General features: G+C 45.3%; 2 protein-coding genes and 1 pseudogene across 8 annotated transcripts; 1 reads left to right on the top strand and 2 right to left on the bottom strand.

Annotated features, from left to right (window-relative positions):
- The first annotated feature begins 1,339 nt into the window (after positions 1 to 1,339).
- ANAPC1 (anaphase promoting complex subunit 1) lies at positions 1,340 to 182,075 on the top strand. 7 transcript variants are annotated; one of them, XR_012065178.1, is made up of 52 exons: positions 1,354 to 1,608; positions 3,610 to 3,846; positions 4,851 to 5,012; positions 8,483 to 8,534; positions 8,736 to 8,836; positions 9,427 to 9,509; positions 10,575 to 10,648; positions 12,390 to 12,535; positions 12,757 to 12,977; positions 13,878 to 14,087; positions 16,553 to 16,648; positions 18,042 to 18,132; positions 18,222 to 18,287; positions 21,477 to 21,611; positions 24,066 to 24,206; positions 24,730 to 24,790; positions 25,547 to 25,734; positions 27,042 to 27,116; positions 28,520 to 28,788; positions 30,075 to 30,166; positions 30,960 to 31,108; positions 31,325 to 31,403; positions 31,802 to 31,838; positions 31,935 to 32,005; positions 34,141 to 34,319; positions 36,456 to 36,682; positions 38,395 to 38,513; positions 41,500 to 41,771; positions 43,876 to 44,110; positions 46,228 to 46,319; positions 47,591 to 47,725; positions 47,899 to 47,981; positions 49,028 to 49,106; positions 49,835 to 49,909; positions 55,230 to 55,306; positions 55,836 to 55,926; positions 56,018 to 56,071; positions 56,466 to 56,659; positions 59,254 to 59,340; positions 61,137 to 61,254; positions 62,218 to 62,295; positions 62,654 to 62,721; positions 63,624 to 63,762; positions 65,338 to 65,424; positions 66,989 to 67,084; positions 68,753 to 68,951; positions 72,530 to 72,664; positions 73,394 to 73,521; positions 84,134 to 86,269; positions 142,607 to 142,691; positions 159,403 to 159,620; positions 181,866 to 182,075. XR_012065178.1 is itself a non-coding variant. In XM_072951457.1 (50 exons), exons 3-49 carry the CDS (start codon positions 3,634 to 3,636, stop codon positions 73,507 to 73,509), a joined length of 5,847 nt encoding a protein of 1,948 aa, XP_072807558.1. In that variant the 5' UTR covers positions 1,354 to 1,608; positions 2,223 to 2,344; positions 3,610 to 3,633; the 3' UTR covers positions 73,510 to 73,521; positions 84,134 to 85,951. The 7 variants fall into 7 exon arrangements, 5 of the variants coding, with proteins under 5 accessions (XP_031547929.2, XP_072807558.1, XP_072807560.1 ...); XR_012065179.1 differs by lacking the exon at positions 159,403 to 159,620; XM_072951457.1 differs by lacking the exons at positions 142,607 to 142,691; positions 159,403 to 159,620; positions 181,866 to 182,075 and adding an exon at positions 2,223 to 2,344 and having other exon boundaries at positions 84,134 to 85,951.
- On the bottom strand, positions 37,735 to 38,294 carry LOC140690055 (histone H2B type 2-K1-like; annotated as a pseudogene).
- Positions 80,787 to 86,017, bottom strand: LOC116285885 (putative speedy protein E7). The gene is made up of 10 exons (XM_072951460.1): positions 85,932 to 86,017; positions 84,963 to 85,062; positions 84,685 to 84,798; positions 84,384 to 84,500; positions 84,003 to 84,200; positions 82,435 to 82,493; positions 82,042 to 82,127; positions 81,364 to 81,538; positions 81,162 to 81,259; positions 80,787 to 80,958 (listed from the first exon to the last, which is right to left on the bottom strand). The coding sequence occupies exons 2-9, from the start codon at positions 84,976 to 84,978 to the stop codon at positions 81,200 to 81,202; spliced, it is 825 nt and encodes a 274-aa protein (XP_072807561.1). The 5' UTR covers positions 84,979 to 85,062; positions 85,932 to 86,017; the 3' UTR covers positions 80,787 to 80,958; positions 81,162 to 81,199.
- Positions 182,076 to 243,793: the final 61,718 nt, after the last annotated feature.

Raw genomic sequence — 243,793 nt, 5'->3', positions numbered from 1 at the left:
GCAGAGAGTAACAGCAGTGTGTGGCACAGCCAGCCAGTGCAAAATGAGTTGAAGACAGAGATTAACATGGGTTACAGGAAAGCTACTGCAAGGAGAAAGCAGAACTTAAAAGCAGAGAAGTCATTTCTAAGTGGGAGAGGGAGGGAAACATAATGTGTTAGAGGACCCAAAAGAGAGTGTCCTACCTAGGGCAGACAGGAGAAATGAGACAGAAACTTTGACAGAAATAGAATATCCAGACACAGAATCTGATGTTCAAAGTGGATTAGGGGAGTGGGAGAAGAAAGATCAAATTCATATTCCAGAAGAACAGAACTGTCCACTCTTCACAGGACATAAAGGAAGTGGGAAAGATTGGGTAGGAAGATGTCTTAGTAAGGAAGGAAATACAAAATAGGAGTGCCTGTAGAAATTGTCTAAAACACGGCTAATGTTCTGTAAAAGGAAGGCTTCCCAGGCTTCTTCCTAACCTTCAGAAGGTCTGAACCCAGAGGCCAAGAAGGAAATGAGTAAGTAGAACAAAGCAGAGTAGTACTTAAGGTGCTAATATAAATAATTTTAAAAAGTTTTTATTTATTTACTCTTGGTGGGGGGAGGTAATCAAGTTTATTAATTTTCACGGAGGTACTGCGGATTGAACCCTGGACCTTGTGCATACTAGCCATGCAGTCTACCACTGAGCTATACCCTCCCCTCAAGTGCTAATATAAATATTAAAAAACCCAAGGGTGATGGCAGTGGAAATTATTTATAAGGGAGAAATCCAAAAGAAATTTCAATAAGAGGGCTAAATTACCAAGAAGGATGAAAATTTGATAGGTTCCCAAACCCCCCTCACCTTAAAAAAAACAAAACAAAACAAAAAACCCAAACAAGATGACTGAATGCCATGTTGTATTCTAAATGGGATCCTGGAACAGAAAAAAGACATATAGGTAAAAACTAATGAAATGTGAGTAAAGTATGGATTTCAGTTACTATTAACGTACTGATACTGGTTCATTAATTTTAACAAATGTGCCCACTGGCACATACCTTCTCCCATCTGGGGGTCAGAAGGCAAGAATGCAATTACCGAGGAAATCTAATTCACAGGAGGCAGTTCAGGCTCGTATTGACATGACCTAGAGAAGATCTGGACACCAGGAAGGTCCTAGCCCAGAGCGAACTCTAGCAGACGCAGTCCTACTTCGGCACTCCGAGCGGCGATAAAAAAGCTGGAAGCACCCAACAAGTTCCACCGCGTGCATTCTTTCCGCAACTGCGCACATCCTTCCCGCAACTGCGCAGGCGCCAGGGCCGCGAGAACGCCGCGCGCCGCCGGATGCCCCGCCCCGGCGCGAAGCAGGACGGGAAAGCCAAGATGGACGCGTGCATTTGAACGTCTCTCCTGAGTGGCTCTCCTGCACGCCTGCCTGTCGTTAGCAGTCGTGTTCGCAGCTGCTACCCATTCTTCCTCCGGATTAGGGGAGGGAGAGGGGATGAGAAGCTGCGGCGGCTAAGGAGTCATCGTGACTGACCCCGCCGCTACCCTTGGGCCCCCTCGGCCCCCGCGCCTCCGGGGAGTAGCCGGGGCTCGCCGCGCCTGACGCGTCCCGAGTTACACAGGTGCGGGCTCAGGCCCGGTGGTTCATCGCGTGTCCCGTGGCCCTCTCACCCGCCCCAAGGCCTACCCGTGCCCGCTGACCCGGAGGACTGGGAGCCCAGGGGCGGGCTCTGAGCGCGCGCCACAGCCAAGGGGGCCCCGGCTTGAGGGCTAGGCTTTCCGCGGTGCACCTCCCGGCTGACTTCCCGAGCCAAACGCGCTGCCCCATGTGGGCCTCCGCTTCTGAATGGGCCCTTTGCCCCTGTGACAGGATTTTTCTGAGGCCCAGGCTCTTGATCTGTTGGTTTCACCTAACCCTAAAGAGACCGAGGACATTCTGCCTTTTTGCGGAGCCTCTACTCAAGGTGTCTTCAGTGTTCATTTGGATTTACTCTTGAAGCAGCTTTGTGGGTACCTCTGGCGGGGTAGTTTGTTTTTTTTAGTAAACAATGCTGGTATCTTGGTTTATAGCCTATCAGTCTAATATAGTACTTTTATCTATAGCTCTTTATGTTGTTCCTAATAAGTAAAAAAATTTAAGGTATTGTAAAAGTGTTAAATATGTTGCCTTAATTAGTACAAAAGATACTGCACTGTGAAAATAACTCTATAATACTTTTGTAATTTTCTCTCAAAGTTTCGATAGAATAACATTTCAAAATTGCACAACTGAAGGTCGGATGGACTCGAAAGTTCTTTAATGTTGGTTATCCTGTTGACTAAACTGTAGGAAGACCAGCTGAATTTTGTTGTTTTCTTGTAAGTTTTGTAAGGTATTATTTTAGTTATATCCCAAGTTCAAGTTTTTTCTGGTCTGAATTTTAGCTCGAGGAAAATAAAAGTGTTTTGATTGTGACATACAGTTGTGTCCGGAATAACATTTAATTCACAGCAAAATAACTTTGGCTTTAGAGGAGCTGCATAGGAACTAGAGAGGCTTTGAGATATTGCAGTAAAAAAAAAAAAAAAAAACCCTACTGATTCCAAAAAGCCCTCAGATGAGAGAATCTAAGTCAACTTGAATTAAACTCTTTTAATTGTGAGTGCTGTTTCAAACACTCTAAAGGCTGTCTGGTGCTGACATCAAATGTTGGTTTTGAGTTCTGTGTTTGATGGTTTAAATGTGATGCCACAAGACCCATGTTTATTGTAGCTGTTGTCCGGAGACAGAACTGACATCCACCTTATCTACCATATTATACAGTGTAAATTTTACTAGCTGTCCTTTATGAAGAAATGTTTTGGAAGTGAAGGGACACGTTTCCACCTATAGCTCAGCCACATCTCTGTAGAGATAAACTTTACTGCAGTAGCTTATGTTAATTAACAGCTGGGACTCCTAAATTTGCTACAAGCATGACTGTTCTGGCCAGAGTTTTTCATGCCTTGGTTTCCTATGTTTGGACCAAATATTGGAATTGATGGTAGTTACATGGTTAGGTGGGTTGGGGTTTCAAAACTACTGGTGACATTTGACAATTTACTGTGTCTTTTGTGGATCGGTCAACTGAAAGGATTAGTTCAACTTGGGGTGAATTAGAAGTAATGTGTTTTTTTGTTCTTTGTTTGTTCCTTCCAATATGCCAGTGATCCTTTAGGTGTGCTTTTCAGATGAGGTTCCAGCATCTGAACAGAAATGACCTTAAATGTTGAGAAGCCGGGCAGTCATGGGACTATAAAGTACAACTTGTCTAAATGCTTCGTGTATATAATGTGGGGAAACTAATGTATAGTAGGAAACATAGGATTGGTGTTGTGGGACATAAGGGCTTGTCTCAACCCAGTGGTTCCCGTCAGTGGTAACTGTCTGTTGGTCAGTCTGCAACTAAGATGTGGTGATAACTGTAGTCACCTCAGAGTCAGATACGGACTGACCTTTGATGTTACAACTACTTGTACACCTACAGTGTAGTAGAATTGTTTGACACTTATCTAGGGATTAATGACTCTTTGTGAACTTTTGTGATGTTTTTATCCTGGTTTTGGTACTAGGAGCTGACCAAAATGTGCTTGAATTCATACAGAAATAATGTTGATATTTGGAACCCATGTCGAACTTCTATGAAGAAAGGGCAACAATGATTGCAGCCAGGGATTTGCAGGAATTTGTTCCTTTTGGTCGAGACCACTGCAAGCACCATCCTAATGCTTTGAACCTTCAGCTTCGCCAGCTGCAGCCAGCCTCTGAGTTATGGTCTTCTGATGGCGCTGCTGGCTTGGTGGGATCCCTTCAAGAGGTTACAATCCACGAGAAACAGAAGGTTCCATTAAGTTTCCCTTTATATTTTTGAAATATAGAGTGATGTGATTTCCTTGTAATTTAAGACTACCTGTAACTGAGAAATGAGTATGGTGTTACTTCTAGGGTAGCAGTTAAGATTTGGTAATTGCAGATAAGACTAGAATAATGGCTTTATTATATTATGGTGTTAAAACTTTATTTAGACATATAACTCATGGTTTTATAATGAGAGTCAAGTTCAGTACTATGATTATGGTCCATTCTAAACCTCTTTCACTTTGCTTAGAATGTGGGGACCAGATTTCATTTTGTTTGATGAGTATATGGTAGTTAGATATGGGCCCTGCTGCAAAACACTAACATGTTTCTAGAGGAGAAAAGAAATGCCACATAAGTAGATAGAGTAGTAGTTCTTTAGGAGAATGAGATGCTAGTGTATACTGGAAGATCAATCCTTCCCACCTTATTCCACTTTCATATCCATTTAGGATGTCAAAACCTCAGGGAGAGGAAGTCTGTGTAGTTAGAAATCTAAACCTTTCTGTCTCTCATTTATTTTGATGAATGGGACAAGGGAAGGAAGGGAAATGTGTGTGTAGTTGTGAAGCAGGGAAATCTGCACTGTGAATAAGCTCCCCCAGTGAATCCCACATGCACCTCACTACCTGTCTCCATCACTTCTCCATACACTTACTGTACCTCTTTAGTCTCCTGAGTATATGTTAGTTTCATTTTTGGATCTGCAGATGTACAATTTTTGTTCCTATTTTGGGCAAAATAATATAGTAGTATAACATGAAACACCCTGTGAGATACATAATACACATGCCCGCAGACCCTCCTCTGTTCATCAGTGGCATAAATAAACCTCCTAAGAGTTGGTCTTACATTGAGTCTTACTCCACAGGCGAAGACAGAGTAGGAGACTTGTATCTGGATGATTATTTGATTTAATTAACAAATCTTGCTCTATACTATTGGAAGAAAGTGCTTGAACATGTCTTATGTGTGTTAATTTTTAAGGAAAGCTGGCAGTTAAGGAAAGGCGTAAGTGAAATTGGAGAAGAAGTGGATTACGACGAGGAGCTCTATGTGGCTGGAAATATGGTTATCTGGAGCAAAGGAAGTAAAAGCCAGGCATTGGCTGTTTATAAAGCGTTTACAGTTGACAGTCCTGTTCAGCAGGTGAGTTGATTGGAATTTTAGCATTTGATCGACTGTTTAACATTTAAAAAAGCTTTTGTCTTAAAATTTAACAGAAATGAAGAAAACTTAACCTAATGATCCTAGCAGCTGGGCGTACGTTTAAAAAATTTCATTTGTTTTTTATTTCATCATTTTTTTTTACACTATCCTTTGTCAGTTTAATGACAGTCTTTAAACACTGTCCTTGAGTAATTTGATTTGTTATTCACAATAAAAATTTATGACATTGAGGGCACAAAAAATGCTTTAACACATGTTGATTATAATTGATAGCAGTAAGTGAAAATCTGGTTCATAGTGATAATCAGAAAGAGAAAGAAGAAACTAACTTGCTATCACTGCAGTTGGCTATTATAACCAACTCTATTTTGAAAATTGGTAATTAAAGGGAAAGAATTAAGCATTTGCCCTGCCTTTTTAGGAAGACATGCAGTTCGTATCCAGTTACTGAGGGAAAATGCTTATTTAATGGAAGAACGCCAACTAATAAATATAGAAAGAAGGGTAAAATTAAAAAATCACTGTTTTGTAACCTCCAATGTAATAACTGATTCAGACAAAGATTATTAATGGATTTTAACATTATTGGGTGAAAGGATATTACCATGGCACCAAGGTAATCCACCCTGTGGATTACTTGCTAAGTATGAAGGAACAAATATATCTGTACTTTGGAGATATCCATGGTCTCCATCTCAAGCGAGTGATTTGAGTTTTCCATCACTGATAGTGGGACAAAGGGATGTTATACTCCAGCTGTAACGCAGCATGAAGTACTTGGTGTCATCTGCTCAGTCTTCTTCCTGAAGTTACATAATGTGAGCATCTAGTCCTAACTTCTGGTTATAGGAAATTGGAGGGAGAGTCACTTTTAAAAATACCATGAGATGAGGAATGCGCTGGAGGTACAGATGAAACAAGAATGGCTGGCTGATGAGGATTCATTATGTTATTCTGTTTACTTTGTATGTATTTGAAATTTTCCATAATAAAAAGTTTAAGGAAAAAAACATAAGGAGATAATTAGATAAATTCAGAATATGGGACAGTCTACATTCTGGTCTCTTTAAAAAGTCGATTTTGGAGAAAGGAAAAAAAAAGATGGGAACTGTTCTAGATTAAAAGAGACAAAAGGGACATCACCAAATGCATTATTTTTTGAATGTTGTTAAATGAATTTTGAATCTTGGCTCCAGCTAAAAAAGACACATTTGGGAAAATCTGAAATTGTTGAAAATGGACTGCATATTAGGTGCTAGTAGAAAATTAGATTTATTTTTCCCTCAGGTAGGGTGATGGTTTTGTTATTACATAAGAGAACATCTTTAGTTTTAGGAAATGCACGATGAAGTGTTCAGGGGTGAAGTGTCATGATGTGTACAGTTTTCCGATAGCACCACCCTCCCCGCCAATTCCACATGCACACATAAACAGATATGGCAACACATTAATAACTGTCAGATTTAGGTGAAGCAGATGCTCACTGTACTGTTCCATCATTTCTTACTGAAAATTTTAATTTTTGTGTTTTTTTTGTTTTTGTTTTTTGTGGGGGTGTGGGGAGTAATTAGATTTATTTATTTATTTATTCTTGGAGGAGGTACTGGGGGTTGAACCCAGGAACTCGTGCATGCTAAGCATGTGCTCTACCACACCTGATATTTTTAGAATATCAAGTTGGGGGAAAAAATGAAAACATTTTTGGTAGCTGAATTAATTATTAGGCTATAGACAAGAGATTTTAGAGGCTTTTTACTAATGTTAAGTTCCTCACTTGTAAACCTTGTACCTCGACACTGTGTACTTATTTTTTTCCATTAATTATTTCCTAATGAGTGTTGTACTCTTCTAAAAATTTATTAGGAAGGATAAACTGAATTATTCCCTAATTTGAGAGTAGGTGTGAAAGCATGTCTGTCCAGGAGTGTTGAAGCCAGTGATCTTTTTTATGATAATTTTTCCATATGGTTTAGGGTAGACATGAAAAGTGGATTTAATTATGTCTACATAGTTCTTTGCTTCTATGTTTCAATCTTAATTTCTCCAGGGAACGATTGCCTGCGTTCTCGACCTCAGGGATATACAGCCTCCTTTCTCTTGTCTCCTTATCTTAAGATCCCTTGTAAGTGGAATCATAAGATTGGTAATTTCAGTCCTTTTGGTTTGGAAAACATACTGTTGTTGTTACTATTATTATTATTAGTCTTGTTAATATGGAGAAATAATTTTATACTTTGGTTAAGAAATAGTAGCTGGTGTATGTGACTCCGACTTAGAGTATTCCTTCCTTCATTCTGCAAGTGTTTAGTATCTCTGTTTCAGACGGTGTTGCTGGGTGTTGGGTGACAGAGATGAATGTACAGCTTCTGCCATTGAAGGGCTCATAGTCTAGAAAGATGAACAAATTAACAGATAAACTAAAATGCTGTATTCAGACAAGCTGACGTCTGTGTAGTAGCTGTGTGGCCCCAGTGTGGTGAGAGCCCAGGGCACTGAGCTCTGAGGAAGGATTTTGAAAAGATGTTATTTGAATTGTAAGTTGCTAAAAGAAGGGCCTTCTAGGCAGAGAGAATTGCAGTAAAAAATTGTGGGAAAATGTGACTTTTTCTAAGTTCACAATGACTGTACATCGTCTGTGGATGTGGAGAGATGCTAGCAGATGCTGGATGGATCCAGACTTAAGAGCCTTGTATGTAAAGCAAGGAATGCAGGAGGGAGCCTAGCAAGGATTTTAAAACGGAAAGTACATCATCAGTTTTCTATTTTGAGAAGAGATTATTTTGGTGGCAATATATAGGATTGACTGGAGGGCAGGAGGACTGTTGTCAGGAATACTGTTTTGTGGTTCAGATTAAAGAGATGGGTGCCTCGAAGAAAGAGAAAACAGGTGAGAGACAAATCTAGGGGAAATAGAAAAGAGGCTAGTGATCTCTTAGCTATCAGGGATAAAGAAGAATGCTAAAATACCTACTTTTGGAGAATGGGAGAATGGGATTTCATAAAAGGAAATTGAGGCTATCATAAGTATATTGTAGATTTTGGACATTTCAGATTGGAGTGCAGCTCTCGTGTCCGTTTTCTTCATGAATTTTCATTTGCTAAAATGCAGTTAAAACCGCTTATAACTCTAACAACAAAACAAAGAATCCAGTTCAAAGATGGGCAAAGGACTTGAATAGACATTTGTCTAAAGATAACGCCAATGACCAGTAAGTGCGTGAAAAGATACTCGGCGTCATTAATCACTAAGCAAAATGCAAATCAGAACAGCAGTGAGAGACCACATCACGTTTTATTTTATCTGAGTCTTTTTTGTTCCCATGGGATGTGTGTTGAGCTGATGAGGGGGGCCAGTTATTATACAGATGTCAACATTCTTAGATACCATTAATTAATAGGATATTATTTAGATGCAATTTTCTTAGGTAAGCGTTTTGTTTTGATTTTAGGCATTGTGGTGTGACTTCATTATATCACAGGATAAGTCTGAAAAGGCCTACAGTAAGTTGTTTTTTAAAAATTTTATTTTATCTTTTATCTCATTTTTTGTTTAATTGAAAATAAGTAGCCACTCATAATAGTGGTTTAGCTTAAGCATTTTTATTTTGTGCATTGAAGAATTTGTGCTATTGGGAATTGTAATTTGTGATTGTTGGGATTTTGGAGGAAAAAATGCATGTATCTTGTACTCTCTCTTTTCAGGTAGTGATGAAGTAGAAAAATGCATATGTATATTGCAAAGCTCATGTATTAACATGCATAGCCTAGAAGGAAAGGATTACATAGCTTCTTTGCCTTTTCAGGTAAACTTGAGTGTTTCAATGTTTTTGTGTTTTATTGGAGAATATTCTTGAATTATTTGGTTTTACAAGTATTGCTACTCTCTTGTAGTCAAAAATGTTATTTTTACTAAAATAACTAAATTTTAGCAGCTATAGTGGCTTAACCATTTCCATCCTTTGCATAAAAAATGCACTATTTAGTGAAGTGAATTATGAAATCTTTTCTGAGAGGTGTTTTTTTTCCAGTTTCAGTGATATATAAGAAATCACTTTAGGTTATATTCAAGCACATGAGCAATATTAGTCTTTTCCTTGTTTCTCATCTTTTTCATGCACTAATGCTGTTGTTACAGTTTAATCACATTGTCATTTTGGTACTGATACTAGCCACTGGCAGGAATTTCAGATCAGAGTTCTCTTCCTTAGATCTGATTTTGTCTTAGACTTGCTTGTTAGAATTGCTTTAAAAACATTCTAGTTAATGAGTATGTTACTTTGCAAAACTGTTATTAAATTGGAAGAAAATCTAATGTTCTCTGATGTTTTGTAAAAGCATGTTATAAAGAATCATTTCTTTTCCTTGTGTTTTTTCTCACCCTTTTACCCAATAGGTAGCAAATGTTTGGCCCACCAAATATGGATTGCTGTTTGAACGAAGTACTTCTTCACATGAAGTTCCTCCAGGCCCTCCCAGGTAAGCAGGTCAGAATATGATTACTTGGGCTTTTTTTGCATTGCTTCTAAGGTAAAATTGTTTACCTAAAAGTTTGGGATGATGATAATTTCCACGATAAAAGCGCAGACACACACCTTTTCCTCTCATCTCAGCGTCGTACACTTACAGGTTCTGCTTCTCACTTGATGCTTAATTATCTGCAGCTTTTCTCCCAAGAGAGTAAAATCGAGAAAACAGTTGGCTTAAAGATAACAACACTCAATTCTTAGCTCTGCCATTTTGTCCATTGTGTTATTTTAGGCAAATTATTAAATTTGGCTTTAGTTTCCTTATCTGTTACAGGGAGAAAACTATCATTTACTTCTTAGAATTTATGCAGAGATTTAACGAGCTAATGAATACAATCTTTGATGTAGGGCTTCATACGTATTAGGTGTGTAACACATGGTGGTGTTACCTTGTCTCCCGAATCGGTTGTGAGCTCACTGAAGGGTAGGAACATACAGTGCTTGTCATAATTTGGTGCAAGGAGACACTATGTTTTAAATTTCCTTATGGATTTTAATCTACTTATGTGTTTAGACAGAAGGCCTATTTTTTTCCTCTTTTTTTTAGTCACTCCTTGAGAAAATGCAGCCATTTTATCTACTTGGTGTTTTTCTTCTTTTTTAAGTGCACTCCTTTGCAGATAGGTGTAGGAGACTACATTTCTTCCTTAGTTGTCAGAGCCATACCGCCCCTAAGAGAGGTTTAAAAAAAAAATGGCTGTCTTATGCCCATTACTCTGTTGGTACTGCAATGTGATGACTGCTGCTTGCAGATATTTCCTGGGCTATGCTAAGTTCCTGCTGGGAGCGTGCACATAGAGTTACCCTGCGTAAGGGGAGAGATTTCTAGGAATGAAATCGAAGATACTCTGAAAAACAGTACATAAAAAGTTTAAAGGGTTACTTTTGGAGTTGGTAGGTTTCTAATTGCTGGCATAATCTGCAGAAGATATTTCTTTGCAAGGGGAGTGCAAAATTTGTGCACAAATGGAGTCATCTTGTGTTGGTGACTGACTGTTTATTTGTTCATTACTAGAGAACCTTTACCCACTATGTTCAGCATGCTGCATCCGCTAGATGAAATAACACCGCTTGTGTGTAAATCTGGAAGTAAGTGTATTTGTATAAATTCTTCTACGGTAAGCTCTTTTTTGAGTTTGGGAGTGGGGAGGAAATGAAGGAGCTTACGAAAATTTAAATTGTTTTATAAAAATAGTATACTATAAGCATTTAAAATAACTTTTTATTATGAAAATAATTCATATTAATGCAAGAACTTGAATATCCTGGTATTAACTGTTTTAACAACTATTCTTTTAGGAAAAAATAGAGCCTATACATCAAGCAGGAACATTGATATATTTCTCACTTACCTATAGGTGACTCTGGACTCTGTTCCTCAGTAATTAATAAGTAAATGAACAGCACTTAAATTAAAATTGTGTCTTTTTTGGGAAAAAAAGAAATATAGGGCCTTAGACCTTCACTGTGTAAATTTCTTTTTTTTTTTTTGGAGACTGTGTAAATTTTAATATTTCATTTCCCTTGCTCATAATAACATAATTTGCTGGGACTCAGACTTTTAATATTTCCTAGAGGTATTTCTAGATGCTTATTTAAAAATTTTAAATGTGATAAAACGTAATAGGTAATTGTGAATAATGAGGGCTTGGAGGCTTAAAAAAAAGTGTTTTTATTCTTTGACCAATTTTGTTTTAAGGACCTTATCCCAAGTACATATTCTGAAATACCACTGAGGTTTTTATCTTCTATATCAGAGCTTGGGAAACTACAGCCCATGGGCTAAATCCAGCTTGTTTTTGTAAGGCTTATGAGCTAAGAATGGTTTTTACCTTTTTAAAAGATTATAAGAAAAAAAAACAAAAAAAATTATGCAGTAGAGTCAGTATGTGGTCCTCAAAGCCTAAACTATTTACTCCTTGGCCTTCCGCAGAAAAAGTTTATTCATAATTCTATATTATAATACTAACTACTAGAGACAACCAAAATATATATGTGACAACCTGTGATTGCAGCCCTTATTGATCATGTTTTTAAATAATATTTAACAATCTGAGGAATTGCTTATTCATAATGTTAGGTACAAAACTAAATATTATACAACTCTAGTTTTGTAAAAATGTAGAAAATATGTATTATCTGTATAGAAAAAAACCTAGGAGGAATGCTTCCAAATGTTATTTTGAGTGGAATTATGAGTGATTTTTATTTCTTTCTTTATAAAGTACATCTTATTTTTATGAAATAATTCTGCTTTTAAAATTTTCTAATATCTTAACTGGAGGGAATCATTTGGGAAGCTGTCAAATAAGGATATAGAAACCAATTTATGGTCCTGTAGACATAAAAGCTGAACTCACTAGGAAAAAACTTACTTTGCTTGTGTACCCAGTAAAGCAGAAACAGTAGTGTACTGTTCAGCACTGTTTGAATAGTTACCATATAGGATAGATTTCATACAGAAAAGAGCCAGTAAGGAAGTCAAACTTGGCAGAATAGTTGATTGCAATTTTATGAATAAGTCAGTTATTAAAGGAGTCATGGGTCTTTTTACCTGTGAATTATGAATTTAATGGTTTAGTCAACACAGATCTTCAACATTTAATGCACATGTGTGAAATCAAAACTCATAACACTCTCATCTTTAGTTTATTTTAAGAAATTGATGTCCAAAGTAAATTTATTAAAGATTGAGGGTTGATAGATTGTTTTTTGTGACTTAGTGGCCTTGATTTCTTTTTATCTTTAGGAATTGTAAGAGTCAAGTCATAAGCGGTAGTCTTGAAAAGTCTGTTGTTCTATACCTGATCATTTCTGTTTTATCTTTAAGGTCTTTTCGGTTCATCCCGGGTGCAATATGTTGTAGATCATGCAATGAAAATTGTTTTTCTCAACACTGATCCCTCCATTGTAATGACCTATGACACTGTTCAAGGTTTGCATTCTTTGTGGGCTCTTCGGAGAGTCAAAACAGAGGTAAGGATAAAGTCATGCCACTTGTTAATATGGAATGATAGTTAATACTAAAAACTTTGCATGTTTTTGAAAGAATCATCTGTGAAAAAGATTGAGTGTCTTAGGGAAAAAGAAATATTATGTCTTCAATAACTGGCAACTACCTTGTACTCACCCAAGGAAATTGCCCTTTTAATCTAACTGTCTTTTCTTTTTCCCCCTTCTTTTCATTTTAACCTAAGGAAGAGAATGTTGTTTTAAAGTTCTCTGAACAGGGGGGAACGCCACAGAACGTAGCCACCAGCAGCTCCCTGACAGCACACCTCAGAAGCCTGTCCAAGGGAGAGTCCCCCATGGCTTCACCTTTCCAGAACTACTCCTCTATCCACAGCCAGAGCCGCTCAGCCTCCTCACCCAGCCTACACTCCCGTTCACCTTCTATTTCCAATATGGCAGCTCTCAGGTGGGAATTAATGTGTGGAAGCGTTTCCTTGTTTCAGAAAACACATCCCAAGAAAAAGATACCTTCTTTTTAAACTTCCTCTTGAGATTTGAAGGATTTAAACTTTCTGTTGACAGCCCCTGGGTATTTTTAGGGAAAATAGCATTATTCCAGTTGTGCTCTTTTTGCCAAGACTTCCAGGCCTACTGTGTTACTTTTTCAGTGAGTCACATTTAGAAGCTGCCGGGGCTTGTCATAAAATTGCTTCATTTTTACCACTAGTTTGGTGAATTACAAAAACATTTTGGTACCATTTTCTTTTGTCTTATTTTGCATTAGTTTTTCTTCTGCTTTTATTAATATCTACCTGGTGCTATAGGGACTTAATGTTGTTGGTATGTATGTGTCTAAATATACAGGGACATCGTTCAGACTTTTCTGAATAGTATAACCAATTCATTTTCTAAGGCAGAAAATGAACTAATTTTCAGTTTTAAAGAAATGAATTCTGACAGGAATTCTAAATCTTTAGAATATAATATAAATGCAAAACATTTAAGTAGCTGCTCCTTTTTTAAAAAAAATTGCATTTCTAACTGGGTTTATGCCATGAATGCTTGCTGTGCATAGAATTTGGAGAGATTATTGGAAAGTATGTTACATCAGCCTGCATTTTCTTTCCTGTATATATATATATATATATTTTTTTTTTTTTTTTTTTTTATTGACGTATAGTCAGTTTACAGTGTTGTCTCAGCTTCTGGTGTACAGCACAATGCTTCAGTCATACGTGAGCACACATAGATTTGTTTTCATATTCTTTTTCTCCATAGTATAGTTCCCTGTGCTGTCCAGCGTGAACTGGTCGTTGCAGCCTGCATTACTAACTGCAATGTGCTCTCTTCTCTGTTTATTTTGCAGTCGTGCTCATTCTCCTGCCTTAGGAGTGCACTCTTTTTCAGGGGTGCAGAGGTTCAACCTTTCAAGCCATAATCAATCTCCAAAGAGACACAGTATTTCTCATTCTCCAACTAGTAATACTAATGGCTCCTTTCTCGCACCAGAAACGGAGCCGATTGTTCCTGAGCTTTGTATTGACCATTTGTGGACAGAAACGATTACTAATATAAGGTTTGGAGTATATATGTTTATTTTCAAAGAAAAATGATTAAAAAGTTTTAGAGGCTTCCTTTGAATATAAGGAGTTATTAATACTTACAAAAATACACCGAGACATACAGTAAGGCTAGTTCACTTTCAGTAGACGATACTAATGATGTTAAGGGATATTCTTTTGTCATTTGTCATTTGTCATTTCTTCCCTGACTTAGTGGTAGTAACTGCTCAGATTTGAGGTGTTTGATGTTTTAGGGAGAAGCAACTAATTTCCAGAGACTAGGAAGCTGGGGATTTTGTAACATTTTTCTTAAGTTTTGTCTTTATGTGAGTAGAGTATCAGCGGTTCTTTTTGGGAAACACAGCTCAGACCTCTGTTCTGCATGACCTTTCTTTTTTTATGTTTTCTTTAATCATTCATTCATTCAGCCAGTGCCAGTGTGTGTGCTAGTGGCTGTGGGTTATCTGGCAAGTGAGTCACTGTCCCTGTCCTCAAAAAGAGATAGTTGGAGAAGGATGACACAGGGGACACTGCTGGTTCTGCTGGGAGCGCTTTGGAAGGATGACTAGATGTGCGCTGGGTGGGTAAGCGGGGCAGGACACAGTAGTTAGAGGGGATCAGAACAGAAGTTCAGACGTGTGAGTATGTGGTATGTTCAGGGAATTACACATACTCTCACCTTGTTCGTGCAGGAGGAGGGGAAGGGGCTGAGAAAGGGGAGCTTGAGAGAGATTGCCCGTTAGGTCTGTTCACTTTGGTGAGAGCTGTGTCCTTACAGCTTTATGTGTGGTCATAACCTCTGTATTATGCCCATGTGCTCTATAGGTGGGTCATAAGCTCTGGGGAGAGAGCTGTCGCTTATCAGTGGTGACAAAGGCAAGATGGGTGGGTTGGAATTTATGGAGTGCGTGGAGGTCAGGTTCCCGGGGCTCCTGGGGGCCCGTGGATGAGCCTGTAGTTGCAGGGGCTGGTTCACGTAACCTGCGGGAATGGAAGCAGTAGTCGTGGGTGTGTGTTGTATAGAGGCCTTTTCCTGAGGAGAGGATTTTCGCATTCGTTAGATTCTCAGAGAGTCTCTGACCTCCAAATAGTTAAAACCAGATTGTGTATAAACAGAAGAGGGCTAGGGACTGAAGTCCTGGAAGCTTAGGATTTTGAGGGTGAAAAGAGGAAAGAGAGAAAGCTGCTGCAGAGAGACAAAGCAAGCGAGGGCATGCGGGAGAAGGAGCAGGACTTGTCACGGAACACAGGGAAAGAGGCTTTTAGGAAGAAAGTGCCAGTACTGCCAGGTGCCAGGTGCCGCTGAGATGTGGCACTGAGAGAGGAGCTCAGAGAGGCGGCACCCGGGCGGCAGTGAGTTCACTGGAGACCTCGGCCAGAGCGCTTGGCGGGGTAGGCGGGGTAGGCGGAGTGGAGTGGGGTGGGAGAAGTGTATGGGCCAGAGGAGGTGGACGTAGGTATGCAGACTGTCTAAGGATTTTACCTTTGAATGGGAATGAGAATACAAACTAGCTAGAGGGAGCCTCAGCGTCAAGGGAGAGTTCTGTTTTTACAGCCAGCCAAATTTATAATAAATCCTTTATATAACTTAATACTTAGTTTGTTTTCGTATTTCAAGACTTTTTAAATTTTAATATGAAAGGGTAGGCTACAAGGACTATGCCCAGAGCAGGGAGAGCATTGAAAGTATGAAGGAGAGGAAATGATTGCTGGAACAAGGAGCCAGGAAGGAGCACAAGTGGAGAGATTAGCCTTGGGGAGAAGAAGGTCATGGGTATCAGATAGATGGGGCAGGAGTGGGGCTCTGTGAAATAGAGGGCGAATGTGTGTCCTTAGACTGGCGGGCAGGGGATAGGCAGTGGTAAGGTAAAGATGTGAGTACCGTGTTGAAGTAGGTTCTGGTTTTAATCCTTGTATATAAAATAAAAGTTTCCTATATTTAAAAATCACTTGTCTTTAAATAGCTTATTGGTAAGTTGAATATATTACAGATCCTTATTTTACAGAGTTATGGTCTTCTGTACCACTCTACAAAGAAATTTTTTGAGAACTGAGAATTTTCGAATACGGTTTAAAAAAGGGATCAAGTGGAGCCTAATCTGAGAGAGAGAGAGAGGACAGATTGGAGAGGTCACGTTGTAAAGAATCTGACCCGTTAGGCCCTTTAAGAGATAGGAAGTCAAATGTGCGTTCCTTTAACAGTAGGCAACTTGCATATTATGGAACTAAAAAGTCTGTTGGTAGTGATTACATTTATTGTCATTTCCCCTCAAAAAGCCATGCAGTGGACTCAGAATCAAAGAACTGAAAGGCATTTTAGAGAGCATGAAGTTCAGTTCTTAGAAGTGCTTCTGTCTCTTCAAGGTTATTGCTTGGCTCAAGTAGTATTTCTTGCAGAACATTTTCAAAGACTTATTTGTTACTGTGGTAGACTTTTGAGCCAGTGCTAACAATTCCTTTATTAATGTATCTGTTACAGGGAGAAAAATTCACAGGCCTCCAAAGTCTTTATTACATCTGACTTATGTGGGCAAAAGTTCTTGTGCTTCTTAGTAGAGTCCCAGCTGCAGTTACGGTAAGTGCGCATGCGTGTCTCGCTGATTGCGTGTAAACAGGCTTAGGGCTGCTTTGCTGTGCTTTGCTCTTTCTTCCTCTTCTTTCACCTTGAAATGATTTACATACCATAAAACTGACGTGTTTTAAGTGTACAATTTAAAGATTTTTAGTAAATTTACAGAGTTATATAACCATCACCACAACCCAGTTTTAAAATACTTCTGTCACTTTAAAAAGATCCCTTATACTTGCATCAGTCTCTGTTTTCATTCCCAGCTTCAGGCAACTACTCCATACACTTTCTGCCTGTGTAGATTTGCCTATTCTGGATATTTTATGTAAACAGAACCATACAGTATTTTTGTGTGCACCTTTTTTTCACTTAGCATGTTTTTTAGCTAGCATCTTGTAACATATGTAAGTATTTTATTCCTCTTGCTGTGTAGTATTGTATAGATTTACCACATTTTGTTTATCCATTCATTAGTGGATGGACATTTGGTTTGTTTCTACTTTTCTGACCATTGTGAATTATGGTGCTACGAACATGGGTACAGAAGTCTTTGTGTTGGTATATATGATTTCATTTTTCTTAGGTAGGTATCTCAGAGGGGATCAAACAATAAATTCTTTGTAGACTTTTAAAGAAATTACTGAACATGTTTTCTAAGTAAGCTGCACCATCTTCCACTCCCACCAGCACTGTTGGAGGGTTCCGATTTCTTCATCCTTAGCAACATTGCATATTGTCATTTTCTTTGATTGTAGCCACTCTGGTGGGTGTGAAGTGGTTTTAATTCTCATTTCCCTAATGACTTTAATGTTGAGCATCTTGTGCGCTTATTAGCCATTCATTTATCTCCTTAGGTGAAATGTTTATTCATATATTTGCCCACTTACTACCTTTTACTTTTGAAATTATCACAGATCACAGGAGGTTGTAAAATAGTAGCAGTCCTGTGTATCCTTCACTTTCCCCTGAGATAACCTCACATAACTAGTGCGTGATCAAAGCAAGGAGATTGACGTCAGCGCAGTCCACACATCTTATTCAGACTTCATCAGTTTTATGTGTACTCGTTTGTGTGTGTGTCTGATTCCATGAAGTTTTCTCCCATGTGTAGATTTGTGCAAATACCACAATCAAGAGCCAGAACTTCTGTGTTACCTCATAGCTCCCTCTTATGCTGTAGCCCACACCCACCTACCTCCATCCCTGACCTCTGGCAACCACTAATCTCTTCTCCACCTCTATAATTTTGTCATTTGAATATGTTATTATAAAGGAATCATACAGTAAGTAACCTTTTGAAAGTGACTTTTTACAGTCAGCATAATACATCCTTGAGATCAGTACCGGTTGTTGCGTGTATCAGTAGTGTATTTGTGGTTTTTTTTATTTGAATACTTAGATGTGTAAAGTTTCAAGAGAGTAATGATAAAACCCAGCTCATCTTTGGCTCCATCACCAACATACAGGCAAAGGATGCAGCGCCAGTGGAGGTAAGTGCAGGCACATTTCTTATTGGAAATCACTGTGCTTCATAATTTGCACAGATTGGAAAATAAATTTTTTGCCTTTATTTGTTTAGAAGATAGACACTATGCTGGTCCTGGAAGGCAGTGGAAACCTGGTGCTGTACACAGGAGTGGTTCGGGTAAGTCATAAATAGCACTTCATGCTTTTAGTAGGACTACTTCCTTACAGTTCGTTGCCTCCTGTCTGCAGGATTTGGTGGAAGGTTTTTCTAAGAGTTGAAAATGAAGGCTTCAATTTAGCTTGGGCCTAATTGGAGGTCTGGGGCTCACTGCCGTTAGATAGATTGGCATGAGGAACCCGATGTAGTGGGGAACCTTTCATGAGCATGCATAGATTATATATATTAAAAAAAAGTTAACTGAAGGTTAAAGAATGTAGTTTTGAAACTGATGTATGAGTAGCTTTGTTAAGTCTCCAAAGTTTTAGTAAAGTTTCATTATATTAAATGTATAATATGTCAGCTGTATCTGTTTAAACATTTGTGAAATTTTCATACAGAATAATGTAAATTTTCAAATTTGAATTGTGAAACCTTAATGTGCACAATTTGAAGAAGAATGAAGTGAACGTTCACTACCCAGGTTAAGAGACAGTGTTGTCAGTATCTTTATAGTCTCCTGGGTGTTCTTTCCTTATTGCATCTTCATCTCAGAGACAGCAGTTAATCAGTCCCTTGTTTTTATGACTGGTTTTCACAGTTATGTATGTATCACTAAGGAGTGAACTGTTTACTTTTCCTTGTTTTTGAATGTTCATATAAAGGAAACATACTGTAGTCTCTGACTTGATTATTTTGCTCAACATTATGTTATTTCTAGATTTATTTGTTGATGTGTAGCTGTTACTCAGTCACTGTTACACCCAAACTTTACTATTTTATCAGCTTTTGTTGTTTCTGCTGTTTGTACTGTTTCTGCTGTTTCCTCTAGTAATCAATGCTTAGAACAGTTTTTTAAAAATTCATGTCTCTAGCCTTTGGAATACATGCATACTCAACTATGTGGTGTCATACTGTTTTCCAAAGTGTAAGTTGTGCCAGTTTGCATCTCTCCTGACTCCTTGCTTCCAGCAGTGGGTGAGAGTTCTCAGAGCTGGTTTCTATTCTTGCTGATCTGTAGGTTTTTGTTTTTATTTTTCCTTTACATTTTTTGCATTCTTGGTGACAACCCAGTTTTTTTGTTTTTATTCTGTTTTTTATTGTTTTCTTTACATTCTTGCTGATCCATAGCTTTTTGTTTTTTCCCAAATTGGTGCCTCATTACAGCCAGGTGAGAATGGACGTCTGGCCTTGGCTGTCAGGGCTGGGGGTGGGGTTCAGTATTTTCCCATCGTGTTTGTCTAGAGTAGGTTGGCTATCGTCTAAAACTTTTCTGTCTTGTTAAGCTATTCCTCTTCTGATTCTTTGGCCAAGGAGAGCAGGATTTCATGGGCCTTTTTCCCTGCGTGCTCCCATAATGAGACTGTGGTCTGCCTCAATGTCTGTGCTACCTGTAGGCCAGTTTGAGAACTGAATGGTGTTATGGGCTGGTGTTTAGTTCTCAGATCTTTTACTGTGTCATTGTTGGTCCGTTTCATACATGGGCCACTCAGAGGCCTGCCCAGGATTTCATACACAGATTTAGAAAGTTCTTTTCTCTGTTTCCTTCCTCTCTGTTCCTCACCTTACTCCCTAACTGGGACAGAGGGTTATTGCAGGGTGCGGATGGAATACAGTGCTCCCCCTTGGTCCCTGGGGGAGGGGAAAGGGGAGAGGTAGGCTGCCTTATTTATCATCTAGCAAGGATGGAAGTCAGGCTCCTCCCTCTTGACAGTTGCTGGGCACGGTGGGGAGGTGGAGAGGGGCTGCCTCCTGGAGATGAAAGCAGGGCTCTGTCCGCAGTCTCTGCAGCTGCAGTGCCTGATGAGGAATGAGGAAGAGGCCCTGCCACCTGGTTTCTGCGGCGCTGGGATGTAAGCTTGGCCTGGCCTCCCGTCTCTGTGCTGGGGGCGGCGCGCCACCTAGTCCTCGCAGGTGGGATGACAGGACTGCCCCTAGTCTCCATCCTCAGCTCCTGGTGGGGAGGGCACTGAGGGCTGTGGCTTTTTCCGTGTGTTTGTCTAGAGTAGGGCAGATAAGGCAGAAATGTTTCTGCCCCACTTGGTCACTCTCTTCCTGAGGAAGTTTTGCCAAAAAGAGTAAGGTTTTCGTGAGATCTCTTTTGGTCTGTGCCTGTGGGCATTTTGGGGTTGCAGGCCCCTTGAGAGCCCAAGGCCTGGTTATGTAGGGAGATAAGAAAACAAAAGCAAAGATGTAGGGAGTTCACAGGTCATTCCTGGCTCTCAGGTCCCTGGCCAGTCTTCTTGCCCACCCTTTTAGAGTTTTCTGTTAGTTGCACTGTAAATTTCATGCAGACTTGGTGATGGTGGTAATTAGTGGGAAGGATAGTGTGGAATGTGCTTACTCCGTATTATTATGCCCTGGAGGTCTCTGATGGCTTTTAAAACCTTTCTATATACTGATTCTCCCTGTCATTTTTGTTTTTTAATCCTAAGGACTTCATTTGGGCAATTTTTGTAATTTTATTAGCTCTTGGGTAGTATATTGACCTAAATGTGTATATTGTTAAAATTTGACTTTAGTTCTGAGTATCTCCTGTTAATCTTATCAAGAGCTTTCAGCTTGTCTGGATGTGAATTTCTGTTATGTTTTTCCTGAGAACCCCATGGATAGCTAGCGTGGATTGTCAATTCATTCTTTTAAGGTCAATGAAGAACTTACTTTATGTACGGTTTTTTTGAGGAAGAAATACTTGAGTTTACGATGAAAGACAGATTGTGAGCTAGAGAGCACAGTTAGAATTAGGTTGGATTTAATTTATTGATTATTTCAGCCTAACTTTTTTGGCCCCCCCAGAAGTGCTTGGTGCTCTTTCTTTCTGCCAGGAGACTTAGTTAACAAGATTGATGTTTATAGTCTCTGAAAGCTTAGTGTCCCTGCTGTCTTTACCACAAGGTAGAAAAATGCATAGTATACTTGAATTTTGTATAATGTCTTGACTTTATTAATATTCCCCCCCATTTCCTGCAAAAAAAAAATGGTCCTCAGTAATGAAAAGAAGGAATCAGACTAAAGGAATTTATGCCAAGATATTGTAGTTGGATGGTGGAATTTGATACATTATTAAAATTTTAACTCTCTTTGCTTTTTAGTTGTATTTGGTGAGCTCTGAACTGTCAAAGGAAATACATGCTTACATGCCTTAATGTTTTATTTAAGAATATGATGCATTAAAGCTAATATATTTTCCCCACACTTTTTTGCTTTAAGGTGGGAAAGGTGTTTATTCCTGGGCTGCCAGCTCCTTCCCTGACGATGTCCAGCACGATGCCTCGGCCCAGCACTCCGCTGGACAGCATCAGCACCCCTAACCCTCTGAGGAAGCTGCTTGGATCCCTGGATGAGGTAAGAAGGGGATTAGGTGTTGTCAGAAATTAATAGTGTTTTAAAGAAGTTTGGCCAAATAATAATTCTTTCCATGATTAACTTCTTTTCTGTTGAAAAATGACAGAATTTGGAAATTTTGTTAATGCTTGTAGAATATAAATATTTTCAAACACAGGCTATTCAGTAAACCTACATTGACTTCCCTTGTGATATATAAGGTACTTTTTGAAGGTGTTACAGTGAGGAAAGTGATGCATTCTTTTCCATTGAGGGATCTCACAATTTACTTGTGTGGAATAGATGTACTGTCTGTTTTAAGAAATTATGGTTTAAAGGAGACCATTAAAGTCTTATGAATGAGGAACAGAAAGCACCATAGGAGATTCATCGATGAAAGATACATCCTGATGGGATGGTGTGGCAGAACCAAAGGCTCATCTCTGAGAGACATGTCCAGTGTGGTACGGACCTGGAGGATGAGTGGGATGTTGGAGTGGAAAGGGGCACTGGTATAAAGAGGAATCCTGTGGGCATGGGCATGAAGGCCGGAGAGTGTGAAACATTTTTAATGCCTATTTGTATCTCCGTCTCCTGGCACACAAGTTAAGACTCAACAAGCCTATGGAATGAATGCTTACAGAAGTACAGGTAGCCTGCTGGGTGAGGCAGAGCAGGGATAATGATAACAACCTGTTTCCCAGTGTTATCTGTGTGCGAGGCACTGACCCCAGTGTTTTATATGTACTGACTCATTTAATGCCATGGAAGAGCCTTATTAGGAAAAGATTAATCCTTCCTTTACAAATGGGTACGTAGAGGTACAAAGAAATTACTTGTCTAAAGACATACAGCTAATAAGTGATAGAGCTGGGATTTACACTCTTCCTAACATGCTTTTAAAGAGGAAAGGATGAAAAGATGGTTTTTATTCTGAATGCCGTCACCTGGGCATTCCAGGTTTTGAGGATGGAGTTAAGAATGTTAGGATTAGATAGGCTTATCTTGGGATTGAAAATAGGGAGACCAGTTAGATCCCAGATGTAGCTGACTGTGTCATTGTAAGAAGTGCAAACATTTGGGTCTGAGCTCCGGCAGTGTCCTGGGAAGGAGGAGAGTGACTTGAGGGGCCTGGAGGAGGGAGAGATGACAGCCTGTCAGCTGATTGGTGCTGTGCACTGCTGTGGAGAGATGTGGGGGACCTGGGTGGATACCCACACTGACCAAGTTAGGAAGCCTGGAGAAAAGTGGTCTGGATTTGAGAGACATCTGAGTGTAGGTGTTGAGGGGCAGTTCAGAGTGAAGGTTGGTGCTGGCAGTTGTATTGGAAATGTCTAGGCCCTGATTTTATTTTTTAAACAGGTGCAGTGTTGCATACAGGTGTAAAGTTCGCTTTAAGCCAAGGCATTTGCAGAACTTCTAGAGAAGAGCTGGAGAATTATCGGAGGGTTTTGTGTGATTTAGAGGAATTCTTTTATAACGTAAAGTGGTTCCCATCTTTCTTAGAATTCCATATGCCCAGGAATGGTTAGTGTCTCTATTGCCAGCTGTGAGATCTCAGGGAGACCCTAGTGTAACACACTGGCTGATGGCTTTTCCACCTCTCTCTCAGACTGTGCAGTTAGACTTAGATCCAGGACAAGTGCAGCCAGTTTTTTGGGGGCAGCTTTTGGAGTAGTTAATAAACATAATAAATAAATAATAAATTCATCTGATGCTTGATTGGCTTTTAGTGTTGACAAAATATTCACTTGAAGAAGTCCTATAAAATGATTTACAGAAATACCAAAAGGGCTGGTGGTCATGACTGGATTTAAAATAGGAAGCATCTGCATATTAACTAAGATGATTTAAAAATTTTGTTTGCATACCCCCCAACTGCAGGAAAAAATATTGTTCTTACGTTTTCAGAACAAACACTTGCCTGTAGGGGAAACATCACCAAGTCCCTTTTTCATGTCTGCTTTCTCACTGCTCTCTCTTCTTAGTGTCTCAAGTCACCTGTCTCAGCTGAGTTACAGTCTACGTCTCTAGCCTTGTAGCATCACCAGAAGTGTTGCCTTCTCTTCTTCTTAGCCACGGCCGTCCAGGCCACCCTCATCTGCCCATACTCCCTCCTCCCCAGAACCCACCAAATACTGCAGATGCCCAGAATGGGGAAAAGCGGTGTAAGAATTTTGGGCCACCCCGTTTCTGATTCCCCCTTTCTGTCCTCGTCGTGGCCCCTCGAGTCCACAGGTGTCCACAGCTCTCCAGTGCCATCAGTCAGATGTTCTGCTCTTTTTATCTACTTTTTCTGGTTGCTTTTGGTGAGGACCTTGGTCTGCTACAAAGTACTTCATCATACCTAGAGCAGAATGGTTTTAAATCATTATGTACTAGTGTTAGTTAGACCATATGCAAAAAAGACAACATTTCTTTATCCTCAGTTTCCCCCCAAATGCTTCATAGGTGTTGTATTTGTGGCTTTTACAGGCTGTTCTGTTGTCCCCAGTTCCAGAACTGAGGGATTCTTCCAAGCTTCATGAGTCTCTCTGTAATGAGGATTGTACTTTCCAGCAGCTTGGAACGTACATTCATTCCATCAGAGACCCTGTCCACAACAGAGTAACTCTAGTAAGTATACGTGCTTATTTTTAAAGGGTTAGGTAGCTTTGCAAGAATTAGGGTGGTTTAAAATTTGTTAGGATGAAGGATTTTGTCTGAAAAATGGAAACATACATTTGTTGTGATTTTTAAAATCTCCTGTAATGTGTCATTTTTTTGCACCATTTTTTAAAAGCAACTTTTCTAAAGTTTATTAAAAATTTATTGAAAACAAAGCTTATTTAATCGGTTGAATTTTATATGGACGTGATTTTTATCTTTAAAAGTGAGACTTTTGGGTGATGGTGACTACATGAAAATTAGACACTTTATTAAAGAGAAGACTTTTTGCAAATGTTTTACAAATAAGCACATTTATTGTTTCTGAAATTTCAAAGTATTCAATTTTGTTTGAAAGATATTACTGCTTATTCATGTACTTTTTTGAATTTGCTTTGACAGGCAAACAGTCACCAGCTATTTTTAAGACATTCAAAGCCTGAATGTGCAGATTCTGTTTACTTGCTCTTGTTTGTTTCCATTCTTTTCTCAGGAACTGAGTAATGGCTCCATGGTTAGGATCACTATTCCTGAAATTGCCACCTCTGAATTGGGTACGACTGAGGCTCGAACCTCACTTTTGTGTGTTCTTAGTTTGATTTAGAAGATTTGGAGTAATTGCTGGTTTGCATTAATAATTGGGGTTTTAAAGTTTTGGCTGTTTTTGAAGCCATGGGATGGAGGTTTTACTGTGCAGAGAAACTGTAAAGAGCAGGGGAGCACTTTTGTGCTGTTCACTCCACGTGGGCTCTAAGCTGGGGGTGCACCGGAAGGATGTGCTGGCTCTGCTTCTGTGAGGGAGTTTATGATGAGCAGTGCCATGCAGCGCGATTCCAAGTGTGTGGTCATGCCACTTGCAGGAAAATCTGAGCAACAAGGAAGCTCAAGTAACTAAATAGTTTTTGGCATATTTGATGAGTTTTAATCCAAAAATAGATCTCTCATTGTTAGAGAAACTGAGAAATTAAAATAATTGCCTTAACTCACTTAAACTTAATATTATAGTAAAAATACAATCAAAAATGTTTTAATAAAACTGGAGTCTGCTTGAATTATTAAAATGGGCTGTTTGGTTATTTTATTTCTGATACAAATTAATGATTGAAAAGCTATTCTGAGACCTCTTGTAAGTGCTGTTGAACTCAGTGTCAAATGATTGGCTAGGTCAGCATCCCACTGGCTCTTTAATGACAGTTCTCTGTTCATAGTAATTGACCTTTACATGGTAGTTGTTTAAAAATGTTCTTATTCAAAAGGGAAAAGAATACATGCGTAGGAAGCATACTAAAATTAATCTTTGCTTTTAACAGTGCAAACGTGTTTGCAAGCAATTAAGTTTATCCTGCCAAAAGAAATAGCTGTTCAGATGCTTGTCAAGTGGTACAGTGTCCACAGCGCTCCGGGAGGACCCAGTTACCACTCAGAATGGAATTTATTTGTGATTTGTCTCATGAACTTGATGGGTTATAACACAGACCGCTTAGCCTGGACAAGAAATGTAAGTACATAAAATTGATTTTCTTCTTGAGTTACTCCTTTGTTATCAAAGCAAATGTTTGCCTAACTGGCAATACAGCATTCAGAGTGTATAACAGGTCAGTTTACTAATAGGCATCCCTCCTTCAACAAAATGGAATAATACTAAGGCTTATTGTGTCTGTACATTATAAACCAAGTATTTAGTATTAATACTATTTTACTAGTAATTAGAATGATCACGTTTTATAACGTGGTAGAGCACTTTGACTGCTGTTTCTCATTTCATCTTTGTAAATGGCTGCTGGTTATGCTAGGATTAGTAATAGTAGTCGTCTTGGTTTTATTGATGAAGAAACTGAATCACAAAGAGATCACAGACTAGAGATTTGCTCAGTACTGGGCCTGCAGTATGTCTCATGACTCACGGCTTAATGCTCTTTTTGGAAGCCTCGACTTTTCACACACAAATTACTTGGTCTGTGAGGAGGAAGGTTTGATTTAAAGTGGATTTTAAAGTGCTTTAGCCTAAGTGTCTAGTTTGTTAATGATGAAAAGCTGTATTCCTCATCTCCCTCCTCAGAAACTTCCCCACAGGCCCTTAATAGGTCACTTACAAAATTAAAGACCCGGGCTGTTGGAGCACCTGTCCTCTTCAACATGAGGCTTCAAAGATGGCCCTAGAGTTGACTCCATCCAGTGAGGTGCAGGGGACAGAGCCCGGGGGACACCCATGGAGGTCTTCATGACCTGGGCCTGGCAGTGGTGACCTCCTTTTTCATTCATAGCCACACTGTCACAGGGCCACACCTCACTCTGTGAGGGGGCAGGGACACATAACCTGGCCCTAGGTCCTAGAGAAGAAAGAGGAGAACACGGATTTTGGAGAGTAGTTACCCATCTCTGCCATAGAACTGTTAGATTGTCCACGGTAGACAGACTCTAAGTAAATGTCTCTTAGTTCTGACATTTGGCTAACATTGGGTTGATTCTTTGAGACTTGGCATATTCTGGATGCGGTCTGTGGCCCTTGTTCTTCTGAAGGAGTGAAGATCTGTGTCACCAGAGGAGTTGGGGAGGGAAGGAAACGACCACTGGGCTCCTGTGAGCCCGGGCACACGCTCAGGGTTTACGTGTAGGGTTTCATTCCATTTCACAAGGGGCCCTAGAAGGAAGGGATTCGTACCATGTTTTTCCAGATTTAAAAAAAGAGTTTTGATGACTGTTCTCAGTTTCTACAACTGGTAGAACTGATTTCTGAATCTTTTAAGATTCACTTGGCAGTGATAAATCTGTGATTTTGTCTTCTCTTTTGGGGTTATCTTCCAGTTTGACTTTGAAGGATCACTTTCCCCAGTCATTGCACCCAAAAAAGCAAGGCCTTCAGAGACGGGATCTGATGATGTAAGCATTGTTTTTTTCTTGCTAATATAAATTAATTTGTGGGTTCTTGCGCTGTTCCCCCACATTTGTGGTGTTCCTGTTGATTTCTGTGCACTTTAGCACCTTTTGCTTATTTTAATACTAACTAACAGCTATTTTGAAGGTAGGATCTGTTATGTTTTCAGTGGTTATATATTCACTTTTGTCTTTAATGATCATCTAAAAATGACCAAACCTACTTAATGTATGATTTAAGTTTGGGTTTATAGATGTTTTATTGCCAATTGATCACCTAAAGTGATAGCATTTACCTTTCTGTGCAGTGTTTTTCTAATTTAGGTTCTCAAACGTATCAGAATGAAAGTACAAATGGCACAAGGGAACTTTATGGAATGATGGAAATGGTTTGCTCTTGAGAGGAATGTGGGTTATTTTTGAGATGAGTTCTTTGTCATTTGTGTATTTTGGGAGTATTTTCTCCCAGTATGTGGCCTGACAGTGTCTTTCGGTAAGCAGAATTTTAAACAAAATTTTAAATTTATTTTTAGAAGGGGAGGAGGTAATTAGGTTTTGATTTATTTATTTTTAATTGAGGCACCGGGGATTGAACCCAGGACCTTGTGCATGCTAGGCATGCACTCTACCACTGAGCTATACCCTCCCCCTTGAATTTTTTATTTTGGTTGTCCGACTTAAGATCTTTTTACTGTTATGGTTGATTCTGTATCTATTCCGGGAGCTTTTAAGTTAGAATGACACACTGTTTAAGCCTGACAAAAACACCAGTAAATTCCAGGTTCTGAAGAAACCATAGAGTATACTCTCTCAGCACAATACAATAAATCACAAGTAGAAACTAAAACAGGCTCTGTACTTACAAAGTAAGTGTGGTACAGTCTGAGTGTAAAATTCAGTTGGTTATTAGGTTGTATCACTGGCCCCAGCATCTTACACACGTGGAAAGATAAATATACCAATAGGATACAAGCAGATGCCTCCTCCTGCCAAAACCCAAATCAGTGTAGTGGTGCCTCCATCTGCCTGTCCACACTTCGCACCTTTTCCTTCTTTACTTTTGGCTCATAAGACGTTGCTTAAGATAACCTTAAGTTTTTCTCTCTCAGTCTCTACCTAAATAGTAGGATTCTTCTTCCCAAGTCTCTTCCCTAAAAGCGCATGACTGCATTTTTTCAGGTGGTTTTTACAGGTGGTTTGTCCTAACATTTATTGCTGGCATCTGGAAACTGCTTAGCTGTTTAGGTGTTGGTTCTGGTGTTTCAGCATTGTGATTCTTTCTCATATTCTTAACAACTTAATATGAAAATGGAGCTTGAATTGTTTTAAGTGAACTTGGTTTTGTTTTTTAACGACGACGTGGCAAGAAGGGAATATTTGGAAGTTGATACCCTTTTTATTCTTCTCAGGACTGGGAGTATTTGTTAAATTCAGACTACCACCAGGACGTCGAGTCGCATCTTTTGAATCGATCTTTGTGTTTGAGTCCTTTGGGAGTCCCCCAGGTGAAGGATGAGGACTTCTCGCAGAATCTCACTGTGGATTCTTCTACACTTCTCTTCGCTCACATACCTGCAATTTTTTTTGTTCTTCACCTTGTCTATGAGGAGCTTAAACTGAATACTCTGATGGGAGAAGGAATTCGTTCACTTGTTGAACTTCTCGTTCAGTTGGCAAGGTAAATATTGTAAGGAGATGAGAAGTGTCCAGGAGGTTGTTAGATGGCTTGATCTTAGCCATGAATATCACGTAGGAACTTTGTAAATAAACGCCTGAAACCTACCTTCTCAGAAAACCAGAGCATTTTCTACAAACCACAGAATTGTTTGCAGACATCCACTATGTAAGGGCCTTGTGGGTCATGCTGGGGTTGCTGGTCTTTGTCCCAAGATTAGTGGGAAGTCACAAAAATGTGTGACACGGAAGGTGACCTGCTTGGCTCTGTTTTGACAGGATGACTGGTTGCTCTGTGTCGGAAAGTCTGTGATGCTGTTTCTGTAATAATGCCTATGTTCAGATAGTGTTGACAACTATCAGTGTCCGAGTTTACATGTAGAAAGTGTCGGAGCAGGCCTTATGATCCCTATTTCAGCGATGAGGAAACTTGCTCAAGTTTGTCTCTGAGAACAGGTGTCGTTGCTAGTTGTGGGCAGTCTTTGTTGCCCCGTTATTGTCTCAGTCTGTGGTCATACCTGCCTTTCAGGCTCTTGCAGTGGATCCACAATAAGGTTAATATAATTTTAAACAGTCTTTCTAGCACCTTGTGTTTGATACTGAATTCAAAAGGTCATACTTAGGTGTCATTTGAGCCTTTGTGACCCTTGATGATAAAGTAAGTTAACTTTGAATCAAAATGCCAACCTCTGAGCTAAGGGTATAGTGCATTTCTACTTTCTGTTAGTTTCCTTGAAATACTGAAATTCTTTTCTGAGTTGTGGCAGTTTTAGTTGACGGTCAGTCTCTCTTAATGACAAATGATTACTGTGATGAAAATAGTTTTGTAATGAAATGATTTACAAACCCTAATTATGGCTCTCTGAAATATGTAACATGTATAATGTTTTACATTTTATAAGGTATTTCTCACACATATTTTCTTATTTAATCTTAAAAACTTGTGAGTTAACTGGTGCCTCCTCATTCTCTAGAGGAAAGTACTGAGTTTCATAGAGCCAACTTGCTGAAGATCACACAGCTAATAAATAACGGGAGAAACTGAACCACGGTGTTTCGCAGTAGTTTTACGTCCACACAATTTACCTAGCGAGTGGAGTTTTGGTTGCATGTGTCGTACTGGGCATTTTAAAGTCCAAGAAATAAAATACAGAGACTAAAATTGATTATCTTCTTTCTCATAAAGAAGTATTTTAAATTGAAAAATTCATCTGACGAATCTGCACTCTGTGGGAGGAAAATGCTGTAATGCCTTCCTTGTTATTTCTTTTTTATATGCTCTTATTTTAGGGACTTAAAATTGGAGCCTTATGTAGATCATTACTATAGAGATTATCCAACACTTGTCAAAACTACTGGGCAAGTGTGCACAGTTGATCAAGGTATGTGTTCATGCTGTTAAAGTTTTTCTGAACAACGTAATGGCATTTACTTGTATTTTTCTTGGTAAAGAGCAGAGGATTTATTTCTTACCATTTGCCTGTAAGTCAGGGCCAGTGTGTTTTCCCCAGGCAGATTTTAGTTTGTAGTGCTTGATCTCTGATTTGCCGTAAGTCATAACTTCCTCAGTGAGGGGGGAAACTTTTACCCATCCCTATGATGCTGACTCGCAAGAGCTTAGAGCTCCCAGTGCCAAGGATGCTTTGCCCTAGGCCTGCGCTGTCCAGTTAGTAACTACCAGCCATATGCTATGTAGGTTAATTATATTAAAAATTAAGTACCTCAGGTGCACTAGCCTCATGTCAGTCTCTCAGTAGCCGTATGGGACTAGTGGTTGCCATCCTGGACAGTACAACTATAGAACCATTGTGCTGTCTTAGATCCAGAGTTAAAAGGACATAGGATTGGGGCCCAGTTGTTAAAACATAGCATAATCCTGGGTATCTCTCCTGTCTTCTCATCTTCAGGGTTAGGGCAGAAATTTTTGGTTAGATTCTTTATATGCCTTGAACACAAGAATTTGCTAAATTTCCTTCCAGGGTTGGATAAGATATTAGTCATTTAAATTCCAGTTATTTACTGTGGTAGAAATCATAAAGATTTTGGAGGATGTGGAAAAATGTTATTCTGATTGTTCGCAGATGACAGGTATTGTTGGTTATTTTTCCTTTAGAATAAAATAGTACTGTGTTAATGTGTTCTTGTATCTTTATAAACATTTATCTAATTCTAAAGGTCAAACAGGATTTATGCATCATCCATCATTTCTTACTTCTGAGCCACCAAGTATTTATCAGTGGGTGAGCTCTTGTTTGAAGGGCGAAGGAATGCCACCCTATCCTTACCTCCCTGGAATTTGTGAAAGAAGCAGACTTGTAGTCTTGGTATGTATTTACAGTCTTGCCAAACTTGTTTATTTATTTATTTTTTCTTTTTCAGTATAATTAAAAAATTTATCGTACAGTAAAATCAACTTCTTTTTCCTTTTGTGCGTTGCTCTGTGAATTTCAGCAAGAGCTGTGCATCTAAAACGGATGAATTTTCCTGTATGTAATTATGCCTCAATATTTTAAAAAATGTTAATTTTTTTCCTTATGCAGAGTATCGCCCTCTACATACTTGGTGATGAAAGCTCTGTTTCTGATGAATCCTCACAGTATCTATCCAGAATAACTATAAGTAAGTCAGTCAAGGTTAGACTTCCCAAAACAAATTTTTATAGATGTCGATATCAGTTGAAATAAAATTAAAAATTTCCTAAGTGTGCTTTAGAGGTCGTGTCTTGCTTCATTTTGGAGGTGACATAAAAACACCATTCTAGTGTAGAGTCTGGGGTTGATTTTTAGAGATCAAGATTACTTAAAATCTAACCTTCATATTTTCAGTATCCCTAAAAAGGACCGTTTTAGCCTCAGGGAAATGTTTATACTTCCTAGCATGCCAGAGTACTGCTTGTTCTGTTATTTTTTCAGGAATTGTTTGTTAATGAATTTTTATTTCCAAATGTTTTGTGCAGATTATGTATTTTCTTTATTAGAATAACTATCAAAGTAATGTTTCGTTTTGTTACCTTTTAGCCCCCCAGAAGTCACAAGCAGAACAAGAGGAGAACAGGTGACTTCCATTCAGATTGTGCTTTTATGCTGAGAATATAAAACACTCGTGTGTTTTACTGTTCTGTTAACTAACTCCATGTTTGTTCTCTCACAGGTTTAGTTTCAGGCATTCCACACCAGTTTCGAGTCTAGCTGAGAGATTAGTTGTCTGGATGACTAACGTAGGTAAGTAAGTCTCTGTTACTGTTCACGTGTCTGAGCGCCAGGGAGAAACCCCTGCTGTCCCTGGGCCCCTCCTTCCTAACCAGGCTTCCTGCAAGCTCGCTAGAATTGGGCGGCAGGAGAAGAGGGGGGCTCCCGCTGTAGGAAGGGATCCCACAGAGCCGAGACCATGGCCCCCCGAGCCACATTTCCTTCCTCTGACAGTCTCCCAGCTTCCACGTTCTAGGATCTGGGGTACTAGATTGTGGTTTCTCGATAGGTAAGAAAAATCTTTGTCATTCCTCTGAGACCAGTAGAGGCAGTGGCTTTGTCAAGTGGCCTCAGAATGGAGAACACTAATGACTACACATTCAGACTTGAAGCCATTGTAATGCTCAGATGTCAGAAATGAGTATTTCTGGCAAAATTTAAAAGTGATTTGTGTAAACTCACTTCAGGGTCTGCATTTGAATGATGGCTAGACATTTTGCGCACCAAGATGCAGATTCACTGGCGATGGGGGAGAGGAAGGGAAAGAGTTTATTCTCTCTTCCTAAAGCCTGTGCCCCTAGGTTTTAAACAGTGAAATACTAAAGAAATTTTTAATACAAATTGTGGCTTTTTATAAAAAACTAAAAATTAAAAAAATTACTGATATGAAAATGTAAAAAATGAGAAAGTGAAAGTATAATTTGTTAGAAAGTAATGCTTTAATGAATATTACAAGATGTTTCTGAATTCTTATCTAGAGAATGTTCTGAATGACTTCGTTTTTCACTTTTCTTTTTTATATGCTTCCTTGAAAATTCCAATGATTGAAATACATAGTATTATAATGAAGTACCTATGCTGAAAAATATTGGATGAGTTCTATACATTTGTATGTTACATAATATTTAACAAAAGTGTTAATTCTCATATAAGGAAACATTTTACCTCAACACTTAATCAACTTTCTATATTAATAAATAATGTATAGTATTATAAAATTTAGAAAATCATTACAGGGAAAATAAACTTTAATTATCCTGAGGATTTGAAAATTTTCTTAAATGAAATGTGGAATATGTACAAAAGAGCATGTAAAATATGTATGCTTAGAGAATAGTAATTTAGAGAGTGAAGTGAACATTGATGTACTGGTTGCCCAGTGTTAGGAGGGAAACACTGTAGTGCAGTAGAAGGGCCTGTGTGTCCATTCAGCTGTGTCTGTCTCTTACACAGCCCAGTGCTACAGGTGACCACCTGTACAGGTACCCCGTCTAAATTTTATATTACCTTCAATCATTCTTTTTGCCAGTTTTATCATCTTTATCTATTGCTTAGTATTGTATGTTTTTTAATGTCACGTGAATGGATATTGATATAAATATGTTTTTTACTATCGTATTTCCTTTACTCCATAATATTATTTAAAGATTCGTCCATATTGACTCACGTAGCAGTAGCTCATTCGTTGTCATTGCTGTATAATCCACTTCTTGACTATATATCATAGCTTATTTATCCATTCTATTGATGGTAGCCGTGATTCTTTCCTCCCTTCCCTTTTTTATTTTGCCATAATGAAACATTGCTAATGAATATTTTAATACTTATGTCCTGGTGCACATGTGCCCAACTTTCTGCATGGCTGTTGATGGACCATAGGGGTGGACCTAACTATACATACTGAATATTTTCCAAAGTGGTTGGACCAGTATATACCACACCCCCGCCACCAGCTGTGGAAGAAAATTAATGTTTCTCTACATAGTTGCCTTCACTTGGTATTGATTGACTTAAATATGTGCTTGTCAAGTGAGTGTGCAATTCTATTTCCTAGTGGTTTTAATTTGCATTTCCCTGATCACTCACTGGATAGAGCATTTTTTCATACGTTTATTGACCGCTTGTGTTTCCTTTTAGGAAAACGTCTTTTTGTCCTTTGTGTTTTTCCTATTGGATTGTTTGTCTTTTTCTCAAGGTTTTTAGGAACTTTTTTTTTTTAAAGAAAACTTTGATACTAATCCCTGATGTTGAGACACCGGTCTGGTAGTAAGATGAATAAAGTCAGTTTCTTTCTTACTTGTTAGGATAGAGTTTACTAACTTCACCAGGGATATTTGGGACAGTGGTAAGTCTAAGTGGAAAAATGTCTCCCTTCCTTTCGCCCTAAGGTTTCACTTTAAGAGACTTGGAAACTCTTCCCTTTGGAATTGCTCTCCCCATCAGAGATGCGATTTATCACTGCCGGGAGCAGCCTGCTTCAGACTGGCCAGAAGCTGTCTGTCTCTTGATTGGACGTCAGGATCTCTCCAAGCAGGCCTGCGAAGGAAACTTGCCCAAAGGGAAATCTGTGAGTATCAACGTACCCAGTCCAAGTTCATTTTTCTCCTCAATAAAATCAAAGTAGAAATGTTCTTCATTTTCCTTTAAGTCTTTCTGCAAGTGTATGTGTCAGATTATGTTATATACTAGACAGGGTTTAAAATTGGACAGATCTTATTAATTGTAAATTGAACATGGGAACAGGAGGTTTTGTGAATGCTCTGTCTCGCCTGGACACCTTTCTTTCCCTTGACCCTGCGTTAGCTGAACAACTGCTATCACTGGCTCCCTGCTTGTGTGATACTAGTAATTAACTACTTTGTAATTATTATGAGGAAATAGGGGGAGCACATAATCCTGATTTTGAATAGTTAATACATAGCTATTTACTCTTTCATACTTTTTTGATGCGTTGCATTTCTTGCATTTAACCTTTTAAATGGGTGTAAATATATCTTTAATCATATAAAACTGAAGCCCCTCTAAAAAGGTTTTTTTTTTTTTTGAGGGGACACTAACGTTGTTTAGAAGCTATCTTAATGTTATTTTCCTCAAATACTGTCCTTCATCAATCTTCAAATCTGTTTTTGTAATAATGGGTTCTAAGAACCTACAAATAGAAAGTGAAATACATCATCACCGTCCAATTATTTTTCTTTTAAAATCAGCCTCTTTTAAAGCTTAAAAAAAAATAACTTTTAAAATTTCTTCTAGAACTCTCACTAACTTTAAAGACAATGAGTAGTAGCACTGCATGACCCTGAGGATCAAGGAGGATTCAGGGATGGCCATTCCATCCTGGTGACTTTGGTACTTTTATGTCTCTGAGAAAACAGAGTAAATTTGGCTCATCTCTTATTAGCCTTTGAACACAAACATGATAATCCATACATTGTAACTGTTCATAATCCACGTGAGATCTTAGGCTATTAATGCTTCTTCAGAGACTGTATCAGAATTTATTCCTGACATCAGTGTTACATAGTGGGTTCCTGACAGAAGCGGGTTCTGTGGGGGATCCCATCTCCTGCAGGGTCGTACCAGCGCGTCTGTCTTTTAATCTGCACTTAAATAATAACGCTTAGTTGAGTTACCATTGTCTTGTTTTAGATAGAAAACCAATTTTTTTTGCTGACAATATGATTATCCTTTGCTTGACCAAGATGAGCCTTCAGCGTTTAGACCTCTTCTGCTGCTGTGAGTGAGCACATCAGTAGCACTAAGACCAGGCGGTGTTGAGAATCACTCATCTCTATTTAAATGTCGTTTTAAGTATTTGTCTAAATTCAGTTTGTTCAGTTACTGGAGGCTACAATTTCTAACTCATCATAAATCAGTTTATTGGCTCTTTGGGTCTATGTTTTATAGCTAACTCTCCTATTAGAATATAGTTTCTTTTAAAATTAGATATTTCGTGGGAATTATAATAAACTATAATAAAGTAATCGACTAAAGTAAGAGAGATTCTCTAGCTATACCTACCATTATTTTTTTTTCCCCAGGCTAATGTTGCTTCCACATTAAGTGTTGCAGAACATCAGCATTTCTCCTAGGAGTTAATCTTTTGAGAAAGGAGTATACAACTCTTTGAGCGAAAATAAGATTTCTGCTGTTCACATCTGTCTTGAAGTCTGAATTATTTGTACTGGAAAGACTCCTATTAAACTACATGCTGGGCTTATGAGGGCAGAATAATAACCAAGGAATTAACTCTCCTTGCTTGTTTTGCTGTATTTAGTCCCTTCCTTTTAAGAAATTTTATTTGGAACATAGAAAAAAAAAGTGAAAACCAACCATGAAAGTAAGAAAATACTGTCTTACCTCCCCCAGGCCTTGGTTTATATCCTTCCAGGTTGTGCTCTACTTCTGTTAATCAAAGGCAATATTTAAATTAGTGTGGGTTCTTTAGTAACAGTGAAAGGTATTAATATTCCATTTGCAGTAATTTGTTTCCTTTTTGGAATATTTAGGATATAGTTAGATTCTTACAATTTATTTAGAATTCTTCTTTCAGTGGAGTCAGCCTCTTGACTATTGTCCTAAATTGAAAGCTTTTTCCTAGGCTCAGTAAAGAATATTTCCAAGTAAGCAATATAATTATACTTAAAAAAAAGACTTTTAGGTCAGAGTGCCAGTATACATTACAGTATACATTACAACCAAGTCTGTTACTCAGGTGCTCTCATCAGATGTTCCTTCAGGAACAGACACTGAGGAGGAGGATGATGGCATGAATGACATGAATCAGGAGGTGATGTCATTAATATGGAGTGAAGATTTAAGGGTGCAGGACGTGCGACGGCTCCTTCAAAGTGCACATCCTGTGCGTGTCAATGTGGTGCAGTACCCGGAACTCAGTGACCACGAGTTCATCGAGGAAAAAGAAAACAGGTAAAGGAGAACACGTCATCATCTCTTGGCAGAGGTTTTTAGTGCTGAAAACTCTAAAAAGGTACTTTAAAGTACCGTGTATTTTAAGTTCTCTCCCAATCTAAATAAACCATACATGTTTTCAAAATATTTTGTCATTTGGTGACATATGTTGTATTTCAGAGCCGCCTCCTCTTAAAATATAGCTATGTGCTGTTTAGAAAAGGCGAATCTAAAACCATTTTGCTTGTAGTCACCTTAAGAATTTACAAACAGCAAAATGCTGAACTCATTCTTGTGTGGGTTGACCAGAAAAATAAAATGTTCTGAGTTTTTTTTTTTTAACATGTGGTTTAAACTTAACACTAGTATTTTTCTTTCTGATGTGATAGGTAATACTGTATGAGCCTTCTCTCCTGCCACTCTTGACACCTTGATAAATTGTAAGACTCAGTAGTAAGCAACGTCACATGCCTGTGACGTTCCTGAGCTGTTGCCTTGGGACAGTTCAACTTGTATTTTAAAATTCTCACCTGTCCTTTTATGTACCTTGTCTCTGTCACTTGTCATTCTTCTGCCACTGTTTTCTAGTTCTCCTGACTTTATTTACTATATTGTCCTGTTTAAAGGGGAAGGACCGTCCACAGGTAGGCACAGGCTGCTGAAGCTCTGGATTAGTCATAATCTCCCTTCCTCTCTGCACATACCCAGGTGTCAGTCACCTGAGTGGGGAGGTGGAATGACGGAGAAGTGAGGCATGGGACTTGGCACGGGCTCCGGAACCCGGCTTGGCCGCTGTCTGCTGGGCGACTGGATACGTTACTTACCCTCTTGCTGCCTCACTTAGTTCAACTGTAAGAATAGGCGTGACTGCGGCGTTCACACCTCACAGGCTGCTCTGGGGATCAAGTGGGCCATTTCTGCATAGTGCCTCAAATACTGCCCGGTACATAGCAAAGCTCAGTGCAGTCAGCCGTTGTTATTATTATCAGAGTTCACTGATTCTGTGATGCTGATTTTTTTTTTTTTTTTTGGCGGGAGCAGTTCACTCTTTATTAATGTTAGGCCCTGGGTCACTTGGAGCTGGTGTACTCGGTGACGGCCTTGGTGCCCTCGGGCACAGTGTGCTTGGCCAGCTCCCCAGGCAGCAGGAGACGCACGGCCGTCTGGACGTCCAAGGATGTCACTGTGGTTCAGTCTGAGTACTGAGCTAGCCGCTCAAACACATGGTTCACAAATGACTTTGTGATGCTTATGGCCTTGGAAGAGGTGCTGATGTTGGGGTACACCTGCTTCAGCACCTTGTAGATATGCACTGAATAGATTTCTTTGCACTGGTTACACTAGTGTCCCCATAACTACGACCCCTTTGGCCCTCAGACTGCTGCTACTGTCCATGCTCAATACCTCGTCCTCCTGCACCTCTGACAGCCAGGTTTTACTTTTCAAAGGCCTAGGGAGAATTGGCTTGGTTTATAGAGCAGCTGGTTTTAATTCAAACCAAATGTGAAACAAAAGAAGGAAGTGTCTCCTCCTCAGAGTTTCTAATGGTAGGAAGAGTATGAAAGTGAGAATACTGTGTTTGAATGATTCACCCACATCTTTGTGTGGATTTACTTTGATGTGACTTCATTTTACATAGCACGTTTGCTTTGAAATAGTTGTCTACAAATTAAAGTATGGTTTTTTTTGTTTAAAATTTTTTCACAAGCTGGTTTTCATTGTAATTATAGATTGCTCCAGTTGTGTCAGCGAACTATGGCTCTTCCTGTAGGACGAGGAATGTTTACCTTGTTTTCGTATCATCCTGTTCCAACGGAACCATTGCCTATTCCCAAGTTAAATTTGACTGGTATGTTAAATTCTGGACTCAGTGAGAAAAGAAAATGATTAAGTATATGTTTAGTGGAGTTCTTTTGAGTTATTTTAGTTACAGCCAAAGAAATGCTCTTTCTATCCCCAGTGATTTTAAATATTGTTAATAGCTCCTGTAGTGGTTATCAAAGCTCCAAAAGCAAATTAAACTAAACACTGAGGGAAGTAGAACAGAACCCATTACTAATTTTTGCTTTTAATGAGACCATTTCAAGTTATAAAAAGGCACTAGAGAAAGTTTAGGAAGATATTATTGATAATGGTGAGATTATTGAACTTTAAATAATCTTACAGTATAAGACATAAAGATATTTAGTCTTGAAATGTCTTGCTGTATCTTACTGTGAATAGATGATCCTTGTACAAAAACGAGAAAATATACTAAGCAAAAAGAAAAAATGATCACCCAAAATGGTCCTGCTTGTTAGAGTTCACTAACGTTAACATTTTGATTTATTCATTTCCCAATTCTATTTCTCCATTTTATAATTTTATGTTTAATTATCAGAAAGTTTAAACCTGTTTTAGAAATTATTTTAAAAATTTACTATATAGTGAGCATCCTGCTATTTCTAGCATATATATATATGCACACACACACAATTATATTATGTATATATAATATACATTTTTAATCAACAACTTCATTTTTATTTGCTCCAAAGTATTTACTTTAATGGAATATAGTTTATATAAACAACCTGGTATTGTTGGAAATTATTGTTTATTGCTATTACAAACATGTTGTTGTGGTATATTTATAATTTATTTAGGATAATTATTTAAAAGCAGAACTCCTAAGACAGCGTGATTTTAAGGCTTTAATGTAACATATTGTCAAATTTTTTTCTGGTTGGGTGCATGGGTTTTTACTTCTGCCAGATATGAGTGCTCGTTTCCCAATATTATTGATTATAATGAGTTTTATAGTTCGCATCCATTTGATCACTAAAGGTGACAGCTGTATATAATTGAAATTGTTATTGAAAATCCCTTCAAGTATATAGTATATATGGTTTTATGAGACCTGTACAAAATGTGTATATAATGCGTACAGTAACGTATAAGATATATGATATATGCAAATACAATTTCACGGTACTTTAAGTTGCATAATTAAGAAACCCAGGTCCCTCCCACTCAGATTTGTAGAAAGCTTGTGATTTAGCAGCGTACAGAAAATGAGATCAGCTGGGTGAAAAACACATTCCCATGTCCCATATCACACCTGTCTTGGAGCCATAATCCCACTGAGGCACATCCAGCAGAGTTACCGTCAGTATTTAGCTGTTTTCTCTTGAGATAAAGCAACCATGGCAACATCTGAACAGTTACTGAACCTTGATGGAGGGCACTGTGTGTAGGTGTTCCTTTTATTAGTTTTTCACCTCTTTGAATGTTTTCATATAGAAGTTTGGGTTTAAAGGAAAATCTCATGCAAAATTGACAAATGTTAAAATGTATTAAATCTGGGCAGTAATACTTGGGTGGATGTCAAAAAATAAATACGTGAGTCATTGTTGTCTCTTTCTTAGTACATTTAGGTCAATTTGCATAATTTAAATATATTTATGACATTCATCCAAAGTTTTATCCTTTTAGGCATTCTGGTACGGCCCCCTCCAAACACTCCCCTCCCAAAAGACAATCTTGTTTTAGTAATAAATTCATTTAGGAAAAAAAACAATTACTTGAAATTGTTCCTTAACCCAAGCTGATTTTGCCTGTTGAACTTCTAGTTATTCTTACTCAGGAAAATTTGCTTTACCCCATTGCCTTTCATGTTCTATTGTATGTAAATATTATGTCTTATGCATATGATGAATTGCTGTTCTAGAAATTTTACTTGCTTTTTCATTATTAGAGTCTTTGCCTTTTTTGAGAAAGTAAAAGTATAACTCACAAGCTTGTCACCTGTGTCGTGCTATCACAGACTAGCATTTGAGTTAGTTTTCAGGTACAGAAAGTAAATGGTAAATACAAGTTTATTTTGTGCTTGTGTCTGTGTGTGCATATACAGACTACAGATAAGACACTGAGTCTGTTTAAAATTTACATAACTTTCAAAACTCCTTAAAAAGCCCATTTTCAAACCTGTAGTGAACTGTATAACTTTATGCAATATTTAGAATATGTCTTTTAAATATCCATGACTTGAACTCATACAGAATATTAAAAATATAAAAAAATTCAGTGTATTCCAATACACAGTATAAATCAAATTCAAAATGCTCAAGAAAAGACATTCAAAGAAAACACAGCATCATGAACATTTAATTTACATTGCTCTTAAACTGACCATAAATTTAAATTTAGTGACTACTCTTATGGTTCACTGGGTGACTCAAGTGTATACAATGATGTAGTTTATATAGGTATCTTTGAATGCAATTTTGCATTTTTAACAATAGTATATAATTAGGTATCTGTATATAGAGATAGATACATAGATAGATAAGAGAGACAGAGCAAATTTATAAAGTTCCCTGTCTCTTTTTAAAACATCGTTTTTCCTTAACCAGAGAAAAGATGGGATGGCGTATTTGAAAGTAACATCATTGCCATCAGTCACATTTTGGAATTTATTATTCATGTAGTTTGTGGTGGTAATTTTCATTTTATTTTTTAATAAGCTTCCTACTGTTTGAAAGAAAGATTTCAAAGTAGTGGCTTTCCTAACCAGATCTGTATAAAGTTAAATTGGTATCAGTTATCTTACTATAGTCCCATGTATTTTAGCAGAAAGGGCAGTGAGTTATTTTATACAGTTAAGGTTTTTCCACTTGGCATCAGGTTTGACTCAAATGTATGAAAGTTCATGCATAATAAACTAATATAATTCCAGGTGTTACGGGGGTAAGGGTTTTGAATGTAGGAAAAATAATCTCTGTTCTCAAAAATCTAAGTTTAACAATTTTGTGAATTTTTATTCTCTCAATTTTAAATTTTGTTTGCCTGAATAGGGCGAGCCCCTCCTCGGAACACAACAGTAGACCTGAACAGTGGAAACATCGACGTGCCTCCCAACATGACAAGCTGGGCCAGCTTCCACAATGGCGTGGCTGCCGGCCTGAAGATAGCCCCTGCCTCCCAGATCGACTCAGCTTGGATTGTTTACAATAAGCCCAAGCACGCTGAGTTAGCCAATGAGTATGCTGGCTTTCTCATGGCCCTGGGTCTGAATGGGCACCTCACCAAGCTGGCTACTCTCAATATCCACGACTACTTGACCAAGGTGAGAACTCGTGCTCCCAGCTCCTGGCGTTGTGCCTCCCTTGGGCGATTACAGTAGCTCCTAATTGTTATCTTTGCTCTTCTTCATTCTTAGACCTCCAAGTCCATTCTTACAGCAGGCAGGGTGATCTTTCTTAAGTATACATTAGGGTGTATCGCTTCCCTGCTCAGAGTGTTCAGTGATCTTCCATTGCTCTGAGTGTACATTCCAGGAGCCTCTGTGATCCTCCTCACCGCTCCAGCCTTACTTAGTGCCTCTCTTTCCCTTGTTCCCCACGTTCCAACCATAGAGACTGACTGAGCAAACCGAACTCCTTCTCTTGGCATAAACTCTTCCACTTCTATGCCATAAAAGTTTGCCCACGTAAAGTGTACGACTCAGTGGTTTTTATTATGTTCACAGAGCTGTGCATCCATTACTACTGCTAATTTTACGGCATCTTCATCACCACACCAAGGATCCTCATACTTTGTAGCAGTCCCTCTCTTCCCCTTCCCTCCAGCCCCTGGCAAACTGCTAACCTACTTTCTGTCTCTATAGAGTTGCCTATTACGGACCTTTCCAAACAATATGTGGTCTTTTATGATTGGTTTCTTTTGCTTACTGTAACGTTTTCAAGGTTTGTCCATGTTATACCATGTCTCAGCACTTCATTCCTTTTTATTGCTGAATAAATATTTCGTTGTGTGGATACACTGTATTTTATTTATCCATTCATCGTTGATGGATATTTGGGTTATTTCTATTTTTAGGCTATTATGAATAATGTTACAATAAATGTTTATGTACACATGTTTGTGTGGATGAATGTTTTCATTTCTCTTGGGGATATTCCTAGGAGTGGAATTGCTGGGTCACATGGTAACTCCTATTTAAATTTTTGAGGAACTACTGAAATGTTTTCCAGAGTGAGTATACCATTTAATAATCCCACCAGCAATTCATGGGGATTCCAGTGTCTCTACATTCTTGCCAACACTGTCTTTTTCATTGCAGTCATCCTAGTAGATGCGAAGTAATACCTCATTGTGGTTCTGGTTTGCATTTATTTCCCTGATGGCTGATAACATTGACCATCTTTATACGTGCTCTTAGGTCATTGTATGTCGTCTCTAGAGAAACATCTATTCAAATCCTTTGCTTATTTTTTAATTGGGTTGCCTTCTTACTGAGTTGTAAGAGTCCTTTTGTGTATTCTGGATGCTAGTCCATTAACAGATACATGATTTGCAAAAATTTTCTCCCATGCTGTTGTCTTTTGGGTTGTCTTTTCATTTTCTGATGGTGTCTTTGAAGCACAAAAGGTTTTAGTTCTGATGAAGTTCAGTGCATCCATTTTTTCTTGGGTTGCTCTGCTTTTGGTGTCATATCTAAGAAGTCATTGCCTAACCCAAGGCCACAAAGATTTACACCTGTGCTTTCTTCTAAGAGTGTTTTAGCTTTAGTTACATCTTACATTTAGTTCTGTGACCCACTGGGAGTTAATTTTTGTGTATGATGCAAGGCAGGGATCCAGCTTCAGTTTTTGCATGTGGCTCTACAGTTATCACAGCACTTTTTTTGGAAAAGTCTGTTCTTTGCCATTGAGTTGTCTTGGCACCCTTGTGGTCAGCTGACCATCAACGTGAGGGTTTATTTTTGAATCACCTCAGAGTCATTTACATGTTCCCTCACCTGACATCATTCTCTCTCACTTTGTAAATTTTAGTGCCCCCCTGTTCTACCACTTTTCCTGGTAATTTGTACTCATCCTTTGGGTCCTATTATAAATTTCACTTCTTTAAAAATTCTCCATAATTCTCCAGTCCCTCCTAACTAAATTAAGCTCTGTTAAAATACTCTTTCATAATCTTTATATCTTTTCATTGATATGAGCTTTTAGTAATATATTTAATTTTTTTGTTTAATACTTTTCCTTCCAAAGGGCTCTGACTTCATGAGAGCAAGGGCCATGTCTGTTTAGTCTGCTCTTGTATTCTTGGAGCCTCTCGCTGTGCCTGTCACGTAAAAGTACTTACTGAGAGTACTGGCTGGCAGTATTTTATATAAAACAACATTTTGGTTTTGGTAGTGACTTAAGTCTCAGTCTTGTTTCCCCTCTTAGGGTCATGAAATGACGAGCATCGGACTGCTGCTTGGTGTTTCTGCGGCTAAACTAGGCACCATGGATATGTCAATTACACGGCTTCTCAGCATTCACATTCCTGCTCTCCTACCCCCGACGTCCACGGAGCTCGACGTGCCTCACAACGTCCAGGTGGCTGCAGTGGTTGGCATCGGCCTCGTGTATCAGGGGACAGCTCACAGGCACACTGCAGAAGTCTTGTTGGCCGAAATAGGTATGACAGTAATAGTGCTGTGGTTTCATAAGCATCCATTTCCCGTTCTACAGGAACCAAAGTAAAAATAATAGTAATAGAAAAATAAAAATTAAGGGAAAAATTGTAGCTTTTGTGAGCATAGAATGATCTGTACTAATTAAAAAAAAACTACAAGTAATGTTTTCTAAAGCTCATGTTATTATGCAGTTATTAGTCTGCATTCTTACTTGACCAGCCTATTCTGAGCTCCCCTGGTCCCATTTAATGAGGTAGCCTGTGGTCTTAATCACATGTGAGCATGCTGTTTATCCTGCTCTGTCTTTACCAGGCAATGTCTAGCAGTGGTCTGCATTTAAAATTCATAGTTGATAGTTTTGATCCCTAAAAGTGTAGTGTTTATTCCGTTGGGCAGCTGCACTTCTAACAGGATGGGAGTGATTGACTCTTGCTTTCCTCCTTTATATGCTGGAGGGTATGTTAGTGATGAAATGCTTTTCTGTGTTTTCAACGGAGTCTGCATTTTTCTTTTGAAATCTGCCTTCCATATTGTCATCTTTTTCTGACAAGTTTGGAAATGCTATTGGCATTATTAGTATGTTCAGTAATTTAGATACGTACTTACATGTCTTGTTCTATCCTACTTGGGACCTTTCTACATGTATTTCAGGATCACCACAAAGCTGGCCCTGGCATCTCTGCTTCAGGGTATATACCTGTGGGTCTGCTGCTCTGGCTCTGCTCCAGATGCCTTATCCTGGGACCCAGGCTGGAGGGTGTGCTTCTTTTATGGTGATGACAGAAGGGCAAAAGGGAGAACCAAATAATGGAAGCATGTTTCAGACCTTTGCTGACATCATGCTAGCCAGGATCATAGGTCACAGCCAGGTACACTAGGAGACTCTGTCAACAAGAGTGTGGATGTGAGTGTACAGCACTGCAGGGCAGGGAAGAGTTGGGATCAACAACTTAGTCTACTATAAGGACGAAATACACTGTTCACAAAGCTGAAATTTTCCTGTTAGCAAAATATGTAATAGTGTTAAGTTGTTGGCCTGAGAAATACTTATTCAGGAGATACTCAGGACTGGCTTTTAAAGCTTGTTCACCTGCAAGGTGATTTAGCATTCTTCGGCTGTATCACAATGATATCTGGTGATGCCAGCATTACACAGATCTCCCAGCCATGACACACCTCTTTCACATTGTATGTAGAGGGTTTCATCTGGATTCATATGCACGTGCTCTTTTGTATAATGACCGTCAGAATGTACAGACTGTTTTTGTACTGCCCTTTTCACATGTCACTGTCATAAGTGGCATTTAAAATTTTACATTGTGTAATCATTGAGTCGGTGTTTTGAAAATTGCCTAACCATTTTCTCACTTTTATAGGACTTTTAGGTTGTTTTCAATTCTTTGCTCTTAGGCAGTAAACCCTGCAGTGAATACTTGTGTTTAATTTTTTTCTTTCTTTAAAATTTTTTTTTTTCCTGGAGATGAAATCCCAGGAATGTGAACTTTTTTTTTGGAGGAAGGAGTCTTTGTATATAATACACTTTGCTATGCAAAAGGGATGGAGTTAGAGTTAGGGTATGCTTTTTAGAAGTATGAATTTGCATCCAGTCAAGCTTTTAGCATGAATATAAAGAAATTCTATCACAGTAGGACTGAGTATTATATAGATTCAGAGTAAGTGTCTGGATACATAATATTTAATGCTTAAAAATTTAAGTATCTCTCTTGCCTGTTATCAGTATTTGAACATGTTTTCACCACATCTAGTGAATGAATTTGAAAATAACAGAACATCAACAAAAGGAAAGAAGTTACAAATTGAAGCTTTTTATATGCACCTCTCTCCTTAAAAAAATTTTTCCTATTTTAAAAATAAAAACAAGATTTCACAATATTTTAAAGTCATTGCATTCAAATTGGCAAATTGAAAGAACCAGTTTGGGGCTTTATTTTGTAGTAAACTGATAGTTGTGGACACCATTTGTGATAATGTTAGATCTTTCTCATGGTTTATGTTGAATCCGTAGTTCTTAGGCAACTTGCTAGAGAGGGACTCTAAAAAGTTTACAAGTCTGGATTTTAAGAGGCCAGCTTGAACTGTGTTGCTTTCTGTTTTCCAGGCAGGCCCCCTGGTCCTGAGATGGAATACTGCACTGACAGAGAGTCTTACTCTTTAGCTGCTGGCTTGGCCTTGGGCATGGTTTGCTTGGGGGTAAGCAGAGTCTGTGCCTTCAGATGCTTCAGTTACAACCGACCTCTGCTTGTTGAGACAAATAACCTTGACACTTTGCTCTGAATACCACTCTGCTTTACTGTGACTTGACTTAACCCTGATTCTCAGCTCTTTCTTCGTTCTGGATATTTTTCAAAGTGCCAGATTGGGGAATGGAGAGAAAGTGTAGTGAAGAGTGGGACTTTTAAGGTTTCTTCCCCCTGACTTAGATGTAAGTGTTCATGAATGAACCAAGGGAATGAAGTTTCTTGAAAAGAGTTCAAGACATAAGATGAAGAAGCGACAGCCCACTCAGTTAGAAAACAGGAAACAGTGGAAATGTGTGTATGAAGGGGAGCCTTAAGAATCAGTAATAGTTACTAAATATAAACCATAACCCTCTTTTGGTGCCCTGGTGCTCACTAGGTGTCCCAGAATGTTGCCATGATAGCAGCTGGTTTGTGACCCTATCCAAGAGACATAGTATAGAGTGACCAGAAATTGCATTAAATTGCATTAAATGACACCATCACCCAGAACGTAGGTTCTTTGAAGAACCACCAGAAACTGAATTGTGTAAAGAAAGGTCTATTAGGTTTTTGACTCGTCACACTTGATGCGTGAACTAAAGAGGCAGATGATACAAGGGAAAACATCATGCTGGGAATTAGGACCTGAGTTCTGGTCCTGACCAGTGAGTCACGTCACTAAACGCGGCACTGTCTGGTGATTAAGCAATTTGGTAGATCGTAGAGCCAGACTGCCTTGTTTATATCCTCACTAGCTGTGTGACCTTGGATGTAATCTCTTTGTGCCTCACTTTCCTCATCTATAAAATAGTAGCTGTGTGATAGAATTGCCATATTAAGTAAGTTAACTCATGTTAAACACACCAAATTGTGCCTGGAAGAGAGTTAAGTGTTCAGGAAGTTATTTTTACTAATATAATTATAGCTCATAGGCACAGAAATGAAAGGGTTCAGATGTTCATGGTTCAGGCGCCATTGAGTACCACCTAGTATGTTCTTTAACTGTTAGTGCAGTTAGCAGTATTTATGAAATGAAAGTATTAACTTGTATGTAGATGAATTGTAATTGTAATGTGAATTATTAGTAGACTGAGTATTAGCTCACGAGAAATACTTATTTTAATTGATAGCCCGAAACACGCAGCTGTGAAGTTAGTTTATTCTTTTCTTGGCCATGAGTGTGTGTTACAGATCTTCTTCCGTTAAGATTTCCTTTCACGTGTCTGTTCCTCCGTTTTCCAGCACGGCAGTAATCTGATAGGGATGTCTGATCTCAACGTGCCTGAGCAGCTTTATCAGTACATGGTTGGAGGCCACAGGCGCTTTCAAGCAGGGATGCACCGGGAGAAACATAAATCTCCAAGTTATCAAATCAAAGTAAGTCCAAATGAAGCAACAGATCGAAATGCTGGAAGCTAAGAGGTCAACTTGAAAATAGTAGTTTTCATACCAACCTTTGTAAAATTTGTTAACTAAGTGTAGGCTAGTATTCAGAAGAATTTTATAATAATTCAAAACTCCTTTACACAAATAAACTTTTCTTTCGATAGGAAGGAGACACCATAAATGTGGATGTAACTTGTCCAGGTGCCACTCTGGCTTTGGCTATGATCTACTTGAAAACCAATAACAGGTACTGCATCTCCCCTGCCCGTCCCTTGTCATGACAGTGTGACTCTGTTTCTGACCTCAGTAGTAAAACTAAATTATCTTTCTTACTCCCCTGTGCTAGATCAGCCTGATCTTAGTGCTCTCAAATACTTCAAGTTATATAGATTTTTATCTAGAAATAGTAAATTTTGTTATTGTAATGGTATCTGTCAGTATAGTTGCCCATTTCTATTCATTTTTGTTTTTCAGTTGAGTCACTGACAATCCAGTGATATCCACATTCCTTTTCATTAATTTTACATGTTATTGTGAGGTCTGGTTGAATCAGAAATACTTAGCGTTACTATATTTCAGGTTACCATTCACAAAAGTGGTTTCTGCCTAGTTCAACAGCTTTCCTAATGACCCTGCCTTCTGCCTCTGCAACATGGAGTAATTAGTGCTGACCCTTGAAAGTAGACGTTTGGCATTTGTTTTTTACATTTTGCATAGAAGAGTAAGTTGGGTAGGAGACATTAAACCATGTTTTAAGTCTTTTAATTTAAAGAGCATTATAAGATTCAAGAAATTTTTCAGTGTTGTAAATAAATTCCTTTTTTAGAAAAACCGAGTATTTGCAAAATTAACAAAAGTTTGATTAAAAACAGATTTATTCATTTACTGTTGGGATCAATGTGTATGTCATTGCTTGCTTGGCATTGGAGATATTTCAGTGACCAAAACAAAACTAAAAATATCTGCCCTTACAAAGCTTATAGTAAGATATACATACATACATAATAAAAATTATGTTTGGAGGGTGAAAAGTACTATGGAAAAAAATAGCAGTGATTGCAATGGAGAGGAAATTCTTGAAATCTCTCTTGGAATTTTTGTTTGTTTGTTTGTTTATTTTTTGGAGCAGAGGTAATTGGGTTTATTTATTTTTAATGAAGGTCCTGGGTTCAGTCCCTAGGACCTGTGCATGCTAAGCACACACTCTACCACCGAGCTACACCCTCCCTGGAATTCTTGATTATTTAGTCCTCTTCTCGAGCAGTAATGCTTACTGATATCCTCCACCAACAGATCCATTGCAGATTGGCTCCGAGCTCCTGACACTATGTATTTGCTGGACTTTGTGAAGCCAGAATTTCTCTTGCTTAGGGTATGATACTTTGCAGTTTTTCATTTCTTTTAAGATACGTAGTCTATTTGTGGTTCTCAAGTTTAGCTTGCAAATATAAATGTCTCTACAAGGGAATCTGTAATGTTAAGCCATCATGCATATATGTAATTGATAGTATTCTTTTGAAATTTCCCAAATATGACTGTAGGAATTGCCAAGAAAGGCAGCTACATTGGTATATAAGACTTGGAGTGACATTTCAATTTCTCATATTATTATTCAGAACTTCCTAATAGCAACAAGGGACTTCATTACCACTTTGTTTTACATTCTTTCATTATTATTAAGGATGCAGTAATACTATTAAGGGTATAATTAGTGATAGAAATTGTTTGACATAATTGCCTCCAATTTTCCCTCTTCTTTAATGTTTAAATATATGTTTTTAGCATATGGGTGGCTCTGTGTAGACAGAACTATGAATAATTCTTATGTTCATGATTTTTCTTTATGGAGGAAGTTTTAAAAACTTCTCTACAACTCCTCCAAACTTTGATGATGATCAGTTCAGTTTTTTTTGTGATAAAATCTAAGTCTTCAGTTTATTTTAATGAGTAGCTTAAGTTGATACTGTATATATTTAATTTTTCAAAATTTCCATCAGTTGGGAACCGATTCTTAAGTTGTCCTATTTATAATGTTATCATTGTTGCAGAATCTATGAACTTTGCCTGCTGTAATTGATTTTTCTGTATTGCATTTTTAAGACACTTGCTCGATGCCTGATTTTGTGGGATGATATTTTACCAAATTCCAAGTGGGTCGATAGCAACGTTCCTCAAGTACGTGAGTATAATAAATATTGTATCTTAAATCACATAAAATTATGTGGGATTTCCAAAACCCTATAAAATACTTTTGAAGGCAATATTGATGATTATGACATTTCTTGAATACATAGTAACTTTCATTTTAAGATTGTGTGCTGAGCACAGACCATAGCCTTTCTTTTTTGGTTACAGAGACCTAGAAATTGTGATTTTTTAAAAAAATTAAATGTATCGCAGAACTCTAAAAAGCGTTTTTGATATTTTTATCCTGATTAAGTACACATTTATCTAAGATACTGTTTTACTTTGTGGCAGTTTTTTTATCTTGTGTATAGTAAGTTGTTTTAATTACTTTATGGCATATGTACCCAATAAGCCAAATAGTTAAAAGTAAGTAGACTGTTTAGTAAAATCTCCAAGTCAAATATTGTAACTAAATATTGCCCTTTAATTAACTAACTGTCCATGTCTTCAGTATCTTTTTTTGGGAAAACAGATCTATCTTTGAGAATGCTAGAGTGTTTCCTTTAATGTTTTAATAAGAAAATTTCAAAATAAAGAAAGGTTGAGAGAACTTTATACAAACATGCATACAACCAGATTCTACAACTAGTATTTTACTATATAAACTTGTTTTATCACATACCTGTCCATTTATCTGTTCCTCTATCCAATCTATCGTTTTTTGATGTGTTTCAAAGTCAGTTACAGACAGTAGTACACTTTTTCCCTTAGTATTTCAGCATGTGTATCATTAACATTAATTCAGTATTTACCCTGTTTTCTTTTCCTTTTACGATAAAATGTATATATAATGAAATGCACAAATCTTAAGTGTGTAATTTGATAAGATTTGACTAATGCATACGCTCATGGAAACAGACCTTTATCAGAATGGCCAGAAGTTCCTTCCTGCCCCCTCCTACTTAGTCTGCACTCCCTCCCCACCCCCAAGGCAACCAATTTTTTGATTTTTTCCTGAGTATATTAGTTTGTCTGATGTAGAACTTTAATGGAATCACATACAGTATATACCCTTTTGTTTGTGACTTTTTTTAACTCCGTGTGATTTTGAGATACTATTGAGTAGTGTCAATAGTTAGCCTTTTCATTGTTCAGTAGTATCCCATTGTGTGAACGTACCATGGTTTCCTCTCTCATTCTCTTTTGTTGAATGCCTAGGCTGGTTCCAGGTTTTGGTTATTGTCAAGCGATCTACCATAAATATTCTTATAGAAACGTTTTTGTGGGCTTATGTTTTAATTTCTTTTGAGTAAATACTTAGGATTGGACTTACCGTGACATAGAGTACATGGTGTGTTTAGTTTTATAAGGACTGGTAAACCTTTTTCCAAAGACGTTGCACTGTTTTGCACTTGGACCAGCAGTGTATGAGAACACTGGCAGCTGCATGTCTCGGCAGTGTTTGGTGATGTTAGTCTTTTTAATTTTAGCTCTGCTGGTCCATATGTAATGATATCTTATTGTAGTTTCAGTTTGCATGTTCATTTTCATTTACTTATTGTTTCTTCATGTATCTTTTTAAATGAAATAATCTATTTATATCTTTTGCCCATTTAAAAAGTTTTTGTGTTTGTCTTTTTATTATTGAGTTGCTAGAATTTTTTATATGTTCTGGAAACATATCCTTTGTCAGATAAATGTTTTGCAAATATCCCGCTAATCTGTGGCATGTCTGTTCATTTTCTTAGAATATTTTTGATGAGCAGAAAAATTTTTAAATTTGATAGTGTCTGATTTATCAGTTTTTAATTATATGGTTGTTTTTTGTGACCTATGAAAAAAAATTTTTTTCCTAACCTGAAGATTATTTTTTCTAAAATCCCTGATGTTTTAGCTTTTATGTATAATTATGTAAATCATCTCAAAGTAATTTTGTTTATGATATGAGGTAAGGGCTGAGGTTTTCATTTTTAAAAATATATATATTTAGTTATGCCAACACTGTTTGTTGAAAACACCCTCCTTTCCTTGTATTCCTGTGACTCCTTTGTCAAAAATCAGATGACTGTTGTCTTTTATTCTTCTTCTGTCTTTTCTACAGATTGCTGCATTTCTAATGATTTATCTTTATGTGTACTCACTTTCTTCAGGCATTTTGTTTTCCTTTTAGTCCATGAAGTGAATTTAAACATTCTATTTATTGTACTTTTTAGTTGTAAAATTTGCATATTACCTTTTGTTACAATTTTTGCTTTTTCTGAAAGGATTTTCTGTGTTTTCAGTCATTATGAGCATGTTGTCCTTCTAGTTAGAAGAGCTGCTTTAAAATCCTCTTAACGCCAACAGTGTGGTCATTTCAGCATGGTTTTACTTTGTCTTTTCTTCTGAGAATAGGTTGCATTTCTTGTTCTTATGTTAGGTCATTTTGATTTGTATCTGGGACATTGTGCAGGTTGTCTTTTGAAGACTCTGGTTTCTGTTGTATTCCTCTCCAGTGTTGTTACACACGTACATACATACACATGTATCTGTGTGTGTGTGTGTGTCCTCACAAATACACACACACACACACACACACACACACATAAATACATTTTGTGTCCAACCTTATCTCTTGCTTGCCAGTTCTAATCTTAGTTCAATTCTTTAATCCTGTGGCCTTTCCTCAGAGTCCGCCCTGGTCACACATGGTTCATGGGTCAGGCAGACATTCAATTCCTAGCACATTTAGATGTCAAAGATACCAGTTCCTTTTGGAAAGTGCCCTTTAGAATGTATATTGTAGGAAGAAATTATACTTTTTCTTCCATTCCTTCATTCAGCATATGTTTTTGATCATTTGCAAATGCAAGATGCCATTCTAAATTCTGTTACATTTAAGATGCACCTGACTTACAGATTGCCTTCAAGAAAACTTCAGTTTACTAAATTTACTGTTTAGTTTACAAAGTGAAATTAAACATGTACACAAGTAACTATATTCTTAAATTTATGTCAGTTCTTTTTTTAAACTTTTGTAGAAACGTGATCCTTGGACTTTTAATATAAAGTTATCTCTCGGACATTTCTTCTACTTCAGACTTAATTTTAAATTTGGTCTTACATCAGGGATGCCCAGTAGGACATACAGCAAGTTCACAGTTCTGTTTGTTGATATTGCCTGTTGCTCTCATTTTCTCCTAGTTCTCACCCACTTATTTCATTGATTCTGTAGCAGGGCCCCTTGTAGGGAGCAACTTGGCATCAAAAGTGGGATTAAAAGGGTCACTTTGTAAACTGCTTATTTGTTCAAACTTAAGGCATGTATCCAGTACAGTAACTAGCATCTTCATAGCACTTTTTCCTTCATAAAAAGCTTTACTGTACAACCTAGTCTCTCTTCTTTTTGGGGTGTTGCGCTGTAAATTGTTCAAGTACTGCCCCCCGTGTATGGGTGGGAACAGTGTGCTACTTTTGTTTTTTTGTACGTCTGTGTAGACCATGAACTCCTCAGGGGTGGCTGCGGTGTCTTTTCCACCTTTTTGTTCCTGGTAACCAGTGCACAGTAGCCAGAGCGCAGTACCTCGCTGTTACATGGAAGACTGGCCCAAAACCACCCAGCTAGGAGGAGGTGGGACAAAACTGAAACTAGCTGTTAGGACTTCGGAGCTTGAGCTTCTTGTGTTAGACTCTGTACAAGACAGAGCAGATTGGGGTCTTTTTATTCATTTCCTGTGTGCCTCAGTCTGCCCTTAAGTGATTACATGTTTCCCTTTGATTCCTCCTTATATTTCTCTCTCTCTTTTTTTTTTTTAACTTTAGGAGACTGTAGAAAATATAATAAGGACTAGATTGAAGAGTGTTTTCCCCCCCACAGTTATGTATAACCCACGTTTTTAGTGATGCTTTTAACACGTTGATTGCTGTGTCACTCAAATTTGGGTGACAGTTGTGTTTCCTCAGGGGCACCCGATCCACAGTGGGCGATCAGCGTGTTAAGTGATTGATGACCAAGTGTGGTCTTGTGATAGAGTGGTACAGATCAGTGATGGTGATGATGATGGTGATAGCAGCTAACACTTATAAAGAACCCACTATGTACCAAGAGTTAATGTTAAGAGCTTTGAGTAGGTTAAGTCCTCTAATTCTCACAGGAACCTAGAGGGTGGGAACTTTATTATGCTCATTTTACACATGAGGCACGACTTGCCTACAGTCACAGGGCTAGTGAGTGGCCCTGCTGGGATTAGAACCCAGGCCTTAAAGCTCCAAGGGTACGTGCCCTTTTGAAGACAAAAAGGAGCTTATAAATGCCAACTGTCAGAATAGAAGTATTCCATCCTGACTGATGTTACTGCTAATGTGTATGAATGTTATAATCAGGTTATCCATGTACATATTAATTACTCAGTTTGGAGTTATATCAGTTTTTTCAGAATGTCATTCAATTTCTGAATAAATAACATTCAAAATTAAAAATAAAGACAAGAGGAAGGAAGAGAGATGGAAGTAGTTATCAGTCTGTGTTACACAGCCAACATAATTGCTTACCTCATTGAGATTATCAGAGAGAAAAGGTATTTTCAAGTTTTTGATTTGGTATTTGAATTTGGTATTCTGAATACTTACTGGTTTATTATAGAAAGCATCCTGAAATGTGACTCCCCTGAACAGTCTTCTAAAAAGACTTATAGGAATAAGTCTTCAGAGTGTTACTTCTGCGTTCTTGCACATTTTTAGAAAATAAATAGCGTTATCTTTTTTATTTGTATTTTTAAGTAAAGAGAATCAAATCAGTTCTTGGTTGTTAAAGCTAGATATTCTGTGTATCTTTTTAAAATACATTCTCATTCACTATGTGTACTAAAGGGATGTGTTTTCTAAACAATTCTTACAGATTAACATATTGACAGTTTGGCTTGGCTAGGCAGTCCGGTAACATACCTCACCTCTGGTAGACAGGGAGGTTCATACTAGAAACGTTCGTGAGGAAGAAGTCAGTGTCTCTGATTAGAGTCTTCTCCAGTTGCTTTTTTCCCCACTTTTCTTACTGCTTCCCCTCTTCTCTGCCCCATCTCTACTCTGTGGCCATCATTTTTGCTTTTCAGTTCATGAGAGTGAAATATTATTACTCTGTTATTGATTCATAATATACTTAAGTCCTCCAGTTTATATTCATTCAGTCCTATTCAGTTATTTGGCCCATCTTAGACTTGAAATATGATTACATTCAATGTGATGAAAATACAGGCCTTTGAATGAAATGGTTTGGTAAAGCTTTTTTTAAATGTAAATATGGCCAAGCTAAGCAGTATGTTATTCTTCAAATTATTAAATACTTGTAGCTTGATTATTAATGTCCAGGTATTCTTGCTATCTGTTTTCACAGATTATAAGAGAAAATAGTATCTCTCTCAGTGAAATTGAATTGCCTTGCTCAGAGGATTTGAATTTGGAAACTTTGTCGTAAGTCATGAAATGTGTAATACAAATTAGCTAAGCATCTGTCGGGTAAATAAATCGAAATATACCGTGTAGGAGAGATGCTGTCCTTGATTTGAGTAATTCTGAATCCTCTGTGTTTCTAACCATTGTTTATCAAATATTCACAAGTTTGGTTTTTGTTTAGCTCCCTAAAATACAGAGTTCTTTTCCTCAAAAAACAATATCGGAGATTTAACTTGTCCATATTCCTCTTTTATCCTTTCCATTAAAAAAAATTGGCAGTGATTTTTAAAAATTATTTTCTTTTGCTGCATTTGAAACAGTACAGGCAAGAGACAGACTTGATCAGTAGGAGCCACATGGTGCTTCTGCTGAAGAAAACACTGCAGAAATCTGTTGATTGGGTAGAGGCACAACTGAGCATTCCCAGAAGAATATAAACTAATTTAGAGAATAGGAGTATTTATTATTTTTACCCCCAAATAATAGTAATAGTGAATTTTAAAGCAAAACAAGGACAATATTGAAATTTCTTGTGTTCTGTTTTCAGGCAAGCACATGTCTACATAATTGCAGGAGCTTGTTTGTCTCTGGGTTTTCGATTTGCTGGCTCAGAAAACTTATCAGCATTTAACTGCTTGGTAGGAAGGAGATTCGTTTATTCTGTTTCCTTTTTTTACAGAGCCTTAGTATTCTTCTTTTAACCTAAAATTTTTTCTTTTGTTTTTCCAGCATAAATTTGCAAAAGATTTTATGACTTATTTGTCTGCGCCTAATGCTTCTGTGGTAAGTCTTTTTATGATGATTCTCCTGGGGAATAAAATTAAGCTGGAAGAAAATTCACTGATAATTCAGTTACTTATGTGTTGCCAAATATCTGTGCAGTTTGTTTGAGTTTAGGATGGGAAATTTGAACCTTTGGCTCATCTTTATATTTTTGTCCTGGGGTGTTAATCAGGTGAGAATATGATTACCTGATTCACCAAATGAAGGATGCACAGTTATCTAATTCTTGTGACAAGAGAACAAATAAGAAAAGCTGTAATCTTCATGGACTGTTTGTTTTTTTCAGATTTTTTAAAGCTGTAAACATTTATAGTCTAATGATGGCTGGTTTAGTTTTCGATAATAAAGGAAATGTAGCACCAGGGTTATCGTGTGTCATCGCTTGCGTTTCCAGACAGGTCCTTACAACCTGGAGACTTGCCTGAGTGTGGTGCTGCTGTCTCTGGCCATGGTGATGGCCGGCTCAGGGAACCTAAAGGTTTTGCAGCTCTGTCGCTTCTTGCACATGAAGACCGGTGGTGAAATGAACTACGGTTTCCACCTAGCCCATCACATGGCCCTTGGACTTCTGTTTTTGGGAGGAGGAAGGTAAATGAATATGTTTTTCCTCAATGAAAAGATCTCGTGAGCACGATCTCTGTGAGTGACTTATTTTGATTTAGAAGCATGAAAATTTTCGATTCTGACTAGCTGTTAGCTTTTCTAGGGGCATTATTACACTTAAAAAGGCTTTTTAAAAATAGTTTACCCATCAGTTCCTGCCCCACTTAGCAGAGTTACCATCCTCTCTCTGATACACTTGGTTGGCATCACTGCGTTTCTCAGAAGAGTCTGTACTCAGTACTTCATAGCATCACCTCTTGTTCCTCACTGTTTAATGATTTTACTCTTCTACTAAATTGCTTTCTCATAACGGTCATGAACTCTGTCAGTCACCAAATTCTGTGAGTTTTCCTTAGATTCTGTGGCTTGCTGTTTAACTCTCTTAATGTTATCTTTTGATGACAGAATTATTAATATTTTTCTTTTATGGTTTGTGCTTTTTTGTCCTTATGAAATATTTCCTTAACCACAAAAAATGAAAATATTCTCTTATTTATTTTATAGAAGATTTTTTAGCTTTTCCATTCACATTTAGATTTAAAGTCTACCTGGGACTGAGTTTTCTGTATGTTTTTTTTCCCCAGTTGATGCCCTACTGTTACCAGTTTATCCTTTCTCCACTGTTCTGCAGTACTACCTTTGTTATAAATTAAATATCTTTATGTATGTTTTTATTTCTGGATTGTCATGTTCAGTTGTCTATTGTTCTATACTTTCACAGCACCCCACTTGTCTTTATTAGTGTGGTTTTATGGTAAGTCTTGATATCCGGTAGAGGAAATCCTCCAAACTGGGATTTCTTCTTCAAAAGTGTATTTTTCTGTTCTTGGCTCTTTGCCTTTTATATAAATAGTGAAATTCATTTGCAGTTTTTCCACACTAGACAACCGGATAAAATGTTGATCAGAATTGCATTGAGTCTATCCATCAGTCTGGAGGAATTGAAATCTGTTACAAAATCGAGTCTCTTCACCTGTCAGTATCATGTATTCCTTCATTTATTTAGCTGTAGTTTATGTGACCTTGGCCAACTGACACAATTTCTACAAGTCAGTACGTTTATTTTATACTCTTCTTTAAGAATGTATTAAACACTGGAACACACCCTTCTAGAAGTACAGAAGTAAAGATTATTAGAAAGGTGCGCCTTCTTTTTTGACAGATTTTGTAGAACTTTCTTCCTTTATTGTTTATTTGTGTTTTGGGGGGAGGTAATTAGGTTTATTTTATTTATTTGTTTGTTTGTTTATTTATTTTGATGGGGGTACTGGGGATTGAACCCAGGACCTTATGCATGCTAAGCACGCACTCTACCCCTGAGCTACACCCTCCTTCCTCCTTTATTGTTTAGAGTTAAAAATGGTTAAGGAAATATTACTGTGAAAATTCTTATTTTAAGATTTTTAAAAACTTATTGTCCTTTCAAAATAAGCCCTGCATTTATTGTGTTCTCCTGTTCCATCTCTTCTCTCGTCTCATCACGCACCGCATGACCCTGCTTGCTCTTCTTTCATGCTCAGCACATTTTCTCCCATTCTGCTGCTGCTTTCCTATCGGTTTCTTATCTTTGAATAGTTACATGTGCTCTGTGACATTTACATTTCTCATAGCGTAGTTACACCCTTATGCTTAATTTCAAAATTTCTAACATTGATATCTAATGTTTAGATTTTGGTTTTATCAAAGTGGTAAAGAGAAAAGGCTTAGTCTATGCATTTGTCAAAATAGATATATTTCCATATTTAAATTTTGAAATCTCTTCTTCATTAAATATATGTGTGATGATAGATGCTCGTTCTTTCTTAACACCCCGATTGTTTAAAAAGACAGGGGAAAAAGATTTGGGGATCTGTGTATGTGTATACGTGTAACAAGAGATATATGTATATTGACTAGCAACAACAGTGGTTTTATGTGATGTCCTGAGCCATCTTGCTTTCAGAATATCTAAAAGAAAAACTAAAAGTTCAGACTAATCTGCCTGTTTGCCATGCTGAATTTGAGCAACAGTGAAATAACTTAAGGAAAATTTCAAAAGAGTTTATTTTACTAAGAATTATGTGGCCATTTTAAACGAGTTTATCATATTGATAAGGAAAAAAACTTTCTTTTTCAAGGAATAGTTTTTTATACATTCATCGTAACTTTTTAATGATAGCTTTTGCCTGTTTTATTTAGTCTATCATTCCAAGGAAATGCTTATGCTTTATAGAAAAGGAAAAAAATATTTGAGATACCGAGTGAAAAACCCTGTACTTTTAGAAGTAAGTTGTCTGGGATTGCCTTCATGGTTCTCAATACTGTGCTCTGAAGTTTGAAACTTGGCTTACTAATTCAGGTTTTGAAATTTAACATTTGTGGGAAGTTGCTTCTCCATTAAATAGTAGATGATGTTGAAGTGGCTTAAGGACTAACTGTAAAGTAAAATGTTCAGAGCATTGACGTACTTGTGTTTATAAAGGCTGTAGTTCCGTCAGAATGCCTTGCCGCAGCACCCCAGTCTCCTGATTCTCGAGAATGCCGTGGAGGTTTGCCTGGTGGGACTAACAGCATGTGTCCCTCCCGGCTGTGTTCTGCAGGTACTCGTTGAGCACGTCAAACTCTTCCATTGCCGCCCTCCTCTGTGCCCTGTACCCGCACTTCCCAGCTCACAGCACTGACAACCGGTGAGTCTAGTGATTTCCCTCACGTGATCTTTCTCAGGTTCTCTAAGGGGATGATCTGATTGTGTTTTGGTTGCATGGACTCATTTCTAGATTGGCTTTATTCTGTTCTTAAACTTAGTTATCTTCCTGGGTAAATCTTTTAAAAAGTTTCTCTCACAGAATATTAAGCCTGAAGAGCCCTTTGGACATCTGATGACCGCTCTGTCTTCTGCCGTGCTCCAATCAGGGAACTGCCCTAACCCCGAACAGGGTTACATTTAGGGAAAAAGTCATCGTGCAAAATGTAGTAGCCAAGAGGAGCTGAATACGTTTTGGCAGAACTGTTCGATTCCAAGAGAGGATTTGTCTGATTTAGGGGCAATATCTGTATGAATTCAATTTTTTCCTTCTTTTTTCCCTCTTTAATTCTGAGAAATTTTGTATAAATGACAGAGGAGGGACAAGACAAGCAAAATGTGGCAAAGAGCCAGACAATGTAGAAGGGGCAGTGAGCAGGAGAGCCTCAGATGTGTGGAAGCAGCCTGATAATACAGAAGCTCTGCCTTTTAGAGCGCAGAGAACCACCCACACTTCAGTTTCCCTCGGAGTTTCAGGTGTAGCCATTCTCTGCTGTTTGTGGAAGAAGGGGAGAAGCTAGCTCCTGTATCCCAGTGGCATCTGAGATGACCTGTGAGCTCAACCAAAGGCTCCCCCAGCAGTCTGCCAGAGAAGGATCAGGAGAGGGAGTGTCCATTGTGGTGACTAAGCCGTCATTTAAAACTTACGTGTAATGCGTCACTGGGAGTAAGAGATAGATAGCTGTTGTACAGGAGTAGCCTGATCTAAAGTCCAAACTTTAATGATAGGTGGTGCCTAAGAATACGGCTGTTAATATAACTGACGAGTGGTCTCTCACTTGTCCGTTTAGGGAAGATGTCTCCAGTTGAGGTCAGCAATCGGCTAGGGCACAGCAGAGACCCACCCTCACGTGCTGCTGGACAGAATTTCAGATGGTTCATTTATTATAGACAAAGTGATTGGTGATAAACATTTAGAACCTTTATTTAACTGATACGTATCTGTTTTCTCTGGCCTTGATTGATTCGATTTCTAATAGATTTATAGGGGCGGGTAGATTTGGATGGGAAGAGGGGAGGGTACTGATACAGCTGAAATTAAAGAAAAATGTATTTGAAGTCTCATTTTATCCTTCCTTTATGGGGTCTTAAAATGTAAAAACTTTTTATATGTTTAAATTACAAAATATAAATTTTAAATCTTAGAAAATTTTTTGAAAACTCAGAAAAGGACACATGCAGCAAGAAAAATATTGTCATATCTTACCCATTAAGTTTTGGTACGTGTGTTCTGGGTGTGTGTATGTATCTGTGTACAGGGGTTTATATGTAGAAGAGCTTTGCTATCTGAGGAAAACTGTCACCCTTTCTTTCCCCCTCTTCTTCCCTGCCAACCCTTAAGAAAAGAAGAGAAAGAAGTGGAAGTAAGCCTCTTAGAAGGCAAAAAGGGACGCCTGTGTTGACTTTATAAGTGATCAGTTTATTAAGTATTTTCATGTTTGGATTATTTTTACTTCCCTGTAAAACCTCTTGACTGTGGAAACTCAAGTAACAAATTCTTGTGTCAAGGATCATGTGTCTATAAGTCTTTAAAGTGGATTTCTCCATTACTTTTTAATTAAATCTCATCTTCCTTTAGGATTGCTGTCGCTGGATGCTGTGTCTTGGCTCAGCTCATGCAGACTGTAGGGCTCATGCCGTTGCCCCCTGTGTTACCACCTCTGTGTTCTCTGTGAGCAGGTATCATCTCCAGGCTCTCCGGCACCTGTACGTGCTGGCTGCAGAACCAAGACTTCTGGTGCCCGTGGATGTGGACACCAACACGCCCTGCTATGCCCTCTTAGAAGTCACCTATAAGGTAACTCTCTCCCCTGTTGTTTATTTGTAATTTCATTGCCGCTCATCCATCTCTGCAAGTCAAAATGTTTTGAAAGTGTCCTTTAAAGGATGACAACAGTGAGTTGAACTCTCATAAAAATTGAAGCTTTCACAGTTCTTGTACATCCTGCCAGGCCGTTCAGGCTCATTCGTGGTCTGTGGGTGTAAGACCTCAGAGCTCATCAGCTGCTCTCTTGTCTTTAGAGCTTGTAGTTTGAAAATGACCCTGTTAACTTGGCATAGCTGATAGTAGTGTTCCAAAAAATGAACTGAGTTCGGATGACTCGGATTTGTTAGCAGAGTGCTTTAAAGTGCAAGGTTTTGTATTTGATGAGAGATCATTGATTTAGATGCACAGATAGATTATAAATCATGTCTCTTTCCTTCAGAAAATTGTTAAATGCCTTCTGTGTATTGAAACTGTGCAGGGCTCTGGGGTACGAAGTTGAGATGACGTTGCCTTTCCTTAAGGAACTTCTGTCCACTGGGGAGTCAGGCATGGATACAGACAGTGAGGATAGAGTGTGATGATGGGAGGTGTGTGTCGAATGCAGGAGGAGCAGAGGAGAAGTGTTCCCCTCCAGCACTTCTGGGATTTGGGAGGCCGTCATAGTAGACACGGTGTCTGGGCTGAGATTTGCTGGCTGAGCCAGGCACCTTCCCAGCAGAGATGACAACACGTGCGGAAAGGCAGCGGCCTCGCAGGTGCAGGTCCGCAGCCCTCCCCGCAGGTGAAGGGCAAGGCTGAGAGCGGTGGAAGGTTGCCGGCTCTGCAAAGGAGTGTAGACGTTAGCCCTTCCAGACCTGAGTACCGGAGAGGAGTTTATGCCATTTGACAAGCTGTCTGCAAACCGCAGGGGAGGGGAAGGGTAGAGCGATGTCTCTTTTCATAGTCTCCCCTGACTATGTAGTGAGCTGTGACGGTTCTTTTGCATTTGTAAAGGGCACTCAGTGGTATGAACAGACCAAAGAAGAGTTGATGGCTCCTACCCTTCTTCCAGAACTCCACCTTTTAAAACAGGTAAGTGGGATGTGATTTAGGAAAATGTATCCAAGAGTTAAATTCAAACGGAATCAGCGTAGCAGTAAAGATGGCTAAATAAAAGCCTGTGCTTTCCCTGTGTTTTATGAGAAGTAGGAAAGCAGCAGCAGAGGGAACAGTCACGAGGAATGGAGGTCTTTACTCAGAGCGCTCTACTGATGGTTAGGTGGCCTGAGAGCAGGAGTCCCATTCAGTTCCTTCTGGAAGTGGAGCTTGTTATGTCTCTGTCTTTTTTTTTTTTTTTTTAATTTTTATTTCCTCTGAGAAGCTTGAGTTTCATTTTATTGAACTAGCACTTTCCCAGCATTGGACTGACTGTTCACATTTATCTTGACAGATTAAAGTTAAAGGCCCACGATACTGGGAACTGCTCATAGATTTAAGCAAGGGGACACAGCACTTGAAGTAAGTGTGTGGAAGTTCTCACATGTGTCTGTGAAGGGAATAGAAATATCTGGGAAGGTATAAATTACAGATTATAATCTAAAATGCTCCTTGTCACCCTTTAATCTCACCCAGGACAGTACGTAGGGTGTGTACTGAATAAAGTGGTCTGTATCTTTGAAACAGTTTGTATTAGAAAATAAAATTTTAAATTTAGAAATCAAATCCTAAATATTTATATTAATTCACTGAGAAACTTGAAGTGACTTAAATTGAGACGGTAATGGAATTGTCTTTTGGAGCAATAATGAAAGATTTAGTTTAAGAAAACGAGGCTGATTTATGTGTCCACAAAGGGAACTTTGTAACAATTGGTGTTTGTCAGATCCCATCTTCTGTAGCATCTCTTTACCATTCTCTTGTTAGGTTGTTCTTATAAAATTAAGGTTCTTGTAGATTGTTTTTGGGTTGAAATAGTCATATCCAAGTAATTTCTTCGATGAAGTAAGAGAGAGAATGTTAATAATTTTACACTGCAGGTGTGTAAATTAAGTCTTTAAATTTCCAGAAAGTTCTGTCTTTAGATTTGTAACATCATTTTTTTTTCTGTAGACCAATCAATAGATACTTACAGGGGGTATAAAGAAGTGTTAGATAAAATACTGCCTTTAAAGTTCACATTGAGCAGGTAGAATGCCTTCTTGTTTAACAGGTTCCATGAATGTAGACACAGAGAAAAGCAGAACTTTATTATGACTTTCTTTCAGGGACTGATTTAGTTCTAGACACAGTGGGTAACAGTGCACCTTGGTGGAAAACGGTGAAGACTTCGTCTCCTGTGAACATGATACTGGGAACCACTGTATTTCTAGCCAAGAACTGCAGTAATAACTCACATTAAATTCATTTTTGTCTTCTTGCAGGTCAATTCTGTCCAAGGATGGGGTTTTATATGTCAAGCTCAGAGCGGGTCAGCTCTCCTACAAGGAAGATCCGATGGGATGGCAGAGCTTGTTGGCCCAGACCGTTGCCAACAGGAACTCCGAAGCTCGGGCTTTCAAGGTAGTGCTGATGGGCAAAGACTGAAGCGTATTCTCATCACGAGAAGGAAATATTTACAGCTCTGTGTGGTGATGGACGTTAGATAGAATTACTGTGGTGATCACTTTGCAGTGTATACAATTATTGAGTCATTATGTTGTACAACTCAGACCAATAAAACGTGTGTCAGTTATATCTCAACTTAAAGAAAACCCCAGGATTGAAGGGTGAGAGGGAGTAGGTTCGAATCCCACTAGCCTACCCAAAGTGTATACTTACGTGATGAGACTTTCAGTACCATTTAGGTAGATCTGCTCTCTCTGATCACCGCAGGTTGTAAAGACCGAGTGACCTTGGCCTGTTGGGGCTGTTTTATGTGGCAAACATTATAAAGTATGGGCCCTCTGCCCGGATTCTAAGGCTGATTTACATTTAGTGGCAGGGACAGTCAGAATGTACCTTAACACTAAAAAAAATTTAGCCTAATAACCTTACTTACTAAACCTCAAATCCATCAAGATTTACTTAGTTCATGGCAAAAATAAAAGAAAGATCTTTGCAAGGTAGCACTTACCAGTTCTTATGACTGGGCCTTTACGGTAGTTTCCAGGGAGTAAGCAGACATAGTTGACATCAGTGAATTCTGTTTGTCAGCATTCGATAGGTTCTCTATGAAATACTTTTGAAGGAGTTTTGGAGAGAGTTTAACTTGAATTAGCTCTATTGCTTTTATATACACTGGAGCCCATCTCAAAGACCCTAATCCAATTTGTAAAGAAAATAGATGTTTAGACTTGAGTTTGAATGGGGGAAGTATATAAAAATTAAAAGATATCTCAATTTCCTGCCTGCTGGGAGTTCAGAAGTGAAATATAAACCTCGATGGAAAATGGTAATACTTTCGTATTCTGTTTTCAGCCTTGAACCTCGAGTGATAGTCTCCCCTACCCTTTTTTTCCCATTTTTTTAATTGTAAAATACACCTAACAGTTTACTGCCTTCATCCTTTTAAGTGTACGGTTAAGTGGTACTGAGTATATTCATGTTGTTGTGCTACCATCACCACCATCCATCCGCAGAGCTCTTTTCTCGCACAGTTGAAACTGTCCCTGTTAACCCTGACTCCCCATCCGCACCGACCCCGCCCCTCTCCACCCCGCCAGCCCCTGGCACCCACCGTTCTCCTTTCTCTGACTGATGGTTCCAGTGACCTTCAGACGGCACTGGTCTTTTTGTGAGTGGCTTATTAGAGTGATAATCTGTATTCTTTTCAGTAACAATTCTGGTTTCTAGTGTATCTTTCAGTTAGTTAATGAAGGAGGGGAAAGCCTTTTGGGGTGAGTTGTGTAAGAAAGCCCTATTTCTGTTAGGCCTTTTGATAAATCAGTAGCTCGTGGCAGCTTGTGCAAAAGCTGCTTGTAACTTTAGAACAGGTTGTTGAAGCGCTAGCAAGTTTTACAGTCTTGGGTTTTGTGGGAACATCGTGTGAAAAAAATGAGGTCGATTTTTTACAACTGCATGCATTACAGTTTGAGTAGTAATGGCAAGAATCCTTATTGTCTCACTTACACTTGTTGTTTGTTTTCTTTTTTTCAGCCTGAAACGATTTCAGCGTTCACTTCTGATCCAGCACTTCTGTCGTTTGCTGAGTATTTCTGCAAACCAACTGTGAACATGGGTCAGGTATATATTACACGGTTTGCTCAGCTCTAAGATTCGAATTTGTTCCTGTTTCTGTCTGTGGACACCAGCAGAAACCTGTAACATCCGACTCTGTCTCGGATGTTGATGACATGCGTCAGGCACATTGGATGATTTTTATTTGACAAATGCAGATTTTCTAAGGTCTAAAGCTATTAAATTCAGTAACTTCCTACCATGATAGAAGAAACAACTTAAAATTGTAGGACATTAGTTTTGACAGGTGATACTTTCTCATGTCCGTTCTTGCACTGTTCCTTGTGTTCAGTGTTTACTGCCTGTCCCTTGTTTTTACTTAATTTAATTCTTGTTTTCTCTTTTTCTCTTTTAACATTTTTTATTGATTTATAATCATTTTACAATGTTGTGTCAAATTCCAGTGTAGAGCACAATTTTTCAGTCATACATGAACATATATATATTCATTGTCACATTTTTTTCTCTGTGAGCTGCCACAAGATCTTGTGTAAATTTCCCTGTGCTCTGCAGTGCAATCTTGTTTGTCTTTTCTACAATTTTGAAATCCCGTCTATCCCTCCCCCCAACCCCCGCCACCCCCTTGGCAGCCACAAGTTTGTATTCTATGTCTATGAGTCTATTTCTGTTTTGTATTTATGCTTTGCTTTTTTGTTTTTGTTTTTGTTGTTGTTGTTTTCTCTTTTCTAACCTTCCTTTTGTTGGTCATAAAACTGTTACCTTCAGGATTCAAAGGGTGCTGGCAGATCTTTGATTTAATCCGTCTGGTGGCAGGGATTAGATGTGGGAGCTAGGTGATCTGGAATCGATGGCCTGTTGCTTACAAGCGTGTGTGGCCTTGGGGAAATTTTTTCAACCTCTGTGAGGTGTAGTTTCTTTATTTCTAAAAGTGGGATTATAATAGAGCCTACCTTACATTGTTGTTTTGAGAGTTGAGTGAAATAACCTTCCTGCCTCTTATTTATTGAACCTGTGCTGTATGCTGGGCACTCTGCTCAGTACTCTTTGTAAATTTTTTGTTTGTTTCTGACCCTGAGGGTATGGGCTTTATTGTTCTGCATTTATGGATGAGGAAACTGCCACTTACAGGCATCATATGTCCAAGATCACACAGCTAGCTAGTGAGGGCCGGGCCTGCGCTCAAGGCCACAGGTCCCTTGGGAAAGCCCGTGCCTGCCCTTAACCCCGTCTCGACTTGGCCCTGCTGCCTCCCCCACACCTGCTCTGCTCAGCGTTTCTACTCCATCTTTGTGGATGCCGGGTGCCCTTTCTAGATCCTGTTCTTGCCAGCCCAACCCAAGTCGTATCTCTGTTCATTTTGCCCAGCTTGATCCCTTCCTCTCCTCTACTGCAGTTATGTCCTTAACTGTCCCTTGGAACTTAATTTTGGTTGTATTTTATTGATATTTAATGTTGCATACACTGTGATTTATAAAGACCTAGCTGTTTTACCTTTTTATATCATTCACTGCAGAACTTAATGGACCATAGGAGTTGCTGTATAGTTGTTTTTTGAATTGATTTTGGAATATACATTGATGTGCTACAAAAAGATTCTGGTTTTCCACAGAAACAGGAAATTCTGGATCTCTTTTCTTCAGTGCTGTATGAATGTGTGACTCAGGAGACCCCAGAGATGTTGCCGGCATACATAGCGATGGATCAGGTATGGTGCCAACACCTGTTCCAGTTCTGATGAGATTGATCTTGTATTTCAGGTAACATACCGAACAATGAGGTAAGGTTCCCTACCTGTCCATCTTTTTAGTTTCTCATTTTCTTTTAGAATTTCAAAAAAGGAATCCCTACCAAAGTTGAAAGCTCTGTACATACCAAAAACTCAGAGTTTATGATCCCTGGAGTGCCGCTTGGTGGGCTGTCTTACCCCAAGGTTTCCTGTTCTCTCCTCCTTGCCTTCTCTTCTCACTAAGAAAGAAAGAGCATGTTCCCTCCCTTTCTCCCCTAGCATCCATGTGTGGTCTCTTGCCTCCCTGCTGACAAAGCCTCTTCATGGAAAACATTGTGCAATTGAGCAGTAAGTGAACAGTGCCCCGGTGATGGCAGTCACCCCTGTGCGACTAGGCTGGCAGAGGTCGTGGCATCAGTATGTAGGGATTTAGGGAGCTGGAGTCACTTTTTTATTTCTTTCATATTGTTGCTCTTTTAAAAGAGCCTGAAAGAGAGGTAATGCAGAAGATAATGCCTGACAACATTCCTAAAGGATTGGACTAATTTACTCACTTTAGGTTATTAATAATACATATGGCTTTTAAATCGTTTCATATGTTTCTGGCTCAATTTTTTAATTAATTTATTTTTTTAAAAATCAATTTTGCAGTTAAACCAAGCTAATAGTTCTCTAACTTGGCTAAAATTTATGTGGAAAATCTTAACAATACAGATCCTCCAAGTCCCATTCCGTAGCTACTGCATCAGAATTTCTGAGCTCTGTCGTCCAGGATCTATAGTTTTGAACAGCTCTTTGAGTGAATATGATATAATGAGTTCACAGATGAGAATTTGGGACTCAGTGTCTAAAGCCAAAGGAAGTAATCTCTAATGTAAAAATAATCTCTACTGAAAAGCTCAGTGGGAAAATGCAGGAGGTAGTTTGCAAAAAACCAGGGTTAACTTAATGTAGCGTTCTCAGTTAGAAGGCAAGTTCCAGTATAACCAAGTAGGCCTAGAATGCTGTCATTGTCTGGCATTCACCTTTTTTGATTGGTAAGTGTGAATAAATGATGTCCGCGCTCTTACTGCTTCTCGTAGTGTCTCTATACAGCAGCCAAGTAATGAGTTGTGTTTTTCAGTTGCTGACTGAGTGTGTGTTCTCCTCTTTTTATGCTCTGAAACTTCACCCCCTCGCAGTCGCGGGCAGGTATCTATAGAACATACCTTCTGGTTGCAGCCGTGGGTACTTTGCAGATGGGTCCCAAGAACAGCATTATCAGTAATATTGTTTTTGCCCTCTGACCCCTGGGATCCCTGGCCTGATCCTGGCCACGTCATTGTAACCAGCCTGGGTCTCCCAGAGGTGACTGGCTGTAGACCTGTTGAGTTTTTGTTTTTCAGAGCCTTTGAGCCAAGAATGAGCTCATTTGCCGTTGCTGCTTTTTACATGAAAGTTGTTCAAAGACAGTGGGCCATGTATCTAAACCCAGTAAAGGGCTCCTCTGTGGGGCAGAGTGCATCAAAACACAGAGTGGGTTCCCCTCTGCTCTTCGTTGGTTTTATGAACCACATTTAAGTGACATTCTAGTGTACAACTCCAAGGAGGTGACAGAGCATCTGCACTCCGTCATTAAGTTGGTTGCTGTCCTCTTTTCTCCGCAAGGCTGTGAGAAGACTGGGAAGAAGAGAAATGTCCGAGACGTCTGAACTCTGGCAGATAAAGTTGGTGTTAGAGTTTTTCAGCTCCAGAAGCCACCAGGAGCGGCTGCAGAACCACCCGAAACGAGGGCTCTTTATGAGCTCGGAGTTCCTCCCTGTGGTGAAGTGCACTGTTGACAACGCTCTGGACCAGTGGCTGCAAGGTAGTAACAGGTGGTGCCCCTCGTGCTTCCAGGCTGCCCTGGAACTCAGGCGTTTCTGTTCTGACTTCCTCGTTGGTAAGCAAGGCAAGCCTGAGTACAGTCCAGAATGGCTGCGGGTGAAACGTTTCCGGCTAGGTGAATTAGACTCTGATTATCTGCTTTAACTTCCTTAACAGGTGTATTTAACTCTGCTTTATAAGCCAGGGGTCGAATATACATGTAGCATTTTAAACACCACTTGACACTTGTATCTTTTCTGGCTTCAGATCGTGTTTCCTTTCCAGTGCCTCCCTCTTCTTTTTCTTAGCGGTGTGGCCTGTCACCTACCTGAGGCCCTTTTTGGTGCCTCCACCCTGTGCACACTGAAAGCTTCATGTGTGCTTAGAGGGAACGCTTGCTTTGGTAGCTCTGAGTCAGTCAGTGAGAACCTGGAACTTCATTAACTCTGGCTCCCTGTCAGTGGAAGTACTGACTTGTGACTGCAGTGAGGTGGTGAGGTTACTCCTCACAGTGCAGAAGTAATGATGCCTCATGTGAGGCAAATGGCAGGGCCTTTTGATAAATGGAAAGCTGTCTGATATGTAATAGATGCCTGAGATGGATTTTTAGTAGTCAGTTCCTTGATCTGTTTATTCTTTTCGGTTCTAATGCTTCTAATACATGTCTGACAGCAACCTGCTTTGGGTAAATACTGGCCCTGGTAATATCAGTAGTAACAGTTCTTGATTCTTTAAAGTTGCTGGTAACTGACAGAACCTAGGGATGTGAATATAATTAAATTTGAAACTAGCTGTCCCACTGCACCTGGCTGAGGCTTCTCTGTCTGCCCGCCCCCGGCTCTGAGACTTGCTTCTCCCAGGTACCAGCTGCGATGGCTTTTCTGTATTTTACTTAGACAGGAGATAGGAATGAGGGGGTAGGTGGAAGGAGGGGGAAGAAAGGTTGATTGGAGCCCATCTTCACCCAGCTTTAGAGCCGGGGTGGGCTCTGCCTAATCACTAAAGGCTGAGGTCAGGTGGGTGTAGGGGAGGAGGGAGAGGGAGGGCCCCATCCCAGAGAAGGGTGATGGGGGCGGAGGGTGTGGGGCAGTGGTTTTTGGCAAACACGAGGGAGTACCTTGCCTTCGCATTTCCCGTCTGCATCCTTCTCTCCTCCCAAATCAGTGCACTAATTGTTTCTTTTAAAAAAAAAAAGAATTTCCAAAAAAATTGTCAACCAGATTGTGAGGGACATACATGGAAAACAGCCATTTCAAACTCCCAGTTTGTGTTTAACACCCATATCTGGTCTGTTATCTCCTCTTGGGATTTGAAAGGTCATGTAGTTCCACAATTTATAAAAGTATGATAATCATTTTTCTTCTCATGTTTGGGGAAAAATTCAAGTTATTTGTAAGTTTTGGTGTTTAGTTTAGCATTTGATCACCTATAGCAGACCCTTGCTATTGATGAGATTTAAGACTTTTCTTTCTCATTGAATTCCTTTGGGGTCCTTCTCTGAAAGTCAGTGGACTGTAAAAGTGAGTGTTTCAGGACTCAGTTTTGTACCATTTATCTGTTTATCATCTTTTTGCCAGTACTACACTTTCTTAACTACTGTACACACAGAGTAAATGTTGAAATTTTGTAGTCTTAAGTCTTCCTGCTAAAGCAGTGTTGAGAGGGAAATTTACAGCACTAAGTATTTGCAATAGGAAGGTCCCAAATCACTAATCTAAGTTCTCACTTCAAGAAACTAGAAAAAGAAAAGCAAAATAACCTTACGCAAGCATACAAAAGCAGAAATCAATGGAATTGAAAACAGAAAATAGAGAAAATCAGTGAAACAAAAAACAAGTAGGCGTGAGAACGTCATTGAAGAGAAGTCATAGCTCCCGTGTTCTCTCCTTCCTTTCATGATACACTGTCAGAGAAGAGTCGCTCCTTGCCTCCTTTATCACTCCTGCCGCCCACCCCAAAGGTTTCTGCCTCCCACCAGACTGACATCCTCATGGTCAAGTTCCGTGGACTCCTGGCGTTGTTCCTATCACTGTCTCATTTTTATGGAAACAGGCCTCCCTTGACTTCTGTGACAGTGCACTTCCCTAGTTCTTTTTTTTTTTTTTAACCTCTGACCATCCTTTCTCAGTTCCATCTCGATTTCACTGTCATTCCTTCCTTGACCTTTCTGAAACTCATCCTTGCTCCTTCCTCCCTCCCCTTCCCTCTCCTCTCTCCTGCAGTAGCCAGTCCATTACTCTTTCAGTCCTCACTCTTAAATATCTCTTGACTCTGTCCACATTTTACTGCTTCTGTCCTAGAACAGAACCCCACTTGGACAACCTGGTCCCCTCCAGTTCCCTCAGAGCACAGAGCTCCTGCTCACTACTTGACCGGACTGCTTCCCCTCCCAAGAACCTCTTCCTCTCATGCTCTGCCTGCCCAACTCATACTCATACTTGCAGCCTCAATTTAAACTCCCCTTCCTCCTAGGCCTCTAAGGCCACAGGCAGCTGTCCTGCCATCTTTATTTCTCTCTCTCAACCTTTTTCTCTGTATCAGAATGCCTTTGTCCTGACTCAACCTGGCGTAAACAGTAAGGACACAGATGAACATACATAATTGGAAGTCCACAGTACGGCAGGCTGAAGGGTGGTCCTATTCCAGTGGCTTCAGCTCCATTTCTCTGAGGCTCCCTCAGCTATACTCTCTGCCATGGCTTTGTCCTTAGGGTACTTTTTTTTTTTTTGATGGCAATAAAATAACCATAACAGTTCCTTGCCTTGAGCTCAGCATCTTGCTCAGAGAAGAACAGTGTTGCTTCCAGGAGCTTTGCCATAAGAATGAGGAAACTTCTTTCCCAAAAGCCTCTAGCAGACATTTTGTCAAGCATTTCCTCCTGTCTCTAGCTTGAACTGGAGCTCATGCACATTCCTCAGTCAGTCCCTGTGGCAGAGAGCGTCTCTCTCTGAATGGCTTAGCTCTGCCTGTCCCCGAACCAGTCACTGTACCAGGGGAATGGGGCTGCCTTGATTGGCCCAGACCAGTGGTTCTCAAAGTGTGGTCTCTGGAGGATTAGCAGCAGGATCACCTGGGGACTTGTTAGCAATGCAGTTTTTCTGGCCTCATCCAAGTAATTGTGGGGGTGGGGCCCAGCCGTCTGTTTTTAATCAGTCCTCTAGGTGATTCTGATTCATGTTCAAGTTTGAGAAGCTCTGACCAAGACTAATCAGGATCCGGTCCTGGAGTGGCAGTCAGTCCCCTCTAATGCTGCACGGTGGGGGGAAGGGTGGTAATAAAGTGGGTGTTTGGGGAGACAGGTGACCACTGCACCTTCATGGCGCGCATCATAATTTGTGACTAGCTTCAGTTTGCATCATTGGGTACGTAATATCTCTGTCCCCCACAATACTCCAAACTCGGCAGTGACAGGCAGTCATCTGCTTTACCCCAGTAGCCTTAATGCCCAGCACAGGGCCTGTCTGGCATACGGTAAGTGCTCGATGAGTTCTTGATGAAAAAGTAACAAAAAGAAGGCATTCCTTGGGCCGCTCAGTTCTGTAGTGAGTCGGTTCTGTTCCATTTGTGTTTCTCTCACAGCTGGGGGTGACGTGTGTGTGCACGCCTACCTCAACGGGCAGCCCTGTGGGGAAGCGCAGCTGAGCATGCTGGCCTGTTTCCTCGTCTACCACTCGGTGCCGGCTCCACGGCACCTGCCATCTATCGGCCTGGAAGGTAACTGCATGTCTGAACCCTCTCCAGCACCTGCGTTACCCACGAGCGGTTTTAGTTCCCACTAACGGTGGGAGGCATTTCTCCTGAGTTATTTTCTCTAGTTAGGTTTTTCCGCTTTATTCGGGTTTGGGTTTTATTGTTGAGAATTTTTTCTGAGTTCTTAACAGGGCCCAACTACCAGTGTATACTGATAAACCAAATGTTCATGTTGTTCTTCTCTGTTAATTGATTTTTGTTGTAGTTATTTTTCTTTATTTTCTGGGTTTTCAGTTTGGATTTTTAAAAATCATATAATACTGATTTCTGATATTGTAAAGCTTTACAGTGAACAGGTACCTTGTTTTTTGTGTGTCTGAATGTTTTCCTAATGGAGAGTTTAAGATATTAGCACCTGACTGTATTTTTCTGAATGTAGAATCAGATACAGATAGGCGGGCACACTTATTAATTATATTTAAATAATGTATGTATTTAAACGGTATTAATAGTTTCACATACAGCATAGGTCCCTTCCTGAAGTGCAGAATGGATAAATTAAAAAGTTATATAAATCATTACAGTGCACTAGGGAAATTCATAATTTAAATACAGTCTTTTGGTGATTGTTTTCAAAGGGAAGAATGCCAGCTTTAAACATGATCGTGTGTCTGAAGCTTTCTTCAGAAAGGATGTATGGCTGAATTTATTTGGAGATATGACCCTTCCTCCCACCCCTTTCCATTTCCGTAGGGAGCACGAGCTTTGCGGAGCTCCTCTTCAAATTTAAACAGCTGAAGATGCCCGTGCGCGCTTTGCTGAGATTGGCGCCTTTGCTTCTTGGAAATCCACAGCCAATGGTCATGTGATCATGTCTGGTGGTAAGCCTACCCTGAAACATGACTTCTGCACAAAAGCGTGACCAAACAACAAAGCTAAAGGGACATTTATAAGTTTTATAATATAGCTGGGAGGAAGTGACCTGCACAAACCTTAATCTAAATGTTTTAAATATCCCAGAGACTCTGTTGCTGTCGGCATTAACATTATATGGTATATAACAGTGAGTTAAAATTTACTTTTGTAAATAAAATTCTTTGGTTTGATTTCAAAACTCTGGATGATTAGTTTGGGGTTTCAGAGAATAGACCAGTCTGCTGGGATGGATATTGGTTTTTTAAGTCTTCCAGCTATGGTGATTCAGGTGAAGTGACTTTATGCACAAAAATGCGAAGTTTTTAAAGAAGCCCTGTCATAAAGTTTTACTTTCTGCAGCAGCAAAAACCCTTGTTGCATTTTCTAAGGTGTCACCATTACCTGGTCAGAAGTAAGTTTGTACTTCCTGTAATGGTGCCAGACATCCCCATAGTGTGATCAATTGTCTTGAAAAGGAGATTTATACTATAATGAAGAGTTGCCCAACACGAAGCCTGCTCTAAATAGAGAAAATATGAAATTTCCACTCCAGAGAGGTCTTCAGAAATTGTATTTTTAAATAAAAGACAGTTCATTTTCACTCACGATTTTGAGAACGTACGTGTGTGTCGGGCTCCTGGACTAGACGATGACGAAGGTATTCATGTACAGGTGTGTCCAACCTCAGATTTCCAGTCCAGGAAGAGGGCGGCTCCGTGCTGCCCTGATTCTGACGTGCACCTGTGTGTCCTGAATGGCCGGTGGGGCCGTAAACTGGTAGAAGCTGCAAGGCCCATCCAGTGATTTCATGTTTCCGCATCCTGAACTGTGGGGTTTAGCTTTAAAAGTAAAAATTAAGGCAAACAGAGATGTTTCCATTGAGATCCTGACAAAAACCAATGTGACATTTGCTTCTGCAAAGGGGGCTCGTGTCTGGAAGGCAGACGTCTTGAGTCAGTGGTTCTCGTCAGACCCACCTGTGCCCCGCCGGGGACTTGCCCTTGCTTGTGACACGTCAGCAGAGTGGCTGATTGGGAGAAAGAAATGTGCTTCCCTTCACACTTACATAATTTTTCTTCTGCTTAATAGAGAAAAGTTAAAATGGTAGATTATGGGAGGTCCATGTGAATCAGGATATGAAGAGCTCAGTATGTGGGCAACTTGCTATCTTCACTCTTCCTGGTTTATAATTTGTAAGCCCTTCTCTGATGGAAGAATGACTTGAGTTATTTGCACACATCTGAATGAGCATGTGTGAGGGAGAACAGTCATTAGAATGTTGTCAACAAGAGCAGAACTGAGGCCGCAGGAGGGGGAGAGCAGGAGAGGCATGCAGGTGGCCTGCGAACAGCCTTGTCTTTATACTTGGGGCCTGCTGAGGGGCAAGGAGGGTCTCCTGGACAGTCTGCTCTTGAGCAGACGTGCTAGGTTCATGGAAGAAGTCAGTGCAGCCCTGTGTGGGCACTCGAGAAATCTTGAGAGTGTAGTTCTCACCATCCAGAACATTTTAGCCTCCCCACAGCCGTGGCAGGGGAAGAGCTGGAGAAGTGCCTCCGGCTCTTAGTGTTTTGGCCCAGGAGTGGCACAGGCCCCGTCCGCTTTCGGCCTGTGGGCGCAGAGTAGTCAAACTGGTCCACCCCCTAAGTGCTCTTCCACAAAGGGGAGAGCCAGACACTGGTCAGTGCTAGTAACGTCTGTCACGGTATGACTCTTGACTGACTGGGAATTCCTTCCAGCCAGCTTTTCTACTTACACAGCTGGAAATGGACAGAATTAAAGAACTAGTGCCATCACACACACTCAGCACTCGGAGAGGGTGGCCCTGCTTCCCTGATGGATGCTGGCACCTGTGCTCCTCCGCTGGGGGTCTTGCCAAGGAGTGTGGGCGTGAACGTGTGGGCAGTTCTGAGGCAGAGACCCTGGCCTTAGCAGGAGGACACTACTGGGTTAAGCCCTACAAAACTTCTCCTTGGTGCTGTCTAATCTTCCCTGAGTGAGGCCTCTTTCTCACTCTTTGTCTAGAAACCAGCTGACTGCACAGCTTATGGAGAGGGGCATGTCCCAGCTGAGGGGACCTCCTGACATCCTAGAGGAGGCAAGCAGGAGGGGAGCTCTCGTCTCTCAGCCCGATGATCAGTGTGCAGACCCACTTGGCGGGAGGCCGATGAGCCTGCTGGGCAGACCAGGCCAGAGTGTGGGGGCCGGGATTTGGAGTGGAAGCCAGAGAATGGGAGCTGAGGCCGGAGCTGTCAGAGGAGTGGATTTGTGCTGATTCCAAGGGAAGCACATGCCAAAGCCCAGGCTGAGGGGCGGGAGTGGGCCAGGCTGGTAGGGGATATCGGGAGCTGAGTGAAACTGAAGGCCCTGGACCAGTCTGAGACCAAAGCAGGAAGTCTTTGTTGCCTCCTTCATACAGGGTTGAGGGCCCCTCTTCTGGGTTCCCCAGCCTCATACTGACCAAATGTGGAAAATGCCTCACTGCATGAAGATCTCTCCAGTTAAGTAAGCTCTGAGGGAGGGGATAGGATTTGGTCACCTCTGTACCCCTAATGTCTGCAGTTTCCAGCCAGCAGTCGAGGGAAGCAGAGGTGAGGTCAGAGAAGCAGCTACTGCAGAGGGTGTCCCCAGGCTGGAGGCCTCCCTCGGCCCCCAGCCTGTACTGGGCAGGTTCTGCCTGCTCTACAGAGTTCCCAGGTGATGTCTTTTCCTGCTGCCAAGGCCAGGTCCCCTGTACTCAGAAATACATTGGTTGCTTCTCATTACAGTCACAAGCTTCAGAAGTCTTTTTTGGTTAAATTTTTTAAAAAATCCCTGGAACATCCTTGATTTTTGCCCGTGGATGACTTGCCTGTTGGTCACCCTCTTGCTCTGCTCCATCTCATGTCCTTGAGTGAAGGTGAGGCTGGGATGGGGAGTGGGGGCTGCTGCAAGGGCAGGACTTTCAGGCTTCTGACGAGCATGACCCAGATCAGGTAGCTGCACCGGAAGCTCCCTCAGGCAGCATCTGGTCCTGCCCCTTGTTCTACAGCCCAAACCCTGCGGCTCAGGGAGGGAGGTAGCTGGCCCCGGGCCACCCCGCTCCCCATCGCAACCCTAACAAGCTTGGGGTCCCAGACCACACTGTTTCTACCCAAGAACCTGGTCCCTTCCTGCCTTTCTTCTTGGTCCAGTAGATGCTCAGGAAGAGGCAGATTTAACGTAAGTTACGAGGACGTTGCACCAGGCAGAGTTTATGAACTCCTTTAAAAAGCAAATTGATTCTTCCTTTCTCTGTGCATCTTTAGAAAAACGAAGACTTCTGTGTAATTTCTTGGAATTAGGTTAATTGAATAGTCTGTGTGTTGCTTTCTTGGTTTTATAACAACAATCTCAATTAAAATTTTAGCTAAAAGTATTTCTTTCATGGTACATTAGAATATGAAACAGGAAATTTAGGAAAAGAATTAACTTTATACTAAGTTTAGTGAAAATCTGACATCCTTAATTTCCACTGCTTTTACTCCAGTACTCAGGTGTGAAGTCTGTTGCCTCATGTCTGTGGTTAATGGTGCCATCCTGAGTCTTGTGCAGGCGCAGTGCCTTGTGAAGCTGTAGACCATGTGCTCTGAGCGCCTAGACGTGCTGGATCCTGATCTGGGGAGTCACGTGGGGAGGGGGGACTCATCACAGGGACAGTGGCTGGAAGCTGGTTAGTGCCACTTGTGTTTCGTTCACTTGTGTTTATTTCTGTGCGTATCTTCCACTTACTAAGAATATTTTCAGTTTGCTTACTGTACCATTTCAGAGATTAAGAAAATATTTTGGGTGAATGTGTGTAACTCTGGAGTTGAAGAAAGCATCATCCACAAATCCACTGTAACCAGCATCCCTGGCTGCGGTTTCCTGCCCCATAAGATCTAAATGGGCTGCGCTCCAGCCCTCACGTGTTAAAATCTCTGCAAATCCCAGAGGAGGGCGTCTGTCATCTCCCTGCAGACTCCCTGTGCCGCACAGGTACACCTGTGGTCATCCCCTGTGTCCTTTGTGGGGGCTGGGTGTCACCTTAGCATTTTCACCTCCTCTTCTGTCTCCTCGGCTTCCACCTGTGCTTCCCACGTGGGGCCAGGTGATAGTGCCAGGGCGGTGCCAGCGAGAGGCGCCCCTGCACAGCCCGGAGGTGGCAGGGGCGGCGGAACCGTTACAGGCAGACGCAGGGCACGGAGTGCACCCTGGCTGCAGGGCCTTCATACCAGCTCTGGCTGGTGCACCCCATTCTGCAGGTTTGCTGGGGCTTCTCCATCCTCTGCTCCAAAACCCCTTCCACCTGCTTCCTTTTATCAGCATCCTTTCTGCTTGGGTTCCCGAGCAAACCCTCTGATGCCTTGGTGGGGTGTAATGACCCAGATGTGAACAGAGTCCATCCCCGAGTCCCCACTCCTCAGCCTCCCCTGGACCTTGCCTGTGGAGTTTCCAGCGCTCGGTTATCCTCTCTGAGCTCTCACTGCTATTTGCCTGCCTTTTCCATGATCAAACCCTCAGTTGTTCTCTGAAACCCTCAGATTTCTTTGTAATCTTGTAACCCCTGCACTAACTTCCCCGATGGCACCAACCTCAGAGCTGCGGTGGCAGTGACTCCCTGAGTGGCCTTAGGTTCCCCCAATGTGCTGAGGGGACTCACGGACTCAAGGAAGAATGGGCAGTCTTCTAGCTGAGAAACTGGAACGCTGTCGGGTTGGCCCTGTTTGTGTCAGAATTCCCTGGACTGAGTCACTGGTGTGTGGATGGGGACAGTGTGTCCCCTGGGCCCTGTTGGCTTTGGGTCTGCCCCTCAGCGGCTGCCCTGGGGAGAGGACCAGCCCTTAGCACAACTGCTTCCACCTCGACCTTCTGCCACACTGGGTGTCACGGACTGCAAGTCCTGTGATTGCAGCTGGGAGGGTCAGGGACTCAAAGGAAATGCTAAACCCTCATGGGATAAAGCTGAAAAGAGTTTTTTTTTTTACAAAATCAACTGTTCTGTGAGGTTCCTGGCAACCTGGTCAGAAATTTCGTGGAGAAATTAGACATTTCCATGGGAAAAAGGAGGTGAAGAGCTAGACTGTGTCTGGCAGTTGCTGTTTTTACCCAATAATACTGTAGAGCAGCTGCCCAGTAATAAACCTTCCTGTCTAAAATAGCTGTGCAAAAAGATCGCTGTAAACCCTGAGCATTACTGAGCAAATCAAGCTGCAGTGGACCAGCCCAGGCCCCGGGATGGCCTTCAACTCTGGGCACCTGCCCTCAGGCCCCCCCACCCTCACCCCAAGTGACCTTCCCAGTCTGTCTGCAGGATTTTGAGCCTTAATTTTCCTAATTTTCCTTCCTTGGTGTAAAAATCACAATCCGTACGCTGAGTTGAGAGTGTGTCTATTGTTAGCACCTCTGAGTGAGTTAAGGATAATCCTACACACCGCACAGCTGGGTTTTGCTTTGTGATTCAGTCTGAAGATCTTTTTCTTTCAGCAATGAGTTCAGATTTATTAATACAAATAATATGACCTAAGTTGTCTCTTAATTTTTATATTCTTACATTATGTTTATACTGTACTTCTTGTATTTACTGGGTATCTTTATTTGGTCTATTTGCTCTGCTCTCAAAAATGTGTGGTCGTCGTGACCTCTGGCATTTAGGATGGCTTGTGTTCTTGTGACTGCATTCGACGTATGACTTCTTCACATGTTACTGTCTTCATGGGACTCCTCGAGTCCTCCTTTTCCTTACCTCGGCTTCCACTGTTCTGTTTCCAGCTTTGATGGCACATGGTGCCCCCCTGGCACCATTCATGAGCTCCCCCTTCTCTCTCCCTCCTCTCAGTTTGGAAGTTGGGTTATGTCTGTAATGCCAGAGTGAACAATGGCGTATGATCTCCCACCTTCTATTCGACTGTGTCAGCCTTGGTTGGCCCACCAGGGTGCTCCATGCCTTCCGTTAGTCCTTTGGCTGAAATTGCCCATCTCTTCTCTGGGTGAGGCTGCTGTCTAGCAGACTGCCAGGAAGGCCTCCGAGTACAGCTGTCCCTGAAATGCTCCTTGTCCTCCTGTCTTTTTACCACCTTCTGGTCACCTTTGGATTCTTCTCAGGTTCCTCTCCTTGGTGGTCCAGGCCTCTTCCTGGACTCTCTCCGTGCCTTCTCCCTCTCCCCATCCTCAGTCTCTGTAGAGGCTCCTGCTCTGGTCTCGTGGCTCCCTGGGCTGCCTCCTCCATGTTACTGCTAGACCCTTCCAGGGAATTCAGGAGTCAGGGCCTTTGTGGGCTGACACCCCTGGAAGGCTGGGGGCCGGTTTCAGCACTCCAGGTTCAGGCTGCTGTGGTCCAGGCTCTCCAGGCACCTCTGTCCTGCAGGTCTGAGGAGAGCTGGAGGCTCAGTGCTGTCTGTCTTCAGCTGCCTGGAGCCTGGGAAGGAGGCAGCCTCTCAGCGGGGGAGGGGGAGGCAGAAGGGGAGGAGGAGGAGTGGGCGGGAGCTACGAGAAAAGAGAGGAAGTGCCATCAGAGTGACAGGCAGCACCACAAGGTGCACAGAGGACAGGGGCTCCGACCTCAGGGAAATCAGCTGTCACCCCCATTGCTCTCTCGAGTGACCAGACCCAAGAGGGGCCCCAGCAACTGACATTTTTCTTTTCTTTTATTGTGATAAAAATACTATTTTCTTTGGAATTTTAAGGCTCTTGATATACAAAGTGGGAGTATGTAGTCCTGACATATTCTTGGTCCTCAAATAAAAAACTGGGTGAATGAAACTTATATCAAAGTTGGTTTATCTCAAAACACACTTGACCTGCTTTCCTCTCTTCTTTCTCCTGGGGTCAGAACGAGCCCCGTCACCCCCTGCAGCGAGGGGCTCAGCTCACAGGATTGCTCTAGTGCAACCGTCTGCCCAAGCAGGGTGTTCCTGATCCATTTCAGTGAAGGACTCCCTCCGCTTCAAGTAAATCCGCACAGAAACACTAAATTTGAGCCAAAGAAAACAAATGCTGGAGCGTGATGCTAGTCAGGTGCTAGGTTTCTATAAATGTCTTGTCTGCCGTGTGCTTCCACACAGTTCTGCATGTGTGCTTGTTTCCTTTACTTTCCAGCAATTTTATTTGTTCAGAGACTCGAGAGCTCTAGGAGCTCCGTCCGTCCATGGTGACCCTAGACCCTGACACATCCTTCAGGGACGCAGCTCAGGGGAGCTTGCATCAAGCGGGAGCAAAACACACAAGACTTCTGATGACGTGTTGGAATTACTCTTTCTCTTTTTTCCCCAAGAGCCACCATGGTAACAGCTCCTTTTCCAGAAAGGATGACCTCAGTGTTTTTCATGTATTTATATTTAAAAATTTCAACTCAGATCAAAACCCTGCAGAGATTTTCATTACTTAGATCAGCATGTCCAAGAGTTTTCCTAAAAAAAAAAAAGAAAAAAGAAGTTGATATGCAAATTGGGACCTCAGACATGGTTCCATAATCAAATCCATTTGAAGAATTTTGAAATCAACACAGTAATTACTTTCTGTGCCAGGGGAGGTCTCAGAGCCCTTACTCTGCTAGCAATACATTAAGGGATGCAGTGGCGCTTCCTCCAGTCCTGGAGGTGACTGCACTCACCTGGACCCCCTGCAGCCCCCACTCCATTCCTTGGGGACCTAGGGGGTGCATTGGCGCACCCGACTCCAGACCCAGTGATTTGGGTTCTGGGCCTGGATCTGAAAGGGAAGCACCGCAGGGTGAGCACTTGGAGGAAGGGCCCAGCCCCACGACTGCTGGGGTGCCCCTGCCTCATCCCCGACAGGCCTCACCCCCGACAGACCTCCTCACACAGCTCCAGGGTGACCCAGGCTCGGTGCCCCATCGCGTGGAAGAATTCCACCTTCAGCTTGAGGAACTCCTTGTAGAGGTCTGGCCAGTGCTCCCTGCCGAGCAGGAACTGGAAGATGCTCCGCTTGGACGTGGGGTTGTCCTCCTCCATGTCGGAGGCGATGTAGCTGCCACCGAGACAAGAGGGCAGGCTGGTCCCAGCCCCAGTGAGGGCTCCCAGCCTCAGGGTACCGAGGTCACCCCGGAGGAACCAGGGCTTGAGGCGGTATATCCAGGAGAGGGGGCCCAGGGAATCCCCATCACCTGGGGGACCCGGGTCCAGAGGAGGCAAGACCATCCTCAGCACCAAGCCCGCCAGGCCCCAAGCATGCTGTGCCGGGCCCAGGCCAGTGTTCTGGCTGTCATCGTTTCCTTGGGGTTTTCCCGCTTAGGTCACTTGGTCTCTGGGCAGCAAGTGGTTTTCCCTGGCCCTGTTCATTATCCCGTGAACCAACTCATTGCCTGCCCTGCCCTGACCACGTGACCCCTGAAGGCCTTGTCTGCTCTGGGCCAAGGGGAACCACCACTGGGGACCCTTCCAGGCACATTGGCCAAGCTGTCTGTCGGGACAGGGAAGCTGGACTGGGGGACTGGGGCAGAAGTGAAAGCAGGTCCCCGAGGAGGTGCTCACAGGGCCAGGAAGAAGTGGATCCTGTTGTAGAGGTGACCCGGCAGCCCGACGCGGCCAAAGTACTCCACCACCATGGAGAGCAGGTACTGTGTGGAGACAGGGTCCAATGGCGGGGCGGCCAGGGCTCGACGGAAGGGAGGGTGTGAGGGGGCCAGCTGTCCCGCCCCCACCCAGGACGGCCTTGCTGAGGGTCTCATGGCCCTTTGATGTGATGGAGGAGATGCCCAGGGCCAGGGCAGGGCACCAGCGGTGCATCCTTCCTTCCTCTCTGGCACCAAGGGCAGGTCTCTCCAGGGCTTCTCTAGCCCAGGAAGACACCTTGTTCTCTGGACCTACCCCCATGGGATGGTGACACTACAGACTTCTCAGTCTCCATTTTAGTGCTGCAGGTACCTTGTCAGACACTTTCAGGAAAATGTCAGCTTCCAAGAAGCTCTGGATAACAGGATCCTCTGCAAAGGAACGGAGAATTGATGAGGGCCTTGGAGCAGAGAGCCTGGGGTGCGGGGCATTTCACAGGGAAGAGGAAAGCTGGAGCCTTCTCCCAGTTCCTCTGTCTCATGAAGCAGAGGCAGCTCCCTTTGCTCCAGGTGGGCCGGGAGCCCTAACATCGGTGACAGCTGTGACAGCTGCTGCTCTTTGCGTTGGCACAGATACAGTGAGTCTTAGCTTCAGGGCTCAGACTTTGATAGTTATTAAATCTTCAACGCATGGGAAGTGATAAGTGTGTTTCATGCAGAGATGTGGCCTGGCTCTCAAAGTTGAACAAACTGGCCTAAATCAAAGCTTGGATGTGGCGCTGGGCCTCTGTGACACCACATCCATGTCAGTAATGCTCAGACTGTGCAGAACTTTTCTGCTCCATCTGATAACTGAGCACCTTGGATGGATAGTGGAGAGTTCATGACCCCTGGGGACACTGGCCCTCCTGCCCTCCTTTTTCTCTGGATCCCCTCACTGGTAGGAGGATCACCTACCTGGCAAGCTCATCTGGGATTAAAGTTGTCCCCTGGAGATGCCATTTTCCAGTGATGACCTGAGGATGCCAGGTCCCCCTTGTCCTTCACTCCTTGCCCTGGACAATGCCATTCGCCCAGATGGGAGGATGGAGGGGCCACGGATCACTTCACCCTCCCTGACCCTTCTCCAGGCAGCCTGGCTCTCAGAGGAGCGCCATCCAGTAGAACTTGCTGTGATGATGAAAATGTTCTATATCTCTGCTGTCCAGGATGGCAGCCATTAGCCATGTGGGGCTACTGATCGTTTGAAATGTGGCTGGTGAGCAGGGGAACTGTATTTTAGACACTTACTTAACTCATTTAGAATTAAATTTGAATAGCTGCATGTGGCTAGTGGATGCTGCGCTGGACAGTCAGCTCCATGTCGTCCCCAAACCTGCCACACCCAGTCCTGCCCTTGGCCCTGACATTGCCTTCTCCGCAGACCTTCCCTGGGTATCCCACACTGTAAAGCTTTCCTACTCTTGTACACGCCCCATCTCTAGGTTTCATTGCCTTTTTAAGAATTTCCTTCTTTGCATTTGTCACTGGCTGAGAGCAACTTATTTCTGTGCATGTTTGTGTGTGTGTGTGTGTGTTTTGTCTCCTACTTTGAGCATTAAGACATCAAGACCTAGTTTGTTCTTTCATCATTAATCACTAATATCTTAACTGGAAGAAATAAACGTGGGCAGAGGATTCCCCCCTTGATTTGTCCTGGAATGTCTTGATAATTGAACACTCAACTATGAGCTGCTTTTTCACTTCTCCCTCTAAGAGCTTGTCTCAGGAAACCCTGTCAGCACTACAGCAGGACCAGAACGTGGACACGGAGCCATCTGCTCCCGTGCCACCTGGATGCCTGACAGCTTCAAGCCCTGGGGGAGGTTTGGGGATGATCCCAGAGCCACTGGGGTCCTCAGTTTGGAAGGGCCCGGGACTCCACCAGCTCAGAGCACGCACCCAGCAGCCGGTAGAATGCTTCTTGGTCTTCTGGACGGTAACTGGGTCTTCTCCTCTTGTTTATCCTGAGTTTCATCCCCTCAACATGATTGACAGTCCATATGTTCCTCTTCTGCCCTCTCTTCCTCCAGGACTTCAGTTCAGAGACAGCTTCCAAGGAGGTGGAATTGGAGGTCAGGGGAGTGCTCTTCCGGGCAGCTGCAGGAACAAGACTCCACGTGAGCACGGACCTGGCCCCCAGGGAAGTCCCGAGTGCTTCCCTTTCAGCTCACCCTGAAGCCTGGACCCTGCCCCCTGAGGACAGGATGACAAGTATTCCTCAGCAGGAACTGACGCTCCGTGCAGGGCCATGGAAGCTGAGGGGTGCCTGAGGACACATACCTGCCTTGACATCCACCAGTTTCTTCCTCTTGTGGCCTCTTGTCCTCCTGGTTCTCTGCTTGGGGACAGCCTCTGGAGGCTCAGAACTGGAGGCCGGAGGGCTCCTATTCCGAGGAGCTGCAGGGAGAGAGGACGGACCCTGTGTGATCATGGGAGGAACCCACCTGGGAAGTACTGGGTTCTTCCCTTCTCGGTCACCTTGAGGACTTTGCACGTGACATCTGAAGGGATAAGAGAAGAATGACCATCACCCCCTTTGCACTTGTCTATAAAGGAGGGTAGGAATTGAATTAATATTTACCTCTCTTTGCCAGGCGCAAGCTGCTCTCCTGTGCCTCTTTCCATGGATTAATCTGCCTGGGGGACGCCTCTGGAGACAGATGTGAAATTCTCTGGTCATAGATGTCTTTAATAACTACAGGTGAACAAGATAGTGACCTCCGGTCTCACCCTGGACACCTTTTCCCCTGCCCTGCAGGCACACACTCAGGGGAGTCAAGGGAGGAAGTGATGCTGGAGCCATGATAACCTGTCACCTTCATTCATTCAGAAACATGAAGGGTGAATGGCCACACACACCTGCTTTCCCTGCCATGCACTCCCTCTTCTGGCTCTGTTCCTGTTGGCTTGGAGCCGTCTCTGAGCAGCTGGTGTGGAGCTCGGAGGAATCCTGTCTTCTCTGGGTACAAAAAAAGGGGAAGGAAACCAACTTGATTCTCACCAGGCCATTTCTTTTTGCTTCATCTGCTTCTTGTGAAACCCAGTAAGAATTAAAATGGCAATAATAGTAGCTAACAGTTACTGACTGTTTATTGAGCTTCTGATATTGATATTGATCGATCAGTGCATGGAGAGTTACCTCGTTCAGTCTTTATAATGATCTGTGAGGTGAGGCGTATAACTTCCCTCGTTTGCAGTTAAGGAAGCAATGCTGTGATCTGTCTAAGGTTTGACCCCTGACTGTGGCTAGAGTTCTTTGGACTCAGGATTAGAGCTCGTGTCTGAGCAGTGCCCAAGGGAAGAATGGCTGGTGGCAGCGACACCACTAGTGTCCAGCGGGGTGACCTTCATGCTTATGGCATCAGCTCTGCCTGAGGATCCCTGTGAACCACCAGAAAGTCCTGGGCAACCAAGCCTGGCAGAAAGACGACCAGAGTGGCCCATGTCTGTCTGAAACAGTCCTTGAAGCTGATGGAGGCAGCGCCCCCCTCGAGAAGCCCAGTGTCGCTCGCCCCGTCTAAGGGCAGTGTTCCTCCCTCTTCTTGCTCTGCCCACAGTCCTCGTGGCTCCTGAGGCTCACGGGCGAGTTCTCCGGGAGTGACTTTGCTCTCTCCTCCTTCCGCAGTATTCGTTTTGTTCTCCTTCCACCCACATCCCCTCCTGTTCTCTCTTCCCTTCAAACTTGAGACTGGTTTGTCTTCCTTCTGTGTCCCCAGTCATTCATCTGGAGATTCACAGGTAACCCCTTCCACATCCCTTGCGACTCCTTTGGGAAAACATAGCTCAGGATCCAAGACTCAGTCTGGTACAGAAAAGAGTGGCACCCACCCTGAGTGAACACCTTGAGGCAGTGTCAAGACCTCGGCCCTCACACTTACTCAAGACGCAGCCTTGCAACAGCAGGAAATCGCCGACCGTGGCCAAGTGTTTGGGACCCAGTGGCGCCTGAGATTCCGGAGCCTTTGCCATGAGGCACTGATGACGTCACACCATTCCACCAGGAACTGCTCTTTGGTTTATAAAGGCACTCAAGGAAAAGGCCATGGGCCTCAAGGGGGAGAAATGAGTGTCCAGCCCGAACACGCAGGCCACCTCCTCTTATCCCAACATTACCTCCACCTTGAACCTCATCTTGTGTTTAATCAAGTTGATTAACGATTCCAAATGTAAGTGATATGTCCACCTATCCAAAAATGGAGAAAATACAAAATTAAAACTTGATTAATTTGTCATTCATAATGAAGAGTTATTAATATAATTTATTTTTACTGTCTTTTTTTTCTTATTTGTGTTTAGCTGCAATCATATTAAGATTAAAAACTTTTAAAGTTTTATCATACAGAGAGATCCTGTATACCCTTCACCAGATTTCCCCCCAGTGGTACAAACTTGCGTAACTATATAGCGCAGTGTCACAATAGGAAATTGACACTGGTGTAATCTGTTGACCTTATTCAGATTTTACCAGTTTGATATGCAATCGCTTATGTATAGATTTAGTTCTATGCAATTTTATCACGTATGTGATTAAACTCATGTACACCACCACCAAGATACAGAACAGTTCTGTTAGAACAGGTCCTCATACTACTGTTCTGTACTATCCCACCCCAACCCCTGGCAGCCACTAATCTCTTCTCCATCTGTGTCATTTTGTTATTTAAAAATATATAAGTGGAAACGGTGTGTAATCTGATTTGGCTTTTTTTTTCTTTTTACTTTGTATGATTCCACTGAGAACTACTTAGATCATTGCATATGTCAATAGTTTATTCTTTTTTATTGCTTGGTGGTAATCCATGGTTGTATGGTAAAGCGCATATTTAGTTTTGTAAGAATCTGCCACACTCTTCTAGAGCAGCCGTATCATTTTACATCCCCGCCAGGCGTGTCATGAGTGATCCTTTCACCACATCATTGCCAGCATGTGGTGTTGTCACTATTTTTTTATTTTAACAATATCTCATTGTGGTTCTAATTGGTATTTCCCTAATAGATAATGCTGTTGAACACCTTTCATCTGTTTTTTTATTTTTGCCATCTGTATATCCTCATTGTTGAAATGTCTGTTCATGTTTTTTTCTAGTGGAATTACTTCTTTGCTGTTGAGTTTTGAGAGCTTTTTATGTATATCCCAGATACACATTCTTTGTAAGATACGTGGTTTGCAAATATTTTCTCCCAGTCGATAGCTTGTCCTTTCATTCTCTTAATAGCCTTTCACAGAGCAGAAGCTGTAAGTCTTTGAGATCTGATTTATTACTTTTTTCCTTTTTTGAAATGTACTTTTGGTGTCAGTCTGAAAGCTCTTCACCTAGCCCTGGGTTCCAAATATTTCTCCTACGTTTATTTTCTAAAAGTTTTACATTTTACATTCATGTCCATTATCTACTTTGAGTTAATTATGTGAAGTGTGTGTGAGGTTTAGGGTAAAGTTCAGTTTTTTTTTCCTTAAATTTTAATTATTATTTTTTAACTTTTTTAAATTGAGTTATAGTCATTTTACAATGTTGTGTCAAATTCCAGTGTAGAGCACAATTTTTCAGTTATACATGAACATACATATATTCATTGTCACATTTTTTTTCACTGTGAGCTACCACAAGATCTTGTATATATTTCCCTGTGCTGTACAGTATAATCTTGTTTATCTATTCTACATTTTCAAATCCCAGTCTATCCCTTCCCACCCTCCGCCCCCTTGGCAACCACAAGTTTGTATTCTATGTCTATGAGTCTGTTTCTGTTTTGTATTTATGTTTTTTGTTTTTTGTTTTTTTTTAGATTCAGCATACGAGCGAACTCATATGGTATTTTTCTTCTCTTTCTGGCTTACTTAGAATGACATTCTCCAGGAGCATCCATGTTGCTGCAAATGGTGTTAAGTTGTCGGTTTTTATGGCTGAATGGTATTCCTAAAGTTCAGTTTTTTCATTGCCAGTGTTCTATTGTGCCAGTACCATTTGTTGAAAAGGCTGTCTTTCCTTCACTGAATTGTTTTTGCATCTTTGTCAAAAGTCAGATTTTGTTTCTACGTTCTGCATTATGTTCCAACAATCTACGTGTCTATCCCTCTACCGGGACCACGTTGCTTGATTACCGTAGCTGCGTGGTAAGCCTTAACGTCAGGTAGAGCCATTCCTCTTACTTTGTCCTTCTTTTTCAAAATTGCTTATGCTGTTCTAGATCCTAAGCCTTTTCTTATAAGTTTAAGGAGAAGCTTAGCTCTGTCTATAGAAATCCTTGCTTGGATTTTGAAAGGAATTTCATTATGCCTTTAAATTAACTTGGGGAGCATTGACATTGTTACTGTGTTGAGTATTCCAATCCATGATCACAGTGTGTCCTTTTAAGTGTTTGACTTCTATTCACAGTTCATCTAATTCTAGGTCTACTTATAGGTTGTCTATGTAGGTCATTAATTTATTTCATCAGCATTCTGTAGTTTTCAGCATTAAAGTCCTATACATGTTTTGTTTGATTTATACCTAAGTATGTACTTTTCTTTGGAGCAATTGTAAATACTGTGTTTTTAATTTTGGTTTTCACATGTATATTGTTAGTATATGGAAATATGATTGATCTGTGTGCTGCAAACTCACTGGATTCACTTATTCTAGGAGTTTTTGTGTATATTTCTTGGGATTGTCTATGTAGACAATCATGTTATCTACATATAGGGACAGTTATTTCTTCCTTTCCAATCTGTATGCGTTTTATTTACTTACCCTGCCATCTTGTGCTCACCGGAGTTCTAATGCTATGTTGAGTAACAGTGGCAGCAGTGGCACTTGCCTGTTCCCCATCTTATCAGGAAAGTATTCAGTCTTTCACCATTAAGTATAATGTTAGCTGTAGGACTTTTAAAATGTTCTTTTTCAAGTTGAGGAAGTTCCCCATCCATTCCTAGTTTTCTGAGAGGATTTTTTTTTTATTGTGAATAGGTATTGGATTTTGTCATATGATTTTTATGCATTAATTTATATGATCCTATGATTTTTTTAGCTTACTGGTATGGTGGATTATATATATTGATTTTTAAATGTTGAAACAGATTTACATCCCTGGAATAAATTCTACCTAAGTCATGGTATATAATTCTTTTTATACATTACTCGATTTTATTTGCTAGTATATTGTTGAGGATTTTTATATCTAAGTTTATAAGAAAAATTGACCTGTAGTTTTCTTTTTTTTATACTGTTTTTGTCTGGTTTTGGAATCAGGGCATACTAGCCTTATAAAATAAATTGAGAAATATTTCTCCCTCTTCTATTTTCTAGAAAATATTTTCTAAAATATGTGTTAATTCTTCTTTAAATATTTGGTAGGATTCCCTCCAGTGAAACCATTTGGACCTAGAGATTTCTTTTTTTGGGGAGATTTAAATTATGAATTCAATTTCTGTGATGATTAGAGGATTTTACAAGTAGTCTGTTTCGTCTTGGTTCAATTCTGCCTGTTTGTGGTTCTGAGGAATTGCTCCGTTTCTTCCCTTATTATCCTTGTACTGGCTGTAGGATTTGTAGTGATAGCCCCTTTTTCATTCTTTATATTAGTGATTTGTGTCTTCTCCCTTTTTCTTTGTCAGTCTTACTAGAGATTTACCAATTTTATTGATTTTTTTTCAAAGAATCAGCTTTTTGTCCCATTGATTTTTTTCAGTTGTTTTCTTATTTTCAATTTTACTGATTTGTGGTTGTATCTTTACTGTTTCCCCCCTTACTTGCATTGAGTGACTTTGCTCTTCTTCTAGTTTCTTATTGAGTAGGATGACTGCACAGGGAAGGGCCCTCTGAGACTGTCCTGCACAATCCCCGGGATACTTCTTAGTCTCTGTCATTCATGACCGTTTGTGTCCTTGGCCTTGGTGACCCCAATCCCTGCTGGTTTCCCTACCTCCCTGGTCACCCCCTCCAGCCCCGCCCCATCCCTGACCCAGACACTGAATGTCCTTGGGGCTAGACTGCTTTTCTTTCCTCCTATGTTCTTTTTCTGTTCAATTTCATGCTTCCCTACATGTCTTGGTTATTTATCACCCACATGCTGAGGACAGCTGGTATTGTATCCCTGCTGCCTCCTTAGTGGCCTCACACGTCTCAGATTCACTATACCCAGGACAATGCTCATACCTTTCAGATCAAGTGTACTGTTTTCTGGTGTTCCCTGTTTCACAACACGTTACCCCCATCCTCCCAGGGGGTCATCGTGACACCTCCCATCCTGTCCCCTTATGTCCAACCCATTAGTACATTCCTTTGACCCCAACTCCTAATATTTCCTTGAACCTGGTCACTTCTCCCCACCTCCTATGGTCTCCACCAGGTCAAGTCCCCGGCCCCTGTCACTGGCATCACCCAAGTGAGTTAACACTGGTCTTCATTCTTTTGTGCACAAACTAAACCACTTTCTACCCCAAAACTGGAGTGGTTTTTGAAAAGCTCAAATCCAATTGCGTCTTTAATGAGTTTACATTGCTCTGAGGTCACTGTGACATCTCTAATGGGGGAGGTCATCACCAGCCCCCTTCCCCTTCTCTCCCTCTGTTCCAGCCTGACCTACTGTGTCATGGCCAATGAGCTGCATCCCTCAGACTCTCCCAGGGACACTCTTCTTGCCTGGCCTCACCTGACAAGAAGCCCTCGGACCCCCACCCCCCACAGTGGGGTGCATGCACCCTGGCTCGATCAGAGCTCCCTGTCTTATTCTTCACTTCCATGTTCTCTGTTCTTGTTTAATGTCTACATTCTCCACGTGATTGCAAGCTCCCCAGGGCAGGGTCCAGGCTGGCTTGGACATTACATTGTTGAATCCATAGGGCTGCCATGAAGTAGATGTTCAGTAACTATCTGGTGAATGAATAGATTTCTCACTGAGGGAGGAACTGCAGGGGCTTCTGTTCGAGCCTCAGTGCAGACCCCAGATGTCTGTGCTGTTGTGTTGCTTCCTCTGACGCCCTGCAGCGCCCCCCGCACCCCGAGGCTGCTCCAGGCGCTGCCGTCTCCCTTGGATGGTTTACTTGACTCCATTCCTGCCAGCATCTCAAGCCTTGTCCCTCTCCCAGGACTTAGCTCTTCCTTCCCCTCAACAGGCACATTTTTGAAGTGATCACTCTTGGGGATTTTACATACTCATTCCCATTATTGCTCCGAATTCTTTGAGAATGGGCTTCAGAGCATGAATATCCTCAGTGGTGGCAATTTTCATAATTTAAGATTAGTTTTTATTTAGGAAATAGCCAAACATTTGTGGGCATCAGGGGTGCTCCTGCCATACGGTAGGTGATGGAGGGGTTCCCTCCTGCTGGTCTGCCTGGAGCCTGGCCAATCCATATTTGTTCAAATGAACCAAGAAATGAGGCAGTGGCTCCAACGTTGGGGATGCTCATTTGGCTGTGGATCTTTCAAGTAGGAGCTTCCAAACTGTTAAGAGGACACTCAGATACCTTCATGTTGGTGTGTTTGCTTTGGAAAATAGACAATAAAAGAATCATTATGTTATAGTTCCCCTTCCCAACAGCTGACCCAGCAGCCCTTCACTTCCCTCTGTGAAAGGTATTTAGCCCAATGATTGAAGCTCTCTGTGCCTTGGTTTCCTCACTTCTAAAATAAGAACCTACCTCATACAGATGTTACAAGGATCAAAGGAGATACATTTGTTAAATGCTACCTGGCAAGTGCTGTAAAGTTGCACACCCCAGTGGGGCGTCTGCCCCTCCTCCAAGTCTAAATGTGCACGTGGTGAATAATGCTGCGATGTCGGTTCCCCTTGTCCTGGCAGCAAGAGACCCAGCGGGCTGCCTCTTCAGACAGTAGCTCAGGTGTTAGGAGCCCTTCGCTAGGGAGTACAGGACTGGAGATCTGCTCCAGTGTGGGGCAGTTGGTTGGTGGCATTTCTCAGTCCCCTCCTACACTACAGGGTGGGCAGGGCAGTGGTCCTGGCCAGCTCAATGGCAGGTGGCAAAGCCCTGCCCACCTCTCAGGTGTTTGCTTGTGATCCCATCAGTGGCCAGTAGGTGGCACAAGACACACGCCACCACCACTAGCTTTGCCCCATTCAGCCTTTCTCAGGAGGGAAAGATCTATTTCTCATCCAGCCTGGGCTTTATGGCAATGCTTAACCACATGGAAGGGAGCATGCAATAACTACTGGTATTTCTGTAAACACGCACGCTAAGAGCAGCTGCCAGTGGGGATGAGGACAGAGGGAACACTCAGTGAGAGGGCTCTTGAGGACAGTCTATAAAAGGAAAACCCTGTGGGTTTTTAATTTAAGAGCCTTGCAGCTAACCTTTGTGACTCATCGAAAGAAACACTGAGAACCCGGAAGGACAACGATAATACATTTTTTGGATTGTAACCTGGTCCTTGTTCCACCCAGCCTCCTCCCCTCTCCCCCAAATGGCAGGTTTCAGAAGGGCCAGGCTGCACCTTCTGAATTGACCCGTTGGCTTGTTTTCCTATTCTTTGATCCTGGCAAGTTGCATGCTTCTTGGGCTCATCCTTTCTCTGGAGGAAAGTTTACTTGAATCTTATTCTTCTATTAATAAAATTGGCACCAGATGGATACAAAGCTCAAGAGGAGATGCATCACAACAAAACAAAAAGTGCGATCTGGTCACCAGTGGGGCAGTAAGGATTGGGAGCTTTTAATTTTAATATGTGTGGACACTGAAAAAAATTGTGATAAAATACACAACATAAAGTTTACCATCTCAACCCTTTTAGGTGTGTAGTTAGTTCAGTAGTATTTACTACATGCACAGTGTGTAACCATCACCACCATCCATCTCTGTAAGTTTCCCTCTTGTAAAACTGAGGCTCTGTATCCATTAAACACTAGCTTCTCATTGCCCCCTCCCTGTGAACCTTAGCAACCACCATTCCACGTTCTGTCTCAATGAATTTGACCGAGTACCTCATCTAAATGGAATCACGCAGTACTTGTCCATTTTGTGTCTGGTTTGTTTCACTTAGCATCATGTCCTCAAGATTCATCCACGTTGTAGCAGGTGTAAGAGTTTCCTTCCTTTTGAAGGGTGAATGATATTCCATTGTATGTATAGACCACATGTTGTTTATCCATGCCTTTGTTGATGGATACTTGGATTGCTTCCATCTTTTGCCTATTGTGAATAATTCTGCTGTGAACAGAAGTGTACAAATATCTCTTTGAGACTTGCTTGCAATTCTTTTGGGTTTATACGCAGAAGTGGAGCGGCTGGATCATGTGGTAGTTCTATTTTTAATTTTTTGAGGAGCTGCTACATTGTTTTCTGCAGCAGCTGCACCATTCCCACAACAGTGCACGAGAGTTCCAATTTCTCCACGTCCTTGCCAACACATGTTATTTCTGATTTTTTAAAATTTATTTTTATTTAAAAAATTTTTAATAGCAGCTATCCTAATGGGTGTGAAGTGGTGTGTGGACATGAGACATTGTATTTGTTTTTTTGTTTTTTTCTCGGACTTTGTCTTGAGTGGGCCGGGCAACGTGGTACCTTCTTAAGACAGTGGCAGTAAAGCTCGCTCCCCCCTGTGCCTTCTCCTCAGTTTCCACCGCCAGAGCCTTTCGTGTGTGGGTACATCTAAGTCGGGCCTCTCCACCCCGCGGCCCCACTGGAGAATAGATTCATTTAGACCAATCTTAGGTCGCTGGAATTTCCTGAGATGTCACCAGGCCACTGCTGAAGAGGACGCAGCTATAGGTCCTTTGAGGACAGGAGCCAGGCAGGCTGACTTATCCGCACTGTGCTGCCCCCCTGCCCGACCCCAGGCGGAAGGTCCCCGGAGTCGTTCCTCACCAAGCCGCTGCCTAGAAGGGGGCCGGGGAGGCTGGGAAGCTTCGGGTCCTCTGCCTGGTCACCAAACCTCCAGGCCTTTGAACCAGCCAATACCGCGGCCGGGGCTCGGCGCATGCGCATGTCTCCAACGGGGGCAGGCGCGCGGGAAGAGTGCCCGCGGGCATCGGCCAGACGGCCCCCTTGTCTCCTCTGGGGTCCGCTGCCGTGGGCTGTGCTGGGTCAGCCTCTTATTTCTAGAGTCATTTATTTAAAACAAAAACCCAAAAACCTTCTTGCACGTCTCCTAAGAGCTACACGCCGTGGCGGACACAAGTCGGAGACGGGCAGGCCGCGCTCGGCGAGCTGCGCAGCCTGGAGGCGGCGCCCGCGCGGTGCGGGGTGTGAGCGCTTCTCGGTGAGCGGCCCGCGTGCCGCGGGGCGGGGGCGGCGGGGTGCTGCCCTCGGGCAGGCCCGCACCGACTCCCAGACTGGCCACCGGTTTGCTGTGTCCTTGGCACAGATGAGAGCAGCGAGAGCTACTTTGGAGTTGCCAGGAGGCTTGAACAAGATAACGACGCAAATAGAAGCCTCTGGAACAGAAGCGAAGGTGCGTGTCAGTGCTCTCACTCTTTTTGCTCCAGCCGTCTGCTTAGCGCTAGATGCAAGTGTTGCTGAGCCCACGTTTAGGCAGAGAGAGGAGAAAGGTCCGGGTGTGAGAGCTGGAGCCTCGCTCTTACACCTGCTTTCAGTGGATAGTCAACAGGGACGGCTCCCTGGCAGACAGACAGGGCGGGTGTGCTCCCTGCAGGGGAGCGCCAGCCACCCCCTGGTCAGGGATGCGTCCCTGCCCTGCGTAGTAATGACCTCTTCCTAGTTAAACTGGGGTTAGGACTTCGGAAGGGCCTCGCTTTCCAAGTGAAGGCTCTGCCCGGATTTCTGCTGTGTTCCTGTAGTGAGCCAGTGGCCAAGCTGCCCAGAGGCAGGTACAATTCATTCAAGTGCAGGAGAATTCAAGTTTATTATTTAAAAAAAACATAATTCATTGAGCATTGTAAGCTTTAAGACATTTGTCGGCCGATAATGGGCTGTTCATGGGTAATGGCTTTTTATTAAATGGAGCTAATAACTTCTGGAAGGTTTTTCCAGTAATCATCTTGGTTAACGGTTTATAGTTTGCCCTCCACTGATCTGAAAATCTTTCTTCCTTTATGACACACCCATGTGATTACAAGGTGCCCCATTTTACAGATGGGGAAATGGAGGCTGCGACTAAGCATGCAGGAAGTCTGTGAGGGGGTGACTGGAGCAGACCTTGGGGGTCTGGGGGACATGCTGATTTCGGTCATGGCTTTCTACCATGCGCCCCTAATCCTGGTCGGTTCGCCTCTGTCTTTGGCTGTAGTTCTGTTGGTCTGAAATAAATAGAGTGCCAGATATTTCTCTAGCAAAAATGGGTTTATTAGGAATCAGCAGAGAATTGCAGTTTGGGGTCTGCAACTATGGTGAGCCACGTGCAAGGTCCCGCACAGCTAGGGAAAAAGGACTCTTCTGTAGAGGAGAAAAGGCAGTTGGAAGGGCTCTAGGAAACAAAGAATGGCTTTTCACCCGCCGAGTCCTTGCCAGGAAAGGAATGTTTCTTCCTCCTGTTGGGCTCTGCTATGTTTGCCGGGAGTGAGAGCTCCCTCTTTTGGTCTCCAAACTCTTATTTAATTCAGATTTCTGTTTATTAATTTTTTACAGTTCTGAGATACACCTGCTGGTGTTCAAGAAGCTCCTTTTCCAGGAGAGAAACTTAGTTTGCATCTCAGCTTTGGGGCAGGCGATTTAAAATACAACCTCGTTGTACCTGTGGGTGTGGAACTGAGGAAGCAAGTGATGAATGCAGATCCCACTTGGCCACTCATGAGCTAACGACCCCGCACATTTTCCCTGTAGACTAAATCTTTCCCCGTGTCACAGCTCTTCTTCTATTCACTAACCAAGAGCAGGATGTGACTGGCCATTTCTTTCCCTGGAGGGGCTACAGAGCACAGAGAACCCTCCTTCCTCCCGAGGGCGAGGAGCACAGCCCTTGGGAAGAAGAGGACAGAAAGTGGGGCCCACTCACTTGACCAAGATGGCTGGGAAATTTCGAAGGTTATATTCTTTGCTGAGTCAGGGCATTAGCTAGCCTCCTCCCTTTTTGCAAATTCACTGGAGTTCGGTTGCAAATGGCTCAGCACCTTCTTGTGGCTTTTGAAATCGAGAATGTAAGCTGCGTTCAGCAGGGACCGAGGGCCTCGGCCGGGGGTGCCCCACAGTCCTTTCATGCCTGCAACCTTTAATTTGGGGGCTATTGTGGTCTTGCTGATGTTTTTCAGGGTTTTGGCTTCAAGAAAATCTGTGATGATGTCTTTGTTATTTCGCAGAAATTGGTAGCAACAGCTGGCATGTGATGTGGTAGCGCTGGTTCTCCTGTTTGCCCAACACCTTTCCAGGACAGTGAGGGGTGGACAGGGAGTGTGGTCAGCTCGCTGACCTGCAGACACCAACTGTGGGCGCCTCACATGCCTGCTCAAGAATTTTCCCAGGCTCAGTGCGTATGTCAATTTGAAGAACATAATATACACAACTTCCATTGTCTGTCCTCCAGAGAAGGAGCTTCCTGGTTTGTCTCCTAGGGAGGAGGAAAGAGAGAATTTTGGTTCTCTAGAATCTGGCCAGACCCTACAGGGTGACAAGTCTCAGTACTTAACATCTGCAGTGTTCCTGTCCCTCTGACTTGCACAGACTCATCTTATTCCTTTGAACCACAGACACTCATGGCTCATATGACGTGGGATCTTTCGTGTTGCTTCTGATGAATTTCTACAGATCAGGTCCTTCTTTGGTGGCCCAGGAACTCACAGGGTTGATCCTCGGGGCGGTGTTCCCCTCTGGGCCCCTGGGGCACCTGCTCCATCTCTGCCTGTGCACCTTCGTGGTGCTGCATGAGTGATCACCTGGGACACACCCCTCCTCTGTGGGGGCCCCTCATTCTTGGGGGGATGGAATGCATCACCTCTGCGATGGAATGCTTTATGTCCATCTGCTTTCCCTGGAATACATCAGTGGTCAGGCTGTGGATCCCACGCTGGCTTTCTGAAGGTGTGTCCTGACATAGACCACCTTGTTGTATAAAGGACGGGATGAGGGGTTCCCTCCCGGCCTCTCATTCCACGGAACCATGGCTTTCTGTTGGAACAGAAGTGCAGACAGTGAGCATAGTCAAGAAGGACAGGGACAGTAGGGAGGGTGTAGCTCAGTGGTAAAGTGGGTGCTTAGCATGCGTGAGGTCCTGGGTTCAATCCCCAGCACCTCCATTAAAAAAATAAGTAAATATATTTATAATATATATATATATATAAATAAGCCTAATTACCGCCACCCCACAAAAAAAGAGAATTAAAAAACAAACATAAAAGAAAGGACAGGGACAGATTCTGCAGGCTGACTTTTGGAGAAGAGAAGTGAGGACCTTTAAAAAATATTGAGATATAATTTATGTAAAATAAAATTGACTCACCTTAATGAATTTTAGTAATTGTATGTGGTTGTGTAAATACTCCCACAGTGGAGATACAGAACACTCAGTTACCCCCAAGAGAGTCCCTTTAACCATCTCTGGAGTCACCCCCTCCCCTTGGCCCTGGCAACCAGTGACCTGTTTTCTGTCACTGCAGTTTTGCCTTTTCTAGAATTTCAGATAAATGGAATCAGACAGTGCGTAGTCCTTGCATCTGGCTTCTTTCACTCAGCATAATCTGTTTGAGGCTTGTCCATGTTGCTGTGTGTATCAGCTTGTTCCTTTTTATCGCCAAGTGGTTCTGCATTGTATGAACGCACCACAATTTGACTACACTCACCAGATGATGGACATTCAAGGTGTTTCTAGTTTGGGGTGATTATGAATAAAGCTGTTATGAGCAATCATATACAGGTCTTTGTGTGGACTCCTGTTTTTATTTCTCTTGGGTAAACACCCCCAAGAGTGGGTTTGCTGGGTCTCGGGGCAGATGTATGCTTAACTTTGTAAAATACTGCCTACCTGTTTCTCAAGGCGGCTGTAGCAATTTGTTCCCAAAATGGGTACTTTTAATCCAGGACGTAGAACTGGGCCTTCCTGACATCCACGGGTATCTATCCGTGCAATGATTTTCGAGAAGTTTATCGGATCCCACATGTAATTAAGGTATGTGGCTTTCAGGCAAAAGATGATTACATATCTCTGTATGAGACGGCCCCAGTTTTGAACTCTGAGGGCTGTACAAAGGTTTGTTTTGTCCTCCCGAGGAAACCAAATACATCCCGCCGCAGTCCGTGTGTGAGTCAGGGCTCCTGAGTGTCCTTTCAGCCCTCACGTGTCAGCTTTGCATGTGTGCCTCAAAGGGGAGTTTCAAGTTCATCCCGTGTTGAGATAATGCCCGAGGGTGAGAGGAAGAAATATCTCTGGCTGTCAAGTCGGGTGGAAAGCGATTAATCATGGAGATTCGGCGGCAGGCTGAACTGTTCTGTTCCCTGACCTTTATCTCACATGCGGCAGGGGCAGGCGGGGTCAGGTTTAAATCCAAGATGACAAGTGTCTGAGGCTAAGCAAGGTTCCTGCTGAATGCTTGCTTGGGGTCAGTGGCTCTGTGTCTCGCACCTGGTGAAAACTGACTCCCGATTGAAAGAGGAGTTATGGGCCTGACACACTTGTTGACTCGGCTTTGTGCTAGAACTTCCTGCATGGTTTTCAGAACCCTTTGGGTGTGCTGGGGGCATCCCGGGTTTTGGCAGCACCCGAGTCGCTCATTTGCCTTGGAAGCTCTCGGTGCCTCTGCACCTTCCAAAATGCAAAATGGTCGCTCCCCTCGGCTCCTTCAACCTCCTCGGGGAGTCGGCTTTGCCAGTCTCAACTTGCCTGTTTCACAGCAGGCATGTCCTGTGTGTGCGTGGTCCTGTTGTGTCTCCAGATCCTGTGATTTGTGGCTTTTAGACAATGTCGCTTATTCATCACCAGGTAAAATCTGGCCTCTGGAAAAAAATGGCTCTTTCACATTGTCCTAAGTTCTCAGGACGCTGCCTCACTTTTCCACCAGTTTCTGAGGATGTGGTTACTGTAGAACCCCAGTTTGTTTATGACTCAGCAGTAGGGATGGAGGTATGGTTTGGGGACACATGTGGAGGTTAAGACCAGGGTCAAGGTCAGCTGAGGTTCACTCCCTCTAAAGCCTTGTTGGAGTAGGGGGGTGTCTCTGTTTATTCTCACTGAGAACAGAGACCAGACACTAGAAAATACCATACCATGAACCTCTGGACTACAGCTTGATTTTGAAAAGGTATCAAGGTCCTGTCCCAGTGTTGGAAGATCCTGGGAGGCCCACCTGTCAGCCCAGTGGGCAGCGGGCAGCCGTCTCCAGCACCGCCTCCAACCTCCAGGCACCATGTCGCCCCTGGGGGGCAGCGTCTCCTGTCGCCTCTGCTGGTCTCAGTGACAAGGTTCCTGCCCACCTTGCGTGTGATCTGGTGTGCCCCCACCTCCCTGGAAACCCGGCTTTTGAAATCTCTCTGAAAGAGAACAGCGTCCAATATTACCTAATTTGTCTTTAATCCAGCAGTCCTAGGGTAATCCTGCAGAGGATAGTGGCTGGCCGTATACACCCCGGCTTACTCAATAAAAGAGCATGTCGGGAAATGGCAGTGTTTTTCTGTTTTAAAATAAGTAGGTTTGGAAGGAGCTGGGAAACTCTGGGGTTTAGTTACAAAATGACTGCAATTGTGGGAGAAGTATTTTCTTTCAATTTTGAGACATATTAAACAAGATACACAATTTAGAAATAATCTGCAGTTAGAGGAAGGCTCTTTCATCCAAAGGGGGAACACTTCTCCTGGTTGGGAGGGTGCTCCCGGGGGCTGGGGGATGTGGCCCCAGGTGAACCCCGTTGTATTCTCCTCCAACCTCAGTGCAGCAAGAAGAGTGGAAAGTCAGAGTGTGGGAGGAAAAAGCTCCTGTGTTTTCTCTCATGAGAAGCAGGAGGATGCTGGGCTGAGCACAGATTATCAGAAAGAGAATGCTCACCCTGCTGGCAGACTCACTTGAAGCTGGCTGCTGACCGAAGTCTGCCCGTGGGCACTGGTAGGGACCAGGTAGGAACATGGGTTCCTGAGGGCGCCATGGTGGGTTATTTCTCTTAGCCCATTAAGCTCTCATTGGCATTACCAACAAATGTCTACTGAATGCCACGCAGGGCCACACCCTAGGGAGGCCAGGATACAGAGATGCAGGCTCACCCTTTCTAGGAGAGAGAGCGAGCCTCTGTTACAGGATGATATGTGATTGGTGCTCAGTTAGTCAAGGTCAGAGGCTGAGGCCTGGCCAGGGGAGGGGATACCATGGGGGGCTCCTTGGGCAGGGGTTACAGCAGCTCATATGGGAAGGATGGGGCTTGGATAGTCTGGGATAGTTTAGTTGGAATAAGTCCACAAAATGGAGGGGTTTGGGGAGACCCACCCACAGAGGCACTCAGCGAGTGGGCATGGTGTTGGGACTGGCCCTGATGGCGTCTCCATGAAGGGGAGTGGAAGTGGGCTTGGAGGACGGCCAGGCTCTGTGCTCCAGGTATGTGGACAACGTGGCATCTTGGATGGTTCTGGAGGGTGAATATCTGAAGCCTTGTGTTGGACAAACATCCTTGAGGTCTCTAGGCTATTTTGCAGAGTTTTCTCTTCTTTCTCTCTCATCCTTTAAGTGAGTAGGTGTGTCTGGCTTTAGAGTCCTTCTAACTACTGACAGCTTCCATCGTCCACCAGCAAACATCCACGTCCTATCAACTGTCTGAATGTCAAGCTCTTGAACAACAAGGAGGTTGTGGTTGAACAACAAGTAGGTTGTGGTGTCACTCGTAACCTTACAGTGGCCCTCAGTATCCTTGGATTCAACCAACCAGATTGTGCAAAACTGTAGTATGTGTTTATTGAAAAAAAATCTGCGTCTAAGTGGACCCATGCCATTCAAATACCTGTGTTGTTCAAGGGCCAGCTGTACCACGACATGCAGTATGTGTGCGTGTGTGTGTGCGCCCACGTGCAAGTGCATCAGATACCAACTACATGCTCTCCACTGTCCTGTGTAAGCCTCCACTCTGGGGCCTCCCCTGAGCTCCGGACATATTTAGCCAACTGCCTACTTCACATCTCCACCTGGACCTCTCAGGCATCGTGAACTCAACGTACCCCAAACCATACTCTGTCCCTGCTCCCTTCCCAGCCTGCTCTTCCTCCAGGCCCCCTCCCACCACTCCATCCTCCCCGCTCCTTTGGGTGAAAACGCTGAGTCATCTCTGACTTCTTTTTCCCTTTTACACCTGACACTTCATCTGTCAGTGGTCCTGTCGGCTCCCCCTTTGAAACAGATCCAGAATCTATCCACTTCTCCCCACCCAGCACTCACAGCCACCGTCACGCCCGTCTGGACCACTACAAGCACCGCCCAGCTGGACTCCCTGCTTCTCCCCTCCCCCTACTGCTGCCTGTTCTCAGCATCCTCTAAAAACCAGTCAGATCATTTCACTCCCCTGCTCAAACCATCAAATGGTTCCCTGTTGCCCTAAGCATAACATTCTATCCAGGTCCTTTCCGAGGCCTGCAAGGTTTTCCGTGGTCTGTGATCTCTCTCTGCCTTCACCTCTGACCCAGTTCATTCTGCTCACTTTCTCCTGCTTTACCAGACTCCTCGACACCTCTTAATCCGCAAGCATGCACCAGCCCCAGGGCCCTTTCGCCAGCTGTTTTTTTTTTCTACCCGTATCACTTGCCTTCTAATACCTGCATGGCCAGATCTTTCGTCCCCTTCAGGCTATTTACCATGGACGCTCTCCTGGGCCACTCTGTATGAAACAGAAGCTCCATCATTCCTTAAAAAACAAAAAAAAAAAAACCAAAAAAAAAACCCCCCAAAACCAAGAAATAAGCCTCGTATCATGGGGTCTTTATTAAAATACCAAAACACAGAACGACTTTTACCAAAACATTTCTATTCCAGGGACTTGCCCAAGAATATTAAAGACATTTACTTGAGTTTACAGAAGGATTTCATGTGATTTTGCTGAGGATAAGAGGCCGGTTGTTATCTAAGAAATTTTGTGAGCTTTTGCAGTAGAAGAACCCTCGATCATTCTCTTATTCCTCACCCTGCTTGTTTCTGTTTTACCTGTCACCACTTGGCATGACTCTTGTTAATTATCTGCCTTCTCGCTCTTAAGGAAATATGTGAGAGCAAAGAACTGTGCCTGTCTTATTTTCTGATTATCACCAGGACTTTGATCAGTTCTGGCATTTGGAAACTATTCAGTAACTATCTGCTGAGTGAATTCACCTGCCAGAGGTACTGGGGGTACTGACCTGGGAAGACATTGGGTGCTATTGTGGTAATCTCTGCATGGCGTGATAAAGGCATAGACTAGAGGGGTGGCCTCCGAGATGTAGAAGAAGGAATGAAGGGAAAGAGGGTCATTAGATGGGATATTGCAGGAGAGGGATGCTTGCCTGGTTATGTTTTGGATGGCGCTTTTTAGGGCTCAGTTTCAGATTCAAGCTATGATTTAACTGTAGGTTTTTCAGATGTCTCCTGGTACCCAGTGTCCTCTCATGTCAGCCCGCTTGTCCTGTGATCCCAGGCTCTGCCCCGGGTCCTTAGCCCTCACTCCGCATCCTTAACCCAAGTTCCAAAGCCTGAGGTTGTAGACTGACCTTTAGAGGAAAAGGTCAAGTGTCTCTTTAAAGCCAAATGAGGAAGACAGAAATGAAGCTGAGCTGTGCTGTGATAAAATGTAAAGATGTGTTTGAATTTCTTTAAATTTTTCTCTCAGTTGTATGCGGCCATTTGAAATTAGTAATTTAATATTATGTTTAGTTCTTACTGTGTAGTTCACTTTCACAGAGGTGTGGTGTGGTCTGCTATTCTGTGCTTTGGTTGAGGTGGGAGGCCCCATAAAATAGACCGACAGGACCCCCAGGCAGGGTCACTACTCTCCTGCCAGCACCATCTGGTACCCTGGCCCAGCGGCTCTATCTCACTTTTTGCCTCTGAAAGGGCTTACTTCTAGGAAAGTGGAACTTACCCCTAAAATGCTATTGGTCCCCTGAGCTCACTCCTGATTGGTTATTTCCTTCACTCCTGATTGGTCCATTTGTAGTAATTCATTTGCATGGAGCTCACTCCTGATTGGTTATTTCTCTCACTCCTAATTGGTCCATTTCTCTCACTCCCGACTGGTTATTTCTCTCCCTCCTGATTGGTCCATTCTACAAAGCTTGTTCCTAATTAGTCAAACTTTTGTTATACCTTATTTGCATATGATGTTGCAAAGTAAACTGACAGCCTATAAAAGCCTGTGTAAACCTACAGACAGGGTCCAGAGCTTGGAGTGTTAATTCCTATGGGCCTGCTGCTGTAATATACCTGAGTTCTCCAGCTCTCTGAGTGCTGCTTGGTATCTTGCTGGGATCCAGGTTCCTGTCACAACTGATCTGTAACACCTTTTTCTGCAAAATGGTTATCCACAATTCTGGTCATGAAGCTATAACTCAGGGATCTCTGACTTACTAGAAGTTGCCCAAATTGCCGGCAGGGTGCCTGGGAAGTGTTAAGAAATATTATCCAAATCTTAGAAATGAGGAAAAAGGATGACTCCATGTCTTTTCAATGTCACACCAGAACGTTGCCTGATAGTTCCACTTAAGGATTATTTAAATCTCCAAGGGAACGTACCTTAGTTTCATGTCCCGTTTCTAGTAGTTAGACTCAGACTCTGCGGCAGAAGCTGGTGCTCCAGGTGGAGTCTGTTTGTGGAGGGGACTGACTTTCCCGGAGGGGAAGGGCTGCAGCCTGGCGCCGACAGGGCTGGACCATGTGCAGTGGGCTCCTCGAGTTCACGACAGACTCTGATCTGAGAAGAGTCTGTTCTGAAATTTGAGGGAGTCGTGGAACATGCTGCCTTGTGCAGATGCCTTCTCTTTCTCAGCATTGCAACTTTTAAAGCTATTTGCCTCTTGGATCGCATTTAAAATGCTCTTTTTACAAGGTCCCTTTATTAGGAGCAAAATCCACTGAAACTGTGTTTCTAACCCACCGTGTTGTTTACCTCATGGAAAATGGGCTTCCTTTACATGACTGACTCAGTGTGGTGAGAACCATTGCCCTGGCAGGGATGGAGATGGGGCTACTACAATTTTTAAAATAACTACACTGGTAGTGACTTCTCGGGTAGAATGCAGCTTCTCGCGCTAACGACAGATGGACTTTGAAATTTTACACACAACGTGTAAATGCAACAGGACTGATTTCTCTCCCCTTCCCTCCTGTGGCCTACGTGTATGTGTCTACAACACGCAGAAGAGAGTATTTTTGAAATACAACAAAGAGGTCCTTTTAGCACAGGAGCCCCGCTACGGGGAGTTTGGCTTTGGCAGTCTGATTGTCTTGTGGTTACTCTACCCTGAAGCCAGACCACAGTGAGGGCCTCCCCACCTCCCCACCCAACCACACCAAAGTGGGGGAAGGGGCCACGGGGAACAAGAGAAGAGCTTTCCCCCGTCACCCACGAGAGGGTGACCACAGGAGCCTGGCGCGGGGTGAGGCGATGACTGCTTCCACCCGCTGGTCCCCGGGGGTTCGGTAAGGGTTGGAACATTGGGCCCGATATGAAGTGAAGGATAGTTCCCTGCATCCATCTGGACTTGACTAGCTACCAGTAAACTGCTGGAGATGGACGATCGCCCCCTCCCCCACCAGCTGGAGGCAGAGTGTTCAGTGACATGACTGACCAGCCAGACACGTTTCTATCGAGTAGCACTAGGAACAGGGGACGTCGCTTGGGCCTCACGCTAGCACAGTTCTGCTCCCCTCCCTGTCCTTCACCACCTGTCCGTCCATCCTGTAATCTGTTAAGTTACATTTTATAAGTGAGTCCCATGAGGCCCTGTTTTGGAAACTGTGGATTCCATGAAAAAGGCAGATCCTGGGGTTTTGATTGTCTTTCTCACTTGTTTTTCAGAAGGAATGAAATAACTCATTGTATGCTGGGAGCTGGCCGACTTCTGTCGGTTCTGTGGTTGGAGGGCCGGGCGAGGGCATCAGACAGGTGTGGGCTGGAGCGCTGGCCCTGCTGGTGGCCCTCAGTTGCTCCATACGGATGCCGGAAATAATCATGTCTGCTCCACCTGGCCGTGCCGTAAGGATGCTATGGGAAGCTCCAAGCCCTGAGCTGCCTCCTGGGAAGAGAATTCTAGTAACTGGAGGTCATGATGATCGCTTTGCTGGGGAGTGTGGTCCAGGAGTCCTGCTGAGAGGGTGCAGCAGGCCCTCGGAGGACGGCCAGGACAGGGCCTTGACGGAGAGAAGAATGTTCCTAGCCTCGGCTTCCGCAGAGGAGCAGGGAGCTGCCAGCCGGCTCACCCAGGGAGGCTGTGGGGAGCTCCGCCTCTTTGTTCCCGATTGGCTAGCGACCTGGACTAAGCCGAGTGGCACAGGGTGACTTGGGGGGATGGGTTGAGGTAGATGTGCCCGGGGGCAGCCACAGCCAGGAATGAGAAAGGGGGCAGGAGGGAAACACAGGCCCTCGTGCCTCGGAGTGGGTTCTGAAGTCGGTGGGCGAACTACCTGTGTTGTTTGCCGTGTGTCACCTGCCTCCGCAGGTCACACGTGGTGGTCAGCCCTGCCACCTTCGCTTCTACGGACTCTTGGTGTCCGTGAGTGACCAGATCACAGTCTTCAGGCCGACTCAGTACATAGCCTTGTGCAGCGTTCAGAGCAGGCGAGATGCAGGGTCGAGGGCTGTCCACGGGAAAGAGCTCCAGCCCGCAGCAGGGCGCGCAGTCCACCCGTCCCGGGGTCTCCGTGGGATTCACGCAGCTGAGACCCCCAGGGAGTGTGCGGACCCCAGCTGGAAGCGTTTGCCTTTAATTCAGCCCTGAACAGAGTTAGAGAGGATCTAATTTTTTACTCTATAGACTTTTTCCCCCCGGAAACTTTATTCTTGAAAATATGATTTATCATAATACATATAATACTTTCCTCGCCGTATAAAATAACCTCAGGAAACACAAAACCAAACTTATGCTAAACACTTCTGTTGATTCCAGCACGAAGAGAGCACACATTCTGGAAGCTTCACGTTCTTTCCATAACCTTCCGGTCCTAATAACTCCAGGTCTAATAACTGTAACTCCTTTTTCTTGTCTTCACTGTTTTCCAATTTCGTTCATCACCGCGGGCTTTATCATTGGCAGTTTTCTTAATCAAACTTCAAGTTCACAGCACTTTCCTTTACATTTTAGTGGAGCGATTTGGAAGACGTTTTCCACAGTTGATCTCAGAAAGAATCTAGATCAATACAAACTCAGAGAATGTTAGAGGAATCTTATGATACTTTTGATTTTTTTCCCTTTTTTTCCGATGCTTTTTCATGATCAGCTTCCTTTGTTTTCATCTGTGCATTGCCTTATTCTCATATACTTTGATTAAAAAAAAAATCAAGTTACTGGGGTGATACAAGACTGTCCTGAATGCAGAAGTTCTGTTGAAGTAGTTCCATCACTGAACCGTTCTCTATTGATAAACTTATCACAACCACGTTCTTCTATCAGAGGACTGGTAACTTCAAATGCAGTCAGAGCTACAGTAAATGTTAAAATATCAGACTCTAGCCTCTGAGGGCTCTGCTGGTGTTTGGCATCAAACGCTGCTTCCCTTGCTCTGCAGGCCTCTGCAAATTGCCTGCGGCCTCCTTCAAGCTTCTGGATTCCGCCTGGAGCAACTGGATAATTAATTCCTAAGACGCTAAGTGGGTGATGGAGGCTGAGATTCAGCAGTGCAGCCAGGTCTGCGCAGTTCGGGGGCTTGGGCCTGGCGGTGTTCTCAGCACCCTCTGCCTCCGCCGTCAGGCCCTCCCTGGTTGCCCCGGGCTGCCCTGTGCAGGCCCTCGCCTCCCTCTGCCTCCTGCCTGTTAGGCGTCGCCGTCTGCAGGCAGCTCAGCGGGCCCCTCCCAGCACACCCGGAGCAGGAGGACAGCATGATTGACTGCCGGGATGCACGTGCCCTAGCACGTCTGGAGGCTTCTGTAAGGTTTGCACAAGTAAGGATTTATCTATTGAATATTTAATAAATCTGTAAAAAGAAAACAAAAGTACAAGAATAAAGAGAGTTTGTAGCAGTCTCAGCAGAGGGGCAGGTTCCTTGGGTGAGTCCCTCTCGGAGCTGGCCCTGCGCAGCTGGGAAGGCCGCCGCTCTACCTTAACCCCTTGCTTGAGAGGCTGGACTCCTGGCTGCTGAGAATTGGATGCTCATTTTTCACCTTGACTGGTGCTGCCCTGGCTCCCTCAGAGCCTGACTGAGGAGCCCGAGGAGGGTTATTCCTTAAGGCATCCTTCCCCCTCCTCCCAGACTCGCCCACCTAACCAGGGTGGCCTCTCTGAGGAACCAAGGAAAGCGCTGGACCCACGCCCACGGAAGAGGCATTGGGACTGACATCTTAGACCCGTGGGGCTGCGTTAAGAGCTTGTGTCTTAGGGAAGTGCCTGCTCCTTGAGCAATGAGATCCGGGCTCTGCCCTCCTTCCCCTGCCGGGTGCGTGGAGCTGTGAACCCCCAGCAAGAGAAAGCGTGACTGATGCTCAGCGTGAAGACAGGATGGTCCTGGGCCCTGCACGTGGCACGGGCTGCAGCTTCAGGCGACCGCAGGGTCACAGGGAGCCAAGACAGAGAGAGGGAGCTCTGAGCGCCCAGCGGAGTTGGCTGAGGGGCCTCGGGCGTATCCTACAGGTGCCGGTCACGTCTGCTGAATCTTCACATGTGCCCAAGGCAACGGGTCTGCTTGTGGAGCCACATCCCGGCTGTGTTCATACTCTGCCCGTCCTCGCCTCCCTTTCTCCCTCTCCTCCACTCTCTCTCTCCAGCCTTCGTTGCTGTTTTGTCGTAGGAGTTGTGGATACCCTAGGTTTTGTACTTGACAATGTTTCGAGGGTCTCTGTTGACGTCTTGGCCAAAAGGACCGGGACTGAACCTCGCACAGTCCACCTCATTCCTGGCCGGGAGTGGAGGGGCAGGACCCTTCGGTCAGCTGGCGCTCCAGCTTGGACTACACGCTGTGTTGAGCCTGGGCATCTGGCCTGTTTTTGTATTTGCTTGATGTTAGGATGAGGCAGTCTGCTGCCGCGCTTCAGGGCAGTGGGGCGGCCAGGAGCCTGGGATTTGGAGTCTGCTGGGCTGCACTCAAATTCTAACTCTGCTGTTTACCTGCCAGGTGACCACGGGCAGTTTCCTGACCTCCCTGGCAACAAGATTCCTTGTTGGCGAAAGGCGGCTAAGAGCAGAAGCCAGGTTCAGGAGTCACCGAGGACAGATGGAGATCACTGTTCCAGAGCTTAGCTCAGCGCCGGGCACACGGCACGGGGGGCGTCAGCTCTGGCGAGGGTGTTGCGGGGCCTGCGGCTGGTGTCTGACTCCTCTGGGTGAAACTGCCGCTCAGTCTGCCCCCTTCCCTCCCACCACTAGACGTGGACTTTTCCTTGAAAACTTAGAAGTGAGTTTTTCACTAGTAGGGAATCAAGTCTGAAAAACCAGCAAACTTCTTTATTAAACCCAGTGATGTCAGATGCTTGGTAACCAATCTGTCATTCTCCAGCCTCGGCCCCAGGCTCTGCCAGGCGGGCTGGCTGTTTCCACTCGGGGTGTAGGGACCAGGCGTGCGAAGAGTCCTTAGTCCAGGGGAGAGCTTTGCTTGCCCTTGTCGGCCCTGCCAGCAGGTGGGAAGGGACAGCGAGGACTGTGTTGGGACTCGTGTGACCTGAGCCTGCGGCCATCCCACTAGGTGGGGGCGAGGGGAGCTTTTCCTTTCCCTGGAAAGTTCTTTTCAGGTCTTGGGAGTGGAATGAAGGCTGGCCACGTGTTTCCCCTGTGCTGACTCACCTGTGGTTTTTGTTCCCAGAACCTCCTTTGCGGTGCGGGTCCCGCTTCTCCCACAGCTGAGCTGGGCCCGCCTCGCCCTTCACCTCACCCTGACCTCCCAGGGGACCCTTCCCAGTGCGTGCTGTGCTGTTTCCCAGCAGTCGAGGAAAGAAATGGAGAGTGATGTGCTCCTTTGCATCATTTTGAACATTTGAGTTCAATAAAAAACAGCACCACAGCAAAACCCACCTTCTGCTGAACGCACCTTCCAGGACACCTGGCGCCCTCCTGGACTCCGCGTGCACAAGCCTGTCTCCAGCCACTGCCCCCGCAGGGCCTGCTCACGCTGGGCTCCGGGACAGGCCTTCCCTGCCCCGAGTCCTCCCTGGGCCGCGGCCACGGGGCTTCCAGCCCCGCTGGTCAGGGTGGGAGTTTTACTTTCCCTTCTTATCAGCTTTCGGCAGACGGCCCCAGCCAGACGGCGGACCGCGAGGGCGGGGATTGACCCCGACCTTTTCAGAAGGTCTCTGTAAAAGCAGGTCACACTCACTGTAAATGAAGATCATCCAAACGGGAAAATGCAGGGACGGATGAACATTTCGGTTGGGATCCAGCCCCAGAGACAGCCACCATCCACCCTCTTGGTACCATCCCTCTGCTCACCTGCGCCAGGAGATGTCTGCATGGTCGTGACATGGGTGGGATCAGCCAGCCGTCGTTTTGTGGGAACGGACCAGCCCCGTGCGTCATTATCTCTTTCCTACTTTCCCGTCTTGACTCTGGGGCCGAGTGTCTAGTGTAATATTTTGTAAGAAGTCGGTCTCTAAAGGGCCTTGACTGATGACCTCGGCTGACGATTCAGCCCACGTTCCTTGAGAGGCAGAGTGACGGTGGTTAAGAACACAGGCTTGGCGGCCAAACAGCCAGGGTTTGGAGCCTGACTGTACCTGACTGAGCCTGGGCAAGTAACAGGACCTCTCTGGGCCTCAGTTTCCTCATCTCTAAATTGGGGATTCTTCATAGTTCTTCCCGTGGAATGTGTGTTTGGGCCGACTCCCAGGCTGGCTACATGAGACCGTGTCCTCTGTTCTGAAGGCTCGGGAGTGCGAGGTGGAGAACGTCCCTCCTGGGGACACTTGGCTTCTGCCTCGGGGCGGGGCCTCTCTGCACTGGTGTTTGTCAGGATGTTCAGGGTGTGCGGGAGTCTGAGGCCAAATTCTCTGGCCTGTATTGGAGAAGCAAGTTTTATTAAGGAAGCGGGATGGGGGAGGCAGGTGGATGAAGATGGAGAGTCACGTGCAGTCACATCAGACAGGTCTTCAGTGCTGCCTCTGCCCTAAGCGGGGACTTGCACCTGCCCCATCCTGGCTGTCTCCGTGGGGCACGGGCTCAGCAGCCTGGCCTCCTCTCCGCTGCAGCCAGCGCAGCCTCGGAACCCTCCCTCGGAACTCTGGGTGGAGCTGCGCCTTGATTAGAGCTGTCGTGGGACAGGGGAGGTGAGGCATCGTCACGCTCCACACTGGGGCAGGTGAGTGTTTTTAGCACCTTCATGTATCCTGTAGCTTACACCTGATACCTCTCTTTAAAAAAAAAATCCCCCAATGAATAAATAAGCCTAATTACACCCCCAAAAAAGATTTAAAAGAATCCCCCAATGTAAACAATTAAATAACTTTCTCCTGCGTCTCATTACAGCATTTAAAAACATCCTGAAAGACACCCAAAACATTGGCTCTAAGTCAGATGTACTGAGACACTTTGTTGCGAGATTCATGCATGGCTACAGTCCTTTCCTGCGCAGCCTTAGCCCCATCCCCTTCCTTCTTGGAACCAGGGATAAAAGGCTGGCACTGCAGGCCAAGCCCGTCTGTGCAGGGCAAAGCCAGACCAGGGCAGCTTGGAACTGAAGTCCCACATAGGAAATGTTCCTGTTATTCCAAACTTGCCCTGTTAACGACGCAACTTTTTTTTTTCATGTGGAAATTTTCAGTGGAAATTTCAATAGCTTTTTTAAATTCTAAAGACAACATAGAGAAAATAGTGAAGGAACATAGGAGAAAGTAAAAATGAACTCTAATCTCACCATCCAGAGATAGCCACTCTTGATACTTGGCTGCATTCCTTTCCAGTTAGATGTATCTACACACGTATGTGTGATTTACTGTAGTTTTTGGTGGTGGTTGTGTATGAAATTTTGTATAATGATAGCTTTCCACTTAACATTACAGCCTAGCTGTGTTTCCACATCATTAAATAGCCTTGAGAAACACCATCTTGAAATCTCTGCTGTTTCTTCCATCTTAAGGAGGTACCATGATTTATTTAGCCATTCCCATGTTATGGGACAAATATATGGTGCCAGCTTTTTACAGCTATATATAAACTCCACTGAACATCTTTGCAAATAAATCCAAGTTTCTGACTCTTTCCCACTAATGGATGGCTGGAGGGTCATTGCCAAGCGGAAGGGTATAAACTTCTTTAAGGCTCTTAACCTAGATTGCCAAATTGCTTTCCAGAACGTTCTTCCAAATATAGACGGTACAGCTTGCAGCCACGTCGGCAACCTCGGGTGGGGGGGATGGTGGGGGTGTCGGAAGGGTCTGTTTCACATTTCACTTTCTTACTGTCATTCTTGAGGTGAAGAGAGATCAAGATTTGACTAGTTATCTAAAGAGCTCTAGGCCAAGAAGGAAGAGGAAAATGAACAAATACTGAGAACTTGCCTTGTGTCCCACCCTGTGCAAACAACAACAGTGTTACGGTGCGGGAAAGCAGCTCTTTACTGGAACAGGCCACACACTTTCTTGGCTTCATGAAGTCTTCACTCAAGTCCTTATTGTTTTTGCCTGTAGGGCAGCTAGGTTTTCAAGACTTAGTACATGCAGGTAAAAGCCGTGCAAATCACCCAAGTTGTGATCCGCAGTAACACCCAGCGGGCCTCTGGAGCCCTGGAGACCAGCTCTTGTCACTTCTGGCTTCTCTCTGTTTCTGATCAGCAGCCAGCAAGTCCTGGGCACGCTGGGGCCCGGCTGGATGCTCCCCTCCGAGGAGTGTCAAAATTGTCACTTTGCACATCATTCTAAATGTGTAGACTCCGAAGGAGGCTGTCTTGAGGGTGTCTAGAGAAGGAGTTTTGGCTTTCTGAAGTGATTTTTTCTCTTTCCTTCAGTTCAGAGGACTTCTTCCCCCCTGCTGACGGCTGAGTTCAGGGCCTCAGGGGTGAAATAGATTCTGAGTGCTGGAGAACTGGGACATTACGACACTCAAATTTAGGGTTATTTCTTTTAAATACCCATAAAAAAGATTTGTAGAAATGTCTTCGCTAAAAATATGACACGTGCAGCCAGCCAGCGTTCTTGAGGCTGATGGGAGGGGGCGGATGGCGCCCAACAAGGCTGTCCCAAGAGCGCCCTCCGGGGCAGAAGCCCCTTGGACCGCCCCCTGCCCCACCTTCTCCTGAGATGCCCTCTGCAGAGGACCACCCTGGGCAGAGGGGCAAGCACTACCCTTTAGATCCTTTTTCTGCAGGGTGCTGGCCTCTGCCAGGCGCGACAGGAAAGTGAGAAACTGTGTTCCTTCCACTGCGCGCATGTGACCCGCGGAACAGTGGCTGCAGAGTGAGTGATGCTCACGGAATGAACTGGGCCTCTGACGGCTACCCGCGTGGCCCCACACACACTGCATAATCTCACTCAGCTTCAGGTCTCCATCCATAAAATGGGCTAAACTCCCACCTCTTAAGTTGGTTGTGATCCGAGATTGAAAGGTCATATACGGGAAATGTAGCGGGAAAAGTTAGGAGGGGCTGGGTGAATGGTACCTTTCTTGTACCTCATCCCACAGAATAATGAACAGGGGCGCAGGCGAGCACCTCAGACCTGTGGGGGAGCTCCGGTGGGGGGTGGGGCTCCCAGTACGTGGAGAGACCTCTGGGGGAGACGGTCTCCCTTGAGCAGAGTCAAATTTTCTTGTGCCTTCAGATGGCACTCACAAGACAGCGGGGTGTGAGCGGGCACCCCCTACAGGTGGGGTTGCGAATGGGGGTCTAGAGACCCAAGGGCAGTGCTGAGCTGAGGGCAGGTGGAGGTGGGCTGTCCCCTCTTCTGTCCCTGCTGGGACCTCCATGCTCTTGTCAGACCCTGAGAGAGAGGTTCTGTTGGGTCAGACGGTCCCAGTCCCCCTCCTCCAGGCAGCTCTGGGAAACAGGCAGCCTTACAGCTCAATGAGCCTACAGTCCAGCCCAGGGAAGGCAGCCTTTGGCTTGCGGCCCAGGCCCAGTTCCCTGCAGGTGTGACCGTGTGTCCTGAGCTGTATGACAGCTTTCACACTGGCCACCTCCTCCGGGATGGCCCTGGGGCTTGGCTGACCCTGAGCTCTCGTGGATGGCTGGGCTCATGGTGCGCGGCCCAGCTAGCAAGGAAAGGGCCTCGACTCGTGCCTGGCACATGGTGGACCCTCTCCTCTTGGGAGCTCACAGACTGCAGGACTGAGCTGGAGTTCCTGACCCTGGTTTCCAGAATTGGGTGCCTGTTATGTCTGTCCTGGGGGCTTTTTTTTTTTAAAGACCAGAAACAAAAAATGTCTCAGGGTGTAAGTCATTCTTCACAGCTATTCCCAGTGCACAGAAGAGTGAGATTTCTTGATGTTTTCTCGAAGTTTCTTAAAGGAAATCTCTCACCGGTTCTCTTGGGTGTGGCATTTGGCTGCTGGGAACAGACACAGTTTATCTTGCAGAGAAAAGTGTTTTGCAAGAGGTTTCCCACAATTATGGTCTGAGGGAGGGTCCCTGCCAGCTTTTCTTAGTCACTTGGGTTGAGGGGAAGGTGGTTTTTTGTTTTTTTTTTCTGGCTGTTGTTCTTTTTTTCTTTCTTTCTTTTTTTTTTTTTCAATCTGAAAGCAAGAGCCATCTGGGGGTGGGCACACATGGGTAATTACCCTGAGTGAGGGAGACAAAAGGACGACTGGTCAGCATTTCTGCGCTGCTGCAGGTGGCGGATGGCTTTTGGTGGAAGGTCGCACGATACTCAGACTGGGGGCTGAGTCAGAAATCCTTGGGTCACTTGTGGTTTTCTTGATGGTTTTGGTGTGACTATTAACTTGTTTTTACTTAACAAGAAAAACAGGTGTTTGGGTGTCTGTTGGAAAGAGTGCTGCCCTGCTCTTAGCAGCTTACTGGAGTCACGTGGCTGCCGCAGTTTGGCTGACACCAAACAGGTAACTAAGAAAAAGGCACAGCCTGCAAACCCTTTGGACAGGGCATCCCTGGGCTCCGATACTAAGCCTTAAACCCGGATCCTGTGATGTTGGCGAGGAGAGAAAGTGAGCTTGGAGCAACCAGTTGCTTGAGGTTTGAAGGCCTCACTTGTGGGGCCCTCACTGGCCCCTCGTAGCCGACACCCTCTTTGGAAGTGAGCGTGCATGTGCTCTGACCTTGGCTTTGATTTTCTATGTGCTGCCTGCCCGCCCATATGAGCTGACAGCTCTCCCCTTGAGTTCTGTTGCTCTTTGGATGCAAATAAAAGCACCACATTTGTCTAAATGTTACTCTGGGCTCTCTTGCCACCTGGCCAGACGCTGCGGCTTATTCGTCCTCACAAATGTCCGTGCGCTCGCTCTGCATTACGCGGACCAGGAGACCTGCAAGGCCCCCACCTCCCCGGCTGCAGGTGCCGGCAGCTTCCCTCTGGCCCTCAGGCCTCAAAGAATGAGCTTTCCTGCTGAAACCTTCAGAAATGAGAACATTTGGCTCCGATCAAGTCTGCTCTGTTCACAGAGAGGAAGGGAAGGGAGGCACCAGCTTGGTCCTCAGCCTTGGGACTGGAGGTGGCTGGGATCTGCCAGAAAAACAAATCAGCAGCCTTTTTTTTTTTAACCAGGGGTTAAAAGTGGCCCCAAATGTCCTCCTTTTACCCCATCCTCATGTCCCTGCATTACAGCTGTGTCTGTGACCTTAGACTTGGGGTGCTGCAGGGTTGGGGTTTTAACCTGCAGCTTGGAGCTTGGGGGGTTAGGCTGCCAAGTCATCACTGCCACGTGTCCCATCGCTCCTGTCCTCTGCCACCAAGCCAGGCCCCAGGGCTGTAGGGATCCCTCGAAATCATGGACTTTCCCAAAGATTTGCTGCCTCGCCACGTCCCTGCAGCTGGCAGGAAGGATCAGGGCAGCTGGTCAGTCAGAACTCAGGGTTATTGGAAATGCAGGTCATTTCCGAAGGCAACGGCCAGGGCAGCATGGCAGCCTGCTGCTCTCCGGGACGCACCAGTGGCGCAGGCGGGAGAAACAGTTGCTGCTGGTCCCTTTGTGCTCTTTCCTGCTGTGTCCCCAGTCCTGGAACACACCCGGTGTGTAGCAGTCAGTTCACGGGTTGGATGGTTCCATTCTCTTCTTTTCGGGAGGCAGAGGCAGTGCCGGGGGTGGGACAGCAGGTGCACCGCCAGGGCCGTTCTCTGTTTTCTTCCTGGAGCTCAAGTTCAGCTGGGATAGAACCAGCCTCTCTTGACTGCCCATGTCTCTCCTGCCACCTGCGGGACCTGGGGGCCAGGGCACAGCCTTCCAAATAGTACTTAGCCGCCCCAACTCTCCCCTTCGACAGTTCCAAGGCCTCCGCGTGGGCAGTGGTGCTCGGAGCCTCCACTTTGGCCTCTGGGACCGACCACGTTCTCTAATCCAGCCCTTCCACGGGGTTATGAACTTTGCAAGTTTTGGGTGATCAAGTCCTTATTTTCATCAAGTTTCTTTCATGGAAATTCAACTTTTCCTGAGCACCGACTACCCACAGATACACTCATTAGATGTGACAACACTCATTAACGAGTTTGCCTTCCACGTCCTCGATGCAGTAACGTCTTACCAGCTGCGCTGGCCTCACTGGCCAGTCTGTGCTCGACGGTGCCTGGGGCCTCAGCTGGGGAGACAGGGGTTGAGACCTGGAATCACCCAAAAGCTTGCTTGTGTTGTGGCGGGCGATGCTGGCCCCTGGCTGGCACTTCGGCTGGCGCTATTGGCCAGAACGCCTACAGGTGGCCCAAGCTTTCTCTCAGCACAGCGGCCTCCGAGGGGTCATGCTTCTTACATGAGTCTCAGGATTCCAACTACAAGGTGGAAACTGCATCACCTTTTAAGACCTAGCCTTGGAAATCGGGTGTGACACTTCTGCTACACTCTTTTGATTGTTAGCCCGTTCAGAGCTTGTCCAGATCAAGAAAAAGGGAATTAGATCCCAACTTTTGGTGAAGAATGCAGAGTTCTGGAAGATCACGGGGATCAGAGGCATTCTTGTGGGTTGCACCTTTGGAAACACAGTCCGCCACAGGATGATCAGGGAGAAAGACACTGCAGGTGCTTCCTATTCTGTCTGTCCCGTCCTGCTGGTGGACGCAAGGTGGCGAAGAGCAGAACTTGGCAGGAAAGCTCTCACAAACAGTCAGCAATGGAAGGGTGGTGGGTTTCTCATTACATTTGACCAGAAATGCCTGTGGAAGGCAGAGGGCTCAGGGACCCTTGGTTTAAAACACTGTGCACTGGCTGCATATACTGATCTGGACTCTTGAATCTCAGCTCTTGCGTTTGTGTGGCCAACAACCCTCCCCTTTCTTTGGGCCAAAAATACTGCCCCAAGGGGGTGTGAGCGTTTTCCATCTGAGGGCTTCGCGCAGTACCTGCGACCTTGTGCAGCTCGGCAAGCAAGGCAGTTGTTGTCATCGTCCGAGTTTCTCATGGTCTTTAACGAGGGCCCCTTGCAGGGCACTGATGTGTTCTTTCTCCTCTTCAGACCCATCTGAAGATGGAGCACGTGCAGGAAGAAGGTTTCCACTTGACTACTGCCCTGAATACTTGCCAGGTCGCCCCTCACCCTGTCCAGCTCAAGCTCCAAAGAGGCGAGGAACTTTGTGATAATAATTTGAATATTATAGTATTTGTTCAAATGGATAGGAAACTTTATTATTATTATTATTATTGAAGTATAGTTGATTTACAGTGTTGTGTTAGTTCCTGGTGTACAGCAAAGTGATATATATATATATATGAAGTATATATATATATATATATATATATATATATACTTCAGATAATTTCCATTATAAATTATTACAAGATACTGAATATAGTTCCCTCTGCTAAACAGTAGGTCCTTGTTGTTTATCTGTTTTACATATGATAGTGTGTGTCTGCTAATCCCAAACTCCCAACTTATTCCCCAGCCCCGCTTTCTCTTTTGGTAGCAATAAGATTGTTTTCTATGTCTGTGAGTCTGTTTCTGTTTTGTAATTAAGTTCATCTATATATTTTGTTTAGATTCCACATATAAGTGATATCACATGATACTTATCTTTTTCTGACTTACTGCACTTAATATAATCATCTCTAGGTCCATCCATGTTGCTGCACATGGCATTATTTCATTCTTTTTTATGGCTGAGTAATATTCCATTACATACTTATCTATAGCACAATTTTATCCTTTCATCTATTGATGGACACTTAGGTTGCTTCCATGTCTTGGCTGTTGTAAATAATGCTGCTGTGAACATCGGGGTTGCATATATCTTTTCAAATTAGAATTTTCTCTGGATATTTGCCAAGGAGTGGGATTGCTGGATCACATGATAACTCTATTTTTAGTTTTCTAAGGAACTTCCATACTGTTTTCCATAGTGGCCACACCAATTTACATTCCCGCCAACAGTATAGGAGGGCTCCCTTTCCTCCACACCCTCTCCAGCATATTGTTTATAGACCTTAATGATGGCCGTACCTCACTGTAGTTTTGAGTTGCATTTCTGTAATAATTAGCGATGTTGAGCACCTTTTCATGTGAAACTGCGTTCTTTTATATACATTATAAGTACTTTTTTATTATGATGTTTTGGGCATCCAGTACATAAATACATCTTATGTGTGGCAAACATAATTATTCTAAAACATCTATGACTCAAGGATCCTTGAACATCATCCTCCCGGGCCTGCATGCCAGATGTCTATCAGTATTAATGGAGGAAAGAAAGTTAATTTGTTCTTCCGTTACCTGAACGAAGCTGAATGGAAATACCCCAGCGGCAGGTAAAATCGGGCTAATGGGCAGGTGGCTTCAGGGACACAATAACTTTTACTGTGGGGCTCTTTTTCCTTTTTGGGGCTATCATCTTCTGATATTTAGACGCCTAGATTCAAAGCAGTAGCCTTGCTGGGACCTAGGAAACAACACGGAATGCCAGCACATGGCTGTACGCTCCCCACGGGGTGGATCCGAGACCAGGCGGACACCGAGGTCACTTAGGCCTGCTGGCTTCAGTGCCAGCATCAGATAAGCAGATGGTCTTGGCCATGTTAACAGCCATTAAAAATCATGTTTTCCAAGAATATTTGTTGACAGAAGGAAATAGGATCCAATATTCAGTGAATTGCTTCAGTGTTCCAAACTGTGTACCCAGGACGGTCTGGTAAGTCAACTGTTAAGACCACAGGCAGGAGGTGGGGCCAGCCAACGCTGCTTATTCATTCTCAGGGAGGGGGCGGTGGGGAGGAAGCCCCAACAGAAGACACGGGGTCCTGGGAGGTCAGTTAAAGCCTGGCCGATGGGGTCAGAGGGGAAGGGGACTCTTGATGGGCAAAAGGGGGTTGAGGCTGCTGGGAAAGGGATCCAGGGACGCTGGGGACAAAGCTCCTCACTGTGGACTGTCTTCCCGTGAGCCAGCTCTGGTCGTGTCCACCCAAACCTGTCCTGCCCCTCTGATGAGTCAGCAACTGATGGCCTTGCTTCGGCATTGGTTTGGAAGTTCTAGTAGGCTCCCCTAAGGTCCTGTTTACGTGGTTCTTATGTTTATTTTAGGATATTTGAAAGGCAACGTGAATGCAATCTAGTCCCATAACTGGAGGGTCGGCTCCAATGAATCTATGTGTCTTCAAAAATAAACTGCATGCCCAAAAAACAAATAAATAGCACGTGTAGTTTTCAGTTGTCACCACTAATAATGATCCACAGCTTGCTTTGGGGAGGGTGGTTCACCTCTGTGGGCTTCGTATGTTCATTTGAACGGAATCTATGAGCACAGATTTGGGTGGCCCTTGTAGACCGTGGCATTGATTTATTTATAGCTGTTGGTTTAGATAGAAATAGAAAGAAAGGAGATTGTCCTAGAAAGGTGAGGAGATGGGAAAGAACACATTCTGGTTCCAAGTGACCTCTTTTGATGGGCCTTTGGCCCACTGCGGCAGCCGTGCAAACCCAGGATCACTTCCGGAGAGAGTCGGGAGCGGAGTGTGGGGTTCGGGCTCTCCTTCAGGGACCTGATGACCGGGGTTTGTCACCTCAGTGGCTTCTTGGTGTTCAGGCTGAGGGCCTCCTAACGCTTCCTCTCCCGCCTTCTCCCGCAGTTATTAACAAGTGTCGCTGCTGTCCCTGGTGCTTGTCTAAAGTCCTTCTGAGGGAGACCTTTTGGACATCCTTATTTTAAAAAAAAGGAAAAAGATAAGAAAAGGCTTGTATTATTTCAGAGGAATACATATTTTTGTTGAAAATGTGCATATTGACTCTGCTATGAATCCTTTTGTTCCTTTTTAAAAAAATTTATCCTGAAATCATTAGAGATTCATAGGAAGTTGCAAAGACAGTGCAGAGAGACCCCTCCATCAGTTAACCCCACCAGTTACAGCGTACGTAATTACAGCACAATATCAAGCCCAGGAAATCCATTCTGGAAGGATGATAGTGAAGAGAAACCCTCCCAGGGCTCAGAACTTCGGGCAGTGCACCTGGTCATTCATTTTTTCTAGGAAGGAAAAATGGCCAGGCCTGCAAATGTACATCCGTTCATGGGCTGTGGCCAGTGGTTTGGCTAGATGGTCAGGGACTTGGAAGGAACACAGTTGGCAAGTGGTGACAGAAGTCTGAGGAGGAGATATGTGAATAGACCTCTCTGAATGGGCAAAAAAACACGAAGATACTTGTGTCTCATGTGAGTGCTCACTAAAAGGTGACCTCAGCAGAGGAGGATTTCAACAGTCCAGTGGATGGGATGAGCTATTCTGTTAATACCAGCCAGCCTCTTTCCCAGCCACCCCTGTCATCACCAGTGGGCTCATGGACATAGTGGCCATGGTGGTGGGGATGGAGGTTACGCATGGGCCCAGCAACATGGACTGCCACTCGCCAAAGATGATCTAGTTATAGCCACTGCTGAGTGTCCAATCTGCCATCAGCTGACACCAACATTGAGACCCCAATACTGCATCCTTTCCCAGGGTGATCATCCAGCTACCTGGTGGCAGGTTGATTACATTGGGCCACTTCCATCATGGAAGGGGCAGCGTTCTGTCCTTGTTGGAATAGACACTTACTCTGGATTTGGACTTGCCTTTCCTACACATAATGCTTCTGCCAAAACTACCATCTGTGGGTTTACAGAATGCCTTATCTGCTGTGGTGGTATTCCTGACAGCATTGCTTCTGATCAAGAAACTCACTTCCCAGCAATGAAGTGCAACAGTGGGCCCACGGTTATGGAACCCACTGGTCTTACCTTGTTCCCCACCATCCTAAAGCAGGTAGCTTGACAGAACTGTGGAATGGTCTTTTGAAGATTCAGCTACAGTGCCAGCTAGGTGGCAATGTTTTGCAGGGCTGGGGAACAGTTCTCCAGCAAGCTGTGTGTGCTCTGAATCAGCGTCCAGTGTACGATGCGGCTTCTCCTCATAACCAGAACTCATGTTCCCACCAACAATGTGTGAAAGATCCAGTTTCTTCAAATCCTCACCAGCATTTGGTATTGTCACTATTTTCATTTTAGCAATTCTGATAGGAGTGTAGTGATATCTCATCGTGGTCTTAATTTGCGTTTCTCTAATGGCTAGTGTTGCTGAATATCTTTTTTGTGCTTATTTACCATTTGTGAACCCTCTTCAGTGACATGCTTTGGCTCTCTTTGCCCATTTTCTGGGTTTGAGTCCTTGGTCAGATATATGGCTTTGCACATAATTTCTCCAAGTCTTTGGTAGGCAGAATCTCAAAGATAGCCCCCCAAGATTCCTGTTCCTTGATTATTCAATCAAACATTAATCTAGGCACTGCTGTGAAGGGACTTTTCAGATGCAATTAAGGTTACTAAATGAGTGATTTTGAAATAGGGAAATTATTGTTAATATCTGGCTCAAGTTAATCATAAGGTGACCTTAAAAGTAGAAGAGGAAGCAAGTAGGGGTGGGGGAGAGAGAGAAGGAGGAAGAGGAGAAGAAGGGGGGTGGGTGCGGGAGGGGGGATGAGGTCAGAATGATTTGCAACCCACCATTGCTGGCTTTGAAGGTGGAGGAAGGGGATTGCTAGCCAAGGAATGCAGATGTCTAGAAGCTAAGAATGACCCCAGGCCAACAGCCAGCAAGGAAATGGCAACATTAGTCCTACAAATGCATGAAACTGGACCCTCTCAACAACCAGAATGAGTCTGGAAGATTAATCACCAGAGCCTCTACAAAGGAACACAACCCTCCTGCTGAGGGAGATCTAGAACACAGAAACCAGCCGAGCCTACCAGACTTCTGACCTACAGAGCTGTAAGATAATGAATGGGTGTTGTTTTAAGCTACTTAATTTGTTATGGAAGCAATAGAGAACTAACACACAGTCTGTAGCTTGTCTTTTCATCCTCTTAACAAGATCTTTCAAAGAGCAAAAGTTTTTTAATTTTGATGAAGTCCAGTTTATCAGTTACTATTTTTTAATGGATTATGCTTTTGGTGCCAAATTGAACAACTCTTTATCAAGACCTAGATGCTGAAGATTTTCCCTGTGTATTCTTCCAGATGTTTTATAGTCTGTACTTTACATTTAAATATATCATCTGTTTACAGTTCATTTTGTAGAAGAATTTGAGATGTGACTGAGGTTCTTTTTTCTTTCTTTCTTTCTTTTTGCCTTTGGATATCCAATCACTCCAGCACCATATGTTGAAAAGACTAACCCTTGTCCATAGCACTGCTTTTACACATTTGTCAAAAACCAGCTGGCTGCTCTTCTGTGGGGCCATATTTTGGTTTTCTGTTCTGTTCATTGGTCTTTGTGTCTATTCCTCTGCCAATACTGTGTAGTCTTGATTACTCTATTTATATAATAAGTTTTAAAATTGAGTTGAGTGAGTCCCATTTTATTCTTCTTTTTTAAAAAATTGTTTCAGCTGTTCTAATTCCTTTGTCTCTTCATACAAATTTAGGAGTAATCTTGCTTATATTTACAAATATTTTGGTGAGATTTTGATAGGAATTACATTAAATCTGTACATCAATTTGGGGACAGTTGACATCTTTACTATGTTGAGTATTACAATCATATATAGCGTGTCTCTCTATTTGTTCAGGTTCTATTTATTTCTTTCATCAGCAGTTTTTAGATCTTAGCATACAAGTCCTGTACATATTTTGTTATATTTACACCTAAGTATTTCATTTTTTCAAGAGATTGTAAATTGTATGTTTAATTTTGTTTCCATGTATTCATGCTAAGATATAGAAGTATAACTAATTTTTGTATGCTGCTCTGTTACCTTGAGACTTTGATGAACTCCCTTATTCATTCTAGGAGTTTTTTGTTTTTCCCTTGATAGATTCCAGAGTTTTCTATGGAGCTCATCATGTCATTTGCAAAGAGCAACACTTTACTTTCTTAACTTTGTGATCTGTAAACCTTTTATTTACTTTTCTTGCCTTATTGCCTTAGCTAGAACTTCCAGTATAGTGGTGAGACCAGCCATCCTTACCTTATTCTTGATCTTAGATGGAAAGCTCTCAGTCTTTCATCATTAATTCTCATGCTAGCTGTAACTTTTGCTAGATGTTACTCGTCAAGTTGAGGAAACTCATCTCTATTTCTAGTTTTCTGAAAGAATTTTTTGTTGTGAACAGGTAATGAATTTTGTCAAATGTCTTTTCTGCATTAATTGATATGATCACGTGATTTGTCTCCTTTTGCTTATTGATGGTGAACTACATTGATTGGTTTTCAGGTATTGAACCAATCTTGCATCTCTGAAATAAACCGCATTTGTCATGTGGTGTTCTTTTTATATATGGCTAAATTTTATTTATTAATATTTTGTTGAGGATTTTAGCATCATATTCATGAGATGCATTTGTCTGTAGTTTTCCTTTTTGTACTACCTTGTCTGGTTTGATATCAAGTAATACTAGGTCCCTAAAATAAATTGGGAAGAAATTATGTAAAATTTGTGTTAAAATTAAAAAAAAATTCAGTGAAAATCATCTAGGCCTGGAGATCTCTTTTTAGGAAGTTTAAAATTATGAGCCAAATTTATTTATTACCTATAGGGCTATTCATAGTATCTCTTTTATCTCGGGTAAATTGTGGCAGTTGGTAATTTTCAAGGAGTTTGTTCATTTCATCTAAGTTGTCAGATTTACGCACGTCATGTTCCTCGTAATACTTTCTTATTATCGGCGTGATAGCTCTCGTGTTATCCCACTTCATTTATGATATTGGTAATTTGTGTCTTCTGTCTCTTTTTTTGCTAGTCTTGCTAGAGGTTTGTCAATTTTATTCATCTTTTCAAAGAACCAATTTTTTGCTTCCTTAGTTTTCTCTATTGATTTTCTATTTTCAATTTTAGCGATTTCTGCTTTTTCTGATTTCTGGTGCAGCCCCTATCCCTCAGGGGGAGAGATTTGAACTTGGTTATGGAGGTGGAAGTGGAAAACTTGGTGGAGGAGAGTGAGGAAGCTACTTCCATCCTTACACTGGGAGAGTTGCTGATGGGAGGAGTGAATATGTGGTAGGAACAGCCCAAGGGATGGAGAAGGGGTGTTCCGGCAGATCTTGTCCATTTGCTCTCTTTTGTCTCCAGGCTGTACTGTGGAGTGAGCTGGAGGGTGTGAGGAGGGCAGATCAGGCACTTCTTGGCCTCTCTGGAATGGTGTCCTGAATGTAGCAGGGCTCTGGGCCCTGAAGGACACAAGCCCTTGTAGACCGTGTCTCCCGGTGAGGAAGAGATGGTGGAGGAAGCTGAGACTCTGTTGGCCTCGATATCTTGGGGTAGCTCCCTCCTGCTTTCAGCACCAGTCTAGAGAATTTTGGAGACTCTTCATTTGCCTTTAAAGGAGTGTTTGCTCAGAAAGGTTTTTTTCTGAAAATGTTTGCATTTGCGGACTCAAATCTCCTAACTGAATCTAAGAGTTCTTTCTTGTTTGTGGAGGTGAGGTGGCCTGGACGGTGCCCAGCCTGACCTCCTGCCCTGAAGTGGCCTGGGATTTGTCCCCCACTAAGCCTGCCCAGGTTGTCCCTGGGGTGGGGAGGGGGGAGCACTGCCCGCAGCACAGTGGGGCACTCCGTCTGCTTAGGAGGACCCAGGCTGCCTTTCACATATAATGATGCAAGGGGAAAGCTTCCCAGACCTTTTGGAGTTCAAACAGCTCTTATAAAATGGCATTTTGATGAGCTGAGCATAAACGAATTGGAAACATTCAGATAACATTTCCCCAGGGTTTAAAAACCAGAGAGAGACGTGCTTGGCGAAAGGTCTAAGGGGCTGGGCCAAGAGTCTGAAAAATGATTTGAGATGTTGTGATGAACCCAAACTACCACCAATTTCTCCTGTATCTGCTGCTACAGAGGGCCTGGGAGAGGGGTCCTCACACAGGAGGGGAGAGCTCCTCTCTCCCCTGAGGAGGAGAGAGGGTCACTTTGAAACCGTGGTCATCTAATGTGGGACTTTTCATCTGGGCTGTGTTTGCTATCGTATCTGCCTATCCATCCTGCCAACCATCGATCCATCCAGCCAACCATCCATCCTTCCATCCGTCTATCCATCCAGCCAGTGAGCACTTATTAAGCACTTACTGTGTGCATGGCTCTAGGAAGACAGAAGATTATGAGCCTCAGCTCTGACCTTTCAGATCTCAGTGTCATGGTGGGAGAACCTTGAGGTGGCAGGGGCTACAGGAATCTGGGGAAGAATGGTACCTCTGTGAGACTGCCAGGGTGACAAGCTTGCCAGAGTTTCCGGTGGCACCCTGGTGGGTTGTTTGGATGCCTCCAAGTTGGACCAGGGACCCAAGATGAGATGCCAATTGTGATGGAAAGTGAAGGAAGGGATTCACCTTTCACTTGAGCCCAAAGTTGCACCAAACCCGCTACAGCACAGTGGGATCTAGAAGTGGCAGCAGTGGGAGGGCCATCATTGCAAGGGAGAGCCCTCTCCCTCCCAACACTGCCCTGGGACCATTGCTTGTCCCCGTGCAGCCCCTACCATGAATCTGTGGAGTAGATACTCCTGTCCTCCCTTAGGAAAAAGGGCTTAGGGTTAGGGCTCAGCCCAGGGTCACCTGGCTAGAAAGAGGGGAGCTAGGACCTAAATCTGGGCTCATTGGTCCCTGTGCTAGGTGACAGGGCTCGTCTCTAGCAGGTGAAGGCAGAACCAGGGCACCAGTTGCTACAAAATCCAGGCTCTCCCATCAGGCTGGGGATGTGGTGTTTGACCTTAACCAGGAAAAGAATTTGCTGAGAACAGCAAGTCTATAAATTGCAAAGAAGTGTCGGCCCAGGGAGGTCTCCTGGGCACCTGTGTCTTCTTTCTCGGTGCAGAAGACAGAATCTTGGAAGAGATTTGGAGACCATAGGATCTGATTTCTAATTATTGACCCGTCCTGTCCCAAAAGGGAACTTTTAATACATGGACTTTCTTTTTCTTTCTTGGACACAATTATGCTTTGTGGCTGTGGTATAAGTTTAAACGCTGGGGGACCTAAGGTAAATATTTCAGCCTTTTTTCCTTGCCTGTCCCTCACAGTCGCCAGTGTGCCCTGCTGTATGAGGGGATTCTCTGAATGACATCTGTACCCTGGCCTACTCTAAACACAGAGTTCCCACAAGTGCAACAGCTACAGACCAGAACAGGGCGGGTGCCAGCAGTGGAGACACCTGGAAAGCAATGGTATTTGTTGTGCCCTGATTGTCCAGACTGGGGAATGGCTCTTGGAAAAATTCCAAAGTACTGGACAGACTTCTCTTGATGTGCGCAGTGGTGGCGTTCCTGGGAGAGTCAGTGTATTTAATTTAATTTAAATTAAGTAATTAATTTGTTGTTAGTGGAGATACTGAGGGTTGAACCCAGGACCTCACGCAGGCTGAGCACGCACTCTACCACTGAGCTTTCCTCCACCACCCACCCCGACTACCCCCCGGCCCAAATCACTGTTTTTTTAAACTATGTTAGAAAAACAACACAACACGATGTTTACATGTAGAATGGCGTTTGGTCCAGGCTCAGACAATAATGAATGGATTTTCACCTACACAGATGTCAGGAATGATGTTTGAAAATCACGCGCCATGTGGCATAATTCTTTGTCGCGAGGGACTCTTCTGGCATTCCTGATTTCATCTGACAAATGCTACTGCTGTCCCTCCCACATCATGGCGACAACAGAAAAGGCCCCCCACCCCCGACTTCCTAAATGTCCCGGAGGAGGCCTTGCCTCCCTGGATGAAACCTACGAGCGTGAATTGAGACATTCTGAAAAGCACACTAGGGTGAGCTGCAGACACCCCAGCCACCTCTGTTTGGCAAAGGGGTGCTTCTCTCTTCCCCCCTGAGAACACATGCCTGTTTTAGAAATCTAGAAACTTCTGAGGCCCATCCAAAATTAGCCCCTTTGAAACACAACCTGCTACAACGGTTTTCCTGGACAGGTGATGTTTTTCTTCGTGTATTGCTCGAAGTGAGAAAATGACTGTCCCATTCCAAAACAACAATCAACAAAAATACCTTGTAAAACCAATTGCTTCTTTAGAAAGCCAGCTGCTCGTAGGGCCAAAACTCATGTAAGTGTTGCCAGTTTCTAAATATGGGTGTGAGAAAAATCATATGCTGCACCAGCCCCAGTCACCATGCAGATAAGGGTGAAATTCTGTCTTCAGCATCCTTGGGGGACCCTCTGTTGTCAGTCCGCTCCCCAGCCTGAGGAAGTGCTTATGCTCTTTGTGGGGCCGGGTTCTGGGGACTCTGAGGCACCTTCGTGCACAGGTGGGATCTGAGTGTGTTGGGGGACCCTGTCCTCGGTGAGGCTGGGACATCCACCCATCCCTGGTGCCCCCAGCAGGGACTGGAGGCAAAGCTGGAGACAGCACCGTCTCTCTCCATCCCACTTAAGAATCCAGACCTCTCTGGGAGCTGGCCCTTCCCGTCAGGAAGTTTGTTTACATAATAAAAGTCCAGAGCTCCCGCTTCTGTACCTGGCCTGGTGATGGGGCCAAGGGAAAAGGTAGGGAGCGGAAAGCTGGTTCCTTACAGGAAGAACACCTGAATGTGACTCAGCGCTTCTCCGAGCATCGGTGCGCCCTGGGCTGTGCTGCCGAGTGAGCAGCTTCCACGTGCCCCATGCCTGGGGCTGCGCTGGGCACTTCACATGGGGCAAGGCCGCTCTTGTTCCTGACTCTGTTCCAGGGCAGGTAGAGAAGTTTGGACCAAGAGGGATGCCAGCTCAGGCCGTGTGACCCCCTGCACGCTCGTCATCTGTCAGAAAATCTGCTGTTAGAGGAGGCCCCCTGGGCTCCTTGAATCACATCCTGTCCTCTCTGAATGCTCTGAGAAGTGGGGTGGCCAAAGGGGTCTTTAGAGGGCCTTTGGGCCACCTGCATCCTCTCCGCCAGCTTTTTCCAGCCTTGGCTGGCACGTCCTGAGTGACTGAATAGTGGAGCCCTCCACATCTGGGTGTGGCCGGCTGGCACTTCCTGCCCTGGGGCCCGGTGGGGCACGTGACCAGTGCTGGACAATTGGGCCAAAATGACTCTGTTCACTCAAGTGCTGGTGTGAGACCCTCCAGAGCTCTCTTTCCTCTCTTTTCCTCCCAGAGGTGGGCAGCACTGAAAGTGGAGGTTCTTCTACCCGTGGGGGTCCCTGAGTGACCCCAGTGAGCACTTCAGGTTGGGGCTACGGTTGAAAATTCAGGGCCCTCCCAGCTGTAGGTAACTGGGGGGTATCTGGTAGGGAAAGCCAAACCCAGAGAATTGGGCATCTAAGGTCAGAGAGACGGGAAAGATTTTAGGGAATCATGGTCTGAATCAGGAGAATCCTCTCTCATGGCCACATTCAGCGTGGATCTAAGCCATTATCAGTGTTTGGCTGGTGCAGGGCCAGCGCAGACTTGGGCGGGGAGGGGTGGCGTGCTCAGCCTCCATCATGTCTTCAGCGCAGAACGAGTTATTTCTGGTCCTTGGGTGAGTGGTTTAGAACAGGGCTCCTCAGCCTCTAAGGTGCACATAAATTCTCTGGAATCTTGTTGAAAGGCAGATTCTGTGGTTCAGCAGATCTGGTATGGGGCCTGAGATTCTGCATTTCCTCCAGGCTCTCGGGAGGTCCTGATGCTGCTGGTCAGGACCACACCTACTGTGAGGAGTGAGGGTTTAGACAGCAGAGCTCCTTCCGAGAGCAGTGAGTGCTGGTGAGAAGGTGGCCAGGCCGACCTGTGCAGGCCGCAGTTGTCCCTGGAGCGCCACTGGGTGGCTCGTGGTCCCTGGGGTGTTCTGATGATGGTAATAGCTGGGAGAGACTTTACTGCTAGGCCCGTGGAAACAGGTTTCAGAGGAGGCTAGATTTTAGTTTGGTCTCTGAAATATTGCCAATTTGGCCACAGAATAGTTTGTGAGCTCCAAAATAAGTTTCATTTTCTGGCATATTGAAATAATTAGAAGTAAGAGAACTTTCCCTGCTCTTTTTGAATAAAGAAGTTAATGAGGCCGATGAACCAGAGCCAAGACGCTGTGGTAGGTGGAATCCTAGGATGGCTCCCAAAATCCCTGCCCCAGTGCACACACACCTCCCAGTTATTAATCAAACAATAATCTTGGTGCTGCTGTAAAGGGATTTTGCAGATGTAATTAAGGGCCCAAGTCAGTTGACTTCGGTGAAAAGAGATTACGCTGAGTGAGCCTGGCCTAATCAGGTGAGCCCTGATTAGGCCAGATTTGAAGTGTGAGGGGGACTTGATGAGAAGGAGGTGTCCTCTGCTGGCTTAGAAGGTGGAGGGGGCTGTGTGGCAGGGAAGGCAGGTGGCCTCTTGGAGCTGAAAGTCAGCCCTGACTCACAGCCCGCAACAGAACAGGGACGTCAGTCCTACAACCCAGTCATCCACCTGAAAGAACCTGCAGGCTGAGTCTCCCCCAGAACCTGCAGGAAAGAGCACACCCACCTGAAGTCAGACCCTGGGCGGAGAACCCAGCCAGGTCAGGCGTGGACTTCTCACCCAGTGTGCTGTAAGCTGACAAGCGAGTGTTTTTTAAGCTGTTAGGGTTGGGATCATTTGATACGCTGAATGATCTGAAATAGGAAACTAACACAGCCATAAGAGGTGATCTTCGTGACTGTGAGAGCTTCATGGCGGTGTAGCCGTGTGCACGTGGGAAAGCCGTGCTCATCTTCTTATAAGAAGCTTCTGGGTCCGAATTGTCACAGATCAAGTGCTTTGAATCTGAAAGGCATAATTTTGTATGTAAAGTTTGGTTTCTTCTTCTTGTCTTGTAGGAAAAAACTTAAGATCATATATAAAGGGAGGATCTATTATTTCCTTAAAAAGATTGTGCCTGGTAAAGACACTCGTGGTGTTCTAAGTATGGTATTTATGTCTTTCTGTTCAGTCCAGTAGGGAAAATACGGTCTGAAAATACCTGGTGACCACTTATGCTCACAGAGGGAGGTAGGGGTGGGGAGCGGAGGCGGGGGTGCTGAAGCCGGGTCAGAATGCTGCCATATGGCGCCTGTTGACTTTTTCTGGTTCAATGTTACTCAAGTTTCTAAAAGAGATCTCAGTTGCTTTCTTAGTCAGTCAGGGCTGCCATGACAAAATACCAGAGACGGGTGGCTTAAACAACAAACATTTATTTTTCATGGTTCTGGAGACTGAAAAGTCTAAGATCAAGGTGCCAGCAGATGCCGTTCCCGGTGAGGACGCTCTTCCTGGCTTGCAGGCAGCTGCCTTCCTGTTCTGTCCTCGTGTAGCCTTGCCTTGGGAGGGGAGGATTCACGGGGAGGGGGAGAGAGAGAGAGAGAGAGAATGGGAATGGGAGAGAGAGAGAGACAAATAGACAAGAGGAGAAGAGGAGGGAGAGAAGAAGGGAGGAAGAGGAGAAGAGGGGACAGGAGGGGCTGAGGGGGAGGGAGGCAGAGAGACAGAGCTCTCCTGTCTCTTCTTGGAAGGGATCATCGTGAGGGTACCGCTCTCGTGACTTCATCTGAGATGCCTTAATCATCGCCCAAAGACCCCACCTCCAAAAACCATCACATTGGAGGTGGTTCTTCAACATCTGAATTTTGAGGGGGGACACACTCAGTCTATCACAGGTGCTTGGACATGCTGGGGCAGCATTCTGCACGAGCCGTCCCAAGAAAGACTCCTGGGAGGCGCATCTCACCCCTGTGGGCCCCCAGCTGCAGTCACGAGGGAACTCTGACCAGGTTGGTATCAGACTGTAAAGACTCCAAAAAGAGCTCAGCGAGGGAACCTTTCATGGGTGATCTTGCAAACGCCACAGGCTCAGCACAGTTTCCAAATAGCCCAGCATCATTTATTATTACAATTTCATAATTGCCATGATGATTGTGTTCTAATGGGGGCGCAGGTGGCTGATATTTGGGAGAGTCCATGTTCTTTATTGTTTAATTCCAAGTTCAGGTTTTTCAGCAGAACTGAAAACCACATGATACTCTTCACTCTGTGTCCGTGTGTCTCTCCTTTTCTTATAAAAGGACATTGATCGTATTGGATTTAGGGCTCACCCTAATCCAGCCATGACCTCATCTTAACTAACTGTACCTATTTCCAAATCAGGACATATTCTAAGGTTCCAGATGGGCATGCATTTTGGGGGAGACCCTATTCAACACAATATACCTTCTTTACAGCTTACATGTCAATAGCCATATGAGTAAAATGTGGATATAATTTCAAGAGCACTACTGCGCATTACAATTAAAATTTTGCATGCGTAGCACCGGGCTATGCTGAAGCGGGGATCGCCTGTTCATGTGATGTCTGAGCAATGAGCCTGGCTCTGGTTCTTGCATTTTTCTCCACCTAAGACCAGGTACAGATTTTAGTGTCTTTCCAGCTCCCTCAAAAGTGGCAGTTGGGTTTTCGGTCTTTTTGAATCTTGTGCATAATTTGCCCCAGCTGCGCGTGGGTGCAGTTATTTTTAGTCCTTTATAGTTTCTTTGTATTTTGTTGCTGGAGGAGACGTTTGTCCAGGTATAAGCACTGCATCAAAGGGTCTGAGGTCCCAGGTTCCAGGCCCCAGCCTGTCTCAGGTAGAAGCCACAATGAACTGGAAGGATCCTGGATCCTGAATTGCCATGTGGAGGGCTGCCTGCTGACCACTCATGTTGGGCTGCCTGTGAACAAGAAAGAACCTTCGGGAGGGCAAGTCTCTGAGCCTGGAGGTTTATCAGCCACAGTGCTAGTGTCCCCCTCTGACACCATCCCCAACGCAGCTGCCAAGTCTTCATCCCTCATTGTCAGGAGGGACTCAGTTCTGCCCCAGCTCCGATTCCCAGCACACATCCCCGCCCTGCTCGGTGCTCAGTGGAATGCGTGGCAGCCCAGGGGACAAGGCTGTCTCCTCAGTGGGCGGTAGGATTATAAACAACCCAAAATTCTTCTGGATTGGAAGTTAAGTTTAGCTAACTGCAATGCTTCAGAGTTCATTGGGGATAGAAGGGAAGGGGGACACTCCTGTAGCCTGGTGGGACTGAAGGATGCTCTGCATCACCTGCTGTCCTCTATAGCTTCCAGATGGTGTCCCATTGGGCCACTTAGAAAATGCCAGCATCGCTTTTATCCCTGATGTGACCTAACGTGACTCGTTCCATCTATGACAGAGCATGTGCTTCCGGGTTTGTTTTTTTTTTTAATAAGAGCTTAATTCTTTTCACCTGCTCATCTGGAACGTTCAGGCCTAGGTGCAGACTGTGGTGCCACAGATGTGACCAGCGTTTCCACCCCATCTCACCTGGATGGAGGACACGCCCCTTGCTGGCACTGCAGCATCACCAATGCACATGAAAGTACTCATTTCCACTCATAGCTGTGATTTTTAAAATGATGATGCAAGCCTCTGTTCTTTTTTTTTTTATCCTAATGTTCAGTTAACTGTGGCCACTTTTCTTTTGAACCGAATAGTGCTGACTATTTTAAACTGAATATAGTGTATATGTTTATAAGGCATCAGCTATTTTGGTAATTTCATTCATCGGTTCATTTATTCAACAAGTATCTACTGAGCAGAGAGCTTGTACCAGGAGCTGTTAGAGGCCACAGGATCTAACAGTAAATGCAAGACAACCGCCAGTTTCTTTTCAATTTGTAATTAAGTTGGAATTAAGTTTACGTTATTTCTCCTTACCTTAATGTTTGCATTCTGCGGCTGTATTTAACGCTGTGAGAAGGTGACAGCTTCGGAGCCTGGCAGACAGGGCCTGGCATCGCCCTTCTGCCCCTGCGTTTTCTGTGAGTGATGAGTGCCAGGGGGCTGCTGCCTGCCGGTCCCTGTGTGCAGGATGCCTGATCGGAGAGAACCAGTCGGCGAATTACTTATCTGGCATGAATAATGCATGACTGTTTTGCATTTCACAAATCAGCTCATGTTAGTGCAAATTAATCACCCTGTTTTTGGTTTATCAAATACCTCAAAAAAAAATCGCTGCGTTTTGCAGGGCAACCGCCTCCTGGTCCCTTCACCCTGCAGCCTGCTCCCTCCTTCTGGTGCTCACCTACCCACGCCCCGCGCACCCACCCACTCCCACCCCGCCCTCAGCACCATCAGGGAACAGGAAGACACAGAGCCACAGGCTCAGGCACTCTCAGAGGAGCCGTGACTGCTTCGGGGAAGGCCGGCAAAGGACTAGTCCCAGAGGGGGGCAGGAGGGCAGTGCGGGGCCTGCAGTTAAGCCCCCCCACCAAGACCAAAGTCAAAACTTGTGTTTTTCTCCATTTCAAAGCAGAACCAGCTTTGTAGATTTTCTTGAAGCCCGTCCTCTAGGGCTGAGGTGTGGGCAGGATGGCACTGTCACATTTGCATGTGCTGATTTAAATCGGAAAAGATGGTCGTTGGTAAAGCAGCCAGGTTATTCTAGCTGTGATTACTCTGTGCAGCTGAACCTTTCTTCCCAAATGGCTAGGGCTCCGTCACGGGATGCCCCACGTGGTGGGAAATACTTCCGTAACCTTGAACTGGCTTGGCTTCATTTGCTGCACAGGATGGTACTCATCCCCCAAACGCAATTTTGCGAGCACCTGATTCTGTGTGGGTTATCAGCGTTCAAGTCCCTGATTCTATGTCAAGAGGTGTTGAATGAAAAATAGGTGAAATCTTATGGCTGCAAAAATTACTGTGCTAACTTTGAAATGATGTCTTAAAAAATTCCTTTAGACTTATATTTTTCTGAAGACTTAGATTTTTCTGATGATAGAAGTAACACATACCCACTTTTCAAAGTACGGAAAGCATCAAAGCACCAAGTAAGGGGCCAGCATCTCACAGGACCCCAGGTAGAATTCGCTTTCTCACCAGTTTTATTTTGGGCGTCCTTGACCACACGTCATCTCCCACCTTCTCCCTCTGTTTCTTTAGAGCAATGTTTCTGCCTTGTTCCTTCCTCGGAACCTCCTGGATGTGTTTGTCATCTCTCTGAGGATGTTCTTGCTGTTGAAACTGCGGGAGGGGCATGACCCCAGATCTTCCCTGGGGAGATGAGCGTTGGGACAAGGCTATGTGGAACCCACCCGAGACCCCCAGGGAAGGCAGCCCTTGTTCAAAAGGACATTTGGGGCAGTTCCCAAGGACGGAAGGAGGGAACGGACAAGGACCTTGGAGGACACACCTGTAATGGTGGTTGGGGGCCTCCACGTGGCAAGCACAGGTCCAAGTGCTTGAGGAGAAGGAACAGACATGGTGATGCCCCATTGCTGACACCACGGGAGGGGTGAGGATGGCTGAGCACGCAAGGGGGCTTCCTATTATGGGTTTGGCCAGCCGGGACGGTGCCCAGCCCCCGTACCCTGACACCAGCCACTCTCGTGTGGTACCTGAGTGCCTGCAGGCAGTAGGGACCTGATAGTTACTTACAGGCTAAATGTATGGCGCTTTTAAATACCGACCAATAATCGATAGTGCTATAGGAGATGGTGCTGTTCCTAAAGAGGAAAGTCCCCAGCCCCCCAGCCCCGGATGCCCGACCCTCTCTGGGCCCCTCCGTTCATGTCCATACAGGGTGGCCAACCGTCTGGGCTCCTCTGGGTTGGTCCTACCCGTATGTGAATCACATTTCTGGGTGGCATTCGATGCCCACAGTGTGCTCCCGGGACCCGTGATGCTCCGGCAGTTGATGCAGCCCAAGACACCTGCAAGGCCAGGGGCCCAGCTCCTGAGACGTCCTTGCACCTGGTTCCGCAAGCTGGGCTGAGCCCTGGTCCTCAGCTTGATTTTTTTTTTCCCCTGAGTTAGAAACTTCTGTTGTTTTCATCTTACAGATGAAGAGGCCAAAATACACAGTTTACGTAACTTCCCCAATTAACCTCTTTCTGATTCTCAGGTCTCTAAGGAATCTCTCTTTCCATGAGTTCCACATGCTTTTGTTTTATCTTCCTTTGGCTTATATTTTAAAACCACTTTTATTTTGAAAAATTTAAAAAAATATACAGAAGTGCAGAGAACATACAAACCCCTGTGATCACATCATTCAGATGGGGTGGTTAAAACTGTCTCCTCATTCTTGCCACGGGGGTTGTTTTGATGGTAGGTGGGAGTCCCAGTGGTTCTTACCCACTGCCCCAGGCCCCACCCTGCCCCAAGAAACTGCCGTCCTCAGGACCCATGTGATTCCTTCCAGCCCGTTTCTTATACTTTTGCGTACAATTCCCATACCCAGCAAAAGGAGTAGAGGTTTATAGTGAACCCCTCTACCTGTCACTCAGCATTTGTGGTTGGTCCCATTTCACCACATTTGCTTATTTTCCCTTCCTTCCTCTTTGCCGACTCATTTTAAACCCCATCCCAGGCACCGTGTCATTTCATCCTGACTGCTGTCTGCATACAGTCCTAAAATGCGTGAACTTTGGAGAAACGTAACTGCAAAGCTACTATTCAATGTAGCAAATTTAGCAATAATTCCTTATCATCCAACACCCGCTCCAGAATCAGATTTCCCCTATTGTCTCAAACATGTTCTAGAGCTGATCTGAGTCAGGATCCCAGCCCTAAGTGTGGGCATCCCTTTTGCATTTTATTTTTATGCCACCAGCATGAGGAAACCAGGTCACTTGCCTGGAGAACAGTTCCCATTCTGGGGTTCCTTTGGCTTTCTTGGGACATCAGAGAAGCCCGTCTTGGTCCATTCAGGCTGCTGTAACCAAACATCACAGACTGGACGGCTTATACACAGCAGAAATGTGTCCTTTACAGTTCTGGAGCCTGGAAGCCTGCGATCAGAGTCCTAGCGTGGCCAGGTAAGGGCCCTCTTCCGGGCTGCAGGCCTCTCGTGTCCTCACGTGGTGGAAGAGCCTCTTTTATAAGGGTGCTCATCCCACTCATGAGGGCTCTGCCCTCTTGACCGAACCACCCCACGGTCCCCACCTCCTCATACCATCCCCTTGGGCAGGAGGCTTTCAACACGTGAATTCTAGGGGGACACAAACGTGCAGCCCGTTGCAAACCTGATCCCCCATTGTCGTTTCCCCAACCAATGGATTGCCTTCTACAGGCTGGACCAGAGGCAGGGTCAACTTCTTTGGCAGGAAATCTTCGTAGATGGAGATTTAAAAAAAATTCACGTGTGTGTATGTGTGTCTTTCTAGGCGCGCGATCTAGCTTGTTCACTTTCGCCACTGAGCAGGCCGAGTTCTGCTCCTCCGCTGGGCCGTCCGTGGATGCTCGGCGCCGCCGCCCTTCTGCTCTTGGAGGAGAGTGGCAGTGTGCACTCTGCTGTCCGCTTCCCAGCCCACAGGTGCCAGGGGGTCGCCTGGGGTTTCGCCCAGGGCTGTAATTACTATGAATAGTCTTTTTTTTTTTGAAGTAAAGATACCTCGCTGCTTATGACAAATATCTGAGTCCACAGCACTAAGTGAACCCAAACACTGATGTTTATTTTTCAAACAATGGATAACTTTTAAGTTTCACTTTCAAATAATACATGCTAGTAATAAAAGTAATCAATTATTAGCTTAATTGAGAAAGTAAAAACCACCCTAAACCCTGCTCTGGCTGTAACCACGGTTAATAATTAGTTGGCTGTCATTCCAAATATTTTTCTATTCACACACAAACATGAACAAATATTTTTCTATTCACACACACACACTGAACCCGAAAGGAACCCTAATATACATATTTTTCTATGGCTACATTTCTTTTTTTAACTTAATGTTTCACGGACATCTTCCTGCATCAATGTGCTAAAATCGAAATAATTTCTTTTAACAGCTGGGCAGCTTTCCATTGCCCAGGGATGATGTGATGGTTAATTTTGTGTCATCTTGTCTGACCACGGGGCGCCCAGATAAAGCGTTATTTCTGAGTCTGTCTGCCAGGGTGTTTCTGGGTGAAGTCAGCATTTGAATCAGCAGACTCAGCAGTGGGCGATGGAGGCTGGGGCTGGTGTCTAAGCTTGTGTGCAGGTGGCCAAAGTCCTCCAGTTTACAGAGCAGATGACTCACAGGGCAGAGTCACTCATGCAAAATGTGAAGCACACATTCCATGTCCAGGCCCATGCTCTGTCCTGTGCAATTGAAATAAAAAATAAATTACAAAAAAAAAATCCCAGCTTCACTTAAAATGCTTGACACGAACAACTTTTTATAGAGGGCCTCTGGCGTGCTGCTGCAGTTGGCTGTTGGGTTAAGGGTTACTAAGACTAAGGTGTTTCCTTTTTGGGGCACAGCAAGGTGGGGTAGGGAGGCTGCCGGCTACCTCTGTTCTTATTAGGTCGGGTCCCTCTGAAGGAGGCTGAGTTCTCAGTGTGGGGCCTGGTTCCGACTCTGCCCGCCCCACGGTCGCAGGCCCACCTCTCTGAAGCCATGTCTTTGGGGACTGGAGTGTCTGAATTGGGGCTACCCCTTGGGCACAAAGCACTCACTCAGCCAGGGGGGCATTTCCTGGTTGCCTTGTGGGCCAGCTATCACAGTGCCCTCCAGGCCACAAGGCACCCCCCGAGGGACAGCTCAGGGGCCTCCTGTGCTGGAGGTGGGCGTGGACAGAAGAGGTCCTGCTATGGCCTCATGCTGCCTGTCCCTCCGGGGAGGACTCCCAGCCCAGGACCTCTCCTCTGGCCAGGGCTCCTGGGCAGGTGGCACTTTTGAGGGGCTGCTGGTTGTTTTACAATTGCTTGATTGATCGGTTGATTCAAGCTAGTTTGGAGACATCTTGGATCATCCTCAGTTATTACATGACGGTATCCTAAAGCTACCTTGCAAGTTCCCGTAACTAAATACACTTGAATCTACATTTGTTCTCAGACCAAGTCGGTGCGTAAATACGTGGAGTGCGCACAACATCGCGGGAAGGACACCCTCACGTGGGGCGGGCGGGTCTGTGCAGCAGCGGCTGCTCAGGTGCGACACCTGCCTTGAGTCTGGGGCCCTTAGTGTCCAGTTCTTCGTGTTCTCAGGTCCCCGACTTAACCATCTGCTTGGTCACTGTGAGTGTTGGATGCCCACCTTCAGCACTGGGTGAAAGGTTGGGATTTCACTGTCCTGTTCATCCTGGGACCCCAGCCTGTGCGTGACACCCAGAAGTGAAAATAAAGGAGTGGAAGCTATTTCATATTTAATGGTTTGAGAAAATGCATTTGTCTTAATTTTAAATTAAACAAAAGATACGAAGAGATTGAACTCGATTCTGTTAAAAAAAAAATCCCCCAAATGTAGGCATAAGCACACCCTGCAAAAGAGCTGAAACACCAAGATGTTAACTATGCTTGTCCACTGATGGTAGGACCAGGGACGACTTTTTTGTTCTATTTTTTGAACGTATTTTTAATATTTTCCGAAGTGTCATCACTGAGTACACGTATTGCCTTTATCACAGGACAAATCAGCTTAAAGGGAACAACCAAAAAAAAAATCAAATATTTCACATTTTACAATTGCTTGATTGATCGGTTGATTCAAGCTGGTTTGGAGACATCTTGGATCATCCTCAGTTATTACATGATGATATCTGAACTACCACATTTTCTTTTCTACATAGAAAATAGAATCAAACAGTGGGGAAGGGCTGGGCCCTCAAGGTCAGGAGCACCCGGCCGAGATGGCACAGGCTACATGACTCAGTGGCTGGAGCTGACTGGGGGGAAGAATCAAGGTGTTTATTTATGTCTTGCCAACACCAAGAGCAGGCACAGGTGGTTTCTCCAGCTTTGCCTGGTCATGTGCTTGGCACATGGGATTCATGTAAGTCTGGCTCTTTCTCGTGTGCGTGGCGGGACACTCCTCCTACACACTGGATGTCTTAGCCACAATCCGTTCCGAGTGAAAACCTGAGACAGAAATCGATCTGGGCAGCGGGGTTTCCAAAAACCGGGGGCAAATAACCCCTGTCAGGCGTATTCACGTATGGCTGTAACGAGGCCCCAGTTGACACTGTCCTCAGTGCTTAGATGGCTCAGAGAGGGCCATTACACGGGATTCTGTGGTTCCTCTGGCTGATTTGAAACCCTAGCTCAAGAAATGCATAATGGAGAGAAGCAGACTGGCTGGAGTCCGGCTGCCTCTGGCCCCTGGACTGTGGCATTAGTAGCACCACCACTGTGGGGTTGGAGCCTCGCTTCTGCAAGATATGTGTCGTGATGTCTGCCCTTGCAGGACTGTGATGAGTCAGCCAGGGCCTCAACACCCAATGGCTTTCTTTTTTTTTAATTGAAGTATAATTGATTTACAATACTGTGTTCAGGTACACAGCAAAGTGATTCAGTTATACGTATATATATATACACACTTCAGATTCTTTTCTATTATAGGTTATTACAAGATATTGAATATAGTTCCCCGTGCTGTACAGTAAATCTTGTTGTTCATCTGTTTTACACATCGTGGTGTACAGGACGGCTTTCTTATTGCCTTTTTCTTCCTGGTAGGGGTTGGTATTTACCTCCCTAATTTTAAGGGTTTTTTTTTTCACATTCTACTCCTCTGCTGTTTTTCTCTTTGTATTGAAATACCTTTATCCCTTCTTCATAAAAAACTCTTCATTAGCCTGACTTCTTTTCCAGAAGCAGTTCTGAAAATGCAAATGTAAATGCTAGAGAAGGGCACCCACTCAAAGGACAAACACTGTCGGTTTGTTTGCCGCTGCTGAGCAGGGTTGCCTTGGGTGGCGGTCGGGGGGCGGGCCCAGACCCCACCCTCCTGGGTTGGCCTCACAGAAGGCAGCTGGAAAGAAGGAAAAGGGGAGAAGAAAACCAGAAGGCAGCGAAGTCAAAAACCGGTTTTGTTTCTGAAGTCTATTCAGGATGCGATAGGGTAATCTCAGCTTAGGACAGCTGGGAGGCTGCTCGGTTTCCTGCAGGGCTCACACGATGACAGGCGTCCCCCTGCAGGCTGCACCCGCCACCCGGCCACCCTGCCCCGATGCCAGGCCAGGCAGGGTTTTCAGGGAGGTCTTCTCCCTCTGCACTCGGTCTGGCGCATCTTATCTTTGGACTCAATGGAGTCTTGTCTCTTTGGGATGATAAGTGTGAGGGAGCCTTATTGGATAATTTTCTCTCTTGAAATTTCACTCTCCTGGGGAGAATATGTACTCTCATTAGATATGAAACACATCGTGTTTTGTTAAACTTCTGCATGGAAGCAGAGCTGAGACTTCCAGGCAGGTCCAGCGCTGATGACAAATCCATCATTAATCAGCTCAGCAATCGTTTCCTTGCACTGCTGTGTCCGACACGGCAACACCGAGAAGCCAGCGTGACGTTGCTCACGTTCCAGATGCTAGCTGAAGTGGTCCTTCTTTTTCCGCTCCGAGGAGCAGCTCGATGGGCAGAGGGGTGAGGATGGGGAAGTTGAGGCAGGAGAGGAATGTGTAATGAGAGACTCAAGCTCCAAGGTCTGCTTCTGGGGTGCGAGCTCACACCCTCCCTGCAGGCGGGCAGGTGGTGGTGGTGGGCGCAGAGGGCAGCTGTCAGGCAGAGGAGGCGGGGTTGGGGGGGCTGCAGGGGACCTGGAGCTTGTGCCCCCTCTCAATGGAACGAAGCCTCTCAGCTCCGGCCAGTCCTCACCATGGGAAAGTGAGAGCCACTGTTGCCAGATTGTCTGATTCTTTTTCCTCCATGAGAGAAACTAAACTCTGGATTTTTTTTTTAATAATGCAAAAATGCCTGATTTTTAAGTGTTGACAACATATTCCTTTTTAAAAATGGTAATACTCTGCAGGTCAAATATACACATTTGAGAACAGCATCTGGCCTCTAGACACCTGGTTTGCTTTCTCTGTTTTAGCCGATAAAGGATGTCTGGTCTCCAAGTGAAGGCACACAGAAAAATTGTCAGAACATCTATAACTAAAGAAGACTTGGTTGGTAAAGATCTATTTCCCCCTCACCAGGAAGAATCTGTTAGGGAGGAGCCATGATCTGAGATGGTTCCGGGAGGCTGAGATGTTCAAGGTCCTTTCCCAGGGTCAGAAAGCACTGTGTTCAGACCACGGTCATGGGCTTGGGGGCTTGTATTTGAACTGTCACCAGCACTAACTGTCCCTGCCCCAGTCCCCTGTTTATCATCTGTAAAATGAGAGAGCTGGATGGGGTGCACGGATTTTAAAATGTATGTGTGTGTGTGTATTTAACACTCTTACTTAAAACTCAGAAACCAGCAAGTGAAGCAGATGAGTGAAGAGCTTCTGTAGTTGGGTCTGTAGCCTCCACCTCCCCGCCCCCAAGGCCATATCTCTTCCAGAATCTTCACTGGGGTCTGTTTTCCCTCATGCTCCTCTGTGAGCCAAGCTTTTGAGACACATTTGGACGGATGCCTTTCAAGAGGAGGACTTGGCCAGTGCTGCTTCTCACTTAGAGAGGAGAGTGGAAAATCCAGAACTCAAGGCAAATCATCTTTGAAGGTAAAGCATATTTTCCTGGTGAGTTAGAACTCCCACTTCTACTAAGCGAAGAAATACAGCCTAAAGAAACTTCAGGAATAGGAGACATGGTCCTGAAGGAGGCGTGGGTCCAGGTGCTGTTTGGCTATCGTTCATTAGTGAAAAATCACAAATTTAGTCCTCAGGACGTTGATGGAAAAAACGAGATGGATTATGTCCTGCCAGCAAACTAGGCCCCAGGGATGCTGGCTGTGTGCTAGTCAGTCCTTCTTGCTGTGTGTTTGGCCTTCGGAAAAGCGGGGACCACAGATGTCGATGCAAAGCGCTGAGGATGAGCTTTGACGGTGCCGGCAGAAGGAGACAGCATTTGGAGTGAACTCTGTTCTCAAACAGCATTTCTCACAGGCGCCCGGCTGGTGACTGATGAACTGGCACGTTTGTGGAATTAAAATTGGCATAAGAGCCTCTGATCGATTGTAATGGAGATGATGATAACAGCTCTGTTACACACTGTACGTGGACTTCCTCACTGAATCTGTACAATTGTTGCTGAGTCCAAACTCATTCTGCTCACTGCACGACAGGCTAATAAATCAGGAGATGAGGTGTGGGGCAAGGAATAATGACTTTATTTGGAAAGCCAGCAGACCGAGAAGATGGGGGACTCATGTCCTAGGGAACTATCTCACCCAAGTCAGCATTCAGGCTCTTTTTATACCAAAAAGGGGGAGAGGGTGTGGTTGGTTGTTGCAAACTTCTTGGTGTCTAAATCCTTTGTTCTTGTAGCTGTCCAGGTAGGTCAGATCATGGTGTTCCTGTAAACCTCCAACAAGACAAATGTTATTTCCTGTTCTGTCAAAAAAAAAAAAAAGGTGTTCTACCCTCAGAGGTCAGAGCCTTGAGAATGGGCTGTCCTGTGTATTTCAGGCTCTAGGCAATGTTCTTTTACCAAAGGTGCGGAACCAGCATGACTGAGCCCAGGAAACAGAGCACAGGGTTAGAGCTAAAGGAACAGATCTCATATGGAGTCAGATCTGTTCTTCCCTGTTACACGATGACCCTCCGAGCAAATACTTTGACAGTTTTGCAGACGCGGACCCCCAGGATGACAGAGCAGCAGGGGTAGGAGGAGGAGATTGGAGCCCCCCAGCCCAGCCTGCTGCCCAGGCCAGGCTCAAAGCTCCCAAGAAGCCAATTCCTGCTTATCCTACTGGCCTGTAGGATTGTGGGGGGCTCTTGGCATCCTTGTCCTTAGTGCCGCCTACAGAATCCCTGCTTCCTGGGGGATGAACATGGAGTTGAAACACGGCAGGGGTGGTCTTCCAGGACGGCTGCCAGCTGGCAGTTCCCTGAGGCCTCTCCGCAGCCCCAGCCAATTCCAGGAGGGTCTACAGTTCACTCCCGTCAGGCCTGGATCTGCAGAGACTTCTGGTTTGTCCTATCCGTTCAGCTTCTCTGGCAGGTTCTGCGTTGACTCAGAAGCTGAGTGCCTAGGCTGTGAGCACTAACAGTGGCCGGCTTGCCCCAAGCTGTGGACTGAATGTGCCCCTCCAAATGCATACTTCAAAGCCTAAGCATCCTACATGATGGTGTTGGGGGGGGGCCTTCGGGAGGTGATCAGATCACGAGGGTGGAGCCCACGTGGATGGCATTAGTGCCCCTGAAAGAAGACACACAAGACAGATGATCTCTCTCTCTCTCCACCAGGTGGGACAGTGAGGCTCCAACAAGAAGACAGCAAACCAGGGAGGGACTATCACCGGACACTAGATCTGCTCCAGCCTCCAGAACTGTGAGAAATCATTTTTTGTTGTTTAAGCCATCCAGTCTCTGGTGTTCTGGTGTAGCAGCCCAAAGACATCTGGGCCCCGTTCTGCAGGAGAGAAAGACAAAACTGGGTCCCTCTTTTCCTTTGCACTGGCTCTAGGGGACCCTGTCACATCTTGACACTGCAGGAGGTGGTCCTGTGGGCAGCGTGGCTTCCCCGGGTGCCGGGTGAGAGGGGCTGGGACCTCCGGGGGCTCCTGGGAACGGCAGGCTGGCTGGGAAGTCAAGGAAGGAAGAAGCTCCAGACAGAGCGAGAAGGGGCAGGAGGCACCCAAGAAAGGGCGCCATGGCACCGCAGGGCTGGCGGTTCCAGGCCTCAGCCCGCCTGGAGCTGGGGCCGGAGGGACGCCCCAGGGGCCTCCCAGCAGCTCGTGTCTGCGGGTCAAAGCTGGTCCCCATGTAAGCATCAGATATCGCCCTCAGGCCAAACCACGCGTCTTTACAAATGAACCAAAGGGAGGCTTAGAAAGGATTATCCCCGAGAAAAGAGTGTTGTCCTGGTCTCCCAGCCCTTCAGCCACCCTCCCCAAATTACAGTGAAAATGCTCTTCTGGTGTGCGTGTCTCACAGCAGGAGGTACAGTGTGACTCACACATATGGATGAGCTCCGAGTCCCCTGCTCCGTGATTCCCTTTGGCGGAATGCAGGTCACAGACGGAGAGCTCTGGAGGGACCCCCGGTGTTTTCTTGTTGAGATGGGCTTTGGAGAGCGCCTGCTTCATGCCCCGCCTTTCACAGACGTGGCCCTGAGGACCGGGAGAGCAGGGCACTCGGACCGGGGCCACACAGCGACTTCGGGGTGGAGGAGCCGTGGGGTTGGAGTTGGAGGCCCGCCTGAGGTCACGGCTGTGCCATTTACAGGTCGTGTCATCTTGGAAAACCCTGACCTCTCGGAACCTCGTTCTTTCAGCTGCAAAATGGGACTATTAATGGCATGTGCTCTAGCTCTTTGTGAGGCCTGAATAGGTAAAAGCAGGCTCCCTGCTCAGCCCCCGGCCTGGAACAGTACCCCGTTCTTATTCTGCTATTGTTAGTGGTTTCAATGCCTCATTCATTGCAACCCGTAGTTACTCCTATTTATGGGCTCATGTTTTAATTTAAAAAATATTTATTAGGTCCTTACTATGTACCCAGTAATTAAGCCGAATGTATGACAACTCAAAGGTTTTAGCCGGGTCTGCTGGACCCTGAGTTTCCACCTGGAGGCAGGAGCTGAAGAGACGGCAGTGGGTGTGGTTTTGAGTGTGGATGGAGGAGAATGGATGGGACCTCCAGAAACAGGAAGAGCCAGGGAAAGGGTCTGGGAAGGGAGGGTACTCAAGGGTAGGAGGTCCTGGGCAGGGAGCCCGTGGAGATGGCTTTGTGCATTTGGGGGTGAGAAGCCTGGCTCAGTTCTTCCCTCGCCACGTGGCTCTGAGTAATCTCTTAGGCTTCTTTGAGCCTCAGTGTCCTGATCTGTAAAGTGGGTCACTAATAGCACTGCTTTTATAGGGTGTTGAAAGGACCAAACTGGGAAATACATGGAATGACTTAGGCTAGTGCCCAATAAATGTTTAGTACACGCTTACTCTTCTGTTTGAGGCTTCAATGTTCTCATATTTAAAAAGGAAGATTACAACAGCTTTTCTGCTCTGGAAAGAAAACAAAAAAGGGCCACGTGTGTGAAAGTTATCTGGAAACACAAACTTGCAATGTACTATTATTGTTGGAGGAAACTTGAATTCAGTTTTGTTGGGGAGGGCGGGGAACGTTAGGGACACGGGGAACTTTATGTGTTGAGTTAGGAGAACGAGATTACAGAGTCACATGCTGGGTTTTGAAAGAAAAAAAGTGGTCTAAAATACAGCTGTGTGTTTGCCCAAAAGATTTGTGGAAAGAACATAAAATCCCTCATCGCTGGCCTCTAGTTTAATAAAAAAAAAAGGGAAGCTTGATTTATAGGCCTGCCGACCGAATCAGCAATGTGTGGTGCCATCCGTGAGACAGAGGGAGTCGTTCTGGGCAAACTAACCTTGTGAAGTGGGAGCAGGCTGCTTGGGTCCCTAGTTATCAGCGCACGCTAATCTTCGAGGTAATCCACTAAACGCTTGTGAGATGATTTTTCCAGCAGCGATGGATGGTTGGGCACACATGCTGCTAACAGAGCAGTGTTCTGCCCATCACGTGACGGAGGATGGGTCTTTCCAAATGTTCCAGTTTGAGCGTGGTGCTTTATGCCGGCTGAGAACGCTTTTCATCTGGGGAGAGTGTAGATGGCTACTTTTTTGGAGTTTCTTGTTGTGAATTGCAGCCTGCCCCGGGCGAGGCTGTCCGCCCCTTAGTAATGAAATTACCCTTGAGCCTGCGTCTCGGTGCTTCTTTAATGATCTGATACCATGTTGAACCCAACGAGGAAGCACCAGAGCCGGGGGAGGTGTGTGGCGGTTGTGACTGCACCGAAAGGCAGGCAGGTGATCAGAGAGAAGCTCTTGAGAAGGAAGCGAGGGCACGGAAGGGGGCCGCTGCCTCCAGGGGCTGGGACGGGTGGAGGGCGTGTCCATTCCAGCGCAAATTCTCTCCCACTAACTGCGCGCCCTACAATTCCAATCAACTCGGACCTTGCCCAGAGTTCGTGCCGTCAGGGGCTCAGCTCCACAGCACTGCCCAGCGCTGCAGAGCCCCGTTGCAAGTCCTGAGTCCCCACGCTACTCACACTGCTGTCCGACTATAGTTTGCGGGTCCCCATTCCCCCCTTCAGGTTCCATAATTTTCTAGAGTAACTCACATTGTTCAGGAAACTGCTATACTTCCAATCACCATTTTCTCCTAAAGAATGAGCAACCAGACGAAGAGAAGGAGTGCAGGGCAGCAAGGTCTGGTTGTGGAGAGGGGTGGAAGGCAGGGTGGCAGGTGCATTTTTCTGTCCCGGTGGAATCGGGGCGTGCCCCACTCTGCGACATCATTATGCTCATGATCAGGAAGCTCCCCGGCCTCGGTGTTTCAGGTTTCACCTGGGGTTTCATTGCCTAGGCGTGCTTAATTCAACCATTGGCCACGTGGTTGAATCTCCAGCCGACCCTGGGCTTAGGGGTGGGGCTGAAAGTTCCAAGTATAATCAGGTGCCAGGCAAGGCTCTGCCCTCGCAGGACCGGGTGGTCTTTATTGGTAAAATGAGGATGGTTTCAGGACCTGCGGTTGAGGGCTGTTATCCAGATTTGACAGGTAAGGCTGGGAGTTTCGGTGGCCTGGTGCTGCGGTGCCCTGGAAGGGCAGGACTGAGGGTGGTTCAGAGCGAAGGTTTCAGACAGCACAAACACCACACTGTTAACACATCCCCCACACAGCCCACAAAGCTTTCTAAAAAGGTAAAGTTAAGACACATGACTTTGTCAATATTTGGAATTTGTTGTCTCGAGAGATGGTCTCTGTTGAACAATCTAAATGGTTTGGAGACAGATGAGGATGACGATTGCTCTGAGCCCGAATGGGCTGTTAAGAGAACAGGGCCTTTCAGGGGCTGTTTCCCTAATGTACTGGTTCTGGGAGGAAAGGCCAGGTCCTTCTACAAAGAGCTTGTGTCCAGGACCCTGTGACGTATCCTAGACTAGAGAGCCCTTGGGCTTGACCTTGATGGTTTTTCTTATTATGATCGTCTTTGTTACACTCATTGTTCTTCAGCAGGAGAAATGAGCTCGGAAAATGCTTTGCCATATTGCGTTCTTAGGAAGTGGAGTTGGTAGCTGTGATCCAAAGCTTCCCCTATTAGATCTGTTGCTTTAGCTCTAACCCTGTGCCCTGCTTCCCGTGCTGAGTCATGCTGGTTCTGCACCTTTTGTGAAAGAATGTTGTCTACAGCCTGACATGTACGGGATAGCCCGCTCTCAAGGCTCCGACCTTTAAGGGTAGAACACATTTCCATTCAGATGGAGATAAAAAGTTGCAGAACAGAGAATAACATTTGCCTTGTCGGAGGTTTACAGGAACACCATGACCTGATCTACAGGACAGCTGTAAGAACAGGGGATTCCGACACCAAGAAGTTTGCACCAGCCAACCACATCCAGTCCCCGTTACAGTATGAAAGGAACCTGAGTTCTGACTTGGGTGAGATGGTTCTCCAGGACATTAGTTCCCCATCTTCTGCGTCTGCTGGCTTTCCAAATGAAGTTGTTGTGCTTTCCCCCAACACCCCGTCGCCTGATTTCCTGGTCTGCCGTGCGGCGAGCAGAACGAGCTTGGACTCAGTAACAGAAGCAGAGCTACCGGCCCGCCTGCAGCTTGGTCAACAGAGAGAGGGCGTGAGGAGACAGGACTCCTGACCCCAGCTGAGGCTGTGCGTGCTTGGGTGCTCTCGGAAAACCAATTTCCAATTTCTGGATCTTGGTTCCTCAATATAAACAAAGAGGATTCAGCCAGACGGCATTTATTCTTTGTTTTCCAATTCTCCTGAGACGGATGACCCCACCACCATCAGTGACGCCGCTTCCTGAGAGGTAACCACGTGCCAGGCCTGGTCAGCTCTCCCCACCTCGGCCGCGTTCTCCCCGGCAGCGCCTCCAGGAGGCAGCAGCCTAATTGTCCTCATTTGCGGGTGAGGGAATCGAGGCTCAGAGGCCGAGTCCACTGAGTGACAGAGAACAAGCTAAGAAAGAGTTAAGGGAAAACTGGCTTCATTAACAACCGCAGGCGGTGTAGAGAAGCCTCAACAGAAAGGGCTGGGCGCGTGTGGTTGAAGACATCTGGAAAGCTCTTTAAAAACAGGAGGAGAGAGAGAGACCCCCAATCTCCGCAGAAGAGACCCTGCCTGGCTCAGGGCCGGCCCTGGGCATCCTGGTCGTGCTCTGCCCAGGAGTAAGGGGCGGTCCCGCAGTAGCTCGGGAGCCTTGGTGATGGCCCTCCGTGAAGAAATATTTGACCCTTTGTTGCTGTGTTGGGGAAACACGAGATAGGAAAGTAAGCCACTCAAGAGGCAAAATGGAGCCAAAACCATCTCTTGCTCTTGCAGCCTCCTGGGCATTCAGTCCACCTTCCTCAGCATCATCATGTACTGAAAAATTAAAGAGACACAGGGGTCTGATGAGGGGGACTTCGCCCTTCCACCTACGCAAAGCGTGTACCCTCGGTTTTCCAAGCACGAGTTAATGAAGGTAATGACTGACCGTCTCTTTGCCAAATCCGCAAAACACAATCTCAGCCCTGAGACCAAATGGTTTCAATTCCCCACTACCTCTCCTCCCTCCTGCCCTCAAGATAATTCCGGGGTGGGGGGGGGACGCGCCGGGCGGAGAGCAGGTTAGAAAGCATCAGGGCTCAGTCCTCCCACGGCCCACAGACAAACCTGCTCTGTTTCTCTTAGGATAACCTTGCCGTGGTTCTCACTCCTCTTCTCTGTCGCCTTATTTGAATGCTTCTCTGTATTGTGATCAGCGAGGCTCAGTACACTCTTCTCTTTAAATCTCACAACAACCCAGTCAATAGGTCTAACTGGCTGGGTTTGCAGTTGAGGAAAGTGAGGTTCAGAAAGGCTGAGCTGCCTCTTTGAGGTCACCCAGCTGAGAGCAGTGAAGTCGGGAACAGGCTCAGGCAGTCTCTCTGCTTCCTGAGCTGCTGGTCAGCCCGCACAGACACCCCCCCCCCACCGCTTCTCCTGTTTTAAGGCAGGGTCTTTAATGCCAAGCTGTCCCAGGGCAGGCAGCCAAGCAGATGGTGAACCCTGGGGCCATGTTTCCGCAGTTGACCCAAGAACTTGATGCATGTCTGGGTCGCCAACACCAGAGCAGGGGGTTCAGGGAGGAAGGACCAAAGATGGGAATGTGATTTGCCTTCCTTTTCATGGCTCAGGACTCAGGGCTGCTAGAATTTTCTCCATGTGGGAGGCAGTGTCCGACTTTAACTAGATTATGAGCATGGAAACTCCAGTAGTGTGTGTCCGTCCATCAGAATGAAATACTGCGATTAGTAGAACTGTTAGAAATCAGAATGATCGTTTTATGTCTTACGTCATCTTGGGCAACCTTTCCCACGTACACAGGACTTTGTGGTATAACGGTTTGGCACATGAAATTGTGTAGACATTGTCTGGAAAGGAATATGTTTGTACACCAACAATGAAGACCCGTCTTCCCTTCTCTGGAGAGGTGATCCTGAGGCAACAGTGTCCTTCCAGTTAAGGCACAGTGTCACCATTGGGCAACCATATTATCCCTTTTAATTTCCTTTTTGTCCCAGTGACATCAAAGGCTTCAAGCTTTGGCATAAAAAGGAGCAATTCCCTTTGTGGCCATGCTTTTGGAAGGAGTTGGTTCCGTCAACTCTAAACAAAGAAGAGTGACATGAGTGACTTCGGAGTGGCATTAACAGACTGTGCACTAGAAAACAGCGGGCTTACTAACCGCGACACCACTGACCTGTGACACATCCCAGATTGTGCACGTACTTCTTAAGACCACGATCGAAAGCAGATCTCTTAGAAATCCCCATATGTGATAAAGATAAGATCCCTTTTGGAAAAGAAGCAAGTATACCTCTGTGTAGGCCTTCCCAGTTTGGAACGGTTCGGGCTCCAGTGACGTAGACCAGTGTACATCCCTGGGCCAGTTTACATCTGTGTAAACCTTCTCACCTTCCAACCCTTAGAAGAAGCAAGGAATGCTCACGTGAACCCCGACCCATCTGCTTGCTCTGGAATGCTCCAGAAAGAGAGGAGAGAAGAGGGGGTCTCAGTGTTAGTGAGGGGCCCATCGTACCATGACACTGACGAATAGCTTCCGGAGGCAGACGCAGAGCTGCTTCAAGTGGTTGTGTCAGCAGTGACTAAGGCACCTCTGGCCCGCGGAGGAGCGGTTAGAAACACCAGCGCAAGTGATTCCCCTTACCTACCGACCACAGCGACCACAGCCTGCCCTCGCAAAGCTCTCCCGAGGGGAAAACCCTTTTCTAGGGCTGGTGGTAATTCAGTTTTATAGGACAAAGAGCAGGACGTGGGGCTGGGGTTGAATAAAACTTTCAAAGCCCGTGTGACCCTCTTGAAAAGAGCATCATTTACAGTGGATGAAATTTTGTGTTTGTGGTCATTTCCATGAAAGCCTTGAGATGCGTCTTGGTGCTAGCAATGTGATGTCTCTAGGGGGAGTCCGACTTAGAACTGCAGCCTCTTTCTGTGCAACATACGTTTTCCCCTCCGTGCATGGATTCTGTGCATTGGATTTGAAGTCCTTCAGAGTATTTCTCCAGAAATGAACGCCCTTTTGCAGAAGCTGACCTTGGGAATCTGTAGATGTGACCTGGACTTGTGTTAGCAGGAGGTGGCCGAGCGTAGAGGTGAAGTACGTGGCTCCAGTCCCAGCTTCACCACTAACTAGTAGTGGCAACTTGGCAAGGTCCCTTCTTTTTTGTACCTCAGTTTTCTCATCTGTAAATTGGAGATGATGGTAGTAAAATATGCTTTATAGGTTTATTGGGAGGACTAAACAAATGAATAATACATACACAGTGTGAAGAGCACTGCCTGACACGTGGTGTGCACTCAACTGGGTCAATTAGTGGTGCTGTCAACGTGGCCGCGACAGTTCCAAGCAGCAGCAGAACCATGTGCTGGAGTTCTGATGTCGCGCACTTGCACATTGCCAAGAGCTGCCTAACATTTCCCCCTGGTCATCTTCAGAGACACTTTTTAATTCAATTCCGTGTATGCACATTCCTTCCTTTTGTGCTATCTGAAAGGGCTTGGACATGGTTCAGAACTCTGGGGAGGAGGCAAGCGAGATAAAGTTTTCCCTGTGGACCAAGTCAGCCCTTGTAAATGGTCTGTCTCTGATACTCAGGGAAGCAGCCGCTCCGTCTCAGCAGGACCAGCCCTTGATCCCTCCTGGCAACGTTGATGAGGGGGGCGTGGATCTTGGTCGTGTTTTTTGACTTTGCTCACAGCTTCTGCTCAGTCTCACTCTCACCTGCACTGCTGTCTGCTCACGGTCCTCCTGGCGGTTTCTGGATGGCCTTTCCAATGCTTTTTTTGGGTGAACCATTTAATTGAAGTATAATATGCGTAGAGAACCATGTGTGCATCATGCTGAATTATGACTGAGTCAACACACGCCATTTAGATAAAGACTTTGAGCATTACCAGCACCCAGTACGTGCTCATGTCTCCTCCCAGCATCACCTTCTCCAAAGGGAACCACGGGGCTCACTTCCCTGACAGTAGACTGATTCGGCCGGGTTTATTACACTTTGCGTAAGTGGAACCACACAGTATCTAGTCTTTTGAGCTTGGCTTCTTTTGCTTAATATTCCATCTGTGACAGTCCTTTGTGTTGTAGTCCTTTTTTTTGCGTCCCTGCATAGAGCTCTGTTGTATAAAGTTATTCATGAATTCTCTTTGTTTGTACATTCTCCTTTTATGGACGTTTGAATTGTTTTCAATTTTGGACCATCATAAATAGTGGTGCCATGAACCTGTCTTTTGGCAAACCCGTGTAGGCATACCCCTTGGGGATGCATTTGGGAACAGAACTGATGGGTCAGGGGTATGCATGTTCAATTTCAATGAATCTTGCCCCACCGTTGTCCACAATGGTTGAACCAATTTCTAGCCCCACGAGCAGCGTGAGCTCTCCTCTCCCAAACATCCTTATCAACGCTGGGTACTGTTAGCTTATTTTCTGGAGTGTGTGTAGTAGTATCTCATCGTGGCTTTAATTTGCATTTCCCTAGTGACTAAGCAGATGGGACACCTTTTTAAATATTTGTTCACCATTTGGATACCTCCTTTTGTGAAGTACCTGTTTACATTATTTGTTCAACTTTAATTTTTTGAATTAAAATGTTTTAACTTGCTCAATTCTTAAATTGGGTTGTTGGTCTTTACCTGATTGGGAGATTTTCTTTATGAATCCTGAATGTGAGTCCTTTGTTGAATATATTTGCTGCAGCTACCTTCTCTTAGTGTGTGGCTTGCCTTTTTACTTTCTGATGGTGTCTGGTACCCACGACTGATCTCTCTGTCTATGAGTTTGCTTGTGTTTAACGTCTAATTAACCTACAACACTATCTTAGTTCCTGGCACACAACACAGTGATTCAGTATTTCTGGACATTACAAAATGGTTACCATGATAAGTCTGGTAACCATCTGTCACCATACAAAGATATTAAATTATTATTAACTATATTCCCCATGCTGTCTCGGGGACATTTCATCCCCATGATTCATTTATTTTGTAACTGGAAGTTTGTACCTCTTAATCTCCCTCACTTATTTCCCTCACTTTCCCACTTCCCTCCCATCTGGCAACCACCAGATTGTCCTCTGTATCTATGAGTCTGCTTCTGTTTTGTTATGTTTATTCATTTGTTTTGTTTTTTAGATTCCACATATAAGTGGAATCATATGGTATTTGTCTTTCTCTGTCTGATTTATTTCACTAAATATAATACCCTCTAGATCCATCCATATTGTCCCAAATGGCAAGATTTCATTCTTTTTTATGGCAGAGTAGTATTCCATTGTGTATAGATGCTACAACTTCTTCAACCATTTATTTATTGATGGGTACATAGGTTGCTTCTGTATCTTGGCTACTGTAAATAATGCTGCTATGAACTTAGTGGTGCATATATCTTTTCAAATTCTTTGGAAAAAAAAAAACCAGAAGTGGAATTTCTGGATTTTATGGTAGTTCTATTTTTAATTTTTTGAGGAAACTCCATACTGCTTTCCATAGTGGCTGCACCAATTTACATTCCCACCATCAGTGCAGAAGTGTCAAAAGCCAGCCCCACTGGCCTTCAAAGCCAGATGTTCTGGAGGTTCATCTTCCTAATGCAGGTCCCCAGTGCTGGAAAGCCTGACATGGGTCTTGGATCCCTTTCTCTTTGGGGAGAAACTCTGCCATTATGATTATCCGCCTGTCATGTGTCACCTACCCAAGGGCTGACTGTGTCTGACTATACTGTGTCTTCATCCCTCCTACCCGTCTCATTCGGGTTCCTTATTTATGTCTTTAGTTGTGGAAAATATTTCCTGCTCGTCCTCAGGTCAATCTCATCAATAGTTGCTCTATAAATAATGATGATTTTGGTGCAACCACAGGAGGAGGTGAGCTCAGGGTCATCCTATGCCACCATCTTGGCCACTCCCCTGAAATACAACTGATACTTGGGTATTGATTGTATGTCCTGTAACCTTGCGGAGCTTGCTTATTAGTTTTGATAGATTTTGTTGCTGTGGATTCTTTAGGATTCTCTATATATAATCACATGTATATGATTATGTCGCCTGCAAATAGAGTTTTACTTCCTTTCCAATTAAATACCTTTTATTTCTTTTCTTCATAAGACTTAGCTGATTCCCCCTCCACCCTGGGCTGCTGCAAGCCTTTGATTCATTTCCAATGTTCTGAAAAATCTGACTTGGAGAAAATTTGCCAGTTTTTTCATTGCTTTTCTGGAGGGGCAGACTTCTGGAGGTCCTTACGCCTCCACTTTTGCTGATGTCACTGTAGTCTTTTAATTGGAACATTTGTTTCATTTCCATTTTATATAATTATGTCCATCTTATAATTTGTTTTCTGTTTGTAATCTGTTTTATGTTTCTTTTTCTCTCCCTTCTTGCTTACTTTTGCATTAGTAAAATATTTTTAATGTCCATTTCCCCCTTTTCTGTTAGGTTGTTAGTTTTATATTCTCGGCCTTTTACACTTGGATATAAATATTTGTATCATATCTCATATTTGTATCATAGCCTTAAAAGAGTTTGACTTTGTTTTTTCCTCTCCTGCCTTTTGTGCCATTATAATAATCATGAATTTTAATTCTACATGTATTTTATTTTCCATAAGACATCATTATTGTCTTATACAACTATTATTTGTTTACATTGACCCACATATATGTCTTTTTCTTTGCTCTTCTTTGTTTCTGTGGTTTTCCTTTCTTTTTCTGTGAGGGAAACATTTTTCTCTTGCTAAAGAATTTCTTTTAATATTTTATTCAGTGTGGGTTTTCTTTTGATGAATACCTTCAGGTTATTGTTGGCGAGACTTGAGATCTGAAAGTGTATTTATTACGCCTTTGATTTTTGAAAGATATTTCACTGGGCATAGACTTTTTTTATTGTAAGTTATCTTCTTTCAACACTGAAAATATCATTCTGTGATTTTTGATTTCCATTGTTTCTATTAGAAAGTTAAAGGTAAGTCTCGTTGCTCCTTTGGAGGTGGTATCCCCTACTCTGGCTGCCTTCAGGATTTTTGGGGAGCCCTCTTTTTTCTGTAGTTTAACTAGAGAATACCATAGAAGACACTGTCAGTGCTCCCCACATTTTCTCTCGACTCCTTTCACTGCTAGGTGGTTGGACTGAGATCAAAGTAGGGACATACTAAATGCAAAAACAATTACAAATTTGAAATCGCAGTAATGAAGTTTATTTTTGTGTGAACCTTAGATTCTTTTGTTCTAGAGAGATGATGAGCCAAGGCCAGTTCTTGGCATATAATTAATCCTCTGTAAATATTTCAATGAAATGTTTTAGTAAATCTTTCAGCAAATGAATGGATGGATGGATGAATCAGACCAAACTGATGCTCAGGCCAAACTGAAGATCAGCTTTTGCTCTGACAGTCATTTAGTTTTCTTGAACAGGTCCCTGAAACTCTCCTGGGGTCATTTCCGTCACTTGCAACAGGAGGGCATTGGCGTAGACCGTCTTAGGGTCCTCTTCTAACTCTACTGCTCTGCAAGATGCCTGGAAATGCACTATCTCTGTGCACAGAGCTCTGAGGTCTGCCATCTCGGTGTCTTCTCAGCTTGTCTCAGGGCTTCCAGACAGAACAGGCTTGTTTGTAAGTTTCTCTCCATGATTTCCTCACATCCGGGAGAAAGGAGATGACACTGGTCGCCCTGCTCTGCCCCGGGTCAGACATTTCCTGTGCTCTCACAGCTCCCCGTCCACACCTCCGCCTTGCTGCACAGCTGCAGAGCCGGGCAGCCTCCTGGCTGCTGCCTGCTTCACCTCTGCTCCACTCCCAAACGCCTGGCGTGACGCCGGACGTACCATGGGAACTCAGCGAGTCACGAATGAAGGAAAGACATTCCTATATCGTTTCTGGCACAGTAGGAACTTCATGGCACAATCTTCTCATCAAGTGGAAACCTCCTTCTCTCCTCAAGATGTCGTTTATATGTAGTGGTGGGAAAGAGATTGTGTTGAAAAGCAAGGGAACCAGACCGTTTAAAGGCTCTTCCCTGCATGTAAGCTACCAGCAGATGGGGAGGGGAGGGAGGAGCCTGGCTCGGCCTCCCTCCTCTGATTCCACCCCTCCCCCGTCCCCGGGCTCTGCTTCCTGGTCTGGGCACCAGGTCGCTCACTCAGAAGGCAAATACGTGCCCAGGCAAGAGGAAGGTCCGCCTGTTTGGGGGAGTGTTGTGTCATGTGCAGGTGTGATGGGGGCCTGCCCGGGCTCTTGAGGGCTCACCCAGCCCCTCAGCCACAGCCCGCAGTGGCAGCAGCTCCCCTTTTGGCGTCTTGCATTTTCCTGTTCCACTCCGTTGAAAGCCTGTGGGACCCTGACTGCCCCATCTGTTCAGCTTATCAGGGGGTGAACCGTGGCTGTTTATTGCTTACTGTTCAAGTGAGAGGTCCTTTCCATGGCAGCCTTTTCCTGCTCTGTGGGAACTCAACTTTCCTTAAACCTGTTTCGTTTGCGGAAGAGATAATGTAGTTTTCAACCTTGTCTCCATCTGCTCCAGATGGGCGACCTTTGGTGGATTCCTCAGAGAGTCAATGTCAAGGATTCCTCCCCTGTCACAGTTAGAGCACTGGATATGTGTGAACACATCTGGCCCCACGGCTTCAAATCTGGACCTCATGGTCCGCTGTCTGGGACAGACACCTGCCTTAGGCTCAGTTTCTCCGTCTGCATTTTGGGGACTTAGATCGCTGCTGTGAGTAATGAATGAGATGATGCGTATAATGGTGTAGCAGAGTTCCCGACTAGATACGCGTTAGTGGTTGGTGTTGCCACAGCCACCGAGGCATGGTAAATATTTAATATCCATTTCCTCCTTTCTTCTTGGCTTCGAGGTGTTTGAATAACAAGTCAGATTGTGATTTCTCTTTTTACTTCAGCAATCAGAAGAAGGCTGTAAGTGCCAAGTCATCTCTTCTGATGTCTCCATGGCTCCTGGCTGAAGTTGTCAGCACGGGCCTCATGGGAATACCATTACAGGCATCCCCTACTTTTCCGAAGTTCAATTTATGCCATTTCACGTTACGAAAGACCCACATGAGTACCTGTTTTTGTGAACCAAAGAAATCCAAAGAAGATTTTTGCTTTTTTTTGGAAAAAGGCATGAAGTGAGAATAGCCATCAGCATGTGTTTTGCAGTGATCCGTTACAGAGGCCTCGCACACCCCAGCAGCAGAGTAGCGCCACCAAGCTCCTGCTCCTGGAACTACACTCAGCGTCTCAGCATCAAGCCGCCATGGCTTTGAACTGTGTCAGTTCAAAGTGAGCCTCTGTGCTTGATCACTGTTTATTTTAAGCATCTGTTAGCAAGATGGGTCCTTAGGTAATTGATTCTTTGCTATTTCTACTTAAGAGAGATTTCATAGGAACGCACTACTTTTGGATAGTGGCCGGGGGAGGGAGGAACTCTTTTAGGAACCCTTTCCCAATTTGTTATTTGCTAAACTGAAAGGTTCTTCATCCCCGGGATTGCCTACATTTCACAACACAGCAGATTTCCTTCTTTCCCATAAAACGAGGAATTTCCTTTGGCAGCTTCAGCGAAGTCCCATGGGATGAGAGTGACCTGGCAGAGACGATGCTCGGGTCTTCATGAAAGATCAAGCTCCTTCCGTAGGTCACGGTCACGGTTGCTGAGTCATGTCTGCTCTCTGCAAAAGGAGGAAATGCCGTCAATAATGAAAAACGAAAAGTCATTGAGGGATTAACGTTGGGTGAAACCCCTTCTACAGAAGATCGCAGTTTGCAAAACCGTGGTTTATTATGAGGAGTGTTATTTGGATTTAGAATTCTGAGAATTAGTGACAAAGACATGTCAGAGATTGTTACTCCTTGGCGTCAACTCACAGTTTTTGTGATGTTTGTCATCTTGATCTTCCACAGATAGTAAAAGAAACCACGCCACCCATAAAGGGTTGTTTTTCACCCTCTCCATTAATCAAACTTTATTCTAGATTTATAAATGGTTTGCTTGACTGTTTCTTTTTTTAAAAAATATTCTTAAGATGATTAATTTTGTTGAAGCCAGTGGGTTTGATCTGCCATGGCAGGGAGTGGCAGGGGGTGTGGACTTTGGTTCTAACCCTTTCTTAAGGAGCAAACAACCTTCCATGGAAACCATAGGTGATTTTTCCTACTTGAGCAGCTGCTGAACTTGAAGACCCTTTTTGCCAGTTTATGTCAAGTGTTACAAGAACCTGGAAAATACAAAACTCCTAAGCGACCACACAAGCAGACAGTCTGTAAAAGTCTACTCGGGGTCACTCAGCACGGGGTGGAGTAGCAAAAGGTGGCCAGGATATTACTAGTCTGTGTGTGGATGAGAGTGTGTATGTGTGTGTGTGTGCGCATGCACGTACTTTAGGGGACCAATAGTTATGTAGTGGCTCTGGGTGGTGCCTGGGGACCTGGGGAGGCACAATTACATAGTAACTTACAGACAATCTCTGAAGTCCAATCATTTTGGAATCCAGTCCCCACTCCCCACTTAAGTGTCTGTGGGAGCTCGGGATGGGGACATAGCTTCTTTCTGACATTCCATTCTATAAAATGGAGCTGATGACAGTCATTGTCACCTAACAGGGCTGTAGTAAAGATTAAAGATGAGCGTGCATATCATACAGCCAGCACAAGTCTGTGCAGTGCATGCGCTGTGACCATGGGTATTTATTTTTATTGCTGCCATAACTAACCACCACAGACTCAGCGACTTAAAACAACACAAACTTATTATCTTATGGCTGGAGGTCAGAAGTTTGACATGGGTCTCACCATGTGAAAATCAAGGTGTCGGTGGGGTTGTGGTCCTTTCTGGAGGCTCAAGGGGAGAGTCTGCATCTTTGCTCATTTGGTTTGTTGACAAAACCCAGTTCCTCACAGGTGTAGGACTGGGTTCCCCATTTTCTTGCTGGTTGTAACCTGAGGGCCTTTTCCAGCTTCCAGAGGTCACTGCATTCTGTGACTTGTGACACTTCCTCCATCTTCAAAACCAGCCACTGTGCATTGAGTCCGTTTCAACACCACATCTCTGACCAGCTCTTCTGTCTCCCTGTTTTGTTTTTAACAGCTCATGTGACTACATTGGGTCCACCTGGATAATCCAGGATGGTATTTCCTATTGTCTGATTAGCAACCTTAAATCCTTCTTCTGCAATCTTAATTCCATTTTGCCATTTTTGGAAGTAGGAGGTGGATGTCTCTGGCAGGATATTCTCCTGCCACCTCATGAGAGGCATCCCCCCCATCCAGTGGGTTTAAAGAAAAGTAGGTGCCCATAGCACTGTGATGCACAGATGCTCTCCAGTGATTGGCGGCTTTTTGAAATCATCAGGATAGATAATGTTGGGGTGTGTGTGGGGATGGGGAGCAGGGGTGGGAATCAGGGGTGGTAGTCTGAGGCAAAAGCGGAAACTGAGTAAAGCTGGTCTTTCCTGACACACTCCAACCTGTCTCTCCCTCCAGCTTTGCACGAGCTCTGTTCCTCACCTCGCTCCTTCCGCTTTTGATGCCCTCTTGACCTCTGTCTTACCAGAAAGTGGGAGTTGCTGTTCTTTACGGTGTCTGCTGACGGCCAAGCTTGTGCTGGATGCTTTGTGTCCATCACTGCACACTCACACTGGCCACTGGCCTGGCTTACGATCACACAAAGTACTAGTTAAGGTTGTGATGGCTCAGGCAATAAACAGGGATTTACTGGGGGCTGCAGAGCCCATTTCTGGAATCTTGGAAAAAGTTGAAACAAGCAGGCTTTGGAAGGAGCAGGTACCTGGAAACCCCTGGATTTTAGCTGCTGAGTAACAAGCCTTCTGGCTAGGATGCTGCTGGGAGGAGTCCTGGGGGCCAGGAGCTCTTGGTCTAGGAATTGTGCCATTCAAGCTGCATATTCCAGGAGAGGGATCGAGAGGGACCGGATGATCGTGCGGTTACATCAGCATGAGGTTTTCAGACATTTCTGACTATGATTTTAGAAGCAGATAAAGCTTGGGCTTGTAGTGGGATCCCTGGTTTGAAAGGAGAACACTTCGTAAAGTGAAAAAGTGGGCTGCCACCAGCTGTTCGCAATGTCGTGAAGGTGGCTGGTCAGGGATTTCTCCCCCAGCTCCATCAGCTATGGCCAGGGGGGCGGTCACAGGCCCCAGCCCCCGGGGGAAGTGGTGTGAGCAGGGCAGCCACCACAGTGGTGACCAGCCTACAGCTGGGAGCAGCGATGATAAAATCTGAATCCAGATTTGTCTGTCCCCCAACTCAGCCTCTCCCACGATTCTGTTCTCCAGAGAAAGTCAGTCCGGCAGGACACTGTTCCCTGATGAGCTAACCTTCTTGGCCTCCCCTGGTGTTTCCATCTTAATGATGACCAGAGGAGGAGGCACCTGTGGCTGGGTGGGCTTCCTGGCCCCGGGGCTGCTGGGCGGGCGAGGGGCTGTGAAAAACTGAGCCTAATTCGTTACTGCAGCAGATGAACCATGGTCAACCTCCCCTCCAGGAAGGCCCAGGAGGAGGAAGTAAGACCCGGCTGTGAAGCAAGAGAGGCCACTGATGGGCGATTGTCTGCAGCCGCCCCAGCACAGTGCCTGTCAGCTCTGGGCACTCACGCCAGGACCACAGGCTGAAGACAGGAACAGATTTGCCAGCTATGAGGCTGCACGGGCTACTCGGGGCTGAGAGGAAATGGTATTTGTTGTTTGTTTTAAAAATTTGACTGTAAAAGGGGGCAAACCTAGCCAGAAATGGGGGCATTTTAGGAGAGGCCATGTAATGGAGCCTGGAAAGTCTGGTGCTAGGTGAGCTGACCTTGCCTTGAGAGCCGTGTCAGCATGCGAAAGCCTTGCCCCAAAGGGGAAGCATGTGTGTGTGTGTGTGCGCGCGTGTGCGCTCGCGCGCGTGTGTGTGTGTGTTGCAGGAGGGTCTGGCTTAGTCCATCTCGGTAGGCACTAGTCAACGAGCAGCAAAGAGATGGGGGTCTGGAACCCATCCCCCAGGGGTCTAGAGTGATGCTTCCCCAGCCTGGTTCTTACAGCGTGACCCCACCTCTCAGCCCTGAGCCATTCAGCATGGGGCTGTGCCCATAGCTCAGGAGGCATGTGGCATCTCTGTATGTGCAAGGCTGACTTGGTGGACACAAGGGGGCTTGATTAAGAAGCATGAGTCATCTAGAGAAGTTAAAAAAACTGACAATTTTTAAATCTACAAAGCGTGCTTATCTCAGAGTGATACCAATATTGCACTCCTAACTGTGTGTCAGGCTCTGTGCATTCGCTCATTTAATATTCCCCAAAGCCTTGCAAAGATTTCCCCCTTTACCAATGAGGAAGTCGAGCTGTAGAAAAGTGAAGGGTGTTGCTGAAAGTCCCACAGTTGATAAGTGGTGGAGTGGAGGCAGAGCCTTCACTGAGCACGAGGGAGAGATGACCTTCAGATGCAGCACAAAAGACTTAGGTTGGACACAAGACTGGTTTTGGGAAAAGAAATCTCGCTCTGAGGTTTTGCAGTGGGTTGCTGTGGAACCTTCTGGATGCCTTTAAAAAAAGGCATAGGATGACTTTTGCAATAGCCAAAAGGTGGAAGCAACCCAAGTGTCCATCAACAGGTGAATGGATAAACACACCGTGGTGTATACGTAGAATGGAATCATTCAGCCTTTAAAAGGGAGGGAATTCTGACACATGCTGCCACGTGGATGAACCGCGAGGATATTTTGCTAAGTGAAACAAACCAGGCACAAGAGGGCAAATTCCATATGCTTCTGCTTACAGAAGAGGGTCCCGGAGTAGTCAAATTCCTAGGGACAGAAAGTCGAATGGTGGCTGCCGGGGGCTGGGTGGAAGGAACTAGGATGGGTGTGATGACAGAGTTCTGTGGATGGATGGTGGGGAAGGCTGCACAGCCACGCGAACGTACTTAATGCTACTGACCAACAGGACACGTAAAGATGGTTAAGTTGGTAAAATTTAGGTTATGTGTATTTTACCACAATTAAAAACAAATAGGATGGTTAAAGTACTTCCTGAGGGTGAGGGCTGGTCCCTAGATTGCGCCCTCAGATGCCCTGTGACATGAGCTGGGAGAGCTTGATGTAACTGTCTTGTCTTTTCCTGGCCTGGTCCTTTCCCCCGGTGTTCTCTTAATTATTAACTGGTAATTCTGTCTTGTGTGCTTTGCTCTCAGTGTCCCACGTGGCTGAGCACCCTTCACCGGGGCTCGGCAGGCTTGGGCCCCTGGGAGTGGTGTTTTTGTGGGCAAGCCTGGCTCTGTGGTTTCTAAGACGTTGACTAGGTTTCGTGTTGCAACCCTGGGAAGAGGGACTGGGTGCTTTTTGCATGAAAAAAAACGTTGTGGCCTGATTTACACGTGGGTAAGTTTTCAAGAGTCATTGCGCATGAGACTCACTGCGGAATGTGTGCTCCCAAAAGGAAAACAAAGTGTGATCGGATTTATGATGCAAGTGGGAACGTCAGAGGGCCCGTGCTACTCTGAGTCCCAGAAATTGTGAGTCACACCGGGGATGTATCAAAGAGGCCCTTCAAGTCACATTCAAGTTTTGGTGGGAGACGTCCTTAGCGAATGCCTTCTGTTAGCTGAACTTTTCCTCCATTGCTACTCTGTGCATCTCCTGCAAGGGTTCAAGTGCAAGGGTTTGTGCTTTTCTTTGCCCTTCCCTTCCCCACAGCCCTTTGTGCAGACATTAGTAAGGCCGGTGTCCTTCCATATACTGACTGCTTGTTTGCTGTGTCTCTTTGCCTAGCCACATCCTCCTGTTTAAAAACAAAGTTTTGTAATATATATCTGCTGTCATATACATCTGAAAGTTGTTAAAGGAATAGATCCTAAGAATTCTCACCACAAGGGGGAAAATAAATCCTCCCTGTCTTTTTTTTTATTGAAGTATAGCTGATTTATAATATTTGTTAGTTTCAAATGTCAGCAAAGTGATTCAATTATACATCCATCTATCTACCTATCTATCTATCCATCCATCCATCCATCTACCTACGTAGACAGACAGACTATCTATATAGACATATCTGTCTATATTCTTTTTCAGATTCTTTTCCATGACAAGTTCTTTCTTTCTTTCTTGCATCTATATAAGATGCTGGATGTTGACTAAACCCATTGTGGTTATCATTTCACAATATGTGTATGTCCCATCATTCTGCTGTGCACTGTGCACTTTAAACTTACACAGGGCTGCATGTCAATTATATCTCAATAAAACTGGAAAAAAAGAAAAGAGAAAAAAATTTAAAGAGTTTGTTAAAATACAATGCTTATTATGCTCTCCTAAGTTAAAACAGATTTTTTTTTAACAATAGCAATAGCAAAACAGCAATAAAATGTTCTTGGCTAAACTTTATCTGCTCTGCTTGAATATGGTTGATAAATTTTATGTGGAAACTGTTTCCTATAAGTAAAAACAGAGCACTGTAACATTTTTTTTTGGATCTATGTGGTACTGACAGGAGGCTGTGTTAGTTTGCATTATGTAGAGATCAGAATGGTTTCTTATGTGGGACGTTAACTTCATGTGGCTGCAGAGTGAAACCAATCATCAGAGGCTGTGCTCTGATCCAGCAGGGGGCCCCTGGGACACTCACAGTATCGTCTTAGAAGATGTTATGCACAGCGAGGTCCATGTTTCTATCTAGACAGCTCTTCATGTAACGCTCATGACTATTCATTTTCCGTCAGCATAATACGGTCAGGTTACTTACACTGTGGGTTTTGGAAGGTTGCATTTCCGGTGGTATATACCAAGTCTGGGCAGAGAGCTGAGGAGAATGAATGCTGAAATCATGGAGTTGTGGGTTGACTTTCCTAGGGTAGAAGAAAAGGGGAAAGGGTTCTTACTTTTATCGGATTAAATTGTCTGTAACTCTGGATGCTAATTCTTGATCTGTTAGGCATGTTGTAAATATTTTGATCTATTCTGGTTAAACCTTTTTTTCTGTTCTTGCTGTACATGGTTGAAAATGTCTGTAGTTCTCTTTTTTGCAGTTTATCTCTACTCCACCCCTACATTTACAGAAATGTTTATCTTACAGTTTTTGTAATGCTTTTGTGATGTTTTATGCTTGTTCTTTGATTCATTTGAAAGCCAACTTTGTGAGAATGGTGTGGGGTAGGGATCTAACCTTAATTCTGTCTCAGAAAACTTTATTGATTGTTCCAATAGCATTAAAAAATTTTTCTACTAGTTTCAAATTCCCATCACTTTCACATTCACTTGCTTAGACACACACACACACACACACACACACACACGTGCACACACACACACACGCACACAGACACCCTAAATTCTAATTTCATGACTCCTTTTATAGAATTATTTAGCTATTGATCTAGTTTGCAAGAAAAGAATCTTTGGTTTCATTTAGCAACTCACTTATTTATATGTATTTGTTCTGCGCTTTTTTTGATGCTTTGTTTTTTGCTTCTTGAATTGAATACTTAGTGCATTCATTTTCCTTACATTTTTTTCCCCTAATGTTTGCATTAAAGGCTGTAAATCTTTTTCAGGATAGTTCTCTGACTGCAGTTCACAGGTTTTAATACGCATTGCTCTGTATTTGTTTTAAAAGATTTCACAGTTCTGTTTGAATTTTTGGCTTTTAATATGTTTATCAATTATTACGTAATTGCCTGTATTTGAACTAACACTTTGCTGCCAAATGACATCACTTTGGAGAGTTAGAGTAACATTATGATCCTGAAAACTGTTACAGCAAACAGCTTGACAAAGCAAGAGTACGTTAAGTCCTACATATGTATTTTTAAGTGACCACATCTTCTTCTTTTAGGTGTAAAATTAGAAAATTTATTGTACACTTAGCACACGTGGCCTGTCATATCCTGTCCAAGCCCTGAGTACACTCTCTCTTCAAAAGTGTCATATTCAACAGCATTTTAAAGAGAGTTTGATGATACAGGCTTTCAGACAAATAAGCTTATCTTGAGCCAAGTGCTTTAGGGCACAATATGTCAATTATTTACAGATTGGGTGCAAGAGAGGAGATTCAAGTTCAAGGTACGTTTTTTGTCTACCTAAAATGTATTTTTTTAAAATTTACTTAAGACCCCTTTGTAAAAAAGCAAAATCCGCAGTCTTATTTAGCATAATCGTTATAGTCTTCAATGTACAAAAAAAGGCTCATGTTGAAAGAAGACTGTAAAATGTACTGATTTTAAGAATGAAAGAATATGATCCACAGACCACAGTCCAAGTAATGCGGCTCTGAGGTACCAGGCAGGTAAAGGGAAGTCCACGGGCATGGGGATGACCTACAGTTGCTGACTTCATTTCTATTTGGTAATTTTTTGCCTCTCTGATAACTACTAATTTGCCTGAAAGAAGTCTGAAGTGCAGGGGAATCTAAGCAATGTTTTTAACACTTTTAAAATAGGAAAATAAGAACAAAAGCATACATACGTCTATAGAAACTTACAAAAGATTTTCACCTTCTTGCCTCATTTCACACACAAAACAACTCTATGGCAAGTATCATTATCAGAATTTTATAACTAGAGAAAATATGTCACAGAGAGGACAAGTCTAAAGTGATATAACTGGTTATTAAGTTGTGGCTCCTGGACCTGAGTCTGGGTCATCAGACCTCAAGTTCATTTCCCTTAGGAACATATTAAAGGCTCTTTTACGAATAAGGCGTTGGAGTTAGGTGAATATCACAAACCACAGAGTCAGAGTGTAAGGTCAAGGAATGCAAAGAGGGAAAAAAAGAGAATAAAAGAATATGAAATTTTTTTTATTATGTTCTATACAGCCAGTTACTTCCACAAATTTTCAATACTATGAAGATAAGCAAAGGCTATTTATATTCAAATACCTTCCGGCCACAGTTCTTGATTAAAAGCTAGCACACTGGATGGAAAGCATATCATAATACTGTCTGTGAGGTATGTCTAATAATATTCATGTCCAATATCTAAGCGAGTCCCAAGAGGTGGACATGCTGAGAGGGAAAAGGAAATGTCAAAAGCATGATGTACAGCAGTGGAAAATTTCAAGAGCAACAATCTGGGAGCCATGAGTAAATGGTTTGGCTATGTCTGTTTTTTGGGTTTTTTTCAGGGTTGTTTTAAAGTTCTCAGATGAATTGGGTTTTTGGCTCTTCTTTTGCTATTAATTTATAATTGATGAAATTGTGTTCAATGAAGGCGCCCTGTGAGATTTCTGCTTTGAGAAACCTGTTGAGGTTTCCTTTGAAGCTTGATAGTGGCCAATTTTTGTGTGTTTGAAATTAATGTGTGTTTTCTGCCTGTTGGATAAAAATGTCTCTGTTAAATCATCCCTGTTAATTATATTATTCCAAACTTCTAGAGCCTCACTTTTTGGGGGGTCTGTTTAATCCGTTGAATTTTGGAAGAGGTGTGTGAGAGCATCCATTGTGAGGTGGGTTTGTCCATTTCTTGCCTTGCTATCAGTTTTTGTATGAAATCTTTTGGAGTTAGTTGTCAGGATCATCAAGATTGATGATTTTTTTTACAAATTTTACTTTTTTATTAATTAGATATATTTTTTCTTTGTCCTCTTTGATGCCCTTACATTTGAATTCTATTGTCTGGAAATAATATTGCTCCAGTATCTCTTTGTTAGTATTTTCCTGCTATTTTTTTTCTTTTTAATGCTTTGCTTTTTGCATTGTTTTGTTTCAAGGGTGTCCTCTAATCCTAAAATTTCTGTCTTTATAGAACTTAATCTTAATTTTTACTGATTACTGATGTGTTTGAATTCATTCCTGCAAAGTTGTTCTGTTTTATGTCTAAAATGTTGCTGGTTCTTCTTTTTTTAATTAAAAATATCTTTCTTACCTTCTGTTGGATTGATTTTCTTCCTTTTCTTCCCTCCTTTTTTATTCTAATAGATGGAAAGTAATACATCTCAATTCTATGTTTCTCCAGTGATTACCCTTAAAACTTTAATCGACACAGTGATAGTTATTTCTCCCTATCAGTGTTGATTTAATTACATCTATGCTCCTCATCCCCTCCTGTTCCTTCTGAACAAGACCTGAACGTTTTTACTTTCTCCACTATCACCACTTTTCATTTTGAGACCATCTGGAACAATCATCAAGGCTCTTGTTAATTTTTTCCTACAGCCAATACCGATTTAGATGTAACTCTATATTTCACTCTTTTCCTATCCCTTTTTTTTGGTTCCCTGACTGTCTCTTAGATTACACTCTGTTTTGCTGAAGGATATTTTCTAGTAATTCTTTCACAGAAGGGGACTAAATAGTAAGCTTTCTGTGTCTGCCTATTAATCAGGTGTGGCTGCATTAGTACAGTAAAGCGATTCACTCGTGGTCCTGTGACTTACAGTGAACAAACGTGTTTTGCTTGCCTGTGGGTCTGTGGGTCATCTGGAGTGTGGCTGCTTCTGGATAGGCTTGGCTGGGCTTGGCTCCAGCTGTAAGTCAGATGTGAACCTGCTCCATGTATCTCATTATGGGAGAAGCAGCTCCCTGGGGCATACCCCTCACATGGCAAATGAGAGGAGTCCGAGAGGTTAAGCCAAACCATGCAAACATAGCCTGAGTTTTTGCTCACATGTGATTGGCCAAAGCAAGTCACATGGCCAGGTCTAAAGCCAATAGGGTGAGGGGAATAACCTCATCTTCTCTGCTGAGAGGCACTTCAATGTACCATGACCAAGGGAGAGAGTGAAGAACTGAGAACAGTAATCCAGCTGACCCTGACATAACAGGGCCCCCCCCATTCTTGAATGATGGTTGAAATCCTCTCCACACGTCCCTTCCTGCAGGACAAGCCTGGCTCAGGATCTGGGGAGGGACCATCATGGGACAGGAAGCAGCTAAGTTCTGCTCTTTCCTAGCCCCCTGCTCCCCGTGCTAGGGCAGGTTGAAGGGAGAAGGGGGCCATGGCTTTGTGCCCTTCACCCCTGGTCTTTGCTGGCCGGACGTACCCTCTGCATGATTGGCAGTGACACAGTGGGCCTCCTGGGAGGCACAGCTGTGTGCTGTTTTGGAGGACCCAGCAGGCTCCCCCATTGCTCACTTCTCTGATGTGAGAGGTTCCCTTGGGCTCAAATGCTTTTCCTTTGATTGTATCCTTTCTTCCAGGAAGGGTCTGGAATCCTTTGTCAGCCAAAAGGTGCATTTACTTACTTGTCGGGCATCTGTTGAGTGCCGTGTGCCAGGTACTTACGTGAAGAGCTGAGCATCCAAAGATCGCTTGCAGAGGTCCCGCATTGCAGAAGCATGCTGTCCAATAGAGAGAGGCCTTCATGTAGGGTTACAGTACTTATATGATAGACGATATGGTGTCGTTTCTGCTTGCTGAGGTGCGGAGATGGACGGACCGGTTGGGAAAGAGTTTGTAGTGGATGTGAGTCTTAACGGAGTCTGGAAAGGTGAGTGGGCACTTTCTGAGCACTGTAAAGGGAGAGGACTGCGGAAGGGGAGGCTGGGAGGTCGACGGTGGGTCCAGACTCCTTTCCACGCAGTGGCAGTGAGTCCCCAAAAGATTCTGACCAGGGGAGGGGCAGCTCCCTGTGGTTTGGGGTTTCAGGGAGACCCATCTGGTAGGTGTGCAGAGGAGGGATGGGATGGGGCAGGTCAGATGCAGGGGCGCCGGTAAGCGGCTGTTTGGAGCCCTGGGAGCTGATCAAGGAAAAAGTGCTCACCAGGATGTTCCTGTTTTGGAACGTCTGCGCACACACACAAACATGCACAGTGAGGTGCAGACGCTGCTGGAGCAAAGCCACTGCTCAGGCTGGTGCCAGGCCACACTGACCATGGAAACAACGGCTCCTGAAAGTTAGTTTCCCTAAAAAGCATCTCTTCTCGGAGACCCCGGAACAGAGACAGGCCTGAGCCCCCAAGAGGGTTAGACCCGCAAGAGGATGCAATTGCCCACATCATTGGGCGGCAAAATGGGCAAAGGAGGCTTCAGTACAGTTAAATGATCATCTGACAGCCCAGGATGAATTGATCAGTGAGTTTGGAGGGGGATGCATCCAAATGCACTTTCCATCGTGCATCGGAGGGAGGCGAGAAGAGAAGGAGGGCAGTTTGTTTAGTCCTAATAGGTGTGCTGTTAATAAAGATTTGATAGCCTTGGCAAGTGGCTTCCAGGAAATCAGGGTGGATGATAATTTTAGGGACCCACCTTGAGTCCAGACAAATGACTGTAGAAGTACTTGGCAGTCTGTTATTTGTTCTGCTAAGTCACACGTGTCCATCTACCACCGAGGCCTAATTCCAGGGCCCACGGTGTGGCCTTCCAGGTGTCCGTCTCAGTGATTGGAGGTCCCTGGCACGGAGCCTCATTGTTAAAATCTGGGTCTAGGATAGGGGTGTTCTGCATTTTGGAAATGGTGTTATCCAGTCCATAGTTAATGGTAATTATAATTGGATTTAATTTCCAACAAGACTCAACTGAAAATCCCTTTTGGTTTCATACTCTTTTCTTGCAGAAGAGCTATAATTAGGTTACCCATGACATTGTCAGATTTTATTTTGGGTTGAAGTGTCTCATGTTTGATTTTGGCACAGAAACAATTCCTTTTGGAGAGAGTTGTAAAGTATCCTTTCATCTGTTTTCTTGTAACGGAAAAGTAGAAAAAAGTATCTTCATTTTTGTATATTTTACCCAACGAGGACTTATTGAGTCCATGTCATGAGCTTAAAACTGTTAGGTGTCGTATGGGATGGGAAGTGTTTACCAAATAAATGTAAAAATGCTTTATTTATCAAGGGATCACTTTTCTAGCAGCCTTGATTATCTGGAACACAGCCAATAACAAGAATGTAGCAAAAAACAGCCACAAAACTGCCAAAATATTATCAAAACTCCAAGTACCCAGCTCTGGCTCATAACAGGCATGTCTGGTGCCCCTTCACAGTCAATTTTACTCTTAATTTAGATGCAATAAAAACAATCTTGGTTAGATGATTTCCTTGACCCTCAGCGAATTAGAACTCAGGACTGAAATGAGGAACCTTCCAAAAGTAGGTACCCTGAAGTCGGAGTGAGAACTGGTAGACTGAGAGTAAGGCAGGAGGGGGGCGCTACAAAAGCAGGTGGAAGAAGGTAGAGGACAAGTCCACTTACTGAGCTGGACCAAGGGCAGGAGACAGAGGACAGGAAAGGATGGAGGGCGCCGGGAGGAGTTCAGGTTTGGATCCATTCAGTGACTCTGCAATATACCAAAGACTTTTCATCCTTTAAAGGTAGGTTCACTTTTGTGAAACTTCATCTCAGGCTACCACCCGGAAGCTAATAGCCTTATAGCCTGGCCCCCATCCTCATGGTCCAGGCAGTCAGCAAAGTCCACGAACTTTTGCCTCTGTCTGATTCACTGTGGATGCTGAGTGCAGGGCCCTGCACAGAGTGGGCATCAAACATACATGTTAGCTCTTCCAGAACAAGACGGCATATACGCACTCCCCTCTCTGCCCGATATAACTGAATGCTCTGGAAATTATTGACCAGACAATTATGAAAGGACTCAGAGCTGAAAAGAAGGAGGGGGACTAGGCAGGGACCTTAGGACTTCAGGAACAGCAATGCGGTGAGTTCCTTGGGTTTTCGTGTTATCTCCTGGACGGGGAGCAGGAGAGGGCCACAGTCTGGAACTGCCAACACGTGTAGACAAAAAACACAAGAGAAGCCTGCTCTCTGGCCAAGGACGAGGGGAGGAAATCCAGCAGACACCTAGTGGGAACCTAAATGAAAGTGAGATTTCCACACTTCACTTAAGACGGTAAAAACATCAACGTGGGTAGGTAATGAGAAGTTACATGCATGTTTGGAAATGCCTAGAGCAACCACTAAGGGGTCTATACAACGAAATACTCTCAAAAACATTGTAATTGAATAAAAACGAATGTGCGAGTAACCCGTAGGAGAGCGAGAAAAAACAAGAAATGGAACAAAACGGAAAACAAATAGCAGATTTTCTTGGATTTTCTGCATAGACAATCATGCCATCTCAAATAGGGATAGTTTTATTTCTTACTTTCTTAACTGTATACCTTTTACTTCCTTTTCTTGCATTATTGCCCTGGCTAAAACTTCCAGTACCCCGCCGAGTAAGAGCGGTGAGAGCAGGGGTCCTTGTCTTGTTCCTGGTCTCAGCTGGAAGCATCCTTTCACCTTTAAGTATGATGTTCGCCGTAGATTTATTTTAGTGAGGTGACAGTGGTAGGCTTTTTGTAGATGCTTTTTATTAAATTGAAGAAGGTCCCCTGTCTTTCTAGTTGTCTGTGTTTTCATCACGAATGGGTGCTCAGTTTTGTCAAATGCTTTGATACAATCATGTGATTTTTCACTTGCTATGTAGATATGATGGATTACACTGGTTAATCTTCAAAGATTGAAAACCCTCAAGTCTCTGGAGTAACCCCACTTGGTCATGGTGGGTAATTCTTTCCATGTATTGCTGAATTCTGCTTGCTAATATTTGTAAAGGATTTTTACATCTATATTCATCAATGATACTGATTTGCAATTTTCCTTTTTAAAAAAAAAATTGTCCTTGTTTTGGTATCAGGATAATACTAGCTTCATAAAATGAATTGAGAAGTGTGCTCTCCCAAGTTCTGGAAGAGAGTTTGTAAAGTTGTTATTAAAACTTCTTTGATTTAAAGATGCTTTTTCTCCAGTAAAACCATCGAGGCTGGAGACTTTCTTTTCAGGGAGCTTTTAAATTCTGACTTCAAGATCCATAATCGTTGTAGAATTATTCAAATGGTCTCTTTCACTTAGGGTGGGCTGTGGTATTTTGTGCTTTTTAATGAATCGGTCTATTTTGTTGCCAAATTTACGTGTCTAGAGTTGTCTGTAGCTTTAACCTTATCGGCCTTGTGAAGTTAGCACTTCTGTGGCGATGCCCCTGCTTTCATTCCCAATATTGGTACTTTGTATTTTTCTCTTTTTTCTTTGCTAGAATTGCTCAAGATTTGCCAATTTCATTGAGCTTTTAAAGAATCAGCTCAGTTTCATTGATCTTCTCTATTTTCTCTTTTAATTGCATGGGTTTCTGCTCTTATATCTACGATTTTTTTCTTTCTGCTTGCTTTGAATGTATTTTGAGGAGAGAGGCAGGCGTGGCTCACTACTCCTCCTGTGGCCTCAAAGGACATCATCAGTGGGGGAGGGGAGGCAGCGGTCTCATTGCTGCTGAGCCCTGGTGAAAACCCTGACTTTCCGCTCTCCTTTGAGACTGCCCCAGCACGGAGGAAATCCAGACTTTCCAGATGTTCTCCACCAACACCATGTGGTGGGAGAGGGTGCTCTTCCCTGCTTGGTAAGGATGAAAACCACAGGTCCTTACCCAACCTTGTCTGATACCATGCTGACCGGGGGATGGGGCACTTCCTTAACGCCTATGAGGGTGGACGTCTAGGCTCTCCATTTGACCTTTGCTGTTAGGCGTGGGGCCATAGTTTTTTTTTACATGGTATTTGATTGAAGTTGGTTGGTTACTGTCTAAATGTTTTCTGTCTTGCTAGACTGTGCTTTTCCTGTCCTTTGGTTAGAGAGAGCAGGCTTTTATTGGGGCTGTTTTTGTCTGTGCCCATCGGTGTTTCCAGTCTTCTGGCTTCTTCAGCTCCAAGTCTGGGGTACACGAGGCAAAGAGTTGACGGAGAGAACTCGTTGCTTGATTACTTGGGTTCTGAGTTCCCTAGTCTGTTTGTCTTCTCTCTACCTTTCAGAGTTTCTCTCTCTCTCTATGTATATTATACTCAATGTCCAGGGTTTTTAATTGGACTTGGCAGGAAGAACAGGGAGAAGTACGTGTATTTATCTCCCTAGAAGCTGAAAGTCTGGCATCACGTTTTTAATTATTAGAAGCTTTCTCATTTTAACGAACTTGTGATAGGTTTCTGACTGGTGGATTATTACCTTTATACATGTGATCAGAATCCAAATACATTAAAAGCATCCACGAAGGGGCTGTGTTGTGTACACAACACCCCAGTTATACTGATTTCACGACTCTGACTGGCTTCTGTGAGCGAAATCCTGTCATCTGAACCCTCAGTGCAGCTTTCTTCTTAGAAATCCGTGTTGAGAAATACTCTACTGGGCTTAAGTAAGATTAGCATCTGAACATGTTGCTTAATAAAGCTGCTATTTCCACACAAACTGATTTATATCAGGAAATCTACTCTTGGCATCTCTTAAAGGAACACATCCTGGTAATCCATGGCAGGCACATACTTAGCAGCGTTGGATTAGCAGAGGGAAAAAGTCATCCTGTAAAAATGGTGGATCTGCCATGTCTCGTGAGAAGGATGGTAAATCCTGGAAGATGGCAAGGAAGAAGTGGTCCCTGATCCAGCAGTTCACTGTCTTGTGGGAGAGAGATATGCAAAGAGATGATTTCAGTGCTGTGGGGCAGGTGTCTAATAGAGGGAAGAAGACGTTCTAGAGGTACCACGGAGGGAGAAGCTCACTGTCGGGGAGGATGATGGTCACAGATGTTGGGATGGTGTAGTGGAGAGGTGAGAAGCAACATCTGGGTTGAGATTCTGGGGTGATGATGGAGTGGAGGGACCAGCATGTGCAGGAGCCTGGAGGAGAAACCATCACTGCTGAAGGAGAAAGTGGACATGGAGCCAAGTCTGGAAATACAGACAGGGACAGATTTATAAAAGATCTGAATGCCCTGAATTAGTGAAAGTTCTTTATAAATAGTTTTTTTTTAAGAAAAAAATAGTTTTGAGGAAACAATGCTCTTTCAATTTTGATTTGTAGCTTGGAAACAGTTAAAAAATATGGAGGCAAAACTAAGAAGATGAAAAAGTGGGAAACCCTGGTATATGTGGGGGAAATGGATGTGAGACCCTCCAAAGGCATTGCTGAGCTGAGAAGATGAGTGGGGCAGGGCGGAAGGTGTCTACACACATGATGGGAGACGTTCAGTGGAAGAGGCGTCTTTCTGATGTTGGGGGGCCCTGAGGTGCAGAGCCAGGATCAGTGGGGAGTCAGGCTGATTTCTCTTTGGTGCAGTGATGTTTTTGCAGAGCGACACACGGATGCCATGGGTAGCCTTGTCGTGCAGTGGGTTCCCTGTGACTGCAAGTATGCAAATGTTGGAAAAGTTGGCCGGCCACCCACTGGGTTAGTGAAGTTATTTGAAAATATCAGCATCCAGTGGGTAATTGGATGAGATGATCTCCTAGGTCCCTTTTACCTCTGAGAATCTATGATTCTCTCTGAACCCACGCAGAGTCTCAGCGTCTGTAAGACCCATCTGGTGCTGTGCTGGTAACTTGTCTCTAAAAAAGAAAGAAAGAAGGAAAGAAAGAAAAGAAAGAAAAGAGAGAAAAGAAAGAAAAGAAAGAAAGGAAGGAAGGAAGGGAGGGAGGAAGGAAGGAAGGAAGAAGAGAGGGATGGAGGGAAGGAAGGAAGGAGGGAAGGAAAGAAAAGAAGGAAAGGAATAAAAGAATCAAATTTTTAAAAAGAGAGGAATAAAATAAAAGAAAGAAAAAGAAAGGAGGACTTCCTGTTTGTAGTGTTGGCCCATTTCCGAAGTGTAAATACTCCCACCTTGGCTGATTTCAAGCCACCAATGACTTAGCCATCAGTTTGCAAAATTTCAGACTATTTCACAGTCTGCTCTTTATGAGCTGGTACGAGCCAGACCCCCCATGTTGCAGGATTCATTCACATTGTGGTGTGTAGTTATGTATCATTCTTTTTCATTGTGGTTTAGTATTACCGTGTGAACACAATGGGGTCTTTTTATTGTGGCTTTTTGGCAAAAGTCACTGGTTTTCCAAAAGAGCCTCTTTAGGGGATTCACTGCTGCTGGATGAATCCAGTCCTGCAGCCCCGTCTCCATGGTGCTGGCACCTCTGCTGAATGTTGTACTCAGCCTCCACTCCACAGCGTCGAAGCACACCTTACCTGCCCCACAGGCTCGTGTGCACACTTGGCACTCAGTGGGTGCTCAATACATGTTCCCTCTGTCCCTTTCTGTCTCTTCCTCCTCCCAGGGAGGGTGACTGCACCTTGGGTGAAACCACGTGGAGATGTAGGGCTCGACATCCCTGCACGGGTCTCTGGGCTGTTTTGCGCTGGTTCCCAGAGCACCTGCAGGATTCCTCAGCTTTATTTCCATTTGATCTCTTTGAAGAAGAGGAAGAGGAGGAGAAGGAAGAGAAAGAAGAAGGGAGGGAGGGAAGGAAAGAGAAGGGGGCAGGAGGGAAAGCAGGCTGCGGGTCTGGGCTGGAAAAAAGGTTCTGTTAGCAACAGCTCCCTTGCTCTGGTGGCTGTGACGGGCCCAGGAAATCTGCTCATACGTGAAAGTGACATTTATATGGTTCAGGGCCACCTTCCTGCCCCTAAATAGATCATCGCTACTCAGGCATCCACTGGAGAGATAGCCCAGCTCCAGAGGGATGTGAAAGGAAACCCCAGGAAAGGCTGTCAAAAGAGCAACACAAATGTGACTTAAGAAGGTCACAGAGTGACAATTTGTGAATATATATTATTTTTCAGGGTCAAGGGGAAGTGACAAGTTGACAGTGGAGGGGTAATTGGGCCTTCCCTGCGGCCGAGTGCCTGGGGAGGGGGAGGTCCAGCAGCTTAGGGGGAACTGCTGACACGGAGCTCGCTGTCCCCGGGGCTGGAGTGTCCATCACCAGGAGCTCCCACGGAAGGACCCTCTTCCAGGTAGTTGGCACCAGCGCGCCTTCTGTCTGCGCAGGCAGGTCCCCTCCTGCCTCCCTCGGCAATTGGAAAAACACCCTGATCGCAGCCAAGTGAAACAGAATGCCCCTCCCTGCCTGGGAGTTCAGCCCGCATCCCTCTGACAGCTGGCGGTGATGGAGCACAGTCTCCCTCCAAACCCAGAACTGTTTTCTTTGGATCCCCTTCCAGCACCCCAGTGCCAGACCTGGGGCCTCCCCGTGAAAGCGGCTGTTCCCGTGACCTGTTGAATCAATTCCTTGTGTCCCAGGGGCGAAGGCCCCATCCAGCTTCCCTAGCTGGAGCCCCACTGCTTGGCTATCTGTCTGCCTCTGGCTCATGCCTCCCCGGGGACCTTGGGAGGATAATCTAGATGAGGCAGTCTGGTATAAGGAACAGAAACAGAAATAGTAATAATCCTGGAATGGGCTGGACCTAATTTTGAATCCTGGCTCTACAGTGTCCTGGTTGGGTGATCTGGGTAAATGCTAACTCCCCTGTGTCAGGCTGGGTGTAATTTCCTCGAGAGCCCTGCAGGGTCAGGATTTCAACCTGCTTTCCACGGGTGGAGGTGGAAGAGGCCGTGTGGCCGAGGTGGGACTGAGCAGGCATTTGAACCTGGGCTTGTCTGTCCACAGAGCCACCCTCTGTCCCCGACTCCACACTGTCAAGGCCACAGGCTGCAGTGCACCTGGGCCACTGGCGTTCCCGCAGGTCCCGTAAAGCTGAGGGGGAGGGGGAGGATGCTCAGGGGCGCGTGTGCACGCCTTCTGTTCACGGGGCGGCATGTTGATGTTTCCTTCCTTTACAGTGAGATACCAAGATTGCTCCCAGGTTTTTTACTATCATGCATAAGGCCACAGAAAATATTTGGGATCGTGAGTCTTTTCTCCGTCCCTATTTCCTCACGAGACCTACCTAAATGAGTTACTAGGTCACAGGGTATGAAAAATTTCAGGCTTCAAGGATAATACCTGCTGTCGAATTGCTCTCAGTAAGGGTTTCGGTGACTTACATTCCCCTCCCTTAGAGACTTTTTCCTTGCAGCTGGAGGCGCTTAAGGTCAAGGATCGTGTTTTGATCTTTGCTTAACACAAAATACCCAGTGTGTGTGTGTGTGTGTGTATGTGTGTGTGTGTGTGTTGGGGGGAGGGAGGAGGGCTGCACAATCACTGTCTGTTAAAAAGGGAAGTCCTCAGAGTCACCCCTTCTGTCTCCCTGATCTATTTTTTAATTCTTTAATGCATAGGCAATGCACAGAGACTATAAGGAAATTTGAAAAAAGGAAAAAGAGTATCTTGTCTGGCACGGTATAATTATGGGAGGTTTTCTTTTTTCAGTCAAGCTATTTTTTACAGCGAAATTGGGAGGGGAGAGCGACCTCCTCCTCAAAGCGAATGGGAACGGAGCCTTCTCAGACTCCAGGCATCTCGGTATAGACCGTGCCCGTTGATGAACTTTTTAGTTGGAAAACACGGAAGGCCCTTTGTTCCACTTGGAATGCAAAGTCCAAGCCTGGCCGACCGTCTTTGGCACAGGCAGACTGGTGATTTATTTGCTCTCGTGCACGTGGCTCTGGGCTGTCAGGCTGCACAGTGATGCTGCTCGGAGCCAGCCTTCCGAAGCTGCCCTGGGGTTTACCCGAGAGGAAAGAGCCGGGCTTGCCGGCTGCTCGGGTGGGTGCTCCCAGAAGCACTGGTCCTCAAGCTCTGGCTGACCGTGCAAACTGCACGTGGGCCGGAGCAGCAGCCGCTTGGAATGGAAAGATGAAGGACGTGGCTGGTGAGGCCCTCAAAGCCCCGGAGATGGGAGGCAATGGATTTTGGCTGATCACCTTCAGAGTCTGCGCTGCATGCATCCCATCACACCGAGAGGGCGCCTACCGCCTGCTTTTTCCTTCCTGTCCCCTCAGTTCCTGGGACTGGTGATGCCAGGAGTGCATACTCGGAGACGGGGCGGGTGGCGAGCCCATCAGTCCGGCTGCTCTGGCCCGCGTTCTCTATCTAACAGGGAGTTTAGGCATCAAGAACTTTTATGCTGCCCTATTTTCCTTTAAAAATCAATTTTATGGTAATACATGTTCATTGGGGGAGAAAGCTGGACAAGAAAAATAAGTGTAAAGAAGAATGTAAAAATGATAATCTCTGCAACCGGAACACTGTTAACTTCTGTTGTGGGCTGAACTGAATCTCCTCCAAATTTGTTGAAGTCCCAACCCCCAGTACTTCAGAATGTAACTCTATTTGGAGATAAGGTCTTTAACGAGGTGATTAAGTTAAGATGAGGCCATAAGAGTGGATCGTAATCCAATCTGACTGGTGTCCTTGTATACGAGGAAATGTGGACACACACAGAGACACCAGGGCTGTGGGCACAGAGAGGTGGCTGGGTGAGGACAGAGCTCAAAGACCTACAAACCAAGGAGAGGGGTCTCTGGAGAAGCCAGACATGTGACTCCCTGATCTCCAAGTCCAGCCTCCAGAACCGTGAGAAATACCCGTCTGTTGAGTCAGCTACCCGGTGCGTGGCAAACTAACACAGCGTCCCTCTCCCAGTTTAATAACATTGGGCCGTTCTGCACACACAGGTTTATACCACGCTTTACTCGCCGTTGGGCACTCTGCAGTGTGCAAAGCTCCCCACTCCCAGGAAGATGAGGTTCCGTCCCTGTATTCGGGCATTTGAGATGGTCCACAGATGGCCCTTCTGCCCGGCCATGGGATTGGCTGGCTGTTTCCCAGACTTGCTCTGTCTTTTCTGCTCCTGCCACCTCCGCCCTCCCTAAAAGTGCTTTCGCCTACAAGTCACTCAAGGCCTAGATCGCACTGGCGCTGCCTCCCCTGCAGCCTGCTGGCCGCACGAGGGCAGAGCCTCAGTAACCAAACACGAGTCCCCAGCGCTTACCATGGTCCCTAAGGCTGTTTTCTACCAGCCGCAGATGACAGTAACTTTTTTAAAGTGAGGGTCGAGAATTATGGGCAGAATCAAATTACTCATGGGCCCCTGTCTCCTGTTCCCAGGGATACTGGAGAAGGGATGTATATTATGATCAAGTCGGGTTTATCCCAGGAATGCAATGCATTAGGCATTAGAAAGAAAATCGGTGTAATTCACTATAGGAACAGAATGAAGGATTCAAATGACCAGATCCTTCCAATCGAGGTGAAAAGCGTTTAACAAAATTTGATTCTCATTCATGATGAAAATTCTCAGTAAACTAGGAACAGTAAGGATTTCTTCAAAACGGTAGAGGTTATTTACAAAATTCTGACAGCAGCATCAGACTTAGAGGTGAGAGCCTGAATTTTTTACCTCGGTGCATTTGTTCCTCCTCTGGAAACCTCTCCCGACCCCCTGAGCAGGTCAGACGCCCTTCCCTCCGAACCACCCCCTGCTCCAGGGCAGCGGAGCACGTTCGTGCCCCCACCTGATGATCTGTGTCTGTTTCCTCATCCGGGCGCTAAGCTCCGTGGGTGAAGGCTTTCTGCCCAGTGCTGCCCTGCGTCCGCGCCGGGCTGAAGGGCCCGCAGGGTGAGTGACCGGCTGTCCTGCTTGCTTAAAGCGGGGGAGGGCAGAGGTTTGTCACAGAAGCGCATTCATACACATGTGAACTCCACAGGAAAGACCAAAGCTTCTGGTTCATTCTGGGCCACTGCTCCACAGGGACTGGAAGCGAGCACTTCGGTTTTCTGACTTGCAAGAGTTTTAGGGCTGGAAGGGCTGTTGGGGGTCACCCTGCCCCCAACTGCTGGGAGAGCTCACTAGGGCTGAGAGCTGAGCTGAGGCAGGTGCATCAGACGCACCACGAAGCCTCGACCGGAGCTCAGGGCGGTGGTGACGGCAGAGGAGGGCGTCTGGGTGCCGGCTCACACGTGGCGGCTCTTTCTCATCCCTGCCCCGCAGTCAGTAAACACACTTCTTTCTCACTCTGTCTACCAGGCCATGCTCTCATCTAGAGAATTTCTTTTTTCCTCTGCGAGCAAAGCACAATAGAATAGAATCGATTTTACCATTTTCTATTTCCTTTCCCTGTGGGGTGATTATAGGCATCAGAAGGCGGGCTTCTGAATTTTTGCAGAATTTGGGTTCTGGTTAAAGTGATAATGTGGATTCACGGTGGCTACATTACAAGAGGTCTGGTTGAGCCTGTTGGAAATGGGCCATCCTAGGTGACCTGGGTTTGTTGAAGCCTCAATTTAGAAATGATTTCTTAGCAGCTCTTGATCTTTTGAGCATGTGTGTTGTGCTTAAGAAGGCACGACCATTTTAGAGCCCTGGGAACCGAAGAATTTCCCGAGAACCAGCATGCATATTGTCACGTATATAAAGAACGCGTCTGGGGACCCAGTTACACTGGGGCTCATACTAACCAGATGACAGGAATTGAGGGTGCAACTCCCAAGGGTGGATGGCTGTGTCGATCTGCGGTCTCAAACACAGCCTTTTCCTGATCCTCCTTCCTTTGACGACAGGTCTGTTGGGCTATGGTTGCAGGAGGCGGGATGCCTTCTCCATGAAGGGCCTGTGTGCTGGGAGCTGTGGGCTGGAGAGAAGGGTGGGGTGGGAGATGTCCAAGGTCCCATCCCCCTGCCCCTGCTGTGGACCAAAGGGGTCAGGGCTTGGTTAGGCTGCAGATAATGGAAAACCTAAAAGGCAGAGGTTTAAAAGAAATGGGCCTTTTCTGCTTGCAAGAAACCTGGAAGTCAAAAGTCCGGGGTGGGGTCAGAGGTTCAGTGATGCTGGGGTTCAGCTTCTTTGACATTTTCCCCCGGGATGTGGCTGACACAGGTTGGGTGGGACTGGGTTGGAGGGTGCGGTGGACCATGAGCAGGGCTGGTGTAGGGATGGTCACCAGAAGGGCTTCCCTCCTCCACCTGCCACTCTGTTTCCAAGGCAACTTCCTGCTCCAAGTGCACCCACACCAAGAGGCAGACTGGGTCGGGGTGGGGGGCGGTCCCGAGGCAGCGGGAACCTCGGCGGGGCTCATTTTCCCGATGCTTACCGAGCATCTCCATCACCCAGCTCATCAAGGCCAAGAGAGTCGGCCCTCTGGATCCATAGACGCGGAACCTGTGGGTACAGAGGGCCGACTGTACTATGCTGCTTTACGTAAGGGACTTGAGCGTCTGCTGATTTTGGTATCTGCAGGGGTCCTGGACCAGTCTCCTGTGGATACATATTGTCAGTCCCCAAACGATCACCACCTATCACTCTGTTAAACACCTAAATACACCTGTTCCTTATGGAGTCACTCTCACTGCAAGTAACGCAGATGTTGAGATGAAGGGAGAAGTGGTTATCTGGGAGGGCCCAGCGTCCCTGGTCTGCAGGGGCTGTTCAGGACAAACCAGTGGGACAGCTCCCAGATGCCACCTTTCCCTCCTGCTTGCATCTGTTTTACTTTCAAATCTTTGACTCTCCTTCTCCCCTCCCACCTCTTCCATGAACTCTTTGGTCAAAGCCAGGTGGGCTTACCGTGCATCCGTGTGCCCCAGCCCTCCCGTCAGCAGGCTGACTCGGGAGAAACCCACCACAATTCAACAAGCCTGTCCCAGGGGTGAGGGAGGGAGGGCGAGCATGAATCTCAGGCTAGGAGTCAGGTGTGCAAGAAACGCACAGTCTCCCATTCCACATGGGTAGAGGAAATTTAATCTCGGTTGCCTGGGGTCTCCTGCCCCTCCTGAGGATGTCCCAGTGCTGGGGGCTGGGCCGGCTGCCTGGTCCTGGAGCAGTGTCTCTCCCCTCGGGCTGGAATGCTGCTCTCCTGCGTCTTCTTGGTTGCCAGGCCCTGCTGGTGTCTGCCGTTGTCTCTGGTCCTTGCTTCACCCCAGCTCTGCCTCGAGCCTGCTCTCCAGGCCACAGCCCCCCACCCAGAGCTCCCACCCCTCATCCTGGAGCCAAGTCCTGTGCAGTTGAATTGCGCTTACTGATTCTGCATCGTTAAACGCTGCCGGCCTCTCCTGGGAAACTTCCGTGTTTTGGCCACTTTGAGCTTTTCCTTGGAGTCCGAGGTTCCTTCTGCTCATCGATCCCCTCAAACTGTACAAAATTCAGGGCACAGGAGCACCCCAGGACCCTCCACCCTGCTCAGGAGACCTCTGTGCAGCTGAGGCCGGAGACTGGCTTTGTACATTTCTCCTGAGCCCTGGTCTCGTCCCAGGGTCTGGACTTGGTACCTAAAAGTAAAGGTAGAGATGTCCATTCCTTCCGCTCTCTGCTGAGTCATCGCTGGGAGAAGCAAGGAACATGAAGTGACCCTGTTACTTGTCCTAAGAGCGGACTTTGGAGGGCGGGAGAAGAGCCCAGTGAACATGTCAAGAAATCCCGCCATCGTGACTTAGGTGGGAAAAAAGAGAAAAGAGGATGAAGAGATATTTTTCTCTTTTAATACAACACAGATTAAATTTTAGACTTTTATTTTTTAAATTTGGGTCCTTTAGGGGGCAGAACGTTCCAAACTATATTAGTAAAAATAAACTCACTTTTCAATGTTCGTGGGGTTTCTCTGAAATGATCAGAAGTTAAGAAACTCAGTCACAGTATTTTGCTTAATTTTTTCCCCCACTTTTAAATTACCTGCTGGCACTTCAAGGAGTTTTCAAAGCTTTTTAGGTACACGAACACCCTACTTCTGAAACCGCTGGTATTGTACACTTTCACTCTCATGTACAACACCTTGGTGATAAGAAACCATCTGAACACAGTGCAAAATTGAGGTTCTCGGAAACATGCCCGGGACCTGTCATTCGGCAGTATGTCTGCTCCACCGTCCCCTCTGCCTGGCGTGTCCCCATTCTGCACCCCCTGGAAAACTCCTGCCCCTTTCTGGGTCCAGCTCCAGCGTCCTTCTCCCTAAGAAGTGTTCTCTTACCTGTGTTCCATCCTCCATGAGAGCACGTCTCTCACTGTAGCAGAGAGGCTGGGTCACCTGAGCACCTCCTTTCTCTGCGTTGTTTGCATCTCTTTCTGTAAGCCCTAGACGCGTTGCCTAAATGTTTAGACGTATGTTTGTGTGAAAATCTCCCCTACCCTTACCTGTTTCCCTGTTGTAAAAGGTGTTATCCCAGTGCCCATTGGTAGATCTTCTAGATCATGGGCATCTGGACGTGCACTGGTCTCACACCTGTTTTGCTGTGGTTACCCTGGGAGAACCGAGGGGGAGGCAGCCGTCAGTTTCCCACGGGCCAACTTCCTTCCCAAAACTGGTCTTATTTATTTCTCTATCTCCAGGGCTTATCCTGTGCCAGACACAGAGTGTTACGGGTTGAATGATGTCCCGGCCTGCCCCCGATCCCAGCAAATTCATATGCCTAAGTTGTAACCTCTAGGACTTCAGAATGTGACCTTATTTAGAAAAAAATAGTTGCAGATATAATTAGTTAACTTTTTTTAATTAAAAAAATTTTTAATTAACAATATTTTAAATTGAAGTAGAGTCAATTACAGTGTGTCAATTTCTTGTGTACAGCACAATGTCCCTGTCATGCATATATATACATACATTTGTTTTCATATAATTAGTTAAGATCAGACCATCCTGGGAGTAGGGTGGGTCCCCAATCCAATATGACTGGTGTCCTTAGAAAAAGGGGAAATCGGGACACAGACGTGCACACAAGAACACCACGTGAAGATAAAAGCAGAGATTGTGAAGATGGTTCCACACACCAAAGGGCACCAAAGACGGCCAGCAAACCACCGGAAGCTGGGGGAGAGGCAGGGAAAACAGATTCTCCCTCACACCCTCAGAAGAAACCAGCTTGGCGACACCCTGATCTGGGGCTTCCAGCATCCAGAACTGGTGGACAATGCATTTTCGTTGTTTGAGCCCCCCGTTTGTGGGATTCTGTTGTGACAGCCCTAGTGAACTAACACAAGAGGTGATCTGAAAGCTTCATTCCCGGCACAGTGGGTCATTTGGAGAAGAGGAGCCCAATTTACCTTTTCATGTAGGCGAGCGTCTCACCTGTGAAGATGTGGATCTGGGCTGTCTGAGGATTCGTGCAAGGGCTCATCTCAGTCACGTTGTGAAGTATTTGTTTTTCTTCTGTGGCTTTCTTCCCTTCTCTTTTTGTTTCCTTGCTTGTCCTTCATTTTTTCCTGTCAAATAGAGTGCCAGGAAAAAATGTATTAATGATCAGCACATCCCTGCAAAATGCACACGGTGAAGCCCTAACGCGCGTGTGATGGTATTTGGAGATGGGGCCCCTGGGAGGTTATTAGGTTGTGAGGGTGGAGTCTCTTATAAGAATAGAAGAGACCAGAGCTCTCTCTTTCCATGGTGTGAGGACACAGTGAGAAGGCGGCCGTCGGCAGGCCACGAAGGGGGCCCTCCAGACACCTAATTAGCTGGCACCTTGATCTTGGACTTCCACCTCCAGAACTGTGAGAAGTAAATGTTATTCAAGCCACTCAGTCTGTGTGCTTTACCGAAACACACTAAGACAGAGGCTTTTCTTTTTTGCTCCAGAAGGGCAGGCCCCCTCAGGGGGGAGCAGAGAGAGCAGCAAAGGCTGGGTTCTGAATGTGGCCACCCAAGATTGGCAGATCGCATCAGAGCGGGACCAAACCCACTGTGCCTAAAACAGACAGGGTGTTTTCCAGCCTCACTGAATGCATTTAGAAACCCCAATACATGAATGAATTCTCATTAGTCCACAGAATTAAGCGAGCTTCACTCATTTGGAGAGAACCAATCTGCTGCCTGTCTTCCTCACGCACTTCTTGAGCTCATATTACGAGCCAGGGAGTCCTGGGACCTCAAAGATGTGTGCCTGTTGAGGTGCTGCAGACAGGAGGCACACTGTCTCACATACGAGCTTGTGTTATGGGAAAGGGGAGCACAAAATTATCCGTTAGAGGCACAAGTGATGGAGTGGTCACTTCTAGACATGACAGCATTTCTATAGGTGTTTCCAGATGTTTCCATCTTGGCAGCTCCTCCCCAGACCTTCAATAAAGGTTTAAACAGTGATTTTAAAAAATTAACATTCTCCACAGAATTCTATAAGTGAATGAGTTTGCATCATGTTTTTTTTTTTCCTATCTTACAGCTTGAATAGTTTATTTTTTGCAGACAAATTCAGTTCGGTTCGAAACCTGTCTATTCAGTACCCACTCTTTGGGCTGGATCCCAGGGAGGGTAGCTCTGCATGGGACTGGCCCTTGCCTGCGGGTGTACTGTCTTGTGAAGGACGGTACCATACATGTGACAGTTACGCACAGGGTGAGGCTGAGCATCCAACTCGAGTTACAGAGGATGGAGCGGGGTGGGGTGTGGTGCTGCCTCGGACCCACGCATCAGTGGTGGAATAAGGGAGCGAGTTCGGCCCCACTGGGCGAGGCCCGGGCTAACTCTGCATCCTGACAAACGTGGAGGCTTTGGTACAGCCTTGGAGGCATTCTGGTTGTGAGGCTGTTATAAATAAAGTCTGGAGGCAGCTGTGTGTTTGGGTGCTCTTTGGAGCAGAACTCTCATGACGGGGGTGTGAGATTGGAGACACAGACAGAGGCGATTCCTGCCTTGGAGACAGACTGCTGTCAACTTTGTGCTGTGGGTCCAGGCGGCGAGGAGCCTACAAGGCATCTGAGCCCAGAGATAACGTCACAAAACCAGGCTTGAGGGAGGTCCACGGGGCAGCAGAGCCCACTGAGCCAAAGAGAGAAGGGTGGAGAAATTCACGAAGCAGGAGCCAGAACTCGGGGGCTGGCGGGACACAGGGGACACAGGGGCCCGGGGGAGCACAGGACAAAGGGGGGCCCCACTGAGCCTCTTCATTCTTGACCAGCTTCGACACGGATCACGTTAGAACACACCAAGTCTGATTCTTGCAGGTGCTTTTCCTGTTTCCATAAAGGCTGTTATTTTAAAAACCATCTCTTGCTTTTGTAAAGAACAAAGGCTGAATGCCACGCACGGCAAAGCCTGTTTACTCCCTTTATGGAAAACAGCACTAAAGGACATTTTTAAAGAAATCAACGCTTCCTTCCCCATTTATTGGCAATAACTTTTCTTTGGTAAGTAGAGGTGCAATTGAATACTGTGTTTATAGCTCTCCGGTCGGCACAGACGTGCACGCCAGGGAGCCTGGGAATCTCTGCTCGGCAGCAGGAGCCTCTCTTTGTTTCCCCATTTGAAATGAGACATAAATTTGGGGAGCGCTTGCTCCTTGCTAGTTTTCTGTGGTCCACGATGAACAGTCTCCTCAAGGGAGTTTCTAACTGTCTTTCCCGGGAGCCGCAAAAGAACTTAAACCGTTTCTTTGTTCTGCTCTTGAAATCAGAGTCCCTCAGCGAACTCTCCAAGAGTCTCGAACCATGAGGAGTCCGTCCAAGGTAAAGGGACGTGTTTAAAAGTTGCCGTAAGCGCTGGCGACCGGACGGGGTGAGAAATCTGAGTCATCGCGCACAGTCACCTCGGTCAGTAAAAAAAGACATGAACTTGAAATATATTTCCTCTTGCCTTTCAGGGCCCTGAAGATCAATAAATTTTGTAAACTTGAAAGATAAAGGGCGAGACGTTTTGGATTTTATGTGAACGGCTAGCCTGGTGACAGTAACTCTGTTGTGGCCCTTGGAGCAGGAGGAAAATTTACAGTTGATGGTTTCTTGGCATAATCTGTATGTATTTGGGGGGGTGGTAATATTTAAAAATCACCCAGCACGTGGTTTTTCTGATAAGATGCATCACTCAGGCACTTAGAGTTGTTTTACAGGAGGAGGATGAACGTGCATCGTGCAGTTGGGATCCGAGCACGTTGCTCCTCCCGTGGGACCGACGGGGTTGGAAACCTGGCTCCCAACTGAGAGGAGTAAAGTGCGCTTGTGAAAGCTGAGCCCTGGACCCGAGCTCAGTGCTGGAGTGCTCCGAGATTCAGGGCTCTCCCAGGACTCAGGCTGCTGCAAGCTGCCAGGGCAGACGGGGCTGGAGCAGGAAAGAGGCTCTTCTCTTGTCGGGAGGGAAGAGCCCCTGCCTGCAGGCAGGGTGATGGCCATGTGCTGTCACTGTGACAGTGGGTACACTCTGCCCCGACCTCCGCCCCAGCACGAAGCCTGGCTCTCTGATGCTTAGTTTGAGAAGACCAGAGAGACCAGTGGAGATTTGCCAACACAGCCAAATGCTGCTTAATACAGAGGCCAGTGTGTCTCGTTTGTGCAGGAGACTCACTCTACTGCTGATCAGGAGGGTCAGGCAGGGATCAGACCCAAACACCCCGGTGTTCTACCCACTTTCTGCCTGTGCAGGGCCCGGGTGAGCCTGGAGGCTGCCATCTGCAGTGCAGGACAGGGAGAGGGGCCTCTTCAGACTTCTGCAGCCTTGCTCACCAAAGACTCATCCAGCGCCTCCCCCGTGCCAAACCGGGAGCCAGGAGCTGGGGGTACCGCAGGCAACAAGCCGGGCCACTTGGCAAGCTCGCCTCCTGGAGGAGCCAGCTGCCCAGCTAACTGTCCGACCTTAACTGCTATTTGATTACAACGACAAAAGTGATCTTGGGAGCTTTGAGAATTGCCAACAAGGGGACCGACCTCTGTAGGTGGGGCTAGGTGGTGACTGTCAGGGAGGGCCTTTTGGAGGGACTGACACTTGACATCTGGAGGATGCTGCAGGAGATGGAGGGAGGAGGAGGAGCTTCAGGCGGAGCCAACAGTGCCCTGATGGCCCCGGGGAAGGAAGGGGTTTGGCACGTGGGAGAGCCTGAGGCAGGTGGGGAGGGCACTGTGTGGGAGTGGGGGGGTGGGGTAGAGGCTGCCCAGAAGGCAGGGGCCAGGCCCAAGAACACACCGGGTACCCGGCAAAGAGTTTCAGCAGGGCAGAGTCAGGGTTGTGAACCCCAGCAGTCAGGCACCAAAGCCCTGCTCTTGTCTTGCTCTGCCATCCAGTTCGGACAGTGTTTCTTAGGAGGGGAATACAAGCATGTCAGGCAAGCCAGGGGCTTAAGGGACTAGGAAAAAAAAAAAGATTTATCAGAAGGAAAGTAGTAAGAACAGTAAGTCAGGGAATGACAGGAAAGAACAAACAGGCAAGGTCAGACTCTGAGAAATGAAGAGAATTCTCTTGCCTGGCAGAATAGTTTCTCCAAAGTCTAGGTTAGAAGCTTGATTTCAGTTTGGGATTAAATCTACGGAAATGCGGACAAGGGCGAGATTTTGTGGATCGTGAAGTCAGAAATCAGAAATAAGACTAGCTCAAAGGAGATCTTCAGTATTTCTGTTTGTTTCTGTATCTACCTGGCATGAGAGCTGAGGTGATCCGAGCTCACTGCTTCTTTAGGGCCCTTTCAAACTCCTTGTATCTGTGTCAGCATGGAGAACGGGGCAGCAGACACGGGGCATCTCCGTGGCGTTTGCCTGCTAAGTGATGCTGCTGGGCCGGCACCGAGCAGGCAGCGGGTGGAAGCTCAGGACTGCAGCGTCCGCACAGGAATCTCCAAGGAGAACAGGAAATACCCATAGAACAGCAACCACGAGCAAAACAGGGTTGAAGACAGCCAGCTGTGTGCCGAGGCTAAGTTCTTCTTGGGTTTGGTCCAGGCCCTTAACACAGAGCATGTGCTTGAAATATTTAGGAAGAAATCTAATTGTCACCACAGCCTATTGAGTAAGTGGGAGATCACCCTCAGGGCAGGACGTACTGCGGGTGAGCTTGTCCAAGGGCAGGAGTTTGTCTGCAGACTTCGCCTGCTCCTCGGATGTCTGATGCATGAAACATCCACAGATGTTGTATCTGCCGAGACTCTGCTGCCTCTGCATTGAACCACTCACACTAGGGTCTCACTTTCTAAGCCATTAATAGCAACAGGGTTGGCCTGGACCATCTTCGTAGGGGAGGGTGACCATTCATCTTACCGGCAACGCTCGGCAGAAGGAAGAAGGGGGCTTACTTCTGGGCTGAGAGGGGAGCAGCTTGTCAAAAGGATGCCCTGAACAGGGGCTGCCTGCCTGCCTCTGCTGCGGCTCCGGCAGCCAACCCAAGCCTCGAACTGCCTCCAAGGAGTCGTGTCCTCGTCTTCTGTATCATGACAGTGCCTCGTTAACCACATCATCTCAGATCACTCTGAGTTTAATGACGGGTGGTTTACACTCCGAGCATCCAAGATACACAGAGACAGAAAATGATAGGTACACGGAGCACATTATCGACCTTCCTGTTTCGCTGTCCTCAGAACAGCGCGTCCTGCCCTGGGTCACGAGGCAATGCGTGCTGGCCTGGAGGAGCTGGGAAGAAAGAGCTGCCCTGAGGCCTTTCTTGTGCCTTCCTTAAGGATGCCATTCATGACTCGCCCGCCACGGGAGGACTGATGGCAATTCCCCCACGGGTCAGCGCCTGTGAGAGCTACTTCTTCCCAGGGTCGCCGTCTTTGAGTCCAGGGGACAGTGTGAATCATAGAGCCGCCTGGGCTGCCTTCTTTGTGATGGCTGCGGGGGGCACCAGAGCCAAGTGTGGCCTGGCCCCCCAAACATCCATGGTGTGCTTGGTGTCACCTAAGTGACCCGAGAGCGTGTATGGGCTGAGGAGTCTGGAGGGCCTGGTGGGAACTGCCACTGAGAGGCTCTCTGACAGGAGGTGACGGGGGAAGGAGAGGAGGGGCCACGGGAGAAAGGAGGTGCGTGTAGAAGGAAGGGGAGCGCGAGTGTGTTGAGAGCTCAGTGCTCTAGGAAGGAGAGGGAAGAGGGCCCTGCGCTGGACCTCGTGGTCTCGGGAGGGACAAATTCTCTTGTCCCTGGTACAGGCTGTCTGAGACCCTAGAAGGCACATACATGGAGGGCTTCAGAACGCAGAGTTGGCAGGTGTGGACGACACTGCGTGGACAGGGCTCATAGCTGTACGGGCTGCTGAATGCTGCAACTGTTGGTGTCGCTTAGTTTTATGGGGGGAGGTTGTGGACCTGGAGTCCAGGGGAACAGGGCTGGGCTGGTCATGGAAACCAGGGGAGAGCTTGTGCCCTCTCAAAGCCTTTATTCCATTTCCTTGGCTTCTTACTAAACAGGCCTAATACCACTAGATTAAGGAGGTGAGGGAGTGGTTTCCAGAAAGAAAGGAATCCATGCTACAAAATGGAAATTTTTTTTTAATTATAAAAATTAGGGTTTTTTTTTTTAGGGGGGAGGAATTAGGTTTATTATTTATTTATTATTGCCTTTTTAATGGAGGTACTGGGGATTGAGCCCAGGACCTCATCGCAGGCTAGGCATGCACTCTACCACGAGCTAGACCCTCTCCCTTAAAATGGAAATTGTGTCAATATTGTTTTGATTTTTGAGGGACCTGATCTCCTGAATATAGAAATAGCAAACATTTCCTTCATTAGTGACTTCATGTAAATATTTCCTTTATGTGGAGGTCACTGAATTTACAATAAAATAAAGACATTTAAATACTAACTTGAATTTTAATAACTGACAGTAGAAGGAAAAAGACAAAGTGTCATGGTGGGACCCCTGTGTTTGTTATAGACTAGCGAAATCCTCTGGGTGTTTCTGGAGTTGCTTGCAAACTGCTCTGTGCACAAGGACACTACTGAAAATTTTCACTGTGGCTTTAAAATTCACAGTTTTATCAACTTAGCTGAAATAATAAATTCCCATCAGTTACTGTAATAGAACTTTTGGTCTAATTTCTACTTGTAGCATAGGTTTTGGAATCAAGATTGTTCTTGAGATTAATGTCCAAACCTGTCAGCGTGACCCTGGGTGAGCTTGCTTCTTTCTTGAAGCTTCTGATGTTCTGTGTGTAATGTCATCGCTCTCAGATCCGTCTTGAGAAATTAAAGAAATAACACAGGCTGAAGCACTCAGATCAATACAAATCTCTTCCTACCTTTTGGTGGTTTGTTTGTTTCCACCGTATCTGTTCACCTAGGTCGAGAGTTTGCCTGGCTCATGGGAAAAGGAGACTCAGCTTTTCCAAGTGGGACGGATTCCCCAGCTGTGCTTTGTATCTTGAATCTGTTCCTCATCATTTGGCTGTGGTCTGGGTGGGCGCTGAAAGGCAGGGATAGATGCACGAGGGAAATGGGAAAAGACTCATGTTTGGCAGGCACCAGGTCATTAAGAGAATCCTGTGAATCTGGCCACGCTAAAGACTACATTTCCCAGCTGCCTTTGCGGCTGGATGTGACCAATGAGAAAGTGTTGTGTGGGGATTCTGGGACAGTCCCTTAAGGGAGGCAAGTGTAGCTGGGTGGTGCAATTCCCCTTTTGCCTCTCCTCTTTCCCCTTTCTGGAATGTGGATAGGATGTCTGGAACTACAGGTGACTTTGGAGAAGGAGTTCATGAACTAAGCGTGGTAGAGCAGAAAGATGGAATTCATGTGGCTCCCTAGGTGAATCCAGGTTTCTTGGACTATCTGTGCCTCCGTTTATTTTAGATGCAAAGTAAGTGATGGCATCACACCTGTCTCCCAGGGGCTTCTCTAAGATGAGATAACATGCATAAACTGTTTAGGATAGCGGCAGACCCACCGCAGTGGGCTCGGGTGTTACTGAGACGCTGTTCCCCAGCTGGGAGGAGCATCAGTTTGGGCTGGTTAGTCACTGATGACCGTGCGGAGCTACCGTATCAGTCCTGGACCGCCTGCTTTCGGTCTTCGATGTGAGAGACATAAACCTCCCCTCTTCAAGTTGCCATTACTTTGTGGTCCCTCTTACCTGTAGGCTGGATTTAATCCCTACTGAATACACCTGCCGAACTGTTCTGTCGGAGGTGACAACAGGAGCAAAGCAGATCAGTTGACTACACGTCCTTCCCTCTCAAAGTCCCACCTGGTCCCAGAGTTTGGGTGCTTCTCTGCCGTTCCAGGCAGAAGCTCCTGGTTATTAGTGGCCAGGGTCGGAACGGCTGCTGGCCCTCTGTGCAAATCAGGAAAGGGCACCCCCTTCCTAAGACGCTTCCCTGTCACTTGCCATAAAAATGTCTTCAGGAAAATTGACATTGCCTGTGACAGGCGGCCTTGCACACAGTGCCGCCTGTACCATCCCTTGTGGGCCCCTTGAGCCAGTGGTGGCTGCCCACCTTGGGATCAATGCTCAGGCCAGTCTGTGACCTTGAACTTCTTCTCCTAGGCTTTCCCCCCAAACCTAGCACAGGCCTTAGAACAGCCGAGCCAGGAGGCTGGGAGCAGAAAGGGGCCGTGACTGTGTGGGATGAGGCAGAAGACAGGTTATTGCAAGTTCCCGGTAATGAATTCCCTTTTACATGAGCAGCTAAGTTCTGTCCTGGTCACTTGGACCAGTGAATTGGCAGAAGCACGGCTGTTACACACATTCTGGCCCATACTTCTTCAAGCTGCCTGGGAGATTGAGGCTGGAGCGTGGCCGGCTCTGTGTGCAGGGCCGGCTCCCGCGGCCTCTCCCCCAGAGCTCTCCGGGGGTCCTGAGCACCCCACCTTCTCCACGTTGCTTGTGTTGTGAACTAGACAGACAGGGCTTACAGAAATATAATCTCTGCCTCAGACAGAGAAAACGCAGGCCTTGATTTTGTGCTTTTCAAATACTGTTCAGTCCAGGTTTCCAGCACTGGCTTGAGGATAATCCCACTTACTGTCTTTAGTGATTTCCCACTACCTCGCCTGCCCACCCACAGTGGATCAAAGGAAATGGGAGGAAGCGGTCTAAGCCCCAGACAGAAAGGTGCCGGAGCCGTGAGATAACTGTTCTCAACTTTATAGGATGGAGAAATACAATCTGACATAGAAAGGACTCATGTGACTTCAGAAATTACCAAATTTGTTGTGAGAAAGTCACTTGCCCTAAAAAAAAAAATTAGTCTCCTTGTCTGTCGTGGTTTAAGTTATTTCATTTTGTTTTCTATTTTATTAAACAAAAAATTTTTAGTGGCTTTAACTTGTTCTGCAAACAAAGAATATGACAGGACTGTAAGTTCTTTCGAAATTGCACTATGAGTCTTGGTGGCAAGTTGCTCGTTCTGAAAGATACGTGTCTTAGGTTGCTATGTGGAACTGTCTCCTGTTGGCTTTATTTAGATCCCTTTTTTCTTGTGTTCCTGGTTTCATCTTATTGGTAGTTATTTTGAAAGATTTTTTTTTGTCAGTGTTAGATTTTTTGAAGAGCAGCACCCAGTCGGCCAAAGGTAAACCTTCTTTATAACCTGATGCCTATGAGATATTATTATAAAGTAGGAGAAGTAACACATTATTTACAACCATTCCCAACTGTATACAAACCAGTTTCTTATACGCTAAGCAATCTGTACAATTCCTAGATCCTCTTGGAATTCATTAGGTTGGATTCTGCCCTTTCCTTTTGAGTCAGGTCCTTATTTCACAAACCCTTTTCCCCCAGCGACATCTCAAAGATGCATGGTATGCTAAAGGTGGGTCTGGCACCCTTCAGCTGAAAGGAAGTGCGCAGAGAGATCGTAAGATATTTATCAAGTGTTACATCACGAGCTGAGTGGTGGTTAACCCCACCAGGGGGAGTTTCTTCACTGGCGCTTGCCTTCCCACGTGGGCAAGGACTGCTTTGTCCTCTGCACCAGACCCAGAGGTCCCCAGGCCCCAACTGGGGTGCTGGCACGTGCTTTATGTTCAGAAAACAGTAGTTGAATCACCAACTGCAAAGGTGTGGATCTCATCAGTGGATATTCGTCTGCATCCCTTTATATACCCTGTAACACTTAAGTCAGCATCCACCCATGTCCAGGGTCACCTGAGCAGCCGCACGTGTGGTATATGTGATGTAATCTCAGAACGCAGTTGTGTGGAAAGTTCTTCTGCAGGGTACCTGAGAGCCACTTGACTGTTGGCAATCAGCTTTGATTTCTAGCATCTCTTTTTTTGGTCCTGACTTTAGAAATGAGGAAACTGAACCTCACCTGGCAGCGTCTTCAGTGAAGAGCATCGGAGAGGACATGCTTTTCCCAACTCCCATTCCAGGGCCCAGGTCCCTATCCCAGGAAGGGCACAGCCTGAGATGATGGTCCTAGGCTGGTTTTCTCTCCATGGGGGCAGCCAGGAAGGTGGGGATCACACATGCCAGCCCTGTCCTTGCATCTCCCCTGGTGAGAAAGCCTTATTAATAAACATTCCCCACTGGAAAAGCGCATGTTACGGATAATAACCACCACCAATCGAGGGCAGACTGTACACCAGTGTATGTGCTGTGTATTTAATCCTCGCCCAACCCTGTTTGGTCTTAGCATTATTGCCGTCACTTTATAGAGATGGAAACTGAGGCTTAGCGAGGCGATTAAACTAGTTCAAGGCTGACAAAGAAAAGGCTTGAGCCAGGTGGAAATACAGGTCTGTAATGACTCCAATGCTTTACCCATCAGATTTGGAATTTCCAAACACATTTTTAGTTTACAGTCTTCAGGCACTGGAGTCCTCATGTGTTCCTTTTCATTGTAGGAGACGCCGTGAAAATGAATCGCTGTGGTGGGGGAGGAATGCTTGCCCACCCCCCATCCCCGCCATCAGGCTGTGCGGTCCGCTTCTGATGGAGCCTTGAATTCTGTGTCAGTGGGAAGGAAGGAGAGGCAGTTTGTTTTTCACTTTTGCTACCATCATTCATTGTCCTTAGGAAAGCATTGTGTCTTGAGAGAACTGTAAACACTGGGAGAACCAGAGGATCCCGGAGTGGGCTTGTGTGTGCTCCAGACTTCCCCCCGGCTGACCGGCAGCTTCCTGACCCCAGTGGACTGGCTGCCCCTGGGCTCACGGGACGGATGTTGGCCGGACGCCAGGGTCTGAGCTGAATGGCTCTGTCGGACAGAGCTTCTCCCCAGCCGGAGTGGCAGCGAGCCCATTCTTGAGAAGGCGCCTTGGCTTGGGAAAAACACACTGTGTGTTGGACGCCGGCGTCTGAAGCAGGGATATGAGGCTGGAGACACCGCCGGGCATCTCTGGGAGGCCTGACTTTGCTGCTGGGCCGCTGCACGCTCTCAGGAGAACCCGACCCGGCTTAGGAAACGTCCTCTCTCCCAAGAGGAAACCCAATGTCTAAGAACTGATACAACTGGGAGGCTGATAAAAAATTAGGCTGTGAAGTGGAGGGCCTGGAGGAGCCATGATGTTCACTTTTCTTTTAAAATACCATCTTCCTGCCTCCCTCTCGTTACGAATCTATTAGAGGCTCATCCAAGAAAACTTAGAAAAGTAAATAAAAATCTCTCCTAATCATTCCGCCCAGAGCTTTAACTTCTATTTTTGAAGAACGTAACTTACCAATCATATTTTGTAAATCGGGCATCAGGTGCACAAAACCAGATTAATGGTGACCCCTGATGCATGAAACACTTTCATCATAAAATACTTTCTTCTTTGTTTGTTTGTTGGTTGGTTTTCATAATGAGCATTTCCACCCAAGATGAAAAGTAGGTCTTTGACAGCGACCTATAAAATCTTTGGGCTCCATCGCTTTCCTACACAAACTCATCTGTCTACGTGGTGTTTTTGTTGTTGTTGTTGTTACTGGAGCACACATCATACACGCTCCTCTGTGTGCCTCTCAGGGGGTTTTCTGTGGTGGAATTTCATCACTCAGGTGGCTCTCCTCTGCATTGCCCTTTGGATCTCAAAATGGGCTGTCCATTTATCTCTTTCTGCACAAGGGCAGTCGGGGTTAGGAGAGTCGCTCTTGATGCCCCCTCATTTATCTCTGGGGCTTCAGCAAAATCACAGCCAAACCTGCACAGGTATCAGGTCAGCTTGTCCTCGAGGGTCTTCCACAAAGGGAGCGGCTCCAGTGCCCGTGGAAAGCTGCCGTGGTCCAGTGTGAATCCTTCCGTCTGAACCACCACCACCTGAATTATGAAATTCACGTATTTTAAACATTATTTGCTAGAAATTTTAAAAAGCTGGTATTCACCGTCGTGCCCTTGAAAACCCTTCTCAGAATTCACTTTTGTTTCTTTTCTGGCCCTGCTCCATCCTCCCGAATTTCTCTTAAAGTTCAGACCGGGGTTTTGGTCTGACTTCCCACACCCCAGAGCTCACCAGGGGTCTGGTTCCCAGGTACAGGTGGAGAACTTTCCCGTCTTCCCCACTTTCCATCCTCTTGTTTCCTCTGTCACTAATTTCCCCAGCTCTTCACCCCATGCCCCTGGATCTCTCCTTCCTGGAGTCTGCAGTAGAGAAGTGTCCAATCTTGGATGGGTCACATGGCTCGTCTAGTGAACGTCTCCTCTTATGGGGGCCAGAAGCTACTCATGAGTGTAGGAGCAAGTTTGGATGCCCATCTGAGGTTGACGGAGCTCAGACAGTAGTAAATGTTTGACAGTCCTGCTGCACAGGAATGATTTAAAAAACAAAATAAAATCAACACATGCAAAAAAAGCAAAAAAATCTTCCACATCCCACCGAACAAACTCCCCAAACAGACCCTTCTCTACTGTGATGAGCCATTTGGGCTTCTGAGTTTCCAGACACTCTGACTATGGGGCTCAGTTTTGTTTCTCTTTGTTTATGTGGTTTCCTTGCCCGCGTCTCTTGCATGAGCTGTTCTCATCTGAAACCGGTCCAGAGGTCCCGTGAGGTTATGTCAAGGTCAGGCCAGGTCAGGCCAGGGCACAGAGGGAGGTGCTAATGGGCGAGACCCGAGGGGAGTTCTGGCGGGTCTGTGAGCTGGCTGCGTGGCCCAGGCCCTCTGACACAGCCTGGGGAGGCAGACCTGAGTTCTGGCCCAGCCCGGCCACTTACCGGCTGTGCGACCTTGGGAAAGCCAACCCACCTGCCAAACCCTCATGGCACGTACATCAAGTAGAGTGTAGTTCCTGCATCATGGTTGTGATGGATTAAGCGAGATCTGGTGTGTGATGTATCACCAAGGTGATGGACAAAAATAAGAGCTCACTAAATGTTGCCTGTTCTTATTGACAATGACAACACTGCAGGAAAGGGCGGCCCCCATCTGCGGCTGACAGGCATCTTGTAGGTTGCACGGGCCCCCCACCCCGTCTGGATGCTGGTCTCCCCGTCTCCCACTCCCTGGTCTCTCTTCTTGGCCTGTTTGCCCCTTATCTGCACCTTTGCACATGAACTCTGCCGCTGCTGGTGCCTTCCCCTCAAGGTTGGCCCCTGGATGCTCACAAGGAGCCAGTACCTTCCACTAGTCACCTCCTGACACCAGGGAGCTCATTCTGCTCTCTGCTCCAGAGGTCCCCAGGTGCATGTTTCTTGCCTTTGACCTTACCACCGGTTCAGACACGAGTTCCCTGAAGACAGGCATCCTCACCCCATTCCCTGGCCCCGGCAGGCCACTGGCCACAGGACGTCTTCCAGTGCTTCCTGGCCGAATGCATGAAGCAGTGAGTGAAGGCAAAGAGAGGCGGTAGATGGGTAACTCCCCTTCCTTTGTGGAATCCAGTTTTACCAGAATGTTCCTTTCTAGTTGCAAATCCGGAGCAATTTGTGTCAAACACTTAATTTTAACATCTTCGTTTCTCTTAAATGATTTCTCAGGTCAAGCTAAAAGTACCTGCACCTTTTAGTAGTTGTATTAATTTCCTTTCAAGTCATTTCAGTTGGATTCAATACAACTCATTTGAACAAATATTTACACAGTGATCATTATACGCTGGGCGTTGTTATGTGCGTGTGGCTGGAAAGGGGATGGTCAAGGTTCCTGCCTGGGCAGTATTCACATTCTACAAGGAAGCAAGATGCTGAGCACCGAACCAGAAAATACACAGAGTAAGTCGCTTTTAATAAGAGTTACCCAGACAAACACCAACACCACAAAGGAAGCAGAGTGGAATAATGGACTGTGACTAGTGGGGATGAGGGTATGTGGAGGATGAGGTCTGACCGGTGAGGAGCAGCTGCCCTGTGGAGACTCAGGGAAGAGCACTCTAGCAGAGGAATGGAAGTGCAAAGGCCCTGGGGCAGCAGAGAGTCAATGCATTTCAAGGACAGAAAGGAGGCCAGTGCCTCCTAAAAAAACATTTTTAAAGATTAAACCAAAAGAACAGCTACAATTAGGACATGCTTCTCAGAAGGAAGTTGGGGAAAAGGATGTGGTGTTGGTGATACAGCAAGTCTTCCAGCATTTAAAAAGAAAGAAAAAACCCAGGAACTGAGCAAAAGCATGGATTTATTTCAGCATCACCCCATACCCTCCAAGTAATAAGTGTTGCCTGTGGAATCCAGCTGGAAAAAAAAATAGCACAAAGAGAAGGGCACCCAGCTATCTCCACATACTGGTAAATGGGGCACCTTCTTGGTGTTTCTGAGTAATGAAATAATTATAAACAAAAGTGACTTAGAATAGCAACAGACATCAATGCAAGATTCTAGTTTTGGTCGGGATGATAGCACATCTCACCTCAAACAAAAAGCAGATACTATGCTTCCTCCAGAAAAGGAACTGAAGAGAAATGACAGTTACTTCACATTTACTTGTGGTTCTGATCTACTAGCAAAGTCAGGTCGCAGAAGACCATCTAAAAATTCAGAGACCCTGCCCCATACTCCTCAGAGTATCCCAGTGAATGTGCAGCAAGATGAGTTTGCACTGGGAGGGGGAAAGATTGAGAAGAAATTAAAAAGGAGAATCTCTGTAGTGGGGAGGGTATAGCTCAGTGGTAGAGCATGTGCTTAGCGTGCACAAGGTCCTGCGTTCACTCCATCAAAGATAAATACTGTGGTGGTGTTTTCATAGGTGCATATATCTATAAAAATTCATCAAATTGTACATCTGAAATATGTGTACAGAAATTATACCATGATAAAGTTGTTTAAAAAAAATTACCTCCCTTCAAAAAAAAAAAAAGAATTCACAAGCAAGAGAACTTATCACAGAAGAAGAAAAGAGATCAGCTGTTCACCAGGGCATACTTTGATGGAATTATTTCAAACTAGTTGTGAGAATACCGAATTTGGAGATTTCACAAGCTCTGCTGAAAATAATTTTACATACAATGTTTTAGATACAAGAAAATTAGTCTGTTGGCAATATTTTTTCCTCTTCAATTTCAACATTTGCTGGCTTTAATTTTTTTTCAAGGTGTGTTTGGATTTCTAGTTCCAGGCAAAATGGAGTAGCTCCATTCCTTTTTGGTCCTTCCTCTTACACTCTGGACACGACACAGTGAACAGACACAGAAAACACAGGAAGGCTCTGAAAGGGGGAAGTAAGAAAGAGGACTGCGTAGGGATATCATGATTTGAGAAATAACATGGTGGGGGAGTTCTCTGTTTCATTTTGTAATTTAATTTTTTTTCTTCCTAAATGGGATAAAATGCTGGAGAAGTTCGTAGCACGAACAGATGCCAACAAAAAAAGCTCCGAGAAAAACCTACTTCTAGCTAAAAGACTGGAAAGAGGGCAGCCTAGCAGAACTGAAAACCTTTCATAGCACCAGCTCTATGCGGTCATACACCGACAGAAGACCTGTCCCCCAGTCCAGGGTGAGAGGGGAGACCATCTCCCATACATTCCCATGTCCTGCAGGTGGAAGCAGGTGATGACACTCTGATTCCCCTGTGGGGAGGGCGGGGTTCATCTTCCACCCAACCCTCCATCTGGTGGAAGCAGTGGGGAGCAGATCTTCCACTCCCACTCCGCAGAAGCAAGGGGGACTCTGACTTTCTCATGAGGCGGTGTCAGTGGCGTCCAGTGGGACCTGAACCTCCAGCCCCAACTGGAAGCCACGAGGCTGAATGAGGCTGTGAGAGTGGGGCTGGTCAGGACTCCGCTCCCGCTGCCTGGTGTCAGTCAGGAGCATCAGTGAGGCGGAACAGGGCTGTGCAGAATGGCACGATTTGGTCCTACAGTTTCACCCCCACCCCATGTCAGTGGAGCCCAGCAGGGTGCGGAGCTCAGAGCCCACTCAGTGAGCCAGGGCTCCATTTTTGCCAGGAGGTGTCAGTGGGGTTGAGAGGGGCAGTGTCTACATGAGGTGTGTGAGTCGGCGCTCCATTGCTACCCAGGTGGTGTCAGCATAAAGCGGTGGTGCCCGGCATAAAGCTGCAGATTCACTCCCACCCAGACCTGAATAGGATGCCTACTAAAAGCCAGAAAGCAGCCCGAGGGACACTGCGGTGATAGAAATGTTCTGTCTTGTCTGTATCAATGTCGATATGCTGGTAGCAGTACTGTACTACACCTTCGCAAGATGATGTCACTGAGGAGAACTTGGTAGAGAGTATACCCACTCGGTATATTTTTTTACAACTACATAGGAAACTGTAACTATTTTAAGTTAAAAAGTTCACTGGGCAGATATCCTGGAGAAACCTCTAATCCAAAAAGACACATGCACCCCAGTGTTCATAGCACTATTTACAATAAAAAATAGAAAAAATACTTACCAAAAAATACTGTTTACCAAAAAAAAAATAGCCAAGATATGGAAACAACCTAAATGTCCATTGACAAATGACTGGGTAAAGAAAATGTGCTATATATATGTATATATGTAATATAGTGGAATATTACTCAGCCATAAAAAGTAATGAAATAATGTCACTTGCAGCAACATGGATGGACCTAGAGATTATCATACTAAGTGAAGTAGGTCAGACAGAGAAAGACAAATACCATATGATATCATTTATATGTGGAATCTAAAAAAAGAATGACACAAATGAACTTATTTCCAAAACAGAAAGAGACTCATAGACGTAGAAAACAAACTTATGGTTCCCTGGGGAGAACGGGGGAGGGAGGGATTGGCTGATACAACCTACTATGTACAGAATTGATAAACAACAAGGTCCTACTGTATAGCACAGGGAATTATATTCAGTGGCTTGTAATAAGCTGTGATGAAAAAGATGAAAAAGGAAAACAAATCTAATTGCATGAGTCATTAAAAACAAATAATCTCTTAGAAAAAAAAATTAAAAGTTCAACTGAAAAAAAATACTGAATATCAGCAGATGCCCGGCACAGCCTTCCTCCCCCCACACAGCCATTTTCATTGGTTTCATCTATTTTGGTTGTGTTTCTTGGTTATTGATCTCTGTATTTTTATATAATATGTTTTGACTGCTAATCACTGATTTATTAATTGAAGATAATTTTAGATAGATCTAGATCAGTTAATACTTGGTAGTTAAAAGTTTAGTTATCGTGGCAGAATTTTAATTTAAAATGGCATTACTGTGGTTTGGGATGTTTCCGCCTTGGTGCATTTCTGCATCATCTGCATCTCTTTGGTTCTATTTGTCTGTTTGGGCTTTTCTCAGTGTTGGGGAACCCAGATTCTGTCTTCTTATTTACGAATCAGGGACTGCAATTTCGAATGGCAGCCCCATGTGTTTGTGGGCTTGGGGGAGACCCGGCTTGCTGATGGGCAGGCTTCAGTGTCAGGTAAACAGGCAGTAAGTTGGCCTTTCATTAGTGGCCCCAGGTGTCAGTATTGGACATTCTCCAGCCTGGCCCAGGGTAGGGGTGGAGAGTGTGGGACGGCTCATTCTGGCTGCTCTGTGGTGGGCCAGGATCCAGGAAGGGTTGCATGTGTTCACCCATGTGTCTCACATCTAATCACTATTAAGCACCGTGGGCCGTTTTCCATCTCTAGTGGGGTGCCTGGCGCTGTGGGTCAAGGAGGGCACCTGGAGGGTCTGAAGGTCTAGACACAGACTGTTGTCCAGATTCTTTTCCTATCAGCACCCCCTCTCCCTCAGGGACCCGTAGCCCTTGCTGCTGAGCACGTCTCAGAATCCAGAGGGACCAGCACCCTACTCGCTGGCGCCCTCTCTCTGCAGGCATGGAGATGACAACGTGCTAGCTCTCCTTCCCCCGATTTCCCTTCTATGTTTAATCCGTAACAAAACTTGTTTGGATGTTTTTCATCACTTTAGTGGGGCTTGGGGAGGGGGAGGGGATGAATGTGTGTGAGCCTGTGGATTTTTGTCCAGTAAGCTGAACTGCCTCGGGAAATCCTGCATTCTAAGGTGCTGTTGTTCACTTAATAACAGCATTTTCTGGACAAAAGGAACCATGACCACATCAAAAGTTCACATCCGCGACAAGATGCATTCTAATTTGGAAACAACAAAATGTTTCTCTTGAACTGGGGAAAACATGGTGAGCCCGAGTTTTCCTCTGTGTTTGAACCTTCTATTTATTTTGTCTTCCTTGGAGACTGGGAGAGGTGGTGCTTCTCGGGGATGGCAGGGAGGGAAGAACAGCAGACAGAATTGAGAGAATGAAGAAGGCAGTGACCGCTGCTCGCACCACCAGTCTCCCCACTCTTTATTGTGAAGTTCATTATGCCTTCCCTTTTCCCAGAAACAGAAACCGAATTTTTAGGAATTGATTTCAAATGCAAAGACTCGAGAGTCTGAATTGGGCCGAAGCCGGATGTGCTGGCACCTGCTGCCGTCACCTTCTGGGCTGGTTGCAGCTGGAGGGATTTGAGGCTGGCTGACTCCCTGAGATGCCCTTGCCCGGATCCCCCTCCTGTGTCCATGAGTCTCACAGGGGACCACGGGCCAGGCCAGGCTGGAGTTGGCCCCCACCTGGCTCAGGCCTTCTTTCCCAGACCTGACGCCTCTGTAAGCCGTGTCTGGGTCCTCTTTTGATTGTTATTGGTCTGAGACTTGATACTTGCGAGGATGTGAGGGAGAAGCGGTCTGTCAGGCAGTTGAGGAATTTGGGGTCTCCACGCAGGCGCTCAGGGAGGCCTGTGGGGCAAAGGTCAGGGCCACGGGAGCGGGTAGTCAGGGTCCACTGCCGGCGGCCTTTCTTCCTCACCTCCCTCCCCACGACCTGACATTTCCAGCCCTTAGGAACTCCAAGTGAGTTCCCTGCGCAGAGCTAGGAATCCAATCAGTGCTTCTGGGAGGTGGTGGGACCTGACTTACTGCCTCTTTCTGGGTCTGTCCAGTAGGCTCTGCGGTCCCCCGGCCACCCCCCCCCGCCCCGTGCTCTGGCTGCTGTCCCCCTCACACATTCCCACAGTCAGATTCTTTCATGGCCTGTTGTAGCAACATCCCTGAAATTCCCCCGGGGCCCCAGGCAGGCCAGTGTGTTTCCTTTTCTCCAGTGTACGTGTCTCCAGTGTCTGCTGGGATTCACGGCGCACGTGACTTCTGAGAGTCCCTGAGTGCCTGCTTCCTGTTGGGAGCCCCTAGCTCTGAGCCAAGTGGCTCCCACGTGCTTGGAGCCTGGGCGTGGCAGAGCCTGGGGCACCCCCGCCCCCGGCCCCAGCCCCTCCTCCCTCCTCAGCAGACACATGTGTGGAGCTCACCAGAGCCAACCAGAAGATGGTCAGGAATTTTGTGAGCTGGGGGCTAACCACAGCCGTTGTTAAAAATTATATAAATCTGCATTGAAATACATTATTTCCAAAGCAAAGGTAGCAGATGGTAATGAATTCAAAACTTACCACTCCTAATTATTTTACTACCGGTTACTATGATCTGTCTCAAGGTTTTTACATATATTGTATCCGTGTGGTGAGAACACTCTACTGTGCAGTGGTATATGGTTGCCCATCTCTTCCCAATTCTGGTCCCTAGAGCCGGGTGCTCCCCAGAGCAGGTGCTCCACTCCGGGTGTCCTCTGGGTGCTGCCTCCCCAGCTCAGTCCTCACCCCTTCTGGGCTGCTGGTAACAGTGTCCTCCCTGGAGGAGAAACAACGGGGCCCTGAAACCACGCGACCCTGGGCGTGGCTCCCCACTCTGCTCTTAGCTGTTTTGTGTGTGTCTCGGTTTCCTCGTCTATAAAGTCAGAAGGATCATGTATACCCGAAGGTTTGCCAAGAGGTTTAAATGATGGTGGTGATGACAACAGGGTAAATGACGGGGTGTTTGTCTGTGTGAGCGTGTGAAGCTCTGTGGCCACAGAACTTTGATCCTAGTAAGGGAAACGGACAATAAATGAACAATCAGGATATAATGTAATATCAGATGGCAGGAGGGAACAGGGACATCCAGGCAAGGAGCTGGACAGAGGCAGGGCGGGCAGGCAGGCATCTCTGAGGATCCGTCGGGTGCTGAGTGCAGAGCCCCGAGATGGGGGCTGGTTGACTGGTCGACTGGTCCCTTGACGGCTGCTTTGCTGTGACCTGAGCTCCTCTCCTTCCGCACAGCCCCTCCTGCTTCCCTCTCCAGCTGGTCCCAGGCTTGTTTCTTCCCCAGCCCTGGAGATGCACAGCGACTTCCTGAGCAGGAAGTTAAATGTCCTTGCAAGGTTGCAAGCCGTGGCCCTGGGCTCCTGGAGAGAAGTTCTCCTGCGAGCAGCCCGTCCAGCCTGGTGCCGTGCACACTAGGGGCTAGTTTCCTAGGGGCATCTTCCCCAGGATGCAGGAGACTCCCCCAGCCCCCTACGCGACACCATAATTTGCCATGATTCCTTCAAAGTTCAATAACAGAACTTTTAAAGGAAGTATCGACTTAAAATATTTCTTTTCATGTATTCATTGGTGCTGAGAGATCATGATGTTGTGAAAAATATGTGATAACGTGGTACTGACATAAAAGGATACGTTGTGCTAATTTAGGGGGAGGATGGCAGTAGGTTTTCATACACCATACGAGCCATGTGACTCTGAGGCTGTGGTTAGAACAGGTTTTATAAGGATGAGTCTAAAAGCTGAAAGTGTATGCTGTCAGGGCCTAAGTTGTAGTGGCCCTGAATGAAAGGGGACGCTTGCCCAGGTGGCTCCCTGGTGGCTCTGCTTTTCTGCACAGGGACAGATCCTCGTGCTGGGTGGCGGTGACAGATTGTGTGTTGCTCAAACTCAGATCCAGCCAAGGGCCTCCCCCTCAACTGTGGCGTGACCCTGGGCTGCCCACATCTCCCCCTTGGCAGCTGTTCCCTGGACCCCACGCTGATCCTCAACTGTGCAGTCCGTGGCTCAGCCACCTGCAGACACTCAGAGGAAAGGGGCAGCCGGGTCTGCAGGAGAAAGGAGGATGAAACCCCACCTCCGTTCTAAGGAGAGGCAACTGGGAGGAGCCTGGGCAAGCCCTTTGGCACTGGAATTGCCTGGGACGTCTGAGCACAGCCCCGGCCGTCAGACAGTTGCTTGAGAAATGACCATTAACTGGGAATGTGGGAGCTTTGTGTCCCTGTGAGAGAGAGCAGTGGCTGTTGGTGTTACTGCAGAGTGAGGGATGGGTCAGTCTCCTATCAGGAGAGACTGAGGCCCTGGCTGGACGTGACCCAGGGCGGGGCCAGCAGACTTCAGACCCTGCCGCATCATGCGAGAGGCTCACGGGTCCCATCTCATGGAAAAAGAGAGCTGGCGGACATGTTCTGAGGCCACAAAATGCACAAAACAAGCCTTCACTCAGGTGGGGAGAGGGGTAAGGGGTTAACCCAACCCCAGCGCGACTGCCCCCAGCCTCCCCTGTGGAGGACACCACGTGCTCACCCACAGCTCTGCTGGGCGCTGCCCTCTAGAGACGCTGCCACCTCAGTGACTGGAAGGACTCAGTCTGCAAGCTGGGGGACAGAGAGCACGCGTTGGCAGCACTTCCTGCCTTTGCCCAGTCCTCCCCGGGCCCGAGCAGCATGCAGCCCATCAAAAATCCAGTCACGGCCCATTCTCTTTGGAAGTGAGCTTGTGCATGGAATTAGGCAGCTCAGGGCAATGCAAAGTGATGGTGCCTCCCTGTGGACCAGCCAGCCCTCCTGGATTCCGAGATGAGCACTTCCGTTGCACCAGCATTTCGGACCAGAATGGGATCCTGACAAATATGCTGTCTGAGTGTGTGGTCCACAGGTTTCCACTCATGGTGACAGCGGACATTTTGAAGAGCTGCAATGTAAAAAGATGATTCTTTGTCTTATTAGTTTACTTTTTTTTTTTTTTGCAAAAGAGATTGTAAAACAGAGCTCACCCTGAAACTGAAAAGAGTAATTCTGTGTTAGCATGCTTTGACAGGTTTTAGCCCCTGTCTGTAGGCAGTTTGCAAGCATGGCCTCTCCCCTCCCCATTCATTTATAAAGCAGCCTCCTACATGGTGCGATTAAAATAAAAATTTACTCAAATGCTGAGTCAATGCTGAGCAGTCCCTCTTTCGTAAGTACCCTATGAATGAGTTCTGAAGTAACAGGCCTAGAAAATGAAACTGCTCGAAAAGAATATGAAAATGATTTGAAAAGGTGCCAGAAAGTAGTTTGAGAGTGTGCAAGGGGGGGATGGGGGTGGGGGTGGGGGTGGGGTGTCAGCTCGCGGGAGTGTTCCAAGACCTCCAACTGGTGATAGCAAACGAGCAGCCTCAAAAGTTGATGTGGGGACAAGTGACCCAGGTTTAAAACAGGAGACGCACACATGATGGACACCATGGGGGCGTCTCCTTTTAGTCAACAGGCCACTTCTGGATGCATGGACTCATGGCCGCCCGTTGGTTACATGGGTGTCATCAATGCTCTGCTGTTTATTTTCTGTGTGGTCTGGGGCCAGTTGCTTTACCAGCCTGAGTTTCCTTGCCTGTAATGTGCAGGTAGTAATAGCCCTTACTCCACAGGGTACCCCCTTCGCCATCCCTCAGAGCTCAAGATTAGATTAATCGCTGTCCTTGGCTTTAATGGTCTCTGCCTCTGATCTGCCCAATATCTTGAGTCCTATGTTCTGAATGTATCCCTGCTTCCCTTTATTTGGCCTTAGGCTTCGTTATGTATTTCTAGAAGGTATGTATATTTTTATCTTAATTGTTTTCATTTGTAAAAACGGTGCTCCATGTGTAACTTTTGGGAACTTGCTTTTTTTCATTTAACGTAATATGGCTAAATCCATCCATAGTCTTGTATGTCACTGTAGTTCATTTGTTCTGACTGCTGCATCACGGGAGTGAACAGACAATAATGCAGTCGTCCACGCTCCCACAGAGGGGCACCTGGCCAGGAGGGGTCCGTATCTGTGTTGGTGAGAGCAGTGCTGTTATAATCATACGTGTGCACATCTGATGTTATACAAGTGTAAGAACCTTGGAAGGGAGTCACAACAGACAGCGTATGTGAGTTCAACTTTAAGAGATGATGCCAAACCATTTTCTAAAGAGTTTGCACCAATCTACAAGACCACAGGATTCATCTTCTCCAACACTTAATAGTGTTAGACTTTTTAACTTTTTGCTAATTGAATGGGTATGAGATGTTATCTCGTAATCTTGATTTGCATGTTTCTTCGTGAATCTCTTTTATACATTTGTTGGGCATATATGCTTCCTCTTCTGGGAAATACCTCTTGGTGTCTCTTCCCCATTGTCACCCTGGGTTGCTTCTGTTTTTTTTTTTTTTTAAATTGATTTGTAGCAGCTATACATGTGCATATCTTGTTCCAGTATCTACCCTGACTTTTTACTTTTTAAAGTTATCTCTTGGTGAACAGAAGTTCTTGATTTTGAAATAGCTAACTTTATCATTTTATAGTCAATTTTAAGTGCTTGTTTAAGAAAACTTTTATCTCCCAGAAGGTGTAAAAGATTGTCACTTGTATTATCTACTATGAATTTTACAGTTTGTTTCTGACATTTAAGTTTTCAGCTCATCTGGGGTTGTTTTCCAGTTATAGTTTGAGAGAGCGAGCCAAGTTCCTTGTTTTTCCCCAGGTGGTTGACTGTTTTTTTCCAGCTCCACTTAATGATCAGTCCCTCTTTTCCTCAGTGATCACCTTTATCATCTGTTGTAGACCAAAATTCTTTATATGTATGAGTCTTTTTCTTTGATCTAATTTGTATTCCATGGTGAAATGGTCTATTCTTGTACCAATACTACAATGTTTTAATTATTCCAGCTTTATGAAAGTGCAGATGTCTGGTAAGATAAGAGCCCACTCTATTCTTTTACTGAAACATCTGGCTATTTTTGGTCCTTTACTCCTTCAAATAAATTTAGAATCAGCTTTTCAAGTTCCATTAAAATACATATTGGGAATTTGATAGGAATCACCTGAATGTATAGATCATATTACATTACTAAATTGTATTATCCATGAGCATCATGTACCTCTCCATTTACTAAATATCTCTTACTAAAATTTGATACTTTTTCTTTTAGAGATCTTGTCATCTATTGCTAGATTTATTCTCAGGGAATTAGTATTCTCTGAAACGATTATAAATTGTGTCTCTGTAACTGAGCAGGACCCTGTGGGACTTTCCTCGGACAGACCCCCCATCCCATCATCGTGTCCTCTGCCTGCCCCTTGTTTGTAGAAAAACTTTAGCCTCCCAGACCTTCCCCAAGTTCCAAAGAATAAATTTAATCATAGATGTACTAAAACACAGAAACGAAGGAAAACAGTCAAATAAGACCAAATCATAATGGTTTAGCCATTAAATAAAGTCGAAGGCCCTTAGTTCTTCCTCCAGGGCTGTAGAGAATATTCCAAGCCACGTCCTTTGAGCTGTTTTGCAGATACCGAAGCCCCCACCAGGTGGACATAGTTAACTGCGTACTGCCCGCAAGCCTGGAGACACCAGACGGGTTGGAACCAGAAAGTTGTTGATGTTGACTCTTGATGATGTCACCACCAACCAATCGGAACCTGATTACACATCCCATAATGCTCTCCCTCACCCAGTCTTTAAAAACTTTCCCCTGAAATCCATTGAGGAGTTCAAGTCTTTAGAGCACTGGCTACCTGGACTCCTTGCTTGGCGCCCGCAGTGAACACTGCACTTCCATCACAATCAGGCATCAGTCAATTGGCTTTACTGCACGGGGATGAGCTGACCCAAGTTTGGTTTGGCGACATCTCTTTAATTGTAACATCTCTTCCTTGTTCTTTGATGTATGTACATTTTATATCTTCACCAAATTTTATTATTTCTAATAATTTAGAGATTTTTGTAATTTTCTATGTAAACAATCAAATCTTCTGCAAATGACGACGGTTTTACTTCCTTCGTAAGGTGGTTTTAGGGGGAACTGGGGTTGCACAAACAAAGCAAGTGACAGTGGTTGGCAGCAATAAGCACTTAGTGAATGCTTGTGTTTACTCTCGTTACTGTCACTGCTAATTGATGGAAGGATTTTAGACATTGTCTTTACCAATTCCTCACGTTAAAGAAAGAAACAGAATCCCAGGACAGCTTAAACGATTCAGCAGGGGTCCCACAGCAGCTGGGTACCAGGAATGGCCTGGAAGCCTGAGGCTCTGGGCTGCACAGTCAGGGGTCCTTTCTCTTCATCCTCAGTCATGTGTCAATGTGTGCTTCCGGGCAGCACAAACACCCACTTGTAGGAGCTTCCCAGTGCATCCAGGACAAGCAGTTATTAAACCAGAAGTATAAATTAAGCTCCTCCTGTGTGCTCGGGTTCCCAGATCACACACACTTCCAGCAGAGGGAAGAATGAACACTGCAACACAGATGCACAGAAAAGGGTCATTTATTTCATTTTTAAAATTCTCTGTGGTGCTCTCATCATTTCCTGCTGAGGGCAACTGTGCTTAAGTGGCAGCATCCAACAGAACCGGGAAGAACGGGTCCAGAGAATCAAGGAAAGGCAAGACAGTGGGGTCTCATTTCTGGGCTCTTACCTATAAGAGGGCCGAGCAGTATTCATCCTTGATAAACGCCACGTGCTTTGGACAGAGTGCAGATCTGAGGTTTTGCCTCTGTGCACCACTGTCCCACCAGGGCTGGGCGCCGCAGTGTGTTTTCCAGCGCTGACTGCCGGGCTGTTGTCCAGGACTGCAGGTTGCTGCTCCCATCCCGCCGTCTGATGTGCTGTAGGGATGCCTTGGATGAAACTGCTCAGGCCATCCTATGTGGCAGGCCCGCTTTCCAAGGCCAACAGAAGTGAAGTAAATTAGACAGGGCCCAGGGGAGCTCTCTGAGAGCCGGTGTACTGTGATATGTGAAGCGAGATTGCCTCTGGGCGAAGGCTAAATGAAACCTGATTCAATTTTCTTTGGCCTTTGGAAGCACCGGCCTGGGCAGCATTCTCTGCTGCCAAGATGAGCTATCGTTTGAGAGTAGGGTTCCCCAAAACGGGTTGAAAGGCGACATTGTTTTCCTCAGGCCAGTGGGGCCTTAGCCTGACACTGAGTGTATGTGAGTGTGTGTGTGTGTGTGTGTGTGTGTGCGTGCGCGCACACGGAACTCATTCTGCACACCTGTCACACATGCTCCCCAACTCACATAGGGTGTTTTTTCGCTGCTGCTGCTGCTTTTAGCCTAATTTTCCCATGGCTTTTAAATATGTGTTAGAGATTTCTTAAAACCCTCTTCTCCAAATTCTGAGACATTCATCCGTGGATGATAGAAGGGTGGTGTGGGTAAGGGCCATGGCGACGTCGATCCTGAACGTGGAAAGATGGCCCATTCTGAACTGCCTCCTACCATTTCTGTGTCCACACATGCGTACTGTATTTTAAACTTTTTATGTTATCAAAAGTATAATTAAATAGTAAGCGAATGTTTAATACTTTATTAACAATATTTGCTGGGTTGTGTCAATGGAATTGACAGATTCCTTCTACCTCATCTTCACTATTAATTCTTTCTAGTAAAACTTAGGGTCTTAATATGCCCAAGGAAAGAGCAGCCTAATGAGATGATCACCTTTTCCTGATATCCCCGTTTTATAGAATGTGATCCCCTTCCCTGGAGTTTGGAGAGAACGTGGGAGTTTGTATCAACAAAGGAGGATGTCCTACAACTTCAAGAACCAAGAACAGGGATGGTGTCAACCAGAAAGTGAGATTTATTAACACAAAGCCCAAGGAGCCGGGTGGTTTTTGTCACCATGTATGAATCAGAGAGAAAAGATCTATCTTATCTTCTAACAAAAGAAAATGTAAATAATATTCTGCCTTCAAGTCCTTCGAGCAGATAAGAACAGCTAATGTTTTTGATGGCTGTTGCATGCCTGTCTCTGCTCTAAGGACTCTGTACAAAGTCACTCATGTCTTCTTACAACTCCCTTCTGTGGTCCGTGGCGTATGATTCTCGCCCCCATCCTGCAGATGAAGCCATGCGTGGAAGCCCAGCCTGCCCAGGGTTGCACAGTTAACAAGCAGCTAAGCTGGGGCTCCCACCCAGCATTGTGGTTCAGGCCTGGCTCCTAACCTCTGCTCTGTTTCTGGTGGCTTCCCGGGGGGGCATTCGCCCACAGCTCTCCGTGTCCCAGTCAGCCGCCCGGTGACTGCGTGGGGGGGGGGGGGCTGCGCTCGCAGGACTTGGGCAGACCACACGTGGGGCGGGGTGGGGGCGATGCTTCATCGTTCATGCTCTGCGGCTCTTGGTATAATTCTTTATTTTACTACTTGTCAGATCCTTTACATTAGGTTGTATAGGGGGAAGAAAAGCCTTGTGCTTCTGATCTACCTCCTTTGGAGGCCAGGTTGGGTCTGGGATCTTGAGACATGTGGACAGACCTGCCGAGGGCGCAGGGCACCCACGAAATGGGAACAAGTACAGACCTCCTTGCCGTAGGGTCTCCCTCGCCAGGCTTCCGGGAACAGGCCGGCTCCCGCATCGGGTCGTGGTGTTCCCAGGAAATGGGAACGCCCAGGCCTGAGTCTGTGCAGAAGAACCTAGAGTGGAAAACACTTCTGTGAGATCTGCTTAGGTTTTGAGCAGAGACGTTCAAGTTCACCAGCCAGTCTTCCCCTTGACACCGTCCCCCAGATCTGGCCCACTCCCCAGCACTCGCTGGAGGGAGCGTCCTGTGTTCCCGAGGCTGCGATGTGGGCACCAGGCTCTTTGCTGGCAGCGCCATGGAACAGAGGCTGCATGTTGCAGCCCTCCGGGTCACGCCCCAATTCGTCCCCACTCACATCCCTCCCCTCGTAGAGAAGAGATGTGGAGATAGGCGGCCGAGGCAAGTGTGTAGCGGTGGGTCCTCTAACTCGGGTGTCCAGGACACGCCAGCCACGCAGACTCCATCCAGACCCTTCTGGGTCCTACTCCACCGATGATGACCACAACAGCAAGGTGCTCACGATGGCTGCGGGGGGAACGTGTTTTTAGCCACCACCAGTGATTTGAGGATAGAATTCACTCGCTCTCTTGCTGTTTCTCAGTGACAGTGCCACTTTCCACGCCCCTCCTCTCACCAGAGCCCCTCCCGCGCCACCCAGCCCACGTGTAGGCAAGGCCACCCACAGCTGACCAACACCACAGACACCACCAGGCCTCCAGTGGGGACACCTGTGAAGCCAGTCTGCTGGTTTTTTAGCAGAAGCAGATTTTATAAAAAAAGGGAAAGGAATACAGAGGATTGGGGGACAGTGAAACTGTTCTGTGTGATACAGTAATGACAGACACATGTCACTTTACGTTTGTCCTAACTATACAATGGACAGCACAAAGAGTGAGTCCTAATGCAAACTGTGGACTTCAGTTAATAATAGTAATAATAATAATAATAATAATAATAATAATAATAATAATAATGCAGCTCATCCTTGTGACAAATGTCCCACACGCGTGCAAGGTGTCAGTAATCGGGGAGACTGGGCTGGGGGGAGGGAGTGCCTGGGAATTCTCTGTACTTCTGGTCAATTTTTCTGTAAACCTAAAATTGCTCCAAAGTCTATTAATAAAAAACCACTTAGAGTGAAAAAAATCAATGAGTCATAAAAGAAGAAAAAGGAGAGAAGATGGTGCAGGCAGCGTCCGTTCCTGGAGGACTGCGGTGCAGGTGCAGCCTGGCCTCGTCAGGGAGCTGCCGGGAGCAGGAGCCCCTGCTGAGTTCTGACAGCACTTGAGGTCGGGGCCGGGGCCAGGTGACAGGGCGCTAGGCTGACAACCGAGTCTCACTGGCCCTTGGCAGCTGATGGGATTCCACACACCACCCTGATTTGGATGGAGATGGGACCGGTCAAAGGGAGATGTGTGGCTTGATAAGGAGGGGACCTTTCCAGGTCAGGCTGGTCCGGGCCACATCATGCAGGAGGGGGTTCAACGGAGGGCAAGGGGGTCGCACTCAGCCCTGGGCGCCTCACCCCCCCCATGCACCCTCACATGGGCCTTCTGCTCCGGGAACAGGGATGCTCTGTCCCTGCTTTGCACCAAGACGCCATGGGGTTGGCATAGCTGGTCCAGGTGAGCAGAAAACTGAAATGACCAATTCTAGAGCGTTCACCGGACCACTCCTAAGTCAGGAGCGGGACTCTTAGCTTTTATAAGTGAATTTCTGGAAATTGAAAGGAAAGATCTTGGGGAAAGTTGTGTTGTCACATAGAAATAAAATAGCCTTAATAGGAATGTTATTAAATTAATAAAATAGAAAGCTGTATTGAGTATCTGCTTTGAACAAGGTGCTGTGTAAGGTACCTGTTTAATTAAAGGTTGGCAGGGTGCCTTTTATCAGTTACGTGTGTAAATTCTGTCTCTCGCCATTATCTTGCGGCTGTTTTCCAGGGACGGGTTTCACTTCTCTTGTTCCTTGTTCACTTCGCATGCTCACTGCATGACATCCGGGAGGTGGACGTCATGCTGGGTCTTGAGAACGTGCCGGCTCCAGACTCTGGGAGCTCCCAGAGCAGGGTGGGCGCCCTGGGCACCCGTGCTGATACTATTGGTAAGCTCTGGGGGCCGGCAGGGTGGCACCAGGCAGGGGAGGGACACAGATTTAGGGGAGAAATTAGGAAGCTTGGGTTGTCATACTCAAGTTAGTAGCTAGTTTGATTTTTAGGGGGCAGTGGCTCTAGGATGACAGTGCATCGTTCTCCGAGGGTCCCAGGGGATACTGTACAAGCTGACTCCACATGGGTCCTTGGACTTGAGGTCGTGGGTGCAGAAGGTGATGCACCAGGAGCTTGGCTCTTGGCTTCCCGGGTCAGATATTTCTGAGAAGCTTCTTCACCAAGGTTGACAGTCAGTTTCAGAGATGAACGAACTATTTCAGATGATAAGAAAGATACGCTCTCTTGGTATTCTCCAAGGAGTAACCTTGGCTTCTGTAGTTACGTTAAAGCTGGTGTTTGCTGTTGGGAGCAGTAGGAGTCAGTCCACGGTATTGTAATCAATGGCCTGAATGTCTGGCTCAAGTTCAGATGTCTAATAAGAGCCATTTTCTTTCCGAGGACGTGTTATCGGTTTCACGAATGTATGATCTGTATTTCATTAGCATTCTTCTAGCAAAACACGATTCTGAGTCATTTCTGAAATATCTGCTCTTGCCTGCAAGTTGTTTCTCAGTTTTTTTACAAAAAAAATTGCCTTTTCTACTTACTGGCAGAAAAATTTAGTACCACACAAGCCTAAAATGGGTATGCTGAGAAAAACACAGTACAGCTATGGAGTTGGGACCCCCAAGCCAAATGTTCTTGGCCCACAGCCTCCATCCTCCATCCCCAGGGAGGAGCTGGGGAGGGAGGGTTGCGTGGCAGGGGTAGAGGGGAAGCTCTACCATAAGGGTGGATATCCACCATCGTGACTTCTTCAGAGTTTTAAGCCAGAATGAGATTTAGAGAGCTGGTCGGAGAATATCGAGTGAAGAAAAATGGAATACTGGAACCAGTATGTGAAGAACTGCTTGACAAATCACAATCAGAGAGCGTCTGGATTCCAGCCTCGCAGCGTTTTAAACACTTACATTCAAAGGAAAGCGGCTCCGGCCCAGCCTGGTCCCCTGTCCCCGGGGGGTATTTTCTGTAGGGTGAACAAGAAAAGATGCTCTCCACCACACTCGCTACTAAGGTGTTTCTTTCAGCTGGAGGTACTGAGGTCTCTGGCTCTATCTCATTATTCTAAAAATGGTCCAGCTGGCCCCTTAGAAGCCAACTCAGTCTCCTCTGTGTGGTGCCCACCAGCCTCTTCCACCGCAGTGAGGCCACATTGGGTCTCTGTCCCAAACGATCACATTTGTTTTAACCACTTGCTTTTGAAGGACCCCGAGGGACAGGCACTGTCCTGTGACTCTGCCGCCTCCTATTTCCACGGGTTGTGGAGCTTCCATCCCGTTTGAGGTCCACCTGCTTTCCAAAGTGCCTGCCTTTGAGATGGAGGCCCTGGCTAGGGTTTCCTCTCCCTCTGCAAGTAGGACTTTGACAAACTCGTCCCATTGCATGTCCACGGAAGACCCTCAGGAGATTCTGGAAATTTCTGATCACAGTAGCCAACTGAGTAGACCCTCTTGGGTGTAATGGAGTTGTTTGGGGGGTGGGGGGGTCCTGTCCTTGACTGCACAAGTCTCTGATGGGAGGCTTGGCCTCCAGAAGCCCAGAGTAGAGGCAGGATCTAAAACTGGGTTACTGGATCACCTCCGCTTTCTTTCGGCCCGTGAGAGTTGTTCTTGCTTTTTCTTGGACTGTTGTGAGAAACTGAATGTGACTGCTTGGAAGTGTCCCCAGTTGGCTCTGTGGTCACTCCCTGACTGGCTCTCACCTCCGAGAGCTCAAGGCTGGCAGAACTGAGTTCTGAGGACCCGTTCCTGCTGGTGGAGGGGACCGAGAATGAACCGGAAGTAAGGAAGCATGGGTGCCACGGGGACAAGCTCGGATGAGGAGGTGGATGGAAGCCCCTTCACCTGTACTGTTATCTGCCATGGGGATGGGGCCCCTGACCTGCGGAGGGAAGCCTCGGGCAGCAGGGCCATCGGCCACTCACAGGCGCATTTTCAGGGGACAGGGCTTGGGTTCCTCTTGCATGCATGAGTCAGCGGCAGGGTGGAGGCACAAGGCAAGCCGAACAATGTCGCAAGAGGAACCAGCGGGATGAGGGGTCGGGGAGCCTGTGGACAAGTGGGGCTCCAGGTCTGGGAAGGGAGGCTTGTCTGGAGCCACGGGAGGCTGGAGCTGCATTTGCCTCCAGGTCTTTTCAGACACACATCTCGGGCCATTTAGGTGACTGGCTTCCGGCTCCCCATCCCCAGGCCTGGGGCCTCCCCGCACCTCTCAGCGCACACACGGCAAGGGCTGCTCCGTGTTGAGGTTACCAATCCTGGTTGGGACCCTGGGATTCACAACTCACAAAGCTTAAAGGAGCAGATTCAAGGGTCAAGTCATTTCAACAGCACTTTCTCTGAGAGCTTTACTACAGCACAGTTGTGTGCAGAAGGCTGTTGGGGATATGATAGGACGGGTTCAATCACCTCTCCCCACCCAAGGCTGTGACGTCCCAGCAAGAGTGACAAGCCAACCAGCCAACTCTAACCAAGGCTAAGTTAGACACAGACCCTCCTGGACTATGCCTTTAAAAATATTTATCTTTTAGATATATCTTTTTTTATATATATCTTTTAAAATAAATAACCTTGAACAATCTTGGTCATGAATATACGGGGGCCTTATAATAGGGGCTAAATTTGTCCTTTCATAAACTGGCTGAGAAACCTTCGTGACAACATCCCCCACCCCCCGTCCCCGCCCGCCGGCCATCCAAGTCCGGTTTCAGCAACGTCTTCCAAGCCATGCTGGTGCAGTTTTTCAGATGACCTTTTACACTTAGCTTCTATTATTTTATAAAAATGAACAGGAAACAGAATGAAAGTGCTGGATGCTTGTGATAAGAAGCTTTGACTGTATACATTGAACAGAGGGGAGGCCGAGTTGAGAAAAATCCCTGGAAATACCGAAGGCTTTCATTCATTCATTCGTGAACGGATTCACTCAGCAAACATCAGCTGAGCACCTGCTGTGTGAAGCCTACTCTTCTCCGGGGAGACAGAGCAGCAGTTGCAAAGGCCCTGAGGCCGGTGCCGTCAGCAGTGGCCTTTTCCTGGGGTTGTGCCTGAGTCTGGGTTGGTCTATGGGGAGTGATTCAAACAGCTGCTGGAGCAGAACATCCTGAAAATGGGCTTTTCCTGAAAAATGTTGCATGAACTTAACTCAGAGATGAACCCCAGCCCAAGTGACCAACTCAGAAGGCTGGAAACCAAATGCAATTTATTTCATAAATGAGACGTTGACTGAACATGATTCCTCTTTCTTTGGGGATCTTGCTCACTTATTTCTAGCGCCTTGAGGGGTGCCAGGTGCATAGCTACTGCTCGGTAAGAGTTTGTGACGTGGCTGTTTCAGAATGCACACGAGGACCATTGGTGTGGCGATTGTCAGCAACCGTCCTAGGCCTCACTCAGATGAGTGCCCTGTACTGCCTAAGAGCCATGGTGGAGCCGTGTGCCCGTCGCCCGAGTGGTTCTAAGAAGGCCTGAGCACGAGGCCATGGGGGCAGTGACACTGGCACCTTGCAGTTTTAACCAGCCCCATCTTCAGTAAAAGAGTTTTGCCAAGATGCCTAAAAAATCCTGATTCAATCCTGAATGTCCCAACCACGTTCAGTACCATGGAGCCTCCATCTCCAGATTTCCAGGCCAGCTCTCTTCTCATCAGCACATTAGAGGGAGGACTTGATTCCCCTTGCTGCCAAAAGTGCCCTTACTTTCAAGTTCAAACCCCAGAGCAGCACTGTGGTTGTTCTTCAAGCTGATCCACGCAGCCACCGCAAACGCCAGCCCGGGTGACGGTTTCAAATTGAATGTGACTTTCTTTGTTAACGCCTGTCCTTGCCCCCAGCAGCAAACTGACAACCAGGGCTTGCCTTTGTGAGCTGAAATGATGCAACTGATAACCATCAGCTTGGATTAATTTTTCCTGATAATCTCCCAGTACTTTTAATGAGATCGGTGGCAAACATGCCATTTCCGGGGCAAATTAATTTGTCCTTGCGAAACAGAGCGTCAGCAATTTTTATTTCCTTTGTGTCTGACATGTAACTGGTGGTGTTTTCAATGGCAATTGATACAACCTAGAATTTCAACTGCACTGCAGGAAGGACAAGATTTTGCCAAGAGCGATAAAATCAGCACAACTACCATGACAAGTCAGATGATCGACATTTGGAAAATGGTACGATGATGTTTCTCCCTTCAGTCTATCTGCTGAAGTAGGTTGGGACTTAGCAAAAAGCTAGAGCGATAAACAGGCAGCTCAGGCAGTCTGACCACGGAGAAGCAACGTGGCTGCGAAACGTAACCCTCTGTCCTTTCTGTGCCTTCACACCCAGTAAACCAGTACTCGCCTTCCCTGTGTCGATGCTGTTCCATAACCTTCACTCATGCCATTTTGCACTGCTGAAGCCGTGAAGGTGAAAACTGGACTATGAGTTGGAAATATTGCACCCAACTCTTCCAGTCTCTCATTTCCAATGTGTTATTGCTCCCCACACCCCCCCAAATCAAATCAAATCAAACTTTCTTTCCTAGTTGGAGGAGTTTTGGCCACAATATCGGTCAGTCATTGCAGCAGTTTTCATCTTCTTTGCTGTACACCTTTTATACCGCCTCCTTTAACCAACGTTTAGGATAAAGTTTGGATTTGGGCAGATCATGGAGTAACACTGAGAATCAGACATCTCTTTCTTAAGCTAAAGAACTTGCATGCTGAATACACCAATGCAGTTTTTAATTTTCGCGCTCCTAGAATGTGAAGTGGGGGACTTTCTGTTGTTAAGGGCCCATCACAGAAGAGAATGGGGTGCTGTGTCTTCTTTGATGAGCACTGGGGTCCTGAAGGATGTGAAAGAGCTGCAGGGCAGAGAGAGGTCCTTCCGCTGGCCCAGGGTAAAAAGCGGGTGAGTGTGGTTGATTTCACACCACCCTGTATTTAATTTCATTAAGAAACCAATCAAGAACAGGAGAGTCAGTTTCCAGGACTCCTTTGTCCTGTTAGGGGTTGGTCCCCGTGGTGTGGCTGTGGGTGAGATCACAGCTGCTAAAAGTCAGCAAGGAAGGTGACATTAGGAACCTGAAACTCTACGTAAAAGGGGGCCGTGGACCAACTCTCTTTCCTTTCTAACTTACGATTGACAACTTGGAGTGGCCAGTGGTGCACAGTAGGTGAACACTCTCCCTTGAGCTGAGGTCTCAGTTTCACGATTCCTTACTGGGTGTTAAAAGAAGCAAATCATACAGGTAAATTGCCATGAAGCAGAGCAGCTTAGGATCCATTATAACAAAGGAAACCTGGGTGCTTAGTAAACGTTTGCCGCATTGGCATGGACGGCAGAACTGAACAGAGCTCTGTAGCCCTGCGTGGGCATGACTCTTCCCCGAGTCACACAGCCTATGTGTCCCCTGCTGATACTCGCGAGAGCTGTTGGTAATCGGTCTCTGAAAAATGTTTTCCAGTTCAAAAAATCATCATGTTCAGGACCAATGTGTCAGATTGCCTTGTGGGTCATGAGTCTTACCCAGGAGATTTGGTTCAAGTAATCTGGGGGAAAACATGGGTCCTCTCAGATATCCACAAGCCATGTGGATATATCAGTAAGTTGGTCTGTCATCTGGGCAGGATTAAAGACAAAATTAAGAAATTTTCAGGCCAGCCACACAGCTCTGTCTGATTCAAGCAGGCTGGAATTCAGATTCAGCTGGAAGCCACACTCAGTTCAGGTACTTGCCTCCCGCTCTGCCCAAATCTTTACAATATGGAAATTCAGATCCCCTTGGCCTGACCCATCCCTCAGGCAGTATGTGTTTTGCTTTAATGTGAACCTGCCAGGATCACTGATGATAGCATTTACAGCTTGGAATAAAAAGTGGTCTGTGATGCTTATAAATAAGACAGCGTATGATTCTGCTTTTTACCTAAGACTCTCATTTCATTTATCTTCGTATTCAAGAGGATAAATAAACTGCTTCCCTTGCTCAGTGGCTTGGCCACCTGAAAAGCCAGTCTCTGAAGGCAGTTCCCAGGGGGAGAAATTGTGCTTCGCCACGTCTCTCTAAATGAGTCTCTCGTGTTCTGGTTCTGACTATAGATGCTACACAGTCAGTGTAGCGGCTCCACCGTGAATGCCAGGGTCTTCCGTACCAGACGAAGACCACACTGCTTTTCTGGTGCTCACGGAGTTACATCTGTGACCCAAAACACATGCTCCGAAATACTGACCACGCTCCGAGGCAAAGACTAAGGCTTGACATTACACACGAATTGTATCATTTAACCTGCCCTCCAACCTGTCTTCCTTTGATGGTTAGGCTGGGTTCTTTTTGGAATTTCCCCAGTTTTTAGCAAAGCAAATAGCCTATATTCATGGGCACATCAATATAAATGTATGTAATATCATAAATATTAATACATATACAAACAGGTATAAATAAACATGATGAATACAACATAGTAAGTTAAGTATTTTATATAAATAAATTTATCATGAATGAATCTTTATAATACAAATATAAATAAAATGCTGTTAAATGAATGAATGGGTCCTTCCTTATGACAGTCTAAGTGTCTTAAGTAGTCACCATGATTCATCCATCTCATATAAGTGTTCTCTCTCTGGATGTAATTAATGCTTATGGCAAACTGATTTTTATTTGTCTTCATAAAGTGGAAACTTGTTTTCTGATATTCTGACTATCCTAAAGGTGAAATAGAACAATGTTATAATTTCAGGGTTTATCATTTTTTTTCCACCCAGAAAATCAGTACTCTCTAAATTCCCAGTTCCTTACTTAAAAGCAAAAAGGAAAAATAGTATGACAAATACTACCAAACGGATATTCAAATTATAGTAAAATACCAAATTAATATTTTAAATGATGTGGCTAAAAACCAGTTCCAGATGGATGACAGGTTTAAATGTGAAAAGCAAAACAAGTCAGCTTTTAGAGGAGATCATAGAATATCTTCATGACCTTGGCAAAGGCAAATGTTTCTTAATAAGGACACCAAAAGCACCAAAAAAGAAAAAAAAATGAAAAAAATAGTGTCATTGATGTAATGTTGAGTATAGAAATTAATTTCCCCCACCTGGGTGAAAAAAGAAGGCTATGGGAATTAGAAAGAACCTGGGTGGTGTCATTTACCTTTTCTTGGAAAGACGGGCTTCAGAGAAGAGTGTTAATTGGCAAACAGGTAAACACTCCTTGAAGGCAATGGCATAATCCACTGCCAAATGGGAGTTTATAATGTGCCTGTCCTTTATGCACACTGTCTCATTCTATCTTTTTTTGGGGGGGGAGGTGGTAATTAGGTTTATTCATTTATTTATTTTTAGAGGAGGTACCAGGGATTAAACCCAGGACCTCATGCATGCTAAGTGTATGCTCTACCACTTGAGTTGTATCCTCCCCCCATCTCATTCCGTCTTAATGGTGACCCAGTGAAGTAGCTATGATGCTGAGCAAGGTCACATGACAAGCCCAAGATCAGACAGCTCTTAAATGGTTATGTGGGAAATTTGAGCCCATGTTGGTCCAAGAAGGCACCATGCTGTCCACTCCCTGGATGCAGGTCTTGGGGCCATGCCCTTGACCACAGCCCAGTGACTGATTCCCAAGCTTCGCATGAGTTTGTGTCTGCCCCATCCCCCCCTTTTTTCTGACAAGGACTCCTGTTTGGCCACATGTTCTGTTTTGTTTCATTCTGAGTGTGGATGAACTGTTTGATCAAAAAGAATCACAACGCAATTTAACTTCTAGACAAAGCAGATATTCAAAGAAACGGCGCTGTTAACATTCCTCACTTATACATCATATTGTTATTGGAAGTCTTTTCAGTTAGAAGATCGTGTGACAATCGAACGGTAGGGAACAGTGAGAACACCTCCTCCCTGTGAGTTCCAAGGTAACTCAAGGTGGTGGTTAACTCCTGAGAGATCAGAGAAAAGCGTGTTGGGACCTGGCCCGAACTCAGCGTCCTTGAGTCTCCTTCCCTCCGTGGTGTCTGGTACATTTCACGTTGCTAGCAGTCAACAGCTGTCAGATTTATGAAGAACGAGATAATCACACTCATTTTGGGGTCCCGGGCTGTGACTACTTGAGTGCCTTGTAGCATGTAAATATCAATTAACCCCCCCCATGCCCATCTGCTGAGGTGAGTGGCATTAAAAGACTCAGCACATATGCCTGGATATCAGGACGTGTTCTAGACATTTGCTTTTAAATGTTATCCCTGTGACTGAGACTCAAAAGGAAACTTCAAGAATTAATGTTTCAGCTTCCAGATTGAATGTCTTACCCTCGTGCAGTAGGATATGAATAAAAATCTGTAGCACGGGTTTTGAATAGATTCTCTCTTGTGTGTGTGCATGTGTACGTCTGTGTGTATAACCCTTGACAGTCTCAGGACAGGAGCAGACCTCTGTTGGTGACAGTTTCTCTGCATGGCCCAAGTCTCAGATCAGAAGCCGTGTCTCTAATATCTGTAATTCCCGATTAGTCTCTGAATTGCTCAAGACCCTTGCTGCTCCAAGTGAGGGTGTTGGGCCACCAGCAGTGGCATCCCCAGGGAGCTCGTAAAAAATGTAGAATCCTGGGCGTCCGCCCAGACCTTCAGAATCAGAATCCTCAGGGGATCTGAGTGCCCACGGGTATCTGAGAAGCTGAAAAACGCTGCAGCAGACCAGGCTGGGGAGGACACTATCACCTACTCTGTTCAGAGCATCTTTCTGTGGGTCTTCAGATCCCTTCTTTGGCGAGTCTATAATTAAACATGATTAAGGGGCAGAGCATTTTAAAACTTGTTTGGCTTTTTCCTGCTTGTTTGGCATCGTATCTGTAGTTTGGGGTCGCTTGGTGAGATGTATTCCTTACCCAGCGTTCGCCAAGCTCTTCTCCGGAGAGAAGGAGGATTACAGGCAGGCTGGGATTCTGCGGCCGGAAGCTGACGGGACCCGGCCGCGTGTGGGGCTGAGTCCGCCAGCCGCCCGAGGGGTCTCTCTGAGACAAGACGACCCTGTCAGTCCAGGACCAGCAGAGTATTTAGCAGAATGTTTGGACCTGAGCGGCAAACGTGCCTTCAGCTCTGTGGTTGCCTACACTTGTAATCACTTGTTTGTTTCATACAAAAGTAAACAAACACCCCTCACCCCCACCCCAGGCAAAATCTGGATAAAAATTATTTTAAAATCCTATCCTGCCGCTTTCACTTTTTTACACAAATGACAAATGGATTTAAAGGCCAGGCAGATTTTAGGCTCCATTCTCCTTCCTGGATTTATCCCATTTATTGCCAGCTTGATTCCCTTGAGTTTTTATAAAACTTGCTTTCTTGCCTTAGTGTGAATTCATTGCAACTGCCATCCTTGAACTCTCTTTCCTCCCCCTCTTCCCTCCCTCCAGCCTCCATCTCTGGCTGCACACACGGGCTACTTTCCCTGTTGCTCCCAGCTCGACTCCTAGGCCCCCAGCCCCATGCACCCAGGTGCCTTGTGTCCAAACGTTCTTCACTGGGTCCTCAGTCTCATGTTCTAGAATGAAAAGCCTGGGAAACTTGGCTTCCCTTTTGGCCACCAAGAAATAACCCCGCTGCAGTTCAAATCCATGATTTGTTGTTTCTGTGGCTCCTTGTGGACTTGCTGTAGGGCCCGGTAAGAAGCAGACTTAAAGGGGTTCCAGCCATGCTGCAGGTCACACTGTGCCCTGGGAAGCACAGAGAGTGCTCACTGTGGAGGAAATCTTCCCTGACCTCATCAACTGGGAGGCAGGGGACAAGGGAGATGTCTTCGGGGACTCCAGGGTTGGCCAGGGACCTCCTGCTTCTGTGCAAATCAGCCCACACATTCATGACGTGGGCAGCGTGTTCTCAGGTTCTGTGGAAATCAGCATTTTGTAAGCAGAATAATAGGTTAATTGCACTGGACGGTGGGGGGACCTATCCTGCAGCAAGTCGTTTGTACGGTGAGGAACTCTCCTGTGATGCGAACGCGGTCAGTTTGATAAAAGCCTACGTTGGTATCTCAGGGTCTCTACAAAAAGGAAGGAGATCCACACACCCTGTTACTGAGTCCAGACTCATTCTGCTCGCCAGCAAGTTGGGAGACGAGGTGTTGGGGCAAGGAATAATGACTTTATTCGGAAAGCCAGCAGACTGAAAAAGTGGGGAACTAATGTCTTAGAGAAATATCCTACCCAAGTCAGAAAATTCAAGCTCTTTTTATACTGAAAAGGGGGAGGGGTGTGGTTGGTCGTTGCAAACTTCTTGGCGTCGGAATCCTCCGTTCTTGCAGCCGTCCCTGTGGGTCAGGTCATGGTGTCCCCATAAACCTCCAACGAGATACATGTTATTTTCTGTGCTCCAACTTTTTATCTCTATATGAATGGAAAACTGTTCCACCTGTAAAAGTCAGAGCCTTGAGAATGGACTAGCCTATATTTCAGGCTCTAGGCAACTTTCTTTTACAAAAGGTGCAGGGTCAGCACGACTCAGCCCAGGAAACAGAGCACAGGGTTAGAGCTAAAGGGACAGATCTAATATGGAGTCACGTTTGTTCGTCCCTATTGCAATCCCTTGTGTCTATAAATAGCCATCCAGATATGTCAGACAGAATAACACCAGCAGCTATAAACAGAACCCCTCATACCAGTGACTTAAGGCTTGGGAACAATGCAGTGATTTGGCTCCTGGTTCTCAGTCCCTCTCTTTGCCCTAGTGATTCAGAGACCCTGGCCCCACCATTCCTGGCCCCAGAAGCCTCTGCGTCCAGCCAGCAGATGGGAGAGTGGAGAACCCCCACCGGCTTCTCAAAAGCCTTGGCCTGGATGGGACCCACGTCACCTCCCGTCACCTCCCATCGGGAGGAACTGAACCCACTGCCCCAGCAGGCTACAGTGGGGTCAGGCCAGGAGTTACTGGCCAGCACCCCTCACGTGTTTACTCAAGGGTTTAGCAAGCCCATTTCCTCTAAGATGCCTCATGCCTCCTCTGTGGGAGTTTGAGTGACTTGGTGTATCTTTATTTATGGAGAGTGAATTGAGGCTCCAGGGAAATTCGTTTGCATTTTGGGCAGATGTGGGAGGAGAAACAGAGTCCAGGGACTTCTTGTGCTTTGCAAAGCCTGCTGTTTCCATCACTAGGGTATTGATTTTAATTTGGAAAGGTTAAAAAAAAAGAAAAAAGAAAAAGCAGCAAGGCAACAAGAAAGAAGTTAAGTGCACAGAAGTAGCTCTGTGGCCTGGTTTCTAACGAGACAAGACTCAGGCCTGCGGGGGCCCCTCCTGTGCGCCCACCATCTGATTTATCTGGGGCCTGGTTCTCTGGGTAGCTGAGGACTCGCTGAGCCTTGGAAGAACCGACCCAGGGCTCAAGCCAGCTTTGCACTGTTTACACTTCCCTGGATTTCACAACTTTACTGGAACCTGAAAATAGTTTTGTTTAGCATTTTTCCCCTCCTAAAACCCAGATGGACCAAGTTCTTGTGAAACTTAAAGTAACCCAGTAACCAAAACCCAGCCCCCATCCCATTTGTTCTGAGTGTAAACATCTCATTGAGGGCTGGGTGGGATCCAGCCTCTGCCTGGAGGGAAGGGCCCAGCTGTGGAGTCCCACAGGCTTAGGTCTTTGCCCAAGTCGGCCACCGGAGAGCATCTGACCTGGGGCAAGAATCCTTGTTTCTTAGACCTCAGTTGCCTTATCTGTAAAATGGGGCAAAATCACTCACTTTGCAGAGTTTCCGTGTGGGCTGGAGATATGGGGGGTGGGGGGCTGCTCGTGTGTTCAGTACATGATGGGTGGGAGGTGGTTTCCATGGAGTCTGCCCTTCTCACACCCCCAGGTGACAGAGTCCTCCTCAGCCCCCTCCTCTCTGAAGTCCAAACCCCTGGACCTCTAACCCCGGCTGGCTTCCCCCTTGTTTGTGGACCGTGGGGTGTCTTCTCTCCAGGGTCTCTCTGTGAATACACGTTCCACACACTCACCTCCCTTCCCCAGCCCTCTCCTCCTGCCTCCCCCATTTCTGTTTTTTCCCATCATCATGTCTCGGGAGCCTGGTGGCAACCTTGGTGTGATTTTTCACTCTTCATCTCTGTTGATCTCTTTTCTGCCTCCCCCGCCTGCCACTGTTCCTACCTCCAGCATCCTCTGTCCTCTTGTCCACCTTTCAGATGCGCTTTCTTACAGCTCTCTTGCCCTGGGCAGCCTGCAGCGGCTGCCTGCTTCTCACCAGGTAAGAGACTCGCTAATGACCCCCTCGCTGAACTAAATCTTAATCTGATGGCCAGGGTCCTGCAGTCTAATCCCATCCTGTCCCTCTATCTCCCGCTCCTCTCCTCCCCAGTTGAAACCTTTCTAGATCAATCTGATGGAGCTAAACTTTAGCCAGTGGAAGCCACTGACATTCATGAAAAGAATGTGGCTCTGTCTTCCCCATTCTGCTCTCTGGACTCTTGGACTCCCCATGCCTAGCATACATTCTTCATTCCCCACTTGTTCATTTTTTATTTTTATTTTTGGCCTCACCCCCACCCCCGTCCCAGCTCTTCATACAGAATTGCTCACCCACTGGTGTTGACAATGTGGGTGAGGGTTTTGTCTTGGAGGGGTTAAAGGTGCACAGAGAGGCCGTGTACTACTAGGTGGATTTAAAAATGAATGCTAGAATTATTAAACATCCAAAAACTTCATTTCCTTAACCATTAGAGTTCAACTTATAAATTTCATTATTCTATTAGTAAATCTAACTTCACAACCAATAACTACAGCCCCTAAATGCTTTAAACTGCATTTAACATCTAATAATTTTATTGTCCTCTTAAAGACACCCAGTGTCCATAACAAGCAAAACTTTCCAAGCATATAAAACAATTGTTGTAACTCTGATGAATTAAACTTATAATGTGTGTTCAATCCAGGTACAACCTAAAAAAGATCATTTTCTACTTTTCAACTTATATCTTGATTCTAAAATTTAATATCAATTATACCTTTTATAGTCAGTAGGCTAATCCATTGGGTTTGTTAAAATTTCCAAAATATCACAAATTTCTTAAAGACGAAGCACACGCTGGAAGCGCACACCGCTTACTGAAATTAGTGTGGTTCGTTTATGGGTTGGACTGACCTCCTCATTTCTCTGCTCAGTTCTGAACTTGTGTGTTGAGAGACATACATGCACTGATTTTACCAGACGGAGTGAGCTGGAGTTTCCATCTCAAGGACCCAGCAGGGGGATTTGGGCTAAGACGCAGGATTTGAGTTTTTCCAGCAATGTTTGTATTCCCGTATCTCAGATGCCATGATGTACCCAGGAGTTGGTTCCTCTGACCCCAGGCCTTACACTGAAGGTACACATCACTCAGCTCGGGATCCCTTTGAATCTGCCATTGGCTGAGTCTGCATTTATGGCTTTCCTCGTCATTTCCACTCATCTGGCTTCAACAACTCTCCCCTGGCCTCTCATCAGAACATCACCTCCTCATATCAATCATCAGAGCCTCTAACTTCACTCATGAATTCTACAGAAGGGAGTCTGTGTTCTGTCCATGTTTTTCTTGTTGGCTAAGCCCCAAACTCTTGGAGATGTTAAAATGACAGGGAGGGGTCTCTCCATCTCTTGCAGACCCTGGGTCTGCACATTGGAACCTTGCAAGGACACGGGTCTTGGCAGGACGGGGTCCCGATGGGGGAGTGATTCGCTCAGGGCCGCACAGACCTCTGATGGCGGGAGCTGGGTCAGTGTCTGACACCATCAGCTGCACCACATTGGATGGCCTTTCCACTTCTCGCTTAGCTGCTCACGTAAAATTAATGGGTTTGTTCTTACCCCGTATTCTCAAGGTGGCTTTTAACTATAGAAACATGAATTCATATTCCCCCAAAGAGAGAGACTCCAAGATCGTAAAATGTCATCATAACGTTGGTCCTTGGGGTTAAAACCATGGTCATTCACTGCAGTCGTGGGAAAATGTTCACCTCTCTGTTCAGCGCGGCTCGTGAAGCTGTAAAACTTACATGAGATGCTGTCAGTTGGTGTGCTGGGTACCTTCGGCTCCAAAACGGTGGGGGTGGGGTCAGATACGCTGTTTTTTTAAGGCTGTTTTGGTAGCAAGGAAGAGAAAACGCAGAAAACTGGAGGCCACGTGAGGCAGAGAGAGAGTTTATGGTGAGATTCAGGGCTATGTCATAGAATCAGAGACAGACTTGAAGAGGGAGGCCCGGAAAGGGGAGGGGGAGTGGGAAGCAGGTCAGCCCGTGCCAGAAGCACAGCAGATGGGGACGCAGGCCTGTGGATGGCGGCGCTGGCGGCTATGTCATTTTCTAGATTTGCAGACACCTTCCAAGGTGCCCATTCGAGCCATGCAAACTAAGCTGGCCTTAGAGGAGGTGCTGGTGGAGGTTTGGTTACCCCAGAGAGAACTGCTAAGTCACAAAAACGTTAGGAGGAGGGAATGGGAAAGACAGAACAGCGCGTGCGTGTGGAAACGAGGCCCCTTGGTCCTGGAAGAGAGACCCAGCCCCTGCCTGGAGGGCGGCTTCCCCGCAGACCGAGGGTTGAGATTTCTTTCTGAGGACGCCAGGACCTGGAGACAAGGGCAGGCTTCTGATCCGCTCTGTGTTCGCGCCAGCCTCATGCTCGGGGGCAAGACCAGGGTATCACTTCACCACCATCCCCACAGAGCTGAGGAGAAGCTGACGTGAGGGGCGCGCAGGACAAGGAGCCTTGAACCCGGTTTGCCCTCTGGGTCTCCACCAGCCACGGGGCCACACAGGCGAGCTGGGCTCAGCTTCCTGAACCACCAGGCGAGCAGCTGGACCGTCTGCCACCCCTTTTCCAGCGAAGAAACACATGGTGCTCTAGCTTTCCAACAGGACTGGGGCTTGGTGACTTCCAGCTAATGAAGGGATTGAACCTTTGACCCGAGCCCACGGCTGCCACATTTCCAAGTAGTTTCAGGGAGACTTGTCTCGGTACCACGCTTTCTTCGCACTGTTGTGGATTTCAAACCTGGAGATGTCACATCTGGAAAGCCATTGCTGAGTGCATTGGAGTGTCTGACGCTGGGCAAGGGTCTGGCTGGGTGGTGCACAGACATCGAAGTGGGAAGAGTCCGAAGACTCTCTTCCGTCAGCCACCAGGACGGAGCCCGGCTGAGTCTCTGTCACTGACTCCGTGAAGCAGCTCTGAGAGACTGAACCAGGTTTGATTTGGGGGCCAATTATGGAGTCTGCTCTGAGTCTGATGGTTGTCTTTATGGACTCAGGATGTGACGCGACCTAACTTTCCTTTGTACTTTTTTTTTTTTAGAGAGGGAAGAGTTTATTGAAGTAGTTGATTTATAGTGTTGTGCTAGTTTCAGGTGTACAGCCTAGTGATTCAGTAATTTTTGCAGATTATATTCCATTATAGGTTATTACAAGACAATGGGTATAATTCCCTGTGCTGTACAATAGGTCTTTGTGGCTTGTCTATTTTATACATAGTAGTTTGTATCTGTTAATTTGTCCCACCCTCCTCCTTGTCCCCTTGGTAGCCACAAATTTGTTTTCTATGTGAGTCTTTTTCTGTTTTGGATATACATTCATTTACATTATTTTTTAGATTCCACATATAAGTGATATCATATAGTATTTGTCTATCTCTGTCTGACTTATTTCATTAAGCATAATGTTCTCTAGGTCCATCCATGTTGCTGCAAATGGCAGAATTTCATTCTTTTTTATTGCATGTGTGTGTGTGTGTGTGTGTGTGTGTGTGTGTCTACACACACATAGAGAGAGAGAGAGGGAGAGGGAGGGAGGAAGAGACACATCTTAATTCAATCATCAACTGATGGTCACTGGGGCTGTTTCCATGTCTTGCCTATTGTAAATAATGCTGCTATGAACATTGAAGTGATTGTATCTTTTTTTTTTAATTGAACTATACTTTATTTACAATATTATGTTAGTTTCTGGCGTACATCAAAGTGATTCAGTTTCATGTATATACATAAGTATAAGAATATGTATATATATTCTTTTTCAGATTCTTTTCCGTTATGGGTTACAACAAGGTATTCAATATAGTTCCCTGGGCTATATAGTTAATCCTTATTGTTTACCTGTATTTTACAAAAATTTTTAATCAAAAAAATTTTTGTTGTTGTTTTTTTTTAAATTGTGGTTAAATACATATAACATAAAATGTGCCGTCTTAACCATTTTTAAGTGTACAGCTCAGTGGCATTAAGTACATTCACAGTATTGCACTGCCATCACCAGCATCCGTCTCTAGAACTCTCTTTGTCATCCCAAACTGGAACTCGGTCCCCATGAAACAGTGAGTCCTCACTCCCTCCTCCCCCAGCCCCTGGCAATCATTGCTCCGCTTTCTGTCTCTATGACGTCGACTACTCTAGGTAGCCACACAGAGTTGTCCTTTGGTGACTGGTTTATTTCACTTAGCATAGTGTCCTCAAGGCTCATCCAGTTGTAGCCTGTGTCAGAATTTTGTTTCTGGCTGAATGCTGCTTCGTTGAATGTTCAGACCACATTTTTGTTCATCTGTTCAACTGTTACGGACACTTGGGTTGTTTTCATCTCTCAGCTGTTGTGAACTAGCTTCAACAAACATGGGCAGACAAATATCTCTTTAAATACCCTGTTTTCAGTTCTTTGGGGGATACAGAAGTGGGCTGTCAGGAGCACATGAAGTCTGTCTTTGTCTTCCGTAGTGGCTGCACCATTTTTCCTACTAACAGTGCACAAGTGTTCCAATTTCTCTATATTCTCGCCAACCCTTGCTGTTTTCTGGTTTGTGTGTGTGTGTGTGTGTGATTTTTTTAAAACACGTATTTTTCTGGCTGGTTGTCCCAAGAGCTTTCCCTTGCGTCTCTCTAGCTCTGGGGATGGGCCGTTTTCCCAGGCGCAGCACCCTGGCCTGGGGAAGCCGTGGGAACGGGTGAGTGCCTTTTGAAGGAGGCATTTGGCTTTTGCAATGGAAGAGCTCTGGTGTGTGGGGAGCGTGGAAAGATTTCCTTTTGCTGTTTAGGAAATGAAGTTGTCATGTAAACAGGCTGATGGACCTGAGGATAGGGACTGTCCTTCTGGCTGCTGGGGTCTCTCTGCTCATGGCTTCAGAGCAACAAGGCTAGACACGGACCACGATAAGACCCTGCTTGTGCCCGGGAACCCAGCAGCTGTGGGCTGGAGAATTCCTTCTGTAGTTGGTTGGGCCAGTAAGGGAGTTGGTAGGGAGATGGTGGGGTTTGCCTTACCCGAGCAAGGCTGGCCCTCCCAGAGCGTTTTGCCTTCCAGGTCAGTTTAAGAGATTATTTCCCAATGTTAACTATTTCCTTGAGTAATTCTGTGAACTTCCTTTCTCTTCTTTTTCTTTCCCCCTAATGGAGGCATTGGGGATTGAACCCAGGACCTCGTGCCCAGGCTCTACCACTGAGCTATGGCCCCTACCCCTTCCTTTCTCTTCTGAGGCCAGTAATAGAAACCAGCTATGTTTCCAGGATGTTGCAGCTTAGGATAAAATTCTAAGAAACACAAGAGATGTTGCTGTGCCAAGAACAGGAGCTCTGTGCTACAGACCAACCCGGACCTGTCCTGAGAGATTTGTAGGGGGAACGCAGGCACAGAGAGAATGAGGTGGGGGCGAGGGGGGCACTGAGGAGATGGAGGGACTCAGACTGCTGCCAAAATAAATACCAGAGAAAGCCCCCAGGCTCCTTGCTGTGCAGAACTTCCCCTGAGCTCCTACAAGACCCAGCGACAACCATTCATCTACTTGATGCATTGACGCAAATCGTATAAAAAGTCTAGACGTAAAAAAAAAAAAAGGGCCTAGACAGATTTTTTTTCTCTGAATTTAAAACTGGATTTGGAGAGTAGATCAAGAAATACTGTCCTTGCCATGTAAATATCTTCTGTGGGAATGGTGTCCCCACCGTATGGAAATGCTGTGGATCCTGACCATAGGCATTTGGTGTGTCCTTCTCGCCCTGGGCAAGAAGGTGGGGAGGGATCAGAGTCAAGCGTGGAGCCCCCACCCAGCCGCCCCCTGCCCTGCTCTCCTTGACCCTCCCCTCTCGTCCCCAGGGCCACCCACCAGCCAGCATTCTTTCTACCTCTATTTCACAAAACCCTTTTCCCCTGAGCCCTCTAACAGAAGTAGGATTTGGCAAACAATCACACGTTGGCACGAAAGCTTTTACATAGACTTGCTTTAGACCACAGCATGCTCTGGGTTTTATGCTTTGCCTCACTCAGGCCCCCATTTAAATGTCCTGGGTAATGAAATAAAAACCTGGATAAACTCAGCTAAGAACCTTGTCTGCACTGGACGGCAAAGAACGACCCCTCTTTGCCTCTCAAACAGCTGTGATCATCATTTCCACGGCCCTCGAAATGGATTCTGAAATCAGCCCTCACGTCTGCATCAGTTCATATGTTATCAGGGAAACGCGTGGGTTTTGTTTTGGCCGTCAGTCTGTTCGTTGCACTTGTAGCTCCTGGCCTTGTTTAGTTCAGTAATCAATAAAGCTTTTGTTTATTTTTGGGCTCAGAGATAAGTGTTGGGAGCTATAAAATACATTTCTAGCTTAATGAGGCCTTCCAGGAGGAATTTGCCTCCAGTAAGTCAGAGTGAAGTCCAGACGTGCCAGCCCACGTGAAACTAGTGATGCTCTAACCATGTTTGGCTGATTTATGCACATTTGTTATCGTCCCCCTTTCTTTCCCGGTGGGCTTTGTTCAATATTTATTGAGGCTCAGCAAGGCATAGTCTGTCATTCATTCACTCATCCATTCAGTCATCTTTTGAGCTGAACTCTACGCCAAGAGTTCTATTCAGGTATCAATATGTTGCAGGAGAGAAAAATGTCACACCCAGGGACATGAAGGAGTCCTTAGTCTTGGCTTCGTGTGGGAAAGAATTCAAGAGCAAGGGAGAGCAAGTTTATCTAGAGAGATGCACACTCCATAGGCGGAATGCAGACTGTCTCAGAAAGGGAGAGTTGCCCCGGGTCATGGGGTTGTAGGTTTTTATGGGTTAAGTAATTTCACAGGCTAACACGTGGGAGGAATATTCTAGCTGTTTCAGGGAAGGGTAGGGATTTCTCAGGAATCGGGCCACCACCCACTTTTCGGCCTTTTGTGGTCCACTTCGGAACCATCATGGCATTACAGGGAGTGATTAAGTATTACAATAAAAGTACGATGAGCTTAAGGTCAATGACCCAACCATTCTCAAAGCCACCTTGATTTTCGCTGGTTCTAGCCAGTCTTTGTCGCGTCCTAACAGCTGGGCCCCATCTTCATTCATCTAGCATTTGTGTCCTGCCCCTTTCCCTCCTGTCTCAACCATTTCAGTGAGGATGGTGTGGACTAAGACATGGAATGAAGACTTACAGAATAGACACTAAGTTGAATATTAACCTTTCCCCCACAAATTGTTGTTTGGAGAAGGTATGAGTTATCTAAAACAGGCTTTAAGTAATAATATGACTTAGCTACTTAGCTGGACGTCTTTGGCTTAAGATCTCTCATGAAGTTCCAGTCAAGCGGTTGGCCAGGGTGGTGGTCTCACCTGAAGGCTCAGCTGGGGTGGCTGTCGGCAGGCTGTGGCCCCTCACCACGTGACCTTTCTGTAGAGCTGCCTCCTGACTCAGAAGCTCGTGTGAGAGCACGCAAGACAGAAGCGACAGGCTTTTCATAACTTAATCCCATAAGTGGCGTCCCATTACTTCTGCCATATTCTTTCTTAGAAGCAGGTCAGACTCAAGGAGAGGAATAACACAAGAGTATGAGTACTATGAGGTGACTTCTGGCCTTAACACATTATATTAATGTGTGTAGTGGTGCACAGGAATAAACAAAACTTTTGTTTACTTTTAGATCCAATGATAAACGTTGGGAGTTATTAAATAGTATTCTAGCTTCATAAGGCCTCTCAGGAGGAGATGACGGGTCACCATCAGATGGGGCCTGCCTGCCACAGAGGGCATGTCAGTTAGGCGTTCATCTGCCAGTAAAAGACTGACCCAAGTGGCTTAAACATGCAGTTTATTTTCCTAACATCACGAGAAACCTGGAGGCAGATAGTTGCCGGCCTTTGCTTAGAGGCTAAAGGCTTTGTGGTTCTTCTGGCCTTTTGTTTATGTCTCCAAGATTGCAGCTGGAACTCCTGCCATCACATCTGCATTCCAAGTAGCAGTAGAAAACGTTGGCAATGGGGGAAGGAGGTAAAAGGAGTACCAGCCCCACTGCCTCTGCCCTTCACGCCAGGGAGTGCCATTCAACCAACTCAGTTCACGTTTCCACAGTCCTCCCTGGCTGCTAGGGAGACTAGGGAGTGTAACTGTGTGCACTGTTATCTCAAAGTACCCCCAGCCGCTTCCCACTGCTCATGGCTACAGAGGAACCTGACTACCTTCTTCTAAACTACCAGGCTTGCCCCTCCAGCTGAAGTTGGGCCCCTCAAGTCACACCTGCACTAATGATTACCCTTGTGTTTTGTGTTTGTGTGACTGGGCAGGGGAATTTCAACACCCCCTCCACCCTGCGCACTCTCAAGTCTACACGGCAGGTAGTGTTGGTGCTCTGTCACCATTAATAGGGGCGCAGGAGTCACAAGCCCCTGACTGCAGCTCAGGAAGCGAATCCAAATATCTGAACACAACTTGGGTAAGTCCGCGGCGTGAAACAGACTCAGGAACTGGGCCATTCCTCTGCCCAGCGGTGGCTGCCTTCTGCGCGTCTGGAGTGTGCATGGCTCTGCCGGGAGCCACGGTGGCGAATAAGAGAAGCAAGCCAGGGCAACGCGGAGAGACCCAGTCCCCCTCTGTTTTGCCAGGGGCTTAAGTCAGAGTCCTGGGGTCCCATCTGCCTCACTTCTGTCTTCCCCAAAATAATGAGTAGTTAGGAGTCCAGGTCTTGTAGAAAGACCTTCTCAGTGTGGGTCCCTGCCTTGCCACTCCTATGTCCCCTTGAGTGAGCTGCTGAGTATTTCTGGGCCTCAGTTTCTTCATTAATAAAGTGCTTGCCTTAGATGGCCGTTGGAGGATTGTGTGAGAAGACACACGTTGCTTAGCTCAGTGTCAGGGGCACAGGAAGAGCTGGGCATGTAGCAACCAGACGATGCTGACAATGCCTGCTGCCTCCCCGTCCCCAGCCCATCCAAGTCCACAGGCTCTCTGTAACCTCAAGTGTGTTCGCCACATGCCTGCCACGTGTGACCGGCGGGAATGTGGTTGTGGGCAGTCTTCGCCACGCTGTGACTAGGAGTTGGGACCACTCTTTTCTGGAAATGAACACGAGAAAGTCCTGCTGACTCGCCACGCAGTCGCTGGAACAGCTGACTTTTTCTTCTGGCGTCTGGATTTTTTTCCCCCTAGGGCTGCTGTGGCAGGAGCCCGCCTCCTTGGTTCAAAGCCAGCATGTGTTTCTGAGGAAGGGACTTCGGGATTAGCGGAGTTGCTTACAGGAGACACACGGGCCCCCCGGGAGCAGGCAGCTGAGCTGGCCGGGCGTGTCCTTCCCCTCTGCAACTGCCTTAGTTCTGGTTCCTGTCAGCAGGGGAGCAGCCCGCAGCTCTGGAGGGAGCTTGCCTGCGTGTGGTGAAGGCGGGCTGTGAGCATCCTTTGAAGGACCATCAGAGTTTCGCTGTGCAAACAGGTCCCCGCTTTGGGCACCAGGGAGTTTTAATAACCAGGGGCAATGCTGATGTTGTCATGGTAAGTGAAATAAAGCAGGGTACAAAGTTATGTATACAGTGTGAACACTACTATGTAAACAGACCAGAGGAGAAAGAGGGACAGAGCGAGAGAAACACAGCAGAAGGAAATGACAGCAAAATATTAACAGTGTTTGGCTTTGGGAGGTGGGAACAATGCTCTCCACTCCTCTGTATCTTCTAGATGGTCCCCAGGCCGCATTTATAACTTTTACAATCATAAAAAAAAACCCTTTATATTAAAATATATATGGCTTCAAGACTTAATACTTTCCCTCCAGGTAGAAGAAGGTCTGATTAAAAAAAAAAACTATTACTCTAACCAGCAGCTGCTATCCTGATTATTATATTGTCACACACAAAAATCACAAAAACTAAAATGGAGTCATCCGTGCCCCCAACTACAGCAAACCCAGACTTAATCGCAGTTTCAACCCCTCCCAGAAATGTGACCTTTAAAAGAGTCAATCTGAAATTTCTCTATCAACACTAGTGAACAAACCTACATAATAAAGACCCCCCGCTCTTCAATTCCTTCCCCAAAAGAAGACGTCCTGGCCCCAAATACCCCTTTCTTTCATTTTGCTAATAACCTTCTTGCTCCACCCTCTTCTCTATAAAAATCTTCCATTTCGCGCATCTTCTCCGAGCACGCGTCTCGTTGCTAAAAGGAAGGCTGCCCAATTCATGAAATGCCTAAGAAAGCCAATTAGACCTTCACATTTACTCAGTGGAATTTTGTTTTTTGACAGTATTTTCTCACCATTAATGAGAGAAATGCTAAACAGAAACTGGCGGGGCTATTGTCAGTTGGGTAATCAGTAGATAAAATCGCATTTGAAATGAAAACAAAACAGAAACAATACGAAAATAAAATTAAAATCCCATGAACTACTTCAGAAGTGAATTTATCTTGGGGACATGTTAAGAAATACTCTGAATAAAATTAAAGTATTTTTCCATTGTTTTTCAAGCACACGTTGAACAGAAATTACAGTAATCAATGCTGTTTTTCTTGACTGCTTTGTAGATCTGTCTAGAAACTCCACTGTCCAGGGAGATGGCCTACAGGCTCAGGGATGACCACTTTGCCTTCATTTGGCAAATTTCTTTTTGCAATTTCTAATATGGAATTGTGGGATCCATCTGCTGGAAACTGTTAGTACCCTGATCAACTTTTAAATAACATATTTTATTTAATTCGTATATTGTTTGTTGCAGACAATGGGATCTATCTTTCTTTCCTTCTTTCTATCTTTCTTCCTTTTTTTAAAATTCTGATAAAAGCATTTATCATGAGATCTACTCTCTTAAAATTAAAAATAGTGCTACCATATGATCCAGCAAATCCACTTTTGGGTATTTATCCAAAATAATTGAAATCAGGATCTCAAAGAGATATTTGCACTCCTGTGTTCACTGCAGCATTATCCACAATAGCTAAGGTGTGGAAACAAACTAAATGTCCATCAAAAGATGAAAGGATAAAGAAAATGTGGTATACACATGCAATGGAATATTATTCAGCTTTGAAAAAACAAGGGCATCCTGCCACTTGTGACAACGTGGATGATCCTGTGGACTTTATGCTGAGTGAAATAAACCAGTCACAGGATAAATCCTGCATGATTGGACTTACATGAGGTAACTGACATAGTCAAACTCACAGAAGAGTAGAATGAGGGTTGCAGGGGGTTGGGAAGAAGAGGAACTGGAGAGTTGCTATTCAATGGGTAGGAAGTTCCAGTTCTGCAGAACGAATGCATTCTAGAGATCTGCTGTACAACTGTCTGCCTGATCAGTTTTGAAAGGTCTAGGGGAATAAGAAGGTTCATCAAATCCCAAATGATGGTGGAGTTAAAGCTGCCTTGCAGACTCTTACATTTTGATACCCGGTGTTGATTAGGTCGGAGGCCACTGTATCAATTATGATTAGAGTTGGTGGTACATAACAGAAACCGCCAATAACAGAGGCTCAAATGCAAGAAGTCTCACTCTCTCATGTGAAAGAAACCCAGAGGCAGGCAGTCTAGAGCTGCGTGGCTGCTGATGGTCACCTTTAGGAGCGTGCATGTGGGTTGAGGGGGTGTCTTCCTTCTAGGACCTTTCAGTCTAGAGGGAGAGGGGAAAGCATTACAGTAAAACAGGGAAGCAGGAAGGGGAGAGGCTCTCAGCTGGCAACCTCACTCTGGCACACACTCTGTCCCTTCTCTGACTCACGTTCCTCTCTGTGCTGACGGTAGCTGGTGCTTGTGGGACTGTGCCTCTCCAGCCCGTGGTTCACAGGAACATAGATCCCCTGTCTCCCACTGTCATAGACCAGACCTCCTGGAAAGGCACTGATGGCTCAGTCTGCTCCCATGCCATGGCAGGTTCTGCTAGCTGCCAACTGATACCCCTTCTGCTGTTCTGGCTGACTTCAAAAACACATTATACTTCAGGTGACAATGTGCCCGGTGAAAAGACTACATTTTCAAGACTAGCTTGCAGCTAGGAGAGGCTATGCAGTTTTGTTCTGTATGTGGAACTGTTATTTAGAACTTTCAGTAACACTCCATGATGGTAGGATTCAGGGAGGCATGACACTTTCTTTTTGTCTTCTCTCACTTCTTCCTACTGTCAATATGGAAAGTATGGATTTGCTGGCTGGAGTTCCAGCAGCCATCTTGGTCCATGAGGCACATTGAGGTTGAAAGTCACAATCCAGGAAGGCATGTCAGAAAGATAGGAGCTCAAGTTCCTAGTGATGTTTGGGGGCTGTTGTATCAGCCCCTGCTCCCTATGCCAGACCACATAGGTATGAGCAGGAAATAAAATCCTAACGTAAGCCCTTGTTTCCTTTTTCCCATGATACGCAGCCAGACCGAATCCTCATGTGCTCGCCCACCGTGTGAGAGGTGGTGCAGGGTGGGAGGTACACTAGGATGGCAGGACCACCTGGACCACATAAAGCGGGGAGGGGAAGGGCCACCAGGGAAGCGTGCTGTTAGACAAAATGACAGCATATCCACTACAGACACCTGCCGCTAGCTGGCTGCTTCCTAAGGGCTCAGCGCTCTGCTAGACGCCAGACTTGCATCATTATTTAATCCACACCAAACTGCTATGACAAGACTCTCTTATGACCACGGTTATCCTCCAAGTCCAAGCGAGGGAACGAAGCCTCAGGAAGGTCACTTTACGAGGCCGCTTAGTTGGGAGCTGGGTTCCAGTCTGCATCTGTTTGACTCAGGGACAAACCCTTCAGCCCTCCACGGACCCCAAAACCTGTGCAGATGTGAAAGCGGGAGAGTGGCCCAATCAGATCTGTGGCTTTGCCTCATTACAAAAGTGAAAGAAGCCGTTCAGAGAAGGGAGTGGCGCATGGCCAGCGAGAGGCAGGAAGACACCCAGGCAGACCCTGCAACAGCTAGGGCTGAACAGAGGCGGGCAGTGCCTGTGCGGCTGGGTGAGTGACGCCCGCACCCGAGCGCTTTCATTGGTAGCTCCTACTCCAGCCCTTGGTGGGGTTGGTCCCTATTAGATACGAGCTTTAACTTGTCGGTTTGCATTAAGAGCCACTATAGATGGCTGTGCTATCTTAAGTTCATTTTTAATTATGTTTGATAACCCATCACTGGCCATCAGGAAGCGTGCTGATTTTTTTTTCAATACAGTTAAATGTTTAATTATGAGCTTTTCAAGGGGCAAACTCTGATTGCTGGGGGCACACGTATCCATGTGAAATGGAGTAAAAATTAAGATGTGAATATTGCTCTTAAAAAAAAATCACTTGTCTCCAAGTCAGGGTGATCCCATCTGACCTCTCGGTAGTGTGCATCAGACTGAAGAACTGTTTAGATATGAAGGGTTTGGTTTGGTTCAGTTTCCTCACCAGTTATCAAGCGTAAGAAACTTCCCAGTTACACCAAGTCCTGCAAAATGATGAAAACTATCATTCGCCTCTGTTTACAACGGAGAGAAGCTATTATTCATAAGAACCGTTCTTCCAGTTGGCCAAGAATGGAAAACTTTAACCACCGTGGCTCTTAATAATAGTTTTGCTTTGTGTCTTTCTTGTTAACATTTCAAAAGTATAGTCTGTCTTCAGCAAATCCGAGACAGCGGAGACAAACAGTAGCCAATACCGTGTTTGCCAGGTCTGAACAATGTCGCGGTACGTTGGATACTTACTCACGGGTCATGCACACATCACTAGTGTCCACCAAACCGCCCGCTGTAGCACCTCCTGTTTGAGCACTGTTTGCCTTAGATTTCCTCCGACTTCACTGGCCAATGACACGGGGCTCCATTCCTGTCTTGACACATTATCTCTCTCTGTCACCCAGACCAGGTCTTTAACTCCATCTCTAAGACATTCACTCTGAAATCTACCTCCAATGTTGAGCATTCCCCAGAATTCCAGGCTTGCTCACCATCTCCACGTGGATGTCTGACTGACATGTGCAGATCAAGATGGCCAGAACAGAGCCCTCAATTTCTCCCGGCCCCAAACTACATCCTTTCACAACCTTCCCATCTCAGTAAAGGGCACCACTCTGTTGCTCAAACCAAAAATCTAAGGGTTACGTTTGATTAATCTCTGCCACTGGCCCCCCAAACCCAACCCATCCCTCAGCTTTACCTCCAACGGTTACTCCAGTGGGTTCTCATCCTCCTTCTCTGCCACGATCATCAGACTCCCAGTGGAACACACCAGACTTCCTGTTTCCACTTGGTCTTACAGAAGTCCTACGCTTAGCAGGTTAGGGTTAGCCTTGGAAAATTCAAATCAGACCATGTCACTCTTCTGTTTAAAAGCTTCCAGTTGCACTTGGTATAAAATCTGAGCTCCTTCCTTGCCTGCCGCCCCAGCCCGGTCTTCCCTCTCTGTTGCTTACCAAGCATCAGCCTTGCTGGCCTCTCTTAGGTCCCGAGACACACCAGGCTCCTTTTTGCCTTGGGGGCCTTGGCTCTGGCTGGTTCCTTGTCCCCGAATGCTGCTGGTTGATTCCTGGTCATCACTCAGAGCTCAGCCTAAATGGCCCCTCTCCAGAACCGCCTTTTTGGATGGCCTGCTCATTTCAAGTAGCACTCTCTCACCCTATGCTAATTTTTTTGCCCAGTTCATGTCACTAGCTTGGATTTTTTCTTTTTTCTCGTGCACTTCTCTTCTGTCTCATCCCACCAGAATATATGCTTCATGAGAATAGAGACCTTTGTGCCTTTTTTCCCGCTGTGTCCCTGGGATCTGCTTCAGGGCTCGGCCTCCGGGAAGCGTCCATTGACTGTTGGCTGGTGGATTTCCAAACTTCTTGTGGTTTGCTCCGTGTAGTCTGGTCTCGTCTTTCTTACAGTCGGCGATGCTCAGTAATGTTTTGCAATCGTGCAGCTCATTCACAGGTGCTGAGTTTTAAAGGATGATGTGTATTTAGTATGTGATTCATTCATTAAGAATTCTAGACTTTTGACTGTATCTTGGTGACTCAAGTACTGTATTGATGGAAAAACTTTCAAGTAAGCCACTGTTTTACCAAGTCAATGGCATTTATGACTAATAGGCAGTACTTACAGACAGTTCTTATTATTCCATGCACTTTGCATATATAAATTTTTAGTTCTCATATAACCCTACGAGCTTGGAACCATTATTGTCTCCATTTTGCAAACAGTCTGAGTGTATTCGTTTTTCCAATTCTGTATAACAAATGACCACAAACTGAGTGGCTCAAGGCAACCCCCATTTATTTATGAGCTCACAGTCCTATTGGTCAGAAGTCTGGGTAGAGTTCACTGCGTTCTCTGAGCAGGTCTTACCCACCGAAATCAGGGTGTTGGCTGGGCTGTGCTTTTGCCTGGAGGCTTCGGAGGAAAATCCATTTCCAGGCTCATTTGGTTTGGTGGCAGAATCCAGTTCCTTGTGGCTGTGGATCTGAGGTCCCTGCTTCCTTACTGGCTCTCAGCTCCCAAAGGCTTCCCTCTTTCCTGGGCACGTGACCCCCTTGCGCTTTGAGTCTCTGACTTCCTCTCCCGCTTGCAGCCCCTGGGGAAACACTCTCACTTAACAGGGTCAGGCCTCCCCATGTGTTCCCTTAGCTTAGAGTCAATGGACTTGGCCCCAGTTACACCTGCGAAATCCCTTCCCCAGTGTACACAGATTAATTAGTGCTTGATTGAATACCCAAGACCGGGCATATCATTATGATGCGAATGATAATTAGGCCCAAATTGTAAACCACTCTCACAAATGATTTTTAATTAGACAAACTGCTAGATTCTTACAGCAAGGGTTCAGTTTTCCTTTCTTTTACCACTTGACAGCGACAGGGAACACTTGACAGCTGCTGGGTGTTTACTAAGGAGAAATGAAAACTCACCCAAATTTTCACGGCAACCTTACCTTTGGGGAGCTGGGCTCGATCCACCATCCATGACCAACATTGCACTGGTAATTTTCTCCCTTTCTTATGAGCACGTGTTTCTTCTCTACTTCCCCAAATCCTGTCTCCTCCATCCCTCTAATGCGTCCCATTACCTTAGTGAAAAATGCCACCCCCCCATCAAAGGGGGACGCTAGTCTCAGCTGTAATAAGGCCTTAAATAGGGAGACTCTCATTGTGTACTACCTGTCACTGAACTCTACAAGTCGATGTCACTTTTTTTTAAATGACAAATGATGACATATACAAGAGCGTGTGGAGCAGGCATTTATTGCCCCGCTTCCCCGACCCCGTGGTCAATGTCCTGCGTTGTCGATGGGCTATTCTGCACCGAGGCCAAGCTCTCCCCTTGAGCAGTAGGTCTGGTCCCGCCTCCTACTCCACCCAGTCCTTTTCCCCTCTTGTTCTCTGCTGTATCATCAGTTCTTCCCTTTCTAGTCATTTCTTTCAGTGATGACACAGGTGAGCTTCTATTTCTCTCATCTTAACAGCAAAAGAAATTTCTCTGGACCGCATTTCCCCTCCAGTTTTAGTCCATTTCTAGAAAGCGGTGTCTCTTCTCACTGACTTCTGCTCTCTCCCCCTTTCCTCTGACTCCACCCAGATTTTCTCCTCCCCAGCAAGATCGCCCCTTGCTGAAACCAGTGATGCTCTCCAGTCCTCACCTCCCGTGACCCCTCAGGTGCTCATTGTCTCCTCGTAAAGCCTCCTCTTCACTTGCCTTCCCTCTCACCTCGCTGGTCCCTAACCCCCCTGGCTCCAGGCACCCCTCCGTCCCCTGTCCACTAGCTCCTTCTCACCCTCTGACCTCCGAAAGCTACAGGGCCCCTGGGGTGAGCCCTTGCTTCCTTTTCCTGCACTCATTCCTCTGGGAACTCGTCCAGTCTCATGTCTTTAGAGACCATAGTCCATCTAACTGAAGATGCTCTCAGTTGTAAGTGCGCCACTGAGTTCAAGTACCACCAAGAAAGGAAAAAGCATTGCCAGTTAAACTCTCACATCCCATCAGTCCAACTGCAGATGCCCTTTGTCCTCAGAGTTCCTGAACTGCTCTGGCATGAGTGGCGCTGCTCTTCTGCCCCAAGCCTGCTGTTGGAGGAGCGGCGGGTGTAACAGGGAAGGACAAATCGGATTCCACACTGGATCTGTTTCTTTCACTTTAACCTTTGCAGTCTATTTCTCTTGCTTCAAGTTAAGAATGCCGCTTACAGCCTGAAATATGCAGGCTAGCCCATTCTCAAGGCTCTGACCTTTAAAGGTAGAACACTTTTCCATTCACACAGAGATAAAAAGTTGTAGAACAGAAAATAACATTTGTCTTGTTGGAGGTTTACAAGAACATCGTGACCTGACTTATGTGGACAGAGCATTATCGCATCCTATCGAGGGTCTGGCCAACATCAAGAAGTTTGCAACAACCAACCACACTCCCTCCCTTTTTAGTATAAAAGAAGCCTGAATTCTAACTCGGTAAGATGGTGCTTTGGGACACTAGTCCACCATCTTCTTGGTCTGATGGCTTTCCAAATAAAGACACCTATTCCTTGCCCCAACAACTCATCTCTTGATTTATTGACCTGCCGTGCAGCAAGCAGCATGAGCTTGGACTCAGTAATGGGGGCAGGGGTCACACTCTTCCTTCTGTGCCTTCCTCCCAGCTCTCTTCATCACCCGGCCTATGAGATCCTTAGATGGTCTTAGGGAAGTATCACCTGAATCATCTGTGCGTTCTTCCCTGTCACCCTTGAGACGTTGGCTGTGTTCTGAGCCCATGATCATTGCTAGAAGAAGCCATGCCCTAACTGGGGTCCTGGGGGCCCATCCTGGAACTGGTCACAGTGACATTCCCTTGTTCTGCTTCACCCAATCAAAACCAAATTATACTCCCCTGGGTGTGGAGTCAGTTCTGACCGAATGTCAAGACTGCTACCAGCCTGGGAGAGATGGAACAAATGTGGGGGCACCCATGGGGTCTGTTTCACGGGACAAAGGCAGGGGAGGTGTTTTGCAGATGGAAGAGACCTGGGCCTGTGTTTAGGCTCACAGACAGGAAAAGGTTAAGGATGTTGGAGGGAAAAGGCCCAAGTTTGAACCAAAATCCCGGAGAAGAAGTGAGGTGGGGCGAAGGGGAGGGGCTGGATTTGGAATAAAGGGAAGGGTCTTCTCCCGGGAAGGAGGTGGGGATGAAACCTGGTAGTCAGGTGAAGGGAGGACCCCAGGGGATATTCCCTGACGCCCTCGTGTCCTGTGTCGGAGAAGCACTGTCTTGGCGTGTGCAGCTTCGTGGTGTGCTTTGGGAAGTGACGGTGGGTAATTCTAACTGACTCTTTCCGTGAATAACAATGGTTATCATCTTAAGTCTTGCCACTCCAAAGCTAGCATTTTTATTTATTTCTCAAAAGAAGAGGAAGTACCTCTACCTTACATAAGTCTGCAGAATTTGGGAGAACGCATCATGAGGTAAGGGGATACATGTGCAAAGATTTTTTTTTAAAGTCCTTTGTGGGGGATCTATGTGGCCTGGAGGTTAGGAATGTGTGCTCTGACACCAGATGGCCTGGGTTCCCATCTGGGCTCTGCAACCTTGGGCAGGCTCCTGGGTCTCTCTGTGCGTCGGTTTCTTTGCCAGAAAGTGGAGATGATGTCACTACCTTCCTCACAGGGCGATTTTGAGGATCAGAGGTCACAGCCTGTGTCTGTTTAGGAGACTGACTGGCACATATTCAGTACTCTTAAGTGTGAGCCATCGGTGTTTGTAAGAATCCCGTGACGTGCTGAATGCACTATCTTCAGACCGTGCACTGTCTTCAGGAGTGAAACTTGTTTATTTTCCTAACTCACTGAAACCTACATTTTCCGGCGCTATTTCATTGGCAAAACAGCATGTAGATGTTTAACAAGTGTTTCCACACAGCCTCGTTTGAAACGTCATCATTGGTTCCTTTCTGGTGGACTACGCAGAAGAAGTGAGCCACCTTAAAGGGAATCCACTCTAGAACATTCCATTTTCACAATCGTGGGAGGTGGTGCTAATACACCTCAATGAATGGTTTAGGGAGTGACTAGCCCCTTCTCACACTGATGCCCTCTCCCTCTTCCTGGCCCGGACGAGAGGAGCTGTGGGAGGAGTGTCAATCAGGAATTAAGACGCAGTATTCTTGGAATTATCTGATACAACACTCTGCCGAGGACATGGTTCCACTGACCTTCCATGGCGGTGGCTCAGACTGCGGCCATGGGAGGAGGCCTGCCCTGGAATACTCCAGAAGGCTCGTGGAACAAGTGTGCCGAGGAAGAAACAAGTAATAAAGGGCTGAGGCCTCTGGCAGGGCACTTCTGGCAAGAGGATGTGGCTGCCACTTGGTGCCTACATTTCCCAACTATTTCATAGTTCCTTAATTCATTCCTGGTGGGTTTTTTGATGTAATATTTTTAGTTTCCCCAGGGATTAAGAGTTGACTTAATATAAGTCTTCATAAGTAGAGGCTGGCTTTCTACCTATGGGACAAAAGTAAGCACCCATAACCCCTGTTTCAAT

The sequence above is a fragment of the Vicugna pacos genome, chromosome 28 (assembly GCF_048564905.1).
Source record: "Vicugna pacos chromosome 28, VicPac4, whole genome shotgun sequence".
NCBI classification, from domain to species: domain Eukaryota; kingdom Metazoa; phylum Chordata; class Mammalia; order Artiodactyla; family Camelidae; genus Vicugna; species Vicugna pacos.
This window is presented reverse-complemented; position numbering and strand designations above follow the sequence as displayed.

What these genes read in the sequence shown, in the direction of transcription:
- ANAPC1 (XM_072951459.1), top strand. Translation starts at nt 3,634, where the DNA reads ATGTCGAACTTCTATGAAGAAAGGGCAACAATGATTGCAGCCAGGGAT. An exon ending in TAGCTTCTTTGCCTTTTCAG is followed by an intron (nt 8,837 to 9,426) that starts GTAAACTTGAGT and finishes TTTACCCAATAG; the next exon opens with GTAGCAAATGTTTGGCCCAC. An exon ending in TCCACAACAGAGTAACTCTA is followed by an intron (nt 24,207 to 24,729) that starts GTAAGTATACGT and finishes TTCTTTTCTCAG; the next exon opens with GAACTGAGTAATGGCTCCAT.
- LOC116285885 (XM_072951460.1), bottom strand. An exon ending in TCCTGAAAGTGTCTGACAAG is followed by an intron (nt 82,128 to 82,434) that starts GTACCTGCAGCA and finishes GTCTCCACACAG; the next exon opens with TACCTGCTCTCCATGGTGGT. An exon ending in CCCTGGAGCTGTGTGAGGAG is followed by an intron (nt 81,260 to 81,363) that starts GTCTGTCGGGGG and finishes CTTCCCTTTCAG; the next exon opens with ATCCAGGCCCAGAACCCAAA.